This window comes from Adiantum capillus-veneris, chromosome 18 (genome assembly GCF_014529385.1).
Source record: "Adiantum capillus-veneris isolate H3 chromosome 18, ASM1452938v2, whole genome shotgun sequence".
In the NCBI taxonomy this organism is placed as follows: domain Eukaryota; kingdom Viridiplantae; phylum Streptophyta; class Polypodiopsida; order Polypodiales; family Pteridaceae; genus Adiantum; species Adiantum capillus-veneris.
Genome location: NC_140948.1, coordinates 91,111,196 through 91,399,553, shown reverse-complemented (window position 1 = coordinate 91,399,553; position 288,358 = coordinate 91,111,196). Strand labels below are relative to the sequence as shown.

The 288,358-nt window shown below is 41.8% G+C and overlaps 1 protein-coding gene and 1 pseudogene across 2 annotated transcripts; one reads left to right on the top strand and one right to left on the bottom strand.

Moving 5' to 3' along the window:
• Nucleotides 1-1,067: 1,067 nt before the first annotated feature.
• On the bottom strand, nucleotides 1,068-4,978 carry LOC147436015 (PHD finger protein ALFIN-LIKE 1-like). Of its 2 annotated transcripts, XM_086488915.1 has the most exons (6): nucleotides 4,957-4,978; nucleotides 4,756-4,873; nucleotides 4,578-4,610; nucleotides 3,417-3,639; nucleotides 1,892-2,015; nucleotides 1,068-1,729 (listed from the first exon to the last, which is right to left on the bottom strand). In XM_086488915.1, exons 2-6 carry the CDS (start codon nucleotides 4,847-4,849, stop codon nucleotides 1,472-1,474), a joined length of 732 nt encoding a protein of 243 aa, XP_086345041.1. In that variant the 5' UTR covers nucleotides 4,850-4,873; nucleotides 4,957-4,978; the 3' UTR covers nucleotides 1,068-1,471. The 2 variants fall into 2 exon arrangements, with proteins under 2 accessions (XP_086345041.1, XP_086345040.1); XM_086488914.1 differs by lacking the exon at nucleotides 4,957-4,978 and having other exon boundaries at nucleotides 3,417-3,653; nucleotides 4,756-4,950.
• A 118,446-nt stretch (nucleotides 4,979-123,424) lies between these two features.
• LOC147436014 (uncharacterized) lies at nucleotides 123,425-283,492 on the top strand (annotated as a pseudogene).
• Nucleotides 283,493-288,358: the final 4,866 nt, after the last annotated feature.

The window sequence follows — 288,358 nt, the reverse complement described above, 5'->3', positions numbered from 1 at the left end:
TTGATGACCCTTACGTACCATATATTAAAAGAAAGAAAAAAATAGCAAAAAGTTAAATCGGGTTGATGGAAGAAATTAAGTATCTCCTTCAATTGCTTCTGAAATCATTTTTGCTCTAGTAAGCTTCGGGTGCAATGCACAGTTAGAAGCAATAATTAATTACCAATTGAAATGTTGTCATCAAAGCCAGTAGCCTCACTGCACCTGAAGTCTCTTTCTTTGATTGTGATACTGAACGAACGGTCAAAGGGAGTACCCTAATCGCTCTGAACAAAGGTCATGAGATTGTTCAACAAAATTTTGTTCTCAATGCTTGACATGTTCAGCAGGTTTGGAGCATGGACAAAGATCCTAATATGTACAATAACTGACTAGTTCAATAGGTGTAGCCTCCTTAACATTTGGCAATACTATATCTTTTAGTTCAATAGGTGTAGCCTATAGGTGTAGCCTCCTTAACATTTGGCAATACTATTATTATCTTTTATAGCTTTCAACATACCCCAGGGGCTTTCACCCGGAATAGATTAGCAAAACGCTCGCCATGAAATGCCCCCTGAATTTCCCCCCTTCAATGGCCTCTTTACAACTTCTTGCCCTTGAAGCCACCACGATGGCTGTCAGTTCAGCTTTGAAGACAGCAAGAGCAAAAAATCCAGCCTGTTGAATTTTGTGTGAAGCTCCTCATGTATGTACATTCAGATTCTCATTCCACATCCTTTCTCCACGCACTAAAAATCTACGTTTTTGCGCATTATGCCTATTTTTTAGGGGTGAAGATGAGTGCTACCCTACAAAAAATTCACTAAATTAGCCCAAAATATGTAAAATCTCTAAAATTTTGAAGGGGAAGGGTGCCTGTCAAAAATCAACCCTGAATATTCCCCTCGCTGCTAGAGAGATGATTATAGCTCAGCATATAACCAGTCCTCTCTCGAAATTCGCAGAATAGATCATGGTTTACATCTCTGCTTGAAAAAGATTCAAGGGTGTTTCTACACATACTTTGTCCTGAAAAAAAACTCAGGTTTTACGACCAAAACTTGAATCCAGCAAAGCCACTGGAATAATCCCAAAACCAGAATATCCTGAAATACCAGTACCAAATTCTGTACAATAATGAAAGCCTCCATAACTTAAGCACACCCTCGTACTGGATAGTAGATGTTTAAGCCACCACTGCAACAAAGTTACATGCAAAATCACTATATGGTAATCTGATTGGTCAAGATATACCACTACACTGTGAACAGGCTTTCCTGCAACAATTCTTTTCCCTACGTTTTTCTCTGTATCTGTTTACAGCTTCCACAGACCAATGGAATCCGAATAAATCAACAAATGGACTATGATTCATTATGCTGGAGGCGAGCCATCACTTACTTTACCATCTTCTGCCTCTGCTACCACTCACAGAGCAAATGAATAATGTTACCTTCAACCATCACCACAAAACTGGGCAATTGGAATTTCATGGGCGGGGCCTTTTATTACTAGGACAAGCTGGGCATCTATACTCCTTGATATGTTCAGCCTTTGCCGGAGTAATTTTCACACACTTGCCATGGTACCATTTTTCACAAATATCACAAGCAATCCAAAACTCATCCGGAGTGTACGGACCACTGCAGCTACCACAGAACGTGTCACCATGCTCTTCATTGTCCTCTTCTCCAGTGTCATCATCTTCTTTGGGAGTGAGCACAGAGGCTGACTTGGACACCTTCCCCTGAAGATGAGAGCAGCTCAGCCCAACATATTACAAGTGTAGGAAAGGTGCCTGCCTCCATATGACACGAGAGAGAGAGAGAGAGAGAGAGAGAGAGAGAGAGAGAGGTTTTTCTAGTGTAACAGAGACTTCAACGAATCTGACAGTCTAAAAAGCACCTACCGACTTTCCTGAAGATTTCACTTTATTTCCATTGCTGACTACGGATTTTTCCTTGACTTGCCTTCTGCCAGAAAGCACCTCCAGAACAGTTGGAAGCTCATTTATCATGCTAAAGAGTCGTTTCCTGCAACAAGTAGAAGAACAAACCAAAAAAAAAGACGTTTTTCGACCAACACATCACTCTACTTGACCATTCAATGTGCATCTTCAATCTCCAGGCTGCCTAATAGCAAGATACAAGTTCTCCATGAAAACGGCAAACAGCAAAGAAAAAATGTAAAACACCATTTGACTTGAATAAATCCTGAAGCCTCTATTAAAAGTTATGGACAAGCTTTCATCCAAGGATGGCAATTTTTAAAACCTCTATACAGTTGAAGAGAATTCCATAAATGTCAGGGGCAACTTTCTTCCTAGATTGTTGAGACATGGGGGAAGTAAGGGGGGACTGACCAATTTTAAAACCGATAGTCCCCAAAGAGTTGGTCTAACGGTAAGGCTTTGGCTTCTCAACCTACAGGTTGTGGGTCCAAATCCCCTGTTGGGTCTTCTCTAGAGGGACACCTTGTGCTCACTTGGTGTTCACATTGCTAGGGCTCTTGCCCTTGAACACTCCAGTGCATCCTCCTCCTGGGGTGGGTCACCGGAGGAGGAGGTTCCTAGCTGGTTGCTACGAGTTCCCGCCATTCTGCATCAATTAGGTGGCCATGGTGATGCCTACGCGTGGCTCTTGCCTGATGATATGCGGCCCTTCCCAACCATGTTTCGTGGCTAATATATGGAAGGGATAAACACCTCCCCCTGTGGGCTCTCTGGTGTGTTGTTAAAAAAAAAAAACCACAGACTTATGCATATAGCGGCAAATGACTGCCACAAAAAACTTCTCGCATCCCTGTAATGAGTGGGAAAGTAAATAAATGCAGAGTGCCTGCATTATGGAAGGCCATGCTTGTGAGGAAACATCGTAACCATCTTCCAAGTTTTGCAGACATTGTGAAGTTCACGAGAAGGAACATGCGCACGATCGAACAATAAATAATTAAGAGCAGTGAGACTGTCTAAAAGCGTGGGCTAGCGTTGACTTGCCTTCATCCTTCTTGTAAAATGGACTGCCAAACTTTGGCAAGCCTTTAAACCAGCCATAAAACCACTCACCAAATGCACCTACCCAGCATTTAAGAAAGGTTCCTTGTCGCAAGCCACTCTTAAGGTAGGCATGACCACCTATGTAGTGCTCTCAATATCTTCTTTAAATGAGCAACTAAGTTGAATCCAACAAGAGCACACACAACTTTACCACTGCATCATAGTCCACAAACAAGACCAGCACAAACAGCACACACCTTTGTACAGTTTGCAAAACTTTGACCGAGATACTTTGCAATGCAATGGGCCTTTAAAATCTCCTGAAGGAGGCAAGATCATTAACATATGATATTTAAGGCCATCCACTACAGAAAAATTATATACTCAAAGCCACAAACCATATGACATGAATAAACAGTTGTCAAAGGGTCCAAAATACCTCTCATTTTTGTCGAACCGAGCTGCATAAAACGATGCAACAGCAAGGAGCCAAACGTCACTATGCACTGCAACAAGGGAGAGCCAATCCCTACGGTCAAGTCCATCTCTTGGGAAGTTGATGCCCAATGCCGGCTCTGGAAGCTCGGGAGGAACCTCCTCCGCAGGCAATTCTACTTCCCATGTTTCATCAGGGTAGCCATAAAGACACAAATTGTCCTTTTCTGCAGAGTCCAAACTACAATATTTGTAAGGTAGGAAGTTACCAAATGCACTCTCTAGGTATGCATGTATGACAGGGAGTCGAAAATAAAAATTCAGGTTTAGAAAGGCAGGTGACTGTACTGATACAATGGCTCCCACAAAACCTCACTGAGACATTCAATTTAGACAATGACCACTGTTCACGTGACCCAAACAAGAGCAAAATACACCAAGCTCTCTGCCTCGCAGCTAGACTATAAGGAGCAAAGTTCAATAGCGTACAATCTGATCTCCATGAACATGGAAAATCACAGGACCAACTTTGATCAGTCGATTTTTTGAGCCTTCGCAGCCAACACAAACACTGGATTTTGCATGACAATGACTTCAGTACTCTCAGAGCCAGACTAGATTACAAGGAGTAGCGAGTAATCTCCATGCATATACAAAGTAACAGAACCTCAAAGTCCTTCTCTTTTACTTTGACCAATCAAAGTTTTTGAGCCTTCACAGAGAATAAAAACTCTTCTTGAGGTGCCTTTACAAGACAGACTTCAATGACGGCTAAACACAGGTGATCACTGAGAATTAGACACCAAGATTATAAAGACAAAAACCTGGCAGCTGGCCAGCTCAAACCAAACAGGAATAGAACGGCCATAAGGACACAGTCACCAGACATTGATTTCTCATACCAAAAACATCATTCCTTGAGAGAGAGGCGAGCAGCCACAGAAAACTCAAGCTTCACAACTGCTCTCTGTTATCTGAGGCCCTCGACCACCTTTCCCAGACTGTCAATGGGCAAATACAAGACAAACGGAAAGACACCTTCGCTGCCAAAGAGACCTTCAGTGGGCAGATTCAAGGGCAAACGGAAGGCTGGCGCACAAAAGCACCTACTTTGATAATTACAGAATTGAGGGAAAATTCAGCGTGATGCCCTACAGAGACATACCTGGATCGCACCGCTCGTAGAAAGTCTCCACATCTGAGGGAAGTTAAATCACAAGGATCAGATACAATCTAGCAGAAGCAACTCCATAGCGGAGAGAAGCGTTACAAATCCAAACACAGAAAGACAAACTACTCACCTGGAGTACCAAATCCAACCCCAGAAACGACACGTTACTCACCTACAGTAAGAGCTTTGACGATGCCAGCCCTGCGGCTTCTGTAATCTTTGTAAATTTCTTCGACGTTCTTGGGCATGGGAGCTCCTTCCATCATGTAGGTGACTGTGCGCAGAGAGACCTAGAAAAAGCGATGGCATTTCATTGGGTGTAACAAGGAAGATGAAACAGAAGCTATCAACCGGAAAAGACTTCTCTTCTCACAGTTTGGGAGTGGCTTTCTTGAAGGCGGTTTTCTGCACTTTAAAAGAATATCTGGAGACTGCGTTATATTGCTTATTATCCGGTTATTTGTTTACTTGCGTAAAATATAGGAGAATCACTTTTTAACCAAAAATCCTTAGAAAACCTAAAAGAAATTAGAATAGTTGATGCATTGTTAGCAAAGCTCATCATCGATCTTGTCCGGTACAGTCAAAAGCACGAAACGTTCACCAAAAGCCTCATAGAGAATGGTGTAGCCTCCTTAGTACTTCATCAAAAGTTTTCTCACCAGCAATTGTGATGTTCATTTCCCTAAAAGCAAGATTGCACACAAGGTGAAACACAAAAGTAAGCATTCGGATTCAACCTTCCTTCGGCTTTCTACCCGTGATGACAAAGAGAGAATCAAAGTTCTGCAAAACGAGCATGAGGCTAAGTTGAAAAAAGAGGAAGCAGTTGTAATGGTAGGCATGATAGCAAAAGTGAACACGACAGTCGACACCAAGATAGAAGTCGTATAAGAGATGATGATGCTGGAGATCGCAATAGACATTGACACGATGATGGTGATCAGAGTGGACATGATTGACGTGAGAAAAGGTATGAAAAAGACGAAGAGACCATGATAGAGAGGATGAATATAGAAGGCATCATAGCCACTAATCAAAGGATTCATTGAGAGCATGATGATCACAGGGATAGATGCAATACATATTATGGCAGTGATGACGATAATGAACACAAAGACTAGATCGTGAGGGATTGAGATGATAGAAACTCAAGCTCTTCAAAAGGGCATCAACCAGAAGAACTTGAGATGCTCAATGTTTAATGAGGTAGGGTTTCATGTGTCATGATCATGGCCGCTTTGTGCAGCTTGCAAGCTTTCATGATAAAAAAGAAGAGATTTGTCTATGTGTTGCATTGTCACATGTATGATCAAGATGTATGCGTTTAAGGTTGTTTCCACGATTGGGAATAAAATTAGCCTTTTCACGAGGGATGTGGACCAAAAATAGGACAAGATCTTCTAACATAAAACGAATCTCTTTGGATGAGGAATACAAGGGCGGTGGTAATGTGTGTGCTAGTCTCCACCCAACCGTGCTATCTTATAGCCTCCCCTTAGCGTACACACTGTCCGGCCATGCCGGTGGCCTTGCCCATAGGACCCATGTCCTTACATTACCCCCCCCCTTGGAGAATTGTTTTCGTTCTCGAAAACGAACGTAGGAAAACGTTTCTTAAGTGCGGAGACATTCTCCCATGTAGAACCTTCTTCAGGTCTATCTAGCCATTTTACCAACACCTGTCGTCTGACATGATGTCTGGTGCGAAGCTCATGAGAATCCAAAATCTTTTCGGGCTCATGAGGAATGCTTGGCGGTTCAATAAGGTCGACTAACACACCTGTGTCAATGATGTTATCATTCTGTCCTAACTGTTTTCGTAAGCAGCTAACATGAAAAACATGATGAATTCGTGAGTGCTCTGGAAGAGCTAACTTATAGGCCACTTGACCTATACGTTTGAGAATGGTAAACGGTCCACAATAGCGTGGTGAAAGTTTAGCAACTTTTCCCGTCTTCAGACTTTCTGAATGCTCCGGAACTTTGAGGAAAACCTTGTCTCCTTCTTCAAAAGTAGCAAGACGACGATGCTCATGTGCGTACTTCTCATATCGATCTTGAGCTTGCTTAACATTTTGTCGAGCAACTCGAAGCATGCCAAAATGGTTTTGGAGAAAATCCTTCGCTTGCTGTATCTTCTCCTTAGCCAACCCCACCGTGGTCCGTAACAGGTGATCTAAGTTGAAATCCATATAAAAGCATAAATGGACTAAACCCTATAGTCACATGCTTTGAACTATTATAAGCAAATTCCAATATAGGTAAGTAGTCTTCCCAATTGGTTTGCTTCTTGCTAACGTACACTCGTAGCATATCCTCTAGCACTTGATTAACTCTTTCTGTTTGACTATCCGTTTCTGGATGATCAGCCGTACTTAGATTAAGTTTAGTTTCCAACTTTTGGAACACAGCTCTCCAGAAGTGATTACGAACTTTCGATCTCTGTCACTAATGATACTAGCTGGAAGACTGTAGAGTTTATATATATGCTCTACAAATAGCTGTGCTAACTCCGGTGTCTTAACCGTAGTCTTAGTGGGAATGAATTGACCCATCTTTGTGAGACGGTCTACAATTACCCAAATGGCATCATGGCCACGATTTGTAGTAGGTAGTCCTACTACAAAATCCATAGAGATACTCTCCCACTTACCTTGTGGAATCTCTAAAGGATATAAAAGGCCACCTACCTTGAGGCGCTCTGTGTTATTAACTTGGCAATGTTGGCAGTTTAGTACGTACTCTTGAACATCATGATGTAAGCACGGCCAATAAAATTGCCGTCGAACAAAGGCATACGTCTTACGAATACCTGGATGACTAGCACTTGGACTATCGTGACACTCAAATAAGATTTGGCGCCTAGTGTCTGAGTCCTTTGGCACACATACTCTACCTTTGTGGAGTAAGTAGCCATCATCAATGGAAAAATTCTTCCATCGTTTAAGCTCTTCCTGAGTAGGGGTGGAGCTCTATGTTTTGGAGTTTCTATCTGCGCGTGCAGAGACATATTGATCTGGCTGTTCAGAGATATGTGAGTCTGAGGGATCCCTTTTTAAAACTGCACTTCACACTTTAGCATATGATTGATCTTGTGCACACTTGCCACGTAATGACTCCAAAAATCCACTCTTTAGTTCCGTGAAAGCAAGTGAATTAATCTAAGGCATCCGACTTAGTGCATCCGCTACTACATTATATCGCCCCTTGCAATATCGTAGCTTACAATCATAATCTTGAAGGATTTCTGCCCATCTAGCTTTACGGCCCTTCAAGTCTGTTTGAGTAGTAAACCATTTGATACTCTTATGGTCAGAAACTACTTCAAACTCGGCACCATATGAATAGTGTCACCACTTTCGTAAAGTGAATTATGGCATAGAGCTCTCTCTCATAGATAGAATAATTATGTTGAGCTCTATTTAACTTTTTACTTTCAAAGGCTATAGGTCTTCCCTCATGGAGAAGTACCGCACCAATGGCTTTATACTAGCATCAGTCTCTACCACAAACGGCTTAATTGGGTTGACGATTGCTAGGATGGGAGCAGTGGCTATAGCTACCTTGAGCTGTTCGAAACTGTGTTTTTGGGCTTCTTCCCAAGAAAAGGTCTTACCTTTTGCTTTAAGTTGATCCGTCATAGAAACAGTGATTTTGGCATAGTCACGGATATACTGCCGATAAAATCCAGCCAGACATGCCTAAAAATATTTGAAGCTCCTCAACGGTATTGGGATGTGGCCATCGAAGAATGGCAACGACCTTGTCAGTGTCCATCTTTATGCTAGAATAAGAGATTACATGACCGAGGTAATGTATCTCTGTTTTAAAGAAATCGCACTTGCTTTGCTTAGCATACAGCGCGTGAGTTTGTAGCTGTTCAAACACTATTGTAAGTGTTCAAACACTATTGTAAGTGTTCTATGTGTTCATCTTCAGTCTTACTGTAAATGAGAATGTCATCAAGGAAAACCACAACAAAGTTTCCAAGATAGGGACGTAAGACACTATCCATGAGTGTCATAAATGTAGCTGGAGCATTGGTTAGACCAAAAGGCATAACCAAAAATTCAAAATGCATGAACCGTGTTCTAAAGGCAGTTTTGGAGATATCTTGTAGTAGGATACGTACCTGGTGGTATCCTGAACAAAGATCTATCTTTGTATAGTATCTTGCCCTATGGAGTTGATCAAACAACTCATCCACTCGAGGCAGATGATACTTGTTCTTGATGGTTATCGCATTTAATCCGCGATAATCTACGCACATGCGCATAGTATCATCTTTTTTTTTTACCAATAGAATTGGTGATGCTCAAGGCAAAGTGCTAGGTCTAATGAAATCACGAGCAAGGTAGTCAGCCAACTAACTCTCAACCTCCTTGGCTTCTTTAGCACTCATAGGATAAGGTGGTTTACTCACCGGTTTAGTGCATGGCAAGACATCTATGCCATGCTGCACATCACGTGTAGGGGGTAAACTCGGTGGTAAATCACTTGAGAACACATCACTATACTCCGTGAGTAAGTGAGTTAGCTCTTGCCGTGCAAAAGGAGAAAGTAAACTAGAGTTATGCTGGGATGGAGAATCTTGTAATTCCTGTAATGTTTATTTTACAACAGTTGCATGTTGCTCTATAGAATTAAAATTGAGAGCATTTTCCTCGTTAGATTTGTTAACACTTTGTTTATCAATAGAATTCATTGCACTTTGCATACCATTACTAGAATTCACCGCACTTTGCTCTTGAGAATTCACAAGACTTGGAGACAAGCAATAACACAAAAAGACTTCATCTATTAAATCTGCTTTTTGCAGAATAGAAAGCTCGGATGTACATATAAGAGGTGCAGATGGTATATTTTTCTCACCAAGCAAAAGCGCATGTTTACCATTGGCCATAAAGGATAAGGAGTTGTGTTCATAACTCGTGTGCAATGTGTTTCCTAAACGATGCAGCCACTCCCGTCCTAAAACTATAGCAGCATGGTCCAAGTTCATAACTTGGAAGTCAAGGGTCATCGTATGATCTTGAACAATAAGCTCGACCCCTTGAACTACCGTGTCCCATACTTCTTTATCATTCCCAGACATCTACTCCACCACATACTTGTGAGAGCAGGTAGTCTGTGTAAGCTTCAATTTCTTGACTAGCTTATATTTCAAGAAGTTATGAGTTGCACCATCATCCACTAAAATACAAACACATTGTCCATTAGTAGTGCCATGCATGCGAATCAAATCATGGGGGCCAAAGGTGTGGGCTGCCACATTGAAGCAGGCACACAACACTTGTGCTTTTCTTCCATATGAAGAACCTCTACATCACAATATTTAGGAGATGAATCTAATGTGAGGCGTTGCACCGTGTGCATGGCCTTTTCTTTGCCTTGCAAAAGAGGACAATCTTTCTTGTTATGTTGGTCCGAAAGACATCTAAAACACAAATTGTGCGGTTTCTTTGCACGCTCAAAATCAGCAGCGCTGAGAGACCCACGTGGAGTATCTTGTGATTGCTTAGGCTTCTTAGCCTCTTGTGGGCATGGAGAGGTAGATTGTCTCTTATTCCTCTTGGAACGTGTGGGAGATCTACCTCGCCATTGGCTCTTAGCCACATTGCTCTTAGCAAAAGTATTCTTAGAGTAATGAACATTTGCTTTCCTCTCTTGGTCATCATCATATCTTTGCGCATGACTGATGGATTCTTCCAAAGTTTTTGGATGTTGGCTCTTGACATGAAGACGATAGTCTTTGTCAAGACCCCTATTAAAACCCCGTACCTTTTGGAATTCATCTAGACCTTCTAGTTTTAATATGATTTCCCGGTACTTCGAAAGATACTGTGTGAGAGAGAGGCCAGACATGCGGCATGCGTCCCATGCTAACCAATTCTTATCTTCTTCATTGGAGTCCAAAAACTCTTTGGATAAAGAAGCTTGAAACGCACCCCAAGACGGAGGACGAGCATCTATTGGATATGTCATCCACCACTTATAGGCCTTGCCTTTAAGAGATAGACTTGTTTCCACAACCGTCTTTATATCCAGGGTGTGTCTCAATCTATGAATATCACTCCATTTGTGTAAGAACGTATTGACTGCATCCTTATTGCGATCACGTTCTTCCCCGTGAAACTCAGGAATGGTGATATTCTTAAGTAATGCATTGCTACCTTCTGCATCTTCTGCAACACTTGTCTCTTGGACTCCTTGAGTCGCACGAGCTTGGTTCCCTTGAATCGTGCCACTTGTGGCTCCTTGAGTCGTCTGTGAATTCATAAATTTCACAAGTAACTCCGTAAGATTGGTAACATTTGCATTGAGTGGAGAGAGGTTGCTTTCAAGTACTCTTTGGCGACATTCCAAAGTCTTGAAAGAAGCCATATCTACAAGCCTATGATCTCCTAGATCATCATCATCATGCATTTTAGTGTCAGCAGCACCCATGGTGCCCTGATTTTGATCTATGTGCTCAAAATCAAACGTGTGGTAGGTGGGATATTCTCATTGGCCATGGTAAACACACACTAATGCAAAGAGAGAAAAAAAAAACGACAACTTGTACCTTTTTTTAGAAATTTGAAGTTTTTGCTGGTAGGTACACTACAATGTGTAAATTTTTCGTTTCTCTTAAAAGCAAGCTCCAAATCTACGCGGGATTTCACAATTTTAGTCGGTCAACATACATTGGGCCTCGATTTTTAACTAGCAATTGATCGGATGCGAGGGCCTCTCTCCACACGCAATCACCCTCACATGCATTGGGCCTCTCTCCACACACAATCACCCTCATAGGCATTCAATTCTACGCAACATGCTGGTATGGGCCTCAGAATTCACGAGGCTATTGTTAGGTAAAGGTTGTCAAAAGGAGATGTTGTGCTTGGCACTGCCCCGATATAAATGCTCCCTCTCTTAGAGTGCAGAGAGACGGAGAGAGAGAGAGAGAGAGAGAGAGAGAGAGAGAGAGAGAGAGAGAGAGAGAGAGAGTTATTAAGATTCAAGAAGTCCATTTTTTATGTTTGAAATAGGAGGTCTTTGACTTTACATTTAATATAGAAAAACTAATACATCCACTGGAAAATGTGATTACCTTTATTAGCCTCTCTTTTAGCTTGTTAATAGAAACCCTTCCTTGAAATCTACTATGTTGCATGTCCACAATAACGCACTTATACTGTGTGAAGGATCTGAACATTTGACTCAACGACTTCCGATCTTTCTTCAATCAAATGGAACGAAGTAAAGGTAACAACTTCTTTTCATTATCTTGATTTCAAAAAAGAAACCTTGTCCCTATAACACTAGAGGAAAAGCATAAGGCCCCCTTCAACACTCGAGGGGATAAAAGTGGCAGGGGAAGGGCACATTCCCTATGATATTATAAATAATGTGGAGAATGCCAACTCCACACTATACTTATGTATGGTTTTTTTCCTTCACAACACACAAGCATTTTGTGCAAGCGGTGTTTGCACAATACACATGCATTTTGCACGAGCAATGTATGTGGCTGCATAATCTATATATTAATAGTTATTATCTTTTTCCCAACAATCTCCTAATGCATATTTTATTTTCAACTAGGGCACTTTCCTCGCAAACTCTACCATTTTCGGGTGGTGTACATTGGCCGTCAATTGTCTACGTGTTTGTCAAAGAAATCTGCTCTTCAATGCTTGTTAGTCAATAGTGGTGGACGTTGCTATTGAAATCTAAATTTGAGCTTACTTCTGTTGCACAATAGTTGCGTACTCCTTTTTAAGTGCACAAAAATCTCATTGCTTTGACATCAACTGTCTCTTTGATTGCAAATGCCATGTCTTCCCATTCACATGCTCTACGTCTCATTGGCATCAGTCTTCCTCTCGATTGCAAGTGCCATCCTCAGATCCATACAACAATGATGAACAAGCTGCGTGACAAAACACACATATTCGGGATCAGTTGTACACTCGGCTGCAAGTCGCCTGGAAAATTATAAGCACATTTTCAATATTGCACCATGCACACTTTGAAATCATAAACCACTACACCATAGATTATTTCATGTAGATCAACATCGCTTGTCTTTACCATGCTCTACATCCTGTTGGCATCAATCGTCCTCTCAATTGCAAGGGCCATCATCAGATCATACAACAATGTTGAACAAGTATTGTGGCAAAACACACATTTGAGATCAATCATACACTCGGCTACAAGTCTCGTGGAAAATTATAAGCACATTTCAATATCACCCCATGCACACTTTGAAATCATAAACCACCTACACCACAGATCAGTTACTGCGCATGTTTCTTTCTACTCTCTAGTTGATTTACAGATTTACATTCTGTTTGACATCACCATCAAAATGTACTTGGGGATACTATTTCATTGCTTTTCTTTCCCTTCTCAGTAATTGTGAAGGTCACACCCTCGTTAAACCAATTCCAAGTTCACTTTTGGATTTTGGAGTGATAAATGCTTTCATCATCACATCATAAATTCATTTCCCTGCTTGTAGGTAGACAAATCATGAACAAGCACTAGAAGTGAAGAAGCGTTTGCACACCCAATTGGTGTGGATAGTCGATGCCCTTACACTAGATGATACTGCTTCAATGTTGCGAGATGAGTGGCGCTTGCAATCATTGCTAAATGAAGTGGTTCACTCAACAATCTCCAAGTTTGAGGGGGCCAACGTTACCACTATATGACACCTTCTGCTTAGTATTGTTGGGAACATGCCGAAGTGTGTTGTAGACCTGCGACATGAATTGCCAGAGGCCAGAGACATGGGAAAAGTACAACATTGGTATAACTGCTTTAAGATTGAGAAAGAAAAATGCAATGGAGTACGGTGACATGCAAACCTTCTTCACCAAGAAGAACCGGAAGGAAATTCTTAGGGAAAGCGAATTCTGCATGTCCAATGCACATGTTCAAAAAAGTGTGATAAACTCATTGTGCTCTTTCACATTGGGCATTCCATTTGAAGCTATCAAGCATGGATGAATGCACTATAGAAGGAATTTATTTCCTTCCATCTACCATGACATATTGTTGTAAGGAATCCAAAGATTGAGCAAAGGAACAGTTCAAGTCTTTTGCCATTGAGAGCAATGTTGACCTCAACCACAGGGGTATCCCCCTTGCACACAATCGTCAATCACCATAGGTTCTTATTTTCCCTCATTTCAATGGGCCTTCCCTTGGTGATATGATGGAGTGCATACCTGCACCTTACGGAAGCCTCAACAAAATTTTGGTGGCACAAGGTGATGAAGGTAGCAAGAAACCAACTGAACTTGAGCTATGGCAATGCATGCTTACCATCAACCATGCATCATCTTTATTCATATACAAGAGCAAGCTCTTGCATTTGCCCATGAGAATGGTGTTATCCACAAGGACCTTCACTCTTGGAACATAATGCTACACTTCACCAGAGAAGGAACACCACGAGTAGGCATTATAGATTGGGGTCTTGCACTTTGATCACCATTCGAGAGAGGACCAACTATTATTTGCAAGCACAAAGAGCACATCATTAGGTCATGGCGAGCAGCTAAACTCCTAGATATCAAATCCCCATGCCCTTGAAGCAAGTCAATGGGTGTGTATGCAATTGCATGGATCGTCAATCAACTCTGCATATTCTCCAAACAATTATGCAACCACTACAAGATTGACTTCATGCATACTAAGACCTCTTTTAAAATCAAATTCGTACAAAGCATAATCAATAACAACTACCTTCGGAGTAGTGCCTCTCAAAAAACACGCTAGCTGAATTAGACTATGAGTTGGAACGTCTTGATGTGCACTCCGAGAAGTGCCTACGTTCCCTCTCTTAAATGAGTGTTTCTTTCTTCAACAATATCTAGAGAACTCATTAAATCTTCCAACCACTTTCGAGTTGTAGAAACCCTATGCTTTGACTACTTGCATGTGTCTTGTCTCTGAAATGGGCATATCTTTCTTCAACAATGGCTAAACAATTCAATATGGCTTGCAATAATATGGCTCATATCTAATTACATAGGTCCTTTCTGGTTTCATATATACTAATTTGTTTATATTACATCCACAGTTTTGCACAAATGCAGATGCTCATAATGTCATCAACGACGATTGCACTCGGTGGTAGTCGCAAAAGAAGCCGATAACATGCCACATATCAAGTTATGAGCGAGCGAAAGAAAATACTCCACCCTGTTGCTTCTTCATGGTTCAAGTGTTTACGATGCCTAGACAGAGGATGCAATAACAAGGCCCACAATATTTCCATCTGCAAAGCGTGTGGTGTTTGCAGTCTCTCCATAAAAGACGATCCGTGTAGGGTCGTCAACAACACACGTACAAAGTTTGCATATGCAAACTTAATACAGACTTGAATACATACAACTACAATCCATAGTATCACAACAAATTGGACTCGTTGTTCAAGAAGTAAAAAAAGCCCAAGAAAGAATAGTGTTGTTATCTTGCAACCCGAGTACATACAAACCATTTTGAATGCAAACCAACTATTTTTTTAGATCCTTAGTGTCATTGACGTCCCACTTAGTGTCACCGCCACAACAAATGTGGTTGCAAAAGGTCTGCTTGATAGAAGATCATTGCTTGACAATCCGTTAATATGCTGGTCAACAAACTTGAATATGTGTCGCTCAACTCTACACCTTATGGACACAACACTAAGAGCAACACTAGCGCACAACATAAAGAATAATTTGATTCTCAAGAAGTACAAGGTCATTGTTACCTAACAAGAAGACATACATATGTGTATTGTCACCATCTGATGTAGACAATATCATTAGAAACCACTGCGAGGATGATCCATTTGAACTGATGCAGCAAGCAGAGACTCAATGTGAAATTGGTATTTTGCAGAATCTCTATAGCATAGCAAAGAGAACTGCATTTAGTCAAAAGACACACATGAGTCAATTGCATACAAATAGGTGTTACCTCTCAGCTGAGCAAGCGGATGGTCACTTTTCAGTATAATGGACTACCAACCCATGGGTTTGAAACTAAGGACAACAATGGAGTCATGCATATTTCCTTCTCTTTATTTGACGGAAAAGGAACCCACAAGGTGAAATGGGCTTCAGTGAGTACATAAAATGAGGGTGGGAAGTTTCTTCTCTATATACACGTTGTACAAGTCATACTTGCTCTTGATGTACAACTGAAACAAGCTATCATGATTGCAAACTTGAGAAACAATACATTCCTACAAAGGGACATCGATAAGTACAAGCAAACTCACCAAAAGGCATCTCTCCAAGATGCAATCAAGCAATTTATTTGATACAACCTACCATCAACAATGCCAGGTACTCCATCTTGGCATCAAAGAAACTTGAGAGACTCCATAAAAATGGTGGACACATGGCTCATGCCTCACACATGGGGACTCCCACATTTGTTCTTGGCATCACTGTTGATGAGGTTTCCCATACTAGATGGCAAGAAGTCATCACAACAATTGAGAAGCTTGCTCAAGGCTATAGTCCAAACTTAAAATGGAACGAGTGTCCCCTAGAGTGTGCGGCCCTCTTCCATCACTGCTTGCCCACTTTCTTGAATAGATACATCTTTGGTGGAAACAATATGTTGGGTCGTGTAGAGCATTACCTGGTGTGCCAAAGATATAGAACCGAGGCTCATTGCATGTGCATGTCATTCTGTGGATCTCCAAAGATGATTTTTCCCAAGTTACAAATGAGATTGCAGCAGAATCACGAGATGGCTCCTCATCCAAGCTACAAAATCTCGTCATTACAAATCAAATATACAAGTGTATGAAACCTCATAAAAAAAGGTGTATAAATATGGCATGTGAAACACAATATAATACAACTCCAACTATGAATCCTTTTACTTGTTGATGGCTCTACTATTGACCTGGTTACAAACACCGAAATGTTGTTACATATCATCCCACCGTCCTCCTCCTATGGAAAGCACATATGAACACTCAAAGAGTCACAAATTCATCTATATCACATTACCTCCTCAAGTATGCCATGAAATTTGAACCCCTTGGGAAACTAAACCTCTCTGTAGATGATGCTACAAGGCTTGGCTTGGACCAGGTGAAGCTCTACTTGATTGCCTCAATATTGTTGAAGCCAATCTCTGCAAAAAAAGTAGCAATCAACTATTTGAAGATACCTATTATCATAAGGAGCGAGCATGTTGAATATATTGACTCCTCCCTGCCATCACTTCATCAAAGGTTGTTGTCTTGCATCCAAACTAAATTCATGCATCTAATCGATTTATATTGTGCAAGGCCATTACATCTTGGAACTATCACATTCTATGAGTACCACAAAAAATTACAAAATCCTTAAGCCAAACAAGCATACACCTACCGAAGGCTTTCATGTCGTGTAGCTCCGCTTCCATGATGAGAAAAATACCAAAAGGATGCACATTGTGCTTTATTGAAGCTTACCTAATTATTGATCAGTGATCATGGCTTGATAACAAGCTAGTTTTAAGCTTTATGTATGCCAGATGCGGCTTTAAAGGGCCAATAGATGTCTTAATGATGCTAAAAAAGAGTATGTTTGAAGTGAGCATAAATGGAAATTAATGGACTAGAATTGTAGTACTGAAAGTGCTCTACAGGCCTATCTTTATGGCTTGTCCAATTGGAGCTACAATGAGGAAGTTATGACAGTTTGAAGTTTGAGAAGTTTGCAGATTTGTATCGGATTGGGCAACTGCAGATGAAGGGTCAGGGCTGAAGTGAGTGCATGGACTTGAAGTGTTCATCATATGGTGCAAGTTGGTCTTTTCAGATCAAAAATTGGAATTCTGGTTGGCAAGATATTGCTAGTTGAAGTTTTATTGGTGGGGGCCAGTTCTGTATCGAGATGGTCGCCTCGAACAGTGTGCCATATGGGAGTTTTTGGGCTTCGACTAGGTTCAAAAATATGGTGCACTTTATAGAGCAATAAGTGCTCGAGGAGCACCTAGTCTAGAATGTCATCTCTTAACAGTGCATTGATAGCGGGGTATACTGGTGAACCTACGCTCGTCACTACTGTGGTCGAGATGTATATCTAATGTTGTGTTTGGCAATGCCTTAGCCGATTTGTGTGTCAAATGTTTTGCTAAGCAATGCCTTGGTCGAAGTGTATGCCAAATGTGGTGCTTTTATGAAATTAAAGGGGGGCTGCCATGACCTCAAGACAATGGCCTCCCAAAGGGGGGGCTCCAAAGGTTAATAAAGGTGTGAAGGGGAGGAAAAATAGTGGAGGCATGGCGTCGACCAGCAAATGAGGGCGTAGGGGGGTAGAGACGTGCTCGCGACGACTGGAGCAATACTCGGATGGCATTGGCCATGAAGCGGAAAGTGCTCATGAGGCTGTTGCAAAAAGATTTGGTCCAAGTCTTGCCAGTTTTGGTGCTGGTCTAAACCTGACATGCCATGTCACCACTCCCATTCCCACAACGACGGCACCGTCGTTGTTAAAAGGAAGTGTTGCTATTTTAGAGGTATGGCATGAAGGGAAAAACGGGTGGGGAGATATCATCAAGGAGAAGGGCTGGAATGAGCAGGAACCAAGGGAGGAGGGGGAAGAGCTCAGCTCTCTCTCTCTCTCTCTCTCTCTCTCTCTCTCTCTCTCTCTCTCTCTCTCTCTCTCTCTCCCCCCCCCCCCCCCCCCTTGGAAAGGCCGCCAAGGGGATGGCATGATGGAAGCAAGAGGAGTAAGCTCGTATCTCTTGAGCTTGGAGGGAAGGGGATAATCAATGAAAGAGGATGCAAAAGAGCCTCAAAGAGGAAGAAGATTGATTCTTTTTGGCAGGGAGAGAGCTCAACGAGGGCTCTCAGAAGGAGTTTTTACCGAACTATTGGAGTTTGTTTTTGAGCACACAAGGAGAGAGAAGGGAATAACTTCTCGTAAGCAATCAAAGAGCTCAGTTTTTGGTGAGCAAGGAGATTTGGAAAGTTCTTAAGGGAAATTAAAGCAAAAAGAGGAGAGTGAAGCTCTTAAGTAGTTGGAAGAACAAAGGCAATCAAAGAGAGAAATTTTGTGAAGCTCATAAGGGCACTTGAAGCATGAAGAACAACATGGAGAAGATTTCCATCACCGTCATCAATTTAAGCTTTGTTAATCATATTGATGAGTTTTGGAGCCATTAATGGCCCATTAATCTTGTTAAGGGAGCGTAAACTCCTCATTTTTAGTTAATCCAAGTGAAGATGTAGGTAATAGTCTACCTTGGCTAATGTTAAGTTGTACTTAAGGCTGTACTCAAGTTAATTATGATTACGATAATTGTCGGAGCTTTCAATGTCTATTGTTTTCTCTCACTCACACCCCCCACAGCCAGGGGCCGCGGGCCTTCCCGGCTCACGTTTTGAACACATATCCTCCAACATCGTGATGCATATAGCAACATTGATATCATGCTCCAATGTCTCGTCATGTTCACAGAATATGATCTAGGCCACCAAACAGAGGGGTTCTTCTTCAATGTATTATTGTTGCAAAATGTTCCCTTTAGGAATGAAGTACTGGAGCTTCTCTCCCCAAATACTACATCCTCTTTATACTTTATGGGGGAGGTTCCCTCCATTTTCATGGGCGTCCATAAAGTAACCCTAAAATTTCAAAAAAAAAAAACTCTAAATCTCACTTTTCACTCCCCAAAAGCTGTCCTAACCAAATGCACGGTCAAAAATCTATTTTCTTTCACCAAAATCTTCATGTCTTAGCCATTACCCTCCATTCTACCTCCTCCTCCTCCTCCTCTCTCTCTCTCTCTCTCTCTCTCTCTCTCTCTCTCTCTCTCTCTCTCTCTCTCTCTCCAAGCTTTCCATAGCTATAGTACATATGGAAGCTTTCCATAGCTGCAACACATATGGAAGCTTTCCATAGCTGCTTCGATCTAAACACACACTCTCTCTCTATGTGCTTTCCCATTTTCATCTACACCTCCACTGTCCTCTCACCCTAAGATTCCATGGACGCAGCACTTGTGGAGACTTTACCAAGCACCTCTTCTACCCTTTCTTCTACCACTTCATCTACAAGATATCCATGGCTATGGCTGCAACACATATGGAAGCTTTCCATAGCTGCTAACGATGTGAAGGTTTTGTAGCACTAGCCAACAAAATACTCATCCACAACTCCCCCCCTCCCAGTCTCCCCCTATGTGTTCAATGGCATGGTGTGCAAGAACCACCCGTCGAAAATGTACAAAAGACTTATAAAAAATTATAACACAAATTAAATACAAAGAGCTTGACATAAGAAGCGAAACATTCCAAAATGAGTAAGCATAGTTTCATTTCCAAATTTGAAGTCATTACATATCCATTGCAAAAAGGTGTTGTTGTACACATTACTTGTAGCTACAAGTTTGCTTGTATCCAACGGGCTAGTGCCAAATCTTTTTGCATTATAGTTACATGCTTGGCATGGATGGCACACAAGTTGATATCCTCAAATAAACCCACCAAGTATGCCTTTGCGGCTTCTTGAGTCCTTCGAGGATGATGGGCTGCATGCGTACCTCAGTGTTGTAGCTTTGCAAAATCTCCTCACATGTCCGCTCAAAAGGATTCCTTCGGATGAGAAGTTCCACGCACTTTTAATAATGTCAAATTTCAGCAAATGCTTTGCTAAAACGGCGCACTCTGTGCAGTTTCCTATGTAGTGCCGCTTGCCCGTCCTACTGTAAAACTTTGTTTTGTGGTTGTGCGCATCTGTCGTACGTGTCAAAGCAAGGGACTTGCCGTACACTGTGTGCGAGCCACAAATGGCTGCAAGCACACAATTAGATTAATCTAGCAAGCTCAAGAGAGCAAGGGTGTGTCACTCACCGCCCTACGCTCGCCTTCGTGGAGGATTCCTTGCCGCAAAGAAGAGGGAGCTACCGCCATGCCGCGCTCAACAACCTCGCCGCCACCGTGCTGTTGCAATGCTCGATCACTTCTCTATCTCTCTCTCTCTCTCTCTCTCTCTCTCTCACACACACACACACACACACACACACACACACACACACACACACAAAGATGTCACGGGACAAAAGAAAGCTTAGCTAATGAGCTTTACTGCTACATCTCTATTATGCCGCTTATCACATGATCACACAAACAGCTATCACAGTAGAAGCAAGTATTTGGCCGCTCTGCCAAAGGCACGATATGAGTCGCCAAGGCTACCCCATACTCCCGAGTGTGGTGAGTACAGTTAAAATATCCTCGTAGCTGATGACCATAACTACGGTATAGGAAAATCTTCTGAGGAGGTAGAAACTGGGCTAGCAGATATAGCCGATCTGAAAAACCAGGCTTTATGGAATGCTCAATATAATAATATTTAGGCCCTAGACCCACTGCTTCAGTAAACATTGCCAATCGGATATTATTTTTGAAATGTTCACGACCCCAAAGTGTCACTCTGGTCACTCGATCCTGATATGTCCACCACTTTGTTTGAGAAACAGAAGTTCCTAGCTGCGGGAATAGATGTTGTTCATAACGGAGTAATGTTGCTCGACGTATTGATTCATTTGACATAAAGAGACGAGCTATTGCTATGAAAAGAACCTGGTCATGACAGTTGGCCATAATACACCAAGGATGCAAAATAGATGAAGAATGCCAAACTCTGGAATGATACTCTATACTTGGGGCTTTATATTTGACCAACCATCTCTAATAAAAAACTTTTTTAGGAAAGTGTGCCTAATATGGTGGTGTTTCTCACATTTTAAAAGGTTTTTTTCACATTATTGTGCAGGTGGAAGCCTTACAGAGGGCATGGATAGCATGTATAAATACCTACTATATACCCGAGACCTGATACTGCTTACTAAATATGGGTCTAGTGACCTGGGTATGAATACGGGAATCATTGCTATTTAAATTTTACCTTGGGGTGATGTAGTCTGCCTGACCGGGCTTTACAAATAAATTGGTGAAAACCACTTACTTCTAAAAGTCATGCTAGGATAGAAGGTAAAAAATACCTAATGGGGTGTTTATACCCGACACCGTATTTAATCATGTCTAGTGAATAAAACCGGGCCTTTTATGGGAATATAGGCTATACCATTGTGGAGGTGACTGTTCGACTTGGCTTCACAATATTTGGTCTCAGTACTAATCCTTAAATTTCTGTAAGCGTGGCTTATGGTCCTTTTTGCATCCTCTGCATGCCACCGCGTAGGGTTTTTTGGAAAGGCCGGCGATGATAGACTTCCCCGCCATATTTTCTTGAGCAGTAGGGCTGATATTGTGGAAACTTACCCTCTAAACCTCTGGATTCTGCCTCCGGGCCTTAGGCTATGAGGATACTGGTGTACGTGCCTGGACTGACATCCTCGATTGGGGGCTTAACCGGTCCAACTCAACTGTCGCGTCTGCTGCAGAGGAGCATCAACTATTTAAACTTGACTTCTAAGGTGAGTTATCATACTCACATAGCTGCGTCTCTGTTATCATTTTCCTGCTTGTGTTATTTCAAAAACTTTGCGTATTCCATCTACTGGTGGCTGTGGCTCAAGCATGCTGAAAAAATCAGAGAAAGCCAATGTGGAGGCGTCATCGTCTCCTAATCTTCAGGTTAACAGAAAATTTCTGTCTTGCTCTAGGGAATTTCTTTATACACTAAGTTGCTTTGCTGAGATTGTTTTCTGGAAATTTCTTAAAATAAACTTGTTAAATTATCTCCGGATACTGAGCTCTCATGTGAATGGTGTATGAGGAGATATATACGATTGGCTTGCTTTGTCATCAATGCAAGTTATGGTTTTGCTTTGACTAATGTGTATGTCCGTGAAATCAGTGGATGGGAAAGAAAAATCTAGTTTTTTATCATTTCTTGGGTGGTTGAGTCTGACTCTGTCGGAAATGGAATAAAATGACTTGAGCATGTCTAAAGGCATGTTTATAGAGCGGACTACATTTGAAAATGTAAAGCTAAGTTGGGTTTGATCAACTTGTTGATGTATGTCTTGCTGGTCTTTACATAGAGCCAGAGATTCACAAAGATCTAAAAAAATAAATAGGCTAAAAATGGTGGGCTTATAATGTCAGAAACTTATGTCTGCTATAAATACTAAGGAGTCGGAGTACTGTTATTTACATGAGCTGACCTCAGACTGAATAGACTCAGATTACAGGTATCGAATTTTGGAATAAATTAAAGGATGTTTTTTGATTTGCTTTCTTGTGTCAAACTGAAATTATCTCTAGAGTCTGGCATGTGTTATCCGTTTGACTGATGGTGTTTGTTTTCATAAAATAAACAAAAAAATACATAGATATAACCTAGCTCTGGAATCTGACTCTTACTGGTAAAGGAAGAAGCGTGGATGGCTCAAGTTAAACTTAGAATTACCTCCTAAATCTTCAGGTTAACAAGATTTTTTTTATGATTATGATACTTTGGGTTTAAAAAAACCAGGTAGGTAGACGACTTTTTTTTCTCTGATGACTGTTCTTAAATTCAGAGAGAGAAAAGTATATGGAATGGGTTTTTTTGCTTCGACTAAAGATGTTTTTTGCTTTGTAAAAGTACTGGGAGACTGGCTCCGAAACATGGCTCTTCTTGGCATGAAGAATGCGGTAAAATAAACTAGTATCTACTGGGTAATGTTTTGATGGAAATAAAATTATAAAAATGAAGGGAGACTGTCTAACTAGTTTTTTTCTGTATGTCCTATATTTTTTTTTTGTGGAAAAAAGCAGATTACCAGGTGTATGTCTTATCCTTTGACTGCATAAAAATGAGGATTAAGGACATGAAAGGTATATAGTGTTGACTCGGGTAATATTGTTACTCGAATGGGTAAGGTACTCATGAATGGTGTACTGCAGATCTGAAAATAACATGTCTTACACTAAATGAATGAGATTTATGTAAGTGGTTGGATTAGTTTGGTGACTTTGCTGAGGTAATTTTGGAAATAAGGACTTACCCGGAATTGAATCTGTTACTAAAATCTGGTGTTTTTTTTAAAAAAACCTACTTGAGAGGATTCAAAGGACATTCAAAACTGTTTTTTCTGGAAATAATGGCCAGGCATATTACTTTACAGTAGGGTATGATAGGTTTTGCATACCCGACTATAAAGATTAAATAAGGTTTTTTAAACTCAACTTTCTTTACCGATAGCCTAGTGTACTGAAGCGCCTAAAAAGGTTATTCTGTGTGCTGGCTTCGAGTATGGTGCCCTTGATGCTGACTTCACATACCGGACTAATGTTAAATAAAAAGAAAGTTTTCTAACTGGTTTTTTTCAGCATTGTCATAGAGGTAGGTTCTGATTAACCTATCACTTAGTTCAAAGAAGTGACAGATTTCTGATGGCAGAAGTTCGGTCGACGAATCTTGGCTTCTCAATTACTTTTTTAACTTCTTCTGCTGGCTTCTTTTTCTCATTTAAAGTAGCCTTACCTAACATCTTACTAGTAAGTTTGATCTCAATACCACAAGGTAAAACATATAGTGAACTTAAGAGATCCTGACTGGTTAAATCTGATGTGTTTTATTGCAATTTTTTTTTCCGGATTTAACTAAAAGGATACTCTGAATTCACAGATTACTTTAATGTTACTACCCTAACTTCTGATAGTTGATAGGAAGGAATGCATGATATGGCATTGAGCATGGCATACAGTTCCCTCTTGCTGGGCATAACTTGAGATTGGTAAAAAAAATTTTCCGGACCGAGTCTAAGTTATCTCACTATGAATAAGTGGTCCAACATATTGTTGTATACATTTGTTAGCTGGAATATGGCAGCAGTAGGAATGACATAACATAAAAATAAGGAACTTTGGGAATAAGGGTTATGTTTGAGAAAAAATAAAACAAAATTTATGGCTGCTCTATGGGATTGGGTACCGTCTATATCAGATTGGCTGAGAAGCCAAGGATCTTCACTCTTACCAAGTTTTTTTTTAAAAATCAATTATTCAAGTTAAGAACTATGTTTTTTTTATGGTGACATGGATAACAACTGGGATGCCCAGCATCACCTGCGTACAGTCACGTGCTAACGAACTGTTTTCTTGTTGCTATGGGTGCAGGTGAGGGCTACCTTCCTTGATTAAAACGTCCAGTTCTTAACAAATGGTGGATCTCGTAGTGTGATACAAGATTTCCCAGACATTGGGTTTAAGGATACTTGAGCTGTATTTTGTTATCTTCATTACCTTGTACATAATTTATTTTCAACTGCAAATAAATTACTGTGCAAAGCCACTGTACTTTTCTAGAATTGTTTTCTGTGAACAGTTAGTGTTCGCTTGCGTATAATTTTATATATTTAGAACTGCTACACACACACACACACACACACACACACACACACACACACACACAAGGAGATGAAGAAGAAGATGGAGATGGAGCAAGAGCACTCTTCAATGCACAAATGAGAGAATGAGTGATTTTTAGGTTTAGGTGACTTTTATATGAGCTCGCCCATTCACACTTGGGCACCCATGCTTAGCCAACTAACCCTTGAATGTTCCAGTTAGAGTGCGTCTCTCATCGACGATCACTCTTACCCTTTTCCTATTGGACCGACAAGCCCGGCCTCTGACTACTAGAAGTGGATGCCAGTGGTTAACATGCCCCCCTTCTTGATGTAGATTTCGCCCTCAAAATATAACAGTGCAGAATCAGGATCCACGATAGGAGTACCTACATTGTGAAAGCTCAAAGGCAGCATGTGCAGGTGTGCAATAAGTGAGATGCATACATGATATATTATGAAAATGCAAAAAAAAATCATGAATTGTAACATTGCCAACTAAAACAAGCGTAGTACCTGAATAAAATGCAATTGAGTTAAAGTCTATTAGGTTGGCTCTAAGAGAAGTACACAAGAGCTAGGGCTAAAGTAAGTACTAGATTGACCAACGTTAATTAAAAAATGTCGACTAAAGAGTAGTTAACCCTAGGAATGCTCATCGGGGTCTAAAGACTAGTGATCTTGTCACTTATACCACTTAAGTGTGATCAACATAATATACAAGGAAGTTTGTGCTATTTGCTTTCTCTTTTTTTTTTTGTCATAGTTGCTACAAGTAGTTGGGGGACTCGAGGTCTCAGATATCAGTAGCTCGGAGACTCGAGGTCTCAAATACCAACTTGAGCATAAACTAGCCGGGAGACTCGAGGTCTCAAATACCAGCTTAACACTTGGACTTCCACAACACAAGTCACACTTAGACGGAATAAGCTAGAGAGAACTATATCCTCATAGCCTAAAACATTACTAAAGTTACTACAATCAATAGACTATTTAGGAATTAAAGTCAGCAATTAAGTGGCACAGTTTAGCTTAAAGTCCAGATACCTACTTAAAGCCAACTAATAGATCAAACTCAAAGAGAAGAACAAGGTACTAGAAGTTTGAAAAAATTATAGCATTTAAATTGGCAATGTCACAACTTCATAGATTTTATGCATTGTTAAAAAATCAAATGATAAGATGCAAATATGTAACTGTGGAAAGCATAGAACAAAGGAAGTAGTACACCTGATATAATGGAGAACATCTGTTGTAACATGTAAACATCCATTGTCGTTGTCCTTCGAAGGCATCCTTATGTAGTTACAAACTATACAATAGTCACCACCAGACATCCACCTTTCAGAGGCACATCAATGGGAAAAAAGAACTTTGCTAATCACTAAACTCTAAAATAGAAACACTCCTATTGTTTTAATCCTACCAACCCTCCATCACTTGAGTGATGCGGATCAAAGTAAGTGGAGGTTGGAGAGCTCGATCGGTAGCTCCAAGGCTAAACCGCCATCCTCATCATCAGGGAAGGTGTAATCCTCTTTGGTAAGTCCGCGTGTCTTGTCTGTCCAATCACCATTATCATCCTCGTCCTCTTCCGTGTAGAATAGTATTAGAAATGTCACGAGGCGTGCATACTCAGCTTGGGAAAAAAGGATAAACTTGGGCAATTGGGCAAAATTTTTGGATAGAATAGGGATCTGTCGTAGTCAAGAGGCGGACCAGCCACTCTAACTTCTCAACATTTCTCTCACAAGCGAGTGTTTCAACCAAATCCCATTCAGAAGAAATATGGGGATAACATAAATGCATTACTTGGGACATGTAAAAAGAATATTCGTAAGAATCAACCATATCTGTGAACACAAATAGAGGATGGTTAGGTGTTTGATGACATAGGTTTCTGTTTCAGTGTACCTGATGTGATATGTGTAGGTCTGGGTCAATGATTTTGACTAGTATTGTGCACACTCGTTTGCTAATTGCTCTTGCTCTTTACTTTTTATACATATATATAACTAGGGTGGTTAAATATTATATATCTATATATATACAATCCCTAAAATTGGAAAGCTCAAGGGTCAGGGAAAGAAGAGTAAGAGGAAATGATTTAATAGGCTGATGTGAATGAAGACTCCCCTCTTCCTTGGGTAGATCATACTTTAAAAGGATGTCATCACCTTTTGGAACCAGTTAATCCAATTGGTAATAGGTGAGGATTTTAGCCAATAGTTCTCTATTACCTTGGTTGCCTCATCAAGTTGCAAGGGTGGTAAGGTACTCTCCCATGAACGAACTTGAAGTAGTGCATCGGGTAATAATTGAACAATAGAAGGTGTCAAATCTTTTGTAGCTATTGTCAAGTTCTGTAAACTTTGTCTTGCAAAAGTATTGTTCATGCCAAGTTAATTAAGTATTAGGGTTATGTTGCTACCGCTAATTAAGTTCACCCTCTATGTTCTCAAAGTAGTCTCACAAAAATGCTCACTCTAATTCTCCTAATTCTGCTATTCTCAGAGTTCATAGGCCATTTGCATTACATTGGTATCAGAGCTATTGGTTTCTCTGTTCTTGCTTAAGAAGGGAGGTCCTTAAGTTGTCCATGAAAGGTTGGGCCTGTTTATTACAATAGGGTAAGTGGGACAGGGATCTACTATCTTGGTTGAGAAGGAATTAGTTTGAGGTATACCATTGGGAACTATAGTCTTAATAATGGAGCCTCTCGGGGCTTGCCTTTGGCTTAACCATTATTGAGCTACGAGCAATCTCAACAGGAACCATAATCAATCGAGCAATGTTAGACCCTCTCCACTAGTCTTTTCAATCAACAGTGTCTAAACCACGGGTATGGTTGCTTGAGAACTAATTTTGAAAGGTAAAGAAGAGTAGAAACTAAGGTTTTTGAGGGTACCAAAGCATAAAGTAATTCTATACATAAGTGTAATTAGCATGGCTGACAATAACCAAGAGAGCCTCTATAATAACCCGACACACACTCTTGGAATAATACACACACACACACACACACACACACACACACACACACACACACACACACACACACACACACACACACACACACACACACACACACACACACACACACACACACACACACACACTATGGGGCACCACTTGGCTTACACAACCCGCCTGGCCAAGATAGGAAACACATAGATGGAATGAGAGAAGAGAGATTACCCACTTGCCCATGCAACACAGACACATACACACTCACACACACACACACACACACACTACCAAATCAGCTCAAAGGAGGCAAATTTTTGATGCTTAGACCCAATTAATCTTGGCCCAACACCAATGGGGCAAATAGCTCACACAATATGGATGAAATATACCAGATACAATCACAAATTGGAGAAGAGGCTTCGCTCACAGGAGAAAATTACACTGTCAGGACAACGGCAAGGCCGGACTAGACAAGGGCAAGGCCGGGCTAGGTAGTGTGGAAAGGGAGTCCAACTAGGGCAAAGGGCTAGGAGCCATGCTATATAGTGGGTGGTTGGGAGGTGGACTCCTAGGTTCTAGTTCCCCTTGTCTAACATTGGTATCAAGAGTAAGGTTACTATTTTTGGGGAGGCACAGCCGTGGTGTTGGAGAGCCACTCAAGTTCTTGGATGCTTTTGCATGTCGGGGTGAAGGAGGCAGTGGAGCTCACTCCCTATGAGGAGGACGACGAATTCGACAGCGTGGGCAACACTGCTTGCGAGGGGAAGGGGTCGACAAGCGACATGTATGGAATGAAGCCCTCTTGGGCTTGACGGCATCGCGCGAGTGCGAGGAGCATTTCACTTGCCTAACACAGAAGCTCTCGACCACCATCGAAAGTGGGGTGAGAAAAAGCTCCCCCCTCGCTCTGTCTGCGAGCTGCCATAGCTTGTGAAGAGCTCATTTTTCATACCCGATGGGCGCCCAACCCCTTTGGGGTTAGTGGCCATAAGTTTTTTCACCAGCCAAGGGACGGTACCCACAGCGGGGTACCCCCCTCCCTCTTGTGAAGCTTCAAGCGAAGCTAGGCATACCGACAGGGCCGGCAAGTACACACGCCCACACAAATTTTCTATGTACTATTTGCAAAAAATCAGAGAATTAATAAAGCATCTCAAGGGGAGTCAAAAGTGACGTTATTTCTCAAAATCGATTGCGGTCGAAAGCAATTCTACTCATACTCGATTCGGCTACAATGGGTTAAGGAATTCCCTACATGGATGCTATTTGGGATCAATTCCAACTTGGACAATATCGATTTCGCCACGATTAGCAAGCCTAAATAATCTTTGCAGTGCTCATCAATATCAGGTATTTTTTCTAACTATTCCTTTCACTGCATTGTGTCGCCATGGATTCAGATATCAATATGACTTTTGGTTTCGAGCAAAATACACCTGATCCTGCCCATGATGGCTCGCGGTCGGCCGGATGCTCTCACGAAGAGTGCCTGTGACGCCACAGCAGGTGACAACACCTATGAATTGCTCGACATTCAAGAATTTCGTGCACTTCATACATGCATATTAGTAATGGAAGGAAATTTTAAATCTTTAAATGAAAACGTCACTAAATTATCCACGTTAGTGATCCAATTAATGCAACAACAGTCTAAGGGTCCTACTGACATGCACATGCATGAGCACGTTGCTACACAGGGGCAAGGCCCTTCTAATCCGGGACAAGGTCCAACTGCTGATACTTTGCACACTCTCACTGCAAAAGAGGTGGATGAGTTGTTGAAAAACACCAAACCACCGACTTTTAAGGGAGAAGACCACGATCGCAATAAGGATGCAGTGAATATCTTTCTTAGCAAGTGGGATGGAATTCACACCTTACGGCGTACTCTGGACACAGTCAGAGCACTGCAAACGAGCTTAACTCTGGAAGGCAAGGCCTACAAATAGTGGATGTCTCTCAAGGAGAAGAATATCATACCACAGAGTTGGATAGCTTTTGAAGCTATGTTTCACAAAGAATTTTTGCCTACAAATGAGGCATATTGGAATTGGATGGCTTGGGACACATGTTCCATGTGCCAATACCCATCATTTCTTGAATATATATCTCACTATCAGGATGTTATCCTCAAGTTGGAAGGCTTAGATAACTTTCAGCAAGTACAGGGATTTATACGTGGTTTGACACCAGAACTTAAGAAGCACGTCAAGACCCAAGACCCTAAAACGCTTGAGGAAGCCATAGTGAAAGCACATATTCACGATGATCCAAATGAAAAGAAAGCACATAATACTCACGTGCCTGCTAATACACATGGTAATACACGCACACAGTATGGACACAATAAAAGGAAATTTATAGTAGCCAATTCAGAAGCATCTAAAAAACCAAGGGGTCCAGAGGTCCTTTCTCTTGTGAGGACTTTGATAAAGCTAAGAAAGAGAAATTATGTTTTCAATGTTTAGGAACGGTCATGGCAAAAAGGATTGTCCCAAGGGGAAAATCTGCTGCTCATGGCAAGGAGAAAGCTGTGCACACGGTGCAACTGCTGCCTCTTGTCTTCCTCACGATTCTCTACAGTGGAAGTAACACACACCAAGGTGGTGCATGCATGCTGTCTCACAGCTTCCATGTGGCAACAGACCTTCGGACCACATGAGTTAGTACGTATGCACGGATTTTTGCAAGGGTACAAGGTGCGCATCTTGGTAGATGATGGTGCTACTCACAATTTTATCAATTATGGATTGGTGAAAAAACTCAAATTGCCTCAAACTCCGAGTACCCAAGGCTACAAGGTAGCAATGATGAATGGACATGATACCGAAATCTGGGATACTCAAGTCAGAGCTGTTCCGTTGGAAGTACAAGGTTACTCCACATCCTTGGATTTTCAGGTTATGAACATGGAGAGGGAAGACGTGGTCCTTGGTAGGGAATGGTTGCATAGCTTAGGACCATCACTGAAGCGTAGCTATGAGCACAACAGCTTGATGTTCGAATCCCATGGCGCACATGTGTTGTTTTTAGGAGAGAAGGATGTACCTTCTTCACCATTGATATGCACAGCTAAGCTTATGCAACTCATTTCTGATAATGAAATAGATCAAGTTTTCTTGTGTTACTCATTGTCTCATTTTCTCTCTAACATTGAATCTGTTGAACATTCCTCAACGCTGCATGCTTCTCTCTCATCTCTTCCACCAATGGCTACTTCCAAACAAGCAAACGTTGCTAGTGAGTCACAAAAATTATTAAAGGAATTTTAAGATGTTTTTCCTAATGATTTGCCACCAGGATTATCGCGACATGATCAGTGCAACATAGCATTGATGGGGTTGCAGGCAATAAACCTGTCAGTAAACCACCCTACCGTATGAGTTACTTTGAAGCTGCTGACGTGGAACGTTAGCTTACTGACTACCTTAGCAGAGGGTTTATCCAAACCAGTTCTTCACCAAGGGCTTCTCCTAGCCTATTAGTGAAGAAAAAAGATGGCAGTGTGCGCATGTGCGTAGACTACCGTGGCTTAAATGCGGTTACGATTAAGAACAAGTACCCATTGCCACGAGTGGATGAGTTGTTCGACAAACTCACTCATGCTCGCATTTTTACGAAAATAGACTTGCGGTCAGGTTATCACCAAGTCCGTATTCAACTTGTTGATATACCCAAAACTGCATTCCAAACAAGGTTTGGACACTACGAGTTTTTGGTAATGCCCTTTGGGTTAACCAATGCACCCGCAACATTCATGACACTTATGGATAGTGTCTTGAAGCCGTACTTGGGCAAATTTGTCATCGTTTTTCTCGATGACATTCTAGTCGATAGTTCTTCTAAAGAAGAACACTTACAACATCTGAGGTAGGTGTTTGAATTGTTACGAACAAATAAATTATATGCCAAGGAATCTAAGTGTGATTTTTTGAAAGAAGAAATTCACTATCTTGGGCATGTTATTTCAGCTAATGGGCTATATATGGATCAATCCAAAGTGGATACAATCCGGCAGTGGCCTTCTCCTAAAAATCTGGAAGAGTTACAAGTTTTTTAGGATTTGCAAGTTTTTACCGAAGGTTCGTTAAAAACGATTCTAATATTCCTGTTCCCATGACGGATCAACTGAAAGGCAAAGGCAAAGCTTTTCAGTTGGGACCCGCTCAACAACACAGTTTCAATACGATCAAGGATGCATTAGCTACAACTCCCATACTAGCTATTATAGATCCTTTGAAACCATTCGTTTTGGAAACGAATGCCAGTGACCGTGCTATAGGAGCAGTCCTGTTACAAGACGGACGGCCAATTGCATTTGAAAGCAAGAAGCTTGATGTAGCTTAGCAGAACTACTCTGCTTATGAGCGCGAACTCTATGCAATAATGTCTGCCTTAAAAACATGGCGGCATTATTTGTATGATGCTCAGTTTGAGATTGTATTTGACCATTAAAGCATCAAATGGTTTACACAACAAACTGATTTGAAGGGTTGGAAAGCCAGGTGGGCCGAGATTCTTCAGGAATATGACGCCAAGCTCTGGCATCGTAAAGGACGATACAATGTAGTGGCTGACGCTCTAAGTCGCACGCTGGAGATCAATTCTCTCTTGTTCACGGAACTTCGTAGTGAATTTTTGGATTCTCTCAAAGGCAAATATGAGCATGATGAAGCACATTCCAAAGTGTGGAGCCATGTACAAATGAGGGATCCTTCTCACTCCAATGATGGTAGTGTAACATTAGCCTCAACACCTAGCTCTCCTCTATCGAGTGATGAACTACAGTGATGGAAGCATTTCACCATCGACAATGGGTACCTACTCCATAAGTGGAGAGTTTGTGTACCGACGAACAACGACATTCGGCGCCAAATTCTTTATGAATATCATGGTAGTCCAAGTGCAGGGCACCCGGGTATTAGAAAGACTTATGCTCTCATACGACGACAGTTTTACTAGCTAGGTTTACATGGCTGTTTCAAGCTTATGTCTTGCATTGCCAAAAATGTCAAGTTAACAAAGCAGAGCGCCTGAAAGCAGGAGGACTCTTACATCCTTTGGAGATTCCCAATGGAAAATGGGAAAGTATCTCTATGGACTTTATTGTGGGTTTACCAACCACTGTACGAGGTCATGACTCGGTATGGGTGGTCGTAGACCGGTTGACTAAACTATGTAAGTTTATTCCAACCAAATCAACGGTTAAGACTCCAGAGCTAGCCAAGTTATTTGTGGACAATCTATACAAGTTGTATGGTTTGCCAAGTAACATTGTCAGTGATCGTGATCCCAAGTTTAACAGTCATTTTTGGAGGGCTGTGTTCAAACGATTGGGTACACAACTGAACCTCAATACAGCCGATCATCCAAAAACAGATGGTCAGACTGAACGAGTTAACCAAGTGCTAGAGGATATGCTAAGAGGATACGTCAGCAAAAAACAGTCGGACTGGGAAGAATACTTACCTATTCTCGAGTTTGCCTACAATAGTGCTAAGCATATCACAACTGGATTTAGTCCTTTCATGCTCATGTATGGGTTTCAACATAGGTCACCTGTTACGGTGGGGTTGGCAATCGAAAAGCTCCAATAGGTTAAGGATTTTCTCCAAGATCACATGGATATGTTGAAACTCGCTCGTCAGAATGTCCGACAAGCGTAGGATCAGTATAAGAAATACGCTGATGAGAAACGTCGGCAAATTACCTTCGAAGAAGGGGAGGAAGTATTTTTACGTTTGCCAGAACATTCAGAAAGTCTAAAAACTGGGCCAACACCTAAATTATCTCCCCGATATTGTGGGCCTTTCAAAATACTCAAGTAAGTAGGTGCTCGTGCCTACAAATTATTGCTACCTACACATTCTCATATTCATCCGGTGTTTCATGTAAGCCGTTTACGTAAACGGTTACATGGGGACGACAATGTCATTGACCAACAGATTTTGGTTGATTTTGTTGAACCTCCTACCTTACCGCATGAACCTGAACGTATTCTCGACTATCATGAGTTACATACGCGTCATCATGTACGTCAACAAGCCTTAATCAAGTGGAAAGATCAACTTGAGGAAGGTGCCACTTGGGAAAACATTAGTGTTCTTAAGAAGAAGTTCCCCACTTTTGTTTTCGAGGACGAAAACTCTTCTTTAAGGGGGGAGTAATGTCAGGACAATGGCGAGGCCGGACTAGACAAGGGCAAGGCCGGGCTAGGCAGTGTGGAAAGGGAGTCCAACTAGGGCAAAGGGCTAGGAGCCATGCTATATAGTGGGTGGTTGGGAGGTGGACTCCTAGGTTTTAGTTCCCCTTGTCTAACATACACAACAAAAACAGCAAGAAAACAAAGAGGAATTTGGTAAAATGGACTGTGCCATTGCGTCCAAAATGGCCAAAAACCCCACTCTGCAATATTCAAGTGCTCAAATCCGAGCTCAGATGATCAATTTACGGCCAAAAAACAGGCTCCAAAATCAGCAAAAATTGAGGGGCGGATCTTCCCCCCCTTCTCTCCACATTTTTTTGGTTTTTTTCTTAGGTTTTCTAGTGTCCACACTTTACCTCATCCCTTGGGCACCTTTGGCCTTTTGATTGACCTCAAACATACCCCGAACATGCCAAAAAATGGCCACGCAATGCATTTTTGTCACCCTTCTGCATCCATCCGCACACCTAGCACTCAACTTTTCTCAATTGCATCCCTTTTTCTAAGATTTGGACCCACAATCATGTGAAGTGGCCTCCAAAGATAGTCCTGATGACCTTTCTGTATAATTCATCACAAAAAAACAGCCCCGCTATGTCCTCACTTACCCACGTGCAAGACTTGATCCCATTCGACCTCTTGATACCACTAGATGCCATCTAATGCACTTGATTACCTCATGGCATGGGCCCACTGATAGCTTCCTCGAGAAGTTTTACTCTCCTCCAACTCCTCATTATTATAGAAAACCACACGGATACTGGTGATAATGAAAATCGATGTACTATGTACACATTGTCGTACCTGTACATATGTGGGCCCCACGTAACCACCTGGATCTGGAGAATGGGAAATTCTTTATTTTATGCACCATGCATGTGTATGTACACATGCTCAATACTTCTTCCAAAAAACTCCTAACATAGTTTGCCCACCCCCTAGCTTGCTAGATCATTCATGATCAATAGCAGCAAAAGAGATATGAGACTCACCATGTCACAGGTCTCCTCATCCCTCACAGACATTGCTTGCTCCGCAGTCATCTCATCTTGCTTCACCATCATTAACCTAGCATGATATAATTTAAGACGCAATACATTTACCCTTGACTTATGTAGGATTCCATCCAGGTTAGCCAACTGATATGTACCATTTGGAAAACACTCAACTACTTTAGAAGGGCCTTCCCAGTTAACTTGAAACTTCTTTTGGAATGTCTTGTCCAGTTTACTGTTGTAGCACAAAACCAAGTCATGCTTCTTGATACCCTTACTTTTAACTTTTTCATTTATCTTTGCCAAAGTCTTATCCTGCATCTGCCCATAATGTTCCAATGCGCTCATCCTATCCAGCTAAACCTCTTGTAATTGTAAGAGCCTCTCTTTGATCATTGGAATGCCCAAGAAACCTTTCTAACATCTTTATCGTAGGCAACTCTACCTCCACAGGCAATAATGCTTCCTTTTCATATACCAAAAAATGAAATGGAGTAAACCCTGTACTTGTCTTCACTGAAGTACGATAAGCCCATAATGCACTAGGCAACTCCAAATCCCAATTTTTTCCTTGGTGCTCTGTCACTTTCAAAAGAATTTGTATCATCTCACCATTGAATCTTTCATTTAAGCCATTACATTGTGGATAATAAGGAGTGGTATACTGGTGCTTAATCTTCATCTTTGCGCATAAAAAGGTCTAATAGTTTAGCTCTAAATCCTGGCCCCTTATCCAAAAGTAGCTCTAGTGGCACCCCAAACTTGCAACATATTTCATCGTACACAAATTTTGCCACATCCTTTGCGGTGATTTGCTTTAATGCTATAGCCTCTACCCATCTAGAGAGATAGTCCACTGCACTCAAAATATAGCTTTTGCCCCTGCTTGTGATAGGTAACGGGCGTATTGCATCAAACCCTACTTTTCAAACACATCAAATGCCATAATGGTTTTTCATAGCTCTGGCTTCAACACTCTCTTCCCAAATGCTTGAAATCTATTGCAAGACCAACACCAATGGTGAACATCCTTGTGAAAACTAGGCCATACATACCCCTCGTGCAAGATCTTATGCAAGGTGATCTTTAGAGAAAAATGTCTGCCACATGCGCCTTCATGATTCTCTTCCAACACTCTATAAAGCTCCTCTTGCCAAGGTACACATTTCAACACTAGATCAGCCCCTTTCATGTACAAAACATCACCAATCAATTTGTACTTGGATGATCTACACACAAAACCATACTTCTTAGACTTCTGAATGTCCTTTGGGATGATTCTTGTTAGCAAAAACTCCTCTTCTTGAGCCAAACTTTCCCGGCCATGATAAAGAGGTAAATTAGTCCTTAACACAAATAGCTCCCCAATCATGCTTTGAGCTGCTTCATGTGCCTCTCCATTTAGAGCACGTTCAATGTGTCTGATGCTCCATGCTTCGAACTTTTTTAACAGGCCTTTAATTTTGAAACATTTCCTTCAATGATGTGTTCTTGCTTTTCCACACACCCAACAGTTGCTTCACACTAACAAGGCATCACCTTTTATGTTCAACCTTCTAATCCCATGCTTCAAACAAATGTGTAATCTGACTTCCAAAGTGGCATATTTAGCCTCATTGTTACTATGAGCATCCAATTTGAACCCTCTTTTGCATACTAGCTTCCCCTCTGGTTTGTAGAGTGCTATACCCCCTAAAGCCACATCATGGATCTTTCTATATGAGCCATCAAAGAACAAAACATGTGCATTGGTGATGTATGGCACTTATTCAACTGCCCTTTTCACCACCTCTTTCTTAACAAGAAGGGGATTCTCCTTGTAAGTCAACAAATCAGCTAGGGTAGCTCTTGTACTGTCTTCCACTAGAAAAGAGAACTCAAACTCTTGCAGCTCAATTATCCATTCCTTGACCACATTTGACATGTTAGTGCCATTAATTAACGGTGGCAAAAAAACATAACTCATTAAGTAAACAAAAGGTCGTGGTAGCAAGTAATAACGAAATCACCGGCAGGCAAATATTACACTGGCCATCACGAGCTCTACTTACGACAATTTTGTTTCTGCTACCGACTTCACTCGGCTTGCACAATACACCGGCCTTATATAATGGCTTCCCTTTCCATTTTGCAATACATGGCTCCAATGGCATCATCCCCTACTAATGGATTTACATAAAACACTTGCTCCCAATCAGGAGCCTGCATGGCTTACAGCCCCCCTAACACCTCTTGAAACACTTCTTCACACTTGCCATCCCATTGCAATGGATCATGCTTTGCCACTTGTTGTAATAGATAAAGGAGCTGTGAAGACAATGGAATAAATCATGCCATGTACTTCACTTTGTGTATAAAGGTTGCCAATTGCTTTGTACTCTTAGGTGATGGAAGAAGAATAATAGACTTAACCTTGTCTGGATCAACCTCAATGCCATTTTTTGACACCATATGGCCCAATAACTTCACCCTTGGCTATGCTAGATGACATTTCTTTGGATTTAGTTTTCCTCCACATTCATCATATTGAGCCAATACCATCTGCAACTATTGTAGACACAAAAGTCTTCCATAAAATCTTTAACACAATTACCAATAAATGGCGACAATACCCAATTTGCTCTCTCTTGATAGAAGGATGGTCTATTTGTCAAGCCAAATGGACCATGTCAATAATATTGTGAAGCAATAACAGCCCCACGGCGTGATTAAAGTTGTCTTTATTCAGTCTTTAAGAGCAATCTTCAATTGAAAATAGCCTAAAAAACCATCATACACACTGTACCTCTCATAACCTACCACTGAATCCAAAATCTGATTGATGAATGGAAGAGGATATGGGTTCTTGTTAGTGACTATGTTTAAGGGTTTAAAATCTACACAAATCCTCCACTTTTCATCCTTCTTCAGACTGCACCACTGGACTCACCCATTCTGTGGTCCCCACTGGGACTATGAACCCTGCCTTCAACAGCTTGTCCATCTCTTCCCGCAAGGCTTTCATTTGCTCTCGACCCATCCTTCTTATTCTTTGCTGCACTGGCTTAGCATCTTCCTTTAGCTCTATATGCATTTCTTCTCCTTTGAATCCTCTGATCTCGTCATATGATGTAATGAATAAAGCAAGAAAACTAGCCAACATGTGCAAATATTTCGCCTTCTCCACAGCTGAGAGGTCTCCACTAATCATTTGTGTCATCAATTCCTGCTTCTTTGACAATTCAACCTTGGTTTGCATCAGCCCTTCAATCACTTCATAAGGCCCGTCACTTTCATCTTAGACCTCATTTGCAAATGCAACTAAAAAAGACTCATGGATTTCTTTGTCCATCAGAAGAAATGCAACATCAACGTCCTCATCACTATTGGTAGTACTATCACTGTATAGTCTTCATCACTAGACTCATCCTCATCTTCATAAAATTCCTCCAATAGTTTTCTTGTGTCCATATTATATAGCTTCTTGGCACCTGTCTTTCCATAGAGGCTAATCGTACCGTGTCTCCAATCTTGAACAGCTCCCACTACACGTAACCATGGTCTGCCCAATATAATAGGATATGCTCCCAACCCAGCTGGCATCACATGAAAATCAACCACCACCTTTGCATCATACGCCTCCACTTCTAAGCTATTTACAACACCCAAACATTTTACCTTTTGATGGTTTGCCAATCTGATTCAAAAGCCTAACACCCCAGTTAGTGTAAGACCCATCTTCTCAATGCATGAGTGTGCTATGACACATATTTGGGCCCCCCATCAACATAACCCTGTCCCAAATTTTTTCTTTTGTGCCACACATCTACTATTGGGCAAATGTCTGGTAGCTCGTCCATCGCGAACACCTTCACTGAACCTCTTTGGTTCTTTCTCCACTGGGCTAACCATCTTCTTCCACTCTCACTTTAGCTTAGGCACCATAAGCTGCCCAAAAGTAACATCTGCTTTCCTGCTTGTCATATCCTCCTTCAAGTTGTTGCTTAATTTCCCATCCCCTAGTGGAAAATATGAAACATGAAACTTGCTACGAGCCCTTTGGCCTTGACATCCTCGCCTTCATGGCTCTTTCCCTTCTTCTTACTAGGACATGTGCCATTTCTTCCCTATTTATCCTGTGTGGTCCTCTTCCCAATAGGCATCACTAATGTACCCTCCAGCTTTGCTGCCTTCTCCAAGGTGACCACGCTTATCACTTTTGTCTTTCCCTTTTTCTCTTTCGTTAATCCGTTGGGTCCTTCTTCTCCCTTAATTTCAATGCCATAATCATTTGACCTAGTTAGCACCTGTCTTGGCAATGGATCCTTGGTGGCTTATCACATTGTGGGATGATGTGGCCCAACTCTTTGCAATTATAACATGTGGGTGTCTACCTCCAGACCCTACCATTGCTTTGTCCAAGACCATTCCTGGGTTTTTCTTCACCTCTTGGCTGATTTGCAAACCTCACACGACCTGAATTATTTTCACATTACCTAGCATTTTTAGGCTGAGATTCTTCATTAAATCTACCACTTGCCTCATGTCTTGCCTTAGCCCATCATCTTGCACTGCTGTAGCGACCACTGTTGGCATAACCTGAGGAGTGATAGGAACCACTGATTCATGATGAACCCCTGGCATACGACCTTGCAAAGAATCCATTGGCTGAAACTTAGGCCTCCTGGGCAAAGACTCTACACCTATCTGGCTCATTCTTCTCATCTTCCACTCTTTGTTCCTTGCCACATGTAATGCATCTTCATATGACCTAGGCTTCTTTAGCTCCACTCTCCAATGTATATTCTCCTAAAGACCAGCCAAGAATCTATCCTTCTTCATCATAACAGGTTGGGGTACTTGTGGTGCTAAGGCCTTGTACATCGGTCCCATGCCAATAAAAACTTACGTATGTACTCATCTACTAGCTCACCTTCCCTTTGCACCAAAGCTTGTACTTATTTCCACACTTTGTCAGGATCTTCTGTCTTCACAAACCCCACTTCCAATCCATGCCTTATATTGTCCCAACTTAATCTTACAGGTGGATCAGCCGCACGCAACTTCTCTTCAAATTCTTTGGACCAAACTCGTGCATCATTCTTCAAACAATCCTGGAGAAAACGTAACATCTACACAGGATCATGAATCTGGTTGCTAATGTAGGCAACCTCTTTTCCAAAAATTCATCCACGTCTTCATCACTTCTTCCATGAAATTCCAGATAAGAGAAAGCCATGCCCCCCCAAGTTTCAATGCTTTGAGAACCCCTTCTAACATAGGTGCAAGAAACCCAAATCTCTTTACTGACTCAATCCCCAAAAACTTTAATGGAGCTCAAGTTTCAGAAAAGGACGAACACATGCACATCAAACGAGTTTTCATAGTTAATCATCGGAACTACAACATGCAAAGGGGATTCCAGTATCTCTTTTAATTTTCTTGGCCCAAACATAAAGACTATGCACTGATGGTAAAAAATCTTCCTGTCCACAAAAGCATTTATCTGGAGTCTTTGTGTAAAATGGAAAGGACTGAAGTGAAGTCCATTGTGATTATTCATTGAAAGCTAGCCATGCAGCTCCCAAGGCACACTTGACTAATTACCCTCTGATTCAGTCAGAATTTTAGTAGCATAACAGCATAAATGGCTCAAAAGACAAAAGAACCATCCATCACAACTTGGGAAAATTTTGGCAGAGTTTCCCCATAATTAGAGTAGTAAAAACCCAAAATACAGACTGTGTATGTATGCAATATAACCTGCCCACAATAGCACCCAAGCATCCAGTAGAAATCACTAATACACATAACCTATGACGAGGTCACAAAAAGGGTGCTCCAGCCACCTGTATCACTAGAAGGATCTCAAACTTGAGAATCCCTTAGCTCAATAAAACCTCACCACGACCCTCTCATGAAGGATATGCAAACATCGTATAGTCAAGTCTCAGAAATGACTATCTTCCAAACCAAGTCTTAGAAATGGCTGGGACTGCCGAATAAAACCAAGTATGGCTCCATAAGGGTGTACAATGGCAGTATCCACAAATAATGTACAATACCAGACAATGCGCTCAAACAGGCACCAAATGATGCATACACATGGCAACTGCAAGTGATTCCCACTTGCCAGTATATCAATGTTGGCGGCGGAACACAGAGTAAGTTTCTCCAATTTGTTGTATCATTATTTTTGAAGCGGAATGATATTTTTTGTAATATTTGAGCAGCCATTAGATTTTGTGGGAACAAGCCTCTAAGGAGGAATGTAAATAAGTCAAATTTTGTAACCCTAAGCCCAACTTTTGAATTAATCAATTGGTGTTTCATTGTGCGCTGTGTCTGAGAGAGAGAGAGAGAGAGAGAGAGAGAGAGAGAGAGAGAGAGAGAGAGAGAGAGAGAGAGAGAGAGAGAGAGAGAGAGAGAGAGAGAGAGAGAGAGAGAGTGATTTCTTCTCCTTTTTACGTGCTCTACGGAAGGTCCATTGCAAAAGCAACACCGTCAACATGATAGAATAGTGAGGGCTTCCGTCCAACACCAAGAGTATGCGATTTTGACGACTTCGCGAAGCGAGCTCCTACGAGCTTTCGGGTGAGTTTTCTTGCAAACCGAGTATCCGTTTGATGAGTTCTTTGTACCTACGAGCTCATGGGGAGTAGAGCTATGTGTTAGGACCATATGCAACAAAAAATGGTAACCTATATTTTGTTGTCTGTCTTTATACGTGATTGTCGCAAGAGGTAGTTAGAGGTTTGATATCGAGTCACAGTCCATAGGGTATTGATCTCGTGATAAGGAGAGTATATCTTGTGAGTTTTGTGACATTTCAAATGCATTTGGCCTAGTTTCGGATAGCATGAGCATCGTAGGTTGGATTGCTTTCACTAGTGCATAAGAACGCTTAGATTTGATTTCCTCGATTAGAGATTGTCTTAGAAGGTCGAGAAGGTGATTGACACCCATCTTCTTGTTTCCATGCGCCTACGGGTTAAGCTTCGCCCTCGGCCGACATAGAGTTGTTGGTTCTGTTCTTGCTATGCTAGCATCCGCTCACGGTGTACCTGCCAACATTGGCGCCATTGCCGGGGAACAAAGCCCTAGGTAGATGACCTTAGACTAATCCTATGAGGTGAGAGTTACTATGACATCCAAGAGTATTCTTTTCTATCTTAGTTTAGTTAGGACCTATAGAGAGGTGCTGGGAAGCTTGTGTCTTGCCTTGGTCACCCGTGTTGATGGTTTTAGTTTAGAATTGTATCGGTTTTGGAGTTTGAGTGGTTGATGAGGTGATAAGGGCATTAGCTAGTCCGTGTATGTCAGTTAAGTGCTTATCTTCTCACAATGGCAAAATCCCATTTTTTATGTTTAGGAGTAGCTTTAGGTAGATAATTTGATCTTGATCTAGAGTTGTCCATCAATGAAGAATTGCTAGAGTTGATTGTTTTTGCATTGAAACCTTGAAAGAAGATTGATTCTTAGTCGAAATAGTGCAAAAGCAAAGCTCACAAAAATGTTCTGCATGATAGAGGGTTGCTAAGACTTAAGAAGACATTTGAGAGGGCTCTGCAGATAAAAATCTCATTTCTGCAGGTTAGACTTCATACACGTATAAAGTCTCCAGGGCTAAAAAGAGACCAAAACTGTGGAAATTGAATGTACCAAAGTGTTCAAAAGAGTCTTTATACCCTAGGACACCTTGAGTGGGAAATTTTGGCATAGAATTGGGGGCTAAAAGCCAAAAGACAGAGTTGTGACAGAAAAAAGGCAAAACTTTGTGTTTGTGAGCACTTTTGAGGTTTAAATTTTGTTGTAAACACATGTACATGTTGCTGAAAAATAGGGGAAGCTGGGATAGAAACAGATCTCATATCTGAGATGAAAGAGTTTATACGTGTATAATGTCTCCAGTTTAGATTTGGGTAGTAACCTGCATGTTGGTCATCACCAAAACACTGGGAAGATAGCTAAAAGCTTGAGTGCAAGCTTTCACACCATTTGGTCAGCCAACCTGACATTTGGAGAGAATTTTGCAAATTCTAGAAATAAACGAAGAAAAGTGGTGAATTAGTGAAACATTGGCATCAAAACCTGAGTTTGAGCATGTATGCTTTGTGTACACATAAAGGAGAACCTTGGACAAAAAATTAAGTTCAATCTAGTCAAAAAGACTTGCGTATGATGTGTTTTGGCCTAGATTAAACTCAAATTATACAAATGAGTAATCCCAAGTGGCCCAGAGTATTGAGGGAGTCCATAGCTTAAATTTTATTGCATTTGGACCAAAATATGAGCTTATAAAAAGACCAGTCAACAAATCCATTTTCAAAAGAGTACGAGACAACGTCATATTCCAACCGACAACAGACGTTCAACTACCTTAACCAACAAGAAACCCAACCATCATTGCAGGCATGGCTTCAACAAAGTGCGACATTAGAACAAAACCGAAACAGAGATGGTTATCCAGCTACAAGAGGGCTAAGAGATTTACAAGAACCACCACTCTATTCACAACATCAAGGTGAGAGTAAGCCAAAAACTCAAGAGTCGGCACATCCTAGAAGACAACCCATAGAACGAGTTCGAAGAGATGAACCACCTCTTACAAAAACCATCAGAAATTATGGCTTAGGGGCACCTCTGGGAGAGGAACCCTCCCACTACCGAAGGCCAGAGGGGGTATATTGAGTAGGACGAGGAGAACCAATGATGAGATTTGTAGACCATCGTAGAATTAGACCTTCGCAGGTGCAAAAATGGGTAAACAAGAAATACATGGGAAACAGAGATCCTAGGGATCATGTAGCAGCCTTTGTGCATGTAATTAGAGCTGAAGAAGTGTTGGACTTCCCTACTCAATTTGCAGGGTTTGGGCTTACTCTAGAGGAGGGTGCCGCTACTTGGTTTGACTTTGCGGAGCGTAGAGATTTCGAGTCTATGGAGGAAGTTTTTGACGAGTTAATTGAGGAATTCTCACAAAGGGGGATAGCTCATAATACAGTCTCACAAATCCATAAGTTCAAACAGAAAGAAGGGGAATCTGTCCAAAAGGCAGTCCTACGACTAAAAAGATATGTGAAGTTCTGCCCTGTGGAAGAACTGCCAACTCAGTCCAGACTTATGCTTATATTTATTCAAGGACTAAGGAACGCAAATCTCTAGAAGGACTTACATATGAAGAGGAGCACGACGTTAAATGAGTTAACTAAGGAAGCTCTTTACCTTGTAGACAATTGTGCGGTCTACAAGGAGGGTGAATTCAAGGATCTTGATGACGATTCATCCTCACAACAAAGTGGAAGCAAGTCCGCTAAGACATCACCGAAAGGAGAAGTAGCTGTAAGCTAGGAGCAGCTTGTAGAGGAAGTGCTAAAAAGAATTAATATGTATGCCAAGCCTCAGGCTAAACAGCCGAAGTGGTGTGCTATTGAACAAAAATGGACAAACCATGTGACGGAGGAATGTTATTATAACAAGGGATATGTGAGAGAGCGACCATATGCTCCCCAAGTTCAGGCAGCATCTCCTCAACTCCTACCGATGCCTAGGTATCAAGCAGGCAACCTACCCGGACCTGTAGGTGTTGAAAGACCACAACCAGTATTGGGGCAACAACCACCCCTACCAGGAGTAAGACCAGTAGGCATAAGATACATACCAATAGTAAACGAACTAGAAGAGAAGGATTTGGTACCTATGCATGCATATTACGATGATTCCAATGGATATGTAGCAAATCCTGTCTATTATACACCGGAAGAACCCCCAATGCCAGAACCTTGGAGCATGATTGGAAGTACAGGACCACCAACAGCTGCACAGGCAGCAGGAGAAGGAAGATACACCTTGGATGAACGAACACTGTTGTTCATAGCCAATGGAGGCATGGGCGGGCAGAGGCATGCATACAACCAAAGAGGAGCTCAAGGAGCACCTCAACAGCCTAAGGGACCCTGCTACAAGTGTGCTGGAGACCATTGGCTAAGAGACTGTCCTCATGATGAAATCATTAGAGTCAACGCATATTGCACCGAGTGTGGAATTACTCACTTGATTCTTGATTGCCCTAAGAACCCGAGCAAAGGAGCAAAAACTTCATTAAACATGGTAAATTCCATACCATCGCCAGTGGGGTCAGAAAACGAAACTACGATTCCTGTTAAGGTCTTGACAAGAGCCCAAACAAGGAAAGATGACAATCAACCCAAGAGTAACAATGAAAATCAAGACGAAATCAAGACTGACAAGTCTAGCGTCAGTTGTGATAATCCTTGGAAAGAACGAAGAGCGAAAATGAAGACTAGACGTGAACGAAAACAGAAGGCTGTAGAAGCTGAGCTAGCAATGGCTCGAGAGCAACTTAAACAGTAGAGAGAGTCTGACTCTCTAAAATCGACGGAGGGACCTAGGAGTGCAAGCTCAGGAGGGTTTGTATTGGTAGATAAGGTCAATGAACCCTTGGATGCAATGCAAGCCTATGAAGCAAGATTGAAAAACAGACAGACTCTAGAGCAAAGGTGGATGACATATCCACATCCAGAGATAGAAAAACAAAGACTAGAGAAGTGCAAGCAGTTGATCGAAACTGCACAAGCCTTACTAGAGCCTCCACCTATGGAAGTGAGGGATAGAATAATCAAACCACCGAACAATGAAACACCTATCAAAACTGAACAAAGGGTACCTGACAAGATAGAAAACGTTAAATCCTTGCCTGATGTAGAGGATGCAAGAGTAGTGCCTAATAGCACTGATGAATCACTGAAGGGTTTTCCACCATATGCACCCATTGTGGAAGAAAAATGGCATGAAGAGCTATGGGAAACGGTGAGAAAAGCTCGAAAAATATGAGACAAAAACAGTCGAGTCAGCGCCTTTCTCGGAGTTGAACTTGAATAAATCACCATGGGATTTAGACGCTAAATCATTTCAAGGAGATGATGGTTCGGTTGCATCAGAAGATAGTAGACCAGCATCACTCAGAACTTTGCCACCATACATGGGAGACTACGAGGCAAAGTCGAAAAACCGAAGGGTACCTTCTCAAAGAATAGGAGGGTCAAATCAATTGGACACTAAAATTTGGACAGACTTGTTGTCTACTCCGGTCAAGTGTACAATCACATTGGCAGAATTGTTAAAAATTAGACCAAGCATGTGGAAAGAAGTGGGAAAATGCCTTGAAAAATTTGGTACAAGGACGCCTCTTAAGTTCTTCGAAACTGAGCTTACTGACACAGAACCGAAGAGAGTCAACACTAGACCAGTGTCTCTCAACAAAGTTGGAGAGTATTGTGAGGGTGAAGACGACAACACTACTCTACCAGTCAAGTATAACGGCATAGAGACTAAGGCCATACTTGATAGTGGAGCTGGCATTGCCATTGCTACCAAATTGCTATGGAAAAAATGGGGAAAACCGGCAATACGAACAACTAGAATGAAATTGCAACTAGCGGATGGGCACGTAGAAAGACCTATAGGATTGCTTGAGGCAATTGTGGTATCTTCATGTGGCATAGAGTATGAACATACATTTGCCATAGTAGATTTCGGCAAGAAAAACAATTATGAAATCATCCTTGGTAGGCCGTTCATGAGGCAACTCAAGATGGTGCAGGACTGGGGGTATGATTATTTGTATCTAAGACATGCTGAAACCACTACACGTGTAAATATGAGAAATCATAGCTACCATGATGTCACGATAACACATGTGGAAGATTTCGACTCAGCCACCACTAGTGGATCAAAAGTCCTAGCGTGGTTCTGTAAGAAAAAGGAGATATGGATGTGCGGAGCATCTCAATATAGTGAATTCGACCACAATGAAAGGACACTAGAGAGGGTATTGGAAGATGATGCCTATATACGAGATCCCTTCCCTGAAGAGAAGCTCGAACCCCTAGAATGGTCTCAAATTTTGGCTACTTTGGATGTGTGCGTCAATGAAGTCACTCCCACAAAATTTTGTGACGAGAATGGCTACGATATCGTACCATACTACATGTTGAACAAAATTGTGGAGGAAGACGAGAATGAAGGAGACACTGAGAATGCGAGAGTCAATCAAACGGAAACGAAACTTGATATTAAGATAGTGGGTTTTGTGGACATCCCCACTAAAAACATCAAGCAGGATGGAGAAGAATTTTATGATTCTTCTGATCGATGTGAAAACGAAGATAATGCGGATGACGAGAAGTCAGAAAATACGGAAGAAGACGACCATCAAGATCAAGACAATGACGTCTTTTACAACTTCTCGAACCAGAGTGTGAGACGCCAAAAAAGATACAAGAGTAGGCGACACCATAAAAGTCTACCAACTAGGTTTAGACCTATGCTTGAGTTCAGGAGTAAGACACATTTCCTTATGAACATTCATGCCGTTGATTGTGCTAAGGATAAAGTGTCAGGAAGGTTTCTTAAGATTGCTGAAGACCTAGGTTTCAAGGCAAGATTGTTGAAATTTAAGAAAACCAGCAAGGCAAAAAAGAGAGTTGCGAGGGAAATATTGGATGTCTTTGGAGATCCAATTATAATGAAAGTTGAGCGGAAAAAGAAATACAATGATTTGAAACAAAAGCTGAAAAATGTATGGACAACTGAGATGGAAAGTAGCGATGGATCGAACGCTAGTGATGGGAGTAAAGAGATAGATGTACCTCCTCACTATTGTAAGTACACCATTCAGGAGAGAAAATTGGTGTCCACCAACCGATGAGAGAGCTTAAACCCAACGAGTCTTATGATGGGCCAGAGAATGCCAAGAAAATAGACCTAGCAGAGCCGGGAGAAAGTCCTCGACCTGCTTACATTGCCACTGATCTAAGCCGGGAAGAAGAGGACTTACTGATCAAAACACTTAAAGAATTTCGTGATGTATTTGCCTCGTCATTGAAAGATCTGAAGGGGGTGGATTATAACATTTGTGAACATTCGATCCCTTTGAAGTCAGATGCAAAGCCAAGCAAACAACGTCCGTACACGTACAATGAGACATTCGCCAAAAGGATCAAGGACGAGATAGACAAACTTATGGATGCTGAATTTATTTATGAGATAGAGCACACTGACTGGGTGTCGCCAATCGTGGTGGTACCTAAGAAAACTGGGAAATTACGGGTGTGTGTGAATCTCAAGAAGGTAAATGTAGCAACAATAAGGGACAACTATCCTCTTCCTATCACAGAACACGTCCTAGAACGAGTAGCAGGGAAGCAGGCCTATAGCTTTATGTACGGATTCTCTGGTTATAACCAATTGGGGGTTAAACTAGAAGATCAGTACAAAACAGCGTTTGCAACTGAATGGGGCATATATGCATTTAGGGTAATGCCATTTAGCTTGACCAATGCTCCAGCCACATTTCAGAGATTAATGACACATGCTTTCAAAGAATACTTGCGAATATTTTTGGATATTTACACGGATGACTTGTGTGTCTATTCTCTATTGAGAGAAGACCATATAGATCGTCTTAGAAAGGTATTCAAAAAATGCAGAACGTATAGGATTTGCCTCAACCCAGAAAAATGTGTATTCATGGTACGGCAAGGCAAGATCCTAGGCCACATAGTATCGGCTAATGGAATTACCACTGATGAAGACAAGGTAAAGGTGATCATAGAATTGCCAAGACCAAACACTGTACGAGAGGTACAATAATTTATGGGACATTGTGGATACTACCGACGTTTTATCTACATGTATGCTGTAATAGCAAAACCCTTGTATAGTCTGATCACGATCTTCATATGGACCGATGAATGTGAGGAGTCATTCCAAAAATTAAAAGATGCACTGGTATCTGCACCGATTTTAAAAGCATCAGATTGGTCAAAGATTTTCCATTTACTTGTAGATGCTTCGGCATTTCAATAGGCTGTATATTAGCACAACCAGGAGAGGGTAATACAGATTTTCCTATCAGTTATGCTAGTAGACAACTCAACAGTGCAGAGAAGAATTATACCACCACTGAAAGAGAAGGATTAGGTATGATATACGCGGTAAAGAAATTTCATCATTATTTGCTTGCAAACAAATTCACATTTTTTGTGGATCATCAGGCACTTTTTTACTTAGTAAACAAACCTTGTAACACGGGACGAATTGTAAGATGGTTCATTGTGTTGCTGGAGTTTGATTTTACGGTAGTAGTAAAGAAAGAAAAAACTCATCAAAGAGTAGACCACCTTTCTTGATTACTAAATGGCGAAAAGGCTACTGGTGTAGATGATGATCTCCCAGACGCATACCTATTTAATATAGAGATGGTACCGAAGTGGTCAGAGCAGATTATTCCGTTGTTGTCATATGGAATGAATCTTGACGAAAGACACACGGTGGAAGACGTCAGACAAGCACAAAATTACACTATGCTTGTGGGAAGAATGTATCATCATGGTAACAATGGGATTCTAAGGTTGTGTATAGGCCCAGAGGAGTACAACGTGTATCTAGAGGAGGCACATACACAGACAGGGGGTTTCCATCGAGGAAATCAAATAACCTATGAACGATTATGAAGACTTGGAGTGTATTGGCCTAGAATGGCAGGCGATGTAGCTAATTACATCAAGAAATGCAACTTTTGCACAGCCAATACCACTGTGGATTATGCCACATTATACCAAGTAACGATAGCACCCGCATGGAGTCATGCTATTGTGGAATATTTGACTAATAGAGAGTTGCCAGGGATTGGTCTAAAGCCAGACAAAAGGCTTTACAAATTGAAGCGAATAGGTATACCATCATTAGTGACCAATTGTATAAAAGAGGACCCGATGACAGTTGAGGATAGTTCCTCATGAAAATGACTACTTTCCATTATTGGAGCAAGCCCATGCAGGCATAGCAGGGGGTCATTTTTTTGGCGGAGAGAACCGTAAAAATCATTATGATTGCAGGCATATGGTGGCCGACCATGATTCAAGATGCAGCAGAATTCATGAAAAGGTGTGATGAATGTCAACGCACTAAGGTACCAGTTAAGAGAGACGACATGCCTTTAAGACCAATGATGAGTGCTCGAGCATTCGCTAAATGGGGATTGGAATTTATTGGTCCTATTACTCCACCAGCTTATCGTTCACAAGCACAATACATCATAGTGGCCACTGACACTGATTATATGACCAAATGGGTGGAAGCAAAAGCCACAACAAAGGCAGATGCAAGAACCATGGCACAATTCTTATATGAATATGTGTTTACATGATATGGCCTACCAATCGAGCTGGTGAGTGATAGAGGGATGCACTTTGTAAATGAAGTTATCAGACATCTCTTGAATGAGTTTATGGTAATTCATCGCAAATCTGCACCTTACCATCCACAAGCCAATGGCCAAGCAGAAGCGACCAACAAAATATTGTGCATAGTTCTTACGAAATTGGTTAGTGAAACAAGGACAGACTGGGATCAAATGCTATATTCAGCATTGTGGGCTTATCGAGTTGCATATAAAACAACACTCAATGCTACACCGTTTAATATGGTGTATGGGCTAAATGCAATACTGCCTATTGAATTTTTGATTCCAGCGCTAAGGGTAGCTAAACGGTTGGACTGGATGGGCCATGAGCTTTTAGAACGGTTAGATGACCTAGAAAAACTAGACGAGTTATGACTCAATGCGGTAGCAACCATTTTTGCCAAGAAAAGACAACAGAAAGAGTTTTTTGACAAACATGTCAAAAACAAGGACTTCAAAATGGGGGACTATGTCTTGGTATACACCCTTAAACAGCATGCCAAGAAATTAAAGAAAAGAGGAATGGGGCCTTATTTGATCCAAGATATCTCGTCTAGCGGAGCAGTAAAACTGTCGACACTAGAGCCGAATTGGATTAGTGGGTGTCGTTTGAAAAAGTATCATCTACCTTTAACTCCTGGGATGTTGTTTCAATTGCATTATGGCAAAGCCTATAGACAGGAACAAGAACGAGTTCATGACCAGGCATAGCAAGAAGCCAAGGAACGCATTGCTAAGCGAAAGCAGTTTCTGAGGACAATAAACATGGTCACACCGATGATGACTGAAGAATATCCTCTTCCAACAATCCAAACAATCGAAGTGGATATACAAAGCGAAAAACTAGCAAGGACAATCACAAACCTTATGGCTCAGGACAAGAACACCATTGACACTTTAGAAAAGACGTGGTGTAGTCCTTACATAAAAGCATATGCAGGCACAGAACAAGTAGAAACCTATGCATTTCTTGACACTGGGGCGAAATTGAGTGTCATCAGCTTTGAGCTCTTTCAAAAACTTGGACCAATGACGAAATTCCCAGATACACAAAAGTTGAAAGTAGCATCGGGTGATGAGGTGACCACGTTGTGGTCTATTATGTTACCAATCACAGTGCAGGGGCACATGTACACTCATAAGTTCCATGTGCTACCACCAAATAGATCAGCAACACCGTGTATCTTAGCAGTGTCGTGGATGAAAGTTAACAGAATATTCATTGATTTGGATACTAATGAAGCACTGTTCAGAAATGACAACTTTTTAGAAGCCTTCTTGTCCTATGATAAATATGTGTCAATGTGGAGACAGGAGTCCGTACATCCGCAACGCACTAATCAACAACAATCAAAGTTTGGATGGCAAGAAATGTATTATCAAAAGCCAACAATCATGCAGGGAACTAGGCAAGTGTGGGTGCGAGGTACAGATCTATCCTAGGCGCGATTTCATCAAGGGCGGAAATATCAAGTTTGGCTCAAGCAAGACAGCTTAATTCCTGTAAGGGAGTTGACAGAAGAAAAGACAAAACACCCTACGCCAGCAAAGCTTCGAAGAACAATTATTAACAAGAAGAATCCGCAATGGACTATATTGGTATGGCATCCAAAAGTACCAATTCAGAACAAGCCAACAACACAGGTATGGATGCCGAAGTAGACCAATGAACAGTTGTCTACAAATGCCAATGACAAACTAGACCATACAGCCCCATCACGCCGAAACAAGTAGCGTCAATGACAACAAACACGAATATCTGTGCAAACAAAGTCAACAAAAAGATATGGAAATGAAAGGAAGTTCAACCAGAACATGCAACAAAGAATACAACCATATCGACTTCAGCGGAGGCACAAACAAAAGTTCAAAAACCTTGGAAGACCATCAAACAACAAGCGGCAGAATTACAACTTCTTATCGCCAAGAAAATCTGCCAGCCCACTAACATTACCACAGGAAACCTCACCGAAGAATGCCAATAAGCGTATCGCTTATACCTTCCTCTTACACCACATAATTTTTTCTAAATGCATTGACTGTGCATGCATATAGGGCTACCTTACAAGGCCTGCATTAGCACGAGTTAACGCCCATGCATAGCACATACCCTTGACGATACCCTTTTGTCCGGGAGGACTCCGACCAAGAGGCGGGGAGGCATTCCAAATGCGCGGACTCACGTCATATATTAGAGGGCAATGTTTATGATTGATTTTTCAACCAATTTTGCGTTTTATTGTGTGATTTTTGGGAAAAGAATATGCCCTCGTAATTAATTAGAATTGGGGACCAAATGATCATATATGAGCCCCTAGGGATGCGTATATATTGTAAAGCGAGTCAAAACTAGCCAAAAACCGTGCAAAACATAGGCCAAGGTTGACGATTGAGAGTGAGAATGTACATAAACGAGAGAAAAGTGAGCTACAGAGTGTTTTGCTATTTACTTGGTGAGCCTAATATCCTTTTTTGGATATTTGAGCACAGAATGGGCCACGTTCTCCACTTGTGTGACGTCAGATCTTCCAAACGCATCCTACAGTGCAAGTACTTTGCCCAACTTCTTTAGGCACGCTCACTTTTCATATGGCCCGTTTATCGTCTGTCGTGCTGCTTGCGGGAGCTGCACGCTAAAGTGAAGTCGAGCCTTGAAGAAGAGGAGGGACGTTGCTGACAGAGGCTCATTGCGTCGCCTTTATTGCTCTCTTCACCTTGGTTGCAGGACAATTGTCGATAGCAAGCAAACCTTGTAGCTATAGTGGTCCTATGTTGCAGATAAATAAAAGAGGAATATGCAACACAGCAAGAGACAGATTGCCCTGCGTGACAATAGAGAAAAACAAACAAGGAAGCTAGACATCGATCCCATTGATCAGCACCTGGAGAGTCGAGACTCAACAACACAACACTTTTCAGCACCGAGAAGGGCGATGATGGGTTGAAAGATTTCAAGTACTTGTCTCTTGTTTTGAAGGTTGCAATTATACAGAGCTAGAAGCCTCATTATGATAAAGTCTTAGGAAAAAAGTTCATGATTGACCTTGCCTAGAAGAGTGAGAAGCAAACAGAAAAAGTGAGAAGCAAGCAACATTTGATGAAAGCATTCTGTGTATTTGGCCTACATTGACTGTCACCATTAATGGCATTAAGGCTACTAACAGAAGTGATTTCTACAACAACTGTAGGCTGCTCTGGCTCCAACTGCTTCAAGCAATGATGTCGAAACCGGTATTCGGTAAGAGATTGAGATGTGCAGTCAAAAGAAACGCACGACCAATAGTGAAAAAGGAAGACTTGCATAGTAAAGTTTTGGCATTGAAGGAGCCCCAAAGCTGGTGGGTGGCCAGGGAGCTCGTGGAATTCATTCCCAATTGCCCGGCTTGGGGCATGTGGGCAATCATTAACGAAGCTCCTGCATCAAATGACGACAAGGATTGTGAAGTTCTAATTTTCAATCGATATGCGGTGACAAAGGACAATGTCCACCGCTACTAGCAACGAGATCAAGGTCCGCAACTACCACTGTACAGATGCTGGCATGTAGACAAGATTCTACTTTTGGTGACAACAATTACCATGATCATGATCATGAGATCGACCTCCTCCACATTCCACACAAGAAACACAACTTCATCGCTAATGACGTTGTTTACTTGGTGAGCCTAAGGCCCTTGTCACACTAGGGCTGACGCCCACCTGCTTTCGCAAGTATGGTCATCCCTCAGGTCATACGTAGCAATGGCGATGAATCAACAAAGCGCCTTTTCAGTACCCTCCTCGACTTTCGTCTCTTCAAGATGATCATACCCGATTCTGAGTTCTTAACAAAGGCCCTATAATATTTCGCTCGCCATCTTCCAGCCAGTCATCAACACCAACTCCACTTTATCCGCGCTTTCGAGTTCCTGATGAGGGCCCGATATTTCTACCGCCATGCGTGGCCTCTATAGCCTCGTCCTTACCTACTGCTCCTCCTCATCACCGCTTCACAACAAAGGAAGCAATTCGTAGGTTTGCAGATACACAGCAGTTTGGAGATGAAGCTTTACAGAGCCAGCAATTCAATATTCTTTAGGTAAGTCTCTGGCCATTCTTAGAGAGAGAGAGAGAGAGAGAGAGAGAGAGAGAGAGAGAGAGAGAGAGAGAGAGAGAGAGAGAGAGAGAGAGAGAGAGAGAGAGAGACCTCATTTGATGCCTTGCCTCTCATGTGTGCCTCGCTCTCTCGGCGATTTTGGATGTATGTGCGTGTGTCTGTGTTCATGTTTATTGTCGGGTATTCATGGTTGATTGCTCGGGTATTCATGGTTGACTAGCCAACACCTTGACAGGCTGGCTTTTGAGCCTCCTTGGCCCGATGCTAGACCTCCCAGGCTCGAGCAGATGAGGGATTTTGTGAGAGAATTTAGTCCATGTCGTAGATTATGATACTCTAAGAGCTGTTCTCCACGAGGCGGCCTCCTAGAGTCCGTTCACTTCTAAACCTCAGTACTTTGGATAAATCCTTCACAAAAACTCATCATAAGCCTCTTGTCACACACATTGCATCCTCGCCATCCAATCTTACACATACCCTTTTGTGCTAATTAGACTTTCTTAGTGGACGTTGCTATATAACATCTATAGAATGTAACAGGACATGTGCAGATTGACATCAAGCATCTAGCACTAAAGTAAACAAGTACAATTTTTGCGATCCGCGTTTGCAATATTGATGAGCGGACTAAACATGGTGTCTTCCTCTATGGGGACATCGAACGCACGCCCGTTATCATGCGACCTTGCATAGGGAGAGTAGCGGACGAACATATTGTTTGGCCGATGCAAATTTGCAACATGGAGTTCTCTTTCCAAGGTCAGATTCAAGCATCGGTCGGTCCCATGAACAGAACCCTGCCCTAGACTCTTGAGGACAAACCCTGCAATTGGAAAGAACCGTGCAATTGGAAAGACTCCTAGACTCTTGAGGACAAACCCTACGTATGATAGCATGCTACTGCATGGCCGACAAGTTGCATAATTGAGAAGAAGCCCTACGTGGTCTACAAGGAGAGACGCACTACAAATAGAAAACATGCTATAGCATAGGACAGGAGAAAGAGTTGACGGCCGAGTAGAGAGACGCACTACAAATAGAAAACATGCTATAGCATAGGACAGGAGAAAGAGTTGACGGCCGAGTAGAGAGAGATAGTATAATTTTAACAAGGATCCATAACTCTTTATGCAACGAGCCTTTGACATATGATATAAAATAAAATCTATTTCTCTTCAAGCTTAATCAATATATCACATCTCATGTATTTGTCTAATATGTGTTTTGTGTCTGGCAGGGAGGACATTTATTCACAATATTGGACATTTCAATTGCACAAGCGTGACTCCAGCTCGAAAACACTACAAGGTTCGTTATCTGTATCCAACACACCATGACTATGTGTTTGCTTGGCGCAACACATAAACACTACGGGGTAGGGCACGGCTTCCGTTTCTTATAATTTTTGGAGAGACCACAGTGCCAACTCTCCACCATAATTTTGTATGGCACCTCTGCATGGCATGCACTTTATACTTTGTAGTTTCAGTCTGTGACGTTTCATTGTAAGATGGTATGTTTAACTATTTACATTGCTTTTTTGTAGCTTGACTCAAACATTGTCCTCCAGCTTGCACAATTGAATGAAATTCGTACACGATTATCAGGTCGGTAGTGTAGTTCAATTTTTATAGTTTGTTTGTGCTTTTGTATTTTTGAGTTTGTCAAAGCAGTTTAGCCATATGTTTTAATCACTAGTGCATGTTCAATTTCGATCATCGTATCTATATATCAAATAGACATGCATTTCTTTTCTCACAGTTTGGCAATTCAAGCTATATATTAAAATAAAGAAAAATTACCAACACGCTCAATTTTGGTCATCGTATCTATATATCAAATAGACCTGCATTTCTTTTCTCACAGTTTGGCAATTCAACCTATATATTGAAATAAAGAAAAATAGCCTACGCTTGATTGAGAATAAGATGGGTGTCTTAAAGATGGTTCCACGGTTTAGAGACTAAATGGTCGATATTACCAACTTTAATGATGCAATCTGCAAACAACTACCAAAGTAGATTGAGTTGCAACCCTTTTTCTCGATTCAATTATCCTCTTTAGTAGCCCTTTGTCATATATGGAGCACTATGGGACACAACTTGCTTTTATCAATGCTTATCAGGTCCCAAGTTGAGCTATTATTGGTGCCTATCAATTGGTTCTACTCATTTTCTCGTGTCACCACAACAAAACCCAACGCGATAACAATCACAACCAATGAACCAATTAACTAGTTGATTATGTATGGCAAAGGCCCACCAAGCAAGACTAGTTATTGATATTTTTCTAGGTTAGAATTGCTATTTTCAGGTTATTTTGGGATTTATTTGCTTTATTTTAGACATTTTCTAGCAAAAAATGTAGAAAAAAATCCATAATCCAGATGAAAACGCAACAAAAGAGACGCCTGATCAAAGCAAGGTAAAGAAGACCCAAAAAAATTATGGAGTGCGAAGGTGACAGAGCAAAACTGGCCATCGTCATGACGAGACCTCCAAAAGGAGAAATCTGCAAAAATTATAGAACTGGAGCAAACGAGGTCCAAATCAGAAAATTTGCGAGCCTAAACCGCATCTCGCAAAAAGTTATGGCCACAGGTAAAAGATAGGAAAATTTCATGTCGAAGCCCCGATCACATATAGGGAAGATAGGCTAGAAAACTCTCATTTGTGTCATTTCACCTTCCGAGAGAGAGAGATTCCTATAGCATCCAAGACTTCCAGGAGCTCATCCATCGAGCACGGTCACCAGATCGACATAAGATATGAGAGGTATGCTCGTCAACACTACATCTAGCAGTTTAATACTTCATGTTGTCGCAAAACCTCGCCAACACCACCATCACAACCTGTGCACACATACTCTAGACGGGTTGTTAGGAAGACCTAGAGGCCACCAAATGGAACCAAAATTGAAAGGCACAATGCCTATAGCTTAGGGATCAAGCCTATGACCTCGGGAAGCACGAAGGAAGCCTCCCAGAAAACCCTAATTTCACAGGGCGTGCAGAAGGGCAGCTAACCCAAAGTGATCGAAAATGAGCCAAAACTCATAGGCAGCAAGCCAATAACCTCGACAAACCAATTAAATGGTTAGACCATGAAAAAGTTAGTCAAAGCTGAGCCTAAAGTCCCTATCTGATGAAAACTGCGCAAAGCGTCACGAAGCTCTAATGGGCCGACCTGGTGACCAAATGACACCAAATTTGACAGGGTACATCCTAGGGATGTCAACTACGAGTTGGAATGTTGTCACTCAAGAAGAAGCACTTCCACGAGGGCAAACGCCAGCAACAGGCCAGAAAAGCGTCCAAATGGTCGTTCTTGGTGGCGTAAGCACCAAAAGAACAACTGACTGTTCCGACGGAAGGTCGAAAGGAAAGGAAAGCCAACCTGAGTTATACAATGACCAGAAAGTATAGCGACCATCACCTAAGTGGTCTACTCCGACTCCAGAAATAGCTAAGTGCTGCCAACAGGGAGTACACTTTTCCAAATTGGTTAAAACTTAATGTGTGTGTCTAGGAGAGCCTACTAACACCAGGGGGGCCAACTAACATAAAAAAACTTGTAAAAATGACAAGATAGTGAGTCTATCGCGATAGACTTGCTCATGCACTTAGACACATGGAATTTTGATTGTGACTTCATAAATGGGACTAACAGGGCCTAATGACCCCAGATATCACATTAGAGTGCAAAATTTGATCTATCTGGCACAAGGACTGAGTCTATCGCGATAGACTAACTACTCTATCTTTGGGAGGGTCCTTTTCAAAGGTAATCATAGGGATAGACTTGTAGAAGCTAATGAAGAAAGTATACCAAATTTTAGACAAGATAGACTCATATGAAAAGATGAGATAGACTTGACATCAGCCCAGATTTAGAACAGGACATCTAAGAGAAAAGAAAGTTGAAAGCCACATGTGAAGGTTCAAGGGACCTTACATCAACTTGGGGAAGGCAGACCAAAGGCTACAGACCAAAAAATTGACAAAATAAGCCTAACTCCAAGTCTATCGCGATAAACTAGGCAGAATGAGATAGATACTCTTGATCAAAAAGTGGATGCAACAGCTAGCTTCAGCATGGTGTCAGAAGATTGCCCACAAAGTTTGGACCCAAAACAACAAAAGATGAGGGAGATAGACCAACATCTCCTTGGAGGATTGTTGAAAAAATTAAAGTTGAGCCAAAGGGAGGCCACTTGACATCCATTTGAGATGAAAATGAAGTCAGATCATGTACAAGCCATGGGGAACCTGAGTGTGAAGTCACATGTGAAAAATACCTCCCCTATGAGACGATAGTGAGTCTATCGCGATAGACTTAGCAGATTTTGAAAATGGCCTGATTTTGAAATTGTGACCATATGGAGAGCTTAGATACCCTATGCACGTGTTCTACACAAAGTTTCAAAGCATTTGGACACATTCTCCTTCATCAACAGCATTAATTTGAAGCGGTCACAGTCAGACACTGAAAGAACTTGTGTATCTGCTAACATCTTTCACTAACTCATCTTGGGACTAGGAGGGCTCAACTAGATGCATGCTTAAGTGATAATCAATTTAGAAAAGAGGTACTATGTTTATACATTAACCATTACTTGTGGATACAGGATCCATGGACGCTTCTCCGGGAAAAAGAAAAGGCAAGAACCTGGCAACAACGGAGGGTGCAACACCCTATACACTTCTACAAAATTCATTAAAGCCAGCAGCCACATGGATACCTGCAGAAGTGCAACAGGTAGCAACTTTCCAAATCTACCCAAGGTTCCTATATGGATGGCAAAGGAAATTTAGTGGATACAGTAATGATCCCCACGGAGGCAAAAAACTATGTGAAAAGATCGCCGCAAAGATCATGGCTGAAGAAAGTTGGCTTATGGGACTTTGTTTCACTACCACTAGTGGGGATAGATTTCAAGAGAGTACAACAACTAATTGAGACTATCCAAGAAGACGGAACTTGCAGGGCTGCAGGCATGGATAATGAGATGATGGAGATTCAGATCACCAAGGAAATCATCAAAGAAACTTTAAAAGTGTTTGATCAGGGAGCCAACATGAGAGAAAGAAGGAAGAATCTCACAGTCTACCTGCAAAGATCCAAACTGCCGTCTTTTGAACTCATAGCAAACCCAGAAGTGAGGGTACTAACACAGGTATACAGTCAATGTTTGTTGAGCTACAGCAAGAGACCACCTAGATACACTACACCACATGGGGTCATCTCAGCAACAATGACCTGGGCTATGGGAATGACACATGATTTCTATATATATCATGCATCATATCTATTTGAGGAAGTGACAAAGCTACAGTAGGCCAAGCCAAATTATATTGCAGGAGGAGAAGTACTCACCAGAATTATATACCATGCCATAGGAGCGACATATCAGCTACCACCTGCTCCTCAACAGAACAACTGGCTGGTACTACGAGAGAATATTGAAGACAGACCACAAAGGCGAGTACCTCCCTCTACTAACACCATTGGAGGACGCAGGCTGGAAAGGGTCTCCAGAAGTACACAGGAAAAGAGGAAAGAAGACAAAGACATTGAAGACGAAGCCAGTCATGTCGTGGTAGACATGAACTAGGAGGTGGGGAGTGTTGGATCCCAACATTTGTATAAAGCCCCTTTGTAATGACTATCAAATTCCCTTTGTAATGCCAATGATGTCTACCGTCTTTATCCAATTGTCTGGATTATGTATAGATTTATTAGTTGGTCGAGACGCAATGCATTTCCACTTTGTAATTATGATGAGTAGAACTCAATTAAAACCCCATGTACATTTTGAGCTAAGGTGACTAAAGTATCAAGGTCACCTTAGAACCATTTTTTGGATAACATTTTGAATCATTAATTCGGTGTCGTACGAGTCTGTGTGTGTGTGTGTGTGTGTGTGTGTGTGTGAGAGAGAGAGAGAGAGAGAGAGAGAGAGAGAGAGAGAGAGAGAGAGAGAGAGTGATTTTACCCTCTTCACTACATGCATCTCCCTCACCGGATTCATGAAGAGACCACACCATCACGGTAGCCTCTCCGAGAGCTACGTGCCCACGCCACACATTCGCATCTTCAAGCTGTTCGTGAGCGATCTTCCCACGAGCTTGTTTTGCTTGTAAGTAGCACAAACGGTGTCTATTTTCAACAATCAAGTACTTTATGGAACGAGGGCAAGATTAGCTACGCATAGATGTTCATGGACTTAGGTTTCGCACACTTTTAGGTTATGACTTGTGAGTCTATCGCGACTGTATTTGAGGTAGCTAGGGTTATAATCTGGTGAGATTGGACTTATAGGTAAGTGTATCCTAGTGAGAGGATGGTGCCTAGCAAGTTTGAAGCGATTCCGAGTTCATTTGATGTGTAAACGGTGTTATGAGCGTTTAGGGATAGAGTGGGTTGGAGTTAACAAGGATTAGTGATTGATGCATCATAACAGTGCGTATGTGTAGGTTGGTCTCAGCCTGACAAGCTAACGAGATTGCCTCCGTGCACCTATGGGTTAGTCGTGTCACCGGATGACAAGTATGTTGTCTGTGTCGTGCTTGTGAGCATGAACAGGGGAGTAGTTTGCCCTAAAACAATGTGTTAAAGGGGAAGATGGCTTTTGAAATCACTAAAATACCTCGTCTAATAGACCTTCCTAATGCCACCCTAGTGTTTGACAAGAAGGTGACTAAAGTTGTGACTAACCAAGGAGCGGTAGGAATCTATGAATATCTAAATGGGAGATTTAAGACATATTTCCGATGTCTAGCACCATTTGCCTTTGAGCTAGGCACATATAAGACTCTGTACTTGTTCTCATATGAATCACGTGAAGGGAGTCTCATACTATATGTTGACAAATATGGACAAGAGTATATGCTGACAGAGAAAGTAGAGGTAGCAAGATTGATAGCCACTAGAGTAATTCCAACAGACCTCATGGCCACTCAAGGACTAAACCCCACCCCCAATAAATCCACCAATCCATTTGAGGAAATAGAGGATGCGACCAGATTTCTAGCTAGGCAAACCACAATGGTAGAAACGTCAGTTTTTCCTTCGTAAAACACAAATGTTGAAACATTGCAATCATAATTGCGACCCACAGTGACAAGGGAACATGAGTTCTATAGAGGCAAAGTCCCTATTACAAACGGATCATATGTGACCCCTATAGTCTCACCCATGCCCACTTATTCTTATTCTTATCCCAAGGAAAGCAAAGGACCAATAACGGTGTCGACCACAGTATGATTCCCCTATATGGAGAGAATCAAAACGGAAAGAGGGTTTGTAACGGAACCACCCGTTGAAAGGTCATATAGAGGATATGGGATGGGGGGAGCAGTTGATGAAAGATTGAGACTTGAACGAGACCCTGTGAGGGGAGAAGGACGAGGAGATTCGACAGTTAGACTTGTAGAACACAGATGTGTTAGAAATTCTCAAGTCCAGAAATGGGTACACAAGAGGTATTCAGGAGAAGGAGATCCTAGAGATCACATGACAACATTCTTGAGAGTGATCCAAGCAGAAGAGGTTAGAGACTTTGATACACAATTTTCCGGATTTGGACTCACCTTAGGGGAGGATGCCGCCACCTGGTTTGATTCTGTTGAAAGACGAGATTTTGAGACCATTCAAGAAGTTTTTGACGATTTTGTGGAGGAATTCTCTCAAAGAGGGATAGCCCACAATATTGTCTCTCAAATCCACAAGTTTAAGCAGGAAGAGGGGGACTCTGTCAGGAAGGCAACCCTACGATTGAAATGATACGTAAAATTCTACCCAGTGGAAGAATTACCTACGCAATCCAGACTGATGTTGATAGTCATCCAAGGCTTGAGAAATGCAGACCTTCAAAAGGATTTGCATATGAAGAAAAGCCCGACTATGAATGAGTTAGGCTTTCTTCTTGGTAGATAACGATGTGATCTACAGAGATGGAGATCAAAGAGATAGAGATGATGATGATTCATCTCAACAAAGTGGATTGAAGTTTGGGAAGTCAGTACAACAAAATGAACCAGAAGTAAATCAAGAGCGACTGATAGAGGAGGTGCTAAAGAGGATTAGCCCATTTTCCAAGCCACAGGCTAAGCAATTAAAGTGGTGCACCATCAAACAAAAATGGAAAAATCATGTTACTGAGGGATGCTACTACAATAAGGGGTATGTAAGAGAATGACAGTATGTTCCCCAACCACAAGTAGCACCACCTCAAGTGCCACTTGTATCTAGATGTACTGCAGGGAATTTGCCAGGACCATTTGGGGTTGAATGACCACAACTAGTTTTAGGGCAATAACCACCACTCCTAGGGACAAGACCGATAGGGGTGAGATATACGCCTACTATGGAAGAACTAGAGGAACAAGCCTTAGTGCCTGTACCTGTCTATTACCAAGAGCCAAGTGGAACAATGGCTTGTCCAACATACTATCCACCAGAGAGCTGAGAGCGTCGGAACCATGGAGCATGATCGGCAATGTTGGACGACCAATAGTGGCACAGGCTATAGGAGAAAGTAGATATAATTTGGACAAGAGAACGTGGTTGTTAATAGCCAATGGTGGTGTCAATGGACCAAGACCTTCTTACCAACATAGCGGGTGCTCAAGGAGCTCCACGAAAACCGTTGGGACTGTGCTATAAATGTGGGGGCGACCATCTTATGAGAGACTGTCCTCATACAAAAATTGTCCGAGTCAATGAGTATTGTCCAGACTGCAGCATCACTCATTTGATTGCCAATTGTCCAAAAAATCCAAGCAAAGTGGTTAAAACACCTTTAAACATTTTGGAGGCAATCTCTTCAAGCAGTGGTTCAAAAAACAAAACAGTGATACCTATACAGGTTATCACACGAGCTCAAGCTCAAAAAGAGAAAGCAGGACCTGTAAATGAAGAACCAGGATTGAAAGCACCCAGCATTGAACGAAAAATCCAACGAAACACATGGAAGGCTAGAAAAGCACACGTAGAAGTTAGGAAAGAAAGAGAACAAAATGTCCTAACAGAAGAATTACAACGAACCAAAGACAGACTAGAAAAACTTGAAAGACAAACAGTTCAAAAACCAGAAACACCAACAGACATAGAGCTTGAGAAGAAGGGGAAATCAAAAAGTATGGGATCAGGTGGATCTGTGCTAGTAGAGAAAGTAAACAAACATCTAGATGCAATCTTGAAAGCATACGACTCAAGGCTTAAAATCGACCAAACTCAGGAACAAAAATGGATGACATATCCCTACACTGAGTTAGAAAAATAGAGACTGGAAATGTGTCAAAATATGATCCAAACAGCAGAAACCTTACTAGAACCAAATGTAAGGAAACAAGTGGAGAAGGTAGAACTCTTAGTATCAATACCATGGAACCCTTCAACACACGGATCTAAAAGAAAAACTATTAGCCCGGAAATTGAATTAGAACCTGAGCATTCAATAGAAAAACCTGGGATAGTATTGAACTCAACAGACCGAACTTCAGAAGGTCTTCAACCTATCATACCGGAATTGTATAAAGGGGACAAGGACTTGAATGATCTTTGGAGACAGATAAGGGAAGCCAATGAAGCCAATGAACTAAGCCAAAGGGTTAAAAAAACCAGTATGGGAGAAGATGCCTTCCTTCCTCCTATTGAAGAATTTGAGGCAAGCTCTCAAGCAGATGTAGAAATGCACTTGTATTGGGGAGACAAGGCGTTCATGAGATCTTGGGATAGCCAACCTATATCTCTGAGAACTTTGCCCTCTTATATGGGAGAGTATGAAGCAAAGTTGGATGTGAAGGTTGTTCCATCACAAAGACTCTCTACAAGGAAGGGTATGGACTCCCAGGGGTTGATAACCATCTTATCAACTCCAGTGACTTGTACCATTACTATAGCCGAGCTTCTTAGAATAAAATCTAATATGTGGAATACGATAGGAAAATGTCTTGAAAAATTTGGAGTAAGGGATCCGAATTCACGAATATAGGAAGGAATCAAGGAATTAGAGAAACCTCAAGTAAACATTCAACCAGTGCCTTTAAACAAGGTAGGAGAATACTGTGAGCGGGAAGATGGAAATACCACACTCCCAGTTGAATTAGAAGGTGTCACAACCATGGCAATTCTTGACAGTGGAGCTGGTGTAGCCATCACAACAAAGGATGTATGAAAGAAATGGGGAAAAATAGCTTTGAAAACCACCAGGATGAAGCTGCAACAACTGGCTGATGATTATATGGAGAGACCCATAGGGCTTTTGGAAAAAGTAGTTGTTACGTCTTGCGGAATGAAGTACGAGCATACCTTTGCAGTTGTGGATTTTGGCAAGAAAAATAACTGTGGCATAATACTTGGATGACCCTTCATGCGATAATTAAAGATGGTCCAAGATTGGGGCTACAATCACATATACCTGGAGTCTGATTCTGCTATGATAGTAGGGTCTGAACTCCCACACTGGCTAGGTAAAGCAAAGGAGTTATGGATGTGTGGGGCATCCAATTGTGGAAGCCTAAAACAAGAAGAATGTATTCTAAACAGGGCCATTGAGGATACAGAATACATCGTGGAACCTTTTCTAGAAGAGTCCTTAGAACCTTTAGAATGGACACATATTCTAGCAACCTTAGGTGTCTACGCTATTGCGGAAGAACCGACCACTCTGTTTTGTGACCAGGATGGTTATGATGTGGTTCCATACTACATGGTTGAGTTAATAGAAGAGGATGATAACCAAATCTCAGGACAATCAAGAAAAATAAAAAATAAGCAAGAAGTAGATGGGGGGTTGTTCCACGATTTTGCATTATCATCTTGAAAAAGATTATGATGCAGATAATTAATGTTCTGACAACCCCAGTGATCTAGAGGAAATAATACCTGATGTAAGGTTTTACGATTTTCCAAATCAAAAACCCAGACGTTGTTGGGAAACAAGCAAACTAGAACACCTCTATAGCGATGTCATCCAAGAGCATTGAAAGAGAACTACAAGACACCAAAAGCTTTGCAAAATCCCTTTGAAACACCGCAAGTCCAGCAAGAGTAGTCCCCTTGGGAATTTACTAGCCGTCGCCCACCCAAGAGACTATGTCACATAGGAGCAAAACCCTGTCAAAGCACGGATTTACAGCACACGCCGACCAATGCATATGAAGACAAGGCCCTCCCCTTTCATAATTGAACATCACAAACCCACAACTTCAACATCAATTCCACAATTCATAGATACATGCCCTTCGAATCTGTCTACACACAATTTTCCACTATGCTGCCATAGCCATAACCCTGCAGAGAACTAGTCGTAACCTGATGAGCACAACTCCAATTGGGGCACTTTAAAGCTTGAGAGAAAGCTTGAAAAATGAATGGCGAGAAAGCTGAAGATGACCAAATTTGATTCCATACTCCTCCATGAGCAAAATTGACGCGAACAGAAAGCTATCCCAGCACGACTACACGTAGAGAAGGCTAGTCGGGGCAAAAAACTGCATCCAAAGGCATCAAGAAGCCACAACGACCCAAAACCTGCAATTTTTTTATTTTTGGCTGAACTTTTTTAAGTTTGTACATGAGTTTTAGTTATATACAAGTCTCACTTCAAAAAACTCACTCACTTGCACTTACAGCAGCCCAACAGCTGTCACTAGACTAGCGACTTGCAGTGCATGTACATGTGCTTGCTAAACCAAGTTAAAAATCTCACAAAAAGAAAGCCCATACACACTTTTGACATTGGGCCTCGTGTCCGTATGTACAAATTTACAAAAAAACGGGGTTCTCAAAATGCGCGCAACAACGTCAAGCACATTACAAAAAAAGGAAGGGAGATCACAAGGCCAGAGATAACCCAATGTCCAACATAAAAAAAGAACAAAATTCTTATCTCTAGTAAATGAAGAAGGCTACATTAAAAACAAAATATCAAGCTAGTTCTCTCAAGATCGAGACCCTAGGACAAAAGACAGTCCTAGGGATGTAAAAAAACGAACTCAGAAGTTGAAGGCAGAAACTAAATCCAAAATAATGGAAACAGAATTGAACAAATTGAAAGAATCGAAGTTGACAAAAGTTGAATGTAAGAAAAGGTACCAAGAGCTCAAGAAGACTCTGAGGGAAGTATGTGTTAGGAAATAAGACGTAGCTAAATAGATATTTGAGTAGATTACTTAATGGAGAGAGATAGATTTCACACACAAGAGATTATAGAGTAGAGAGAGAGTACACACGATATACGTGGTTCACCCAATGTGGGCTACATCCACGGGAAAGCAGCCACTCAATGGATTTAGTACTTCAAAACAAGAAGTAGTTTACAAAGGGATTATACCCTTAATGGAGCTCCCGCCTTGCTTCACTCTCACCACCTCACACTCACCTTGTTGCATCAACTTCACACTATGAAATGTGTGTAGAAATGGCCTCCTTTTATAAGCCAAAAGGGCTACCCTCTCTCATGAGAGGCAGCCATGTGTAGCCGCCCTTATGTAGATAAGTCCAAATCGGACCCTCCAATTCGCCCATGTGTGGCCACCCTTGAGAAGACAAGTCCACTTTTGAATTCGGCCACCGACCACCGGCCATTGAATTCCGACCACCGACCATCGGCCAGAGTGGTGAGAAAGAACATAGATAGATTTTCTGTTCATTTGAGTGGTGATTTTCTTCTTGAGTTGATGCATTTGTCTGTTAGATTCACTTTCTGAGGATCGATAATTTGAAAGAGTGTAAGTGCCTTATCCAAGTCACTTCCCTGAGTATTGATATATTATGTTAGTGCTATATAGCTATGCTACAGACGTTCACAACGAACCTGCTAATATTAGCGTCGTTGCTAGGAAATGATCCTTAAATAGTGAGTAACTTAGTACGTATTTAGAGTTCCATTTTTTAAAGATTAGTTTTTTTATCCCATTTACACTAGCAGCAAAGTAGCTTTACGAAGGTTTAGTGCTCGATAGAGTTAGAGACGTGCTAGATCTATTCTCGAGAGGTAAAAAGATTTTCTCTATGCTTTTAGAGTGATGTTCCATTTTTTGCTATGACTTTTGTTTATGTTGTTTTGTTTGTTTTGGTTTCTTGTTTCTTTCCAGCATATACGCGTAGGGTAAGTAGAAATCATCACCATTAAATTGACATGAAAAGATCAACGGCAAAATTACATAAATTCCATGTGTCATTTTCTATAAGTGCATCATATTCTAATTGCATGGTAGCCATCCAATTTTCAGAATTATGTGCTACATCAAAAGACAGAGGTTCCTCAATATCACATAAACTGGGAACAACCAAAGCATAGCAATCTGATGCATAAGATGTATGGCGAGAACCTGATCGAGTATGACTAGACAAAGGTGTATCTAATTTACTGTCACACTGTGAAGTCCATAACCTCAAGAAGATTGGAGCGACTTAATAGATGGTTTTCCTTTATTCTCAAGTTCTATTGACGACACCCTACTCCGTTTCCACGAAGTAGAGATATACAAGCAATAGAAGAGAAGAAGTCCTCTATCCATCGTAATCGTGGACATAAAGGTTATACACCACAGACCAAGTCGATATACGAGCAATAGAAGAGAAGAAGTCCTCTATCCATCGTAATCGTGGACATAAAGGTTATACACCACAGACCAAGTCGATAATCAAGGGATTTTAATGGGAGCTAATTCCTATATCACAAAGATAAAATCTCATTGACATACTTAAGATCTATAAACAACGCCTTTTTCTCCACGTTTAAGAGGTGCGATCGTCATTCATAAATCATAGATATGATATGAGACTTATACTTAACTAACTGATAATCTTGTGAAAAGTACCCGACTAATCGGGTACACCCATTCGTAGACCTAGATCCATTAGGACATTAGTCTTTCACTTTCCACATCACACTCACCCGTTCTTCTTGTTTTTTAATTACTATCACACTGTTTTACATATATAAACATGGTTCGTTTATTAGTTCCAGACACAGATTCGTTCATACAGCCCTTCAAACAATACCAAAACAATTCAAACAAAGCCTAATGAAGACAATCTTATATTTCAATAAAAAGAAAAAATTTAATTTCTTATGAGTTTGCCGCTACCCGTGGACTCTCTCTGTTTAACCAACAGAGCCTTTGCAAAAGATTTATTTATTCGTTAACCGTGAGTTGCGCAACCTTCCCATCTCGCTAATCGCGAGACATCTCATCAACCGTCAGACATCTCTTTAACCGCGAGAGACAAAAAGAGAGCCAATAACCTCAACTTAATCTCCAATAACCTTGAGATCATCTCGCTAACTGTGAGGCATCTCGCTAACTGCAAAGCATCTCGTTACCCGCTGCGAGAAACAAAAGATACTCTTTCAACAATTCTTTTTCTTAAATGATTCTGAAAACATGATCAACTAACTCTTCATATCAAACAATAACAATTTAGCAAACAATGACAATTTATTAAACAATACTTTCACTATTATATGAAAACATATATTTGTTTTTTGTAATAGAATCACGTTTCTTGGACGATTTAAGGGAACCCCTATGCTTGGCTTCTCATGTCAACATGAATAGCAATGCAAAATCATAAATTTATCTTACCGAATTAATGACATGTTTGATTACCTTCCGTGTTGGAGATTGGACAACTTCAATTTCTTTCGCAATCGATACATTCGTTTGAGCTACGATTGGAGTCGATGATGCCTTCCTTTGCACCTTTCTTGGAGGTGGAACGACATGAGCATCTTTGGAGCTTTGAATCACTCGCTTTGAGGCCATCGTATCACGAAAGAGAAAATGAAAGTTTTGCCGTGAAAAGTAGAGTTATGGTTTCCTTGCTTGTTGCTGAGAAGATTATAAGAGAGAGAGAGAGAGAGAGAGAGAGAGAGAGAGAGAGAGAGAGAGAGAGAGAGAAAGAACTCAACAATCCGAGGGACAACACGATGGTGATAGAGATGAAGATGGGTAAAGGGTGAGTGGTTAAGGGAGAGAAGGTAACTGTGACGTTATGGCAAGAGGGATATACACACACACATATATATCTATATATATATATATATATATATATATATATATATATATATATATATATATACACACACACACACACACACACACACACACACACACACACACACACACACACACATACACACACACACACACACACACACACACACACACACACACACACACACACACACACACACACACACATATATATCTATATTTATTTGTAAACACGCATTCCGATGTACGATTTTGAGTTTCTAATTTTAGGAGAGCTTAGCTTCCAAGAAAATCGGCTTTAATGTTGTCTCACTTCCCTTTCTTCTTTAAAAATACTCATTCTTTCCTAAAAATACTCCTTCTACTCCTTCTCTTCTAAAAATACTCTTCCTTTTCTAAAATTACTGCTTTCTTGAGGCTTAAGTTTTTCATATCAACCTATTGTTTCCAAATGAATAAAAGCCATAATTAATAGTTCCAGAGTCCGATTTCCAATCCGATCATTCCGTTGGAACGCTTGTGCGAACCTTAAATAATTTTGCAAAGTAAATGAAATAGTTTTTGTTGAAAAATGTTGGATACATTACACACACAAAGTATGCACCAGCCACTTTGACATATCTCTAGCCTGCTTATTCTCAACCCTTTCCTCATCAAGTACATCATGTACATCTGCATCAGATAACATTTTTAGAAACCCCCATAGGCTATACATTTGTCTCATTGAAATTTACATTCAAACTTTCACCACTGATAAGTAGCAATAAACTGTCATAAATGTCCTATGAGCTTACATTACTGCTTCTAGTATATGACAGCAAAGGCTGAACAAAATCTTCCATAAACACAACATTCCGTGAAACCATGATACTCTTTGTTTGCGGATGGTATAACCTGTAATCTTTGCTTTCATCATTATAACCAACAAAAATGCACTTGATAACCTTATCATCCAATTTTTTGCGCTCCGTTTGTGGCACCAAAGCATAAGCCAAACACCAAAAAACGTGCATGTGATCAATAGATGGCTTTCTATCATGCCATGCTTCATATGAAGTCATAGATTGCAAATTTTTTGTAGGACACATTTTGAGTACATAAGTGGTACACATGATGGCCTTAAGCCAAAATGAATGTGGCAAAGCTTGACTCTTGACCTTGCATCTTGCCATCTCTGTAAGAGACATGTTCTTCCTTTCAACAATACCATTTTGGTGAGGCACATACGACACTGTACACTGGTGTTTGATCCAACGACTACCCAAAAATGCATTAAATTCATGAGACATATACTCCCTCCCTCGATCGAAATGGAGGGTGCCCATAGTATATTTAGAGATATTTTCAACCATACCCAAACTTCTTGAAGCACATAAACACTTCAAACCGCGCCTTAAGCGGATACACCCATGCATGCATCGAGTAATCATCAATGAAAGTCATGAAGTAAAGGTAATTGCTCAAGGATGGAGTTTGCATGGGCCCGCAAACATCACTATGCATAAGCTGCAACGTGCATGTAGCCCTAACTAAACCATCCTTTGGAAACTTTGAACATTGCATCTTATATAAAATACAACATTCACAAACATGCTTAACATGTACTTGAAGAGGCGGCAAAGAAGCAACCATACCAGATTTCTGTAAATGTAGCAAGCTGACAAAATTTCAGATGCCCCGAATGTGCATGCCAAAGTTTTGCATCTGAAATAGCCTTAGAATCTAGAATTGCATTTGCAAAATTTTGCCCACACTTGTCATACAAAGTGAGCTTATACAGCCCATGACATAAAATGCATGATGCAACAGCCGTCGTCCATAAATTTCACAACAAGAAAAAGTCTAGCAAGTGCAAATATAGACAAAAGGTTATACTTGATCCCATTTACATAAAGTGCATCAACAAGTGTGAAAGAACTTCCATTCGTAGTAGTCAACACAATTTTTCCAACTCCCTTGACTGGATAAGAGGCATTGTTGGCACAAGTGACTGAATTCCCATGAGGGACATTCTCAAGAGAGGTAAACAAGTTATGATGAGAGGTAATGTGCTTTGTAGCACCACTGTCAAAGTATCACACATGAGCATCTGCAACAACTGACATACCTGCATCATGGAAATAAAGATCATAAAGGAACTCTACACTAAAAGCCCATTCTGCATCAACATTAGCATCACAATCTCCTTTCATAGAAGACTCAACAATAGCTGCATTTGTAGTGGGACCAATCTCTGTCTTCTTAGCCTCTTTTGCCTTCAACTTAGAAAATTGCTTTATTAAGTGATCATTAGCTTTACAATAATGACAACGCATCTTCTTTTTGTCCTTTTCACCAGAATCTTCAGATGAATTTCTTCCAGCAGGAGCATTAGGAACATGTAATTTACCATTTACAGAAGAACCATGAAAAGTCGCTACATTGTTGTTATCACCTTTTGTTTGAGCGACAATGAACCTATTCAACGGTACATTGTTTAGCCCTGTTTTTTTTTAATGGAAAGTGACTCTTGCAACAAGAACATGCATAATGCATCAAACTTGACAACTTCTAGATTCCTTGGGTCATAAGTCTCCAAGTACTCGTACAATTTTGGTAAGAATTTGAAAATGCATCAAGAACAATCTGCACAAGGGAACTGCCAGAAATGACTTCGCCTACAGAAACAAGTTGATCATTAATATCCTTGACACCAGCAAGGAAAGTGTCCATCTCATCTTCCTCATACATAATATTTGAATCCAGTTCTTTATGGAGCAATGCAATTTTGGTCTTATTGCAACTTGCATAAAGACCAGCCATAATATCCCAAGCCTATTCTGTAGAGTTTGCTGAATAAATGTAAGGAGTAATAGTGCATTTCACAGACAATTCAACCAATGCATAAGCTTGTGCATCTCTTACATCCCAACGAGCTTGCTCAGCCGTAGGTAAAACAACTTTGGTAGCAATAACCCTGCCACCAAAACCTGCAACATCCTTATAACTAGGACATACATCAATGCCCTGCACAATATTCCAAACACCCTTTGACACAAGGACATGTTGTATCATGTAATCCCACATACGGTAATTGTCACCATCCAATGTATCCTCAACAACAAACATCTTGAACACATCTTGTTGTTGTCAGCCATGGAAAATGCCTGCACCTAATGTGAAAAATTTTCAAAAAGAGAAGAAACAAAGCGGGACCAACACGTGCTATATAGCACAACCTGTAAAAGACTATAAGGGATTTGTTATGCAAAAAATAGAACTGGCAACTTTTTTTTACAAAATGATGAAATTGCCTAATCAGCACTGCTTGTAGTGGAAATGGAGGCCGAAATGAGTCCGAAGTATTTGTCAACCTATGACACTCACCAAAGCTCCCTAAAATCTAAGAAACTGAGCAAGCGTGTGCTAGAAATACTGACAATGACTAAGCCCAAGAGGATGCAACCTGCTCTGATACCAATTGTTGGAATTACGATTGCAGAGAAACACACACAACTTGGAGAAGACGAAGGAAGCTTAAGGCACACAACAGAGAGTATATTACTTAGTGTGAAATGGAAAAATGACATAGCCCTAGAGTCATGGGCATATATACAATGCACGAAGGAAAAAATCTCCTAGTGAGGGAAAAAATTCCTTGACGGTCCTAAGTGCGTTCACACATATCACTACCACATGTTTATGGTAACATATCTCTGAGACAGAACTTGACAAAACTGAGATCATCTTACTGATAGCGCTTTCAGCCAATTGATATCAAATTTTGGGATCAAATTGAGCTAAAAAAGACACTCAAATGAAAAAAATTGTGAGAAAACACTCAAAGTTATTATGTCAGATCAAAATTTGGACTCTTTGTGATCCAAATTTAAAAAGATTTGGGGAATGCCTTCAAAATAGCATAAACTACTAGCCGACCAAATTTCATGTCAAATGAGGTGAAACATGGATCATGATCCATGTACCTTATCAGAGTTTTTGGCTGAGATTTAAGCAGTAGGTAGCTGAAACTAATTGAAACACATTTCTCGAAAGACACATTGATAAAAAAGTTGAAAAAAATGGTAAAAAATAGAGAATAGTCAAAAACCGCCAAAGCAAATTCAAGATTTCACTTGTAGAAGTTTTCTTGTTCAAGTCAAAAAGATTTTGGGTGTAGCTTAGAAATACCTTAATCTATAAGTGGTTCAAATTTGGGGTCAAAAGCTCTCTAAACATGGATCACGATCCATGTAACTTTCCTAAATTTTTGAGCCAGAACCTAGCCAATGTGATCTATATGCTATTTCTAGCATAATCCCAAAGTTTCATCTCATTTGGACATCAAAACCCAACTCGAAGTCCTAAGATTGTCCACGTATTCTGAGAAAGTGCAAGAATTGACCTAATTTTTAATAACAGAGGTCCAAACCTTAAAAGTTTGATACCATAGCATCTAGTAATTGTTACCATATACATGTGGTAGTGATGTGTGTGAACACACTAGGACCGCTGGGGCATTTTTTCCCTCTTTAGGAGGTTTTTCCCCCCGAGCATTGTATATACACCCATCCCTCTAGGGCTATCTATCTTTCAATTGCACACTAAGTAACACACTCTCTATTGTGTGCCTTGAGCTTCCTTCGTCTTCTCCAAGCTGTGTGTATTTCTCTGCAACCCTAATTCCAACAATTGGTATCAGAGCAGGTTACGTCCTCCCGGGCTTAGTCGCCAGCTACTCCAGCACACGCCTGCTCACTTTCTTCGATTACAGTGAGGTTTGGCCAGCGTTCACAAGTCTCCTTAGATTTTTGATTCGGGCTCATTTTGGCCTCCGTTTCCACTAGAGGCAGGTCTGCACAGACAATTTCGTCATTTTGTGCAGACTTTCTGTCAATGCCATTTTCTGCATAACAGGTGCCTTACAGTCTTCTATGGTTTGTGCTATATAGCACGTGCTGTTCATGCTTTGTTTCTCCTCTTTTCGGGTAGTTTTCACATCAGGTGCAACATTTACCATGGCTGACAACAACACACATGTGTTCAAGATGTTTGCTGTTGAGGACAGGTTGGATGGGGAAAATTACCCTATGTGGACTTACATGATGCAACATGTTCTTGTGTCAAAGGGCGTCTGGAATATTGTGCAGGGCATTGATGTACATCCTGGTTCTGAGGATGCAGGTGACGTTGAGGATGTTGCAGGTCTTGCAGCAAGGATTGCTGCTATTAGAGTTGTTTTACCTACGGCAGAACAAGCTTGTTGGGATGTAAAGGATGCGCAGGCTCATGCATTGATTGCGTTGTCTGTGAAGTGCACCATTGTTCCTCACATCCGCTCAGCAAAATCTGCAAAACAGGCTTGGGATATTTTGGCTGGTCTTTATGCAAGTCGCAATGAGGCTAAAATTGATTTGCTGCGTAAAGAGCTGGAGTCGAAGATTATGCATGAGGAAGATGATATGGACACTTTCCTTGGTAGTGTCAAGGATATCAATGAGCAACTTATCTCTGCAGGTGAAGTCATTTCAGATAGTTCCCTTGTGCAGGCTGTTCTTGATGCCTTACCAGATTCTTACCAGACTTTTGCTGGTACTTGGAGACTTATGACCCAAGGAAATCCTGAAGTTGTCAAGTTTGATGCATTATGCACATTGCTGTTGCAAGAGTCACTTTCCAAAAAAAAAAGAACTAGACAGCGTGCAGTTGAACAGGCTTTTATTGCTTCTCAAAGAAAGGGTGGTAACAACAATGCAACCACTTCTTATGGTTCTGCTGCGAGTGGCAAAAATTCAGTTCCTAATGCTTCTGCTGGCAGCAATTTGTCTAGAAATTCTGGTGATAAGGGCAAAAAGAAGATGCGTTGCCATTATTGTAAAGCCAATGATCACTTGATCAAGTCGTGTCCTAAGTTGAAGGCCAAAGAGGCTAAGAAGAAAGAGGGTGGTTCCACTGCAAATGCTGGTTCCACTACAAATGCAACCACTGTTGAGTCTTCTGTGAAAGGAGATTGTAATACTAATGTTGATGTAGAATGGGCTTTTAGCTCAGAGTGCACTTACAATCATGCTGTCCATGATGCATGCTTGTCAGTTGCTGCAGATTCACATGTGTGGTATTTCGACAGTGGTGCTACAAAACACATTACCTCAGATCGTGAATTGTTTACCTCTCTCGAGTCTGTCCCTCATGGAAATTCAGTCACTTGTGCCAACAACGACTCTTATCCAGTTCAGGGAGTTGGAAAGATTGTGCTCACTACTGCTAATGGCTGTTCCTTCACACTTGTTGATGCACTTTATGTACCTGGGATCAAGAAGAATCTCTTGTCTGTATCTGCACTTGCTAGACTTGGACTTGCAGTCAAATTTGTGGATGACAGATGTACAATTCATGATCTCAGTTTTGGTGATGAAATTGTTGCATCTGGGCTTTTGTGCCATGGGCTGTATAAGCTCACTTTGTATGACAAGTGTGGACAAAATTTTGCAAATGCTGTTGCAGATTCAAGGGCTATTTCAAATGCAAAACTTTGGCATGCACGTTTTGGTCATCTGAATTTTGCTAGTTTGCTGCGTTTGCAGAAATCTGATATGGTTGCTTCTTTGCCGCCTCTTGAAGCACCTGTCAAACATGTTTGTGAAGGCTGTATTTTGGGTAAGATGCAGCGTTCTAAATTTCCAAAGGATGGTTCAGTTCGGGCCACATGCAGGTTGCAGCTTGTGCATAGTGATGTTTGTGGGCCCATGCAAACTCCGTCCTTGGGCAATTACCTGTACTTCGTGACTTTCATTGATGATTACTCCAGGCATGCATGGGTATTTCCACTTAAAGCGAAGCCCGAAGTTTTTTTGTGCTTCAAACAATTTCCGGCTATGGCTGAAAATGTCTCGAAATGTACTATGGGCACCCTCCGTTCCGAAGGGGGGGAGTATATGTCTCATGAATTTAATGCATTTCTGGCTAGTCGTGGGATAAAACAACAATGTACAATTCCTTATACACCTCAGCAAAATGGTGTTGCTGAGAGGAAAAACAGGTCACTTACGGAAATGGCACGATGTATGGTCAAAAGTCAAGCTTTGCCGCATTCTTTTTGGCTTGAGGCCATCATGTGTGCCACTTATGTACTTAACAGGTGTCCTACGAAAGCTTTGCAGTCTATTACTCCATATGAAGCATGGCATGATAGAAAGCCTTCTATTGAGCACATGCGTGTTTTTGGCTGTTTGGCATATGCTTTGGTGCCACAAGTGCAGTGCATAAAATTGGATGATAAGGCTGTCAAATGTATTTCTGTTGGTTATAATGCTGAAAGCAAAGGTTACAGGTTGTATCATCCGCAAAAAAAACGTATTCTAGTTTCTTGGGATGTAGTGTTTGTGGAAGATTCTGGTCAGCCCTTGCTGTCATGTACTAGAGACAATAATGTAAGCTCACAGGACATTTATGACACTTTGTTGCCTCTTTTCAATGGTGGAAATACGAATGTAAGTTCCAATGAGGCAAATGTACAGCATATTTGGTTTCTGAAAATGTTTTAGATCAGCCTATTACTGATGCAGATGTACATGATGTAGTTGATGAGGAAAGGGCTGAAAATGAGCAGGCTAGAGGTATGCCAAAATGGTTGGTGCACACTTTGCGTGACAATAAATTGGATGCACCTTTGTCTAGTCTTACTCGTTCAGGCTCTCGCCATGCATCTTATGCATCAGATTGTTATGCTTTGGCTGTGTCTAGGTTACATGATGTTGAGGAGCCTCTGTCTTTTGATGAAGCACATAATTTAGAAAATTGGATGGCTACCATGCAATCAGAATATGATGCACTTATAGAAAATGACACATGGACTTTATGTGATTTGCCTCCTCGAAAAAAGGCCATTGGTACGAAGTGGGTTTACAAGTTGAAACGCAAGCCTGATGGTGAGATCGATCGCCCTAAGGCTCGACTTATTGCAAAGGGTTATGCACAGCAAAACGGTATAGATTATGAAGAGACTTTTGCTCCCACTTGTTGTATGACTACTGTGCGTTTTCTATGTGCATTGGAAGCTCATTTTCATCTTGAAATTAGCATTCAAATCAGTCTTAAATTCAACAATATGTCTCTCATTTGGTCCAGTGATCAGCAAATCATCGACATAAAGAAGCACAATGAGAAGTACATCACCGTCACACTTTACATATAATGTGCTTTCTGTTGGACTGTTACGAAATCCTTGTTTAACCAAATGAGTGTCAGCTTTCTCATACCAAGCATGAGAAGATTGCTTCAACCCATACAAAGCCTTCGTACATCTGCACACTTTGTCCTCTTGTCCTTTTATGACAAAACCGTGAGGTTGCGTTACATAAACTTCCACAAATATGTCACCATTCAAGAAACCAGTAACAATGTTTGATTGATGCACATCCCAAGCAAAATGAGCTTCCAATGCACATAGTAAACGCACAGTAGTCATACGACAAGTGGGAGCAAAAGTCTCTTCATAATCTATACCGTTTTGCTGTGCATAACCCTTTGCAATAAGTCGAGCCTTATGGCGATCGATCTCACCATCAGGCTTGCGTTTCAACTTGTAAACCCACTTCGTACCAATGGCCTTTTTTCCAGGAGGCAAATCACATAAAGTCCATGTGTCATTTTCTATAAGTGCATCATATTCTGATTGCATGGCAGCCATCCAATTTTTTGAATTCTGTACTTCATCAAAAGACACAGGTTCCTCAACATCATGTAAGCTAGACACAGCCAAAGCATAACAATCTGATGCATAAGATGCATGGTGAGAGCCTGAACGAGTATGACTAGACAAAGGTGCATCCAATTTATTGTCACGCAAAGTGTGCACCAGCCATTTTGGCATACCTCTAGCCTGCTCATTTTCAGCCCTTTCCTCATCAACTACATCATGTACATCTGCATCAGTTATAGGCTGATCTATAACGTTTCGAGAAATCCCCATAGGCTGTACATTTTCCTCATTGAACTTACATTCGTATTTCCACCATTGAAAAGAGGCAACAAAGTGTCATAAATGTCCTGTGAGCTTACATTACTGTCTCTAGTACATGACAGCAAGGGCTGAACAGAATCTTCCACAAACACTACATCCCGTGAAACTAGAATATGTTTTGTTTGCGGATGATATAATCTGTAACCTTTGCTTTTCGCACTATAACCAACAAAAATACATTTGACAGCCTTATCATCCAATTTTTTGCGTTGTGTTTGTGGCACCAAAGCATATGCCAAACAACCTAAAACACGCATGTGATCAATACAGGGATTTCTATCATGCCATGCTTCATATGGAGTAATGGACTGCAAAGCTTTTGTAGGACACCTATTTAGTACATAAGTTGCACACATGATGGCCTTAAGCCAAAAAGAATGTGGCAAAGCTTTACTTTTGACCATACATCCTGCCATTTCCGTAAGTGACCTGTTTTTCCTCTCAACAACACCATTTTGCTGAGGTGTCTAAGGCACTGTACATTGGTGTTTCATCCCACGACTAGCCAGAAATGCATTAAATGCATGAGACATATACTCCCCCTTTCGATTGGAACGGAGGGTTCCCATAGTACATTTTGATACATTTTCAGCCATAGCCAGAAATTGTTTGAAGCACATAAAAACTTTGGACTTCGCTTTAAGTGGAAACACCCATGCATGCCTCGAGTAATCATTAGTGAAAATCACAAAGTACAGGTAATTGTGCAAGGACGGAGTTTGCATGGGCCCACAAACATCACTATGTACAAGCTGCAACCTGCATGTGGCCCTAACTAAACCATCCTTTGGAAACTTAGAATGCTGCATTTTACCCAGAATACAGCCTTCACAAACATGTTTGATAGGTGCTTCAAGAGGCGGGAAAGAAGCAACCATATGAGATTTCTGCAAACGAAACAAACTTGCAAAATTCAGATGACCTAAACGTGCATGCCAAAGTTTTGGATATGAAAGAGCCCTTGAATCTGCAACAGCATTTGCAAAATTTTGTCCACACTTATCATACAAAGTGAGCTTATATAGCCCATGACACAAAAGGCCAAATGCAACAATTTCATCACCAAAACTAAGATCATGAACTATACATTTGTCATCCACAAATTTGACTACAAGTCCAAGTCAAGTCCAAGTCTAGCAAGTGCGGATATAGACAAGAGATTCTTCTTGATCCCAGGTACATAAAGTGCATCAACAAGTGTGAAGGAACTGCCATTTGCAGCAGTAAGCACAATTCTTCCAACTCCCTGAACCGGATAAGAGGCATCATTAGCACAAGTGATTGAATTCCCATGAGGGGCAGACTCAAGAGAGGTGAACAATTCACGATGTGAGGTAATGTGCTTTGTAGCACCACTATCAAAATACCACACATGTGAATCTGCAGTAACTGACAAGCATGCATCATGGATAGCAGGATTGTAAGTGCACTCTGCGCTAAAAGCTCATTCTACATCAACATCAACAACACAGTCTCCTTTCATAGAAGACTCAACAATGGCTGCATTTGTAGTGGAACCAGCATTAGCAGTGGAACCACCCTCTTTCTTCTTAGCCTCTTTGGCCTTCAACTTAGGACATGACTTGATCAAGTGATCATTAGCGTTACAATAATGGCAATACATTTTCTTTTTGTCCTTATCACCAGAATTTCCAGACGAATTGCTACCAGCAGAAGCATTGGGAACAGAAGTTTTTCCACTCGCAGTAGAACCATAAGAAGTGGCTGCATTGCTGTTACCACCCTTTCTTTGAGAAGCAATAAAATCCTGTTCAACTACACGCTGCCTAGTCCTGTTTTTTGTGGAAAGTGACTCTTGCAATAGCAATGTGCATAGTACATCAAACTTGACAACTTCAGGACTGGTAGGAATATGGTAAGGCATCAAGAACAGTCTGTACAAGGGAACTGTCTGAAATGAATTCACCTGCAGAAATAAGTTGCTCATTGATATCCTTGACACTACCAAGGAAAGTGTCCATATCATCTTCCTCATGCATAATCTTCGACTCTAGCTCTTTACGTAGCAAAGTAATTTTAGCCTCATTGCGACTTGCATAAAGACCAGCCAATATATCCCAAGCCTGTTTTGCAGATTTTGCTGAACTGATGTGAGGAACAATGGTGCACTTCAAAGAAAACGCAATCAATGCATGAGCCTGCGCATCCTTTACATCCCAGCGAGCTTGTTCTACCGTAGGCAAAACAACTCTAATAGCAGCAATCCTTGCAACAAGACCTGCAACATCCTCAACATCGCCTGCATCCTCAGAACCAGGACGTACATCAATGCCCTGCACAATATTCCAGATGCCCTTTGACACAAGAACATTTTGCATCATCTAAGCCCACATAGGGTAATTGTCCCCATCCAACCTGTCCTCAACAACAAACATCTTGAACACATCTGTGTTGTTGTCAGCCATGGTAAATGCTGCACCTGATGTGAAAACTACTCGAAAACAGGAGCAACAAAGCGGGAACAACACGTGCTATATATCACAAACCGTAGAAGACTGTAAGGCACCTGTTATGCAAAAAATGGCACTGATAGAAATTCTGCACAAAATGACGAAATAGCTTCTGTAGACCTGCCTGTAGTGGAAACGAAGGCCAAAATGAGCTCGAATAAAAAATCTGAGTAGACCGAGGTCACCTGAAATTTTTATCGGCCTGCGAACGCTTGCCAAACCTCACTGTAGTAGGAGAAAGTGAGCAGGCGTGTGCTAGAGTAGCTGGCGACTAAGCCGGGGAGTACGTAACTTGCTATGATACCAATTGTTGGAATTAGGGTTGCAGAGAAACACACACAGCTTGGAGAAGATGAAGGAAGCTCAAGGCACACAATAGAGAGTGTGTTACTTAGTGTGCAATGGAAAGATAGATAGCCCTAGAGTGATGGGCGTATATACAATGCTCAGGGGAAAAACCTCCTAAAGAGGGAAAAATGCCCTGACGGTCCTAGTGTGATCACACATATCACTACCACATGTATATGGTAACAATAATGGATTGCGATCCATGCACCTCTTCATAGTGGGGGTATTTGACTTAATGAGCCTATAGAAATACTTGCATATGTCTTATATCTCAAGTTGGAGGTAAAAATACCCTATGGAGACCAAGATACAAAAAAAAGTTTTTGCCTCCTAGTCTTGAAATTTTTTGAGCGCCATTTCAAGTACAATTCACAAAATTGCTCTAACTTTTGCTACACAACTTTAAATTGAGCTGGCTAAAGCCATGATAAAAGTTTATGAATAATATGACACACTAAAGATTGGTTTTAGTTTTAAAGCCAATTTTTTTTTTAGGTTTCCTAATTCCAAACTTTTAGGGTACCCAAAGCCAGTTTCCATTGACGAAGAGTTACAAAGGCTTGACCTTTGAGATACTTGACGATGGATAAAAAGGGATAAGTTGCACTAAGCCAAGGTGGGCTTATCAAAGACTATCTTGAGAGAATTGAGTGAGCCTTAACTATGATAAATCATCCATCACCAAGGTTTTGTACTCAACTCAGAGATATGCAAACCGCCAGAAATATTGCAACACCTTCGACAATGGGATTGGGAGAATACCTAGAGGAGAAGCATCCTTTAATCAACAAACCTAGTGTGAGATTCATCAAAACCAACAAAGACATGAGATTTCTAATTGATTATGCTCATGAGGACTTGTATAGGTTCACAAACGGGGATTAACTTAGTGTTGTAGTGTTGTGTAGTGTGTAGTGTTGGGTATGCAAGCCCTGGTGATTAGTTGTCATCTGCCTGTGGGAACACCGGTTATAGCATGCAAATTCAGTTGCAAGTTAAGTTTGCATGACAGGTTTGGCTATATATTTTAAGGTATGTTTACAAAGGAATTAATGAATATAGCGTGTGATTTTTGCTACTGAGTATCGAGTCTCTCTCTCTCTCTCTCTCTCTCTCTCTCTCTCTCTCTCTCTCTCTCTCTCTCTCTCTCTCTCTCTCTCTCTCTCTCTCTCTCTCTCTCTCTGCAGCACGCCATCTCCAAAGCCATGGCCCCTCACCACCGACACTCGCCATAGCTATGTGCTCAACATGTAGAGCCCAATGTTGGAGAGTTGACATACCATAAGAACCTTTATGCATTCACGTATATAGATGCCCAAGGAGTGCAAGTTTTGATGGTAGATAAGTATGGACGAGAGTACAAACTTATTGATCCAATTGACCTAGAAAGATATAAATACAAGGGTACTCCAATCTCTACTTATTTTTAACTAAATGCGAGTGCACCAAGGATCTTTGGGACCAAAACACAAGGAGTTGAGACTCAATCTATAGGAAGAACAAGATTCAAGAGTCTCTTAGGCGGTCAAAGAGATCACAATTTGGACATAGATTTCCAAAAACAATGCTTGAGCATATATAAGAGAGGATTCCACCAGGATTTTCTCCAAAACAAAAAGAGAGAGCGAGAAATGGCTTTGCAAGGGACACCAAATTGGTGATATTGGAACATCATTTTATATAAATTTGGAAATGCCAGTGGAGTCCTATTTCCCATTTGATTTGGAAAAAAACTGTTTAATTTGGGAATGTTACATATAAGTTTAGTTGTTGAGTCCTTGTGTTACATTAGACAAAGAGATAGATTCTCAAGAAAATGGTGGTGTTGAGAAACACCCTTTTTCCATTAAAACTTTCTTTTCATGTTGGTGTTAATAAACACCTCATAAAATCATACATAGGCATGGTAAATTAACAAAACATCAAGATATGAATATGAAATGCTATTCATTTTTTCCTATTAAGCTAGCTTATGCCTTCTCCACAACATTGGATGGGATCTTAATTGCTTCTGCAAGTCTTCCACCTCTTGGAGTCCATGACCACACACTGCATCAATGCACTCCCAACGCTTAGGGTCAACAAGATTGCAACACCAATCATTTTTCCAACAATCCTCATAGTGTTCCTAGATTATAAGATTTATTTTTTGATGTTTTGGTGCCCAACATTGAATGAAAACTTTCTTGTAGTTAGGAGATGAGCTGTCTACATTAACGCTTGATTCTACAACTCCTAGCCATATTGGATATTTTGGATACGCGGGTCCCACAAGAACAAAATCCCCTTTTCTTACATCAATTTGAGGCCTAAGATCTTCTTGCAGCCTTGCACTTTGAGAGCAACATAGTGATCATTCAATTCTTAATATCCTTGAAACTCATCTCTTTCTTCCTCTATCTGTTGCATTCGATGACTCGCTGTAGTCTTTGGCCAAAATGATGTATATTTTGTAGTGTGCCTATTGGTTGGTTGGTCAAGCTCACTAATTATGTTTTGCCAAAAAAAATAAATAAATGGCTCCATGTATTTTGTAGAATCATGGTCCTTTCCCTTTAAGAGAGAACATCTATTCTAGAATTGAAGATATGTCTTAATCCTTTGAATAGCAAGTCACATAGTCTGCTATAGGTACCACACCTGGACAACATGTTGGCAATTTTGGTTTCCCTTGGTCATCTTTTTTCCACAACTCATTTTTTGACTCCCTTGGCATCAAATCAGGTGATTTGGAATGAATTTTGTACCACATTAATGGGGCTTCACCTTGCATATAGAATGAAATTGAAGTGACTTAGAGTGTCCAACTAGAGAATCTTGTCCATCACACATGTACCCTTTGACAAATGATTTGGAGTCAAGAACTTGTTTCATAAAAAATGGTGCCAAAGCTGAGCATTCACATTTTCTAATGTTCAATCAAATGTGGAAAAGTCAATGTCATTCCTGTTTGTAATCACCCCGAGAACGTACTAAACATTGCATCTATGTCCTTGTGTATAAACCACCATTAAGAATCCCAAATGCATGATTTTGAAAACACTTTTTCTACTAGCAAGGATAAGTATGCAAATAAATTTTGATTCTTATTCTCTCCAGCACTATTATCTGGCTATAGCAAAACATTCTCATGGAATTTTTAAAATACAAGAGTAGACATGGTATCAACAACACATAAAGAGGAGGCTGATTTCAAGTTAGCAATCTCTTCATTACACCCTTCAATTGCCAACGATGGTGTTATTGTTGATGCATTCCTCTCATGCTCTCTCTTCATTCTATTCTGGTGGTCTAGAGCCATCCTTGAGCTTCATGCATTGAATAACGTTATACTACTGTGCAGTATACCGTCATGGCTTACATCTTATAGTCCATGGTTTTCTGTTCTTTCCAAGTTTTTAAGCATAATGCAAAGGAACCAATTGTAGCATTCGGACCTAAAGGCCATAAACCATTAAGAAAGAAATGACCATACATCCCATGACCATGTCCATGTGTTATAATACCTGTTAATGAAACTTGCAGTTGATATGCATTCACATAGTCGTTTGATTTCACATGCAATCTAGGTATTGACGCCTTTTTTGTGGTCCATTTTATGATGTATAATGCATAAATACTTATCCTTTAGCAATTGAAAGAACTTAAGCAAGGTGTAGAACACATTCCTACAACTTTGTTGTTGCATCATGTGAATTCTACGTTTATCCTTCAAATGTGCAATCAGCTCATCATCCTTTGTTGACTTTAGTTTATACTTTATCTGACTACACACAACACATTTGGAGAACTCACTTGTTTTTGAAAAGGTCACCTTAGCAAACTGTGTATTCCAAGTCCTATTGAATGTAGTGCTAGACATTGGCTTGATACTCATACTCTTGAGTGTTTTATTGACATCATGTAAAATGTCTATTTGCTTGTATGTGTTTGGTATTGCAAGCAAGGTTTCTCTGGTACCATCTTCTATAGTTCTACACTTCTGTGGAATTCTCTCCGAGTTTTCCTCTACAAAAGAGAACATCAATGTCCTTCCCATTTCTGTATGGTCTCTTCCTTTTCTGATAACACCATCATTACCATGCACTGTGCGTCGAACACCATTTTCAAATTGTTCACAATAACGATAAAATGAAGTTTTTAGAATGCCATGAACTTTGTATCAAGCTATAATGCAAGCCTTATTTCCATTAAAAGAAAATACATAGCAAGTCTTTGTAGTTGTTTTTTTAATCACACCAAGCAACCAACATTGTATCATACACATAGTTGGTTCCATTTTGCAAACTCTGACCCCAAAATTCATTGCGCATAGCCATGAACTTATCTTTGTTGGCATATTGACAACACCTTCTAGAACAACAGTCTATGGTTGTAACAAGCTGGACATCTGATAGGGATGTTTGATTAAATTTCTTAGAATGTTTCGTAGACATTTTTGCCTTCCTATTTATAAAGCAATACTTTTGTTTTTTTGAAATAGGCTCTACCAAACGAGCTCATTCAATGCATGTGTCTTGTAATGTATCTATAGCATGTAATCCTCATACCGTAACAACACTTTTCCATCCATAGTTGTCACTCTCTTGATAGGCCAAAAAACTAGATTGATGCTTCATACATCAGATTTTGTAGAAGTAGTAGCCTCACTTGCATAGGATGTTTCAATACCAATACCGATGTTATCTTCACCTAGCTCACCAAAGTTTACAGAATCCAATGGACACACATACATGACAAACCCTTTGGCTACTACATGTGTTTTGCTTTCATGCCATAGTTGATCCCTCTTATCCTTCCAAGCCTCGCTGTAGCTCATTCCATCATGAGATGAGTGGTGGAGTAGACTACTGAAAATATAAGTAATCTCAACAAGCTAAATTTGGTATCCAGATTTGATGACACATGGATTGTGACCATGTATCCCATCAAGATTTTTGGCTGAGATTTGAGCAGTAGGTAGCTAAAATATAAACAAACACTTTTTCCAAAAGAAGCATTGGGAAAAAAGTTGAAAAAAGTGGTCAAAAGAATAAAAAATAGGACATTGTAAAAAACTGCCACAACAGACTGTAGAAGTCATTTTTGGTTGAGAAAAACTGCTCCAAAGTCAAATTTTTTTGGGGGGATATGCTACAAACATCATAGTTTATGTGCACACCAAATTTTAGATCCATAAGTGATGGAACATGGATCATGATCCATGTACCTTGTCTGAGTTTTGGGATAGAAACTATACCAGCATATAGCAGAGACCATTGCAAACAGAACTTCCCAAAGGAGGTTTGTCAAAAAAGTCCAAACAGCTCATCAAAAGTGTCAAAAATAGTTAAAAAGGTGAAAAACAGCTAAAACAGACCCCGGGATTGACTTTTGATTGACCTAATCCAGTCCAAACCACACAAAAACCATATAGCTAGCATGAGGGGACTTAGGGCAAGCTATGTGCCAAGTTTCAATGCATTTTGACACAAGGGTACAAGGATGACAACCCATGGATTTTTGTCACAGATTCAGACCAGATTTGCATAATAGCTAGAGCAGGTCACAAGGAGTCTGCTAGTGGTCTTTTCAAAATTGAATTTGGACATCAAAAATTAAGTCAAAATTCCAAAATTACCCAAGTATTTTGAAAGGTGCGAGAATTGACCTAATTTTCAACCTAGAGGTCCAAATCCAAAAATTTCTAATACCATAGTATATACTAATCATGATGATCCTAATGCTACTAAGAAAAGCCAATGTGGCCTCCAAACATGGATCACAATCCTAGACCCATGCTTACATCTTGACCTGAAAATTTCTAAATCAGTAGTGTACACATAAGGAAACAAATCCCTACGTCTAGTTTTGAAAAAAAAAGAGCAAAATTGGATTAAAAGACATCAAAATAGGTGACAAACTGAAAACCGTAGTGCATACCTAGTGTTGGGTCTGTAACCTATCAAACCAAGTCCAAATTAAAAAAGATTTGAGATTTAGCTTGTGGACATAGAGTGTACTGCCAAGAGATTAAGTCCAGATGTGGTTGATCATGGATTGTGATCCATGTCCACCAACCTTAGAATTTGGTGAAAATTGGCACAAAGTCTGCATATAACCTTGTCTAGCTGCTATCAAATTTGGACTCAAAACTTGACAAGGGGTTATGGATTGCGATCCATGTACCTCTTCATAGTGGGGTTATGTGACTTGATGAGCTTGTAGATATACTTGAGTACATCTCAAATCTCAATTTTGAGCTAAAAATACCTTCTACAGACCAAGATACAAGCCAAAGTTCCTGTGTCCTAGTCCTAAAACTATTTTGAGTGCTATTTCAAGTGCAGCTAACCAAAATTGCTTTAACTTTTTAAAACAATAGATGATTCCAGCTAAGATACTTGAAGCACAAGGATTTTATAAAGGTAACACTCAAATTTGGTTACCAAGTGTAGTAGCTCAACCTAGAACAATAAAGATCAGTCATGTAGCACATGGCTCCACCCAAAGGAAAAAATAAGATGGATACCTCTTCATCTACTGCAAAAGTAAGGCTTTTACAACGGTAATCATCAGGTCTGGATATCAAAGGCTAGTGTCCATCATGTCAGAGAAAATGCAAAGCATGATCACACACGGACCAAAGACAAGGTGGGTTCCAAAATTGCTAGTGGGAACTTAATCACAAAGAACCCACACACATCAACAACTTCTTCTCATGGAATATAAAGTAAAGACTCCATCAATCCCTACAACATCCAAAGAATCTGTCTCACAATGTAGGATCCACATTCGACAAACAAAGCAAGAGGAGCCAAGGTATGCCAACCTATCCATAGAATAACACAATGAAATATTTAGGCACATTTGACAAACAAAGCAAGAGGAGCCAAGGTATGCCAACCTATCCATAGAATAACACAATAAAAGATGCCTAAATCTCAATGAACTTATGGAATTGGGTTTCTGGCCTTAAACAGGTACGTCCAAGTAGCCATTAAAAATGCATGGCATGAAAGTGAGAGTCGGGTAGCTAAGCCACTAAATGAGCACGGAATTAGTCCCAAAGCTCAAAGTAATATTCTTTGTGGTCTAAGCATCTGCGCTATTTTAGGTACTGCTCAAGCTGGAAGAGTTGAGAATATTTATGCTGTGTCACTCATGCTAGTATAGGTGAGCATAAGAGTCGAAGTCTATGTATTTTAAGTCTGGCAAAGTGAAGGAGGAAGTCCAAAAGACACTTATGCACTGAGAACAGTGAGGTATGAGTGAAGAAGCTTTTATATATAAAACCCTTCTTGGAAATGTGGTAGCTATTGAGACGTCCTTGATGTCACATGTGCTACATTTGTTCCTTGAAGTACCCATCAACTCTATCGTTCACTACATGCTTTTGTTTGACATTTTTCTCATATGTCCCATAACTGGCACTTGCATTAGACAATCTTCCTTTTTTTCCCCAAGAACTCACCTTGCATAAACGGGTACTTCAAGTCCAACTAATCAACTCCAATAAGAGCGTATACTAAAGATACTTTTTTATACTGGGATTTTTTCCTTTGGTCATCCAAGTTTTAAGACCCTAATCTAGAGACACTCATCACTATCCTCTTGTATATATTCTTCTCCATCAGCAATAAAGAATGGCTACCCATATCAATCATGCAAGAATTAGAGCAGTAGATGTAGGTCTCAACCATGTTTCTCATGAGAAACTCTTACCTTCAAGAGAAACACCAAAGCTCCATCAAACATGGAAAGTTGAAGAGGTGCATATAAGAACAACATACAAGCAATGATAAAGTCAACAAGAGAGCTATTAATAACAATCATAAGGAGCTCACACAATGCTTCAAATTTAATCCAATATATTGAAAAGCATTGACGTGGAACCAAGAGAAAGATCCATCATCAAATCAACGATCCAAAGAAGCTCAGTTCCTAGCAAGGCAGGCAACAACAACTCACTGTCAAAAGTGGCAAGAGGTAAATGAGCAACAAGATGCAAAGTTTCCTTGAAAAATGAAGTCCAATTCACACATCAACAAGAACATAGAAGATATAACTCACTCAAGGAAGTGGGAGCGTCATCAACGAAAAAGCACTTTTAAGCTATAGACCAACCTTATAGAAAAAAATGAATTCATACAACCTAACGACAAGATTGCACATGGTTGTGTCAAGGGACAACACAAGCTAGGAAGGGGGAAATGTTGACAAATTAACTAAATGGGTGCCCACTTGGTCGGACACGTTGTTGGACACCACATTTGCACCTTTTTTTTTTGAGTTAGGGGGTGATGCTCTGTGTAAATCCTAATTCCAGAGTAGCAGTCAATCCCCTGAGTTGTAATTCTATCATGAAATTTGTAAAAGTCGATCCAACCACTGACCATTTAGAAAGCCCTAGTATAAAATTCAATAACTTTAATGTGAAAGGGGGCTTATCTTTTGAAAAAGAAAGAGATTTATTGTACGTACTCTCAAGCACCCAAGCTACTCCAACTTGTAATCATCACAACTAATGTTTGGGTAATCCATTTTTAATTCCAAAACTTGCATCGTGTTCCTCTTTCCATGCTCTTTCAATTAAGTGTGGGCATTGTCATTTTTGTTGAGGTTTGTGACTACGCGTTGATGGCCGGCCGGCTTTCGAGAGCCTTGGCCGTGGGCACTAACCCCAAAGAGGGGGAGCATTACAAAATAAAATATAATTTTTTTTTGGCTACAGCTTACCTCCCTCCTTGTCCTAGCGCTTGTAGAAGGGCCACCTCTCTCTCTGTCTCTCTCTCTCTCTCTCTCTCTCTCTCTCTCTCTCTCCCCCCTCCATTATCAAAACAAGCCAGCTCTTTCTCTCTTCCTCTTGCTTGGCACTCTCTCAATATCTCTCTCTCATCCATTATCAACAGCAAAAATCATCTCTCTCATCCATTATCAACAGCGAAAATCATCTCTCTCTCTCTCTCTCTCTCTCTTAACACACACACACATACACACACCTCTCTCACCATCTCTCTCTCTCTCTCTATCCATCTCTCTCTCTCTCTCTCTCTCTTAGCCTCTCTCTCTCTCTCTCTCTCTCTCTTTCTCATTTTGTGTCGATAGGAAATAGGAATTTCAGCTCTCTCTCTCTCTCTATCTCTCTCTCTCTCTCTCTCTCTCTCTCTCTCTCTCCCCACACACACACACACACACACACACACACACACACACACACACACACACACACACACACACACACACACACACACACACACACACACACACACACACACACACACACACACACACACTCACACTCACCCTCACATAGGCTCTCCCCATCTTTCGCTCTCTCACCATCTCTCTCTCTCTCTCTCTCTCTCTCTCTCTCTCTCTCTCTCTTTCCACACACACACACACACACACACACACACACACACACACACACACTCACAAGCACATACATGTATACACACATACATACACTACACACATAAGTGCACGCACACAGTCACATACGCACTAATAACGCACACACACGGCATGCACATGAAGCAAAAAAGAAAAGGAATGGATATGGATGCATGGACAAACGAAGAAAGACCAAAAACACACGATGGCGATAACAAATCAAAGGATGATGCCGAAGGCATGCCCCAGGCAGCACCGAAAATGACGAGCGCGCTACATCAACGCACCAATAAAGCCTGCGATTCACCAACATCTCATCCATGACGCATTTCCTCAGTAAACATCCGTAGGGTAATTCATTTTCCGTTTTTCAAGCCAAACTTTGTAAAAACCCATTTGTATATTGCACCTCTCTCTAGGTGGTGGTCACAAAGGCCCACCTAGGAGCTTATTTCTCCCATAAAAAAGCACCAGTCAACCATCCAGGACCCTAAGCCTGATTAGTTTATACTAAAATAAGTAGCTTGCACCTATAAAAGAGCACTGAGAGGTCACTATTACGAGGAGAGCGCTTGAAGGAGAAGTCATGCACACACATTGACTCCAAGGGTCACTATGCACAGGAGTAGGATTTCTGCACACATAAAAATTCCCTAGAAAACACACTATAGTCTCTCTCTCTCTCTCTCTCTCTCTCTCTCTCTCTGTCTCTCTCTCTCTCTCTCTCTCTCTCTCTCTCTCTCTCTCTCTCTCTCACCATGGTTACCATCTCGCCAAAACGAAGGGTTTTGTAAATACCATCATGAATCAAGTTGTCCTCACATTCCAAAGGGTTTTCATCGGGCCTCCGTCTACGTCTCCCTCTCTCTCTCTCTCTATGTGTGTGTGTGTCTCTATGGTATGCTATGTTAGTGTTATTTGAATCCCTGTTTTCCACATCCTAGCCCTTCAAAGTTAGGTGGTGCCCCCTGTTTGCTCCCCGTGACAAGTTCTACGTGCACAATCCTGGCGTAGAGGCCGCTCGGCTCTGTTTTGCGCTTGCGCTTGTCATTTGGTGCCTCCACGGAGGAGGAATTCTTAAAATCCTTCAGTTTACAATGCTGAAAAAGATGCACGTCATTGACCATGGACAAGTGGCTGCAAGAATTCTCCAATTGAAGAATGGAGGAGGAAGAAATTGAAGAAGCACTAAGAGCCTTCATTGAAGTGCTCCTGCCGGAATACACCGTCGTCAACATCCAGGAAGTAAGTTCTCCATCTTGCATCTCTCATTCTAACAGTGAATGAAGAGCCACCCAAGGGAGGGCAACAAGATGCTCTCATTGCTATCGCCCACTGCACTCTATCAATGAGTGCCATCAATGGAAGTAAAGAAGAAGCAGAAATCCTTGTGGGACGGGTGTCTAACCACATTCCTATCTTATTGCAGATTTAGTGAGAACCACGATTAAATTGTCAATCCATGGGACGAAGCTGACTCGACTAGTGCATAGAGGCTACAAGAGGTTGTCAATCCCTCGAAAAACAACAAACAACTCACATCTAACTCAAGTGACTGAAATCACCAAAAGCCAATCGCTCATCGGCAAACAAATCACATCCATTGAAGCATCATATGACATCCAAACGTAACAAAACTTCTAGGACATGTTTGTAAGACCTAAGCACACATGCTTATGGTCTCAGATCCCACTTTAGGTCAAGTGCAAAAATCACGATTATTAACAGCAGTGGATTTTTTACCTAGTCGTTTTCGACCTAGAATGCACCTAAATGCTTAGTAATGATGCCCCAATACCCCGCCTATGCTTAGTTTTTTATTTTGAAGTGTAAATTCCTACTTATGATGAAATTAGGCCGCGGGTCGGCGATGCCAAAAGCTACAAAATACTATGAACTGCTTACATCAATGCGTAGAGCTCTTACCTGTGGTTGCAATGCAACAAACACGACTACAATGTGACAACCAGGGAGGGAGTAGAAAGCACGAGAAGGATAGAAGTGAGCGTCGTTAGCTCACTTTGTGTATTTTATTATCCAAAACTTAAAATTAACTTACAAAAATTGGCTTTTATACCTTAACCAAGGTTTTTAGTGGTCAAAACTAATAATTTGGGAGCTCTAACTAAAGATGGGTAATGATAGGTTGATACAATCTAGAAGCTTGTAGCCCCGGCTTATCAATGACAAGGTTTATCCGGAAAATAGGAGTTACAATATTCTCGATTTATCAAAATAAGAAGTATTTTTACAATGAGAGCTCCAAAAAATGGTATCCAAGTTAGCTTGCTGCTAACATTCCCCCCTCCTCGCATGTGTCGTCCCTTGACACAGGTTTATGGACTGAAATAGTCTTCACGTTGACGCCTGGTGAGGTGGTCTTTAAGTGCATTTAGAGCCTTTTCATATCTGATCTTTCTCTCTTTATCTGCTGGCACCTGCAAAAATTGCATAGTGACTGTTTTTTAGCTCAACTGCGGAGTAGCCAACGAATCTCAAAGTCAGGTTGCTGATCACTGGCCCAAATATCTTTGTTCGCCAAGTGAAGAACCCTATGTAGAATGATTCCTCAAATGCCAACATATTATGTGAGGGTAAGAACATGCATCGGTCGTAGAAGACATAGAGGAATTCTTCGGAAGGTTGACCACTGAGATCGTAGCATAAACCTTTATTGCCCCGAGGAATAACATCCACGAGGGTCTGGCTTGCTTTGGCTCATGAAATACTTCAATGTAGGTGAGCAGCATTCGACAGATTTTATAAAGCATCGCACATGATAGATCATGTAGACTTTTGAAGAATGACATGGTGCCCGTTAGGGTTTTCAACATGTATTCTTCCGTCGACAGTCCCTTTTTTGGAGCTGGCAATCTTGGGTAGTTTAGCCATGTTGGCCTCTTCTTTGTTATTGCCTCATGTGGTTGCCAAGTCCTTACTCTTGGTACATGACAAAAAGTGGGATCCTTTTGAAGTGACGTAGGTGCTCTTGTGAACAGAATCAAGTATCTTGGATTTTGCTCAACCTCCACTTGGGGTGGTCTTCATCTGTGCCTTCTACTTGCATGTCTTTGTAAAGCCTCTCTTTGACTTGGAGCAACTCCACCTTTATCAAAGGATATGGCAGGGATTGCTGATGCCATTGTGCATTGATTTGATTGGGAGTGAGTTGAGTAACATTGACAGAGTAAACAACTCTCAACTCCCAATCCATCGCTGCTTTCCACTGCTCATATGTCTCTTGTGTAATCTTTTCTTTGAGTGCATCTTCCTCAGATTTTGATAGATGGACCATTGGCACTTCATCTGCTTCAGTTAATGGTACTCTAAAATCCTCCTGCCACCTAGCCCTTCTGTTGACTGTGTTTCCATCTCAACAAAAGAAACTGAGGGAATACCTATCTGTGGCTGTTTTGAAGTTCCGAGTTCTTCATGTGTTTCTTGCCTTCCATCTCTCAGCAACAACTGGTTGACTCTTTTATGCTCGACTATTTCTTTTTGCAGCTCTTCTTCTCGTTGCATCCGCATTAATGCTAGGTCTTTGTGCTGAGACTGCTCCAATTTTAGCTCCAGCTTGAGGTCTTTGTTCTTTTTCTCTAGTGCTTTGTACACTTCATTTGCCCCTTTGATCGAGGCAACTGCAAGATTTTCTCGTATTTGTCGTAAAAAAGTTGCCTGATCATTTATCCTCTGCTCTGAATATTGCAAGGAGGTGTTCGCTACATCTAACTACACTTGAATCTTCTGAACTGACAGAGTTGTAGTTAGAAGTTCGTTGGTAACCTCTGTGAGTTGGTCATCTTTGGCTTTGCAAGCATCTATCAACTTTGTAAGAAGTTTACCTAACTCCTCCATCTCCTTTTGCTGTTTGTCTCGTGCTAGCTAGTGTTGTTTAGCTTCGGCTTTCAATTTCTGCACTTGTTTTTTTAGATGACTGATGACATTTAATCTGTCTTCTAACTCTCCTTGGAGAGCGTTAATCACCAACTCCAGTTCTTTAGTCTTTGTGCTGTGACTAAGTGCTGCTATTTGGAGTCTTTCCGTCATATCCTGCATTTGCTTCGCATATTCATTGACTTGCAGGATTACCTCATCATTGGATTGCCAATCCTCATTTATTGTGAGCTGCCTAGATGTCTCGATAGTCTCTTGTGACTCTCGTGGTGGCGTCGTCGCGGCTGGTTGTTCTTGCCCTTGAGGTTGTGGTTGGACTTTTGCTTTGTCATCGTGAGGCTTTGTGGATGCCTCGGCTGTTTCGTGCTATGTGGAGGTAGAAGTGGTTTCCTTTGTTTGCTGTTCCTTTGTTTGCTCAAACTTTGTGGACTCCTCTGATGCAGGACTTGCTACCCTTTTCGGCTCTAATTCTTGTGCTTTGGCTTGGTCCTGTGTAGTGTCTTCTTTTTGTTCAGACTCTGTTTCTTTTGTGGACTCAGTTTCTGTGGTTCTATCTGCTAGTGACGGTGGTGGGCTTGGCATGGGGTGATCATGTTGTTCTGTAGGTGAAGAAGGTCGAGGAGACATGTCACCTTGTTCTTGATGGGCTTCTCCTTGTGCGGTTGCTTCTTCTGCCTGTTTTTTCTGCTCCGCCCCTCTTTATCTTTTTGTTGTGCTTCTTGGGCTTCCTTCAACTTCAATGCTTCTTCCTCCTGATACATTTTTTCCAATAGCTCTGTGGGGTCTTTGGCCTCTTTCCTAGCATGGTGCTTTGTTCGTGGTCCTTTCAGTTCAATGGGTACCCACTTTGCAGGGTCCTTGACTTGAGCTTGGCGGCTGCTTTCATAGGAGTGCTTTTCTCTCTCGAATCTTGCCTATTTCTATTGTGGCTCCTCTTAATGTGCTGCCACTGCTTTTCTTTTCATTTCCTTGAGACTTGCTCTTCTTTCCTCATTGTTGTCGGAGCTTTCACTGCTATGCTGTTCTGGAGAGCTCTCGACAGATTCTTCATCAAATTTGTATGTTCTCTTGGTAGGTCTTGTGGATCGAGGGGAAGGTTGTGTAGGCACAATCCAAGTGTTGTGATCTGGGGGCAGGCGGAAAGTTGTCTGCCATGCCGATAGCATGGTAGGTAATTCTTGTGAGAACCTCTGGTGCTCCCAGATATGTTATTTTACCCTCTTTCTTTGTCCCTTTCAGTGTGGACAACACGTACTGCGCATGGTCGATTGGTTGCCTGATTGTCAACTTGAGAACTTGTGTAAAAGTGGTCGCAACCGCATGATTGGGTGTCGTGTACGTTTGCGGTCTTTTGGCGAGGAAGTGGAAGTGTTGGTGGTATAATCTTGTTGGTTCCTCCACTTGTTTTTGGATAAGATCAGCAAATGTGGCAGCGACAATTTCCTTGGTGAAGGTTCTTGCCGTCTTTCTATCCCTTTCCCTCATTGTCATTCCTTCTATTGGCAGTTTGAGAGCTTCTACCACTATCTCTTTTATAACGACCACTTCTACCTTGTTTCCTTGTTGGTCAAAGATCTGGGCGGTCTCATCTTCTTTGATTGTGGACAAGAGCTCATAAGTTTTTTGGAAATCCACTACACATGGCTCTTGCTCGTAAAATTCTCAGAGCCCAAGCCTTCTATTGGCTTCTTTTGTGTCGAGCATTGCCATGATATCATATACTTGTTTTGGTAGAAGTTGTAGTTGTACCCGATGTCCTTCTTCGCTTTTGAATCTACCTGTGAACACTGTGGTGTTGTTATCCTCGAACTGTTCTCTTGACAGATAGGTTGCTTTGGAATTTTTGACTGAACTGGGGCCAAGTTGGTATGGTGGTAGCTCTTATAGCTTCTCCTTTTGCGATACCCTCTTCTTGGCCTTTTTTGTAGCTTGCATGGCTCCTGTTAAGTGAATAGAGTGTCAAAGTTAGCAAATTTGGCAGAATCTTCTCTGAAATGTCCTGCAGTCTCAATTGCTGACAAATTGAGTCCAATTTGCTTCAAATCAATTTTTGAACATGCATAGATGCATAAAAACATGTAAAGATCAAAATTATGAAGTCCAAAGAAAAAATTGCAACAAAAGTAAATAATTACAACTATGTAATTTTTTCAACCTTTTGCAAATTTGACATTATAGACTTGAACTATATACCAAATAGATACTCTGAGTGAAATATGGACTCATTTGGGTGCACAAGATGAAAATGGTGCCAGATTTAGGCTTTAGGTCTCTGAAACAGTAGATGTGAAGGAATTTTGAGATTTTGAGCTCCAAATTTGTTCAAACTTGGCTAGTGGGCTTAGGAAATCATGTACTTTGGTCCCATGATGGCAAAGTTGCAAATTTCTCCTATTTTGGCCAAAAAGTAAATAATTGCGATTATTAACTTTTTCATCAAAATGAACATTTTTTGGTGCAACTTGGTTCTAGGCCTGGTATAGACGTTGTGTATATGATATGAGGTGATTTAAATAAAAAAATGTGGCTCATAATTCAGAATTTGGCTTGCAATGACTTCTTTGCGTTTTTTGGCTATTTTCCAAGTTATAATTGATCATTTTGGCTCATACTTGAAATTTGGCATGTAATAGGTGTGTACAAGTGATAGGTGAGGTGATGATACAATTTTCAAGCCAAAATATTGTAAAAGTAAATTAACAGTGATTAATTACAGCAATCAACTTTTTCTTGTAAAACTTGGATATTTTGACCTAAACACATTCTATACACCTAAAACAAGTCCTAAATTGAATTTGGTAAAATTTGGTCTTGCCAGCATCACTTCGTGCTTTGTCGATTATGAAATCACCAATTTTTGTGACTACATGGTCTGCAGAGTTGGTTAGTCACTTTTGAGGCTATGGATTTGTTCGCAACATAGTCGTGAAGCAACTCATCCAATTTTGGCCAATTTGGAGTCAGTTTGACTTCGTATGTCCAATTTGACGCTTTGTAGCCTTCGAGCCATTTTATGCTTTTAGAGGGCTTGGCTTGATCGATCTTATGAAACCAATCATATACATTGTGTATAGACCTTGTATGTAAGCTGTATGTGGAGTCAGAATGTAATTCTGGCATCTGCCAAAAACCTAGCTTTTCTACTTGGGACCCCCTCGACCCTTACCTAATGGTCAACTATTGATATAGAAGTGTTCTATTATGTTAGGGCATACTACAATCCAAGTCTCATTCGATTTGGTTGAGCTGACAGGCCGCTATGGTCGATTTTTGGTCGAAGGTCTTCGTGCACTGCTTGGATTCTAGGGTTTTTTTCTAGGGGTTTAGACTAGCTACCGGCCATACAAAATGGATCATTGATAAGTATAGAACTTACCCCTCATGTCTCGTGTGAGACGGCACTGAAAACAGGTGATTGTGGACTCCGAAAAATACACGTGAAGAAGGTCGAAAGGCTCTCTCTCCAAAGGCAACAAGTGGAAATGAGGTGATTTTAGCCTACCTTGGGTATCTATACTCGGACTTCCCGAACTATTTTTCTCCAAATTCTCGTGTTAGTCCTACTAGGCCGTGAAATCTATGTTAGACTCAAAAATTTCCCCAATCGGATTCCTGTAGCTCATTCTGTAAGAATTCTGTAAAAGTAGGTCTGGCCGCCTAATTTAGGCTTTCCGCTTCCATCTGCCGATTTGATTGAAATTTTTTGTGCTTGTCCGCCTTATCTTTTTGATCATCACCATGTATTCAATTTTTTTCATCTGAGCTCCTTTGCTATTTATTATTAATTTTTGACATGTTTATTGGAAAAATAAAAGAAAATAACAAAATGCGCTAAAAAAGAAAAGTGAAAATCCAATAATTAAGAAAATCATTGAAAAACATAGCTTTATTGTTTTTTGTTGGATTTCTCCATTTTTAAGTCTCAATATCAAGAAAAATGATGAAAAATAACCAAAAAAGACTATTTTCTGATAATTTTGTGATAGTATATACACTATTTACACTCATCGGGGAGATATCCTTAGTTAATTTTTCCCTGTTGATGATTTATAAGGGCATTATTAGGTAATTTTGCAAAAATCACACGTTAACATCAAACGTTTTCCTCCCTCTTCAAACATTGCCCTTAATTTCTTTAGTTCCCTTCTACTCCTCTTAGATGGAGTACTCCGGGATGACTGTGTGCATGGGTTGAACAATCGTGTCTTATGCATAGCCTTGGTTGTCTCTACCATGCTTTGGAGATCAATGCAGTTCAAACCAATACGCTATGCAAGAGTTGGGTCTTGAGTAATTAACTCAAGGATTTCTGAGGTCGAGGCTTTCTGATGTTGTCTCTTCTAAAAAGAAAATCTTGTAGCTTGTGTGCCGTTGCTTGATTGTACCATCAGGATGCTTTAGCATGCTGATTTCCCGAGTTGTTGGTATTAGCCTTGACTGTTGTCGAGCTTTTACCCGCCATTGATAGTTTGGTTTGCTTGGTGCAGACTGTCGTGGTTGAGTCTTCTGGGACTTAACTCTCCATTGCGTGATTGCTTTTACGGTTTGCGGAGAAGATAAGTGCTCTTTTTTATTCCAAATCCATTTCGTGTTAGGTTCCTTGTTTGGAGATGCTCGTCTCTGTGTTTTGATCTTTGGAACTGTCTTTGGAGTTGTTGATGATGATTTGGGCACCCAGATTTGAATCGGCTTGTCCTTAAGCTGTGCTTTCGGTACCCAAATTTGCTTGACTCCTTGCATGCTACTTGTAGCATTTACTTGTTGAGAGGATGGAGAAGATTGATTGCTTCATGGTTTGTTCTACTGGTAATTGCCTTTCCATTCTTCCTTGCTTGGTGCAATTGGAATAATGAGTTGCCTGCCTTTAGGTGATAGTTTGAGCTGATTGGTATCCCAATATGATACTGCCTTGTATGTCCGCATCCATGAGATTCCAAGAATCATTGTCTCATTCATGTTTTCATCTGATAAGCATACAAACTGATGAGGACATGAACATCCGTGTACTATCACATTTAGGTTGACTACTCTCAATGTTGGTGTTGGGTTCTTGTTGCATCCTTTGATAGTCGCTATTCCTATCGTCAATGACTGACTTGTTGCTATCTTGTATGTGGAATAGCTGACTGCATTTACTCTAGCTCCTGTATCAACCAATGCATTTGTGCTATGATTGTTGAGCTGTACTTTGATGCGAAGGTCCATTCCATCTAACCCTTCATCATTTGTCGATACGACATCTTTTTGCAATTCCCATTGTCGGTCATCTATTTCCAGAGTGTTAAAGGGAATCAATATTTGTTGATTCTTGAGAGCAGCTTTCATTTTGAGTACCCGAAGCCGAGCTTCTTCTTGGGCTTCATCAATGACTTGCTGTCGTTTTATCTTCCTTTGCTTAGCTGCACGCATCCTTTCTAGCAATTCCTTGGTTAGTGGAAAATTATACTTCTTTAAATGACATCCACTAATCCAATTAGCCATGGGTTCACCATCTAGGGTGGACAACTTAACTGCTCCACTTGGAGATACATCTTCAATGATAAACGGTCCGTTTCCCTTTTTCTTAAACTTGGGAATGTGTTGCTTAAGGGAATAGACTAAAACTAAGTCCCTTTTTTGAAGATTTTGTGATTAAATGGGAATCAAGAAATTGTTTTTGTTTCTCTTTTTGTGCATAGATGTGAGCTATAGCAGTTAGCCTTTGCTCATCTAGCTTCTATAAATCTTCAAGTCTCTCTGACAATCCATGTCCAGTCCACTGAAGATTTTTAGCTACCCTTAATGTTGGCAATAGAAAGTCTATTGGCAGTATGGCATCAAGACCTCGAGCTAAGAATTTTATTCGTATGCTCAGCTTGTCCGTTTGCTTGTGGATGATAGGGAGCTGATTTATTATGGATGACCATAAATTCATAAAGCAGATACTGGATTACCTCATTGAGGGAAATGAGTTCCCCTATCACTGACAATTTCTATTGGCAGTCCATATTTTGTGAACACATACTCATATAAGAATGCGGCAGTGGTTCGGGCATCATTCTTTTGAGTTGCTTTAGCTTCGGCCCACTTGGTCAAATAGTCCATAGCTACAATGATATATTGAGCTTGGGTTCTATAAGCAGGTGGCTGTATTGGCCCAACAAAATCTATACCCCATTTTGCGAAAGCTCTAGCCCCCATCATTGGTCTGAAGGGCATGCTATCTACTCGTGTTGGCATTTTTTCTTGTTGACAAGCATCACACCTTCAAACATATTCTTTGGCATCTGCAAAAAGTGTTGGCCACCATATGCCTGCCATTCAGATTGCTCTTGCAGTGGTCTCACTAGAAAAGTGACGTCCAGCTAATCTAGCATATGCTTTTATATAATTGGAATATATTCGTCTTTATTTGCACAAAGACGCAAATGTTGATCCGTACCTCTCCGATATAATTGGTTTCCAATAAGAGCATATTCTCTGCTTCAGTTTCAATTGCTCTTTGACGGCATTTACTCGTTGTTATGGAATTGATATCTTACTATTTATTGCAGTAGCAGCTGACAGGTGGAAAGGCTTGACCGAGCTAGGCTACTACAAAAGGATATTATATTTTATGCACATTTGATTATTCAAGTGCTTTTTATGAGCTTTGGCCATTTATGATTGGCCGGCCAGTTTGTACTCATTTCTGGGCATTCAAGAAATCTATAAATAAATACGTGCAAGAGGGAAATGCTCACTCTTGCACGGGGGGAGATTGCACCCAGTGCTCGTGTCTATCTTCTCCCGTCTCCTCTCCAGTTTCTTGTCGTGCCAGCATAGCACTCCGCTCTAGGAGGGGCGCTTGCACGTTTTCCCTCGCTCTATCTTGCTTTCTATCTCTCTATGTTCGTGTTGAGATCGATCATGTGCGTGTGTGACGATTGAGGTATGTTGATTTATCGTTCTTATGGTATGTATTGTGGTATTATGAGTATTTTGCAGGGCCATCACGTTCCCATTTGTAGCAGTGGTATTAGAGCTTGGCTACGCTCTTGGCTACACAATAATTACGGATAGGATGAATCTTGTGAACGAGCGCTTAAAGCTAAGTAGAATTGGTTTTATTTATTTATTTACCTTCTTGAAATCTTGAGGTTAGGTCTTCTTTCTTTCATGGACTGTTTATGTTTAACCTATTTATCCTCAATTGATTCGAGAACAAGTGATCGTTAGATGTAGCTCTTTGAAGTGTATAATAGAGAAATTAAGTACTTAATAGTGGATGTATGCTATAAATAACACTAATCAAGTAGATATAAGAGTTAATAAGTGCAATTTTGATTGCGATTGTGAAAATATATACTTGGACAACCATACTAGAAAATCCCGAAAGGAGATTTTATGGCGAGTGCAAGAATACATATGAAGAGTAGTAGAGGAATAGGAAGTAGAGAAATTTGTTAAGGGAGTGGAAGACATGTAAATTTTAACAAAAGAGGGCCTCAAAGACCTGATCTCCAATTGACAAGGAATTTGATTGATGAATCCACTAGACGTTAGCTTGGTGGGAACGACTCTCAAGCTATATTTGTGAAAATCACTGACAAGCCAGACAACAAGTAACATCGTGACTTGCCACAAGCGGGCCACAAGCAATATGTAGTCAAACTGTTTCACACACTCTCTCTCTCTCTCTTCATGCTGTCCATTTTGCGATCTCTCTCACCCTTGATAGGTACACACATCCACACAGTCATGCAGGTGGCCAATCAAACTCTCTCTTTCTCTCTTTCTCACTACAGGAACCAATTGGTCTGAATGAGTGTGTATGTGAGATAAAAAGAGATTTTTTGTTGTTGTTTGAATGGTTATTGTCGATTGAGAGTGTTTGCATGGCCGCATGATGTGTGGGATTGGATGGTGGGAGATAGTCGGGAGGGAGCCAGCTTCACGTGACAAACAGAGAGAGACACAGTGGGAGAGAGATAAAGTAAGCTCTAATACACCCATGGGCCACAAAATCCCTGCAAGCTGTGAGTAGCTACCCACCCCTTTGTAGTCACCGTCCATCTCTCTCTCTCTCTCTCTCTCTCTCTCTCTCTCTCTCTCTCTCTCTCTCTCTCTCTCTCTCTCTCTCTCTCTCTCTCTCGCAGTTTCCAACCGCCACCTCTTGATGCCATGCAGTAGCTCAAACCCCCATCTTATTCTATCTTTGTCTGGTCCACTGCCAGCCACATGCTCTTTCTCATTCGGTTCAACCACCCAGCCTCCATGCAGTGGGGTCGTAGGACTTATGCGCTGCTCTAGCTTGCAGTCCTTTACAAAGCGTAGCATGCAGAACCATAGTATTATTTCTCTCTCTCACTCTCCCCCTCTACTCTCACTTAACAAATGACTCCAGCTCTACGGCCGCCAAACCAACCTGCATGCAAGCTCCCCGTTCTCTGCTACTGTAGTTGTTGCAAAACTAGTGGCCACTAGCTCTATCTCTCTCTGTCTTCAGCCGTCACCCCACACTCCATACCTCACTCTAGCCGCCATGAACACTTTTGAAGGAGCAACCCTCACCATTTTGCAATTAGCCTACTGGCCATCGTTGCATGCAGCAGCAAGGCTCGCCACTCTCCCTCAACCTATCCTATGGCCAAACCGGATATCAGCTATGGGACACAGCGCAATGACCACCTCTTGGCAATTATCCAGCCACTGGCATCTATTTAACTGCACGCCTGGAGCATGCAGTCACAACATGTTGCTCTCCCCCTCGTCTAGTGCGTGCCCTAACACCATAGTTCTTCAACATCAAAAGCACAACAAGAGGGACACAACCTCCCAGACCTTGCCAGCTTTTCCCATGGTATCAAAGAAAACTCTAAGCCTTCATGTCAAGGTAACTCCTTGCTCCTGTACAGTTGCATATAATGCAAATGCTACTCAAATCTCTAAGAGCAAAAAGAGAAATGTAGAAATATGTCAGGACATGAGGGACAAGGTCTACTTTCATCTTGTCGTATATCTTCATGACCTCATCATATAGTTTCTCTTTGTAGTAGGCTAGCACGTGACCATTGAAAACAGTAGTAGAATCCTCATCTACGGTATCCTTGGCCATTCTGTTGAACGATCTCTCCACAAGATCTTTCATGACCTCGACAAAGGTAGCACTATGCAGAGTTAACCCTGCTGCACAACCTCATTGTACAACTCCTCAGTCGCTTGCCATTTTTTAGCAATGGTGAAGTTTCAGACAACTGCAAAGAAGACATCATCATTCAAACTGAAGCCCCCCGACTGAGCTTTGATCAATAGGCATACCTCGGTATTGAATTATATCATTAAGGATTGTATCAATAGGGTCTCCTAGGCTTTTTGAAGACAAGTAATTTAACATTCCATTTCATTTCGCTCTCTTTCCCCAGTACGCCTACCTACAGAGGTGGACATTAACGATGCTCTTGAGTGCTTGCTGCAATATTTTATCCAACACACGTCCATTGCTGAGCATTCTCACGCATTGACGATGATGATACTGATTTTCATCACGATATTAGACTCTAGGTTTTACGCTTTTAATTGTACTTCATTTTGTTTTATTTTTATTTTTATTTGTATCCAGGCATCAGAATGGATACACAAGGACTGTATCAGTTGTTCTCACACTTAATTTTACATTTTTAAGATGGTTAATAGAACATTTCATTTCCTTTTCTCTCTCTTTTCCCCCTGTAACCAAACTGTGGGCCCTACCTTTGTATTCAATTGTCCACAACCTCGCAAGACGATGATTTTTTTTGGCACCCACACACACACACACACTCACTTGTAAATTCGGATGATACACGTACACACACACACACACACACACACACACACACACACACACACACACACACACACACACACACACACACACACACACACACATATTGTATGAGTGTCTCGTTAATGCGCACACCAGCATCCCTACTTGACGGATCCTTCTTCTTCTATTCAAGAAAATTATACATTTATTTCACCCTAATTTTGACTGACAGGACTGTATCTTGTGTGGTCTGCACTATCTAACTTTTTAGGCATTGTTTAGATTAGTTTAGGAAATTTGTACCTACTACAAGTTTAAACGCGAAGCTTAAGTATATGATTTTGCACAGAAAACATAGATTCTTTTACATAATTGAATGTCTAACTCGAAATGCCTGTCATAAATAGAGGCTTCTAGGAAAGAGAAGCTCAGATCCAATGAATTTTGGCATTGTTTTTTTTTAATTTGTTCGATCAATCTGCTATTTGTAGCCTAGCTTTTACATGATATACAAGATGTATGCTTGTGATATCATGACTTTACACTAGTCCATGCCCTTTACCACAATTTACAATATCAAGAGGACTTCTACATTTATTCAAACAAAAACAATCAACAATTTATTACTTCCATCTAACTTTCTAATCGATCCAAGGCTAATCATAATAAATGATTGTAAGTAATCAATGTAATTTTGTCTCTTAAAAATTGCGTTATACAATCAAATCCGATCTGGTTCCTATATTTTATGTCTGTTTGTGACTCTAGTGGATTTGAGCTATGAAACTTAAAACTGTAGAGCTATATTAACACCAAGTTAACACATTTTGAATTTGTTAACTATACTTTGGTGTCAGTTTGCTAGTTACAGTTGTCTCCTACTTGTACCTCTCTCCCCACACACAAACTGGTACATATTTTCAGATGCAGTACATCATCCAAAGTCTAATGATTTATGGAAAGCACACAAGTAAGTTCTCTCCGCATTTTCATTTTTTGGTTTTGAAAAATCTTCTCGTAAACACAAGCAATCATACACTAATAGCACTCTCTCAAAATTCTATGATTTTCAAAGTCCTACACATATACCATTTCACAAAGAACAACACGGTTACATAAATTCAACGCACATGGCTTACTTATCAGCTTGATTACCATATATTTTTTGACAGACAATATGGCTCTTTTTAATTAACTGCATTGTTTAACATTGTGTCAATACTTGTATTAAATGAAATTGCTATTGCGATCATTTCACATTGAGATATGCAGCTACTCACATGATCCGAGGTGCTTTCCGTTAAATACTAATTTGTTAGTAATGAAAGATATTTTGAATTTGGATTTGGAATTGGTATATGATGATTTTCTGCCACGACAGTATTTATGAAAGTGAACTTGAGATTGATGAGAATTGATTTATACAATGATGAGTGTGACCAGTGATATCCTGATTCATCAGGGTATGACATATACTGCTTATTCTAGTGGTATGGGACACTAGAATAGGTAGTATGTAGATGACGGCAGGCATATGCAATGTTGTTTAGTTTCACTTTGTTTATTACATGCTATTTTTTTTGACACAAATTTCTAATCACTATTTTTGACAAGTATTGTTTGCAGATTCTTATCTTTGCAACTGAGGACAACTGCTTTTCAACGGAGAGGTATGTTATGGAATTGATATCTTACTATTTACTGCAGCTGACAGATGGAAAAGGCTTAACCGAGCTAGGCTATTGAAAAAGGATATTATATTTTATGCACATTTGATTATTCAAGTGCTCTTTATGAGATTTGGCCATTTATGACCGGCCGGCCAGTTTGTACTCATTTTTGGGCATTCAAGAAATCTATAAATAAATACGTGCAAGAGGGAAATGCTCACTCTTGCACGGAGGGAGATTGCACTCAGTGCTCATGTCTATTCTTCTCCCTTCTCCTCTCCTCTCTCTTGTCGTGCCAGCATAGAACTCTGCTTTAGGAGGTGTGCTGACACGTTTTCCCTCGCTCTATCTTGCTTTCTATCTCTCTATGTTTGTGTTGAGATCGATCATGTGCATATGTGACGATTGAGGTATGTCGATTTATCGTTTTTACGGTATGTATTCTGGTATTATGACTATTTTGCAAGGCCATCACGTTCTCGTTTGTAGCACTCATATCCTCAGGAAATGTTCGACTTGATAAGTAAGTAACTAGATAGTTACTCCACTTAGGAACAAGCAACATTTGGAACAAAGTTACATGAGGTATGGGTGCTTGTTTTTGATATTGAGGAGAATTGTTTACAAAAGAGCGAACATCACTCCTCATAGTTGCCCAAAATACTCCAAGTCTTAAGATTCGTCGCATAGTTTGATCTTTTGCAAAGTGAAGTCCTACTATGGTAGTATGTGCTTGACTTAGGTATTGGGTTTTCTCTTCAGAGTTAATGCATAACAGAAATATTCCATCTCGATTTCTTTTGTATAGCCTACCAGATAGTAATTGATACATAGCTAATTGCTCAATTAATCCGATGGTAATAGGAAGTGGTATTTTTGAAGACACTTGAGTGATTGTCTTCAATGATACCATTTTTTCTAACCATCGAGGTATCATTTCCACGAAGAATAGATAGGCATCTAGTAGATCATGGTCTACCCCTTTAGGTGATTCTCCTGAAACAATCCTTGACAAATGACCTGCTCTTTGATGTGTAGTGCCCTTTTTTACAACCACAGTGAAATCAAATTCCATAAGAATGATGAACCATCTCACTATTCTTCCTGTGCTGCATGGCTTGTTGACCAAGTACAATAAAGCTTGGTGGTCCACAAAGAACACAAATTTGTTTGCTAGTAGGTAATGTCTATACTTTTCTACGGCATAGATCATTCTAATCCTTCCCTTTTAGTGGTGGTGTAATTCTTTTTTGCCATGCTCAACTATCGGCTAGCATAAGAAATAGGAAAATCAAATTTCCCGTCTCCTGGTTGAGCTAGTATACAACCGATGGAAAAATTGGAAGCATCTACATATATGTGAAATATCTTATTCCAATCTGGTGCTTTCAATATTGGAGCCGAACTGAGAGCTTGCTTAAGCTTCATGAAGAATTCTTCACACTCATCAGTCCATTGAAAGTGTGTAATTAAGCTATACATGGGTTTTGCAATTATAGCGTACATGTAAGTGAACCGTATGTAATATCCAAAATGTCCCATGAAGGCTTGAACCCCCTTGACTGTTGTTGGTCTAGACAAATCAACAATGACATGAATTTGATCCATATCAGTAGCTATGCCATTTTTAGACACTATATGTCCAAGAATTTTTCCTTGTCTACCCATGAATGTACACTTTTCAGGATTTAAGCAAATCCTATAAAGTCTACATTTTTTGAACACCTTTTTGAGGTGTTCAAAATGATAAGCCTGGATTGATGAATGTATGCATAGAGAGTCAGTCATCCATAAGCTTCCAAGAATTTTCTTAGATATTCTTTAAAATCATGGCTCATCAATCTTTGAAAAGTGGCAGGAGTATTAGTCAACCCAAAAGGCATAACCTGATAGGCAAAAATACCCCATTCCATTGCAAAAGCAATCTTATGCTGATCTTTTGTGTCAACCGAAAGTTGATTGTATCCCGAAAGCCATCTAAGAGTCTGTAAGATTCTTTACCTGCAACTTGTTCTAAGGCATGCTCAATGTTTGAAAGAGGAAAGTTGTCTCTAATGGTAGCTGCATTCACTTTTTTGAGATTGACACACACTTGTAATTTTCCATTTTTCTTGGGTACTACCACAATTGGAGACACCCAATTGCTGTGTTCAATTTCATAAATGAATTTGGCTTCCTTTAGCTTTTAAATCTCTTCTTTGATCTTCTTGGCAAATGTTTCATTATATGTGTATGGCCTTTGTCTACTTGGTTTCGCATCATCTCTCATGGGTATTGTATGTAGACAGGTTTCTGGATCAACACCCTTGAGATCCTTGTAAGACCAAGCAAAGATATCTCGGTATTCTTTCAGTAACCAAGCAATGTAGTCTGGCCTAGGCTCTTCTCCTGGTTAATCCAGATCTATCTTTTTTGCATTTTCAGGCCCTTTGTAGGACTCGCCCTGTTTTTGCAGTTCTCTAACATGTTGTTCGACTATGATTTTCCGATCTTGGAGAGTATATTTCTTGTAATGGGATGGAACACTCATTAAATTTTTACCATCCTCTTCTCTGGTTTCCATTTCAGTCGTATTTATCTCCTTTAGAGATTTTTTCAACTCTTAATACTTCTTTTTCCGCTCAACTCGTGTCATGGTTGACTCTTTGTTTTGTTTTTTTGGGTTAGCTTGAATTTCCTTTCTCGTTTTTCTCGATGTTTTTGACATTTTTGGATTTTCATTTGAAGGATATCTGTCAGTGATTTTGTCCTTGACACAATCATGTGCATATATCTGCATCAAGAACTGTGTTCTACTGCAGACTAATGGCATAGGTCTAGCTTTCAAATTTCTAGTGTCTCTTTTTTGTCTATACCATTTTTGTCTTCTTGATTTCTGGTTAGAAAAGTCAATTTTTTTTTCCTCCCCTCCTTTCATGAGAAGCTTAGATCTCACATATTCTTTTTTCGATACCAAATCATCTGAGGTAGCTGAATGTTCTTCTAACTCATCTGTTGCATCATAGTAGAGGTCTAAAAATACTTGTTGAGCTTTCATCAAGTCCTTGGTTTCGTGAATTTCATCTTCAATGTGGAGGGTTGAAATCATTTGTATGGGAATTATGTCGTAGCCGTCCTCATTGAAAAATTGAGTAGGCATAGACGTATTCACACATACATCCATTGTCGCTAAAATTTAAGTCCATTCAAATGGCTCAAACAAATGCTCGGGAAAGGGTTCAGGTACATATGCTTCGTCTATGCAATCCCTTTCTAAGATACATTCTTCTCGTTTTAAGCTCCCATTTTTTGAAGCTCCGTACATCCAAATAGGAGTGTCTTTGTTCAACCAAGATGGAAGCTTAGTTTCAGCCGAGGAGACTGAATCAAACTCTTGTATGGGCGTCTTCATGACATCTCTATAAGTGTGATCTTTTAGATTAACCCTTGTTAATGATCCCACTTGCTTCAAGTACAGATAATTGTTTTCCCAATCTTGGATGAGCTGTACCTATTGCATGAAAGGTCTTCCATTATGATTTTGTAATTGAGTTTCTTCGCAAAGTCTATTATGGCAAAAGTGTATTGATATTAAATCCCACAGGAATTAACTATCACTTTTTCAAGCAGTCCTAAGGGTCTTTTAATGTGTCCATCAGCCAATTGCAATTTCATTCGAGTTTGTCTAATGGCTGGTTGTGCCCAGGATTCCCATATTACTTTTGTGGCTATGGCTATGCCTGCCCCACTATCAAGTATTGCCATGGTTTGTATGTCATTATATTTCACTGGAAGGGTTGTGTTTCCTTCTTTCCCTTCATAGTATTCTCCAACTTTGTTCATTGGAACATATTGAATCTCTTTGTTGTCCATTTTGTGTTTCAATTTGCCCAAATTTTTTACGATTAGCCCCTAGTTTTCTGTAGATCATTCCATAAATATGGTTTAAGTTTTAATAATTCTCCCAAAAGAAGAGTGCATTGGATGGGTGTAGACATGATTGAATGAATGTTGTGTACTTCTAGGGTATGTTCCTCTCTTTTTAGTTGAGTGGTCTTACACACTATGGATTCATCTTCGTTATCCCAAGTAAGAGGGTAATGTTTTCAAGGTCAATGGTTTAGACGTACTTGAAGCTTTAGATCCGCAATCCCCATACAAGGATTGTACATCCATGTCCATTTTAGGAGGTATATTGTCTAACCAAACTTCCTCTATAGGAGCTGATTTTAGAGTTAGGCTCCCATCATTGATTTCTCTAACTTTTTTCCATAAGTGTCCTGGGGCCATTCTTCCTCTATGAATGTAATTCCGTCGAAGGCATCTTCTCTGTCCGGAACTATAAGTTCTGGATCTTTTGTTTTATGGTGGGGTTTAACCACCACTTTGGATTTTTCTTTATTGGCTCTTACCACAAGCTCCTCAGGTTTTGTCATACTTTCAAGCTTGGGTTTTTGTTTTTTCAGCATTTCTTGTGTGATTCTTACCAAATTTTGATAAGCTTCAAGCTTAGCTGCTTCCATGTCTGGAGAAGGATTGTTTTTCCATTTGTTTTTCATGTTTTGGCCTGCTTTAAGTCCTGCTTGGTGCGCTTCCAAGGCTGCATTAATAGACTCAAAAATTTTATCAACCAAAATTGATCCTCCCGATATTTCACAGTGGTTTCTTTGACTTCGCTTCCAGTTTCTTTCACCTTTTCCTAGATTAGCTTTTTTTCTTTCTTCTTGATTTCAACCTTTTGTTTTTGTTTTCTCATCTCATACCTTTTGCTTCTGATTCTTTTGGTCTTTTGAGAGGAAATTTTTGTATTCTCTGAATCATCAGAGGAGTTATGTTTCTTTTTCTTAGCCTGATCTCTAGTGATTACCTTGATTGGAACAATCGATTCACTCTTAGATGAGCTACTAGGTATCACTTGGACTACGTTCACTATTGTTTTACCCTTACTTAAAGGATTTTTAGGAAAATTTTCTGGGAAGTGTCCTCCCTTTTTGCAACATTGTATGTAATAAGCTTCAACTGGCTTGAGGTTTTTGTCAGGCTCTGGGCATTCTTTTTCCAATGATCATCTGCACCACAATTATGACAGTTTCTAGTTCTTGGCTTAATCATGTGTCTTATCATAGGAGGTCTAACACCTTGATTATCTACATAGTACATTGGTTAAAGCTCTGGTGGAGCATAAGTTATAGGTTCTTCCATTGGTAGTGGGTGTGAATGGTACCAATCTCCTTCTACCATTACCGTAGATGGACTAGGCTCAACATAAGGTGTAGCAGGAACTAGTGCTTGTTCATCTATGACTCCCTCTAGATGCATGTACTTTACAGGCACTACATTATGTCCTGGATACAGAGGTTGTTAACCCAACACGGGTTGAAGTCTTTCCATACCCATCGGTGGTCCTTGAGCTAGGGCCATATTAGGTTGATATTTGTACATGGGTTGTCCTTGTGGCCTCATAGGAATGTATTGAACATTCCTATCATACTTTGGTCGGAAATAGCACTCATTGGTCTCATGGTTGGTCCATTTACCCTCGATTGCACACCATGTTTGTGGCCTAATTGATTATCCCTGTTTAGGTATCCCTTGTCCTGGTCTCCTCATAGGTGCTTTTTGCATGTTGTTCATCATGCCATTCATCCTTTTGAGCATGTCTTCTATGGCTGAAATCGGTGCTGCAGCAGATGTTTCTACTTGTGCTGGTTTGGTGGATGCTGTTTTCTCACTTTGGTTATCCTTAGGGACATCCTCGGCATTGAAAATATCACAATTATCTCCTAAGTCAATAGCATCTGACACACACTCTTATAGGGTTGTATGCTTCTTGCTATACAGTATAGCATGAAGTTGTTTTTTAGCAGTCCCTCTAGAAACAATGATACCAATCGTTCTTCAGCAGGTATCTCTAGCTCTGGGCATCTTGCAATGTATTGCTTCATTTGAGTTGTACAATCCCTAACAAACTCACCTTGTTTCTGTTTAAAGTTGTAGAATTTAGCCACGGTATTGTGTTTGATCCCCGTTTTGGAACAAGCAGCTACAAATCCTTGAGCTCAGGTGTTCAAGTTCATGATTGACCTTGGTGGAATGTTTTGGAACCATGTCAATGCTTTTCCTTCTAATGTCATTCCAAACCCCTCGAATTGGGTACGGAAATCGAATATACATTTTGCTCTTAGCACTTCCTTAAAGCTTGCTAAGTGGTCGTATGGATCCCTTGATCCACTGTATTTTTTGACTCATTTTTGAAAATCAGCTGGTCTGACATGTCTATTTGGTTCAACTCCCGGTCTCCTGGCAGTTGGTCCTGTTTTGAGTCCTTCAAACCAGTCTATTAGAAATAGGGACTCATGTAGCCTTGGACTGGCTTTAGTGACCCGATTTTCTTTGTGATGAGGTGGTTTTGGTTACTTAACATTACTCTTAGAAGATTTCTCATTGTGTTCATCTCTTGGAATAGTTTTTGGTCCTTGGACCAATATCCAATCCCTTATGGAATACCCTTGGTATTTGGTTTGTTCCACCTGCTCAGGAGTTATCATAACAAAGTTGTTGTTATGACAACCCCTAAAAATGTAGGTTGGTAGATTTTCTGATCCCTTATCCTTGATCTTGAAGATATAGATGATCTTCATGGGTGTTAGCTGTCCTGATTTGGCATGTGAAGTCCACAGAAGATCTTTTACATTTCTGTCCTCCCAACAATAGACTCCGATCCTAGGATTGTCCATGCTAAGCCATTTCAAAAGCTTCAAATTAACTTGATTGTATCCCTCAAATTCTAAGGTTGGTGGTCCTTCTTTAGCTGCCATATCTAGAATTATGGTGTTTACTTCTAACCCCCATTTGTCTATCACATCAAGGTTTTCAACTTGTAAATACTGAGTTTCGTTTCTATCCATGTACATTTTTCCTTGTTTGTTTGCCCTGATCTCTTCTTCGAACTCAATACCATGGTCATCAATGCGAATAGGATACTCTTCCTTAGGATCCACGTAAATCTGAGCTCCATGGCGATTATTCTTACAAAATGAGAGTATATGCTTATAGCGCACTGTCATTCCGGTTTTTGAGTGAATCGAGTAAGAAGACAATTTAGATAATGAATCTGAAAAAGTGTCTGAGACTTCTTCAGGGATAGTGTGCAAGGAATTGCCTTGATTCACGCTTTCTTCGGTGGATACTCTACTGGAGGTTTCTCCAAGTATACCTTGGTTTCCTAGTACATGACCAGATCTAAGGTTCATAAAGACTTGTGAAGCCCTGGATAGAGTACTTGCCGTCGGATTGACTTGTTGTCAATTTCTTCCAGAAAACTTGACTTGATTGCAACTTCTTTCAAGCTGCTGATTCCTTGTCTGCAACCTGATTCTTGTATCAATTTTGATCAAGTTAGCTATCCTTTCACAAAAACTGTGTAATTTTTGCTAACTATAGTGATTAGTATGTGTGTATCATTTCAAATTGAGCTATGGGAGTCAGCAATTGACTTTCATATTCGACTTTGGTAAAAAATCAAAGGATTAATCTGCAACCTGGAAACTGAGTAAACATGTACTAATTTAGATCCGATTGAACCCAAAATTGCTCGGTGGCCTTGTATTATGTTGGTCTAACACTGTACAAGTTTAAAAGTCAAAATTGATGTCTCTGTGTAGCAAAGTAAATAATCGTGATTCTTTACTTTTGTTTGTTTTTTGCACTTTTTGGCTTGGTTTGCCAAGTATACAACCTGTTAAGGTCCTTGGACAAGTTTCAAAAAGTGTGGAAAAATTCTGTTCAAGTTTATCAACGGTTTCGTGTCCGCAGACTTGGTTTTCAAGAATCTGGCTCAAGTCTCACTTTTGTGATCCAAATTTTACCAAAATTGATTTGTGTGGTCTACTTGATATGCTTGACCTTGTGGTATACTCAAATATGCAAGATTGTCAATTTTTGAAGCAGATATAAATAATCACGATTATTTACTCCAGCTAAATTTTTGTAAGTTTTTGTCCCAATCTTGATACAGATCTGTTAAGCACCTCAACTTAAGGTCCCTAGCCATGTTTCATAAAGTTTGGACAATTTTTGGTCAAATGGTCATGAGTTTTCTGTCCGCAGACGCAGACTGACTTTGCAAATTTGGTAACAATTTTCAATCCAAAGATCCAAATCTTACCAAATTTGGTTTGTGGGCGTATTACAACATGTAAAAACTAGTGGTATGCTAACTTGGTAAAAAAAGTTGAAAAATAGGGCAGATGTAAATAATCACAATTATTTACAAATGGTATTTTTTTGCATCTTTTTGGTGAAGGGAGCATGTACACATGTCTTATCACATCAATATAAGCCTATGAATCAAATTTCATTGAGTTTGGACATTTTTTTCCCAATTTATACTCAAGTTTCCAAAAGTCAGTACAAAATTTAGTTTTTACTCAGTTTTTTGCCAGTTTTGTGATCCAAATCCTACGTGCCTTTACAAAAGTTGTTTGTACACATGCAATGAGTCATTGGTATCAACCTTGGTCAATTTTGATATGAAAGTAAATAATCGTGATTATTTACTTTACGTCCAAAATGAAAATTTTTTTGCACTTTTTCAATGGACAGTCTTTTCAGGAGCTATTTTAAGCCTATGAATCAAGTCAAAACTTAATTTGGCCTAAAATGTCAAGAAAAAGTAAATAATCTGAGTTTTTACAAACTCTTAAATTTGGAGTCTTTTCATGCTATTTCTAGCCGTAGACCTGAAATTTTGCAACTTCAAATAACAACTCACAATGATTCTTTTGGAAAGAGCAATGTTCTGAAATCCACCTTAGATCCTACTTACCCTACTCCTAGGGTCTCATGCAATGGGGTTGAGAGAAGTATGCACAAACACTCGTTTTCTTGTTTTTTATGGTTTTCTGAGCATTGATCTTAAGACTTGTTTTGTTTCAATCCTACTCAAAATCCTAATCTAGTTCTACAATCCTAAAATCCTAAAGGCACTCGGCAAGTACAACTTACCTCCAAACTACCTCTACACAGCAAAAGACGACAATCTTAAGCTATGCGGTTTCTAAAAAGAAGGTTTTTACTCTAGGAGATCCTAGAGGAAGTTAAAGGATAACTTCACAAGACGCTTGTGTTTTTCCCTAGTTTAGGTCTCTTTGATCCCTGGTAGTGGTGCCAAATGTGGGACGGGTGTCTAGCCTCACTTCTATCTTATTGCAGATTTAGCGAGAACCACGATTAAATTGTCAATCCATGGGACGAAGCTGAATCGACTAGTGCATAGAGGCTACAAGAGGTTTTCAATCTCTCGAAAAACACAACAACTCACATCTCACTCAATCTACACTCAAGTGACTGAAATCACCAAAAGCCAATCGCTCATCAACAAACAAATCACATCCTTTGCAGCATCAGATGACATCCAAACGTAACGAAACTTCTAGGACATGTTTATAAGACTTAAGCACTCATGCTTATGGTATCAAATCCCACTTTAGGTCAAGTGAAAAAATCACGATTATTAACAACAGTGGATTTTTGACCTAGTCGTTTTCGACCCAGAATGCACCTAAATGCTTAGCAATGATACCCCAATACCCCGCCTATGCTTAGTTTTTGATTTTGAAGTGTAAATTCCTACTTATGATGAGATTAGGCCGCGGGTTGGCAACACCAAAAGCTATGAAATATTGTGAACTGCTTACGTCAATGTGTAGAGCTCTTACCTGCAGTTGCAATGCAACAAACACGATTGCAATGTGACAACCAAGGAGGGAGTAGGAACCACGAGAAGGAGAGAAGTGAGCACCATTATCTCACCCTGTGTATTTTATTATCCAAAGTCAAAATTAACTTACAAAAGTTTATACCTTAGCCAAGGTTTTTGGTGGTTAAAACTAATATATTTTTGGGAGCTCTAACTAAAGATGGGTAATGACACGTTGATACAATCTGGAAGCTTGTAGCCGTGGCTCATCAATTACAAGGTTTATCCAGAAAATAGGAGTTACAATATTCTCGATTTATCAAAATAATAAGTGTTTTTACAGTGAGAGCTCCGAAAAACGGTATCCGAGTTAGCTTGCTACTAACAATCCTCTACATTGACTTCACCGTGAAGAAATCATCCATATTAAGGAATGAAAGAGGTTAGTAAAGACTCTCTTCCCCAAGGAATCTGAAAATAGAGGTGTAGCCTCTGCTCCTAAGTGGCCCAAAGGGGCTTCTCGTGCCAAGGGAAAAGGAGGGCTAGGCTAATCCTAAATCACATGACCCCCAAGGAAGAAGAAACACTTGGCCACACGAGTGCTTTGAGTTCGGCTCTGGAATGTAGAATCGTGTCTAGGCTGCCAGAAAGGAGGTCATCCAAAGTAAAGTGGCGAAAGATCGCCTATCGATTTGCGACACGCATGTGAGTATTGCTAGCTCACTTTGACAACCCCGAAGCAGAGTTGATAAGGAGGTTCCCCTGCCCTAGAGAGGAGTGGTTTGGCTACTGTCCTTGCTATTTTGGAAGGCGGGTAGAGGGCCTTCCTCCTCTCCCCATACAACTCATCCTGAAGAAACTGTCTACCACAAGTGAAACCCAGTGGGCCGAAAATGAGGTACAATTAAATGGTGTGGAAATTCATGCAACAAGCCGATTACGGTAACTACTTGCAACTTTTGCTAGCTAAAAGGCTAGGAGTGGTCAAACACGTTGCCATCACTCCATACATACTGAGCAATGAAGGTAAGGTGGAGCCTATGAAGGACGATGACCTCTTGTGGATGTGCCACTTGTCAACACTGGCATGTAAGTGAGTACTCTACACTCTGTGCATCATGGATAATGGACCAACCGCTTTTTTGTTCAGATTTTTGCAACACATGCACGTACATGTATATGTAGATAGGAAGATCTTTTATCAGCAGAAGATTGTGTTTTTGTTTGGTGCTGTGGTGCTAGGAGAGATCCTTAGCTCCCCAAATTCCATCATCCTCCTCGTGTTGGATTACCATCACTCCTTTATTGTTTCAATTTTCATCCTGTTTTGATCTATCCACCCAACCTTGTAAAAAGCCGCTATAAGCCGCTAAGCTACTTGTGTAGAAAAAGAAAAAGTAAAAGAAAAAAGAAAAAAAGATTGAAAAAATTGTGTTTTGCAATGGCAAACATTTCCTTCCCAACCTTCACGCGTAAGGTGGGGGAAGATGCTTCGGATTAACTAGATAATCTTGAAATAGCATGCGTTGTCTTCGGAAGGGATGACAATGCTTCGCGTCTGCATATTTTTCCACTGTTAATGAAAGTGGAACCAAGATCATGGTACAAAGCCTTGGTGGTTTGCACCAAGGAGAGGTGGAACCTCCCAAGAGTAGCATTTCTAAGGTGCTTTGGAGAAGACACCACATCGGATAAATTGTGGCAATTGCCTATGGAGTTGAAGCAAGGAAGTATGGTTGAATATGCAACATACAAATCAAAGTTCATGGATCTATGGGGACAATGGGTTGCATCGCTGAGGGAGGGTAAAGGGGCACCGATTTTCCTAAAGAAAGACCGGTTTATGGCTGGTTTATGGCCAATTCTTAAAGAGAAGGTGAAGGGAAGGTTCTTGCTATGTATGAGGTAGCAATTGAAGTAGCCCACCTTAAAGATAAGAAATTGCGTCTACAAGCTAGGACTATTGAGGAAGATGAACCGGGTAGGGCCCAACCACACCTAGCCGCAACTCCAATAGCCGTCCAGAGGAATCATTCATAGGAACCGACTGAAGATCAACAAAATCTGCTCAACCGAATCACCAACCGGTTAGAAAATCTCTCAATACATTTGGTGCAACAAGTGCATGCACCTACTAGAGGTCCAGATTAAGCAAGAGGCCAGCGAAGACAGGATTAGGACTACCATTGTTACAACTGTGGAGAGGACGGCCACAAAATGTACTACTGTCCTCATCCAAGAAGGTAGAACTTCAATAGGGGAGTAAGGTAGAATAAAATTTCTCCACCAAGCGTGAGGCCACCACCGCCCAAGCAACCAGAGCCAATTCCATCGGTCCAAATCCTTTGATTGCACCTACAACCACCACCACCACCTCAACCTCTCATTCCACCGCTACCTCCACCACCTGCTGGAAACCAAGTAGTAAGTGTCACCAGTCTTGAAGCTAAAGGAAAGGCAAAGGTGGACAAAGGAAAAGGAAAGGTAGAAAAAGTAGATGCCATGGAAGTGAAGCGTGGCAGGCACGAAGAGTCCTCTCAAAGGGAGGAAAAGATGAAAGGAAAAGGAGAGTTTAGCAAGCATGTGTCTAAGCCTCGGTGGAAAAATCGACATCGTGGATTTTTCTCTGGGCGAGTTCAAGATGTTTTGATGCAGGGTCCGAAAATAACCTGACGCCAATTACTCCATCTTGCACCAAGGATGAGGAGACAATGGATGAAGATGGTAAGTACTAGAAAGTCAAGACCAAGGACAACTGGGGCTATCTCTAGGAGGAATCTAAATGACGTCCTACCTATCATGGATGCCCACATAAAGGGACATTGCATCTCAAACATTTACATAAATGGTGGCACACAAATATGCATCATGAGTGAAAAAATGATGCACCATCTAGGCCTAGAGGTAAGTAGGCTGACACCTTGCCGAGCTAAAATGGCAAATAACATCAAAGTGAAGTGCGTAGGCATTGTACATGCAGTCAAGGTGAAGGCATTCATCATGAAAGTGGAGGTAGACATTTTTCTCATGCCTCACAAAGGGGAGGGCTACCCTATCATTCACGAAAGGCTATGGCTCATGGCTATGGAGGCTAAGTAGGACTAGAGTACCTGAATGATCCAGATGCAGGATGCTAAGGGAAAGCCCATATTCTATGACATGAAGACTGGTAAACAACAAACATGATCTTGGAGGCATCGGATGATGAATTCACTAGTGACTCTGCGACCACCTCGAGAGAAGAGACGACAACAACTGAAGAGAGCAACAATAGCATTGAAGTGATGTGAGTCATCCTTAGAGATCCAAAGAGATTGACATAGTATGAAGCACCATCAGAGAACCAAGAGGGACCATCAGGCATGCAACCCTTGGTGGATACAAGTAAGTTACATCGGATGCTCTCTAGAGTTAGCTAGTGAAGAGAGACAAGAGTACATCTCTATGCTGGGTAGCTTCACCACACTTTTCATTGATGGTTATGACAAGATCACAGGCATGACAGTGGTGCAACACCGCATAAGACTCAAGGAAGGAAGTAAATCTGTAGTGCAAAAGATCAAAAGGCTTGGGGTAATTCAGCAAGAGGCATTTCTCAAAGAGGTAAGGAATTTGCTACAGGCAGGTTTCATTTACCCTGTCAAAGACTCAGAGTGGGTCTCTCTAGTGGTGGTCACGCCAAAGAAAAATGATAAGTGGAGGGTTTGTGTAGACTACAAACCTCTCAATACAGCAACAAAGAGGGATCATTTTCCCCTCCCATTCCAAGACGAGATTCTCAATGAGGTGGCAAGTCATGAGCGCTACACAGTATGTGATGGCTACTCATGCTACTTCTAGATTAGCATTGTAGAAGAAGACAAAAAAAAGAACCTTCATAACACCATGGGGATGTTTTTCTTACAGAGTGATGCCTTTTGGCCTCACCAATGCTCCGGCCACATTCCAATGCTATGTAACTTTTGTCTTCTAGCCATGCTTTGGTAAGTCAATACGCATTTTCATAGATGATTTTTGCATCTACAGATCTTGATCCCTCCATTTGAACAAGGTCTATGATGACCTGGCTAGGCTACAGGCCTTGGGTGTCCAGCTTAATGTAGATAAGTGTCACATTGGTGAAAGCAACATCACTCTTCTTGGCCATGTAATTTCAGCCAAAGGAATTGAGGCTTCAAGCTTTAGTATCTTTGTCATCACCCACAACAACTAAGCAATTGGTCTCTTTCCTTCAAAAGGTAAGGTATTTGAGCAGGTTCATTCACTTGCTCTCTCAAGTGGTTCTCCCTTTACAAGTCACCCATAGAGATGTCTTCCTATGGAGTGAAGAAAATGAGCAACAATTTAGTGAAGTGAAATAGATCCTGGCTTCACTTCCCACAATTGCACCCCCTAGATGGGACGAGCCATTTTATGTTAACCCCAGTGTAGGAAGTGATACACTTGGGGTCATACTAATGCAGAAGGACCCCCAAACCTCTTTCATGTGTCCTATCTACTTCTCTAGTTGTGTCATGACCCCATTGGGGAAAGGATTCACCACGGTAGAGCACATGGTGCCTGCATTGATGTTTGCCACTACAAAGTTCCTCTCTTATCTATTGCCTAGACCCTTTGTAATTTCAAGAATGGAAGAAGTCTTTCCGTATGTAATGCAACACATGGATGTCTCATCTAGAATATTTAAGTGGCTTGGTAGATTACAGGAGTTTGATTACACCATGCAAGTGGAGAACTCCACCAGAGCTGGTCTAGCAGGTATTCTTTCTCATCATCACTATGAGAAGAAGCTAAAGGTCAGCACAAAAGGCAAAGGAGTGACACCAATGGTGGAAGTTTGTAATCTAGAAGGAGCTCACTCTCTTTTCTTTGATGGAGCTTACAAAAGGACAGTGGACTAGGCTGCAGCTGGCATCGTCATTTTCAATGAGAAAAAGGAAAAGGTCTTCTCTATTGGGCAACTACTACACTCCCACTCCAACAACAAAGCAGAGTACGAGGCCCTAATTTTTGGATTAGAACAATGTGTTTTGCAAGGGGTTCAACACCTAAATGTGTTTCGCGATGCCATGCTCTTACTAAAGCAGATAAATGGCACTTAGATTTGTAAAAATTAGGTTTTGCTTGGCCAATTACGCCAAGTTTAGGATATTTTAATAAATTTTGAAGCGGTGCGGTTATTTCATATCCCTAGGGAAAAAGATCAAGAAGCAGATGCTCTAGCCAAGGAAAGAATACAAGATGTTTCCATAGGAGCCATCAAACTGAAGCTGCCCCTCTTCCAGGGTGCTGATGCTATGCCTGATATCATCAGCTTCTTAGATATAGGAGAATGTCCTGAAGAGTATACCAAGGGCCAAAAACAATAGCTTGTCCAAAAGGCAACAAGATACCGCCTTATAAACAACACCTTGTAGTGAAAGGGCAAAGACAAGATTCTCAGGCGAGGGCCAATCTCCAGTGAAATCATGGAGGTAATCTCAAGTTTCCATGATGGTGTTTGCGGCGTCCACTTTGCTCTAGATATTACTAGTAGGAAGATTCTACATGCGGGATTCTCTTGGCCTAGTCTAAACTGGGATGTGCATCATTGGTGCAGAACACGTAGAGCTTGTCAAGTATCCAGTGATTGAACACTAACCTATGAGCCACAGAATCCTATTATCTCATATGGCCCGTTTGAGAAGTGGGGGATAGATGCAATTGGTACTTTACCAAGGAACCAGTCCGATAAACTGTACATTCTAGTTGGTGTAGACTACATGACCCGATGGGCGGAAGCAGCAGCCACCACACACATTACAATCCAAGAAGTGGAGAATTTCATATTTAAGCACATCTATTGCCGCTTTGGTACACCTCTAGAGATAATATCTAATAGAGAGCCAAGTTTCAGAGGCGACTTGGTGGGAGAACCCTGATGAAAAAGCTAGGCATCACACACCGACAGTCAACTCCATACTATCCTTAGTGCAATGGTCTAGTGGAAAAGGTAAACTGCATGATCTGTAAGATCATCACAAAGCAGGTGAATAACCACACAAGAGATTGGGATAAGCATCTCATGGACGCTCTTTGGGCCTAGCACACGACATTTCAAACATCACTAGGCTTCACCCCTTTCCATATGGTATATCGGAAAAGAGGACAATCTACCCATCGACGTGCAGATAGCCAGCTTGTGAGTCATGGCTAGCCAGTTACAACACCCAATTGCCTATCTCCACAACCACTTCTTGGATCCAGAAAGGCTTCAGCTAGACATGGAAGATGCAATCAACTACTAAACGATGCAAGCAGAATGATGCCGACTCACATTCAATCAAGGGCTTAAGGAAAAGGGTCTGAAGAAAGGCATGTTAGTATTGAGATATGACAACAGATTCAACACTAGGAAAGATAAGAAGTTTCAGTCCAGATGGGAAGGGCCATTCATCATCAAAAGGCGATACACCAATGGTAGCGACAAATTGATGGAGTAGATGGTCGAATTCACAAGACTAGAGTCAATGGATGGAGGCTCAAAAGGTAATTCTTAAGGTTTGATCCAGAGTTCATGGTACATATTATAGAGGAGGGAGAACCCTCCAACTCTACTGCTAGAGAATCAAAAGTAGAGCTAGAGGCATGAATGCCTCTAGCCAGAAGAAGGGGAGGGCTAATGATGGCAGGCTTTCGAGAGCCTTGGCCATGGGCACTAACCCCAAAGAGGGGGAGCATTACAAAATAAATAAATAAATAAATAAATAAATAAATAAATAAATAAATATAAATTGTTTTTTGCTTCAGCTTGCCGCCACCCCCCTCCTTGTCCTGGCACTCATAGAAGGGTCACCATTCTCTCTCTCTCTCTCTCTCTCTCTCTCTCTACCATCTTGCTTGGCGCTCTCTCAATCTCTCTCTCTCTCTCTCATCCATTATCAATAGAAAAATCATCTCTCTCTCTCTCTCTCTCTCTCTCTCTCTCTCTCTCTCTCTCTCGCTCGTCCCGTGTTGGCATAAAATAAGAATTTCAGCTCTCTCTCTCTCACCACACACACACACACACACACACACACACACACACACACACACACACACACACACACACACACACACACACACACACACACACACACACACACACACACACACACACACACACACACACACACACACACACACTAGTATACTGGTCATAATTCATCTCAGGTACTGGGTTTTACAGTTCTCGTTTGTTTCTATTTTGAGCTAAACAAGGTGAACACAGTAGGTAAGTTCGGGTGCCTGTTGTCATATACAATTGGTTTTGCTTAAAACTGCTACGCCTGGGCATTTTTGTGGGCCTTGGGACCGCTTGTGCATAAAGAGCGACTGATTTTGGGCCTTTTTGTTGACTGTATTAATGGGTAGAACACCTGAATGAACGGTGTAAACTCTACAGATTGCTATATTGGTTTTTTTGCCGCTTTAGGACTTTACCGATGCAGGCTCAATGTGTGTATATGTGTGTGGGTGGGTGTTTGTGTGTGTATATGTGTGTGTGTTTGTGTGAGGATGCTGGTTCGGCTTGATTACATGGCTGTTCTCAATAGCAGCTATACCTTGGCACTTATATAGTGTGGCCCTAATAACTTCTTATGAATAAAAGGTGACTGTGGTTTGATTAACTGAGGCAATAAAATGGTTTTGGATGGGGTTTTCTTGGCTCTATTCTAGCCGCCTCTGTAGGTTCTTACAGTTACGGGCTTAATTGGTTATTTTGCCTTTCTGCTGGTTTGGTTTTGGAAAAAAAAGGGATCTATTCGTTTAGTACCTTTGGTAGTTACAAGGTATGGAAAAAATGATTGAAATCTTGCACAAACATGGCTGGACATTACCCTTCTTTGTTTTAAGGGATGCTATTAGCTGGTATGAGGAGATCATGGATTTGGTACTTCTGAAGGTAAGTATATAACAGCTATCCTAGGCTTTGACATGGTAACCAAGCTATGGTTCTGTAAATGTTGTACCTCATTAAGTCGATGGATTCTTACTCTTGAAGCTGGTAGTACTGTTTTGCATACCACCCTTTTGGTACTGGTAACAACTTTCCGAATGGAGATAGTGAGTATGATGTGGTTTTTCCTCAAAAAAATCGAGGTACTAGAAGCAGTAATTGATATAGAGCTCACTGTAAATGATCTAATCAGCATGGCATATTTTAACTTGTTTGGAAGTGCTTGGCCTTTACTTTTTGAGCCAGCCATTAGTGAAAGATTAAAGAAAAAATTACATATTGAATTCATCAAGTAAATCAACTCTATAAACTAAAAGGGCTTTTTTGCTCTAGACTTACAAGTAAACTGCAATATTGTTAAATTTTTTGGTGGACTTCACCATTCAGAAAGGAGATTATACCATTCATTTTTTGAAGTAAATAAATAAAGATTTCTAACATACAAGTTCTAATAGATGACCTAGCTTGTCTAAAGTGATTAAATTCTGTAAGATGGACATGTATAACAACTGATATGGTCTATTGATACCTGTAAAACACATCCAAGGCTAATAGAATTGTTGTCTTGTTTGGATGGATGCAAGTAAGGACTCTATCCTATCTTGGAGGGTTTTCTTTTCTTTGGCAACAAACCTTACTGTATTGAAGTACTCACTGAGGAACGGGGAAGTTCTTTTACTATTGGTCTTACTGAAAGAGAATCTCTTTCCTACAATCATTGTACCTAAATAATTCTAATACTGAGTTATTTTTGTACATATCTGTTCATTATTCCTTGGCCAACTGTCTTTTGAATGTAAAAATTCAATTATGTCTTATTAGTTAAGATTTAAACAGCTACACACACACACACACACACACACACACACACACACACACACACACACACACACACACACACACACACACACACACACAAGAACATACATGTACACACACATACATACACTACACGTATAAGCGCATGCACACAGCCACATACACACCAATAACGCACCCACATGACATGCACAAGAAGCAGAAAAGCAAAGGAATGGATATCGATGCTTTGACAAACGAAGAAAGACCAAAAACACACGATGGCGACAACAAACCGAAGGATGACGCCGAAGGCATGCCCCAGTCAGCATCGAAAATGACGAGCGCGCTACACCAACGCACCAGTAAAGCCTGCAATTTTCCGACATCTCATCCACGATGCATCTCCTCAGTAAACATCCGTAGCATAATTAATTTTCCGTTTTCCAAGCGAAACTTTGTAAAAACCCATTTGTATATTTCACCTCTCTCTAGGTGATGGTTACAAAGGCCCACCTAGAAGAATGTCATTTTCTTATTTCTCCCAAAACAAAGCACCAGTCAACCATCCGGGACCCAACTGCCTATTTTGTCTCTCCAATTTAGGGCCCTAAGCCTAATCAGTTTATACTAAACTAAGCAACCTGCACCTATAAAAGAGCACTGAGAGGTCACTATTGGGGGAGAGTGCTTGAAAGAGAAGTCATGCACACACACTGACTCCAAGGGTCACTATGCACAAGAGTAGGATTTTTGCACACGTGAAAATCCCCTAGAGAATGCACTATAGTCTCTCTCTCTCTCTCTCTCACACACACACACACACACACACACACACACACACACACACTTATCTAGCTGGCAAGTTTTTGGCCAACCCTTGGCTGACAGCTTCCCTTTATGGTGTGCTAACCTAGAGCTGCTATTCTCTAGAAAAGTTTCCCTGTGTCTCTATAGAAGACCACAGGTAATGGTTCATGGTACTAAATCCCTACCACACCCACACACACCCTTGCTTATTAGATATAGAGACTATTCTCTATTTTGGCCCTACTCCAGTCACTACATAGTTAATAATAATGTGTATGTTGGCGTGTATTAGTGCTTCCCTCTTCACCCTTAATAAACAGATATTTCGATTTATAGGTCTCAATGACAATTAATGGGCACTATCTGTCTTTGAATTGCTTTCGAGCCCCTTATCTCTTCCCACACACATGCACGATCGATAAAGCGAATAGTAGCAATAATTTACTGAATTAGTGGGCATTATCCCTCTTGGAACTGCTTTCGAGCCCCTTCTCTTTCCCCACACACATGCACTATGGATAATAGCTTGGTTTACTGAATGGTTTACATATATTTTTTTACGCAACTTGGGCTATTTGATGATGTGTCTTTTGGCTTAACTGGAGCTGTGAACATGTGGATACCCTATCTTGTTACATGCTAGCAAACAAGCCTACCTTTTCTTAACTCCTAATTTCGGTAGTCACAGGAAAGACCACCTTCTATCCTTGCCTCTTCTTGTGACAGGGGGAGTGAGAGTTTTGTTCATGATTGTAGTAACTAGAACTCAATATGGTACCATTACCTATGCATAACCCACCTCTAATTAAGGACATGTGGATGCCTTCATCGCTTGCACATGGGCATTAAGTACCGAATTTTGGTGGATACCCTGACATGTTACATATACATAAATGTATCCTGCATGGCACATAAGCTATAGATGCATTTCTCTCTCTCCTACCCAATCGAAGTACAATTCTAACCATTTTTAGCTGCATTACAACTATAACCACTTTACGTGGTAGGTCGACACACACACACACACACACACACACACACACACACACACACACACACACACACACACACACACACACACACACACACACACACACACACACACACACACACACACACACACACACACACACACACACACACACACACACACACACACACACACACACAAAATCGAGCATGCATAACTGCAGCGCCCTCGTTGGTTGGTGCTCACAGATAGCAACTTATCTTCCTCGGCTCATACACACACACACAAGTGCGCAGGATCTACATCTCTCTTTCTCTATCGTGTACGCACACACTCACATACACACACAAGGATCGGCTCTATCAGGATCCACACACAGGGATTGGAGCAGTCCCCCGTCCCTATGCCTCCTCCAATACACACACACACACACACACACACACACACACACACACACACACACACACACACACACACACACACACACACACACACACACACACACACACACACACACACACACACACACACACACACACACACACACATATACATGATAGCGTGTGTATGTCTTTTCCCGTTTGCCATACCCTAGTGCCGTGCTTGCATATGATGGACAGTCCTCGCATGATCATGGACATACCACGCATGAACACAATCAATTAGCAATGTGGCGGACATACTGTGGCAAAAATGATGGCTCTTTGGCTCTATTTGCTCTTGCAGATTGTGCACTTTATGAACCCTTCTCAGGTGTGGGCTCCATCAACTCCCTGGCTATTGAAAGATGGCATCATTTGTAAATGTAGAATTGAAGATTACATCCATTGTCACGGTGTTGCTTTGGTTACAGACATATGCTTTATTTGGCGATCTCGCAGACTTGTGATCTTGGGTTCTTCTGACCTTCATCACCAACTCTATATATGTTGCATCGGAGAGTTACGCAATCCAGGTAGGTGCAGCTGCACCTACTCAGTACACTTTTTTGACATTGTAATGGCTTAGTCTTTTGATTGTTTTTCGAGGTTTTTGACATACTCTAAACTTTGTACATAAGCCTAAACATTTTCTTAGAGTATTTTTTTTGGTTGCAGCTGGGCTTGAGTACATGCCTTGAATAAAATCAATGAAATAGACAGGTTTAGACATATATACAGGTTATTATGTGCCGTATACTCAGTACATGTGCATTTGAATGAGCATCCCTCAAAAATGTGTATTCTACAAGTAGGTGCCATGTACCTAGTCAGTATTTGGGGTTTTGCATACTTTGTCTCAACACTTTGCTGATGCTGTCTGAAGCAAATTACCCATGCTGCTCACATTTTGACTTGCAGGAAAAAGTCTTATCATTTGACCTGAATGCAACAAGGTTGGATTAAAATAAAATAAAAGACACTCTTTGTCTTAGGAAATGATTGTCACTATCGGTTGCATACAACCTCATGTGAGGGTCTCGTGGGAGATGGCATTGACTGGTCTTTTTTGAAATGACTGAGCATAAACAAAGGAAATGCTGCTGAAATTTTTGCATACATAGTTCCGATTCGCCATACCCTGGTGCTGTGCTTGCATATAATATTAGATGGTTTATTTGGGATTGTTTCTCGAAAAACGTCCACTAAACACTGAAGTCCTAATCTTATACTAGAGATTTGCCTGGCGGTAGTATCCTTTTGCATAGTCAGTGTCTTGAGTTGATAATGGACACTTTACTGGTGCTGATATATTGTTGCATACCTGTGACTAAGCGATTTTGACATGATCGCAATTGCACCTACTCAATATATTTTGGGTTTTTGATAAGTAACAAGTTCTTAGAAGGTATGTCGGAAAGAAAAACATTTGAAACCTGCAAGTAGTGGTGTCCATTTCCGGGTTTTGTACTTAACATAGTTTGAAGTTTTTGGATTTTCTATTCACTGATGAGAGTTTGCCTGAGTTGATGGATCGGAGTTGGGGATCCATTGGCCGTGATATCTACCTGGATTGCTAACTACATTAGTCATTTCGTTACTGGAAGTTGACACTAAAGTATATGTATCGGATTATGTTTGGGGTTCGGCACTCAGAGTTGCAATACGGAAATGGGGTGACTTGATTGGTCTAAATTACCCTTTAGACTTGGAGTTAATCAAGTTTAGGCATTGGTTTTTTTATCACAGATATATATTTGCTTGCTCTTGAAACTTGGCAAAAGTAATAATAAATGTATGGATGGGGAATGACTATCATTAGCATAAATATGCTTATGCCTCTGGTAAAGATCTTCGAGGAAGTGGTAATGACCGAAAATTTTGAAATACAATTTGTATGTAAAAAAAATGCTGTCCAACTTAAAACATCCACCTAGCAAAATGACCTTAAAGACATGTATCTTTGTATGCAGGAAATCACTTCTGATGAAGGTAAGTATATAGTGGTGACTTCACAATTACAAAGTACTTTTTGATGCTTTTGGATAAATACATAATTTTGAACACAAATGTTTTACTTTGAAGTTCGTTCAAATTTAAAGAGCCTTAATCCTCAAGTGGGGGTCTCGGAAGAGATGGTAGTAGACTGGACTTTTGAAAATTGATCCAATTTACAAAGGAGATGCTGTCCAATTTTTTCTAGAATTAAAAGATATAAACAGTAGCATATATAAATGGCTCAAACATGATATTAGATCTTGGTTATGGTGGTAGTTTGTGTTATAATTTTTGACACCAATAACAAGGGGAGGGAGTCGTTGACACCTGTCTTCCCAAGTAATGCTAGTTCTGACAGGCTTGTGTTTCTTGGATGGTGGCAGGTAAGAGACTCTTTCCTTGGGATTACAACGAAAATTGCAGCAGTAACAAAAGATCATCCAATGTACCAGCAAATGTACCAGCTGGATCCTTCTACATGTAGATGTAGTGGAAGCTCATCCCAAAGGATGGGCACATAAGATACAACACTAAGATACTATATTGTAATGAGCAAAGATCAATTTTTTGATCTAAACGATTGCATTATCCATTAGATACAGAATGATGTATTGGTGTATATGAAATGATTTATGACATCTTGTTTTAAAATATTGTTATTTAATATATTATCTAATGCAATTGTCTAAGTATGGTTCAATTATGAGGGGATTTTTCATACTTAAACACACACACGCACACACACGCGCACATACACACACACACACACACACACACACACACACACACACAAAACGTGGTCTCCATCTCGTCGAACTAAGAGTTTTGTAAATACCATCTTGAATCAAGTTTCCCTCACATTCCGAAGGGTATTCATCCCCTCCGTCTGCGTCTCCATCTCTCTCTCTCTCTCTCTCTCTCTATCTGTGGTATGCTATGTTAGTGTTATTTGAATCGCTGTTGTCCGCGTCCTAGCCACTCAAAGCTAGGTGGTGCACCCTATTCAATCCCCGTGATGAGTAATGCTTGCACGGGCCTGGCGTGAAGCCACTTGGCTACATTTTGTGCTTGTGCTTGTCAGCATTAGTGAGCGTAATCTTCAGAATTGAGAGCTTAAATCAATGTTTTTTGACATTTTGACCATAAGAGAGTGTTCTTAGACCATAGGGCAACCTTTTTGAATAGTTCTATTGTAATTTTAAGGACCTTGATCATGATGGATTGTGATTTAGGTACCTTGTTGAATTGCGACTAGACTTGGTAGGATAATACCTAGGTGTCTTAGACAGGATCTCACATCAGAATAGAGGGAAACTTATGACCCTAGGACCAGAGGTTGACCTATGTGTCAATGTAAAAGCTCTCAATAGGCATTTAGGCCATTCAAGGGCACCTACATATACACCATAGTAGCCCTATGACATTAGGCCCATAAGATCTCTTATTGGAATAGTGGAAAAACTATGCCCCTTGAGCTTATACATTGGCACCCTAGGGCCCTAAGTCCATAGGATTTCTCATTAGAATAGAGGGCAACCTATGGCCCTAGGATGAGAGGGTGACATAAGTGTCAATGTAAAAGCTCTCAAAAAAAATTAAGGCCATTCAAGGGCACCTACATATGCACCATGGAAGCCTATGGGCCAAAGGGTGTCCTATGTGACAATGTAAAAGCTCTCAAAGAGCATTTAGTCCATTCAAGGGCATCTGCATGGACACCATGGCAGCCCTATAGCCATAGGGCTATAGGATCTCTAACTATAATAGAGGGCTTCACATGGCCCTTGAGATTTTACATTAGCTCCCTATGGCTGTAGAGCCATATGATCTCTTATTGGAATAGAGGAAAACCTACGTCCTAGGACTAGAGGGTGGCCTAGCTATCAGAATTTCAACCATTCAAGGGTACTTGAATATGCATCACGGAAGCCCTATGGCCATATAAATTTTAATTGGAATAGAGGGAAACCTATGGAACTTGAGCTTATACATTGGCATGCTATGGCCCTAGGGCAATAAGATCTCTCATTAGAATAGAGAGCCTCCAACAATGATAGGGTGACATAGGTGTCAATGTAAAAGCTCTTTTTAGACCATTCAATGGCACCTAATTATGCACCTTGGTAGTCCTATGGCCCTAGGGCCATACGGTCTCTAATTGGAATAGAGGGAAACCTATGGCCCTTGAGCTTCTATATTGGTACCCTATGGACCTAGGGCCATAGGATCTCTCATTAGAATAGAGGGAAACCTATGGATCTAGGACCTCAGGGTCACCTATGTGTCAATTTAAAAGCTCTCAAAGAGCATTTAGTCCATTCAAGGGCATCTACATATGCACCATGATAGCGCTATATCCATAGGATCTCCAATTGAAATAGACGAAAACCTATGGCCCTATGGACCTAGGGCCATAGGATCTCACATTAGAATAGAGGGTAACCTATAGCCCTAGGATCGTAGGGTATCCTAGGTAGCAACATAAAAGCTCACAAAGAGCATTTAGGCCATTCAAGGGCACCTACTTATGCACCATTGCAGACCTATTTCCATAGGGCCATAGAATATCTAATTGGAATAGAGGGCACCTTATGGCCCTTGAGATTCTACATTGGCACCGTATGGCCCTAGGGCCATAAGATCTCACATTAGAATAGAGGGTAACCTATAGCCCTAGGACCGTAGGGTATCCTAGGTAGCAACGTAAAAGCTCACAAAGAGCATTTAGGCCATTCAAGGGCACCTACTTATGCACCATGGCAGACCTATGGCCATAGGGCCATAGAATCTCTAATCGGAATAGAGGGCACCTTATGGCCCTTGAGCTTCTACATTGGCACCCTATGGCCCTAGGTCCATAAGATATCTCATCAGAATAGAGGACAACCTATGGCCCTAGGGCCAGAGGGTGGCCTATGTGTCAATGTAAAGCTCTTAAAGAACAATCTCAAAGAGAAATTAAGACATTCAAGGGCATGTACACAAGATCTCTAGATGTAAACCAATGTCCCTAGAGATTCTACATTGGCACCCTATGGCCCTAGGCCATAGAATATCTCATTAGAATAGAGGGCAACCTATGGCCCTACGGTCAAAGGGTGGCCTAGGTATCAATGTAAAAGCTTTCAAAGAGAATTTAGACTATTTAGGGTACCTACATATTCACCATGGTAGCCTAGGGCCGTATGATGTCTCATTGGAATAGAGGGTAACCTATGACCCTTGAGCTTATACATTGGAACCCTATGGCCCTAGGCCATAGGATCTCCTTTGGGGGGGGGGGGGGGGGGGGGGTTTCACTATGTATAAATTGCACATATCGCGTGTGCAAAGACTATTTATTAACCTCCTTATCTTTGAATTTTTTACAAATAAAATACACGCCTGTTCTGTTCCATCTGTATTTTTTTTTTCAATTCCATTTTATGGTACCCTTGTATATGTGAAAATGTGAGAACAAATAAAATTTGATAATTCCTTTTGCTGCACTCACGTGATAGTCACATAATTATTAAGTGACCCCTCCAAGAGGATCTCTCATTAGAATAGAGGGAAACCTATGGCCCTAGGGATAGAGGGTGGCCTATGTGTCGATGTAAAAGCTCTCAATAAGCATTTATGCCATTCAAGAGCACCTACATATGAACCATGGAAACCCTATGGCCCTAGGGCCATATGATCTCTAATTGGAATAGAGGGCACTCTATGGCCCTTGAGATTATATATCGGCACCCTACGGCCCTAAGGCCATAGATGTCTCATTAAAATAGAGGACAAATTATGGTCCTAGGACCATAGGGTGGCCTGTGTGTCAATGTAAAAGCTCTCAAAGTCCTTTTAAACCATTCAAGGGAACCTACATGGGCACCATGGCAATCCTATGATCCTAGGTTCATAGGATTTCTAATTGGAATAGAGGGCAACAACCTATGGCACTAGGGCCGTAGGATCTTTAATTGGAATAAAGGGAAACCTATGGACCTTGAGCTTATGCATTGGCACCCTATGTACCTAGGGCCATAGGATCTCTCATTAGAATAGAGGGCAATCTAAGGCCCTAGGGCTAGAAGGTGGCCTAGGTGTCAATGTATAAGCTCTCAAAGAGAATTTAGGCTATTCAAGGACACTTGTATATGCACCATGAAATCCCTAGGGCCATAGGATCTCTCATTACAATAGAGGGCAACCTGCGACTTATTCTAAGTACATGTAATTCTACATACACAAGCAAAGATGCAATTTTGACATTCTAGTTAGTCTAGGCTTACGATAGAGATTGCAATTTAGAAATAAACCAGAAGGCAAAGTGGTTTTTCCCACTACATTCATTGTCATGTAAACATGGGTGTGCACCTATGTTGTACCCCCATGAATATAGGCATTGGCCAATAAAGACGAGATTATAACCCGGTGATCCTAATCTCTATGCACCTCTAGACTGAGGTGTGCATGGATTGGGCATGGCTAGAGAATGTGAGGTAGTTTACAATGTGCCAATGTAGGAGCTATAAAGGGACATTTATGCCAATCAAGGGAACCTACATGGGAACTATGTACATAGGAAATATCATTATATTAGAGTGTACCCTATGGCCCTAGGGGCATAGGGTGCCAATATAGAATCTCTAAAGAGCATTTAGGCCACTCAAGGGCACCTACATGGACATCATGCACATCAAAACTCTGATTCAATTAAAGAAAACCCTTAGGACCTAGGGCCATAGGGTGCCAGTGGAGAGGCTCTACAGGGGCATTTAGGCCAATCAAGGGCTACTACTTTGGCACCCTATGGACCTAGGGCCACAAGGTTCCTGTAATGTCATAAGAGATGCTATGATCCTAGGGTCATAGAGGTGGCCTAGGTGCCCTTGTAGAACCATTTTGTTGGCACCATTTGGACCTAGGACCATAGGGGTCCTCAATAACATAAAGGGGACTCTGTGGCCCTAGGTCCATATGGGTGTATTAATATCCATCTTGTCTAAATATATGTGGTTATTTTTACAAAAAAATGGCTCATAAGATAATCATTCAAAGTTGGTTGATGCAAAAGGATAGCAACACCAAGTTTTTTGTATCTAGATTTTTCCTTACCAAATGGTGGGAGTGATGAGAGAGTCCACTTGTTCTTTCAACATAAAGAGAAATTTTCCTTCAAAGACTATGGATTAAGGAGCTAAAGAAAGATTGGTTAGATCTTGGCATGTCTCCATGTCTTGGAGTAAAGCTACTCAGTGGTGATTCCTACTTGTTGGATCCAGTGGCCTTTGCTCAAGACTTGGTGAAGTTTGATTGGATGGAGTGACAATGTCAAAAGTAGGGTATGTAGATCTTAAAGAGGACACTCCAAGTGAGAACTTCATAGACTTTTATATTGAGGGCTTTAAGAAAGTCATTCAATATTTAGGTAAATTGAGCAGCACAAAGAAGAACAAGAAGCGAAAAAATGAAGACATATGTAAAGCAATCCAAGCTAAAACTCTCAAGGAGAGTGAGACTCCCTCACTTGGAGACAATAATAGAAATGTGGCCCAAGAAAACCCTTCAATTATACCCTTCCAGACTCAAGAAGCAGGAGATGCTAGTGTACTTACAACCCCCACAATTGAAACCCCCTTAGTGGCAATGGTCGTAGACTTAGCCTCCTTAGCTGTGTTGGACTCTATTGTACAGCCCAATAAAAAAGATCTTGATTAAGAAGTTGCCAAAACTTCTAAGAGTGGGCTAGATAGATACGTTGGAATTGCACACTATATTAAATTTGGGGTTTAATTCACCTAATTGATCCCAGTTAACCAATGCAACCTTGCACCGGATGGCTACAAATGCAAAAAATTGTCAGATGTGTATGTTAGATACCTTTTGAAGTAGTTTGCAGGGCACTCTAGGCTAGTCTCGAATGAAGCATACCCGATGTTGTATAATCCAATTACAAAAATGTTGTTAATTATGGATCCTAATTCACCCCTTGTAAAGTTTTAGTCTAAAAAAAACACATTTGTAAGGCCCCCATTATGAGAAAAAGCCATTGTACATGAGAGAAATCACTCACCGGAAAAACCCTTTTTTCCCCAAAATATCTTGGCCGAGCGATGATCAAAAGTTGATCGAAAATGGCTGATCGATGACCAATAGTCAATGGTCGGTTGGCTGATTGGCTGGTTGGTCACTAGTCAATGGTAGTTTGGTCGATGGTGGGTTAAGTCAATGGCTGGTGGTTAAGTCAATGTTCGATGGACAAGTCAATGGCCATTGGTCAATGGTCAATGGTCGATCGTCAAAAGTCTATGGCTGGTGGCCGACTTCTACTTGGACTTGTCTACATAATGGTGGCTACACATGGGCACATGGGGAATTCAATTTGGAATTGTCTACACAAAGGTGAGGCTACACATGGGCACATGGGAGAGTTCTACTTGGACTTATCTACACAAAGGTGGCTACACATGGGCACATGGGAGAGTTCAACTTGTACTTATCTGGCTACACATGGGAACATGGGATAGTTCAACTTGGACAAGGGTGGCTACACACAACCGTCTCTCATGAGAGAGGGCAACCCATTTTGGCCTATAAAAGGAGGCCTCTTCTACACACAATATGGATCAATAAAGGTGCATTGAAGGGTGTGTGAGTCGGTGAAGTATGAAGTGGTGGTGAGAGTGAAGCAAGACGAGAGTTCCATAAAGGGTTGCTAATCCCTTTGTAATCTACCTCGAGTTTGAAGTGCAAAGCCATTAAGTGGTTGTTTTTTCATGGACATAGCTCACATTGGGTGAACCATGTATATCGTGTGCTCTCTCTCTCTCTCTCTCTTCTCTATTATGTCTCTTGTTTGTGAAATTATCTCTCTCCATTAAATAAAACACTCTAGTATCTACTAACCTACGCCTCTTATCCTAACAACTGTTATCAGAGAAAGGTTTTCTCATAGCTAAGATATCTTAAGGAAATGATTTCTTCAATTGAGTGGGAATCATGGGTGAGGAAGGTAAGCTCAAGATCGAGAAGTTTAACCGCAAAGACTACCAACATTGGAAGATGCAAATTGAAGACTGCCTCTACCAGAAGGATCTTCATTTGCCACTAAGCGGTCTTCCACCAAAGAAGGTCATAACAATGATAGATGAAGTGTGGATTGTCCTTGACCAAAAAGAATTAGGAACAATCGTGATATGCTTGGTGTCAATAGTGGCCTTCAATGATTTAGAGCTGAAGATCACGGAGGAATTAATGAGTCACTTGACGGCCTCTACAAGAAACCATGGGCATCCAATAAGGTATTCCTCATGAAGTGTTTGTTCAATCTTAAAATAGATGAGAGTGGTTTGATTGAAAAGCACCTAAATGACCTCATCAACAATATAAGTCAACTTTGATAAGTGAAGGTCAATCTTGACGATGAAGTGGGAGCTCTCCTTATACTATCGTCTTTACCAAATAGTTGGAATAGCCTTGTGATGATTGTAAGTAACTCTATCTCTGACACATAGACTTTTTAAGTTTGATGATGTTATGGGTGTTCTCCTAAGTGAGGAGATACAAAGGAAAAGCATATGTGAATCATTACATGATGCAGTGTCAGTGGAAACAAGAGGAAGGCCGAAGGAGATTTTCAAAAATAAAAAAGGCCGTGATTGCTCAAGGTGGAGCAAGTCATGCACAAAGTTGGTTCTCAAGTGCTGGAACTGCGACAAGAAGGGCCATTTCAAGAAGGATTTCTCGTCCAAGAAGAAGAAGGAGTTGGAGTCTCAAGACATCAAGCCAACAATAGAGGCCAATGTGGTAGGTAAAGTCGAGCAAGATGCTCTAGTTCTATCATTAGACAATATGTCTAATTCTTGGATAGCTGACTCTAGGACTTCATTCCATGTGACACTACACAAGAAATATTTTCAAGATTATACCAAAGATAATTTTGGGTATGTATACCTGGAAGATCATGAAGCTTGTGAATTTGTCGACAAAGGTACAATTTGTGTCAAAACTGCAAATGGAAATGAATGGAAGCTTAAAGATGTTGGATATGTCTACTTGGAAGATCATGAAGCTTGTGAATTTGTCAACAAAGATACAATTTGTTCCAAAACTGCAAATTGAAATGAATGGAAGCTTAAAGATGTAAGAAATGTTCTCTCTCTTTGCAAAAAAAAATGATCTCTACAAGACAATTGGATGATGAAGGTCACAACATTTCATTCGGAAACAAACGATGGAAGATCTTGAAAGGATATTTGGTGGTTGCCAAAGGAGAAAAGGTTGTAACACCTGACTTGTGCACTGTTAGCATGCAATCTTCAGCTTGTGCAACAACGAAGTGAACGTTGGGGTGTGGCACTATCGGCTTGGACATATGGGTGCCAAAGGAATGCAAATCCTTCAATCAAAGAATCTTTTATTAGGTTTGAAATAAGTGGACTTAGAGTTCTATGAAGATTGTGTTTACGATAAACAAAAGAGGGTAACATTCCTAGAAGTAGAAAAATGAAAGAAAAAATAAAATACATGAATTGGTTCATTTTGATGTTTGGGGTCCTGCAAGTACACCATCCCTTGGTGGCTCATTGTACTATGTAACATTCATAGGTGATGCAACTAGGAAAACATAGTTTTATACAATGAAGAATAAATCCAATGTGTTTTCCATATTTCAAAGGAGGAAAGACTTTGTGGACAATGAAGCAGGTGCCAAGCTTAAATGCCTCAAATCCGACAATGGATGCAAATATTGCAGATAAGATTTTGAAAGATTTTGTGCAATGCATTTGGAGGCAAAGGACAACTTGTAGGACACCTTAGCAAAATGGCAATTTAAAAAGGATGACCGGGACAATCATGGAGCAATCACAAAGCATGCAGCTACATGCAGTCCTATCGCTTGAGCTTTGGGCGGAAGCAGTAAGTACCTCTGTATACTTGATCAACTGGTCACCCTCAACGGCAATGGATATAGGAGTTTCAGAAGAGGCATGGACAGGTAAACCGGTGGATTATGCATTTCTCAAAGTGTTGTGAGGATTTTATGCACATAGATAGAAGCCCAAGGTCAAAGCTATATGCAAAGTCCAAAAAGTGTTTCTTCATTGGCTATGTAGAAGCCGACTTTGGGTATCGCCTATGGAATCCTGAAGATGGTAAAATCTTTAGGAGTAGGGATGTAATTTACAACAAACAAAATATATACAAAGATCACTTGGAAAGAAAACAAACAAAAAGTATAGGTGATGACTACATGGAGCTTGAGGACAGTGAAGACTCAAGGAGTGCAAGTGGTGACAACTTGCAACAATGTCAACCAGATGAGGAACCTCAACCTATGTCCCAAAGATCTACAAGAGCAAGTAGACCTCCAAAAAAGTTTATTCCTTCCATCAATCATCTCTTGGTCTTCGATGGGAGAAGGGGGAGACCAGTTGCTTAAAGCAATTCAACTTTGCTAACAGACATCATCATCAATCTGTCAACCTCTTTCACCAATTTCCAAGTACACACACACCTAAACTATCTCTCTCTCTCTCTCTCTCTCTCTCTCACACACACACACACACACACACACACACACACACACACACACACACACACACACACACACACACACACACACACACACACACACACACACACACAGCATGGAATTGATATAGACAAGATTATAAGAGTTTGTAAGAGATAGAAACTTGATTAGAGAGTACACAACAAATTAAGCATAGCATAAGAGTGTAGAGAAGAGAATTTGTAAGAGAAAGGCCTAAATCTAGCCCCAAATCTACAACACCTCTTCTTGTGGAGTCTTGGTATTTAATATATTATTTGTGAGTTTAAGGTGCCAAAATTTGAGGCCCCTCTTTTACAAACACTTCACTTTTGAGTGAAGCTCATTAGTTCTTGCATGTCGCATAAGGGGAAGTTCCCACTACAATTATTTACAGAGCCATAGTGGCTTATTGAATGAAAATCTAAAATACTGTGGGAGTACAAAACAACCGAGAGGGTTATTGCCTGCACCTCTTCGTTAACTCCCCGCATTCCACTATAGAAAATCATCATCATCGACTCAATTAGAAAAATAAAATAGACAACACATAATTAACCACTATGCCAACTATTCCAATTGTAGCTAACCACTACAAGAGGAGGGTGCCCAGTCTCATAACATCCCTCCCACCAGGGATAGCGACTATCCAATTTCTCAATAGAGAAATCAACTGGACCGTGAGTGATGGAAACTGTGGAAAAGGTCTGGGAAGTTATAAAAAAATTTTCAAGCATCCATTTGGCATCCTCTCTAGTGTGGCCTCTTGAAAGTCAAAAGGTAACGGTCATAAACCATACCAGTGCGTGTAGTGGTGGTCTTGTGATCAACTATTTTGGCAGGGATGAGTTGCTCTTCTTGGTCTACAAGTGAAGGTGGGTCTTTATAAATATGATTTGTAGGTAGGGGTCCTCTAAATGGTCTTAAAAGACTAATATGAAATTCATTATGAATGTGCCAATGTGTAGGTAGGTCTAAACAAAAAGAAACATCATTAATGACAATGAAAATTTTAAAAGGTCCATAAAAACGAGGAGCAAACTTAACAAAGACATTTGAGTCAACACTTTTGATCCTTTGTTTTTCAATGTGAAGTAAAACATAATCACCTTCCTTAAACTGGTGTGTGTAAGGAATAAGCACCTCTCAAACTAGTGTGTTTGCGGTGCTTATTAGCTTAAGGGAGTGTCGCACACAATTTTTGTTTGAAATAAAGGAAGTTTTCTTGCATAGTGTATTTGAAAAATGTGTGCACATAATTATCAAGCATATTCAACGATGTCGTTTTAAAGTCATCATCATGTGCATAAGTGTCACTCATAGTGTCAAATGAAGTTCCCGTAATGGTTGATAGATTATTAAGTGAGGGTCTTCTACTCAAAGCATTTAGCTACAACATTTTCTTTACTAGGATGGTATTGAATGTTGGGCTGAAAACTTTGAATAAAAGTGGCTCACTAAATATGTCTATCATCTATTAAGGGTTGAGAAAGTAAGTATTTGATACTTTGTTGATCAATTTTAATGATCAAGTCAGTACCCATTACACAATGTTTTCTGATTTTCAATGCATGTACCACAACAGTCAATTCTTTATCATAAGTACCGAACTTTGTTTCAGAAGGTTTGAATTTACGAATTTCAAAAGCAAGTGGATGGTTACCTTGCATAAGGACTACATCGATACCTTTTCCACTAGCATCAATGACTACGACAAGGAATGGTCTTTCAAAATCAGGCAGTTGCAATACAGTCGCATTAGTCAAAGCATGTTTAAGTGCATTAAATGAGATTTTTTATAAATCAATCCATTGATAAGGTGTGTTTTTCTTCAACAGGAGAGTCAAATAATGTGACTTGTAAGAAAAGTTACGAACAAATTTCGTGTAATAGCTACAAACACCGATGAAAGAACATAGCTCATGCAAGTTTTTGGGTGTAGGCCATGACTGAATGGCTTGAATTTTCTTGGGGTCTACATGTATTCCCTTACCTAATATGATGTGTCCCAAATATTCAATTTCAGATTGGAAGAACGAACTCTTTTCAGGATTCAAGTACAAGTGATTGTGTGCAAGTAGATCAAATACATCTGTTCAGTGCTCTTTTTCAGATTTATTGAATACTAGAATGTCATCAAAAAATACTATCACAAAATATTGATGGTCAATGAAATTTATGTTCATCATGCGTGTGAATGTGGCTGGTGCATTTGTCAAACCAAATGGCATGACAAGAAATTCATAGTGTCTTGTTTGTGTTCTGAAAGCAGTTTTGTAGAAATCATGCTCAAACATTTTGACTTGATGATACCCTGATTTAAGGCCAATTTTGCTAAAGATGTTTGCCCTTTTTAGTTTGTCTAACAGATCATCCACTCTAGGAATAGGAAACCTATTCTTTATGGTGATCATGTTTAAATCCCTATAGTCGATACACATACGAAAGGTTCCATTTTTCTTCTTGACAAGAAGTACTGGAGCTCCGTATGGTGAACTACTAGGTCTGATTAGTCCTTGGTCAAGTAAATTAGTGATTTGAGTTTGTATATCCCTGTGTGCGGTTGGATTTACATGATAAGGTGCTCTACAAGGAGGTTCACTACCCGGTATAATATCTATTTTGTGATATTTGGGACATAAAGGTGGAATTCCAGGTGGTAGATCATGCATGAAACAATCTTTAAATTGTGAGAGAAATTCATCGTGTGTAGAGTTGTGTGAGGTTTCAGTTTCAACAAAAAATTGATTTACCAACACTAGATATGTTTTCCCCTGTTTTCGAATTGCTCGTTTGGCTTGAGTGTGAGAGAGGAGTGGAAATTGTTGATGTGCTAGTGTTGCTTGGATGGAGAAATTTTTATTATCATGTGTGAGAGACATAGTATGGGTTTTATAATTAGTCAATGGGTCAAATTCATGACGAAATGGAATTTCCCAAAATCATATCAAGACCATGCAATGGTGCTACCAAAAATGTACGTGCTTGTGTAAATTTAGTATTGCAAACTTCAACAGTGAATTGGGGTTTTCAATAAAAATGTTGATTATTATAAACAATTTTGACCTTGTGAGGTGAAGAAATTTCAGACAGAGATAGCTGTTGTGACAACCGTGCAAAAATAAAATCATGGCTACTGCCATCGTCCAAAAGAATTGTGACATTTTCACCCTTAACAGTGCCTTGCACTTTTAAACAAGTTGTGAGGAGATATAGGAGTACCTAGAGATGGGTTGTCATCGTGATCATACTCAGGATCATATTCCTCACCGTAATTAGCTTCCACATTATTTTCTTCAAAATTAGTATCTTCGATGAGGTTAGTAGTAGCACCATTGGGGCGGTTTTTGTTGAAGGGTTTTTGGCTTGGATTTTGGTTGAATCTATTGGATTGGCCATTGCTCTTAACAAGATCTTTTGAGCACTTATCTGCATAGTGACCATATTGAAAACATTTGAAACACTTCACCTTTTCGTTACCATTAGAGTTTTGAGTAGGACGTTGGTTGAGAGAATTTTAGTTGCCTCATTGTTGCGTGTTGTTGTTGTTGTTGCTATGAGGTTGAGAAGTTGTAGCAGATTGTCAAATCTGCACCTCTTGAAAAAGGTATCGCTTTGATGTTTGTATATGTCAAAGTTAGGAGAGAAAGAAGCTCTCTTGTTATGGTTAGTGTTAGCAGTTTGTTCGGTGTGAGAGGGTTGTCCACCTTTCTTCTTCTCGGCATTAAGGGCCAAACTACTAGCCTTTGATAGAGAATCTGGTTCAAACATACCTACATCAACACCAATTTGTAGTGCTAAGCTAGAGATATATTTACGCTTAAATTTCTTGCGGCGGTTGACATGTTCAATAGCTTGAAGTTGAATTAAACAGTTCCAAAAATGATCAATGTAACCTTGTACATCTTCATTTTGACCCTGTCAAATTAAATCCCACCGGCGTCGTGCTTTAGCTTTATACTGTGTGGGCAAAAATTGAGGTTAAAACACTTTTTAAATGCATGCCAGGTGTGTGGTCTTCTCCCGTGCTGTTTGGTGGCGTTCCACCACAATGCAGTGCTGCTAGTGAGATGATTTGATGCACATTTTACCATTTCACGTTTGGAAAAGTCTTCATCATGAAAATAGTAATCTAATTAACCCATGCTAAAACCGTGCTACCATCCTTGGTACCATCAAAATCCTTGAAAGTGAAGGCTTTGCTGCTAATTTTGTTTTGCTTGGGTGCTGGTGGAGATTCTATGCGTGCAGAATGCAATAATTTATCTGCAAGCTCTTAACTTTGCATGCGTTCATACGTGAGGGATTGTTGCAGATTGGCAAGCTGCTCAGCAATTGTGGGTGCTTGTGGACGGTGTGCCATGATTGCTTTCTTTTTAATTTTTTTTATTATAAAATGTGTGTTTTGAAATTTAAAATGGCTATATGGAGATTTTTACAGATGCAAAATAAGTGAGAGAGTAAAAGAAATGACATAAATAAATGTACTTAGCTCAAGATTGCATTGACATCCAATCCAAAATGGCGATATATGAGGAAATTGCCGAAAGAGTGAGTGGTCAGACGGTTGGTCTATGAGTCGGTTGAGTTTCACGACGTCCAATCTCCCTTGTCCCCGATGGAATTAAATTTTAAAAGTATGATCAGCCTTTGGATATGATAACCCAGTTATGGCTTGCTCCACGCTTATGTCTTTTGGAAATTTTGGCATCCACTTTGACACGAGCATCAAAACACTTGTATTTGGGAAGCTTGCTTTAAAATCTTAATGGACGATCAAGAAGAGGTTTTTGTAATATATGTAAGTGGGGAGCTCAAAGAATTCAAAGTGTACAATTAGTTGAGAAGCCCACTGAATTGAAGACGATTTGGTTGGTGGCTATATATATATATATATATATATTTATTTAATTATTTTCTTTGTTCATTTGCCAGTAAGGAGTTGAGAGGGGGTATGAATTACCCCTTACATGGGTGGACTTAAATGGTTCAATGGGTGGCCAAGGACTTTGGGGGAAAAAGGCCAATAAAATAAGCATTAAAGGTGTGAAACTTGCATGTGATTAGAAGCCAACCAGCGAGCAGAGATGGACAACGACATGAGAGAGAGAGAGAAAAGTGCATAGTGCCCTATGTGAGCAGTTTCGGCCACTGTTGCAGAAGGACTTTGCATTCAGGGGTGCTATCACTTAACGAGCGGTGAAAAGCGAGCAAGGGACAAAAAGCAAGCAAAGAAAATAGAGGGATGGATTTTTTGATCCCATTTGAAGGGTTATTGAATTTTTTTCTTTCTTATGTATACATTCACTCAAAAACTTTTGCTACTTGTTTATGGTCTCTATATGAAAATTTTCTCTCTTGTACACTACATCTCCCGGGGCAGTCACTTATCAAAAGACCCCTATATCACGTGCGTTCAAGAGGTAATTAATAATACCCCAATATACATACTAATGGCTTGCCTGATTCCTACTGGCCAGGAGACAAAGGGGTCCAATGAGAGTTTAGTTGCATTAATTAATTAACTAAAGATCTCACAAAAGGGGGAAGGGGGACACATGTCAGGGAGGTCCAATAGGATGGCATCATGAGCAAATAGAAAGAGGGGTCGACCAAGAGAGAGAGGGGGATGATTTTCTCGAGGCATTATGGCATACACACTCACAAAAACTCATGTGTGAAGCAAGAAGACTCTCTCTCCTTTTCAAGCTTTAATGGAAAGCTTATCACCTGCTCCAAGCTTGTGAGAAGGGAGGCCTATAGCAACAACTCTTGGCTTTGTGATGCAAATCCAACTAAGAGCCAAGCTTCAATGCATGCTCATCTCCTGTACCATGCTAATTAATACGCTAAGCTATGCTAATATGAGTTATTATGTGAGGAGATGTACATCTTTCTCATAAGACTACTCCTTCTTCCTCTCAATCTACTCTCATACCCCGCTAGCTCTCACCATCTTCAAAGATGTGTGAGATCTTGGTTTTGAGACCGTGAGGGAATTGATGTTGTGTTTTATAAGTGTTATGCTTAGTGCTTGAAGTTTCCATCTTCATTGCACTAGCTAGTATTGAAGGAACACAAATAATTGTATTGTAAAATGTCTCTCTTGATGGGAGAAACCATAATACAAAGCCTTTTGGAGGGGGGACCGGCTTCATGAAAATCTGGTCCTCAATTTGTCAATTGCTTAATTTCTCTCTCTTTTGAAGTATTGTTCATGCTACCTAACTAGGTGTTATACTTTTTGTTGCTCTCTCCACCCAAGCACTCTTGTTATTCTCATTAGGAATCTATTCTAATGAAATGCTCACTATGTTCATGCTATTTTCCGCTACACACAAGTTACTAGGACATTAAATGTTACATTGGTATCTGAGCACAATGTTTCTCTTTCCTTGCTCAAGAAGGGAGGTCCTCAAGCTAGCTTAAATGGTCGGTATTATTAATTGCATGTAAGTAAGTAGAATAGGGATTTTTCAGCCTTGCAATGTGCCTGCATTGTGCAGTTAATGGGGCATCACCCTCAAGAGCTATTGTCTTAGTAGTGGAGTCCTACGGGGCTTGCCTATGGCTTAACCACTATTGAGCTATTAGAAGCTTGACAGGAGCCGGTGCTGTTTTGGTGTTGAACGACCCTCTCTTCTATTCCTTGCAATTAATGGTATTCGAGCCACGAGTACAGTAGCTTGAGTGCTTTTTGTAAAGGGGTAAAGAGGAGTAGCAACTAGGGCTTGAAGTGCCAAAGTACACCTAATTGTTGTTAGAATGGCTGACAATAGTAAAGAGAGTGAAATTAATGTTGATAATTTTGATTTTGCTACTAACGAGCAGGCTACTAATGATGCCCCTATGCTTGTTAACTACCTTGTTTCTAGGCTTCAACAAGCCATGGGCAATCCATCCCTTCAAAGTGAAGTGCAATGGCAGCTTCGTGCTCATGGGATTCTCCAAGCTCCCGACCATGACCAGAGAGTACCTAGGAAGACTCCTTGTGAGCCTTCCAAAAGAGGCCTCTCTCCGATTCGGGGAGAACAAAAATTTGCTTCTTGATGATGCATCTCGTTCTCAAAGGAGAACTCAAGAGCCCCCACCAAAGGAACAAGAAAGAAGTGAGTCTCCTGCCACCTCGGTGGAGATGGCTCCACGAAGACGACGGGTTAAACACTCCCCATCAACTCCAAAACGGAGAAGACCATTGCACACTTCTCCACACCATAATTCAAAGAGGGATGACAAAAAGCAAGAGAAGAAAAAGGCGGCAAAGAGGACACCCTCTTCTACATCCTCTTCCTCTTATGAAAGTGATGGTGAAGACAAAGAAGATTGAGGCAAGAAAAAGGCGAGAAAGAGGTCCCCCTCTTCTCCATCTTCCTCAAATTCTTCATCTTCTGAAGAAAGTGATGGTGCAACCTTTGAACCATAAAAAAAAAGAGGCCATAGGAAATCCTATGCCACATGGAAGAGGTCTTCCAAGCTCAAGAACTTCAAAGAGGGAGGAAAGAGTATCTCTTTCCTTACCTACGATGGCACCTTTGGTGCTACGGACAAAGTCTTGGCCTCTATCCAATAGTTCGATGCGGTGTTTGGAGATGAGGGCTTCACGAAGTCCTCTAAGCTACGCCATGTAGCTATGCACTTTCAAATGTCTGCTAGGCAATGGTGGTCTTAAAAAATTTATTCAGACGACTTATGGGATCTAGGATACACCTACTTTGGCTATCAAATGGCTAAATTGGATAAATATTTGATTTTGGAATCTAAAAGTTTTGAAGAGTGTAATTAAAATGTTATGTGTCAATTTAGTTTTATACGCTTTCAAAGCATTATTAGATTCAATGTGTCATTATAGATTCTAACTAGTTGTTTGTGTTTTCTTTGATTTCAGAGAAAAAATGGTTCAAAAACAAAAATTCCTGTTAATGTTGACTTTGCAAGTGATGATAAGAGAAAATGGTACTTAGACGTTTATGGAGTGCAAGGTGCACAATTTCATAAAGTGCATGTCTTTGTGGCTAGTGACGAAGATGATAATAGATTTGATGATCTAGGGCAGGTAGTCTCTGCAACAAGTGTTTCAATAGTTGAAGGACATCCTAACATTGAGTGCATTAACATTAGGATACTTGGAAATACTGAGTACCAACTATTGGCAAATTCCTATGTCGTTGAAAAAATGGTCAAAGACAAGGAAGAGACAATGTTTTCACGAGGTTGGGATGTTAATGAAGATTTATTTGATATCATCGGAGATAGGCTACAAGATGCAATTAATTTTGCTTTAAAAGGCAAGCAAGTGAAGAATAAAAATCAAATAAGAAGACCACAACCAAAAGGCAAGGGGTGTTATAACAGTTGGTGTTGCAAATGTAGATAAGGCCATTTTGAGATCAAAGGACACAAGAAATCAACCCTTATTAAGGTTTTTGGAGCCTGATCGCTTAGAGAACGAGGTCCCAAAAGCAAAGAAGAGCGCTACAGGAGGCATGGAAAAGTATTTGGCATACTTCCCTTTCAAGTATAAGGAGTACGAGATTCCCATCACTAATTGTTTTCTTGCTCCTGATCATTATAATTGTCGTTAGCTAAAGCTTGATCAAGTACAAAATTGTATGCTCTTCTTTGGAGCAAGTGCAAATCAATCTGCATCATGTGCTTATCTAATTCCTGTAAAGAATTGTGGCCAAAATTATGGAGTTCCAATGACACGTACTGAGGTAGAAGAAGAAAGACTTGTTGAATACAAGTTTTGGATCATTGATGGACAACACTCAATTTATGCAACCAAAATGTTAAGATTTCAAGAAATGAAAAAAGATGGTGGCTCCTAGGATCTAATACAAATTTATGAGAAAAGAAAGGCCCGGATTGTTGTAGATCCATCCCCACAAGTTGCAACATCCATATCAGCCATAGCAAATGAGGAAGCCAAGGCGTTATATGTTAAGCAACCTTACAGTGGCATTCTTAAGCATCTTTACAGTTAGTGGATATTTCAAAAACGCTCATCACGTCCAAACATTCGAGAAAAGGAAGGTGCAAAATCTCGCACACCTTGGGATGTAACTTTTATTTTTCTTTCTCCCTCATGGTTATATAATGAGAAAACAACTGAAATTCTTATATTTAATTTGTTTTGGTTTTGAAGGCATTTCTCAAAATGGCAAGGAATTTTGTTGGTGCATCATTCATCACCAAACAAGCTCATATGGTCACTTACTCTGATCCTATTTATGATCGATGGGGCTGAAGATCATAGAGCAATCAGAGAGAGAGAGAATAAGAAGCTAGCGGCCATAGTTTCTAGATATTTGTGTGGTCTAGACAAAGATGAACTAGAAAAGATTCAAACAGAAATAGAGATTGGAATGATTGTTTTATCTAAGGGTGCAAAGGACACACAAAGTGTAATGGACATGACTGATCGTATCAAGCAGCTGAAACAAGATCGAATTATTCAAGATGAGTTTCTTGAGCAATTCAATTTGCTCAATCAGGAGAATCCATGTGAAAATAGGGAGGAGCTTTCTACCACATACGAAATTAATGATGTTGCTTACTCCCATTTATTGACACTTTGTGATACTTGGCTAACATCACAACTACAACTTGGTACAAAGAAGATTGATTTTCTTGAAGAGGCAAGAAAGTATATCCAATGGATGATCAACATTGTGAAAGACAAATCAAATTCAATTATAGATCTTCCATGGTCTATATATGTTGTTAGTCTTCAAATGGAGGGACGATCTTACTTAGAGCGCCATCTAAACAATCCTATCCCTATAGGATTGTGTATCTTGGACAACACACGTTATTTGGAGAGCCATTTACAATGGCCAGCTAAAAGATTCAAAGATCTCATAGAAGGAATTATGCTTATTGTAGGTGGGTCAACAGAACCGCAATGTGTGATCCTTTTTTTAAAAAATAATAAAGACTATGTGCAGTTACAGTCTGCTTTGCAAAGTATGACAAACATGGTCAAAATACAATTTGTTGGGGCATTGCACAGTGTGAAGCATTTGGAATTTACTGGTGCTATAGAATTCTTCACCACACTTGTGCTCTTGAGCAAGGGAGATGCCTTTGAGGGACTTATTATTTCTTCAAATCTAGGGACACAATCCATAATACTAGATGCACGACACCTTGATCTAGATTTTTGAAGTGTGAGTCAATTGTCCGATGTCGAGTTTCTACAACTCCACAAGGAGTTGACAATCAAGCAATACATTCAAAAATATTGCAAACAAGATTTCAAGTTTATTGACATGTTCAGTGATGGCTACATAACAGAGTTGGGACTCAAGAAAAAAAGGGAAGTGTTATGCCTTGTGGAAAATATTGACGACCAAAGAAAGCTTAAAACAAGACTTTTGAGCTTTGCAAATCAGCATGACGATGTCAAAAAATGGGCAAAAATTCAAAGTGATCAACTAGATTAGCCCACTGATGACCATGGAGTATCAAATACGGTAGGAGCATCAAAAGTGAGACACCCATATCAGTTACAGACTTTTTGAACCTTGAAGCAAGTATGAGCTAAGCTTCTATACCCACTTGTCATGTAATTAAGCTGTTTATTTTGAAATAAGTTTTGATATCTTTTTTTAAACATGTAATGATAGTTCATCATGTATATTTTCAAGTATATTAATCATTGGTTTAAGTCTTTGATTTATTTTTGTTCAAAAGTATCATGCGATAAACCTTTTCTTAATAGTATAAAATTGTAGGAAAGATAAATCATTACTTATTACATCAATAATTTGAAGTGACATATCTACTAAAAAACATTTCAATGTAAATTGGCATACAAGAAATTGATTCTTTACTATGTTGAATTGATACTTTATGACATAAAAAACTTACTTAAAACATATAGTCTACAACGTTTGATATTTTTAAACCAAAATATGTTAAACATTGTTTTATTGTAGACTAAAAAATGATAAGAGATATTAAAAGACAATGTCTTTCACATTATGTGTGGCATGATGATCCTCTTGGTATACAAACTTTTCCCATTCCAAAGGATAAAGTCTTTGAGATAAGTGGTATTATCATTGAAATACGAGCTTCAAATACAAAAGGAGCTGGTTATGGACTTTTTGTGCATACACATCTTCAAAAGGGTATGAATATTCTCCATTATGGTGGTAATAAGTATTTCCATGATACTTGGAAGAAGTTGTGCAAGGTATCTTCAAGGGAACTTAGGTACTCACTTCTAGAGTATCCAAATGTCAATTCTGTGGATGATGAGATATATATTGTTGGACGTAGAAGATGGAAATTTGGCAGGATATATAAATAGTACTCATGGTCTAAGTATGAGCCCAAATGTATGTTATACTTTTGATCCCAATTTTCCACCTTGGCATAAATCCACCACAACACAAATTATCTTGGATAAATGTGGCTATACCCTATGCCACATAGAAAGTGGTGAAGAGCTTCTTGCAGAATATGAATTTACATGACATCACTTAAATCTCATGATAAAGTCCCTTATATGAAAGTTATTGATTATCTATTTGAAACCGACTCATTACTGAGTATGCATCATGATAAACGCCATGAGTTGTGATAGCATTACCATGTTATGCAATGAATGCTTGATTTCATACAGAAATCTATTTCTAAGGTGATATCCGTAGAATTTCACAAGATTTTTTGAGGTAGCATAATAGTGCTCTATTTCAAAGTTCATGTATCATGTTAAACATAATCCATACAAGAATTTGTATCTCATTGTACATATTTTATCAGAGCATAAACTTATACAATAATTCATTTGAATACATTTTTTATTTTGTACCATTAAGAATATCCCAATAGTGGATTTTGGATGTACCAAACCCATGTAAAACTTGTTTAGAATAGCTAAACATTAAGTAAAGAATGCACTTTTCCATCCATACCTTGCTTAAAGTGTCTTGATGGTGGATTGAAAATTTCCTTGCTCCTCTAAGAACTTGTTTAGATTGGACAAATGGCGGATCTAGGATGCACCCATATTTACACAATGTTCTTTGAATGAAAAAGTACTAGTTTATTGAGTGCCGCAACCACCCTTCCACAACTTGTTTGGAATGTTTGGTTTAAGATGCTACCACCTTCTAAGACTTGCTTAGAATGGCCAAATGGTAATTCTAAGTTTCACTCATTTGTATTTTGGTTACTTAGAAGCGCCAAGTTATGGGTATAAATTTCACCTCCCATTCTAATAGCTATTTAGTGGCCAAGTAGTGAACCTCATTTGCACATTTCCTTAAAAGAACGTGTTTCAAATCGTGAACTCATGTATATGAAGCGTCTTGCCTTTCAAAACTTGTGAAGAATGGCCAACTGGTGGATCTAAGATGCATAAAAGCTTTAGAATAGATTGTTTGGAATGGATTTCTCCACTAGTACAGAAACATTTCCTTGCTCTATCTTTATACCACAATGAGTGGAATCTTCATTGGTTCTACACACACAACAAACACAAACAATTTCATTGTCAAGGACCATATGAACTTTTTTTCTAGATTCAAAGTCCATCCTAAAAATGAAAGAAGGTTAGAAAAGTTGAATCTTAAAACCACAATAAACATATTACAATGGACTCTAGGTTAGACAAGTGATGGATATTGACACCAAATAATCCATGATACTTTAGGTTGAACAAGTTGTGGAGATTGAGACTAAATAACCATGATACTTGTGGTTGGGCATATAATGAAGCTTGAGAGCAATGAATCATTGGCATTAGGGATGATATATTGAAGGTAAGATAGAAGCTTGTGGCCATGCAGTGTGTCTATCTCTATTTTTATGCTTCAATGGAACCTATCTTGGACAAGTGCACTACAAGAGGCTATTCATATTAGCGACGCTCACACAGCGACGCTCAAAAAAAAATTTCCCGGCGACGCTCATAGCGACGCCGGCTGGGCTAAAAAAAATAACAGAGAGCGCCCAAAAACTCAGATCTCAGATTTGAGTTTTTCGACGCCCTCAAGCAAGGAGCAGGTAACGCTCTCCCTCTCTCTCTCTCTCTCTCTCTCTCTCTCTCTCTCTCTCTCTCTTTCTTCTCCACACACACACACACACACATGAGGAGAGGAAGGAGAGCCACGTATGCTCCTTCCCTCTCCTCACTCTCATGTTCCCTTCCCCTCTTTCTCTCTCCCTCTCTCTCTCTCTCTCTCTCTCTCTCACACACACTGACACACACACACACACACACACACACACACACACACATAGTGTTTTTGAGAGAGAGAGAGAGAGAGAGAGAGAGAGAGAGAGAGAGAGATAAAGAGTACAAACATAAACAAAAACACACACACACATACATAAACAAAGAATGCACACACACATTGAGAGAGGAAAAGAGAGAGAGAGCATGCATAAACAAAAAACGCACACATTGAGAGAGGAAAAGAGAGAGAGAACATGCATAAACAAAAAACCGAACATTGAGAGAGGAAAAGAGAGAGAAAACATGCATAAACAAAAAAACGCACACACATTGAGAGAGAAAGAGAGAGAAACTAATTTAACGTCGTAGGAAACAAATTAAAATTAAAAGACCTAAAGATCTAGCCGACGAGGAGTTGAACTCAAGACCTATTATTCAAGAGGGAAATGACATAACCAATCTATCATACTTGGCATGGGTGATAGAAAGGTTATACCATTTATCTCTTTTTATTGGCACACACATCCACACACGCGCACACACACAAGAAGAAGAGAGTTATAACGTCGTAGGAAACTATCCTAAAAGACGTTAAAGATTAGGTTAGATGTAGACTTACGTTAAATTAGATTTAGGTTTATTTAAGTTAAATTAGATTAGATTTAGGTTTATTTTTAGTTGGATTTACGTTTATTTACGCTAGATTTAGATTTTTGTTATATTAGATTAGATTTAGGTCTCCATAGACTGCGATGCCTGCATGAAGCGGGTGAAGAAAGCCCTCAATGGAATATAGGGTATTGCTGCCTTCACTCATGGTGGGTCCGTCGATCCAAAAGTACTGGTGAAATGTCTTCAGAAGATAGGGAAGAAGGTGGATCTTCAGGGCGGCAAGAGTCACTACATCCCCGACAATGACCATCTAGACAACCTCTAGTCATTCAACAGCAACTTCAAAGTTAGTAACAAGAGCAAGAACGGTCCAAAGGGCCAATTGCTGTCGTCAGATGTGGATGGAGATGAGGTAGCGTCACCGCCGGAAGTTAACTCTCACATCTTTAGTGATGAGAATGCCAACTCTTGCCGAGTTATGTGAAAAATTATGTGTTAAATCAGTTTTAAGGTTCTTATAATCCCTGTTAGTTTAGTTCTTTGTTTTTAATATAACATAATTTACGTTAGATTTAGATTTATGTTATATTAGATTAGACTTAGGTTTATTTAGGTTTACCCACACACACACACACACACACAAGAAGAAGAGAGTTTTAACGTCGTAGGAAACTATCCCAAAAGACGTTAAAGATTAGGTTAGATGTAGACTTACGTTAAATTAGATTTAGGTTTATTTTTAGTTAGATTTACGTTTATTTAGATTTACGCTTATTTACGTTAGATCGAGTCCACGCAAGAATTACTTACGGTTTAGGGTTTAGAGTTAGACGAACAGTGAAAAGATCTACTGTGAAAAGATGTTAAGATGCTGTGAAGTGCTACAGCTAGAGAAGAGGCAAAGGGGTTTTGTCCACTACATACAGTATCATGTAGACGTGGGTCTGTAGATTTCTTGTACCCACAAATATAGGTATTGACCAATAAAGACGAGATTATAACCTGGTGGTTCTGATCTCCGTGCACCTCTAGACCGAGGTGTGCGGGGATTGGACATGACTAGAGAATGTGAGGTAGAGAGAGAGAGAGAGAGAGAGAGAGAGAGAGAGAGAGAGAGAGAGAGAGAGAGAGAGAGAGAGAGAAGACGAAGAATGCCAATAGAATATTAAATTTGTTGTCCAGGTTATAAGATTTTTATCCTCATTATGAGTAGTGACGAGGATGTGGGACTGTCCAACCGAAACACCTATCTCTCAACGAGGGTCTTATGTCCTTGTAATCAATGCAAGCATGCTGTGCGACGGACAAGACGTGTTTCTTTGCAGCACGTTCGCGAATTTGGCGAGTTCGATCCATCTATTATAGATCGAGTTGTTGCTAATTATAACTCGTCGGACTCTGACGCTGGCCAACAAGCAGCAATCTTGCAACCCAATAGACGTGTTCGCAGGCGCTTTGGTCAAGCAGCATATGTGAGGCAACAAGATGTAGCCTCTGACAGCTCGGGGGATGATCATGCAGAGCACATTCCCAACGAGGCAATGTTTGAGCCCGAGATTGATGAAATGATCGAGACGATCATGGATTCAGAAAGGCTTATCTATGATAATATGAAAAGTGAAGCCGATACGCCATTGTATAATGGAGCACGTATGTCTAGATTGAAAGCACTCTTGGTTCTTCTGAACATGCAGACAAAGTTTGGATGGAGTGACACTAGCGTCACAGCGCTTTTCAGGTGATGTATTACAATTAGTTTACTTTAATAAAACTCTAAATGTATAATGATCTGATAGATTTTTACACGACTGTATCGTATTTTTATGTTGTGTAGTTTGCTTAAAGAGCACATACTACCAGCTGACAATGTGATGCCAGATTCCCGAGATGAAGTAAGAAAGATTTTGCGAAACTTGGGGATGGATTACAATTCTATCCACGCTTGTCCTAATGACTGCATTCTTTTCAGAGGGGAATACATAGACATGGAGAAGTGTCCGAAATGTGATTCCGAAAGATATCGAGTAGATCTCCACGGGACAAAAATTCCACAAAAGGTTTTGCGACATTTTCCTCTGCTTCCTCGCATCAAGCATTTCTTCGAATGTAAGTCCATGGCCGCCCTAGCATCATGGCATGAGGAGAATAAATCTTTGGATGGTGTGCTACGAATTCTTGCAGATTGCGTAGCCTGGAAACATATAGATGGAACATGGTCGGATTTTGCCAGGGAAGCTCGAAATTTGCGCTTAGGCCTGGCTATGGATGGCGTAAATCCAATTGGTCAAAGATCAACATCTTACAGTGTATGGCCCGTTTTCATCATCAACTACAACATTCCCCCGTGGTTGACTATGAAGAAGGGGCACCTATGGCTAAGCTTGATTGTGCCAGGGCGATATAAAGTGGAGAATATGGATGTGTATCTTCGTCCACTATTGGAAGAGCTACAACAATTGTGGATTGGCATAGAGGTGGTGGATATGAGCCGACACATAGGACGACGGAATGCTTTGATCAGAGGCATTCTAATGTGGACCATGCATGACTATCCCAGGCTAACAGAATGCTCAGGTGATCTATTGACACTCCTCACTCAGACATTGTAAATCTTGTTTTTTCCCATAGTTGAGCTATTATCATGTGTATACATGCAGGGCTTCAAACAAGCGGATACAGAGCATGTGTCACATGTGGACCTAGACTGAATGCACGTAGGGCGCCCTCACTGAAGAAGAAAATCTACAAAGGTCATCAAGCGTATCTTCCAGAGAATCATGTGTTACGCGAAGGATTTTTGGGAAGAGAGCCACCAAGGATGTCTGCACAAGCATGGTTAGAGCAGAAGGAGATGTGCGATGACGGATTGCCTCCAGGGATGAAGAGACTATCTCTATGGTACGAGTTACCATACTGGCCCCGACTCATGATCAATCACTTGCTCGATCCAATGCACATATTCAAGAATGTGGGTAATCTACTATGGGACCATCTGACTGGCAAGAAAGATACTTTGGGAGCCAGAGTTGACCTTAGAAATGTGGATCGTATGGAGTAATATTGGCCGCAAACAGCGTCTGATGGATCGATAAAACTCCCTAAAGCACCATGGATTTTCATAGGAGCCCAAGAACGCAAAGTAAAAGAGACCATTCGATCTTTGCGGACCCCCACTGGCGTAATGCACTCGCTCCGAACGTGTTTTACTAAAGAAGGAAAGCTTACCGGTTTGAAGTCACACGATTGGCATAAAATGTGTCAGGTACGTTCATAGTGGACTTTAATATCATTGCATAAAATGTGGACTTTAATATCATTGCTGCACATACTTTACAGTTTATTTTACCGGTTGCCATTGAGGGATGTTTGTCTCTCGACATCTGTAACACAATCTACAAACTTGCAAAGCTGGTGCAATGGATCTCACAAAAGGAGATCAACGTAGACTCCATACCATTCGCAAAACTAAATGCTGTGGAGCCTGTGTGCATGTTTGAGAAACATTTTCCTACTACCATGCTAACCATTCAGGTGCATCTTCTTGTTCACATAGTTGATGAGGTGGAAATAGCTGGCACAGTTCATTCCAGATGGATGTTCTTCTTAGAACGTTTCATGAAAACGCTTAAGGGATATGTGCGTCAAAAGGCACGTGCGGAGGGTAGCATGGCAGAAGGTTGGTTGGTATCAGAGTCCCTAGTGTACATTGGAGAGTGGATAGACGGATTTGATAAAGCCCGGGACACGCTATGGCGAACCATAGATGATGAGCGCATATCTGGGATTGTCATGTGCAATCTCGGTGTTGAGAAGAAGATGACGAAAGATCTAGAGGCTAAAATCAACCGATTTTGCATGCTTCACAATCCAGTGATGCAAAAGTGGATTTCACAATATGAGGATGCAAAGCAAGAGCGACAAAGGGTACGAATCGAGTGGAGACGGGGAAGACGACCACCGATGCACTATCCGACGGGTCTCGAGAGCCTACCAACATTCATGAGCTTAAGATGGTTGCACAACCAATTGAAAAGCGCACAACAATGCGGTGACGAAGTGACTGAGGAAGAGTGGGAGTACTCTCGGGGTTGCGCGACTAAGGTAAGTTTGCAATGTACGACTAGCTAGTGACTTTATTTCTAAACGTTTGAACGGCCACTCATAATCTTTGTTCGTTGTAGTATAAGTCATACACAGCAGCATGGTGTAAAGGTCGACATTTTAGGGTGGAACGGATCGACAAAAAGCGTTTTACTCAAGATTGTGGAATCATGGCAAAATTTGAACAGTCTAGTCGACGACGTTCCTTTGATGCAGATCCTGTGGTGGCGGAACTCACTTACTTCGGCACGCTACAAGAGATTTTGAGGATCGATTACAGAGGATTTTTTGTCGACTTGTTCGACGTGCAATGGTTCAAGATAATCATGGAGGGTCGCAACGCTACTGTGCGTAGAGGAGAGTCTGGTTTTCTTGAGGTGGATTCTACTAAGAAATGGACTGACCTAAGAGACACTTTCGTACTACCCGAGCATTGTGAACAAGTAAGTATGTAAATAGTTAACATCCCCCTTTTACAAGTTATGTGCTTGAAAGCTCTCATGTAAGTTATGTGGCTCTGGCAGGTAATATTTCATCCTACAAAGTCTACATCAAACTGGTGGTACGTCATAGAGGTAGCCCCTCGTAGTGCAAGGATGTATGAAGGCTACCATGTGCCAATCACAACGGCATCAATGGAGGAGATCAGAGAAGATGCTCAATCAGAAGCCGCTGCGGTGGTGCCAGACGAGCATCAAGATGCTACTACTCTATATGGGGTGCATGCAGAGGAGCTACAAAATGAAACAGAGGATATGTGTTTAAACGGAGAGCTCTATATAGATATAGGAAGTTATGCTGAGTTATGAGAGGATGAGAGAGAGATCTCTTAAAGCCACAAATATTGTATTTGAACAATTTTGCTCCGTGTTGTAAAAGCTCTGGCTCTCTAAGTACTTTCCATGGTGTATAACGCTCTTTTCTACTCACGCTCACATCTTTTGATTGAAAATTGTGAGTTTTCGACTTGCCTCTTCTATCACTCAATTCATTGCGTCATTGTATTTATATGCGTCATTACGTCATTGTATTTAATGGTCTTTGCGTCATTGTCTACTCTATTCATTCAATATTAAGTTTAAATATTCGTGTGTTTAATGCAGGTATGGATGATGAGGAGTTTCTTTCTTCTTTGTCACCGCAGCAGAGACAGTAGTACGTGGAGCGTCATCGCTCTGGCGCATCATCGTGCGTTCCTACTCCATCCGCATCCCCCTCTCTTTCGGAGCATTCGGCGCGCTCCGAAGCTTCGGCGTCGACGAGACGATCTTCACACTCGGCTAGACACCGGCGCTCTAGTGGTGGCGGTGGCGGTTGTTGTGGGGATTCCGCCGCCGATGCCTCCACACCGCCTCGTGTTCGACAAGGCTCTTTAGCCTCCCCTTCTTTGCCCGCCCCCACACCAGCCACAACATCGCCATCTACGCCAGGTTTTGCGCGGCTGACTGTTCCTAGCAGCTACACACCTCTTCCTACTCCGCCAGGAGCCACCCCACTCGACACTCCTCGCTTCGGGGCCCAGACGCCGGTGGAGACACCTGACGTCCGTACCCCCATCGACACGCCCTTAGAGACCCCTGCCGGGACACCCAGGTTCACGGGTCACCGGCCAGAGGGCTTGCCTTACTCCGTCGACTTCAGCGGCGGCATCATCATGGATGATGACGGCAAGAAGGTGATCTCACGCATGCGTGGTCTTTGCTCTCAGCTATTTAGACACTACATACTAAACAAATGGAGTGAAGTACCAAGTGATTTAAAAAACAGAGTCATCAGCATACTTCATGATGAGTTTCCCGTTCCAACACGGGATCAGCGCTTCAATGAAGACCTGATGAAGATTCGAATGTGCGAATATTGCAAACACAAGCGTTCTGAAGTGCAAAAAGCAATCAAGCATGGGTGGAACAGGCCAGATTGGCTGGCCAAAGAAGATTGGAAGAATGCGAAGAAAGCAGCGCGCGAGAATCCCGACAAGTGGAAGCAACAAAAGGATGCAGCCAGAGCGCGAGTAGAGGCAGGGAGCTCGCACCACTTGGGGAGCGGTGGATGGGCATCATTTGAGGCTGATTTTGTAAGTGTTTTCGCATTGCTCTTTATGTTCGATAGTTTAGGGTTTATGAGTTTTTTAATTCTAACATAATGAAATCTTTGTATGTTTTGACAGTGGTCGATGACAGGACGTGATCCCACACCGTACGAGCGCGAGTACGTAGGCAGGAAGGGCTTAAACGCCCTGATGGACATTCTCAGTTCTCACGGCGGCATGGTTAGTATTAGGGTTTACTCTTTTCTATTTTTTGTATTGTTTTATAAATGTCGTTATATGTTTATACTTACTGAAAGCTGTCTTATTGTCTTTTTTTGCAGAATCCGACAGATACGCCGCTTGGACGCGATGAGACGTCTGACTAGACGACGTCAGTTTAGCCGTAGCTAGATAGCATTAGTTTAGGATTTCTCATAGCTTATGTATCATGAGACGGATTTTATACGTCTTTTTGAACCATGTATATTATTACATTTGTCACCATAGTTCATTTTGCCAATCAATTCTTTATGCCTATGATGTTGTACAATTGTCATTATTACATTTGCCAATCAATTCATTTTGCCTATGATGTGTACAATTGTTAATTTTACGCTTGTCAATTTTGCAAACAATGCGTCTTGTGGGTGACTATTTTGGGTCTATTATCTACCCTTGAACTTTTTTAAAAAAGTGAATCAAGTACAATATGGTTGATGGGTGGCAGGGCATTCAATGCCCAGTCACCAAAAATAAATTCTCTCGGGCGTCGCTATAACCGTCGCTATTTATGGCTCTGTAGCGTCGCTATGAGCGTCGCTATAGTCTTCTGTGTAAACGTCGCTATAACCGTCGCTATGAGCGTCGCTATATAGCGACGCTTATAGCGACGCATGTAGCGACGCCTATAGCGACGCTCTCGTAGCGACGCTCATAGCGACGGTTTTAGCGACGCCGAGGGTTATAAAAACCCAGTGTATTTCCGTCGCTAACAACGTCACAAGAGCACACAACCTCTTGTAGTGGTGGTGGGATTAGTGACTCTCTACACTTGAATGGGACATAGCTTGGACAAGTGGAGAACCTTATGGATCTCTATGCTTCAATAGAGCATAGACCTGGTAAGTGATGGATCTTATGGTCCCCTATGCTTGAATGGAGCATAGCTTGGACAATTGGTGGACCTCATGGCTCTCTATGCTTCAATAGACCGTAGATTGAACAAGTGGTGGACCTTGTGGATCTCTATGGTCAACTGTAGCTTAGCTTGGATAAGTGGTGGACCTTGTGGTTGTATATGATTCAATAGGGCATAATTTGGACAAGTGATAAACCTTATGGTCCTCTATGATTGAATGGAGCACAGCTTGGACACATGGTGGAACTTATGGCTCTATATGTTTCAATAGAGCTTAGATCGGTGGATGTTGTGTCTCTCTATGATTGAATAGGGTAGAGCTTGGATGAGTGGTAAAACTCATGAATCTCTATGCTTGAGTAAATCATAGATTGGACAAGTGGTGGTGACTATATAGTTCTCTATGCTTGAATGGATCATAGCTTGGAAAAGTGGTAGATCTTATGCTTGAATGATCCTCTAGGATCGAATGGAGCATAGCTTGGACAAGTGGTAGAATTTATTCTTGAAGATTTCATCCAGATTATTCTTTGAAGGAGTATTTCATAGGGAATTTGGACCATCTCATTCAAATGAAAGAAGAAACCTCTAAGAACAGTCAGGGGTTACTTTGCAAAATCTTGTGTCTTTGCGATCTAAAAATAATTCACACAAAGATTATTATCTATGTTTGAGTTTTTCTTGATATTGGACCATTGGTTTTTAGACCAATTTTCACCTAACTGTACTTCTCCATTGGTTTTTAGACCAATTGTATCAATTGACTTGGGGAGATTTAAAGTTTACTTATGTAGTGACAAATTGCCCTACTTTTATAATCACATGGTTTTTTAGTATTGTGATACCAATTTAAGATTCTTTTCGATGTCTAAAGTGATCAAATGTTGAATGCTAAAACCATCAATTTTGTTTTAAGGTTTAACAATGAATAGCAACTAAATGTTTCGTGTTTCTCTTCAGAGCCAAAAGAAAGAAATATGTTGTGTTTAGAGTAAAATATGTTGTTCCATCATGGGCCGAGAACATGCGAATTGTCAATGACAAAGATGAAGTTTATCATGTGGTGTGCCGTGTTGCAGAAGCTTTCTTGGACTTTTGTTTTGATTATTTTGAACCTTGGATATGGAGTTGCTATAACCTAACCAAAGCTCAACATATACTTGAGATGTGCTTTCCTAGGCATTGCTCTAAGTTCAAGATGTTTATGAGCAATAAGCATTCTCAAAATCCAAATATCATGATTTGATATAAAAGAGTTTATCATAAGAATTTTACTTCGGTTTGGGGGATGTTTGAGGATTACATGCTAGCAACACATTAATTTTGATGATTCTCCATATAGAGTGATGTGGAATATGTCAGGAACTTATCTCATATTTCCAAAATTTTGGAGACAAACACCTGAACAACTTCAATGCTTCTTAGAAGGTACAATAGCTCCATGGTTAATGGGATGGTTGTGTGCAAGAAACAAGAGGAGTTATACTTCCAATACAATTGTGAACAAGGTAGAGGATCCTGAGACAACTTATTTCATGACTGTCTACTTGTCAAGAAGACAGTTTTGAGAGTCACATGTTGAAGTTTTTTGGCAAGAATGTAGTGACAGAGATATCAATTGTATATAAAACCACATATCAATTAGAACTGGTTCATTGTAAATTGTTATTCAAGGTGAATATAAATTGTACATTTATCTTTCATCCAACCATTTATCACACTATTTTTTTCTACTTGAAGTGTACCCTATTGAAAGGGGACTTCTATTCAATCTAATGTGTTTCACATGGAGTTCACCTTAACATTTGGGGGACTCTTTATTAATGGAGTGCATCCTTCTTATGGGTGCTCTTTTTCTTGTTGCTTTGAGTAGAGAATTATCTATATTCTGCCCATATCTTGTGTAAATGGATCGACTATAAATATTTAGGCCTTGTTGTAACTTGGATGTTTCCACAAAGTTCACCCTAGTGAAAGGGGACTTCTTTATTAATGGAGTGAATTCTAATTTAAGGATACAAAATTTTATTTGTATTTTTAATTTGGAATAATGTGATCACTATTTTTGTTTACAATGTATAAATGTATTTAGTCAAGAGAACCCTTTTGCTTCAAGACTCAAGTACAACATGAACAACGTCCTTTTTTCTTCAAAACATGAGTATGACTTCTTATGCTACGTCAATGGATGGTAAATATTATTTTGTACTTAATATAAGTTTTATCAATAGAAGACCTCTTTTTTTTATACTCATTCAATAAAAAAATATTCATTGAACAATGTTGTTGTCATATTAGCATGGAGATTCATACAAGAAGATGCCATGTTGTTGTGATTTGGCATGGGAATTCATATTCATGTATTCATGCACAAATAAAAAAATTCTTATCTAAATCAATCAATTTTGAAAAATATGCAGCATAACCCATTCATTTAGAACATAATGTCAACATCGCAACTCTTTATCATAAAAATCCATTATTGAAATTAGTTTAATTGTTCTTACTTAAGACTTGTGTTTTTCAAATATGTTTAACGATAAGAACAACATAATAAACACAAGAGCTTTACATTTATTAAGTTGCAAATAGATTGAAATTTTCTTTATAGAAATTGCTTTTTTCTTGTAAATACACATAGAATAGCATTGACACAAGTAATATGAAATTGATTGAATAGTTTAGAATGTAAAGAAAGAGGATGCAAGAGAGCTACACAAGACAAGCACAAAGCACACAGAGATGGAAAGCTTCTTCTTCTTCTCACAGAAAAGAGAGTACAAAATGACTAAGTGCTAAAACTGAAAAGTAGCACATATGTACATGCGGTCACTAAGTGTGAACTCACTAGAAGCGTACTAGGCTGGCACTATAAGTGTAGTCCAGCTGTAGAATCACTGGCAGAGATCCTCCGTGTCGGTCACCTAACGCGCCAGTGAGTAAATGCCGTAAGCGGCCAAGACCCGTAGTGGATGCCAGCTCAAGATGTAGAGCTCGACATCTCAATACTCCCCCTCGAGCTCTGCATGTCGCAAAGTCCAAGCATAGTCCGGAAACGTCGAAGCTTCTCAGCTCCGAGGGCCTTGGTAAAGATATCCGCTATCTTCTCCTCTGTGCTGACGTAGACCAAGTCGATGTCGCCCACCAACACTCGCTCTCGAACGTAGTGGTAATGGACCTCTATGTGCTTGGTCCTGGCATGGAACACTGGGTTCCTAGCCAATTGCATGCTGCTGAGGTTGTCACAATGGATGAAAATCTGCTGGTCCACCTGCACTCCCAAGTCCTCAAGTAATGTCCGTAGCCAAGCTACCTCGCACGCTGCAACTGTTGCACCTCTGTACTCGGCCTCTGTGCTTGATAAAACAATCGTAGGCTCCTTTTTGCTGCTCCAAGTAACAACAGATCTCCCAAAAGAGAACATGAAGCCACTTGTAGATCTCTTATCAACAATGCTACCTGCCCAATATGCATCTGTATACCCATACAATGCTAATGGCGCATCTACTGCATAGAACAATGCGTAGTCAAGAGTCCCTTGCACATACCGAAGTGTGCGTCGTACTCCATCCAAATGTGGCTTCCTCGGAAGCTGCATGAACTGACTCTCAAAGCCTACTATGTAGCTCAAGTCTGGCCTCGTGATAGTCAAGTAGATTAGACTACCCACAATCTTCCTGTACATCTTGACATCCTCAACAACATCACCCTTCTCTGCACTCAGCTTTGCATTCACATCCAAGGGAATAGAAATTGGCTTACAATCAGCCATACCATACTTTGACAACATGTCCAAAGCATACTGTCTCTGTGACAGCCATACACCCTCTGGAGTCCTGATCACCTCAATGCCAAGAAAGTAGCGCAACTCACCCAAATCTTACATTTCAAACTCCTGTTTGAGAAGACCCTTCGCATGGTCAATCTCCATAGCATTGTCACCCACAATAATAAGGTCATCTACATATATGGTAATGACCACAATCCCCACATCACTCTCATGTACATAGAGTGAATGATCAGCATGAGCTCTCCTAAAACCAATACTGACAAGATACTTGGCAATCTTGTCATACCATGCTCTAGAGCCCTGCTTCAAACCATACAAAGCTTTGAGAAGTCTGCATACATAATCTGGGTAACCTGGATCGACATAACCAGGTGGCTGATCCATATACACTTCCTCTTGCAACTCACCATTCAAGAAGGCATTCTTTACATCCATTTGATGCATAATCCATCCTCTAGATGCAGCCACTGCTATGACAGCTCTCACAGTCGTCATCTTTGCCACTGGAGCAAAGGTCTCCTCATAGTCTATGCCATACGTCTGTGCATAACCCTTTGCGACCAGCCTTGCCTTGTGATGCTCAATGTTACCATCAGCCTTATGCTTGGTTTTATACACCCATTTACAGCCAATAGCTTTCTTGCCACTTGGCAATGGCACCAACTCCCATGTGTCGTTTGCTTCCAATGCAGCCATCTCTTCATTCATTGCAACATCCCAATGCACATTTCCAACTGCATCCTCAAAACATGTGGGCTCCACATCTTGTATCACCTTAGCCATGTAGACTTGGTGATGCGCTAGATACCCATCATAAGTCAATTTCTGAACTGGATTTCTGACTCTGTTAGATCTGCGCGGTCCTGGGTCACTCCTTTGCCCTCTAGAATCTTCTTGTACTTTCCTTACACCAGGTGTCCTGACAGTCGGAATTCCAAATTCCTCATCAAGACTTTGTTCAGAACCATCTGAATCCATGTCTACATGTGAAAAACCTGATGATGCATCAGCCATAAAGGGAGGTTCATCAACCTTTTCCTTTCCTTTCCGTGATACATTCCCTGTACCTGCTGGTGGAGTAACCTACGTACGTAGTCTACCATTCCATGGCTTCTCAACAGAGCCACAAGAACGACGACTCTTGTGGTCCACTCAAAACCTGTGACTGTGGCCTCAAATTTTGTACAACCACATCATCTTTTACATCAGCCCCAATAGTGCCATGTGCATTACTGTACCACCTGCTCATCTCATCAAAGACTACATCTCTGCTCACTCGTAATTCTCGTGTAGTAGGATTGTAGCACCTGTACCCCTTTTGTTCAAGGGAATATCCCACAAGAGTACATTTCTCTACTTTAGGATCCAATTTCCTATGCAACTCATCTAGTATATGCACGTAAGCTATGCAGCCAAACACTTTCAAGTGTGCCAAATCAGGCTTTGTACCTATAAACTTTTCCTCAGGCGTTACATCATGCACCGTAGCTGTAGGTGTCCGGTTCATAATGTAGACAGCTGTATTTAGAGCTTCAGCCCAGAAATGATGAGGCATGTTCTTCTCATTTATCAATGCACGTGCAACCTCTGCAATGTGCCTGTTTTTCCTTTCTGCGACCCCATTCTGCTGTGGAGTATACTGCATGTAAACTACCTGCGTATACCATGCATTTGCAGAAAATCTAAAAAATCATTGGAGAAGTACTCTCCCCCTCCATTTGACCTCAATGTCTTGATTTGCATATCTGTCTCCTTCTCAATCATGACTTTTAAGTCTTGAAAGTGACCAAACACTTCACTTTTGTTACGCATGAAGTAGACCCATACTTTCCTTGTATGGTCATCAATGAAAGAGACATAATACCTGCAACCATGTATACTTGCAGTATCGGTTGGACCCCAAACATCTATGTGCACCACATCAAGTGGCTTTTTACATACATTGCGCTCATGTGGAAATGAGCCCTTTGACTGTTTTCCAAACTGGCATGCTGCACACACTTTATACATACCATCCACCTTGAATTTGGGCAAACCTTTTACAATCTATTTTGATTGCATGCTGCGCAATCTCTGCTCATTGACATGGCCAATGCGTTTGTGCCAAATGTCAACATCAGCCACAACACCTGTGCCCTGTGCAAATAATGCAGATTTTACCTCAGGCATGTCTACATTCAGCGTAAACATTCTGCCCACACATTTGCCCTCTGTGATCAACTTACAGCCATTCTAGAAATCTTCTACATAACAACCATTGGGATTGAAGCGAACCTGCAAACCCTGCTCAACCATTTGTCCAACAGAAACAAAATTCTTTGTAATGTTTGGGACATGAAGTACATCTTCTAAGTACTTTGATTTCCCACTCTTCGTATTTAGAGGTATGTCCCCTACATGAGCAATGGGGTGAGCTGTGTCATCTCCTGTCTGCACATAGCCTGACACATCTGGTTTGCGCATATATCTAAACCACTCTCCACGAGACGTCATGTGATTAGAGGCACCTGAATCCACATACCAAACATCATCTTGGGTGGAATTCTCTGCAGTCATTGTATTCATTACATGCTGCATAACAAACATGCGCTCGTTTTTGCTGTCATCTGCATCTCTGCTAGTAGATGCATAGTTGCCCTGTTCTCTCTTTCCACTTGCTTTTCCCTTTGGACAGTCACGTGACATGTGACCTCTTTCACCACAAATCCAACATTCTCTGCTATCTGTAGTATGTTGCTGCCTGCTTGATCCTGCACCACGACCTCTTTGACTCCCCCTGCCTTGAGACTGGTTTCCCCTGCCACCTGTATTGTTTTGATTTGATTGACCTTATTGAAATTGGCCCCTGCAACCACTTGGGCCTCGACCACGACCTCTACCTCTACATCTGTTGGAGTTAGAATAGAAGGCTTGTTCAGACCTATTTCTGCCACGAGAAGAAGACGTGTCAAGACCAAGGTTCTTCTCCTCAAGAATAAGCATAGAAATCAAATCTTGGAACACGGGGATGTCGTCTCTTGTATTCATGGAAGACCTAAAATGTACATACTCATCTCCTAGACCATCCAAGCATGCACGGACAATTTCATCGTCTTCCATTGAGACTTTAATAGATCCAAGAGCCTCAATGATACTCTTGATCTTCAAGGCATAATCATTGATTGAGAGGTTGTTCCTCTTAACCTGATTTAGCTCCGACTTTAGTTGAAGCTTCCTGGCCTTGGTGTTCACCTCGAACACTCTGCCTAAGTTTCTCCATGCAATGGCGGGGGTTTCAGCATCCTGTAGATAGCCCATCATGCCATCTGTGATGCTCATAGGAAGCCAATACATCACTTTGCTCTGGCCTTGTTGCCAGTCCCTCAAAGCTTTCCTTTGTTTTGCTGTAGCATTTGCCTCGGGAATCTCTGGTTCCTTTTCATTGTCTCCTTCTACATAGTCCCAATAACCTTTTCCTTTTAGGAAATTTGTTATTCTGAACTTCCATGCAGGGTAGTTATTTTTCTCAAGCTTCTCAGTAACAATCTGACTGAAACCGTTAGACATCTTGAAGCACTAAGACAAAATAGCTGCAATATGCAAAAAATTGCAAATGTGCTGAACGTGCTATCGTGGTACCTGTAACGCTTTCTACACTCAACGAGTGTCCACAATCAAGCGTACATACAACCACTGTACTTGTACAGTAAATCTCTGTATACTGCACTTTGGAGACTTGTTCAGAAACTTGTACGAAAAACTTGTACGTTCGGCATCTGGTCGTGGATTGAGAACGAAGGGATTGTGATGCTCTAGCTCTCTTAGCCTCTCTTGCCTGCACCAGGCTTTGATACCATGTAAAGAAAGAGGATGCAAGAGAGCTACACAAGACAAGCACAAAGCACACAGAGATGGAAAGCTTCTTCTTCTTCTCACAAAAAAGAGAGTACAAAATGACTAAGTGCTATAACTGAAAAGTAGCACATATGTACATGCGGTCACTAAGGTGAACTCACTAGAAGTGTACTAGGCTGGCACTATAAGTGTAGTCCAGCTGTAGAATCACTGGCAGAGATCCTCCGTGTTGGCCACCTAACGCGCCAGTGAGTAAATGCCGTAAGCGGCCAAGACCCGTAGTGGATGCCAGCTCAAGATGTAGAGCTCGACATCTCAATATAGAACGGCCAAATGGTGGATTTAAAAACCCCTTTGTTATAAAATGTATAAAATTAGGATAACTTAACCTAAGTGTAGCTGAATACCTAAATGTCTTATCCTCATGAACATGTTCGAAAGAATACATCTATGTGCATAAAGTGGTGTATCACATGGTATTCTAGAATGTAATATATGTGATCTTGACACTTCTTGATGTAGCTCAAGAAATATCTAGAAAAGAAAGGTGAAAGCGATATCTTAAATAAAATTCAAATTTTTTGTTTGTTAATGGTCAAATTGGCTATATTCATAAAAACTGAAAGTGATCATTAGTCTTGGGAATGGGGTTTCTCACACACTGGAAACCTTATTTATCTCAATAGATATAGGTAATCATTTTGATTTTTTTGTTTGTTAATGGTCAAATTGGCTATATTCATAAAAATTGAAAGTGATCATTAGTCTTGGGAATGGGGTTTTATCACACACTAGAAACCTTATTTATTTCAATCGATATAGGTACTCATTTTAACATGTCACTTTGAGTGTAGCTTGGACAAGAAGTTGACTTTGTATTCCTCCATAGGTTAAGGGAACCTAGCTTGGACAAGTGGTGGGATTTATATTCCTCCAAGGGAGCTTAGCTTAGATAAGTGAACCATAAAACCAACACTCTTATGATGCAACCAATCATATGATACATGTTTTATGTATGCTTCATGTCTCAAATGAAGAAATCCTAGATTAGCAGTGGACTTTGCTTGGATGAGTTTGAATGTCATAGAAAAGTAGATTGTTTTCCTCACTTTGGGTCCTAGCTTGGACAAGTGAGAAGTGGACCTTGAATAAGTTTAGGTACTCATTTTGAACTTAGCTTGGATAAATGGTGGGCCTTGAAACTTCACCTTGAGATAAATCATAGGTAGGACAATAAATACACAATGATAATAACAGGAATGCACTAGTATCTTAATGGTTCAATTGACTAAAACCATGAAATTTCATGTCCATTTTTTTTTCTCAATGTGTGATCTACGTGCATAAATTAGAAGGAGACCTTAAGAAAATTGACGTCTTTGACAAAGATCTCATTACTTTATATGTGATATGTTGAAAGTTGTCCAACCTAGGAATTGACATTTTCCCACTTTACCTAATATAGTCTTGGAACAAAAATTGTGTGTGTGCACGTGCATGAGACACACACACACACACACACACACATAGTTGAAGATGGAAGATGCGAGTGAAATATAATCAAGTACTTAGTGCATTTTGAAGCAACAATGCATACTTTCTCATTGGGCCGGTGGTAGGGTGCAAAAATGCTCAAGTTAACACACACACACACTGGGGGCATGCAACACTATCCCACTGCTTGCTTTAAACCCTAAAACCAAGACTCAAAACACTTTGAATCTTGATATTCACGTCTTACAAGAAAAAAAAAATGCACTTGCTTCACTCTGCTGTTTGATGTAAAATCGCACACCTAATCACACCTTTTATTACATATGAAACTTGAGAATCCAGTGAATGATTCATATCCATTATTGAGGCATAATTAAATTCAAAAAAAGAAACATTTGCAATGCTTTTGCATATGTGTATATCGTAAAATTATCAACACTGGAAAAACGTTCTCCACATTGTAAAACTAACGCGTTGGAGACGGGGAATGGGGGAACACACCCAACACAAACACAAGGGCCTCTCTATAGCTCAAGGTATTCACAACACCCCTATCCTCTCGGAAAACACCTTCAAAGACACACTCTACACTAGCAGACCACCGCCTACTCGATTTACATTGTTCACACACTCCATAACCACCACACAAGATACACCTGCTACCACTGCCTGTCTCCACCCTTACACACGCACACAGCCACTCAATCTCACTCTCTCACACAAAACACCGTTGGTCTGGGGGGGCACACACATCCACTCAACCGGCACCGAGGAGAACCATGAAAGCAAGAGAAAGAGAAGGGGGGAAGGGGAAACAACAGCACGGGAGGCAACTGTGGCTTGATTGCACTTCAAAAAACATATACACGGGCTTGCATTGCCATCACCATGGCCATTTTCAAGGAAAAGTTACAAAGGGGCTAGCTTGCTAGAGAACTCCACGTTGCAGGCTTCAAACGGCACTCCAAAGGCCAGGAAAAAAGCCCTTAATTTGATCCAATTTTGACTTTTAAAGGGGAGACTTTTAATTTAGGAATTTACATTTTAATTGGTCCACTTGGCACCTTGAATTGGCATTTTTGGGAAGGGAACCGCCTTGCTCTATTTGCTCTCTTCTTCACTCTTTGCCCTTGGGGGGGGCATTAGCGATGTCGCTATTGCCCCTTGGCCTTTTCATTTTTTATTTTTTATCTTTCATTTTGGGCTTAACCTTATACTGCTCAATTGACTTGACTTTGACTCTCTCTCTCTCTCTCTCTCTCTCTCTCTCTCTCTCTCTCTCTCTCTATCCGACTCCTCCTTTGCTCCCTTTTGGCCTTGGCTTTCAATTTTTGCCCTTAGCTTTGGTTTGTCTGGCCTCTACTGGTTCTTTTGCTCCTTGATTTGCCCGGATGGCCTTTGAAGTGGTCTTTTTTGCCGCTCTCGAACTCGTTTCTCTTTCTCTCCATGCTCTCTGTCCGCTGCTGCGGGACCTTCTTCTTACATGAGGGGGGGAGGCAATAGCGATGTCGCTATTTCCCTCCCTCTCTTCTTCAAAATTTTGGGGCCCCAAGGGCCACGAGAAGTGCCCCTAGTAGCCGTCTTGGCATGTCATCCACCAGCCTCACCCGGTTTCCTCCCCCACGCGGGGGCATGCCACCTGTGCCGCCCTCCCAACGAAAATAGCCGCGTATCTGCTCTGCAGCACCGCCATCGGCCAACGCAACGGCTTGTGTCTTGCACCATAGCCAAGGAGCTCTCGCTCCACCTTTGATGCCCATTGAGGTGCCGCCTTCCAGGCCTTATAGACTTGCGCCCCAAGCCTGAGCATCGCCTACGGTTTATTCAGTGCCACATGGCAACTGCCCGTGGGTTTCCTTCAAGGACCTCCTTTTCCATAGGAGAATTGTAAATAAAAACCCATTTTATGTTAATTGTCTTGGTCCCCCTTGGGCCAACCCTTGGGCCAAGCTTCCATTCTGCTTACGGACCCGATCTACAAGTAGTAAAGACCGGAACAAGTAGTAAAGACCCGATAAAACTTCTCATTTCCCTTCTTCAAATCACATGCCTCTTGCCACCTTTTTAGGTTTCAAGGAATGCCATTCGAGGCCGCAAAAAGAACCAGAAATCATCTACCATTTTGCTCTTAGCATTACCTCCCGACTTCGTCCTCCCGCATCTATCCGATCGAGTATCCGATTGATGCACCGTTGATTTGTGCTGGCTCCACATGACGCACACTATCATCGAGAACTTTGGCGAGTCCCAAAAGATGCCAGATGGAACGTCCTACAATGCAGCCAAGTGGGCTCAGACCTGGCCCCCGAAAAATCTTCTAACGGCCATAACTTGCTATAAAGAGGTTCGATTCGCAATCTGAGAAGACAGGTATGCTCTGTAACTCGAGCTCTACACATGTATGCACTGACACTAGCCCGGGCCACCTGTCCCCAGCTGCCTTGTTCGTTGGGGATCTGATACACACTTCAAATTTAAACTTCAGTATCTTGAGTACCGGGGCTCCGTTTGACGAGCTGTCTAGACCGGCTTTTAAAGCACAATGAATACTACCTTTTAGGACACTGACTTGGCATTTCGGACACCTTCATCTACTATTCCATCTGGACCATCCTGCAGCCCCTTTGGCCTAAAAAGCTTCTTTAAGCATACATTCACGCTACCCTTTGGCTACCAAGGGCCTTAGCACCTACCCTAGCCTTCTGCACTGCACTCAACTGCTACCTTTGCGTGGGATAGACCATCTCCTAGCTTCGACCAACTTTGGATGCACTATCATTTCCTAGCCCCCTCGTCGAACATTTATGTTTGACCAAAAGCATATGTACACAACTTTAAAACTGGCACACCAAACTGATGACTAAAAGAACTCGCAAAACCATAACTGCATGTACAAACTATGTACAAAGATTTATCTCCTTTCTCTCGCACAGTGCTCTAGGTGGGTTGCCCACCTCCCTTGACTATAATTTGTTGCACCTCAGGCAGTAGATCCCTCTGGAAATACAGTTTAAGCCGCACACCATTTACCCTGTTTCTAAGAAGCTTGCCATTTTCTCTTACCAGGTGATAGGTCCCATTCAAAAAGGCCTTCCACACCTTATATGGACCTATACACTTCTTCTTGAACTTCTTCTGGAATGTGAAATCTAGGTAGCTTTCATACTTCATGACCAGGTATCCTTCCTCTATCTTCTTGTCTGGCAGATTCTGATTGAACTTGGCAACCCGCTTTTCTCTCTGCTTCACATAGTAGTCTGCTGCTGCCTCTCTGTCCATATGCAAAGACTCTAAACTGGCTATCCGATCCTATAGAACCCCTTGTTGAGTGGCATTGACACGCCACATACCCTTCAAAGCACCTAGCTACGCATGCATTGGCAACACCGCCTCCTTACCATAGACTAGCTCGAATGGAGTGAAGTTTGTAGCCACCTTATAGGACGTTCTATACGCCCACAGACACTTCTCTAGGTTTTCTTTTCCCACTTAGCTTCCTCCTTATACACGTACTTTGTTAACATCTTGACGATTCGACCATTAGCACTCTCGACTAGACCATTACATTGGGGGTGATAGGGTGAGCAAAACCGATGCTGAATCTTCAAATTCTCCACTAATGCACTCATGAGCTTACTTCTAAACCCCTGACCCCTATCAGAAACTAACACCCATGGGACACCAAAATGGCAACATATATTATCAAACACAAATTGAGCCACCACATTAGCATTTACTCCTTTCACTGCTTTGGCCTCGACCCACCTTGTAAGGTAGTCAATGGCTACCACCACGTACTTCTTACCGCTTGTAGACTTTGGGAGAGGGCCTACTGCATCCAGACCCCACTTTTCAAAATCACTTTGTGTGATGATAGCGCCTTGTGACTCCGCTACCAGTCGTCTTTCACCTATAGTCTGACACTCGTGACACGTCTTGCACCAGCAATGCACGTCTTTCACAATGGAAGGCCACCAAAAGCCTGCTCTAAGACTCAAAATAGAACGTGGACTTTGCCCTGGTGTTTGTTCTCTTTATGGAATTGCTCGAGCACCATTCCTATCTCTTCTTTGTATATCACCCTTCTAAGCACTCCGTCACGCCCATAGTTCATGAGATCCTCACCTACCAGTGTTAATTTGCAGGCCTTTTGCACCACTCTTCTCTTTTGCAGCTTGGACAAACCTCCTGAACATTGCCCCGTACCGAAAAAACCTTCAATCTCCTTGAGAGTCTACCTACCTGCATAAGTGACTAGGGCCACATATAGACCTGCAACATGCACCTCCACCTCTTGATTTTGCTCTCTCCTCACATGCTTGAATTGGACCTCTTCAAAAGACCTCAGCATCTTCTTGATGGAAAAGAACCAATGCTTCAAAGAATTGTGCTTTACCTTCCATTGGCCTAGTAGTTGCTTGATGACTAGCAACGCATCTCCCTTCACCACCAACCTTGAAATGCCAAACTCTATGCACCGCTTAAGACCCAAATGTAGAGTGAGATACTCCACCTCATTATTGGTGTGGACATCCTCCAGATCATACGCCTTCGAGAATATAGCTTTGCCGTGTGGGTCGTGTATCACCACACCTCGTCCTGCCTTCTGCACTACCCTTCGATATGCTCCGTCGAACCACATAGTAAAATCATCCTCCAAGTCGGGTTCTTCCTTAGCTTCATCTCGCACCACTCTTGGATAGGCCGGAAAATCGATGGCCTTGCTGACAAGAATGTCTGTTAGGTGAGACCGACTCGTGTGATCTACCTTAAACTCAAACTCGAACTCTTGTAGCTCCAACACCCACTTCATAATCCTCCTTCCTGGCTTCAAATGTAGCACTACCTCTGGCAATAGATTATTAGCCGTCAACACAAAAAACTTACACACAATCAAATGCACCTTGAACTTCCTGCAAGCAAAGACCAGAGCCATCACCCACTGCTTTGCCTCGGTGTAGGTAGCCTCTCTTGGGCTAATCACCCTGCTCTCGAAGTATATCGGCTTGTAGCTTCTCCCTACCTTTTGCAGTAGAACCGCTCCAATAGCAACTATGCCCCCTTTCATAGACACATAGAAGTTGTCCTCTCGATTGGGAGGACACACCGTTGGCAAATGAAACAAAACCTTCTTGACTCTATCAAAAGCCTCCTGAGCTTCCCCATCCCACTCATAACCATGCACTTGTTGAGCCCTCTTTTGAAGAGGATGCACATATTGCGCCAACATCCAAAAGAAACGTGATAGATATTTCAACTTATGAACAAATGAAGCCAAAACTTGAGCATCTGATGGAGGCTCCATCAACACCAATGCCTTCACCTTCTCGGGATCAGCCTCTATACCGTTTTGCGACACCACATGACCCAACAGCTGCGCTCGAGGCTGTGCTAGCTTGCACTTCTTGGGGTTTAAATGAACTCCTTCTCATCGAGCCTTTGAAAGCATAACTAGAGCTTCGATAGGTGATCCGACCTTGAACTATATCAGCCAATATCATCCATGAAGACCCTAATAAAACGGCCCAGGTATGTACCAAATACCCTATTCATCCAACCTTGAAAGGTGGCATATGCATTCACCAATCCGAATGGCATCCTGCGGTGGGCGGTAAGCAAAGCAACCCCATGGAGATATGAATGTGGTCTTCAGCTGGTCTTCAAGTGCAATCCTTATTTGAAAATACCCCGAAAAGCCATCCATAATCGAGTATCTCTCATGCCCGGCCACCTGGTTCAGGATTTCGTCTTGAAATGGCAATGGATAGTGATTCCTCTTGGTCGTGGCATTCAATGGCTTGTAGTCGACACACACTCTCCATTTCCCATTCTTCTTAGGGGTTATGACCACTGGCGAGACCCACTCTGACTCTTTCACAGGGAATATGATGCTTGCATCCAGTAGCTTATTGATCTCCAGCCAAAGGGCTTCCTTTTGGATTTCCCCTAATCTTCTCAGCTTCTGTGCTTTAGGCTTATGTCTCTCCTTAAGAAAAATCTTGTGTTCCACCCCTTTTTCACCTCGCAAATGCTTGTACTCCGTCGCAAATAAATTTGGATAGGACTCACACAGTTGAACATAACCATCTTTTTCACCTTTGGTCAAATCTTCTCTTATCATGCTTGAAACCTCCTCTATGCTTAAACCATGAGCTTGAGGCTACATACCTTCTCCTTTAGGCGGGAAGTCATCTATGGTGACCCCGAATAAGTTTGCGTCTATCTTCAACATGTCGTCCTTGCTCTCCTCTTCCTCTATGCCAGTATAGCCTTCATCATAGCCCGTCTCTGTCTCGTATTTGTAGCGCTTCGTGTTGCCTTCATCTTTAACTTCCATAGGACGAGAACTACTCTCTTTGGTTTTCAAATGAAGAACAACCTGTCTGTCTTTCTCTTTGTCAGGCAAAGTAAATACTTTTCTCTCCCACTTCTGCTTGGCACCTATCGCCAAAATCCATGGCCTACCCAAAATGATTGGATAAGCATTATCCCCTACCTTCATCACAAAGAAGTCTATCAGGCACTCTATGCCCATCACCTTGACCTTCACATCCTGAGCCACACCCAGACACCTGGATTTGGTATCATTGGCCATCCTCATGCGCACATTTGACCTGACTACTGCCTTGACTCCCATATCTTTCATGGCTGCTTCCGTCATGACACAAACCTGCGCTCCACCGTCTATGTAGGCTTGTACCTGCATCGTCTTCTCTATAATCGCATCCACAAGCGTAAGAACATCAGTGGGACTACCTATCCTCAAAGCCATGTTATGCACCACTTGCACATTTCCCTTAGCTCTTGGCAGCCTGGTGCTGACACTTATGGACCACTGTCTCCTTAACTTTGGATTTAAGGCTAACAACTGACCAAAAGTATTGTTTGCTTTTTGATTTTGAATGTCACTCACCAGATTGTACTCGGGATAGCCACGTCCTAGCTAGAAATCCGCTTGCTTAATCTTGCGACGCCTCCTTCTTTTGCTAGGCTCGAGCTTCTCTCTACCTTCGTACACCTTCTCTTTGCCTTTGCGAGCTCTAGTCTCCCGCTCTGTCTCTGTCTCCCTCTCAGCTCTTGCTCTCTTATTGGCTAAAACTTTGACATCTTGCTTATCCACCCCTATGATGTTTACTCTTGGGACCTCACTCCGTTTTGCGGAGCTGGCTGCACGGGATTCTCCATCACTTGCTCTCTTGGACCATTGTATTGTCCCTGACCTCGACCTCTACCAAAAAGTGGATAGATACCTCCTCTTTCTCTTTGCGGCTGAGGACAGTCGGGTGCATAGTGCCCTTCTTCTCCACAATTATAACACCTACCTGGAAGTGGCCTTGCCTTGCCCCTTGCTCCTCTTGGCTATCCTCTATCCATGACACTGAGCCGCAGCTCCTGCATTTGCTCGGACAAATCTTGCACCGTGCGCAACCAATTTTGCGGCACAACAGCTACACCTCGGTTTCCATGATTTTCTCTGTGTGCAGTCTCCCTTGGACTCTGCGGTTGAACATGGGCCATCGTCTTGTTGCCTGACACACCCTACTCTATCTTCTTCTTTATGTTTTTGCTCTTCGATCGTGCAATGGCCACCGCACCATTGTAATTATCTGGGCTCTCGAAATCGACTTTTTCTCTCACTTTGGGATGTAGACACGCCATGAATTTGTCCATCTTGAAGTAGTCTCCATTAGCCAATTGCATGGCTGCCGCTAGTTCTGCCCAACACTCTTCAAAATGACCCAAAAACAGATTTAATTCTTCACTTACATCTTGCTTAAGCGCCTTCAACTTTGCATCCATCTCGACTAGGGAAGTCTCCTTGCGAAAGTCGTGAAGAAACCTCGCCCGTAGAGCCGGCCATGCTTGCTTCGGCTCACCTTCCAATGCTTCGTACCATGCTTTAGCTCTACCACGCATCACCAAAGGAAAAATCTGCATTTTGCTATCCTCGTTCCGCATACGCAACGATAGAATATACAGCTTAAAATCTGACATCCACTTGTCAGGGCTCTCTTCTCCTGTGAAAATCGGTCCATAGCTTCTAGCTGCCATGACTTCCAACGTGAAAAACCGCTTCTTTTCGTTTAACTGGGAGCAATCATCGTGCTCCTCCGTGGGGGCACCCGAAGATGGAGAGGGGAAATGGGGGAACACACCCGGCACAAACACAAGGGCCTCTCTATAGCTCAGGGTATTCACAACACCCCTATCCTCTCGGAAAACACCTTCAAAGAAACACTTTACACTAGTAGACCACCGCCTGCTCGATTTACATTGTTCACACACTCCACAAACCACCACACAAGATACACCTGCTACCACTGCCTGTCTCCACCCTTACACACACACACACACACACAGCCACTCAATCTCACTCTCTCACACAAAACACCGTCGGTCCGGGGGGGCACACACATCCACTCAACCAGCACCGAGGAGAACCATGAAAGCAAGAGAAAGAGAAGGGGGGAAGGGGAAACAACAGCACATGAGGCAACTGTGGCTTGATTGCACTTCAAAAACATATACACCGGCTTGCACTGCCATCACCATGGCCATTTTCAAGAAAAATTTACAAAGGGGCTAGCTTGCTAGAGAACTACACTTTGTAGGCTTCAAACGACACTCCAAAGGCCAGGAAAAAAGCCCTTAATTTGATCCAATTTTGACTTTTATAGGGGGGACTTTTAAGTGGGGAATTTACACTTTAATTGGTCCACTTGGCACCTTGAATAGGCATGTTTGGGAAGGGAACCGCCTTGCTCTATTTGCTCTCTTCTTCACTCTTTGCCCTTGGGGGGGGCATTAGTGATGTCGCTATTGCCCCTTGGCCTTTTACTCCCGCCAATGGCTTAGATGTTCAGTCGACTCTTTTCCTTTTGTAGGAGGTCTGGCAGCCTCATTTTTTATTTTTTACCCCTTTGTGGGCTTAACTTATACTGCTCAATTGGCTTGACTTTGGCTCTCTCTCTCTCTCTCTCTCTCTCTCTCTCTCTCTCTCTCTCTCTATGCGACTCCTCCTTTGCTTCCTTTTGGCCTTGGCTTTCAATTTTTTCCCTTAGCTTTGGTTTGTCCGGACTCTACTGGTTCTTTTGCTCCTTGCTTTGCCCAGATGGCCTTTGCAATGGTCTTTTTTGCCGCTCTCGAACTCTTTTCTCTTTCTCTCTATGCTCTCTGTCCGCTGCTGCGGCACCTTCTTCTTACATGAGGGGGGGAGGCAATAGCGATGTCGCTATTGCCCTCCCTCTCTTCTTCAAAATGTTGGGGCCCCAAGGGCCGAGAGAAGTGCCCCTAGTAGCGGACCTGCCACGTCATCCACCAGCCTCACCCGATTTCCTCCCCCACGCGGGGGCGCGCCACCTGCACCGCCCCGCTCGGCTAAAATAGCCGCGTATCCGCTCTGCAGCGCCGCCACTGGCGAACGCAGCGCCCCGTGTCTTGCGCCATAGCCAAGGAGCTCTCGCTGCACCTTTGATGCCCATTGAGGTGCCGCCTTCCAGGCCTTATAGACTTGCGCCCTAAGCCTGGGCACCGCTTACGGGTTTATTCAGTGCCACGTGGTAGCTGCCCATGGGTTGCCTTCAAGGACGTCCTTTTCCATAGGAGAATTGTAAAAAAAGATCCATTTTATGTTAATTTTCTTGGTCCCCCTTGGGCCAAGCTTCCATTCTGCTTACAGACCCGATCTCCAAGTAGTAAAGACCCTATAAAACTTCTCATTTTCCTTCGTCAAAGCACTTGCCTCTTGCCACCTTTTAAGGTTTCTAGGACTGCCATTCGAGGCCGCAAAAAAAACCAAAAAGCATCTGCCATTTTGCTCTTCGCATTACCTCCCGACTTCGTCCTGCCGCATCTATCCGACCGAGTATCCGATTGATGCACCGTTGATTTGTACTGGCTCCACATGACGCACACTATCACCAAGAACTTTGGAGAGGCCCAAAAGATTCCAGATGGCACGTCCTCCAATGCAACCAAGTGGGCTCAGACCCGACCCCTGGAAAATCTTCTAACGGCCATAACTTGCTATCCAGAGGTCCGATTCGCAATCCGAGAAGACATGCATGCTCAGTAACTGGAGCTCTACACATGTATGCAATGACACCAGCCCGGGCCACTTGTCCCCACCTGCCTTGTCCGTCGGGGATCTGCTACACACTTCAACTCTAAACTTCAGTATCTTGAGCACTGGCTTGACGAGCCATCTGGACCGGCTTCTAGAGCACACTGAATACTACCTTTTAGGACACTTACTTGGCATTTCAGACACCTTCATTTGCTATTCCATCTCGACCATCCTGTAGCCCCTTTGGCCTAAAAAGCTGCTTTAAGCATACATTCACGCTACCCTTTGGTTGCCAAGGGCCTTAGCACCTGCCCTAGCCTACTACACTGCACTCGACTGTCGCCTTTGCCTGGCATAGACCATCTCCTAGCTTCGACCAACTTTGGCTGCATCAACATTAAAAAACCATTAGTACATGGGGGGGGGGGGGAGAGAGAGAGAGAGAGAGAGAGAGAGAGAGAGAGAGAGAGAGAGAGAGAGAGAGAGAGACTTTGGCTGCATCAACATTAAAAAACCATTAGTACATGGGGGGGGGGGGGAGAAGAGAGAGAGAGAGAGAGAGAGAAGAGAGAGAGAGAGAGAGAGAAGAGAGAGAGAAGAGAGAAGAGAGATAAGAGAGAGAGAGAGAGAGAGAGAAGAACTGAAGAAGAACAAATAACAGATCGAAGGAAAACCCTGCTGCAAGAACACATCAGTCTCTCTCTCTCTCTCTGTCGGATGAGAGACGATCAATTTATACAAACAAAAAATGATATTTATCTTTTTGCTATATAGATGAAAATGGATGGAGCAATGGGAAAGTAGACAATCTTGCTTGTGAGTATGACAGATCCTTCAACACACAAAGACATGGTTTAGCACGAAAAGCCGCACGATGTAAGCCTTCAACAACTGTCATGCTCAGATCTCCTTCAACTGTCATGCTCAGATCTCCTATAACTGTCATGCTCAGATCTCCTTCAACTGTCATGCTCAAATCTCCTGCCACTTTCATGTGCACTGAGAACCGCAACTGATAGGTCTGCATGATCGATGTAGCAAGTTGGGGCCCATGTGTATAAGTGGTCCATACCCTTCTACGCGAGAGAGAGAGAGAGAGAGAGAGAGAGAGAGAGAGAGAGAGAGAGAGAGAGAGAGAGAGAGAGAGAGAGAGAGAGAGAGAGAGAGAGAGAGAGAGAGAGAGAGAGAGAGAGAGAGAGAAGAGAGAGAGAGAGAGAAGAGAGAGAGAGAGAGAGAGAGAGAGGTGCTGGTCACATGCAGGAAGCTACAAACAAAAAACCCACAAAACCACACCCAAAAAATGCAATTCATCTTACATGGAATCAATGCCTTGGACGTAAGAATGTAGATCCATTCCACCCAAATCTGGTCGATTGACATCTGAAAATTTCAGGTAGAACCGAGATCTCGGTATAGAAAGCTTCGACTCCAAAATTTTTGAATTGGCTGATCTGATGGTCTTGTTCATAGAAGGACTAAAGCCATCAATGGAGACTATCTCACCATAAGCAACAAGCTTCTCACCACCCACAAATATGACTAGCACTCCTCCTCTTAAGAGCACCTTAACATACTACTCTGGCTTGCCAATGGTGGTGGCCGTAGCACAGGATGTCAGACATGGATACTCCATCCAAGGGCACATTGGTCGTGATATTCAAGGTGGGCATCCTCACGCCACAGACATAGCCACGACCACACTTGGCAAATGTCTCTCTCTCTCTCTCTCTCCTCTCTCTCTCTCCTCTCTCTCCCCCCCCCCCCCCCCCCCCCCGCCCCCGTGCCCCCTTCATAGCATCATCTCTATCTTTGTATCGGTTTCTAATTTAAGTGCTAGTGCCCACTAAAACCACCCAAAAAAGTAGAGTTTTATAAGCCTTTGTAGAGGCAATCCCTAATTCCATCTCTCTCTCTCTCTCTCTCTCTCTCTCTCTCTCTCTCTCTCTCTCTCTCTCTCTCTCTCTCTCTTTTCTAAAGGCCAGGCACTAGCTCTTACTCCTTGAAAGAGTATGTGTCTGTGTGATACAAGACTTGCCTTGAATTCAAGCAGCAATCAAAAATTATGTAGTAATTTAAACTTCAAATGCGTTTATATAGTCATACCCAACTTCAACCCCCTTTCCATCTATCTATCTATATATATATATATATATATATATATATATATATCTATCTCCCTCCCTCCATCCTCCGTCCAACACTACAAGAGGTTGTGTGTTCTTGTGACGCTTTTAGCGACGGAAATACACTGGGTTTTTATAACCCCCGGAGTCGCTATGAGCGTCGCTAAAAGCGTCGCTACGAGAGCGTCGCTATAGGCGTCGCTATAGGAGTCGCTATATAGCGACGCCTATAGCGACGCACATAGCGACGCTCCCAGGGAGAGTATAGCGACGCATATAGCGACGCTACAGAGCCATAAATAGCGACGCTTATAGCGACGCCTGAGAGAATATTTTTTTGGTGGCAGGGCATTGAATGTCCTGCCACCCATCAACCATATTGTACTTGATTCACTTTTTAAAAAAAGTGCAAAAGTAAATAATAGACCCAAAATAGTCACCCACAAGATGCATTGTTTGCAAAATTGACAATTGTACACATCATAGACAAACTGAATTGATTGGCAAATGTAATAATGACAATTGTACAACATCATAGGCATAAAGAATTGATTGGCAAAAGGAATTGCGGTGACAAATGTAATAATATACATGGTTCAAAAAGACGTATAAAATCCGTCTCATAATACATAAGCTATGAGAAACCCTAAACTAATGCTATCTAGCTACGGCTAAACTGACGTCGTCTAATCAGACGTCTCATCGCGTCCAAGCGGCGTATCTGTCGGATTCTGCAAAAAAAGACAATAAGACAGTTTTCAGTAATATAAACATATAACGACATTTATAAAACAATACAAAAAAAAAAAAGAGTAAACCCTAATACTAACCATGCCGCCGCGAGAACTGAGAATGTCCATCAGGGCGTTTAAGCCCTTCCTGCCTGCGTACTCGCGCTCGTACGGTGTGGGATCACGTCCTGTCATCGACCACTGTCAAAACATACAAAGATTTCATTATGTTAGAACTAAAAAACTCATAAACCCTAAACTATCGAACATGCATAAAGAGCAATGTGAAAAGACTTACAAAATCGGCCTCAAATGATGCCCATCCACCGCTCCCCAAGTGGTGCGAGCTCCCTGCCTCTACTCGCGCTCTGCTGCATCCTTTTGTTGGTCTTCCACTTGTCGGGATTCTCGCGCGCTGCTTTCTTCGCATTCTTCCAATCTTCTTTGGCCAGCCAATCTGGCCTATTCCACCCATTCTTGATTGCTTTTTGCACTTCGGAACGCTTGTGTTTGCAGTATTCGCGCATTCGAATCTTCATCAAGTCTTCATTGAAGCGCTGATCCCGTGTTGGAACGGGAAACTCATCATGAAGTATGCTGATGACTCTGTTTTTTAAATCACTTGGTACTTCACTCCATTTGTTTAGTATATAGTGTCTAAACAGCTGAGAGCAAAGACCACGCATGCGCGAGATCACCTTCTTGCCGTCATCATCCATGATGATGCCGCCGCTGATGTCGACGGAGTAAGGCAAGCCCTCTGGCCGGTGACGCGTGAACCTGGGTGTCCCGGCAGGGGTCTCTAGCGGCGTGTCGATGGGGGTACGGACGTCAGGTGTCTCCATCGGCGTCTGGGCCCCGAAGCGAGGAGTGTCGAGTGGGGTGGCTCCTGGCGGAGTAGGTAGAGGTGTGTAGCTTCTAGGAACAGTCAGCCGTGCAAAACCTGGCGTAGACGGCGATGCTGTGGCTGGTGTGGGGGCGGGCAAAGAAGGGGAGGGTAAAGAGCCTCGTCGAACACGAGGCGGTGTGGAGGCATCGGTGGCGGAATCCCCACAACAACCGCCACCGCCACCACTAGAGCGCCGGTGTCTAGACGAGTGTGACGCTCGTCTCGTCGACGCCGAAGCTTCGGAGCGCGCCGAATGCTCCGAAAGAGAGGGAGATGCGGATGGTGTAGGAACGCGCGATGATGCGCCAGAGCGATGACGCTCCACGTACCACTGTCTCTGCTGCGGTGACAAAGAAGAAAGAAACTCCTCATCATCCATACCTGCATTAAACACACGAATATTTAAACTTAATATTGAATGAATAGAGTAGACAATGACGCAAAGACCATTAAATACAATGACGTAATGACGCATATAAATACAATGACGCAATGAATCGAGTGATAGAAGAGGCAAGTCGAAAACTCAGAATTTTCAATCAAAAGATGTGAGCGCGAGTAGAAAAGAGCGTTACACACCATGGAAGCTACTTAGAGAGCTAGAGCTTTTACAGCACGGAGCAAAATTGTTCAAATACAATATTTGTGGCTTTAAGAGATCTCTCTCTCATCCTCGCATAACTCAGCATAACTTCCTATATCTATATAGAGCTCTCCGTTTAAACACATATCCTCTGTTTCATTTTGTAGCTCCTCTGCATGCACCCATATAGAGTAGTAGCATCTTGATGCTCGTCTGGCACCACCGCAGCGGCTTCTGATTGAGCATCTTCTCTGATCTCCTCCATTGATGTCGTTGTGATTGGCACATGGTAGCCTTCATACGTCCTTGCACTACGAGGGGCTACCTCTATGACGTACCACCAGTTTGATGTAGACTTTGTAGGATGAAATACTACCTGCCAGAGCCACATAACTTACATGAGAGCTTTCACATAACTTGTAAAAGGGGGATGTTAACTATTTATATACTTACTTGTTCACAATGCTCGGGTAGTACGAAAGTGTCTCTTAGGTCAGTCCATTTCTTAGTAGAATCCACCTCAAGAAAACCAGACTCTCCTCTACGCACAGTAGCGTTTCGACCCTCCATGATTATCTTGAACCATTGCACGTCGAACAAGTCGACAAAAAATCCTCTGTAATCGATCCTCAAAATCTCTTGCAGCGTGCCGAAGTAAGTGAGTTCCGCCACCACGGATCTGCATCAGAGGAACGTCGTCGACTAGACTGTTCAAATTTTGCCATGATTCCACAATCTTGAGTAAAACGCTTTTTGTCGATTCGTTCCACCCTAAAATGTCGACCTTTACACCATGCTGCTGTGTATGACTTATACTACAACGAACAAAGATTATGAGTGGCCGTTCAAACGTTTATAAATAAAGTCATTCGCTAGTCGTACATTGCAAACTTACCTTGTCGCGCAACCCCGAGAGTACTCCCACTCTTCTTCAGTCACTTCGTCACCGCATTGTTGTGCGCTTTTCAATTGGTTGTGCAACCATCTAAGCTCATGAAGGTTGGTAGGCTCTCCAGAACCGCTGGATAGTGCAGCGGTGGTCGTCTTCCCCGTCTCCACTCGATTCGTGCCCTTTGTCGCTCTTGCTTTGCATCCTCATATTGTGAAATCCACTTTTGCATCACTGGATTGTGAAGCATGCAAAATCGGTTGATTTTAGCCTCTAGATCTTCCGTCATCTTCTTCTCAACACCGAGATTGCACATGACAATCCCAGATATGCGCTCATCATCTATGGTTCGCCATAGCGTGTCCCGGGATTATCAAATCCGTCTAGCCACTCTCCAATGTACACTAGGGACTCTGATACCAACCAACCTTCTGCCATGCTACCCTCCGGACGTGCCTTTTGACGCACATATCCCTTAAGCGTTTTCATGAAACGCTCTAAGAAGAACATCCATCTGGAATGAACTGTGCCAGCTATTTCCACCTCATCAACTATGTGAACAAGAAGATGCACCTGAATGGTTAGCATTGTAGTAGGAAAATGTTTCTCAAACATGCACACAAGCTCCGCAGCATTTAGTTTGGCGAATGGTATGGAGTCTACGTCGATCTCCTTTTGTGAGATCCATTGCACCAGCTTTGCAAGTTTGTAGATTGTGTTACGGATGTCGAGAGACAAACATCCCTCAATGGCAACCGGTAAAATAAACTGTAAAGTATGTGCAGCAATGATATTAAAGTCCACATTTTATGCAATGATATTAAAGTCCACTATGAACGTACCTGACACATTTTATGCCAATCGTGTGACTTCAAACCGGTAAGCTTTCCTTCTTTAGTAAAACACGTTCGGAGCGAGTGCATTACGCCAGTGGGGGTCCGCAAAGATCGAATGGCCTTTTTACTTTGCGTTCTTGGGCTCCTGTGAAAATCCATGGTGCTTTAGGAAGTTTTATCGATCCATCAGACGCTGTTTGCGGCCAATATTGCTCCATACGATCCACATTTCTAAGGTCAACTCTGGCTCCCAAAGTATCTTTCTTGCCGGTCAAATGGTCCCATAGTAGATTACCCACATTCTTGAATATGTGCATTGGATCGAGCAAGTGATTGATCACGAGTCGGGGCCAGTATGGTAACTCGTACCATAGAGATAGTCTCTTCATCCCTGGAGGCAATCCGTCATCGCACATCTCCTTCTGCTCTAACCATGCTTGTGCAGACATCCTTGGTGGCTCTCTTCCCAAAAAGCCGTCGCGTAACACATGATTCTCTGGAAGATACGCTTGATGACCTTCGTAGATTTGCTTCTTCAGTGAGGGTGCCCTACGTGCATTCAGTCTAGGTCCACATGTGACACATGCTCTGTATCGCTTGTTTGAAGCCCTGCATGTATACACATGATAATAGATCAACTATGGGGAAAAACAAGATTTACAGTGTCTGAGAGAGGAGTGTCAATAGATCACCTGAGCATTCTGTTAGCCCGGGATAGTCATGCATGGTCCACATTAGAATACCTCTGATCAAAGCATTCCGTCGTCCTGTGTGTCGGCTCATATCCACCACCTCTATGCCAATCCACAATTGTTGTAGCTCTTCCAATAGTGGACGAAGATACACATCCATATTCCCCACTTTATATCGCCCTGGCACAATCAAGCTTAGCCATAGGTGCCCCTTCTTCGTAGTCAACCACGGGGGAATGTTGTAGTTGACGATGACAACGGGCCATACACTGTAAGATGTTGATCTTTGACCAAATGGATTTACGCCATCCATAGCCAGGCCTAAGCGCAAATTTCGAGCTTCCCTGGCAAAATCCGACCATGTTCCATCTATATGTTTCCAGGCTGCGCAATCTGCAGGAATTCGTAGCACACCATCCGAAGATTTATTCTCCTCATGCCATGATGCTAGGGCGGCCATGGACTTACATTCGAAGAAATGCTTGATGCGAGGAAGCAAAGGAAAATGTCGCAAAACCTTTTGTGGAATTTTTGTCCCGTGGAGATCTACTCGATATCTTTCGGAATCACATTTCGGACACTTCTCCATGTCTGTGTATTCCCCTCTGAAAAGAATGCAGTCATTAGGACAAGCGTGGATAGAATTGTAATCCATCCCCAAGTTTCGCAAAATCTTTCTTGCTTCATCTCGGGAATCTGGCATCACATTGTCAGCTGGTAGTATGTGCTCTTTCAGCAATCTACACAACATAAAAATATGATACAGTCGTGTAAAAATCTATCAGATCATTATACATTTAGAGTTCTATTAAAGTAAACTAATTGTAATAGATCACCTGAAAAGCGCTGTGACGCTAGTGTCACTCCATCCAAACTTTGCCTGCATGTTGAGAAGAACCAGGAGTGCTTTCAATCTAGACATACGTGCTCCATTATACAATGATGTATCGGCTTCACTTTTCATATCATCATAGATAAGCCTTTCTGAATCCATGATCGTCTCGATCATTTCATCAATCTCGGGCTCAAACATTGCCTCGTTGGGAATGTGCTCTGCATGATCATCCCCGAGCTGTCAGAGGCTACATCTTGTGGCCTCACATATGCTGCTTGACCAAAGCGCCTGCGAACACGTCTATTGGGTTGCAAGATTGCTGCTTGTTGGCCAGCGTCAGAGTCCGACGAGTTATAATTGGCAACAACTCGATCTATAATAGATGGATCGAACTCGCCAAATTCGCGAACGTGCTGCAAAGAAACACGTCTTGTCCGTCGCACAGCATGCTTGCATTGATTACAAGGACATAAGACCCTCGTTGAGAGATAGGTGTTTCGGTTGGACGGTCCCACATCCTCGTCGCTACTCATAATGAGGATAAAAAACTTATAACCTGGACAACAAATTTAATATTCTATTGGCATTCTTCGTCTTATCTCTCTTTCTCTCTCTCTCTCTCCTCTCTCTCTCTCTCTCTCTCTCTCTCTCTCTCTTTACCTCACATTCTCTAGTCATGTCCAATCCCCGCACACCTCGGTCTAGAGGTGCACGGAGATCAGAACCACCGGGTTATAATCTCGTCTTTATTGGTCAATACCTATATTTGTGGGTACAAGAAATCTAGACACCCACGTCTACATGATACTGCATGTAGTGGACAAAATCCCTTTGCCTCTTCTCTAGCTGTAGCACTTCACTTCATCTTAACATCTTTTCACAGTAGATCTTTTCACTGTTCGTCTAACTCTAAACCCTAAACCGTAAGTAATTCTTTGCGTGGACTCGATCTAACGTAAATAAGCGTAAATCTAAATAAACGTAAATCTAACTAAAAATAAAGCTAAATCTAATTTAACGTAAGTCTAATGACTAGAGGTTGTCTAGATGGTCATTGTGTCGGGGATGTAGTGACTCTTGCCGCCCTGAAGATCCACCTTCTTCCCTATCTTCTGAAGACATTTCACCAGTACTTTTGGATCGACGGAGCCCACCATGAGTGAAGGCAGCAATACCCTATATTCCATTGAGGGCTTTCTTCACCCGCTTCATGCAGGCATCGCAGTCTATGGAGACCCGCATCTAATCTAATATAACGTAAATCTAAATCTAGCTTAAATAAACGTAAATCTAGTTAAAAATAAACCTAAATCTAATTTAATGTAAGTCTACATATAACCTAATCTTTAACGTCTTTTAAGATAGTTTCCTACGACGTTATAACTCTCTTCTTCTGTGTGTGTGCGCGTGTGTGGATGTGTGTGTCAATAAAAAGAGATAAATGGTATAACCTTTCTATCACCCATGCCAAGTATGATAGATTGATTATGCCATTTCTCTCTTGAATAATAGGTCTTCAGTTCAACTCCTCGTCGGCTAGATCTTTAGGTCTTTTAATTTTAATTAGTTTCCTACGACGCTCCCTTAGTTTCTCTTTCTTTCTCTCTCAATGTGTGTGCGTTTTTTTTGGATCGTATGCATGTTTTCTTTCTCTTTTCCTCTCTCAATGTGTGCGTTTTTTGTTTATGCATGTTCTCTCTCTCTTTTCCTCTCTCAATGCGTGCGTTTTTTGTTTATGCATGCTCTCTCTCTCTTTTTCTCTCTCAATGTGTGTGTGCATTCTTTGTTTATGTATGTGTGTGCGTTTTTGCACTCTCTCTCGCTCTCTCTCTCTCTCTCTCTCTCTCTCAAAAACACTATGTGTGTGTGTGTATGTGTGTGTGTGAGAGAGAGAGAGAGGGAGAGAGAAAGAGGGGAAGGGAACATGAGAATGAGGAGAGGGAAGGAGCATACCTGGCTCTCCTTCCTCTCCTCGTGTGTGTGTGTGTGTGTGTGTAAAAGAAAAAGAGAGAGAGAGAGAGAGAGAGAGAGTGAGGGAGAGCGTTACCTGCTCTTTGCTTGAGGGCGTCGAAAAACTCAGATCTGAGATCTGAGTTTTTGGGCGCGCTCGGTTATTTTTTTTACCCCAGCTGGCGTCGCTATGAGCGTCGCAAATTTCTTTGTAAATTTGCGACGCTCATAGCGACGCCGGGAATTTTTTTTTTTGAGCGTCGCTGTGTGAGCGTCGCTAATGTCAAGAGCCTCTTGTAGTGCAATACTTGCTATTTTAATCTCGCTCTCTTTCTCCATAGCTCTCAGTCTCTCTGTCATATTTCCAAACTAGGCACTAGCGCCGACATTATGGATGCACATGTGTGGGTGTGTGTGTTGTGTGTGTGTGTGTGTGTGTGTGTGTGTGAGAGAGAGAGAGAGAGAGAGAGAGAGAGAGAGATGCTCACCTTGAAAAAAATGAGTCAATCTCTTGGAATTTTAATTTGAGAAAAAAAGTTAAAGCTTAAATGCCTTTTTATAGGCAATCCCTCCCATCCTCTGTGTGTGTGTGTGTGTGTGTGTGTGTGTGTGAGAGGAGAGAGAGAGAGAGAGAGAGAGAGAGAGAGAGAGATACTCACCTTGAAAAAAATGAGTCAATCTCTTGGAATTTTAATTTGAGAGAAAAAGTTAAAGAGTAAATGCCTTTTTATAGGCAATCCCTCCCATCCTCAATGAGTCAATCTCTTGGAATTTTAATTTGAGAAAAAAGTTAAAGCTTAAATGCCTTTTTATAGGCAATCCCTCCCATCCTCTCTCTCTCTCTCTCTCTCTCTCTCTCTCTCTCTCTCTCTCTGTATCGTATCACCAAGGGCTAGCCCCCACTATTGTGTAAGCGTACGCGTGTGTGTGTTTCTCTTTCTCTCTCTCTCTCTCTCTCTCTCTCTCTCTCTCTCTCTCTCTCTCTCTCTCGCTCGCGTGAGTGCTGATGCGCTCCCGACGGTGCCTCTCAGCATGACTGTGGCTTTTAGAGGATGCCAAGGCCTTGGCCTCGAGAATTTCCTTTGGTGTCATCTTTGAAGCATTCACAAGCTCACCCCTGGCAGTGTCAAGCACCAAAGACCCTCCATTTAGAGAGATTGTATGAGGGTATGGGCATGCAGGATCCTTTGGCCCTGATACTGCAAATAGCTACTGTAACATTCCTGTGGCAGTGATCCTTGAAGTTGTCGTACCCAGAATGCTGTTGAATATGGGTTAGCATGTACAACCTGGTCCTGCAAATGCGGAACTGATGGCCATCCCAATGGTGGATAGTGATGGGGATGAGCTGGAGGGACCAACTCCGATTTGATATGCTGCCCGTAAGAGAGGTCTGCTAGCATTTTTCGAAGCGCACTTGGAGGGTGGGTGGAAGGGAGATACAAAGAGAGAGAGATGATCGATTGAAATCTGATATTTTCTGTTTCAGTAGCACTAGAACAGACCTCTGCCATGGGTCGATTGTACGAAATATCACATCGGCAAGCATCCGAAGTATCCTCCAGCTTGATGATCTGCAAAATATAACCAGGGTTTGAAAGGTCTCCGATACTCCTTTCCGGTTCTGCCTGGCTTGCTGCTGCACTGGCAAACAGCGCGGAGAAGAATTGGTGTGAATCTTGAGAATTAGGAATGGGGACTGCTGCATATCATTTCCATGAACATTGAAGGATAGCCGAGGGCACAGGGTTGTTGAATCTGCATGATCTATATGTGCTTGGAGCGGCATAATGCTGGCCATAACTAGTTGGACCTGCAGAAACGAGCTGAGTAAGGTAGTTGAAGCTGGCCAGTGGGTCTTGTTGAACACAAAGATGTTATGATCGCTATGCGGGGAAGGCAAAGGTAGGCTTATGATTAGGTGTTGAGGCTTCACTGCCAAAGAAGGTCGATTCCAATATGCGGATGGGGCAAACAATGACATTGTTGACCTTAATGTACTGCTGGAATGAATAGGGAGGAGCTTGGCCTACAGACTCTAGGTTACCAAACAATTCTCTCGTCATGTCGACGAGGTAGGCTTTCCTTCATGGCGCTTCGCTTACATGTGAACAGTTGTAAGGTGCCAGCACAGCTAGCTGGGCGTTGCCACTTCCTACGGCGTTTTCCCTGCGGGCTTCTCTTGCTCAATCATCACCTCCACTCTCACAGGCAGCCTACGTGCACGAGCAAGAGCATCCTCGCGTGAAGGAAGGCGAGAGAGAGAGCACCCTCTCAAGTAGCCCAAAGCCCCCTCTGAGCGCTAGCGCTCACAATCCACACATAGTACACACACACGGATGATTTGTGGGCGCTAGCACTTGGGCATAAGAAACGCGCGAGAGAGAGAGAGAGAGAGAGAGAGAGAGAGAGAAGGTGGATCCATGTCTTAGTGTGCATGCTGCTCATATGATTGGTGAAGTTGTTCGACAAAAGCTACTAGAGCGCCATCCATTATCGGGGAAAATTTTTATTCATATTGGCAAGTGTTGGTTATTGGATGTCTTCCCATAGCCAAATCCCCCCTCCCCCAAACCGCCGCCCCTCTCCTGGTGCTTATACAAAATGCCAAATTGTCCAATATAAGAAGTCGTCCGCTGCTAAGTCTTTCTATGTTGTCGTCCAAATCTTGGAGAGGCATTTGCATCATCAACCTCTTCAACTAAAGAACCTGAAGGTTTCAAAGGTAACGACTAGATGCAAACGTCCCAATTATTATCAGCAATAAGAAGTGGAGAAAGTTGTGTGTGCGGTTGTGCAAGCACATTACGCATGCATCAAGTCTGCCTGCATTAACGGTGCTACAGAGAGCTTGTCCTTGGTGGCCAAAGATGACGTGTTGAAAGAAACAAAGACATCTTACACCTAATGAATTTTATTTTAAAACTCCCAGCGCTTTACCAATTGAAAGCGCGCGCGTGTGTGTGTGTGTGTGTGTGTGTGTGTGTGTGTGTGAGAGAGAGAGAGAGAGAGAGAGAGAGAGAGAGAGAGAGAGAGAGAGAGAGACTTAATGTTCGGAGAGGAAGACACAGAGCCCCTTGCCAGTGCGGACGCTAGCCCCCATTGAGATTGAACAAGAGAGCAAAAGATAGTCTCAACTTGGAAAAAGTGACGCACTCAAATTAACTTTTCAATCGACTTACCCCTTCGCCTGCTCTTGTCGCTCTCCCAGCCCACGTCATGCAATTAAGGCATTCCAAGTATAATAATAAGCCCACAAAGAACTTTATCTGCTTAGTTTATCAGAGAGAGAGAGAGAGAGAGACTTAATGTTCGGAGAGGAAGACACAGAGTGTAATGGAATTTGCCTATTCAATTTGAGAATAGCGGAATTTAATGAGAGTACTTTCAAGAAATGATTTTGTGAGCATAGCGGGTAGACATAATTGAAGATAGCAACATAATCATAGCAATTAGTTAACTTGGCATAGACAATACTTTTGCAAGAGAGAGAGTTTAGAGAACATGACAACAATTGAGGACCGGATTTATGTGGAGCCGGTCCCCCCTCCAATAGGCATTTGTATTATGATTTCTCCCATAAAGAGAGACTTGTTACAATACAGTCTTTGTGTTCCTTGTGACCTAGGTGATGCCATGAAGATGGAAGGCTTCATGCACCACAAACATAACATAAACTTGAAGAAAGCTTTAACTATCCCAAGCCTCAGTCCCAAGACCTCAAACACCTTCGAAGGTGGAGAGAGCTAGCAGGGAATGAGGGTAGGGAAGAGGAAGAAGAAACATTTCGTAGGAGAAAGAATTAGTTCCTCACTTATCATACTCTTGTTGCTAGCATACATAATAGCATAGTAATGAAGAAGAAGGATATGGCAAGCTTAAGCATTGAAGCATGGCTCTTGGTTGGATTTGCACTCCATAGCCAAGAGTGTTGGTGTAGGCTCTCAACCTCTACTTGCTTGGAGAGGGAGCTCTTGCACTTTGCATATCACACAATGAGAGTGCTTGTGAGTGTGTGTGGGTGAGTATACCCCCTAGGCACCCCCGTAGCTTGCTTGGGTCGACCCCCCCTTGTAGCTCATGCCTGAAGCTCATTGGACCCTTCCAGGCCTAGCCAATCACAAGCAAGAGCCATTACAAGCAACATGGGTAGCCTTGGGACAAGTGTCCCCCTTTCCCCTTTGAGAGAGAGGACTTGATAAATGCTAAAACAATTAGATAATTCATGTAATTTATCATTGGACCCCTTTGAAGCCTAGCCAATAGGCTTCAAGCAACACATGAAGGTAACATGGGTAGGGGCCTGACATGTGTCCTTGCTGCCTCTTCAAGTTGGGCTTCCCTTGTGTGTGTGAGTGGGTGTTCTCTCTCTAGCCCCTAGGAAAAGGGCTCGTCCCCCCTCTTGTAGGAATGCTTTTAGGTGATCAAGCACCTTACTCACCAAGCATGACAAAGCACTTGAACTAGGGAGTGTTCCCACAAGCATCTCAGGCAAGCTTCTCAAGGCACCTCAAGTACTTTAATCATGCAGCAAGTCAAGCACCTCAAGCATGGAGCCAGTCAAGCACCTCAAGCACCTCAAGCATCTTAATCAAGCACCTCAAGCATGAAAAACACCTCAAGCATGACAAGCACCTCAAGCATGACAAGCACCTCAAGCTTGGGCGGGTTCCCACCTCAAGCTCAGCCCTAGCTTACTTAAGGTCAAAGGACTTTTACACACATTTATTGGAGGTCTTCAATGAAGCTAACCCTAAGGTCTTATGCTCCATTGGTTAGCCTTGCTCTTTGATAGACCATCTCCCTTTTGGGCCCCTTCACCATTGGCCCCGTGTTGAGATAGATCTATAAGCACATACCTATATCTTAACACTTGTTCCCGTTTATTCTCCCACATTAAGTGATCAATTTAATATGAGAAAATCATTTGGGTTAGTTAGATATTAGATTTTATGACATTACCTCTCTCTTGAAATCATAGTCGTCCTCGACTATGAGGTAGAAAAGATAAAGTCTTAGTCATTAGTCAATCGTACTTAGCGGGTAAAGGATCCCTTTTTACCCTATGACATCTTTCCAAGATGGATGACTAATCCATTTGGTGCTTGGGAGACATAGCTGCCGCAAGCATGTCTGCTCTTTAGTCCATTTTATTCTCCCAAAGTAGAGTGACAAATTCTACTTGGTGTTTGAGAGACGTCGTCATCACAAACATGATTCTAAGCATGCATACTAGTTAAATTTTGTGCACAATTAAAAAGAGGACTAGTCATATAAGACAAAAACATGAGTTATTTAAAAGAAATTTGTACATTTGCTTACTCTAATGTAACATTGTAAGCATTGACAAGGTTCATACTATCCTTAAGTTGTACTCCTTGCATCCATTTAGCATCTTCAAAAGGATAATTTTTTAACTTAATAAGATACCGTCGGATAATCTTACCATGTCGTAGTACCTTGTCTTCATGCCGAAGGATAGCTTCGGGTTGTAGCACCTCTTCTTGGTCTTCAACTTCAGGAGGGTCTTCAATAATTGGTTCAATTGGTGGCTCTCCTTTGTAGGGCTTAAGTAAGCTTACATGAAAGGCATTGTGTATAAGCCAATGGTTGGGCAACTTGAGTTGATAAGCTGTCTCATTGATAGGCTTCAAGATTTGGAAAGGACCATAGTATCTTTTTGCTAGTTTAGCATAATACTTTTGATGGCCCGTAGGATTTTTGCCCGTCGTTTGCCTTAATCGAGCCTTAGGAAACTTGAGTAAGACCCAATCATTTTCTTTGAACATTAAGGCTCTTCTATGCTTATCAGCAGCAGCTTTTTGCCTTTGTTGAGAGATGGCTATAGCCTCCCTAATCTTTTGAAAAGATTCTTGTAGGTCACGGCTATACTCATCGGCGGCGAAGATTTTCCCATGTACTTTCAGTAGCAAGGGACTTTTAGGTCTTCCTTCTATGATCTCGAAAGGTGCTTTGCCCGTAGAAGTATGTACAGTATTATTGTAGGCATACTCTACTAGCGGTAAATACTTTTCCCATTGTGAGCGTTGATCTACTTCGGTAACATAAGTCTTGAGTAGATCGAGTATCGTAAGATTGGCTATCTCACTTTGGCCATCCGTTTGTGGGTGATAGGCCGAAGAGAAATTCAATCTTGTTCCTAGATTTTCAAAGAGACCTTTCCAGAAATTACTGGTCATTCTAGGATCTCTATCTGACACGATGGATGTGGGTAATCCATGGTGTTTGAAAATCTGAGATATGAAGAGAGTTGCCATTTGATGTGCCTTAATAGTCTTTTTGACAGGAATAAAATGTGCTTGCTTGCTAAACCTGTCGACTATTGTCCATATTCCTGTATTCCCATGGATAGACTTGGGTAATCCAAAGATGAAATCCATGGATATACTCTCCCATGGTGAATTTGGAATAGGCAATGGCTGGAGTAATCCAGGTTGCTTCCCTCTATCATACTTGGTCTTTTGGCATACTACACATTTTGAAACATACTCTTGTATGTCCACTTTCATGGTAGGCCAATAGAAATACGTCTCTACTCCTCGGAGAGTAGGTTGAATACCTCTATGCCCTGCATATGGAGGAGCATGGGATTCATACATAACCTTCTCACGAAGGGAATGGGTAACACATAGCCTATTGCCGTGAAGAAGATAACCATCCTGCAAGGTGAATGGTTCCTCTTTCTTCCCCAAAGCAAGGGCTGACATTATGTCTCTAAAGTCAGGGTTAGTAGCATACTCATCTATCATAGAGGATAGATCATTGTGAGTAGCTATAGACACCGCATTAACTTTTGGTCGTCGTGAAAGTGCATCGGCAACTTGATTGTGCTTACCAGCTATGTGAGCAATATGAAAATTAAATTGCGAAAGAAAATTTGCCCACCTCATTTGTTTGTCAGAAAGCTTGGTTTGCGTCATGAAATACTTGAGACTTTGGTGGTCGGTTCGTAGGATAAATGGAGTCCCCAATAGGTAGTGCTTCCATGTGTCTAGGGCATGTAGAACAGCTAAAAGCTCTTTCTCATAAATGCCCAAGACTCGTTCATCACCATTGAGCCTTCGACTCTCATATGCTATGGTATGCCCTTCTTGAAGCAAAACCGCTCCAAGGCAATCACCACAAGCATCACATTGGACCTCAAAGGGCTTTGAGAGATCCGGAAGCACAAGGACTGGTTGGGAAGTAAGCTTCTCTTTGAGTTTTTCAAAAGCATTTTGCTCCTTAGCAGTCCATACAAACTTAACGTTCTTCTTGGTTAAGTCGTGTAGTGGTCCTGCCACTTGAGAGAATTTTGCTATGAAGCGTCTATAGTATGCACACATACCAATAAATCTTCTTAGCTCATGTAGATTCCTTGGGTTAGGCCATGATTTTATTACCTCTAACTTTGATGGATCCATACGAATACCATCGTGAGAGATAATATGGCCTAGATATTGAATCTCTTGAAGGAAGAATTCACTTTTCTTTTGGTTGAGAAAAAGTTTGTTCTCCCTCAAGGCTTGAAAAATCACTTGGAGATGTTGCTTATGTTCCTCCAAAGACTTGGAGTAGATGATGATATCATCGAAGAACACTCCAGTGAATTTTCGATATGGTCTAAAAATTTTCTCCATCAAACGATTGAACGTAGCTGGTGCATTAGTCAAGCCAAAAGGCATGACTAGATATTCATAAAGCCAAAACTCAACTTCTCCTTGTTAGCAACCTTTGTTAACATGTGCACATGATTCTCGCTTGTGTTCACCTTTCCTATCTTTAGTTGTCGCTCTTCCAAAAGAGTATGTATGAAGTGAAATCTCACCTCACTGTGCTTTGTTCTTGAGTGAAAGGCTGAATTCTTTTCAAATGAGTGGTGCTTTGCTCGTCTCTATACAAGACACAATTGTCTTGCTTGTATCCAAGCTCCTCCCATAATCTATGAAGCCACAAAATCTCTTTGACTGCCTCTATGCGAGCTACATATTCCGCTTCTATGGTGGAAAGAGGGACCACTTTCTGCAACTTTGAAGCCCAACTCACTGATGTGCCTCCAATCGTGAAGATGTAGTCAGTAGTAGTGCTCCTTTGAGTATCTTTGTCACCTACCATATCTGCATCAACATACCCTTGCAAGAAAATATCAGTGCCTTTAAAACACAAAGCATTTGTGGTTGTCCCCTTTAGATACCTTAGTATCCACTTCATAGCTTTCCAATGCTCTTTACCTGGATTATCGATGAATCTACTCACAACTCCCATTGCATGTGCAATATATGGCCTTGTCTAAACCATAGCATACATTAGAGAACCTACCGCTGTAGTATATGGAACTTTAGACATGTAGACTATCTCCTCTTGTGTCTTTTGACACATATCCTTAGTTAGTTTAAAGTGACTAGCCAAAGGTATAGAAACTGGTTTTGCATCTTACATTGTAAACCTTTCTAGTACATTCTTGATGTAATCCTCTTGAGATATCTTTTAGGTCTTTGATATCCTGCATGTTAGCACTTGCAATCAACATGTCATTAACATACAACACTAGGATGATGAACTTCCCATCTCCTAACTTTTTTGTGTAGACGCAGTGATCTAAATTGCATCTCTGAATATATGAGCCAACATCCATCGGTCAAAGTTTAAGTACCACTATCTTGATGCTTGCTTTAGACCATACAAGCTTTTCTTTAACCTCCAAACCATTTTCTCCTTGCTCTTTTCTTCGTACGGGCCTTTGGTTGAAGCATGTAAATCTCCTCCTCCAAGTCACCGTGAGAGAATGCCGTATTTACATTCATTTAGTCATGAGCAGCCACAAGGCTTAACACAAAACTAATGAAATTCATTTTTACAATAGGATAAAATATTTCATTGAAGTCAATACATTTCTTTTGAGAAAATCTCTTTACCATGCTCTTTTCCCTATAGGTGAAATAGATTCTCCTTTTAGGGAACTTCATGTTGGCAGCCATGCGGTTGAAACATCATGCCCCTAGGATAACATCCTCATGTTGGAGAGGAGAGATAAAAAAAAGTCTTCTTTGTCGACGTAGCTTTGGACATGAAGCCTCAACTTCCAATCAAGGGAGTAATAGAGGCTTGCTATCCCTTGAAAGCTCCATTGGCAGTTACAGTATCTCCACTCTCGAAAGCTTGAATGCCCAACTTAGTGGCCAAGTCCATTGATATGAAGTTGTGAGTAGATCCAAGGTCAAAGAGAATAAGGACATCACGCTCCCTTACTTTTCCCCAAGCATAGGAGAGGGATGAGCCTTTGCAATGGGTATCCTCTTTTGGAGCTTCAACCACGGAAGCTCTAGGAGTGTCATTGCGTACATTTCTTTTGGGGCAAGAACGATAACCATGTCCTTGCTCCCCCCACTTAAAGCATTTATGGTCTTTATGAAAGGCATCCAATTCTTTAGGAGAGAGCTTATTTTTACCTTTCTAAGCTCCTTTCTCCTTGGCCTTGTTGTTGTTGGTGTTTGTGTTGCCTTGGGAAGAGTTTTGAGCATTGCTCTTCTCTTTAGCTTCATTTTGGTCCTTGTTTTCCATGGTCTTGAAATTTCTTCTCGCCCCTTTGTTGGAAATCGATCCTTGAAGCAACCATAGTCTGGTGGATGACTTCAGTGGTAGTGCTAGGCCGTTGTGAGTTGATATACTCAGCCATTTCTTTAGGTAATATCGCACAAAATTGTTGCTTATGTTTGATGAAGTCTATCCTTTGAAAGACTGTAGCTTTGAGATGTAAATCCCAAAACTTATTTACATATTTGTGGATAGACTTGTTGAAGAGTAGCTTCAAACTTCACCATTTGGTAAGCACATTGTCCTTTGCATCGCTTGCAAGGAATTGCTTCATGATGGAAGCTCGTAGAGTTTTCCATGTCTTTGGGGCCTCGTCATTGCCATGAAGGCTAGCCCACCATTGACGAGTAGATTTCTGGGAGTGCATAGCTACATGGTGTAACTTGGAGGACTCCATGAAGCCCTCGTCTCCAAAAGTCTCATCAAATTGTTGGATAAAGACCAATACTTTGTTGGTGGCACCAAAGGTGCCATCATAGGTGAGAAAAGAGATACTCTTTCCTTCCCCTTTGAATTTCTTAAGCTTTTGGGACCTTCATCATGCATGGTAAGTTTTGCAATGTCCTCTCCTCTTGTATTCTCTAAGAGAATAGCCATAGCTTTCATTGGGAGAGAAGGAAGGTGAAGAAGAAGAGGGTGACCTCTTTCTTGACCTTTTCTTCCTTTGTTTCCTCTCTTCCCTTTCGGAGTGACGAGGAGAAGGACTGTGTGTTGACCATTTCCTCCCTTTCCTCATGGGAGGAGTTGGCAATCGTCTAGACCGCCGTCTCTCTGGAGCCACATATTCAAAGGAACTTAGGAATTCATTACTTTCTTGTTATTTGGATTCCTCTTCTCATATGGGAGGGAGTCTTCTTTTGGGGTTCTCATCAAGAGGCCTCCTAAGCTCTCTCACCTCTTGGAGAGGAAGGGAAATCCCATAAGCACGAAGTTGTTGAGTAACTTCGGCTTGCAAAGTAGGGTTGCCCATAGCTAGTAACAAGATAATTGATAAACATGGGGGCATCATCATTAGCACCTTCATGTGCAAAATCAAACTTATCAATGTTCATTCTACTCTCTTGGTTATTGTTAGCCATGCTAATTATACTTATGTGTTTACTTAGTGTATTCTTTGGCAACTCAAAACCTTAGTTGCTACTCCTCTTAGCCTTTGAAAATAAGCACTTAAGTATCTACACCCACGGCTCGAATTGGTTAATTATAGAGAGTAGTGGGGTGGGTCTAACATAGAAGAATTTCCAAGGGATAGCTCCTTTCGGACTTCTTATGGCTCAATAATGCTAAAGCCGTAGGCAAGTCTAAAAAGACCCCATTCTTAAGATCAAAGCTCCCAAGGTGTGCACCATATGCTGCTATAGTGGGCTCAAAAGAACCGATAATAGATCCCAATCCCAATTACCCTAATATAATTAACAAAATGAACCATTAATAGTCTACTTAAGGACCTCTCTTCTTAAGCAAGAAAAGAGAAACCAAAGGCTCTGAGACCAATGGGAAAGGCCTATGAACTTTGAGAATAGCGGAATTAAAAGAATTAAGGTGAGCATTTTTGTGAGATCACTTTGAGAACATAGAGGGTGAACTTAATTGATGGTAGCAACATAAACATAGTACTTAATTAACTTGGTATGAAAAATACTTTTGCAAGAGAGAGAGTATTAGAGAACATGACAATAGTTAAGGACCGGATTTACTTGGAGCCGATCCCCCCTCCAAAAGGCGTTTGTATTATAAATTCTCCCATCAAGAGAGACTTTGTTACAATACAATCTTTGTGTTCCTTGTGACCTTGGTGATGCTATGAAGATGGAAAGCTTCATGCATCACGAGCTTAACATAGACTTTGCAAAAAGCATTAACTATCCCAAGCCTCATTCCCAAGGCTTTAAACACCTTCAAAGGTGGAGAGAGCTAGCGGGGAATGAGGGTAGGGAAGAGGAAAAAGAAACATTCCATAGGAGAAAGAAATAGTTCCTCACTCATCATCACTCTTCTTGCTTAGCTTAACATAATAGCATAGTAATGAAGATGAAGAAGATGGCAAGCTTAAGCATTGAAGCATGGCTCTTGGTTGGATTTGCATTCCATAGCCAAGAGTGTTGGTGTGGCTCTCCACTTCTCCAAGAGCTTGGAGAAGGAGATGGAGCTCTTGCACTTTGCACTCCACACAATGAGAGAATGTGTGTGTGTGTGGGAGAGTATACACCCCTCTCATGCTTGGTCCACCTCTCTCTCTCTCTCTTGTATTATTTTATTATTTTATTATTTCATTTGGACATGTGTCCTCTTTTCCCTCTTTGAGAGAAAGAAATTAATTATTTATTTTTATGTATCTAAATTCTCATTGGACCCCTTTAAAACTTATCCAATAGCATTCAAGCACATCATGAGGGCCACATGTGGAGGACCATTTGAAGATGTGTATTTTATGCTTATTAAGTCATTTGGTTGAATTGAATACTTCAAGGACTTAGTCAATCAAACAAGCATGTGTCTTTTATGATTCTTAAGTCATTTGTTTTGAATTGAGTACTTCAAGCCTTAGTCAATCAAGAATGGAAACTTCAAGCCTCTTGAGAATTTATCTTTGAATTTAACATTTCAAAAACCTTAGACATTTAAGCATAAAAATCACCTCAAGCTTTGGGCAAGGTTCCAACAACCACTTTAAGCATCTTAGCATCTCATGCTTGGGTAGGATTCCCACCTCGAGGTTAGCCCTATCTTGCGTAAGGTCAAATGACTTTCTAACACTAACTTTTGGAGGTCTTTAATGAAGCTAACCCTAAGGTCTTTTAGGCTCCACTAGATGCATATTGCTCTTTGATAGATTACCTCCGTTTGAACCCCTTTTGAGATGTAACCATCTCTCCTCTTGGTCCCTTGCTGAGGTAAATCTAGAAGCACTTATTGCTCATTGCTCTTTGGTAGACCGTCTCCTTTTGAACCCCTATTCAGATGCAACCATTTCTCCTTTTGGTCCTCTATTGAGATAGGTCTAGAAGCACATACAAATATCCTAAATCTTGTTCCCCTTTTATCTTCCCATATTAAGTGATCAGTTTAATATGAGAAAATCATTTGGTAAAGCTAGATATTATATTTTATGACACTTCTTATCAAAGAACATTTTATGTACTGACAACATTGAAAGACATGAAGAAGAAAGGAAAAATCACATATTCTGGGGGCCCCTGAAGTGATGACAAGAATAGCATATCATGCTATTGGAATGGTCGATAATTTTCCACCAGCCCCAGATCAGAAAACTTGGATTGTATCCGCGCAACCTTCTCCAAGAACTACACGTTCATCAAAATATAAGTCAAACAAAGAATCTGCAAAAAGTTCTCATGAAGCTCATAGTAGTGAAAGCTCGGAAAATGAGGAAAGAAGAGCAATAATTGAAGAAATGAAGAAGAAATAAGTAGCTACACACCAAGAAGAAAGCAGTAGCTGCACACCAAGAAGAACCTCAGAAAAATAAGGTGAGGCTTGAAAGAGAAAAGCAGACTTATACCAAGCTGCAGGTGAGAACCCAGAAAGATGCGTTCCAAGAGATATAAGGGGACCCAGAACCAAGAACCCTACAAGGAAAGGAGTAGAGGATCCCACAGAATTTTTTAAGCGCATGTATGCGGAAGCAGAAGCCTTGAAGCTGAAGGAAGCTCAAGAAGTTGAAAGGAAAGCAAAAGAGGAAGCGGCCAACAACAAAGACAAGTAGAGGCTACTGAACATGGTGAGTCACATCATGACCAGGGGGATGTGTCTCTAAAACCCACTTCACCCGCTACGAAGCAAGAAGACCACCCAATGCCAAGCCCGAGCCCTTCACCAAAAGCTAAACCCAATGAGGGTGAGGAAGCCAAGGGAAAAGAGCGTGAACACCAAGAACATGCAACATCAAGTTTTGAATAGCCAAAAGAAACAGAACAAACTGAGGTAGCACTTTCTACAACAACACATCCAGAAACAGCCAAGGCATCCGCAAAGCCTCAAGCAAAAAAAATTGAGGCATCCACAATGCCTCAAGGAGGAGAAGTAGAACCCCCGCCACAACCACAACCAGAAACCATAGCACCACCTAAAGAGCCACAAGTGGAAACGGCTGAAACCTCTAGACAACCCCAGGGAGAGCCTAAAGAATGGGAAACAAACGACAAAGTCATTATGAAAATCAATGAATATGCCAAGCAGATGCAGCTGATGATAGAGAAAATACAAACATCAGCACTTAACGACAATTCTAAGGCTAGGGAACTTGAGCTAGTCATCGATGCTCTACAAGGAGAGTTGGATGACAGAATGAACATTATTTCAAAACTCCAAAGACTGATCAAAGAGCTGAAGGATGAAGCAGAACAACACCAGCTTGCCAAAGAGAAGTAGCAGAAAGAAATGGAAGAGCTGGGAGAGCTTCTCACTAAGTTATCTGATGCCTGCAAAAGCAAGGATCAACAACTGACAAAAGTAACCAATGAAATTCTAACCACTACTCTGTTAGTACAAACCCCTGTACCCACCCGTGAGAGAATCATGTGCATCATGCAATATGGTTGGCTTGAGACAGGGAAACACACATAGATGTTGATGAAAATACAACAAATCATCATGAGTGAGATAGTTTCTTAGCCCTTGGGAAGCAAGATCCTATACCATTTCTTACCAAACTCAGATCCGCATACTGGTTCTTCATGCTGTCAAAAGACACACCTTGAATAGAAATTGTGGATCTTGACTCAAGAGCCAAAATATGTCCTTTGGGACTCAACGCATCTGTAATAGGGTTAGATTTTCCAAACATACTCAATCTAACCCCCCAAATTGCTCAAAAAATTGTGACCACCGTGTTTGGAGATCACTCCAATGTGCACTATGAAAGTTCCTGACAAAGAAAGAAGACTCAGATATGAGAAAGCATTCCATGCACTTAAAGATTGCCTCACCAACTGTCAACTCGAAGACTACTTTAGTCCATGAAGTTGTGTCAAGGGACGACACAGTCAAGGAGGGAGGGAATGCTAATAGCAAGCTAACTCGAACACACATTTTTTGGAGCTCTTATTGTAAAAGCACTCATAATTTTAATGAATTGGGAATGTTGTAACTCCTACTTTCCAAATAAATAGTGTAATTGATGAGCCGGGGCTACAAGCTTCCAGATTGTATCAACCTATTTTTAGTTAGAGCTCTCATATTATTAGTTTTGACCACAAAAACCTTGGATAAGGTATAAAAGATAATTTTTATAAGTATTTTATAAATTTTGGATAATAGAAACACAACGTGAGCTAAGGGTGCTCACTTCTCTCCTTCTTGTGCTTCCTAATCTCTTCCCGATTGTCACATTGTAGTGTTGTTTGTTGTGTTGTGTAATGGAAATGGCCTATGAATTTTGAGAGTAGAGAAATTAGGAAATTAGGTGAAACACTTTTGTGAGATTACTTTGTGAGCATAGCGGGAGAACTTGATTGATGGTAGCAACATAAACATGGTACTTAGCTAATTTGGCATGAACAATACTTTTGCAAGAGAGAGAGTTTAGAGAACATCACAATAGTTGAGGACCGGATTCATATGGAGCCGGGCCCCCCTCCAATAGGCATTTGTATTATAGTTTATCCCATCAAGAGAGACTTGGTAAAATACCATTTTTGTGTTCCTTGTGACCTAGGTGATGCAATGAAGATGGAAAGCTTCATGCATCACAAGCATAACATAAAGTTTGTAGAAAGCATTAACTATCCCAAGCCTCAGTCCCAAGGCCTCAAACACCTTCGAAATGGAGAGAGCTAGCGGGGAATGAGGATAGGGAAGAGGAAGAAGAAACATTCTATAGGAGAAAGAAATAGTTCCTCACTTATCATAACTCTTCTTGCTAGCATACATAATAGCATCGTAATGAAGATGGAGAAGATGGAAAGCTTAAGCATTGAAGCATGGCTCTTGGTTGGATTTTCATTCCATAGCGAAGAGTGTTGGTGTAGGCTCTTACTTCTCACAAGCTTCAAGAAGGAGGTGGAGTTCCTCTACTTTCACCAAGTGAGAATGAATTCACAAAATGAGTGTGTGTGTGGTGTATATCCCCCCAGCACCCCCCTTGCTTTCTTGGGGCGAGTTGTAGCTTTTACACATGTTTCAAGTTCATTGGACCCCTCTCCCCCCTAGCCAATCACATGTAGCATGCATTCAAGTACATGGGTAGTAGTCTTGAGACAAGTGTCCTCGTTACCCCTTATAGAGAGAGAGCTTGAAAATATCTAGATATTTGTTGGATAGAACTAAAAGCTCATTGGACCCCTCTTTAGCCCAATCAATAGAATTCAAGCACACCATGTGGTTAAGCATAGGGAGAGTCTGACATGTGTCCCATGCGCCCTTTGAGATAAGGGGTGCCCTTTGGGTGAGTGGAAGGTTAAGTCAAAGATTCCCCTAACTTTGGAACTTTCATGCATAGGAAGCTTCTTAAGAACGTTCCTCATTAATTTTGTAGGGTCTCTTTTTGACTCAAGCACCTTACCCCCGCATGCATGGGAAGCTTCTCAAGCATCTTCCTCATTAAGTTTGTAGGGTCTCTTTTTGACTCAAGCACCTTACCCCCCATGCATGGGAAGCTTCTCAGACACCTTCCTCATTTAGTATGACAAACACCTCAAGTACCTTAGTCATCAAGCACGACAAGCACCTCAAGCACCTTAGTCATCAAGCACGCACCTTAGTCATCAAGCACGACAAGCACCTCCAGGTTAGGTCGGGCTCCCACCTCAACCTCAACCCTAGCTTGCCTAATGTCAAAGGACTTTTAACACTAACCATTGGAGGTCTTTAATGAAGCTAACCCCAAGGTATTTTAAGATCCATTAGATGCACATTGGTCTTTGATAGACTACCTCCTTTTGGACCTCTATTGAGATGTAACCATCTGTCCTCTTGGTCCCCTCCTGAGGTAAGTCTAGAAGCACTTAATGCACATTTCCCTTTGATAGACCATCTCCTTTTGAACACCTATTGAGATGCAACCATCTCTGCTTTTGGTACTGTGTTGAGATAGGTCTAGAAGCACATGTCTATATTCTAACCTTTGTTCCCGTTTATTATCCCACATTTAATGATCAGTTTAATATGAGAAAATCATTTGGGTTGGTTAGATATTAGATTTAATGACATTACCTCTCTTGAAATCATTGTCGTCCTCGACTATGAGAAATAAATCCATAGTCATTAGTCAATTTGTCTTAACGGGTAGAGGATACCTTTTTACCCTACGACATCATTCCAAGATGGATGACTAGTCCATTTGGTGCTTGGGAGACGTAGCTGCCGTAAGCATGTCTTCTCTTTAGTCCATATCATACTTTCAAAGTAGAGTTACAAGTTCTACTTCGTGTTTGGGAGACGTCATCACCACAAACATGATTCTAAGCATGCATACTATTTAAATTTGTGCACAATAAAAAGAGAACTAGTCTTATAAGACAAAAACTCTAGTGCAGCATTGTAAGCATTGACAAAGTTCATATTATCCTTAAGGTAGGTCCTTTGCATCCATTTAGCATCTTTAAAAGTATAATTCTTTAACTTAATAAGATATCGTTAGATAATCTTACTGTTTTTTAATATACCTTGTCTTCATGTCATAGGATGGACTTAGATTGAAGTACTTCTTCTTGATCTTCGAATTTTGGAGGGTCTGCAACTATTGCTTCTTTTGATGGCACTCCTTTGTAAGGCTTATGTAGATTCTCATGGAGAACATTGTGCATGAGTCAATGGTTGGGCAACTTCAATTGATAAGCCATCTCATTTACTGGCTTAAGAATTTTAAGGACCATAGTATCTTTTTGCTAGTTTAGCATCATACTCTTGGTGGTCCGTAGGACTCTTGCCCATAGTATGCCTCAGATGAGCCTTGAGAATCTTTAGCAAGATCCAATCATTTTCCTTAAAGGCTAAGGCTCTTCTGTGCTTATTAATAGCAACCCTTTTTGCCTTTCCTGTGAGATGGATATAACCCCTTTAATCTTTGGAAAATATTCTTGTAGGTCTTGGCTATATTCATCAGCAACGAAGATCTTCCCATGTACTTTAAGTAGTAAGGGACTTTTGGATCTTCCTTCTTTAACCTCAAAAGGTACTTTCCCCATAGAAGTATGTACAATATCATTGTACGCATACTCTATAAGAGGTAGGTACTTATATCATTGAGAACATGATCTACTTCCATGACACAGGCTTTTAGTATATCAACAATTGTTAGATTAATTATTCCACTTTGATCATCTGTTTGTGGATGATAGACCAAAAGAGAAATTTAATCTACTTCCTAGATTCTCAAAGAAACCCTTCTAGAACTTACTAGTCATTCTAGGATCTTTGTCCAACACTATGGGTGCTGGAAAGCCATGATGCTTAAAAATTTGAGATCTGAAGAGGGTTGCCATTTGATGTGCCTTAATAGTCTTTTTGACAAGCATAGAGTGTGTTTTCTTGTTAAGCATGTCGACTGAAACAATCCAAGTTGCTTCCCTCGATCAGATTTCAAATTTTGGTATACCATGCATTTTGAAACATACTCTTGTATGTTTACTTTTCATGGTAGACCAACAGAAAGACATTTCTACTCCTTGAAGAGTAGATTATGGATTCCCTCTTTGCCCCGCATAAGGAGAAGTATGGGATTCATAAATGACTTTCTTATTATATGGGTGAGTAACACATAGCCTATTGTCGTTTGCAAGATAACCATCCTTCAAGGTGAATGGTTCTTTTTTTCTTTCCTATTGCAAAGGCTGTAATTACATACTTAAAGTTTCAGTCAGTAGCATACTCATCTATCAATAAAGATAGATCATTGTGAGTTTCTATAGACACCACATTTACCCTTGGTCGTTGTGAAAGTGCATCGACCACTTGATTGTGCTTGTTAGACATGTGAGTAATATGAAATTTAAATTGAAAAAGAAAATTTTCCCACCTCACTTGTTTGTCGGAGAGCTTGGTTTGTGTCATGAAGTTCTTGAGGCTTTGTGATCCATTTGTAAGATGACGGAGTCCCCAAGAGATAGTGTTTCAACATGTTTAGGGCATATAGAATAGCTAGTAACTCTTTTTCGTATTTGCCCAATATTCACTTATCAAAGTTGAGTCTTTGACTCTCATATGCTATGGCATGCACTTCTTGAAGCAAAATAGCTCCAAGGCAATCACCACAAGCATCATATTGGGCCTCAAATGGCTTTGAGAGATCTAGTAGTGTGAGCACACATTGAGAGATAACCTTCTCAAAAGCTTCTTGCACTTTTGCAGTCCATGAATACTTAACGTTCTTTTTTTTGTTAAGTCATGTAATGGGCCTACTATTGGTGAGAATTTTTCTATGAAGCATCTAAAGTTTGCACACATACCTATGAATCTTTGTACCTCCTATAGATTCCTTGGATGAGGCCATCATTTTATTATCTCTAACTTTGTTGGATCCATACGGGTACCATCTTTAGAGATAATGTGACCTAAATATTGAATCTCTTGTAGGAAAAATTCACTTTTCTTTTGATTAATGAAAAGCTTATTCTCTCTCACAACTTGAAAGATTACGTGGAGGTGTCCCTTGTACTCCTAAGAGAATTTGAATGGCTTGAAGATTTTTGTCCATCATGAGTTTGAATGCGTCTAGCGAATTTGTCAGGCCAAAACTTGTAAATTATCAAATAGATCTTCTACCGGTGGCACGGGAAATCTATTTTTGTTAATGATCTTATTTAGTGCTCTATAGTCGACACATATGTGATATGTGTCATCCTTGTTTTGCATTAAAAGCAATGGTGAACAAAATGGAGAGGACCTAGACTTCACCATCCCTTTTTCCACCAATTCATGCACTTCCCTCATGATCTCCTCTTGTTGAGCTTGTGAAACTCTATAAGGAGGCTTGTTAGGCGGTGAGCTTCTTGGTAGGAGCTCAATTGCATGGTCATCATCCCTCACTTTAGAGGTAGCTTGCTAGGGATGTCATCAATGAAAACATCTTGGAATCCATTAAGGAAATTAGACAACTCTAACTCCTCTTGACTCCCTTTATTGTAGGGATATGGTGTTCCCTAATTCATTAGCATCTATAGACATACTCTCTTCCCTGTAGGTGAAGTAGATTCTCTTTTTAGGGAGATTCATGTTGGAAGCCATGCAGTTAAAACATGGTGCCCCAACGATAACATTCTCGTGTTTGAGAGGGGAGATGAATCCTTTTTGTCCACATAGCTTTGGACATGAAGCCTTAATTTCCCAATTAAGGAAGTAACAGAGACGTCTTGTCCCTTGATAGCTCCATTGGATTTCAATGCATCTCCCATCTTGTGGGCCTGCATGCCTAGCTTAGTGGTCAACTCCGTGGATATGAATTTGTGAGTTGACCCATGGTTAAAAAAATAAAGGCATCATGCTCTTCCATCTTTCCCCAAGCATAGGAAAGGAGAAATCCTAGGCAATGAGCATCCTCTTTTGGAGCTTCAAACATAGAGGCTCTAGGAGTCTCATTGCGGGTGTTAAGGCGGATATGCCGCTAGCGGAAGCTAAATAGCGAGAACTCAACCAACAACAGAATTTGTCAGACGAGGACGGAGCTTGACCCGCAGGCGCATGGAAACAATTAGGTGGGTGTCAAATCACCTACTCGACCTTCTAATGACAATCACTACTAAGGAAATTAAATCTAAGCTCTAGAATACGCGAGTGACTGAAATCCGTACTACGAACAAATGCTATACGAAACAGGATCTAGAATCATTGAATCGATCTCAAACTCAAGGGGAAGTCTATTCACTAAGTAAGAACAACACCCTAAAGACTTGAACTGCAAAATCAACCTATAACCACTCCGTGCGGTAAACGCGTATGAAGACAGGCCGAAAAATACAAGTGACCGAAACTTGACCCCGATGGTACTAATGTGTAGCTCTACTCGTTGTGGTTCTATAGATATGCTGCACGCTCAATTTCGACACACGAGTTGGAAGAAAATTCACACTGAAGCTCGTAGGAACTTACCACACATAGAAGCCGATAGCGCGCACTCTTGGTATCTGTGCGTAGCTCTCGCCGTTGCTAACACAATGGCGGTGTCGCTTCTCCAATGGCGGCTCCGTAGCTCGCGTAGCAAGTAGATAAGACTCTCTCTCTCTCTCTCTCTCTCAGACACAGTCACGGCGCTCAAAAAACTCACTTTGATTAATAAATCTCAATCCCCCTTAGGTTACAAAAACTTTGGCTTATATACCTCAGCCTTGGAGGTGAGAACATCTCTAACTAATTACATCAGCAAGTGAAATTACTTCGGGATTACAAGCTGGAAACTCAATTGAGTCCCGTTACTTAATGAATGGCTCAAATCAAAATTAATGTCGGAAAGACATTTATTACAATCAATGGTTACAAAATGATGAGTGTGAGCAAAAATGTGGGTGTGATCCTCTGCTGGCTCAACACTCCCCCCCTCCGCGTTCATGTCGTCCCTGACATGATTTTTATGCTTGGTCAATAAAGTCCTGTCGTCTTGAGCATCTGCAAATGTGATTCGTATCGTAGGTTGCCGATGGTCAAGGTTGGGCCGAATATTTTGCTTTCGTGGGTGAAAAAGCCGGTGTAGAAAGCTTCTTCGAATGTTTGCATGTGGAAGCTAGGCAAAAACATAATCCTTTGGTATAGGGGGTGTAACACTTTTGGAGAAGGCTGCAATGAAGGATCGTACATCATATCAGTCACTGTGTCGGCCGTCGATAGTAGACTTGAGGTCGTGGCTTTATCTGGCGCGAACACTTCAATGCAAGCTAAGAGAGTCCTACAGATTTTCTTGAGCATCTGACATGAAAGGTCAGGAGAGCCAGTAAAGAGCTTGAGGGTGCCCGTTAGGGTTTTCACCATGTAGGCTTTACCTATTCTCTCTCCTGCCTTTGGTCCTGGCATCCTGGGATAATTAAGCCAATTTGGCTTCTTTTCTGCAATCCTGCCATGCTCTTTCCAGTTTCTGACTCTTGGCACCGGGCAGAAGGTTGCATCCTCCCGAATCTCCTTTGGTGCCTCCACCAAGTAGATGAGGTAGGCTGGGTATTTGCTCAGCCAACCTTTCCTCCATCTAGGTTGTGAATCTACTATCTTCTTTGATTGTTCCTCCTTTGTGATGTCACCTTCGTAAAGGGCGACATACTGCTCCTCCTCTATTCTCTTTTTCGTCTTTAGCACTTCAAATTTCATCAAAGGGAAAGGCAGGCTGGGTTGCATCCACTGTTCATGGAGCACTTTTGTGTCTAGTCCCTGAAGTCTAATGGAGATTAGGAGCCTCCTGTCCCATTCCATTTCCGCCTTGGCACTCTCCTCTGCTGACTTTTCTATTTGTTCATGGAGCCTTTGTTCTTCTTCTTCAGAGATTCTTGAAGTCGAGGCCACCTCTTGAGATGGGTCTGGATCTTCAATTGTGGTTGCCTCTCCAGTTTCTGGTAGCTTTATGGCTGCTCCACCTGATTCTTCTTGTGGTGTCTCTGTCTCTCTTCTTTGTTGCTCTTGTAGATCTTGGAGCTGTTTGCGGAGGGCCTCATTCTCTGTCCGTAGTGTTTGATTTTCTAATGTGAGCCTCTCCTCTGCGGCCAATGATCCCTCCGCAATGTGCAACCCTTGCACTTGCTCTAATCTCAGCTCTCTTTGTAAGCTTCGGACCCGGTCTTCCAAAGCTGGTACGATAGCTCCCTCTTGTACGGTTCCTGCTCTGCTAGCTCTAGGGGTAGTCCTGAGTCTAGTGATTGTTCTTTCTTGGAGCTCGACTCTCTCCCTTAGCTCAATGAGCTCATCCTTAGCCGCCTCCAAGTCATCCTCTATCCGCTCCCTTGCTTCCTGTGCACTTGTTACTTCTCTTGAAGCCTCGGCTAGCTGGAGTATCAAGCCGTCTCTCTCGTTTTCCGCATCATAGAGTGATGCTTTATGACTTTCAGATTCAGCCATAGCATTCTCTAATTTCCTCTGCAACTCCGCTTCCCTTTGTTTGGCTGTCTCCATCTCTACTTCCTTTGCCTTGGATCTTTCTTTTATCTTGTTGAGTAGTTCATGCACCATGTGCATGTCTTTTTCATCATCATCTGTCAACTCTAAAGCTCTTTCCGCCACCACCTCCAATGGCTTTGGCTCTTCTAGTACGTTCGGTTCGTCCAGTTTCTCTTCACTTTCTTTTTTACTCTTTGTCTTTTCCTCCGTCCCTCTCCGTTCATCTTGTTTTTGTAGGGTGATCCCATAAACTGCCTCAAGGGCCTCTTCTTCAGTGTATCCTATTGCTACCAGATCCTCATAATCATTTCTCTTTTGCTGAACTGGATCTATCTTCTTTTCTTTGGTCTCGGCTTCTGGCTTTTGCATAACATCTGTGTCCACCTCTACTGTGGTCTCTTTCACAATTTTTTCCGTCTTCTTCGGGCTTGGTACATCAGTAAAAGAGGGATATCTGTCCTCAGCTTCCTTGGCTTTCCCTTTGTCGGCTCGTCCGTCTATCTCTTGAGGCTTAGTAGACTCATCTACTTTCCTTTTCCCCTTGCCGTCTTTTTTCAGCTCAGCTTTTAATTGCTGTACCTCCTCTTCAGTGTATGGCTCGATAGGCTGCTGCTCCAGAATAGCCTCTGACTCCTCATAAGCTTTAATATATTGATCGTATTGATAGATATGTGGCCTGGCTGAGCTAGTTCCGACTTTAGTGGGATCTGGCATCCACTTTTCTTCAAAGTCACCCTTTAGAGCTCTTTCCGCTCTAAACTGCTCCACTAGTCTTTCCACTCTTGCCGCTTTCTGACTTTTGGTTTGCTTGGGAGCAACCTTCTTCTTTAGTTTCTTCTTAAGAGGCTCGTCCACATCCTCTGCAGGTTGTGAAACTATTTCTAGTTTCCGGCGTGCTCTTGTGGATGCCCTCTTGGATACTTCGGGCTGTTCTTCCTCCTCGTCGGCTTCTCTAAGCCACTCATTCTGGGAGGGAACCTTTGGCCATTGATCTCTAGCTCCAATAGCTTCATAAGCTATTCTTGTCAGAATTTCCGCTCCTCCTATGTACTTTGGCTTCTCGTTGTGCATGGCAATTACTTGCTCGTGGATGTGTTGAGCGTAATTCACCTCTTTTGGCATATTGCTCTTTAATGCCCATGTGATGGTGGTCGCAATGGCATGGGGTGGTGTCGTATACTTTTGCGGTCTTTTACTGCAAACATGGAGAAACTGGTTGTACAGTCGGCAAAGGGTTGCCGCTCTTGGGTCTGCCATATCTCCATAGGTTGCATTCTATTTCTTGGGCCCATAGACCTCTATGGCCTCCCTTCTTTCCCTGACAGAGCTCCCTTTGTTGTGCAGCTTCAATGCGTCTGCAATGAGCTGTGGAGTGATCTGTACTTCTACTTTCTCTCCATCCATGGCTGTCAATGTGGATTTTCCATCCTTCTGAATGGATGTTGCCAACTCGTACACTCTTCTTGTATCCACACCTGATGGTCTCGAGGTGAAGAAACTGTGCAAGTCTGCCCTTTTTAGGTACCTGTTGATGTCTTCTGACCTGCTATAATCTACCAATTCCTGTGGGATCATCGGTACATCCACCGCTTGCCCTTGAGGATCTCTGAAAGTCCCCTGGTAGATCTTTATTCCCTCTTTCTCCAATACTGCTTCCTCCACCCAAGTTTTGGTTGGCTTGAGGGTTTCTGCTGGAATGTCAAAGGGTTCCGCTTCTGCAAGAGCATCTTTGATTGTCGGTTTTTTTCTCTTCGTTGCCGATGACTTGGCGGAATCCATGGATCCTGTAACTCCAATTTCAGAAGTTAGCGTCTTTTTAGTACTGAAAGCCAAAATGAAGCTTTTAATTATCCAAATGACTTGAAAATTGAAACATGAGCTATTCAGGGCCTAAGGATGCAAGGTAGGTGAAAAAATATGCAAAATGGGCTCAAAATCATGCTGGAGACATCATACTCGTATGATGTCTTTTGTGTCAAAATGACTTCATATTGGTTGTGCTTGTAGTTGATAGTGTATACATGAGTATCATATGCTTGGATTTGATTTTGGATCCCATTTGGTCAAGTTTTGGCCAGTTTAGTCCAGTTCCGGCTCTTGGCAAAATTTTGAAAGGGATTTGGATTTTATGATCCAAATTGGATGAAACTTGGTGGTTCACTTTCAAATGGCATGTAGATCACTTCTGTTTGGTGGTTGAAGCCCTGAGGTGCCAAAATCACATAGTGAGACATCATACGCGTATGATGTCTTTTAGTGTATTGTTGGATCAAATTTCTCTATAAGGTTGGATTTGTCTTTAGATAGGCTTATTCAGTGGATTTATGAAGTTTGGATAGATTTTGGGCTAAAAATGGCTCTGGAGACATCATACGCGTATGATGTCTTTTTCATCAATTTTGCATGGGATTGGTTCTGTGGACTCCCCATGTACTAGTGAAGGACTGTTTCTACTCAAATCTTGGTTTGGACTTGAGTATGTTGGATTTGGGCCAAAAATAGGCTTTAGGTGAAGGATTTTCCCTCAATTGGGCTAATGGGGTGATCCTCTTGACCAAATGGTTCCAAATTTCATATGTAGCATGTATTAGATATATATAATGGATGTATGATGACAAATGAGCAGTTTTGGCTCTGTAAGTGCAAATAGACATCATACGCGTATGATGCCTTTTTTTTGTCAAAATGGTGCTTTTTGGTTCCAGATAGCTTGTAGATGTGGTAATCAACAATCCTACAAAGTTTCAATGAGTTTGGAGTTATTTTGACAAAATTAGGACCAAAAATCAATTTTATGGTCTACTTTGCGTCTTTTTGGTTTTCCTTGGGTTTTCTAACTCCAATTCTCATGATACTTGGTTCATAGGATGTGATTAACATGTGGAATGAGGCTATGCACTCAAATGTTGAAATGGATGTGAAATTCATGCTGTGAGACATCATACGCGTATGATGTCTTTTCTTGAAATGTTGGTCTTTTTGTGCAAAGAATGCTTTGTGCTAGTGCCCTAAGCCCTGCTAACTAGTTTTCAACTTAAGAAGTCATCAGTTTAGCTAAAAAGCCCCCTTATAGGCATTTCAGTCTCCGAAGTCGTCTTTTTGCCTTGGAGTTGAATCTCTTCAACTTTTCTTCTCGAGAGTTGCATTTCCAGCTCATTGGATATGTTGTGAAGCCATCTATTTGGTTGAACTTGACTTTGGCTCCCCGTTCTCCATCTTTCTCCTTTTGGTTGCCCGAAAGCGTCTTTTTCACCATCGGTAAGTGAATCAGCTTTCTTTTGGGTTTTGCTTGCAAACATAAGTCATCCATGTATATTTGAAGCTGCTTGTGAAGTTTCATTTCATTCGGTCGTCAATTTCAGCCGTTATGCCAAAATGACGCTTTGTGTGTCCGTAGCCGAATCGGTTTTTCCGACCTACTTTTGGTGGTCCAAACCTGGAGATACTCCATGGTTGCATTGCCCTCGATGTTGTTAAGCTTCCTGAGAAGTTTTGTGTCGTTTCGACAACTTTTTCCATGTTTGCCTCTTGCAGGCTCTGTTGACCTAGGGTTTTTCCAGTCATTCTTTCTCGAGCTTTGAGTGTTAGAAACCCATCTTCTATACTAGGGTAACCCACCTATAAGTTCTTGCAAGGTTTGGTTAGGCGTTTGTGTCCCTACCTAGCATTCTACCGCATTCCCCGTCTGCTCTTGTTTCTTGGTTTTGGTCAGTTTTCGCGACAAAAGTTAATGATAAGCATCAAAAGCTTATGGCAACGAGTCTACTTGTCATGTCTGGTGTCCTCTGAGCTCTCGTAGCAGTCGTAGAAGGCTGTAGAAGGTTGGATGCTCCTATGTGCTCTTTGCTCTCTCCAAGAAGGTAATAGTGGAAATGAGCTTGAAAGTGATGTGAAAAATACTTAACTTCGGACTTCCTGGATCACTTGTTACCAAATTTGATGTGTGCTCCTATCTCGTCGTGAAATGCACTTTAGGATTTGAAATTTCTCAATTTGGACTCCGTTTGACTTGTTTCTGAGAAATCTGTCCACTTTGCCAAAATTCTGTCATTTCGGGCTTTCCGCAACTTTTCCCGAATTGTACTCAATTTTTACCATGGGTTTCCCTTGTCATTAGGATCATCACCATCTATTCTTTTCTTTTTTCTGATCTCGTTTCACCTGATTTTTTATTTTTCTTTTACTTTTATTAAGAAAATCATAAAAAATAAAGAAAAATAGCAAATTGAAGCCAAAAAATTCCAAACATACACGATAAATAGCTAGTAACCCTGTGTATATGAATATACACTTATTTGTGATTTCTGGACTTGGATTACCACTTTTTAGCTCCAAAAACACTCTTATTTAGTGATATTTTACACGTCTAGAGACCCAAATTCATCATTTGATCTCTTCTTGTTGCAAAACAAGGTATATAAGGGCATAAATATTATCAATATCCGCAATCAAACATAAAAATTGCAAAATCATGTAAGACACTGCCCTTGTAATATAATTTTTGTTTTTCTTTGTTTTTGTCGCTTGTAGCTGCTTTGTAGCTCCTGTATACCTGTATACCTCCCCCCCTCCTAGTATGAGTCCTCCCGGACGACTATGAAGTGTCTGTGGGCGAAGCATTGTAGTTGTTTTGGTCATAAGTTCCCAATGCAATTGTAGAGCGATGATACAACAGTCTTTCCAATAAAGCTGCTCTTTGTTTGATTGAAGGATTGGTGGTCGGGTTTTGGGTTGGTTTTGGCACTTCGGTAGTAGAATCAGTAGATGGATTCTTCTTTACCTTGTTGTTCTTTTTCACAATCCAAATCTGCTTCCGCTTCGCTTGTGCTTGCCACAAACTCTTTGCGACCCAAACCTGCTTTGTTCTTTGTGTTGATTTCCTCGCCTTGAAATACCTAGGAGTTTCCGTGGATTGTACTGAAGGGAGTTCCTGTTTACAAATCTTTGGGATCCAAATTTTCTTGCTATAGCTTTGTGCCGTCATGAACTTCTTTGGAATCCAGATCTGTTTCACTGTCCTTGATTGTCTGGAATCACTCTGTTGTCTGGTATTGAAGACTCTGTTTTCCACCTTTGTGTTCTCTGGCACAACCTTTTTTGGTCTCCATACCAACTTTGACTCCGTTTTTTCCCAAGGTTGAGCTGTTATATTATTGCTTGTCTTCCTTATGCAATGTTGAGAATTCCTCGTCGAAGAGTAATCCGGTTGTATAGAAACTTTTGGTTGCCATTGCTTCTTCTTTTTCTCTGGTTGTTGTTTACCTTTGTTCTTAGATTCTTCCTTTGGAGTTGGCTCTGCTTCTTTGGTGAACTTAACTGATTGACTTTCACCTTCGTATTTGATAAGCACTGATTTAGAACTCCAGTCAATCATTGCATTGTATTGCTTCTGCCATGGTTGTCCTAGCAATAATGGATGTTGTGTCGCTTGGTCTTCAACCACGTAAAACATATGAGGATATACATACTGGTTAATCTGTATATGTAAAACTGTGCATCCGACAGTTTTGATTGAATTCTCAGAGTAACTCTTTAACTCTTTCTTGGCAGTTTGTAATTTAGTGTCATTTGTCAATTGTCTATACAAATTGAGTGAAAGTAGGTTAGTTTGAGCTCCTGAATCCAATAGTGCTCTGGCTTTGATTTGGTTGGTTCCTACTTTGCATTCAATGATGGGTTCTTCTTTGTCATTATCCATTTTTGTTATACTAACTGCGTTTATTCGTATTGCTCCTTCATTGCGCTGTTTCTAACGCAGTAGTCTTCTTTTCTCCATTCTTTCCTTCGCCTCGGCTTGCGCTTCCTCCACAATCTTTTTCTTTTTCTGGACACGCAGCTTTTCTTGATGTATTTTGAGAAGCATGTCTTGGGTTAGCGGCAAAAGATACCTTTTCACTCTGCATCCACTAATCCAATTGGGCATTTCTTCTCCGTAATGTAGCAAGCTTGACGGCTCCACTTGGTGATAGATCTTTAATCACCAGAGGTCCCATCCCTCGCTTTTTAAGCTTCTTAGCATGCTGTTTCATAGTGTAAACTAGGACATAGTCCCCAACCTTAAACTCTTTAGTCCGCACATGCTTATCAAAAAATTCCTTTTGTCGCCTTTTTTGAGCGTAGATAGAAGCTACTGCTTTTAGGCGAAGCTCGTCTAGCTTTTCCAGGTCATCTATTCTATCAGAAAGCTCGTGCCCTGTCCACTCTAGATCCTTAGCCACCCTTAAGGTTGAAATCAAGAATTCTATTGGTAGGATAGCATTTAGCCCAAAATCCATGTTATATGGGGTCGTTCCTATTGATGTTTTATATGCTACCCTATATGCCCATAATGTTGAATGCAACTTCTGGTCCCAGTCAGTTCTCGACTCAGATACAATCTTCGTAAGGACCCTGAGAAGACTCAAAAGTCTCTCTTCCTCGCTTGGAGACAAATCTGTGGCTATGTACATCGGTCTAGGTGTCTCACCTGGAGCTGCTAAATCAACTTTTTTTGCATCCTCCGGTCCGTCATAAGATTCGTTCTCCCTTCTCTCTCGAATAGGTTGGGTTAATACCACCTTCCTATCCTCTATTGTGAATTTCCTGTAGTGAGAGGGAACATCCATGTTTTCCTTGATTTTGGCGTTTTCGTCCTCTCCAGTCTCAATTTCTATCGTCCAAACTTCTTTCAGAGTTTTCTTGAGCTCTCTGTACTTGTTTCTACGTTCTAACTTGGACTCCGTGTGTTCTCTGTTGCGCTTGTTCTTTTCTGATTTTTCTGTTTCAGTTTTCGTTTCATTCCTTTGAACTTGATTTCTTGAGCTTCTTTTGTCTTTTCGTAAGCTCTTTTGCTCATTGCCACTCATTCTTCCAGAAATCTTGTCCTTAACACAATCTTCCGCCTTTACTAGCATTAGGAATTGATTTTTTCCTCTTATTCTAGGCATCGGATTGGTTCTAACCCCCTTTGTTTTTCTCTTTCCTCTATAGCGTTTCTGGCGTTGTTTAGTTTGGTTCCGAAAATCATAAAATCGGACATCCGTTATAGTTTCTTCGTTTCCGCTTGAATTGTCTGTTGACTCGTTGTCTGCTTCATTTCCCCACTCTGGATGATCTGGAATGTCGTGAAACACCTCTTCTTCATCTTCCTTTTCCAGTGTATCGTTCTTTTCAGTTTCTTTTTCGAGTGTAGTTCTCAGCATGAAGTACGGAACCACGTCGTACCCGTCCTTGTCGCAAAATTTTGTTGTGGGACCATCCGGAATTGCAAAAACATCTAGGGTTGCTAGAATGTGTGTCCATTCTAATGGTTCAAGCGTGTCCTTTGGAAAGGGTTCTCCTATATAAGTTTCGTCTTCGATAGCCCTTTCTAAAACATATTCTTCTCGCCTCAGACTTCCACATTTCGAGGCTCCACACATCCATAACTCCTTGGGCTTACCTAACCAAGCTGGAAATTTGGATCCCGCCAAAGTAGCTGAATCAAACTCCTCTACCGGCGTTCGGTTCACATCTTTGTAGCTATGGTCTTTCAGGTTCACACGTGTAGTGGTTTTCATATTTCTCAGGTATATGTGATCGTAGCCCCAATCCTGGACCATTTTCAACTGTCTCATGAATGGTCTTCCCAGTATGATATCATAGTTATTCTCCTTGCCAAAATCGACAATAGCAAAAGTATGTTTGTATTCAATGCCGCAAGAAGTCACTACGACTTTCTCTAATAACCCCATAGGTTTTTCCATGTGTCCATCTGCTAATTGGAGTTTCAACCTAGTCTTCCTTATTGCTGGTTTTCCCCATTTTTTCCAGATTTCTTTTGTAGCAATGGCTACCCCAGCTCCACTGTCTAGTATTGCCATCGTGTTCACTCCTTGGAATTCAACTGGTAAGGTTGTATTTCCCTCTTCACCTTCGCAATACTCTTCGACCTTGTTTAAGGGTACAGGCTTAACGTTCTTTTGTGGTTTGCTCAGCTCTTGTATACCCTCTTGCAGTCTCGATGTTGGGTCTTTTATCCCAAATTTCTCCAAGCATTTTCCTACAGTGGTCCACATATGTGGTCTTAGCCTCAAAAGCTCAGCTAGAGTGATAGTGTATGTCACTGGTGTTGACAAGATCTCTATCAATCCTTGCGAGTCCATGACTTTTTTTCTGATGAAATTCTTCGTGAGGGAAGTGCTCTAATCTCGGATTTTGCTTCATACTCTCCTAAGTATGAAGGTAAGGTATTTAGTGAATGAGGTTTGCTCTCCATTGTTCTAACAGAGCCCCCATCTCCCCAGTAAGATTGCAGATCCAAGTCCACTTGAGATCTTGCCTCAAATTCCACTATGGGAGGATTCCTGATGTCCTTTTCCCAATTTGTCTGATTAGCTTGGCAACTTAGCTCGTTTGCAAAGTTTTCCTCTCTCACTTGTTTCCAAAATTCATTGTAATCCTCATCTCTTCCGTAAGACCTCTGTATGAATGGATGAAAACTCTCTATCTCCTGATCGGTTGTGTTCAATACTATGCGGTCATCCTTGTGTGTATTTTCAGGCTTTTGTGCACTGGGAGTCTTTTCAGCTACTCGTGAAATGATAGTCTCTTGCTGAATTGGGTTTTCCGTTCCACAATTCATTGTTTCTCTTGGTGGTTCTAATAAGGCTTGTGCAGTCTCGATCATTCTTTGGCACATTTCAAGTCTCTGCTTCTCCAATTCCGCGTTTGGGTATGTCATCCACCTCTGTTCTTGTGTTTGGTTGTTCTTTAACCTAGCTTCGTAAGCTCTCATCAGTGCGTCCAATGGTTCGTGTACTTTGTCGACTAGCACTGATCCCCCTGAGCTTAAGCTCGTTGTCTCTTTGATACTCTTTTGTTTCGTTCTTTCCGGGCTCATCTCTCGTTTCCCGTTTTGACTCTCAAGTTTTTCTAATCTATCTTTAGTTTGCTTTAGTTCCTCAGCTAGAATAGCGTCTTTACGTTCTTTTCTCAACTTCATGCGTGCTTTTCTAGCTTTCCATGTGTTTCTCTGACTCCGCGGTCCTTGACTAACCACTTCAGTCACTAACTTTCCATTCTCAGGTTCTCTAGTGGTTTTCTTAGCTTGAGCTCTAGTAACAACTTGCGTTGGTATCAGAGTTTCATTTTCAGACCCACTGTTGGTAGGAATAGTTTCTAGCATATTCAATGTCGTCTTTTGCACTTTGTTTGGATTCTTTGAACAATCCTCAATGAAGTGAGTAACCCCACACTCAGTGCAATAAGCGTTAATTCTAATGATTTCCGTATGTGGACAAACATTCATCAGATGGTCACCTCCACACTTGTAACAGGGTCCTAGTGCTGGTCTTGGTCCCACTTGATTCGTCCTTTGTGGATAGGATGGTCTTTGTCCTGTTAACCCTCCATGAGCTATGAACATCAATGTTCTTGCGTCCAAATTGTATCTATCTTCATCAAAAGCACTTGTAACTATTGGTGTTTCAACATTCCCAATCATGCCCCATGGTTCTGGTTGTTTGGGTTCTTCTGGTGGGTAATACACAGTTGGAGACATGTGTGCACCAGATTCTTCATAATAGGCTTGAACAGGCACTAAGGCTTGTTCTTCCCAATTCTCTAAGGTTGGTGCATATCTAATGCCCACTGGTCTTGCTCCTGGTAAAGGTGGTTGTTGTCCCAATACCGGTTGCGGTCTTTCTATCCCCATAGGTCCTGGTACATTTCCCGTTGGGTATCGAGGTACTGGATGTACCTGAGGTGGTGCTAATTGAGCAAGAGGTGCATACTGACGCTCCCTTACATACCCTTTGTTGTAATAGCACTCCTCTGTTGGATGGTTTGTCCATTTTTGTTCGATAGCACACCATTTCAGTGGTTTTGGCAATGGTTTTTGGTATGGTGCCATCCTTTTTAGAGCATCTTCTATCATTTGCTCTACATTTGGCATGGTTGTTGTTTGAACATTGTTTTTAGTGGTAGTCTCGCTCACTACGGAGGAAGAGCTACTGGATGCAAAATCTGTATCCGCTGACACCTCTCCATAAACCGTACAGTTATCCACTAAGTACAATGCTTCTCTCGCTACTTGCTCGAAACTTGTACAAGCTTTCAAGTGCAAGTCCTTCTTGAGAGTGTCGTTTCTCAATCCTTCAATAAAGAGAACAGATAGTCTGTCATCTTGTGGTCGTTCACGTACTGGACATCTCTCAATGTATTGTTTGAAGCGAAGTGAAGCTTCCTTCTCTTTTTCGTGTTCTCTCTGTTTAAAAGCATATATTTGTGAGACCGTATTGTGCTTAATCCCTCGTTTTGAGAATTCCTCAGCAAACTCTCTTAGCAAATGGTCAATGTCATGGAATCCCCCTATGTTCAGTGGTTGAAACCATGTCAATGTCGTACCTTCTAGAGTAAGACCAAATCCCTCATATTGTGTATGGAAATCTGTTATCTGCTCAGCTCTTAAGACTTGCTTAAAGAGTGACACATGTGCATACAGATCTCCTGAACCACCATACTTCTTTGGCATACACTTGGCTACTTGAGATGGTCTCATACGTCTATGGTCTGCTACCAATCTCATTGCTCCTGTGTCCCGGCTAAAGCTTTCTCTAGCATCATGGACTTCATGGGTTACCCTTGTCGGTTCCCCTGCCCTGAGTCTACTACTAGGAGGTAAATGTGATGGTTCCGCTTTGAACCTAGGACCTGGAGTGGTATATGTGGGGATTGGAATTGCACTACCTTGATTCGTATCCATTGACTCTCTGGAATGTAATGATCCCATTGGTCCGGGCTTCGAGTGCTGAGGTTGACTGAAAGAGTCAGCAACCTGAGTTTTTTGTCCTCCTGTTGTCATTGGGTTTTGCACTCCATTTGTTGGTGCTGGTCTTTGTGAGCTAGAAGTAACATAATACTGATGTAGTGGTCCCCCAAAGTATGTATATCCTTCTAATTCTTTCTTGCCCATTGTTGAGTATTGCCTCCCATACTTGTCGTAAGCGGCAATTTTCACTTCCGATCCCTTTGTGTAGGTAAAGACATAAAGTCTTTTTTGGTCTGTCAACTCTCCGGTGTAGGGTTCTTCACATCTATAATAGAGATCTTGCTCCCCATTATTATATTTGTATAGCCCCACATAGATGTTATCAGTGTGGATCCTTGTAGTTTCATTCTCTCTTCTTAACCTCGCATCAGGGAAGTTCATTATTGGTGCTTTCTCCTCAAGTTCTTCATCTACTTTGGCTATGGTGCCCATCAATCCCCACTTGTCCACAATGTTAGGGTTTAGGACTACCAAATACATGGTACCCTCGTCATCTAGATATCTATCTCCGCTATAGCTCACAGGCACTAAGTCCTTGAACTCACTAGGTCTATCTTCTATCTTTACACAATAGCGGTTCATTCCATCTTTGTAGATCTTGGCACCTTGCTCATTGTCGTACTGGTATTTTATGAACAATAGCTTCATTGTGGCGGAAGGGTTTGATGGTCCTGCTGCCATATTTTCTCTGTTGTTCAGGTTCAAGTGTTCCAAGTGTTCGGTGAAAATCTCGTAAGATCTCTCCGAAGAAGTATCAGAAACACTTCCTTCAAAGATCGGCTCTAATGGTTGCACCCAACTTTGGTTTACACTTCCCTCGATTGATATGACACTTGCTTGTTCCCCTTGTTTTGGTTGGTTATTCTGGAGATTCTTGCCCGATCTCAAATTCATCAATTCCCCTAAAGGACTTTAACTTTTCCGTCTCGGCAATTTGTTTTCCCAAGTTTTTGTGGTCAGAATTGATCCAAACTGATTGATACTTGGTCAATTGTTTAATCTTGTCAGTTGGACAACTTCTGTTTCATCAAGTGAGAATTTTGTTGAAGTTATGCTAAAAAAGACATTATACGCGTATGATGTCTTTTTTCACATATTTGGACTATTTTGGTTATGCTCACTCTCAGTAGCCCCCTTATGCTCTGTCCACTCACAAAATTCAGTTTGAACTCTGTTTGAGCAAGTTATGGCTAATTTAGGATTTTCTTGGAAATTTTCAGCTTTTGACTTGTTTTGAGGTCAATTGTCATCCAAATGGGATGAAACTTGCAATATAACCTCTAGAGAGCTATTACAATGGATCTGTGTTGGCAAAGTATCAAAATATGTCCAAAATTAGGTCAAAGACATCATACGCGTATGATGTCTTTTTCATCAATTTGGGCCAAGACTTGATATTTATGCTTTCTACAGTGTTTGCAACAATCTTGTCAGGTCAGATATCAAAAATAAGCAGTGGATGTGCTAAAAGACATTATACGCGTATGATGTCTTTTGTTCCAGATTTTGACTATTCTTGGTTTTTAGCCTTCTCCAATGTTTATAATTGAGTTTCAAGTATTTTTGTCAGGTTTGAATGTAAAAACAAGATCTGAATTCAAAATTTCCTATTCTTTGCGTTTCTTGGACTCCGACTTGTCTTTTTTGGGTTTCCTTGAGTGTTAATGCTCTTGTTTTAAGTTGAAATTAGGGTATAACCCCCCTTTTGAACACTCTGGTAAAGTCAAAATTTCTGTTTTGGTCTCTGTTTGGTCATTTAGACATCATATGCGTATGATGTCTAAAGTTGCAGATTTCCAGATTTTTGGCACAGAATCCTTCCTAAAGCTTTCTCAAGTGCTCAACAGCTCCCAGATACACAGAAACTTTCTCTGACCTTTGTTTATTGCAAGTTTCACTACTAACTCGACGGTTTAGTGATCTAACATGCAATCAACCATATCAAGCAAATACTCCAATGATTACTAGCTCCAAATCAGGATCAAATGAAGTCCTACCTAAGCTATTCCTAATCATAAAATGGGTTTGGTAATTGTGATTTTAAAGAGATCCACTATCACTCACGGACTAGAAAATTCTTCTTCTATCAACAACTACTCAACACCAACAAAACAACAAACACATCTAAGCTAAACTAAAAATACTGTCAACACGGAAGACCCAGGAATACCCCACTTTCTAGTATCTCTCGAGATCTTCGGAGTCCACCACTCCTAGATCTTTTCTAACTAAAGTATACAAAGTAGTTTATACGACTCACCTCGTAGGATTAGTCGAAGGTCACCTACTTAGGGCTCTCGTCCCCGGCAACGGCGCCAAATGTTAAGGTGGTTAGGCCGCTAGCGGAAGCTAAATAGCGAGAACTCAACTAACAATAGAATTTGTCAGACGAGGACGGAGCTTGACCCGCAGGCGCATGGAAACAATTAGGTGGGTGTCAAATCACCTACTCGACCTTCTAATGACAATCACTACTAAGGAAATCAAATCTAAGCTCTAGAATACGCGAGTGACTGAAATCCGTACTACGAACGAATGCTATACGAAACAGGATCTAGAATCATTGAATCGATCTCAAACTCAAGGGGAAGTCTATTCACTAAGTAAGAACAACACCCTAAAGACTTGAACTGCAAAATCAACCTATAACCCCTCCGTGCGGTAAACGCGTATGAAGACAGGCCGAAAAATACAGGTGACCGAAACTTGACCCCGATGGTACTAATGTGTAGCTCTACTCGTTTTGGTTCTATAGATATGCTGCACGCTCAATTCCGACACAGGAGTTGGAAGAAAACTCACATCAGCAAGTGAAATTACTTCGGGATTACAAGCTGGAAACTCAATTGAGTCCCGTTACTTAATGAATGGCTCAAATCAAAATTAATGTCGGAAAGACATTTATTACAATCAATGGTTACAAAATGATGAGTGTGAGCAAAAATGTGGGTGTGATCCTCTGCTGGCTCAACACTCCCCCCCTCCACGTTCATGTCGTCCCTGACATGACTTTTATGCTTGGTCAATAAAGTCCTGTCGTCTTGAGCATCTGCAAATGTGATTCGTATCGTAGGTTGCCGATGGTCAAGGTTGGGCCGAATATTTTGCTTTCGTGGGTGAAAAAGCCGGTGTAGAAAGCTTCTTCGAATGTTTGCATGTGGAAGCTAGGCAAAAACATAATCCTTTGGTATAGGGGGTGTAACACTTTTGGAGAAGGCTGCAATGAAGGATCGTACATCATATCAGTCACTGTGTCGGCCGTCGATAGTAGACTCGAGGTCGTGGCTTTATCCCCCTTAGGTTACAAAAACTTTGGCTTATATACCTCAGCCTTAGAGGTGAGAACATCTCTAACTAATTACATCAGCAAGTGAAATTACTTCGGGATTACAAGCTGGAAACTCAATTGAGTCCCGTTACTTAATGAATGGCTCAAATCAAAATTAATGTCGGAAAGACATTTATTACAATCAATGGTTACAAAATGATGAGTGTGAGCAAAAATGTGGGTGTGATCCTCTGCTGGCTCAACAGCGGGCAATTCTCTTGGGGCAAGGACGATAACCATGGCCTTGATTCAAACACTTAAAACATTTGTGGTCCTTATGAAAAGCTTCTAGCTCTTTAGGAGAGAGTTTACATTTACCTTTGTAAACTCCCTTCTCCTTGGACCGATTGTTGTTGTTGTTGGAATAGCCTTGGTAAGAATTTTGGGCATTGGTTTTCCGCTTGGCATCACTTTTGTCTTTATTTTCCACGGGCTTGATATTCTGTCTAGCCCTTTGTTGGAAATTGATGCGCAAAGCAGCCATGGTGTGGTGGATTACATCGGTGATAGAGCCAGGCCATTGAGAGTTGACATACTTGGTCATCTCTTTGGATAATCCTGCAAAGAATTGTTGCTTTTGCTTCGTGAAGTCTATCTTTTGGAAGACAATAGCCTTGAGATATAAATCCCTAAACTTGTCTACATATTTTTGGATAGACTCATGAGAGAGAAGACTCAAACTCCACCATTCGGTGAGCACTTTGTCCTCTGCAACGCTTGCAATGAATTTCTTCATGATGGAAACTCAAAGAGTTTTCCATGTCTTTGGGGCTTCGCCATTTCCACAAAGGCTATCCCACCATTGACGAATTGATTTTTGGAGTGCATAGCTACATGGTGTAGCTTGGAGGACTCTGTGAAGCCCTCATCTTCAAAGGCCACATCAAATTGTTCGACGAAGGCCAATACTTTGTCGATAGCACCAAAGGTGCCATCACAGGTGAGAAAAGAGATACTCTTTCCTCCCTCTTTGAACTTCTTTAGCTTTTGTGACCTTCGCCATGTAGGGTAAGATTTGCGATGTCCTCCCCTCTTGTATTCTCTAGGAGAATAGCCATAGCTTTCATTGGTAGAGGAGGAAGGTGAAGAAGAAGGAGAACAGGGTGACCTCTTTCTTGCCCTTTTCTTCCTTTGTTTCCTCTCTTTCTTTTTGAGGTGACGAGGAGAAGGACTGTGGGTTAACCGTTTCCTCTTGGGAGGACTTGGCGATCATTTAGTCCGCCTTCTTCATGGAGCCACATCTTCAAAGGAATTTAGGGATTCATTACTTCCTTGATCTTTGGATTCTTCCTCTTCTATGGGAGAGAGTCTTCTTTTGGGGGTCTCATCAAGAGGCCTCCTAAGCTCTCTCTCCTCTTGGAGAGGAAAAGAAATACCATAAGCACGAACTTATTGAGTAACTTCGGCTTGAAAAGTGGGGTTTCCCATAGCTTGTTGCAACCTAGTGACAAGATAATTAACAAACATGGGGGCATCATCATAAGCACCTTCCTCTGAAAAATCAAAGTTATCAATGTTCATTCTACTCTCTTGGTTATTGTCAGCCATGTTAATTAAACTTATGTGTTTACTTAGCGTATGCTTTGGAAAATCAAAACCTTAGTTGCTACTTCTCTTAGCCTTTGCAAATAAGCACTTAAGTATCTACACCCACGACTCGAGTTGGTTAATTATAGAGAGTAGTGGGGTGGGTCAAACATAGAAGAATTTCCAAGGGATAGCTCCTTTCGGACTTCTTATGGCTCAATAATGCTAAAGCCGTAGGCAAGTCTAAAAAGACCCCATTATTAAGACCAAAGCTCCCAAGGTGTGCACCATATCCCACATAGTGGCCACAAAAAAATGATAATAGATCCCAATCCCACTTACCCTAATATAATTAACTAATAGTCTACTTAAGGACATCTCTTCTTAAGCAAGAAAAGAGAAACCAAATGTTCAGATACCAATGTAATGGGAATGGCCTATGAACTTTGAGAATAGCGGAATTAGGAGATTAGGTGAAGCACTTTTGTGAGATTACTTTGTGAGCATAGCAGGTGAACTTAATTGATGGTAGCAACATAAACATGGTCCTTAGTTAACTTGACATGAAGAATACTTTGGCAAGATAGAGAGTTCCGAGAAGATGACAAACTGGATTCATACGGAGCCATTCCCCCCTCCAATAGGCATTTGTATTAAAGTTTCTCCCATCAAGAGAGACTTGGTACAATACAATCTTTTGTGTTCCTTGTGGCCCATGTGATGCAATGAAGATGGAAAGCTTCATGCATCACAAGCATAACATAAAATTTGTAGAAAGCATTAACTATCCCAAGCCTCAGTCCCAAGGCCTCAAACACCTTTGAAGTGGACAGAGCTAGCGGGGAATGAGGATAGGGAAGAGGAAGAAGAAACATTCCATAGGAGAAAGAAATAGTTCCTCCTTATCATCACCCTTCTTGCTGGCATACATAATAGCATAGCAATGAAGATGGAGAAGATGGAAAGCTGAAGCATTGAAGCATGGCTCTTGGTTGGATTTGCATTCCCTAGCCAAGAGTTTTTGTGTAGGCTCTTACTTCTCACAAGCTGAGAGAAGGAGATGGAGTTCCTCTACTTTCACCAAGTGAGAATGAATCCACAAAATGAGTGTGTGTGGGGTGTATATCCCCCTAGTACCCCCCTTGCTTGCCTTGGGCGAGTTGTAGCTTTTACACATGTTTCAAGTTCATTAGACACCTCCCCCCCTAGCCAATCACATGCAACATGCATTCAAGTAAATGGGTAGTCTTGGGACAAGTGTCCTCCTTACCCTTTAGAGAGAGAGAGAGAGAGAGATCTTGAAAATATCTACATATTTGTTGGATGGAACTAGAATCTCATTGGACCCTCTTTAGCCCAACCAATAGAATTCAAGCACATCATGTGGTTAAGCATAGGGAGAATCTGACATGTGTCCCATGTGCCCTTTGGGTGAGTGGAAGGTTAAGTCAAAGATTCTCGTAACTTTGGGACTTTCATGCATAGGAATCTTCTCAAGCACCTTCCTCATTAAGTTTGTAGGGTTTTTGTTTTACTCAAGCACCTTACCCCTTGCATGCATGGAAAGCTTCTCAAACACCTTCCTCATTAAGTTTGTAGGGTCTCTTTTTGACTGAAGCACCTTACCCCCCATGCATGGGAAGCTTCTCAAGCACCTTCCTCATTTAGTATGACAAGAACCTCAAGTATCTTAGTCATCAAGCACGACAAGCACCTCAAGCACCTAAGTCATCAAGCACGACAAGCACCTCAAACTTAGGTCGTGTTCCCACCTCAAGCTCAGCCCTAGATTTCCTAAGGTCAAAGGACTTTTAACATTGACCTTGGAGGTCTTTAATGAAGCTAACCCTAAGGTCTTTTAAGCTCCATTAGATGCACATTGCTCTTTGATAGACTATCTCCTTTTGGACCCCTATTGAGATGTAACCATCTCTCCTCTTGGTCCCCTATTGAGGTAAGTCTAGAAGCAATTAATGCACATTGCCTTTTGATAGACCATCTCCTTTTGGACACCTATTGAGATGCAACCATCTCTCCTTTTGGTCCCATGTTGAGATAGATCTAGAAGCACATGTCTATATTCTAACCTATGTTCTCGTTAATATGAGAAAATCATTAGGTTGGTTAGATATTAGATTTAAAGACACGTTGCAACCGTAGGTAAGAGCTCTACGCATTGACGTAAGCATTTCATGGTAATCCGTAGCTTTTAGCGTCATCGACACGGGGCCTAATTTCATCATAAGTAGGAATTTAAGCTTTAAAATCATAAAATAAGTATAGGCGGGATATTGGGGCATCATTGCTAAGCATTTAGATGCATTCTAGATAAAAAACGACTAGGTCAAAAACTCGTTGCTGTTAATAATCTTGATTTTTGAACTTGACCTAAAGTGAGATTTGAGACCATAAGCATGTGTGCTTAGGTCTTATAAACATGTCCTAGAAGTTTCGTAACATTTGGATGTCGTTTGATGTTGTAATGGTTGTGATTTGTTTGCCGATGAGCAATTAGCTTTTGGTGATTTCTGTCATTTGAGTGTAGCTTGAGTTAGATGCAAGTTGTTTATTGTTTTCCAAGAGATTGACCACCTCTTGTAGCCTCTATGCACTATTCACGTCAGCTTCATCCCATGGATTTCAAATTATATTCGTGGTTCTCGCTATGTCTGCAATAAGATAGGAGTGAGGTTAGACACCCGTCCCCTAATACACTTCTAAAGGTGGTGCTCAGCTCATTAAACATCAAGCTTATGCTAATATGATAGGATATCTTCACTTTGTTGGTTTGAAAACTTTCCGTTATATTTTGTTCGTTGCTGATTATCTTGGGTAATATCTTGTGTATCCTTCTCTTAAGCATCAATTTACACAAAAATACGTGACATAAGTAATGACGTCAAATGTAGTGATAGTCGGCTTTCGAAACTATGCCCGTGAGAACCTCCCAAGGAAGGGAAGGTTTGTTACCAAAGAAAAAAAACACAAAGGAAAGGCCCTTGCCACTCACCCCCCCCCCCCCCCCAAAGGTTAACTACCGGTAGGGCCCGGCCCCACTGCCTGGCCCCACCCATATTCTCTCTCTCCTACACACCTGCTGCATCATCCGGTTGGGTAGGTGCCTTTGGTATCTCTGTCCACACTCCAGCCCTGGCGGGCCGCCATAGATAGTATCCTCCCTCTCTCTCCCAAATATTCTCTCTCTCTCTCTCTCTCTCTCTCTCTCTCTCTCTCTCTCTCTCTCTCTCTCTCTCTCTCTCTCTCTCTCTCCACACTCCAACCCCGGCGGGCCGTACCCCCACCTCCTCTCGTCTTCACCCCCCCCCCTTATCTACACCTAGCTCTCTCCCTTTCTCTTAGAATTAACTACGGCAGGCCTTAGGGAAAGTATCACCTCTCCTTCTCTCTATCTCTCTCATTCCCCTCCTCTCTCCCTCACCACATCCTCCCCCACTATATCCTCTCTCTACCCTATCTCTTCCCAACCCCTCTCTCTCTCTTCCCCCTCTCCTCCCTTGGTGGGAACCACACCTCCCACCTTCATTCTCTCCCTCTCTCTTCCGCTCGTTGACTAAGCATAACCACCCCCCCTTGCCTTGTCGTGCACGCTATCGTACCCCCACACTCTCATCCACACCTCCCCTACCCCCTATCCCCTCTTCCCCCCCCCCCCTCACCATCTTCCCCCCACTCTCACTCTCTCTCGCGCTGTCTTGCCCGCTACTGCCCGTCTTCACACCACCGCAAGCTCGCGTTGTACACTGCCGCACACGCATGCTATCCCCACTTACACACACCACACACATACACACGCACACGCACACCCCCCCCCCCCCCTTCACCATCCTCAACCTCCCCCCTGTGCGTCGTCTGCACTGCCAAAAAACCCGAAAAATAGAAATAAATAAATAAATATAACTATATATATATATTACATACATTCCCCCCCGTTCCCATGCACGCTCGCGCACCCACATTTGTATATATATATACACACATCCGCCCACATGCACCTATGTACACACACACACACACACACACACACACACGTATATACGCACCACAAATACAAATACAAAAAACGAAGGAGGTTTACGACTACGACATCGAAAAAAAAGAAGGAGAACCTAAAGCACGCACCGCCAACAACAAAAAGAGGAAATGCGCCGAAGGCATGCCCCGGCCGACCCTTAAAAGAAGTACAAGCTACACCGACGCACCGGCAACACACTATTTGCCGGCATCACGCAACCACGACACCATTTTCAGTAATTTATAGGGTATTTTCATCATTTCTTCAGTTTTCAACCAAGGCATTGTAAAATCCCACTTTGTAAATTTCCTCTCTCTAGGTGATGGTCACAAAGGCCCACCTAGAGATTCTCATCTTTTAATAACCTCCCAAAACAAAGGAAGGGTCAACCACACCGGGCCCACCACTTGCTTTGTCTCCCCGATTAAGCTTACCCCAATCACACCGGGATTACCATAATCCAAGCATCCAACACCTAAAAATTGGCACGGAGAGGTCACTATCGGGGGGGGGGGGGGGGGGGGGGGGCAGTTCATGAGAAGTCAGCACTTGGTAGAGTGTAGTGGGAAGAGTTGACACTATCACCATCACGGGGAGGGGGCTTGTGTGTTGGGTTTGCCTTGGGAATTGCACCATGCAAAGGGAGCACGTCCATCTCTCGACTCCAATGGTCGATGCATACGCGTATACACACTCTTGATAGCAAGCTTCACAATCATTGAGTTGTCTTAGAGAACGCACCAAGTAGTTTGCACCACCTCTTCTCCCTACCTCTCTATCACCATGGCATGCCATCTGTAAATACTGCAGAAATAATTCTCCCTCACACCCCCGAGGGTTTTCATCACTTGCAAATGTCTCTCTCTCTCTCTCTCTCTCTCTCTCTCTCTCTCTCTCTCTCTCTCTCCCTCTCCGTGTGTAAGTTTGTGGTGTTCATATCATCGTGGTTTGCGTCCTATGTGCTCAAAGCTAGGTGGTGCCCCCTGTTCGCTTTACCATGACACGCTCGAGGCACGCCATTCGGTCCCCTACGTTTTAGAGTCCGTCAAGGTTCGGGGTTCGCTTTGCTCCCGTCATTTGGTGTCCCCACTGAGGAGGGCTTTCTAAGACCTTTCAATTTATAATGCTGAAAGTGACGCCCACTATCAATCATGGACGAATGGCTGAAGGAATTTTCTAATTGGAGGACGGAAGAAGAGGAGACGAAGGAGGCACTAGCCGCCTTCATTGAAGTACTACTGCCAGGCTGCAACGTATTCAGTATTCAAGAGGTAAACTCTCCATCTCGTGTTGCTCGTTCTAACCATAAATTAAGAGAAACAGGTGGGAGGTCGGTGAAAGTGCCATCACTGTTGTCAACCAAGACACACTGTCAATGAGTGCCAGCAAACGAAGGCAGCGAAAGGGCTGAAATCGTCTACATTGATATTCATCGCGAAGAAGTCATTCACATCAAAGAAGGAAAGAAAACGGTGAGGTCTCTTTTCCCTAAAGAAACTGCAGTCAAAGTTATAACTCCAAAGTGGCCTAAAGGGGCTGCTCGAGTCAAAGGTAAGGAGAAGATAAGCCAGTCTGGAAACACATGACCCCGAAGAGAGAAGCATTTGGCAAAGCAAGTGCTTCAAGCTCAGAAAGCCGGGTTGTTTGTACCCAGCTTGCCAAAGAGGAAATCATCCAAAGCTAAGTGGCGGAAGGTCGCCTACCGATTTGCACGACGCATGCAAGTGCTACCAATCCACTTCGACAATCCTGAAGAAGAAGTGGTAAGAAGATTCCCATGTCCTAGGGAAGAGTGTTTCGGCTACTGATCTCGTTGTTTTGGAAGACGGGTAGAGGATCTTCCTCCTCTCCATGTACAACTTATCTTGAAGAAGCTCTCTATCACGGGTGAAACCCAGTGGGCTGGGGACGAGTTGCAACTGAATGGAGTACAATTCATGCAACACGTTGACTACGGAAATTACATGCAATTGCTACTAGCCAAGAGGCTAGGAGTGGTCAGACGCGTCGCCATCACCCCGTACATGCTGAGCGACGAAGGAAAAGTAGAGCTCATGAAAGGCAACGACCTCTTGTGGATGTGCCAACTCATCAACACTGGCACGGTAAGAGTATAAGTAAGTATTCCACCCTCTGTGCATGATGGAAAACGGGCCGACGGCATTCCCGTTCAGATTCCTGCAACATATGCATGTGAATATCTATGTAGATAGAAAATTCTTCTACCAACAGAAGATCGTATACCTGTTTGGTGCGGCGGTACTAGGAGAAATCCTTAATTCCCCAAACCCTATCATTCTCCCCATATTGGATTACCATCATTCCTTTAATGTTTCTATCTTTATCCTGTTTTAACCTATCCACCCACCCCTGTAAAAAGCTGCTATGAGCCGCTACTGTTGTTAATGTTAAAAAAAAAGAAAAGGTTTGTAACTTCCTGAGTCACTACCATGGCAAGTGTTTCTTTCTCCAAGTTCAGTGGAAAAAAGGGAGAAGATCTCACCACTGACTTTTTGGATGATTTCGACATTGCTTATGTCGTCTCCAACAAAGATGACGACGCTTCACGACTTAGAATTTTTCCTCTACTGATGAAAGTAGAGACCAAGTCATGGTATAATGCATTGCCACTGGCTACCAAGAATGCATGGGATGTGTTAAGGGCTGCTTTTGTAAAGAGGTTTGGTGGAGGCACAACCTCGGAGAAGCTATGGTAGCTACTGACGAAATTGAAGCAGGGAGGTGTGTTAGAGTATGCCACCTACGAGTCCAAATTTGTGGACTTATGGGAGAGATGGGTTGCCTCACTGGAGGAAGGCAAAGGAACGCCTAATTTCCTAAAGAAGGACCATTTCATTGCTGGTCTATGGTCACCGCTTAGAGAGAAGGTGAAGGGAAGGTTTCCTGCAACATATGAGTTGGGAGTCGAAGTAGCCCGCCTTAAAGACAAGAAGTTGTGCATGCAAGCAAGAGTAAACGAGCCAGAGGAAACAATCTTGGCCCGACCAAACCCAGTGACTGCAACAGCCAGTCATAGAGCCCAACCGCAAGAGGCATCAGAAGAGCAGCAAGACCTGCTGAGTTGCATCACCACCCAACTAGAGAGTTTATTTGTGCATATGGTGAAGCAAGGGCATGCACCTGGCAGGAACCCAGAATAAGGAAGAGGACAACGAAGGCAAAACCAAGAGTACCACTGTTACAAATACAGGGAAGATGGCCATGGAATGTACTACTGCCCACACCCAAGGAGGCAGAATTTCAATAGAGGGGGGAGACAGAATCAGATCTCTCCGCCAAGAGCAAGACCACCACCACCTAGGCAACCAGGACCAATCCCACTGGTCCAAATCCTTCGACCACCTGTACAACAGCAACCACCACCCCAACCTCTCATTCCGCTACTACCCCCACCACCTGCTGTTGTGAACCAAGCGGTGAGTGTTATTAGCTTGGAGGCTAAAGGGAAGGCAAGGATCGAATAATCAGTTCGAGAGAAGCACAAAGGGAAAGCAAAGGTAGAATAAGTGGATGCTATGGGAGTGAAGCGTGCCAAGCACGAGGAAGCATCTCAAAGAGAAGAGGAGATGAAAGGGAAGGCTGAGTCCAGCAAACAAGCAGCTAAACCGAGACAGAAGATAGACATCATGGACTTCTCACTAGGTGAGTATGAAAAACCCTATCACTTAGTTTAGGATGTGTTAATGCAGGACCCGAAGATAACTTGGACCCAATTACTCCACCTTGCACCAAGGATGAGGAGGCAATGGACAAAAATGGTAATTACCAGGAAATCAAGGCCCAAGATAGCTGGGGCTATCTCTGGAAGGGATCTCGATGACATCCTACCAACCATGGATGCTCACATCAAGGGGCAATGAATCTCAAATGTCTACATAGACGGTGGCGTGCAAATATGCGTTATGAGTGAAAAGATGATGCACCATCTAGGTCTAGAGGTAAGTAGGCCGACACCCTGCTAAGCCAAGATGGAAAACAATGTAAGAGTGAAATGCGTGGGTATTGTAAATGCGGTCAAAGTAAAAGCATTCAATACAGAAGTGGAGGTAGACATCTTCGTCATGCCACACAAAGGGGAGGGCTACCCCATCATTCTTGGGAGGCCTTGGCTTATGGCTATGGAAGATAAACAAGACTGGAGCACCGGGATGATTCAGATGAAGGACGCTAAAGGGAAGTCCATATTCTACGACATGAGGACTGGAAAGCAGCGCAACATGATCTTGGAGGCTTCAGAAGATGAGTCCACCAGCAACTATTTGTCTACCTCAGGAGAAGAGACGACCACCACCGACGGAAGTGACTGTAGCATTGAAGTGATGGGGGTCATTCTTAAAGACCCAAAAAGATTGACACAATCTGAAACACCCTTGACAAACCAAGAGGGATCATCAGATATGCAGTCCTTGGAGGATGCAGGTAAGTTACAAAAAATGCTCTCAAATGAGTTAACCAATGAAGAAAGGAAGGAGTATGTCTCCATGCTAGGTAACTTAACTACTTTGTTCATTGATGGCTATGATAAGATCACAGGATTTACAGTAGTGCAACACCACATAAAACTCAAGGAAGGCAGTAAACCAGTAGTACAAAAGCTCAGAAGACTTGGAGTGATCCAACAAGAGGCACTAGTTAAAGAAAAGAGAAGTTTGCTACAAGCAGGTTTCATCTACCCTGTCGAAGACTCAGAATGGGTCTCCCCAGTAGTAGTCACACCAAAAAAATGGTAAGTGGAGAGTTTGTATGGATTATAAATCTCTCAATGCATCCACGAAGAGGGATCACTTTCCTCTCCCATTCCAGGATGAAATACTCAATGAAGTGGCAGGTCACGAACGATACACAGTGTGCGATGTCACTCACGATACTTCCAGATTAGCATTGCAGAGGAAGATCAGAAGAAGACAACCTTCATCACACCTTGGGGATGTTTTGCCTACAGAGTGATGCAGTTTGGCCTCACTAACACCGCGGCCACATTTCAGCGCTATGTGACTTTTGTTTTCCAACCCTACTTTGGAACATCAATACGGGTTTTCATAGATGATTTTTGCATCTATAGTTCCCGAGCCCTTCATTTAAGCAAAGTCTATGATGGCTTAACCAGGCTGCAAACTTTGGGTGGCCAGCTCAACGTGGATAAGTGTTGGGGTATAGAGCCCAATGTGGTCGCCCAGGTAAGTGGGCGGGCCGCCAGGTATGTACACATATTCTTTTGTTAAAACCTAATAAGAACTCACTATGCTCTATACATTATAGTAGAGCCAGTTCACCATATCGTCGTGCTCTTCTTCTCGCACTCTCTCTCGCGTCGCACTTCTGCTCGTACTCCTTCAACTGGTATCAGAGCTGAGATCGAGGCTCGGGGAAGCATTGCCGGAAGCTAGAGTCACCTGCTCAAATTGGAGTGAGATTTGACAGGCGAAGACACGGCCCTAAATCCTGTGGGGGAGCGTGAAGGGCCTGATGTTCTCAGAATTTCATTCTAAGGTCATCTCGGCCACCGTTTGGCTTTGACAAAGCTCTTCGCATGCCATTTTCGACTACGTGGTCTCGGCGGGTGCAGATCCGACTCTGCAAATTTGGGGTTTCGGCCTACGACTGCAAGTGCTGAGGATATCTACACTTCCAGAGTGCTGATTTGTGGTTGTCTACATAACGAAGGACGGCTCACAGTTCTTGGAGGCGTGTCACATACTACACGGACGCACCTACACACAGACTGTAGGCGACATCCACTAATTCATTAGTAGCTTGTGTTTGATGCTTGATATTCCAGATTTCATCCTGACATTGCAGGTACTTCCACATGGGATGTATTGTCCAAAACCACCGCAACGGTTACAACATATAGTGGGAAATTTGTGGATGTATGAGTTTGTGGGAAGTCTATGTATTGTCAGATTTACTGCAGCCTTTGTTGAGGGTCGAGTGAGGTTTTATTGAGCTGGGGGATTCTCGAATGCTGAGATCCTTTCGGTGATACAGGTCTTGGAGCGATCCCTCGAGCACCCTTAGATAGGCAGCTAGGATGTATTGACTGTGAGTTAGACAGTTGGGATTGCATCTTTGCTTTACTACCGTTGAGGCATTGTTGTAGTCTATGCTTACAGGACAGTGATAGGACAATGAGAGACAATACAGGTGCAAGACAGGTTTACCCATAGCTTACAGTGTTAGAGAGACGTGGTTTTTTGAGTTGTTTTTGGTATGTTTTTTGAGTACACCAGAGCCATTTTACAAAGGACTCTGCCAAAATTTCTGCAGAATTTGAAGCTTTCTTGGTTCATTTGACAGGTTGATATTGGTTCAGAGGTCAGTTTACAGGGGAAACTCTGCCGAATTTTTCCCGGGAAAGTAAACTACTGTGAAGCGTAGCTATGGTTGGATCACAGGACACTGCTCTTTACAATATCAAGAAGCTGGATGGAACCAATTTCCCATTGTGGAAGAAGAAGATTTCGCACGTGTCGGTACAAAAAAAGCAGATAAAACTTATAAAGCTCAAGGGGATAAAACCAGAAGATATGGACGAAGATGAATGGAGCGAAATGGATGAACTGACACTTTCTACCATTATGATGACTTTGGCAGAAAGCGTTTACTTCAATGTAGCAGATGAGATGTCGGCTTATGAAGCATGGACAAAGCTGAGTGATGTTTATGAGAAGCAGAGTGCAGCTTCACAGGTATACTGGCTTAAGAAGCTTGTTGACTTGAAGATGAAAGAAGGGACACCTATGTCCAATCATCTGAATGAATTCAACACCATCTACAGTCAGTTGTCAGCTCAAGGTGTCAAGTTTGATGAACCTGTTAGAGCTATGTTCCTGTTGATCACATTACCGAAAAGTTGGGACACTTTTCGTACAGCTTTGAGTAATTCTGCAACTCCAGATGGTTTGACCATAGCAGGTGTAGAAGGTAGTCTGCTTACTGAAGAAACCAACAGAAAGACAATGGACAAAGGCAAAGGAACAGCCTTAGTTGTCAGGGGAAGGACCAAAGAAAAGGACAAAGGTGGAAAGAGGAATCAGTCTTGTAGCAAGTCCCAGAGTGCTAAAGGCAAGAGTGACATAGAATGCTACCATTGTGGCAAGAAGGGTCACATGAAAAGAGACTGCAGAGAATGGAAAGCAGAAAAAGGCAATGAGAAAGCTGAAGACCATGGTGAGAAGAACAAGTCCTCAGTGAAGATTCAAGAAATAAATGTGACAAACACTGTTGCAGAGGATGACAGTCTAGTGTCAGGAGACATCTACTTCTTGAAGAATACAATGGACTCGGCTCTTCTTACAGCATATGATGGAAATGCACCGAGTGACTGGATTATAGACTCAGGGGCATCACTTCATGTGTCTCCAAACAAGTAGCGGTTTACCTCTTATGTGACCACTAAAGATCATGTTCGGCTAGGCAATGGGCAGACATGTGAGATCTTAGGTGTTGGAGATGTTCAATTGAAGTTTCAGAATGGCTCTTCTTTCACGCTGAAGAATGTGAGACATGTTCCCGCAATTACAAAGAGCTTGATCAGCATAGGTTTACTTGATGATGCTGGCTACGTCACCACTTTTGGACAGAACATGTGGAATATATCCAAGGGTTCTATGACAGTAGCACATGGAGTAAAGTCTGGAGGACTTTACATGATTTATGTATCAAATGTCTCTAAAAATGTAATCAATGTAACCGAGCAGCCGAACGTTTCTTTGTGGCATAGCCAGTTAGGACATATGTCCAAGAAGGGAATGGAAATCTTGTCTCGTTCTGGTTACTTGCCTGGCTTGTCATTTAATGATTTTGAATTCTGTGAACATTGTCTGTATGGTAAGCAAACACAACAGCCACATAAGCATAGAAGCAGTAGAAGAGATACACAGTTGGCACTTGTTCATAGTGATTTGTGTGGACCTATGCCTAACTTATCTCTAGGGGGAGCTTCTTACTTTATGAAATTTATAGATGATTACTCGAGGAAAGTATGGGTTTACTTTCTCAAGCACAAGGATGAAGCGTTCAGTGTTTTCAAAACGTTTGTGACACTTGTGGAGAATCAGAGTGGCAAGAAGATTAAATGCTTACGCACTGACAATGGTGGAGAGTATGTTTCAAAGTCCTTTCAGGACTTTTGTGAGTTAAAAGGTATAAAACGTGAACTTACTGCTCCTTAAAATCCTCCTCAAAATGGTGTTGCTGAGAGGATGAATAGGACCATACAAGAGAAGGTCAGAAGTATGTTGTCTAATGCACAACTGCCAAATGGGTTTTGGGCTGAAGATGTATCAACAGCTGTTCATCTTATAAATAGATCTCCTAGCAAGGTTTTGCAGAAGGACTCAGTGGTGGCAAAGATGGTATGGTCAGGCAAAATGCCCTCATACAAGAATCTCAGAGTCTTTGGCTGTGAGGCATATACTCATGTTCCAAAGGAATTTAGGAACAAACTTGAGCCAAAGAGTAGAAAGTGCATCTTTCTAGGCTATGGTAATTCTGGTGAGATGGGGTACAGACTTTGGGATCCCGAATCCAGAAAGGTTATCCGCAGCAATGATGTTCACTTTAATGAAGCCAAATATCATTCTAAACTAAAGAGGGTTGAGGATATTAGAAGAGTTGTCTTCCAAGAAGATCGACCTGCACGTGCAAGACAAAATGTCAAGGCTCAAGAGGAGCAAGGATAGGATAGCATTAGGAAAAATATGAACCCTCTAGGGGCCCTTTGGGATTAAGGTTAATTAGAGGCCAGCCAATGAGAAGAGGGTGGTGGACACACTCTATGCCCTCAAAAATGTAGGGGGACAAAGTAGTCTTACACTTCTTAAATGGGCTCTTACCTAGTGAGAAGGTGGGGGGGGGGGGGGGGGGGGGGGGGGGGGGGCCATATGGAACCTCCAACTTCCCTCCTTTTTGATCTAGTTTTGAAAAAATCCCAAAAATTTGAAAGTTTTCAAAACTCAAATTTCATCTTCTTAAAACCCCCCTAAAACTATTTTATGGTCAAAAAAGCATTTTTTGACCTGAAAAAGTCAAAACGTCCCCTCAAAAACCCTAAAATTCAAAATTTTTAAAAAAACTTTTGAAAAATCTTTTTTTGCTATCCAGAGCCCTCGAAAGTAGTTCTTAGGCAAAAAATGATTTTCTCTCTCTAGAACCCCTTTTCCAACCCCTCCTTGGTTGCAACCATCACACTCATCCTCTACTCCAACACTCTCTCTCTCTACACCATCTCCATTGCTGCAGCAAGGAAGCTCCTCTCTCCTCCCCTACCACCTTCCATTGCCACACCAAGCAAAGGTTATCCACCTTCTCCTCCCATTGCCATACCAAGCAAGGGTTATCCACCTTCTCCTCCCATTGCCACACGGGTTAACCACCTTCTCATATCACTTTATCCCACCTACATTGTAGCAACAAGCAAGGTCCTTCTCCTCCTCCTAGTTTTCTTTGCTCAACCATTGCCAACTCTACTTAGCAAAGGCGGCCAAAGGATTGCATGCCACAACACTAGAGGTGTAGATGATGATTGCGTGCCACAAGAGTTCACCAAAGGTGCTTGGGTATACATGCAACCATCTGCTATTGGCCCTCATCGTGTGCGGAATCGTGCAAACTTGGATCTTCATTGGAAAGGAAAGCTCCTTGGCTTCAAGAACCGCAAAGGCAAGGGGACCGTAGCCATTGTGCAACATGTTTTCTCAATGTCAACCATGCATTTGCAACAACCACCTCGATTTCCAACACATTGTAAATACATGTTTTGAGAATACAAAGCTAGGTGTGAAATCACAGTGTAATGTTATTATGGATTCATACTTAAGATTTGTCATGCATTTATAGTCATATTTCCATCCACGTTGGTGGAGGAGCAGCCACTACATAGTCTCTCCGGCACATTCAATGCTGTACATGCGAATATTGGAGCAATAATGTTCCCACATCTTTGCCCAACCAAACTGGTTCAAAGAAGGATTTTCTTCTATTCTCACTCCTATATTGTCCCTACTTCTACACAAGCGTTTGGAACTCTTGAACCCATCAAAGTAACTTCCTTATTAAGTATGAAGTGGCCAGTGCCAGATTTGTGGTCGGTAGTATCTTTCAAGCAAAAGATGATAATGGATGTCCAAAACTCTTTGAAATACTCTAAAGCTTTTAGGTCTGTGGGCTTGAGTTGGTGTTTGCCTATTCATTGTTTTGTGTACATTTTTAAAGAGTTTGGATTTGTGGAGACTACCACAATGCTTGTATGTAAAGATGCACATTACGAGAAATTAGAAAGGCTTTTAGAAAAGGACTGGGGTTTTGTGGAGGGCATGCACAACGGGGACCGGTACCGTTGTAAGGTTGGAGCTTCAGGTATTGGAATGCGCTATTTGAAATCCCGCACCTCCTTGTACATACGATTTCACTATGATCGTTGCATGTGCAAGCTTGGAGTGTGGACTCCCTTACAGAGTGTAGACGACGCTATTACAAGATTTGACATTGCAGTGAAGATGCCCAAGGATGCTTTGGAGGCAGTCCAAGTGAACAAGAATTGGACTCTCAGTAATGTTCGAGAACATTTGGTTATTATGGGTTTTGAGGCCCTTCAACAAGCACAATTTCGTTTACAAGGTCACAAGGTGAGAATCCTTCCACCACATTTTCAATACATCATGGTTTGTAGATCATAGGATGCTTATTGCAATGAATGTCTGCAGATTGGGAAGAGAATGGAAGAAAAATTGAAGGTCGAGGAGGACTGGGGGATGGATGGAACTATGCTATCGATCTTATAACTTTGTAACTCTTGCAATTTTCAAACTGATCCCCGCTGTAATCAACATGATTTGCTTCGGCAAATCATGCCTTTGAATATAATTTTTTGCATTGGGATGAGAAATCATTTTTTGGTGAAAGTGCCTTTTTTAAAATGTCTTAAAAAAGGGGTCCATTATAAAAGGGGGGCCACCTAACTCATTCACTATTTTCACTTTTGCAACTCTTGAGCTCCTCCACTCTCTATCTACACCCCAGGCTAGACATGGATGCTTCCACAGCCTCTGCATTTGCAGCCACATCCACCCCTTTGTCACGCTTCATCCTCTTTCTCGAGGACACCAAATACAAAGGGAAGTTGGACCTCCACACCTTTTTTACTCGTCTCCCTGACCTTGCTGTCACAGCTGCCCTTCACATGGATGCATTTGCCGAGATTTTTGCATTCATGGAGGAGCACATCATAAAATATTCTGTATCTATCCCCCCACATGTACGGATCTTGGTGCCTTGTGATCTTTTGCGCTACTATATACACAAAGGTGATTGCCCATTCTCCAAGCGGTTGCAACGATTCTAAGAAATTGCAACCGATGCAGGCCATTACTTGGACGAGCAAGCCCCAGGGTGTCAGCGCTCAAGAAGCGCAAGTTGGGGGTGGAGTACCTTTCTCGGCTCGCAACATTTATCTTCTTGGTGAGCGAGGAACCTGATTTGGAGGAGCTTTGCTTACCACACCTTCAGGTTGGGTCCTTTATCAAGGACACCAAGGAGCAGCAGGTTATCCCCATGAACCCTACAGCGGAAGGAAAGGCACACCGGCTCGAGTACCCTAGGGGTCTTGAGGAAGTGGTTGAGAAATCCATAGTTGCGGGCCCTAGTGACACTCCAGTGCCACTATCACTGACGGATGTGGCTATCCCAGAGGTAGAAATCAGCCGCTTCTCCTCAGTGTTAGTGGATAGGGAGGATTATGTGTTTCTGCATGATTTGGAGAAAGCATTTGGCCTACGCATGGATGAATGCTTAAGTGTGCTATGCAACATCACCAAATGTCCCTTAGACAATACGCCAGATGCCCTAGAAAGCAAGCTCTTGCCAGATGGGGACTCTGTTACTGACACTATTGCAGTTGTTGTGAGGTCCCCACCCCGCCGTTTCCAATGGCGAATCTGATGGTGAACCCGGTGGCCACTAGATCTATTGCGGAAGCAAACAAAATGGTTCAGGGTTCGACTAGCAGACGATCTCTCATCACAAAGTGAGTCGAGTTCGAGCCTACTAGCAGGGAGATCTAGCTCCACCTCGCAGGGGAAGCATACTTGAACTATCTAGCGATCCTAAGACCCACCTTCCAAGAGGAGAGAAGCCCCGAGTGCCTTTTTCCCCATGTTTCGGAGGCACGTACTCTCGAGAATTCCCCGCTCTAGGGGCAATGAGCATTACTAATATCGAGTAAGCACTATGGGGACAGAGAGTTCCCGACCAATCGGGACCACCAATCTCGTAGGCATTGGCAACCTGAGCCAAGCCCCCACTTTCCACCCCCACACTCACACTTCCTCGTGTGACCTAATTACTACCACAAAGGTTGTTCAACATAGATATTCCTTGTTTAATTCCGAATCACATGGTTCGTTACGACAGCCCTTCAACCAGTATTGCAAACAACACCAAGACAGAATTCTAGTAAAAATTCTACTCAAACTTATTCATAAAAGTTCCAATGTTCTGGAGGTACAACATCCCCCCTCCAGCGAGAGTTCACTCCTCCTGTTGTCGCCTAGCTGCCCATACAACAAGGTATGCCCACCGCATAGAAAGCACGTCATGGACACTCCCACCGCATAGAAAGCAAGACGTGGGTTCCCACCGCATAGAAAGCAAGTCGTGGGTATCCACCGCATAGAAAGAAAGTCGTGGATTCAAGAGTCCTTAACGAGGAACTCTGCCCCCTGTGATCAGTAGGGGGGTCAGGAATGATTCAACATTGGAAATAAAATGAACATGTCGAGCTAAATTTTCCCTAGCAGACATTCTTTCCTAATTGCAACCAGCATACCCATCAATCATTTCCTTCCTACTTTAGAACTTAATGTACAATGAATTCAATGCCGAGGTTTCCGTCGGATTTCTCCAACATGTTTGGGGATATTTTCATTCCTAACTAAACGTGTGCAATGTTAAATTAAACAACTTGAATGAAATTATGATCTACCTCTTCCATTTCTTCGTCGATGGCCCGTGAGATGGCCGGTATTTGTTCCTCCATGGGAGCTTTTCCCTTTCCGTTCACCTTGCTCGTTCCTGCCTCGTGGTCGTGGGCTCCACCAAAGCGAGTCCTCTTAATCGGGGCCATTTTAAACTCACTACTTTAAGTAATTGACTTGGGGAAAAGAGCTAATGTCCGTAAGCGTCATAACAAGCCAAATGATAGATTAGCAACGTCAAACAATGCCTGCTATATGAGAGGTTTATATTTTTCCATATAGCAATCATTATGGATGACACATAATCCTATGGGAACCGGCTCTAAAGATAATTACTCGGCTTACATGATTAAGAATAATAGGATTTCACTAATGGAATTACCAGAGAGATGAATTAAGCACGATTAATCTCTTTCCTAGCAATTAGAGGGTGCAGAATCACCGCATGCATAGGTGTGAGAAAAACCACCTCTTAGAGACTTAATGACAGATTAATCTTACCTTAATTATATCTTAATGCATAACAAAGATGGATCTAAATCAGCTACAATATCAATGGGTGATAGAAAGAGTGATTCTCATCAATCTACACAATTACCAGCTTATCGATTAATTTCTATGCTACCTAGAGAGAGAAAATTCTAATAATCGTGCACTAATCATTAATTAAGAGTGATGAATGGCTGATAATTCAGCTATGGGATGATGATTACATAATAGAATATGGTTAAGGAGAATTTAGAGAGTGATTATAGAGAATTACGACTAGGAATAAGCATAATAGATGAGAAATTTAGATAGTAATGAAAAGGATTTGCAGAAAGCATTAATTAAACCGTGGTTACCGTGATTAAGGGCTGACAATCCTCTCGATTCTCTGATCTAATCGAGCTTCTTGAGGCGAGAATTCGACAGCACCTCCCTCCTTGCTTCTCCTTCAAAAGGTGTGTGTTCCGGCAGCACCTTCCCAGAGTGTGTGTAGGTGTGTGTGTGTGAGCATATGTGTGTGTGTGTGTGTGTGTGTGTGTGTGTGCATGCCTTTAAATAGGCTCCTACAGGCTGAAAATCGACCAGCCCTGCTATTAGCATCTGGAGGAGCACTCAGTTCACTGCATTGGCAAGTCTAGTTGCCTACTCACCAAGTGTCAGGTTGGCTAGTTTAACTGACTCTAAGACTTAGTTACTGGCTTGGAAACTCTCCCAGGACTCCCACAAAGCAAGAGGGTGCCCCCTAGCTGCTAAAGCTGATCTAGAGTGGGTTGGAACCTGTTCCCACACAGTCCCGGGCCCCCGGTATCTCCCCGGACAATTTTTAAGAAAATTGGTTCTAGGCTAAACCGGGTCATACGAGTCGGATTTTGATGCCGAAAATTTCTATAGCAAGCTCTAACTAAGGCGTACAGGCCGGAGTACCTGCCATATTTAGCAGCCCCCGGGGTCCGAAAATGCATTTTTTTGAAATTCGGGGTAGGGGTGCAGTTTTTCGAGACGATCAGAACTGGACAGGTCGGGGGACCAAAAACTTACTATTTTTGGAAATTTTTTACAAAAATTATTTTAATTCATATTTCGGAGCTTTAAAACATTCTAAACATCATGGCACTCACAGAATCTGGAAAACTGCTAAAAATAGTAACTTATTCCATTATATTCATTTCATGGTACAAGGGTGCTCTTTTTGATCGGGGTCAGAGACCTTACAACCTCCCCAACGTGAAAAATTGAGATGTCCTCATCTCAAGAATGTGCTTGGGTAATCCTTTATGAGCGTTGGTTCGTCCTCCCAAGTTGCATCTTCTTCAGGGTAATCCTTCCACTTTACCAGATGCTCCGTGATAGTTCTGTTGCGTAACTTCCTTTCCCTTGTTTCTAGTACGTAGTCAGGTTGGAGCTCGAGAACTCCTTGTGCTGGCATGACTATCTGATCTGAGTCCAAGAATTGATCAGGGTTAGGAATATAGGGTTTGAGTAAGCTGACGTGGAACACATCATGAACCTTCAAGTTTGTAGGTAACTTTAGCTTGTAGACTTGGTCACTCACAACCTTAACGATCTCAAATGGCCCACAATACCTTGGGCTTAGCTTCTTATATCTGCCTAGAGATAAGTTGCTTTTCTTTGGTCGGACTCGCAGAAAAACCTTATCTCCTTCTTTGAAAGTTCTTTCCGAACGGTTCTTATCTGCATAGTGCTTCTATCTATCCTGAGCGGTCTGAATGTCCTGGCGAATAGCTCTAGTCTGTGCTTCCATATCCTCTAACATCTTTCTAGAGGCTTCTACCCTGATGGTTGGATCTGAGAAGTTCTGTGGTGCTAAACAATCCTGTCCATAAAGAGCTTTGAAAGGTGACATTCCAATGCTTCTGTGTTCGGAAGAGTTGTAAGCATACTCCACCAAAGGTAGATATTGTAGCCACTTCTTTGGCTCTTGCGAACAATAGGCTCTGAGAATGTCCTCGATGACTTGATTAACTCTCTCAGTTTGCCCATCTGTCTGTGGATGATACGCTGTACTAAAGGCTAATTGTGACCCAATAGATTGGAAAAGAGAAGTCCAAAATTTTGATGTAAACTTGGCATCTCTATCACTGACGATACGCTTGTGTAGACCATGTAACCTAAAAATATCCTTGATGAATACCCGACTAACATCTGAAGCAGTAAAGGTTGTCTTTACGGGTATTAGATGAGCCACTTTTGTGAGCATATCAACAACCACGAAAACAGAGTCATAACCTCCTGTAGAAGGTAATCTTGTAACAAAATCCAAGAGGTTGAAGTTTTCCTGGTAACTTGATTCTTTCGGTCTTTATCCGCTGACAAGAAAGACATTGCCTCACATAGCGAAGTATGTCTCCTTTCATCCCAGACCAAAAATAACTCCTCCTGACAGCATGAAGAGTCTTAGCATAGCCTGGATGTTTAGATGTAGGGCTATCATGTGCTTCATACAGAATAGTCTTCTTTAGAGCTGGGTCTCTAGGTACACAAAGTCTATGTATGTAGTAAAGAAATCCTCCCATAAGAGTGTAATCTTTAGCTTCAGGCATCTTATTCTGCTGGACTAGAGATACTATACATTGGTACTCTGGATCTACCAAAGATGCTTCTTTGATTCTATCCCAGATAGGGTTATTTGGAATAGAGATAGCTCCGAGAAAGGATTTTCGGTTAAGACCATCTGCAACTGCATTTTCCTTTCCTGGTCTATACTTTATGTCAAGGTCATATTCCTGTAACAGCTCTATCCATCGTCGTTGTCGCATATTGAGAATAGGTTGAGTAAAAATCCATTTTAAGCTCTTGTGGTCTTTCTGTAACCAGTTGAAACTTGCGCCCAAGAAGATAATGTCTCCATAACTTCAGCGCATGAATAACTGCTAAAAGTTACAAATTATGAGCAGGATAATTCTTCTCATGATCCCTCAGCTTTCGCGAAGTATACGCCACTGGTCTTCCTTCTTGAGTAAGAACTCCGCCTAGAGCAAATTTGCTAGCGTCGGTCGCTACTTCAATTTCCTTGCTGAAATCTGGAAGCTTTAAAATAGAAGCTGAGACCAAGAACTCTTTTAGCTTAGCAAAGCTAGACTCGTACTCGGTCTTCCATTCAATCCTCATTCCTTTCTTCAGGAGTTCCGTCAAAGGTGCAGCAATACGTGCATAGTCCTTGACAAAAATCCTGTACCATCCCATTATTCCAAGAAATCCTCTTACTTCGCTGACGGTGGATGGTTGAGGCCAATCAACGATTTCCTTGACCTTGTCTGGGTCCATTGAAATCCCCTCAGCTGATATGACAAATCCAAGATAGTGGACTTTAGGCGAGCAAAAAGTGCACTTGCTCTCTTTAGCGTAAAGTTGGTGTTTTCGGAGAAGATCAAGTACTTTGCGAACATGTTCTTCGTGATCTGCCTCGTTCTTAGAGTAGATCAGAATTTCATAAAAGAAAACCAAGACAAAATCATCCAGGTAAGGTCTGAAAATATCCTGCATAAGTCAATTGAAGCTTGCAGGAGCGTTTGTTAGACCAAAAGACATTACTGTGAACTCGTAGTGCCCATACCTAGTATTGAAAGCTGTCTTTGGGATATCTGATTCCTTGATCCTGATTTGGTAATATCATGACCTTAGATCAATCTTTGTAAATATTTTGGCGCCGTGGAGCCTGTCCAAGAGTTCATCAATCCTTGGAATTGGATACTTATTCTTGACAGTTACCTGGTTCAGCCCCCGGTAGTCTATGCATAGCCTTAAGGTCCATCCTTCTTTTTCTGAAAAAGAACTGGAGCACCCCAAGGAGAAGTACTGGGTCGAATGAATCCTTGCTCAATGAGTTGCCTAAGCTGTTCTTTGAGTTCGATGGCCTCTGGAAGTGACATTTTATAAGGTCTTTTTGAGATAGGTTCACATCCAGGAATAGTCTCAATCTCATGATCTATCTCTCTGTGTGGCGGAAGATTCGTAAGGTCTTCTAGGAACACATCGTCATATTCCCTCAACCAGTTTGGTCGAAGTGAGGTATCTGATTGGTCCACCTTGTTGAGTTTAACTGCATATATTTGCTGACCCTTCCTTAGTCCCTTCAAAAGTCTGTTGGCCTTAACTAGAGTAGCCTTAGGTCTCCCATTTTCCCCCTGGATTAAGGCTTCATTATCCAAGTTATCTGTAAAAGTAATGTTCCCTTGTGCACAATGTATGTGGGCCCTATTTTGCTTTAGCCAGTCCATCCCTAGTATCCCATCAAAGAATCCTAAGGGTAGGGTTTGAAATTGGGCAGAAGTTGGGTGTCCCCCTAAATCAAAGTCAATTTTTCCTGCAGAGTGTTGAGATACTACCTCCTTGCCGTTTGCTAACTCTACAACTAGCTTGCTTGTTGGATACTTATCTAGTTTTAGCTTCCTCATGCATCGGGGTGAAAGAAATGAAAGAGTACTACCACAATCTATAAGGAAGTTAACTTGTTCACCTCTGAGAGATCCTGGCGTATGAATGACTGCGTATTGCTCGCAACCATTGGGATTGTCAATTGCAGCATGTAGGGTTGCTCTTTCCACTGCTTCATCACCCACAGTTGGTTGTACCACTGCGGCATTTACTGTGGCGGTAGCTCCACGCCCTCGCCCTCTGTTCATCCTTCCTCGTCCTCCTCTTCCATTAGCTTGGCCACGTCCACGGGTATTCAAGGTTATGGCATTGGCGTTGGTTGCCTGAATGTTCCTGGGGCAATTGGATCTGTAATGTCCATGCTCGCAGCAACCATAGCATCGAACATCGGGGAACTCCATGGTTGTGGTGGTAGCCACAATAGGGCGCTGATTATACGCTTGGCTGACTGGTCTGTTATCCCAAGCAGTGGTCCTTGCCCTCTTTGCCCAATGATTCCTTCTGTTCTGATTAGCCCTTTGTACTTCGAGAGCTAGAGGTTTGGCCCTTAACAAGGCATCCTGTAGCGTCGTCGGCCTGAGAGCTTCCAGCCGAGTATTCAGGGGATCGATTAGTCCTTGACAGAACCTTGCCACCTATTGTTCCAAGGTCATCTTAGGAGCATATCTCCGAAGAGTGACAAACTTTGCATAGTATTCTTCGACAGATGAATTCAGCTACAGAAGTGAAAAGAATTCATTCATCCTCAAGGTTCTATAGGCAGGCGGTAAATAACGTCCCATTATTGCAGCTTTGATGTCTTTCCAGGACTGGGAAGATCCCTTAATATCCATGTCCCTGCAATGTTGCTTCCACCATATCTTGGCATCGCCAGTCAAGCAGAACATCGCAAGCATGGTCTGATTTACGGGTTGGGTCCCCGCAGCTTCAAAGTAGTCGCCCATGGCTTCCATCCATACTTCCGCATCTCTCTCCACATTTGCCCCCTTGCCCTTAAATATCGGAGGTTGGGCTTGCTTAAGGAGGAGCTTCTTCTCTTGCGCTGCCGAGTACAGAGCAACAGGCGGTGCCTACATGGGTTATACGAATTCTTGATACATTACTTGGATTTCAAAATAGACATGAGACTTTAAATAAAATTCAAGATTCTACTTACAAGAGACAGAGATTCAAAGACAAAAAGCACTTTATTGATGAAAATTTATTACAATTGAAACCCCTCAAGGTTTAGGATAACTGATGATCAGCTTATTACATGGCTTTATGGATTGCGTATAAAATACGCTTAGGAGATGGTATTCACATGATGCACTACTTCATTCGTGTAATAGTTCCTATACTCATTCTTGAGTGGATAATAAACTAGGATATCAAGCCGGAGTTCCGCTTTCAGTAATACAAAGGTTTTGACTCGGTTCGCTGGGATCACATTGGTGACCTTCTCCAAGAGCCAGTCGTTGATGGTTTGATTGGAGTTGCCTGAAACAATTTGGTCCAATCGTGTAGGCACCAAGTAGAATATCTCTATTACTCTCAACTCTTCTCCCCAACGTATCTTCTTCAAGTCGGTAGCCAGACATCCTAGCTTCCGAGCATTGATGTAGTAAACCCCTCCTAGAAATGTCCAATCAAGTTCCCATCCTCTATCAATGCAAGTGGAGTGTGGCGTATAAGCCTTCAACAGTATCTCCATGACATCTTGCTTGAACTGGTAAACTGGGGATCTTCGAGCTTGCTCATAAATAAGCTCAAACACTTGGAACTTCCGATATTCGAGAACGGGGTCTTCCTGCAACACCAATGCAAGGAATTCGGATCAACTACCTATATACTTTAGTTCCTTTTAAATGTTCAAACAATACGACTTTATTTCCCAGCCTAACCTAGGCTCTTATACCAGGTGTGAGGTCCCCACCCCGCCGTTTCCAATGGCGGATCTGATGGTGAACCCGGTGGCCACTAGATCTATTGCGGAAGCAAACAAAATGAATCAGGGTTCGACTAGCGGACGATCTCTCATCACAAAGTGAGTCGAGTTCGAGCCTACTAGCAGGGAGATCTAGATCCACCTCGCAGGGGAAGCGTACTTGAACTATCTAGCGATCCTAAGACCCACCTTCCAAGAGGAGAGAAGCCTTGAGTGCCTTTTTCCCCATGTTTCAGAGGCACGTACTCTCGAGAATTTCCCGCTCTAGGGGCAATGAGCATTACTAATATCGAGTAAGAACTATGGGGACAGAGAGTTCTCGACCAATCGGGACCACCCATCTCGTAGGCATTGGCAACCTGAGCCAAGCCCCCACTTTCCACCCCCACACTCACACTTCCTCGTGTGACCTAATTACTACCACAAAGGTTGTTCAACATAGATATTCCTTGTTTAATTCCGAATCACATGGTTCGTTACGACAGCCCTTCAACCAATATTGCAAACAACACCAAGACAGAATTCTAGTAAAAATTCTACTCAAACTTATTCATAAAAGTTCCAATGTTCTGGAGGTACAACATCCCCCCGCCAGCGAGAGTTCACTCCTCCCGTTGTCGCCTAGCTGCCCATACAACTACGTATGTCCACCGCATAGAGAGCACGTCATGGACACTCCCACCGCATAGAAAGCAAGACGTGGGTTCCCACCGCATAGAAAGCAAGTCGTGGGTATCCACCGCATAGAAAGCAAGTCGTGGATTCAAGAGTCCTTAACGAGGAACTCTGCGCCCTGTGATCAGTAGGGGGGTCAGGACTAATTCAACATTGGAAATAAAATGAACATGTCGAGCTAAATTTTCCCTAGCAGACATTCTTTCCTAATTGCAACTAGCATACCCATCAATCATTTCCTTCCTACTTTAGAACTTAATGTACAATGAATCCAATGCCGAGGTTTCCATCGGATTTCTCCAACATGTTTGGGGATATTTTCATTCCTAACTAAACGTGTGCAATGTTAAATTAAACAACTTGAATGAAATTATGATCTACCTCTTCCATTTCTTCGTCGATGGCCCGTGAGATGCCGGTATTTGTTCCTCCATGGGAGCTTTTCCCTTTCCGTTCACCTTGCTCGTTCCTCTGCCTCGTGGTCGTGGGCTCCACCAAAGCGAGTCCTCTTAATCGGGCCATTTTAAACTCACTACTTTAAGTAATTGACTTGGGGAAAAGAGCTAATGTCCGTAAGCGTCATAACAAGCCAAATGATAGATTAGCAACGTCAAACAATGCCTGCTATATGAGAGGTTTATATTTTTCCATATAGCAATCATTATGGATGACACATAATCCTATGGGAACCGGCTCTAAAGATAATTACTCGGCTTACATGATTAAGAATAATAGGATTTCACTAATGGAATTACCAGAGAGATGAATTAAGCACGATTAATCTCTTTCCTAGCATTAGAGGGTGCAGAATCACCGCATGCATAGGTGTGAGAAAAACCACCTCTTAGAGACTTAATGACAGATTAATCTTACCTTAATTATATCTTAATGCATAACAAAGATGGATCTAAATCAGCTACAATATCAATGGGTGATAGAAAGAGTGATTCTCATCAATCTACACAATTACCAGCTTATCGATTAATTTCTATGCTACCTAGAGAGAGAAAATTCTAATAATCGTGCACTAATCATTAATTAAGAGTGATGAATGGCTGATAATTCAGCTATGGGATGATGATTACATAATAGAATATGGTTAAGGAGAATTTAGAGAGTGATTATAGAGAATTACGACTAGGAATAAGCATAATAGATGAGAAATTTAGATAGTAATGAAAAGGATTTGCAGAAAGCATTAATTAAACCGTGGTTACCGTGATTAAGGGCTGATAATCCTCTCGATTCTCTGATCTAATCGAGCTTCTTGAGGCGAGAATTCGACAGCACCTCCCTCCTTGCTTCTCCTTCAAAAGGTGTGTGTTCCGGCAGCACCTTCCCAGAGTGTGTGTAGGTGTGTGTGTGTGAGCATATGTGTGTGTGTGTGTGTGTGTGTGTGTGTGTGCAGGCCTTTAAATAGGCTCCTACAGGCTGAAAATCGACCAGCCCTGCTATTAGCATCTGGAGGAGCACTCAGTTCACTGCATTGGCAAGTCTAGTTGCCTACTCACCAAGTGTCAGGTTGGCTAGTTTAACTGACTCTAAGACTTAGTTACTGGCTTGGAAACTCTCCCAGGACTCCCACAAAGCAAGAGGGCGCCCCCTAGCTGCTAAAGCTGATCTAGAGTGGGTTGGAACCTGTTCCCACACAGTCCCGGGCCCCCGGTACCTCCCCGGACAATTTTTAGGAAAATTGGTTCTAGGCTAAACCGGGTCATACGAGTCGGATTTTGATGCCGAAAATTTCTATAGCAAGCTCTAACTAAGGCGTACTGGCCCGAGTACCTGCCATATTTAGTAGCCCCCGAGGTGCGAAAATGCATTTTTTGGAAATTTGGGGTAGGGGTGCAGGTTTTCGAGACGATCAGAACTGGACGGGTCGGGGGACCAAAAACTTACTATTTTTGGAATTTTTTTACAAAAATTATTTTAATCCATATTTCGGAGCTTTTAAACATTCTAAACATCATGGCACTGACAGAATCTGAAAAACTGCTAAAAATAGTAACTTATTCCATTATATTCAGTTCATGGTACAAGGGTGCTCTTTTTGATCGAGGTCAGAGACCTTACACTTGTATGTGCTGAGGTCCTGGCAACAGAGCAGTTGCACGTGGATGATGAAGAATTACAATCCACGCAAGCCAAGGTTGAGGCTGCTAAGATGCCTATGCCATTATGCAATCTCCCATCTGATGATCCAAAGGTCGTATCTGTGGTGCATGGGAGCATTGACTTGGATGCAAAGGGCAACAGGGAGGAGAATGACAAGGAGCAGGAGGTAAACTGTATCCTAAATTTCATGTTACTATTTTATCCTTCATTGTCTTTTTCCTCAACCTTCATCGGTTTATGACAGGATGTCGTGGAGGTTGATGATTTTGCTGCAAGGACGGGTGGCAAGCGGACGGGCTTTGGACCTCAAGCTTTCCTTGCGCATTACCTAGGACAACTCCCCCCTGGCGATGTGGCCATTATCCATAATGAATTTACTCCCCAAGCCCATTTTATGACTTGGTCGTTAAAAGCTTTGAGCAAGTTTTTGTGTTTGAGCACCATTGCTCAAACTGCGCATCAAGTGTTCCTAGTGCGTAGATCCCTTTTATGCACAGCGTTTGGCACTGGCTTTCGTGGTAAAGTGCTTGCCCAGATAGGGATACATGCTTCCATTGGCTCAACTGACCCAAAGGCCATAGCGCAGTGCCTCTTGACTAGGGAGTTGCCTTACGCGCAAAATAGGCGCCAGGAAATGGTCAAAAAAATTATGAACTCCTCAGATACATGATGTAAACTCACCGTTTTGGAAGTAATAAAAAATATTTGAAATTGTCTCTCTATCTTGCAAATTCTTTTGAATGTGATTTGTCAATCTTGAAAATTGTTTCAATTGGTGATATGAAAATTGTTTTGATTAGTGACTTTGTAATTTCAAGTTCTGTATGTAATTTCAATCAATTTCAGTAAATTTAGGTATTTTATGTTCCCTAGGGGGTAGATAAGCCTACCAAGGGCCAAACAAAGCCTGGCCACAAGGGCGCGCAAATGGCCCATCCATCAGTTTTGGATGGGCCATTTGCGCGCCCTTGTGGCCAGGCTTTATTTTGCCCCTGGTAGGCTTATCTACCCCCTAGGATACTTACAAAGCAAAAATTTATTGAAATGAATTGGTTTTGCATCATTAATTTAGATGCACTCTTTTTATGGCAATTCCAGCATATGTTCACACTCAAGGACACTAGAAAAGGTGAAATCAATTATGAAATGAATTTTCCAGCACACTATCATCTGCTTTAGCTCTACCTAGTACACCCTTGCACCAAGAAGTCCAATTACATTGGACATTTGAAAAATCCAAGTTAATGTTTCATAGACACTTGGTTTCACAATATGTTTTTTTTTTAAAATCCTATAGGGAATTCAAAGCTTGAAATGGCCAAAAAAGGGTGTCCACAAGGATCCATGTAAAATAATGTTGCAAAACCAATAGGTTTTAGTAAATTTGTGCTTTTTAAGTACCCTTGGGGGTAGATAAGCCTACCAGGGGCAAAAAAAATCCTGGCCACAAGGGCGCGCAAATGGCCCATCCATAACTAATGGATGGGCAGTTATGGATAGGCCATTTGCGCGCCCTTGTGGCCAGGCTTTTTTTTGCCCCTTGTAGGCTTATCTACCCCCAAGGATACTTAAAAAGCACAAATTTACTGAAATTGACTGAAATTACATACAGAACTTGAAATTACAAAGACATTTCATTACAAAAATAATAGACACAGTAGACACAACTATTGATCATATTGTCATTGGAAAGTCAAATCATTACAAAGATAAGGGTGTGCAATACAAAAAGAGGGGTAACTTCGGCTAATGCTCGAAGTCTTGTCGCAATCGACGTGCAAGATGCATATCTTTTGGCTGTATTGTCACTCGCTTTGCATGTATGGCGCATAGGTTGGTATCTTCCAACACCGAAATGATGTGGGCCTCTGTAGCTTCTTGAATAGCCTCTAGTGCTATTGCTTGCATTCTATACTGATTTCCATAGCTTTGAAGCACCTCCTTCACAGTGCGAGCAAAGGGGGCGCGTCGAATCAAAAGCTCCATCATCTTCTGGTAGTGGCGGATTTCTGCAAATGCCCTTGCTATTTTTCGGCGCCGCTGCGGTTATCTTAGGGGCACTTGCACATTTGCTGGCGGGCGGCGTTTAGGCTTCTTGAAAAACAAAGACTTGCGCCTGTTTACATGCTTATGGGTTGGTTCTGCAGCGTCTTGTGATTCTTTCTCTTCCCTTGGCTGCCGATCTTGTCGTGTGGGGAGAGCTCCCTGGCCTCCAGGCAATGTCTTCCCCCCAATGGCCACCCGGTGTGTGCGCGGTATTTTATCTCGCAGCCATGGTGGCTCACTCTCTGATTCAGTGTCTGTATCGACCACCCGAGTCCTGGATGGTCCTGCTTGTGATTGGTGGTGCGACGGCTGCTCCCTATCGGACTCTGTTGTTTGCTGGCCCTCTTCTTCTCTCCAGCGCTAGGCACGTTGCTTCATTCTCCTTCTAGGTGTTATATCTTGAGGAGGTGGAGATTCAACAGTCCTCGATGACTCTCGTGCCCTACCACCATGCCCACTACCAGATGAGTTCCTGGAACGGCCAGGCGTTCATGGTCGTTTTCTTGTGCCTTTAAGCCATGATGGCTTCTCACATCCTTGGAGGGTATTTTTGTTGGTAGGCGGATGCTCTTTCGCGGTTTGTTTGGTGCGCGCCATTTCGTTGGTAAGAGCTCACCTGTTCTTAAGAAATGAGTGGTTTATGAGAGCATGCAATATTTATAAGGGCCCATTTAAAAAGGGCCCTGCTCACACTAATTTTTTTTAAAAAAGTATTATTTTTTAAATAAACATGTCGCTAGGAGTTGGACCCTGCGTTCACGTTTAGTGACTCGCGCAGTATCCACTTTGATCCTTGTCGCACTCTGCATCGCCGCCATGCAACATGCTTGGTGGGACCTTGCGACATTTTCCACTTGTTTCTATGCTCTTGACGACTCCATTTCCGCACTTCAATAGCAATCTTGGATTGTCGCGCACGCTCCATTGTGAGCTTACTAGCAAATGTTGTGCGAAAAAACCAATTGAACATCTCCTCCAAATAATTGGATTGCACCATTCCACCACCATGTCGAGTATTTTTGAAGTACACTCCCCTTGCTCGATAATGGGATTTCTCCATGCCTTGAGTGCTAAAAATTTCAAGCGATCCATACTTGTGCATAAAAAATGCACCATGCGCAAACAAGATATGTTGTTCACATGAGTAAACCATCCACATTATTAAATAAAAACAATCCCTTGTAATGAATACACCATGTAAAATGACTTACCATGTAATGTGTGATGTTATTTTCACCCCAAGAAAGGGTGAAGACCTTGGTAAAATCCGCCAAGGCTTCTTGAAATGATTGGCGTTGTTCTTCTGTTGTGCTGTTAAGGTCCATAAGATTGACCATTTTATCAAAATGTGCCTAAACTTGCTTGCGCTTGTTTGCAAGCTCGCCATTTGAATCATTGTCGGTAGTAGCTTTGCATAACTCCTTCCAAAGCTCCCAAAGGTTACCTGCCTGCTGGTTGGAGCTGTTTTGAGCATCATATTGACTTGGCTTTCCTTGGGAAACTTTCTTCAAAAAGTGTATAGCTTTTTGTCCACTCATTGACACTTGTTGAGCAATTTCATGGGCCTCCCCTGTGTTCTTTGCAACAACGATAGACACATTTCCACCGTGACAGCCAATGGAATTCAAGAGTACCTTCACTCTTTCGATCGCTTCTTGGGACTTTTCCAACGGTTTCATTGTGAAAGCATAGTCAATGTGGAGCTTCAATAACCTATCAAAAATGCGCATGAATGCGTGTAATGTACAAAAATGTACATTCGATAGAGAAAATCGAAAGATTGGATTCCAAGCGTGGTCCTTTTGATCACAGTCTGGGGCATTGACATGGGACATCTCAGAATAGACGCTTCCCATTCTCTACCTTCATCTCCGACATCACGACAATCTAACCCTTGTTCTCCATGCCCTTGCCATGGAAGCATGGAACCGGCAGTGCTCTTATGTGATTTTTTTCCATTAGGTTTGTACCCTCGAGTGCAAAATGGACAAGGCATGAGAGAAGAAGCCCCTTGTTTGCAGCCAAGCAAACACTTTATGGTCTTCAAATCCCCACCTAAGTGCCACTCCACATCATAACTACCAAAACCCTTAATCTCCAACTTCTGACCTGCAATTTGGGAGTGTATTACTTCTGTGATCCATGGAGTTCTCTCAAAAATCCATGAAAGTACTCCATTGGTCTCTTTGGGCACCTCAATAGCACCCAACCACCAAATGTCTTTCTCTAATTGCACGCTAAAAGATGGGGTGGGAGATAGCTCAACTGAATCCCTTCGCTTGGTTTGTAGAAGGACCTCGTTCATTAGAGTGACACTTAGCCTCTCTAACCTTTGGCCTTTCACTATTTGAAACTCATCGAGTTTCAGCACAAAAGCGACTTTTGTGCCAAGCACTACAAAATAAATAGTGCTAAGACCTTAAACTTGAGAGTCTATGATAAGAATAATACCAAAGAAAAAGTAAAGTGTGTCACCTTCTTCAGGTAACTCGTAAAATCTAAGCATGGATTCTTGAAGCCTTCTAAGATCCACGAAAATATTGTTCCACATTGTGTAAGGAAAGCCCTTCTCCGAAGGTCTTATGGATTGTTTCTTACCTTTTCCCCTTGTCTTTGTTGCGCACGAAGCATAAAGGGAAGTTGGCATTGTGTCCTCAATGTGTAGGTATGTCCCAATGAGGGAGAACACATCTTCGTTTGTGTCCTTCTTTGCAAGCTTGACCTTGTGAGGAACGGGAAATAGGTTTTCCACAATGCCATGTTCTTTGAGGGCATCCTTTAGGAGTTGGAAAATAGCCTGATAGGCTTTGGTGCTGATTCCAGCCTCATCACAAGCTTGTTGAACGTCATCATCACTAACATTTCTTAATTTACGCATAAGGTCCTTGGTGACTGCATCCTTAATGTGCTTACCTCCAGGTGATTGTAAGATAGAAATCACGTCCTGGGTATTGAGACAACTAGTGAGAAGGTTGACTCGATCATCTTGGCTTGTTCCACCGCATGCCTCCTGGATGAAGTTTCTAGTAACAAATAAACATAAATGTTAGAAAATAGTGTGAAGTAAGAATGCATCATGCAAGTAAAGACCAAATCACCTTGTGGCTGTAACTCGTCGTTTGCGTGCTCCTCCCGAATGTGCAAGAGTTTCAATTACGTGCGTTTGCGTTCCCTTGCACCAAGGGGTGTTTCTTTCAAGTATGTGATGGTGTTGGTAAGCTTCTGGATGTGGGACTCCTTTTCTTGCATTTGTTGTTCAAGAGTTTTAACTAACCTCTCCGAAGAGGCAACACTCTCTTGTAATTCCGTCGTCTTGAGGTGAAGAGCTTGACATTCGTGCATCCACATATGCAAAGAAGCACCTGCACCCATACACAACCGCTTGCAATAGCCTAACAAGAAATTGAAGAAATGTGGAAAGGCTATTAAATGGTGGATGGAAGCGGCTTATAGGATCGTAAGGGTACAAATGGCCATCCACCCAAATGTCAACATTGGTCTCACAAGCGGTGCGACGTTCCTGTGATGACCTTTGATCACCTTCACTAGTGGTCTTCGGTGCAAATGTCGTGGGTAAGCGAATATGTATTCTTTTGGTGTGTGGAGTACGTGGTGGTGGAAGAAAACCATTTGTGATGTCCGTGAGCACCATGGAAGCTGTTGCGTGAGGAAGCAAATGATGAAAAGATAGAGGGGGAAGGGTAGAGAGGTTGAGGAAGATGGGAGGAGAGAAGGAGGGAGGGGGGGGAGGGAGAGATTGGGGAGGAGGAGGAAGGTAGGGGCAGGGTGGGAGAGGAGAGGGAGAGAGAGAGAGAGGAGGGAGGAGGAGGAGAGAACAAAATGTTTATTACTTTTTGGGGGAAAAGAGTTTTGAAAAATGGACTTTCTAAGCTTGTGGGTTAAAAAATGGGTCAAAAAATGATTTTTGGATATGTATATATGTTGGGAGGGAGTTTTAAGTTAGAAACAAGTAAAAATGAATTTTTTTTTTTAAAGTCAAATTTTGTCTCTTTGTGACCCATGTTTTTGCTGATGTGGACACATCCCTATGCTTCCTTCACTTTAAAAAAATCTAGAGAGAGAAAGTAACCCTTTAGGTCCACATCCTACATTTGTCTAAAAAAAAGGCTAGAAAAGCCTACTAAAAACTACCTTCTTCAATGCCCTTGCCCCCTAAACCCCACATAACATTAGCCTTAATCCCTAAAAATTACGATTCCTTACAAGGCCCATGCAAGGTTCATATTTCTCTTAATGGAGTGGAGCCACAGGTTGTGGCTGAGCCTCAGCCACCTATTTTGCGTAAATTGGGATGGATCTCACGACCTCCTGATTGGTTTGTTCCATCTATGAACTATGTCATGTTGACTGATTGCAATGAGCCTTCATGTTACAAGGAAGCAGTGCAAATGAAGGACTTCGGGAATTGGCAATTGGCCATGCAGTCAGAGATGACAGCTCTGCATAAAAACCAGACATGGAAGCTAGTTAAATTACCACAGGGAAAAAAGGCTCTACCTTGTAAATGGGTTTACAGGTATAAGATCACCGCTCATGATAGTCAGCCAAAGTACAAAGCAAGGCTTGTTGCCAAGGGCTTTAAGCAAGAACAAGGCATTGACTTTGATGAAGTCTTCTCTCCAGTGGTCAAGATGACTACATTGAGATGCTTTCTTGCATTGGTTGCCATATTAGATTTGGTGTTGCACCAAATGGATGTCAAGACAACGTTCTTGCATGGTGATTTAGATGTGGAAATTTACATGCAGCAGCCAGAAGGGTTTGTTGATAAAGGCAAGGAAGATTTGGTATGCCAGTTGTTGAAGAGTCTTTATGGATTGAAACAATCACCGAGGGCATGGTACCATAAGTTCCACAAGTTTATGCTTTCTCAAGGCTACAAACGTAGTGAGTTCGATCACCGTCTATATACAAAGAAGGCTAAGGATGGCAGTTGGCTGATCCTTATTTTGTATGTGGATGACATGTTGATTGCTGGCAAGCACTTGGAAGAAATTTCAGCTTTGAAGTCAAAGATAAAAAAATCGTTTGACATGAAAGACATGGGTGAGGCAAGTCATATACTTGGTATGCGCATTGAGAGAGACATATCAAAGAAGTTGATTTGGTTATCTCAAACAGAGTATATTGACAAGGTTTTGCAACGTTTCAATATGGAGAAGGGAAAGGCATTGAGTGTTCCATTGCCACCATATGTGAAACTTAGCAAACAAGATTGTCCTATGTCTGAGGAAGAACAGGCTGAAATGGATAAGATTTCATATGCGTCTGCAGGGGGTAGTTTGATGTATGCAATGGTTGCTACTCGCCCAGACATTGCATTTGCAGTGAGAGTAGTAAGTCGATACATGTCAAACCCACGCAAGAAACATTGGGAGGCAGTGAGAGGAATATTGAGATACCTGAAAGCTACAAAGAGTATGCGTATATGCTATGGGAGTGAGGAGCTAAGTGTAAAGGGTTTTACAAACTCAGATTATGCAGGTGACTTAGACAACCGAAGGTCTACGTCAGGGTATGTCTTTACATTGGCCGGTGGAGCAGTATCATGGCGTTCTAGATTACAAGATTGTGTTACTCAGTCTACTACAGAGGCTGAATATGTTGCAGCATCAGAGGCATGCAAAGAATGAATTTGGCTTAATCGACTAGTGACAGATTTGGGAATCAAAGAAGAGATGCCTGTGTTATATTGTGATAGTCAAAGTGCTATACAATTGGCTCGCAATCCAGTTTATCACTTAAAGACAAAGCATGTGGATGTGAAGTATCATTTCATCAGGGAAATGCTCGAGGATAAGCAACTTCAGCTTGTCAAAGTTCACACCACAGAAAATCCTGCTGATCTACTTACAAAAGGACTTCCCTCAGAGAGCTTTGCACATTTTTGCAAGCAGTTAGGTGTAGGGTAGTACATCTCTTGTATATTAACTTGTATAGTAGCTTCTCTCACACTTAACACTAGAATGGTAACAGGACACTTTTATGTCCTTGGACACTTCTGTGTCCTGTTAAGTGACCATTTTGCTTGAATTATTTGAAGAGTATGAAAATGAATTTCTAGGTGCTATATATCCACAAAGTTGCCTTATGAGCTGAAAAAAACGTAGCATTTTTTTTTGAGTATCGATCGCACCATTAACCTTAGTCTTGCACAACATTTTTGAACCTAAACTGTGTGAAAAAACGGGTCCTATTTTTGGCTTTTTTTCAATTTTTGGCAACTATACCACTCTAAACTTCATGTTTGTGAGGTTTAGATGGCTAGAGGTTAGACCTTCATAGTTCTCAACATGTTTTGATGCTTGTAGGGAGTGCTAAGTGTTAAAATTGAAAGTTATGACCAATTTACAAGAATTGCATAATCCTGTTTTTTGCCCAAAATTAGCACTTTTATGATTTTTTTGGTGGCTTTCTTGATATCCAATTTCAATTTTGATTGTGTAAGTGTAATGTATAACATAAAGCTAATCTTCCTTGAGTTTTGGGGGACCTAATATGCTATATAGCATAGTATATGATGATGGTTGAGTTTTTTGATTGTTGAAGACTACGATACATTTTAGAGTAGCAAGTATAACTTTCTCAATATTGCTAGTTTCTCAGGCTAATTGTGTGTATTTTGTAGCTAGTGACCATATCTAATCATAGACTACAAACTTGGCTAGATATTGAGTAGTTTCTATGGGTTTCTAGAGGTCATAATGCTAAACCCAGTTTTTTCATGTTTGCTGTATTTAGCACTTTATCATTGCCCCCAAGGTTCCAATTGTAAGAGATCCATTATCCTTTTGACATGCACCATGGATCCTTTTGAATCCAGAGGCCCAAAGGGAACTAAGAAAACATGTATATAGTATCTGTATTGAGTGTGACTATAGAAACTTTGATGATAGGTCCGCAGAATGGCAAAAATGCAACTTTTTTGTACCTTTTTTTTTGCCCAAAAAAAATTAGTGAGGTAAAAGCAACCATATGTTTTGGTCACCAACCCATTGAAGTTAACGGGGCATTTTATCTCATGTCCTACAAACCGTAAGAAATTGCTGTTTTGGGCAAAATGCACTGGTCCATCAACTTTGGAGGCTTGTAGTGACCAAGGGATGAGAAAAATTACAAGTTTCTCATTTTTTCCATATGTAGTAGTTATTGAACTATAAGCTCATGAAAAGATTTTTCAGAATGAGTGGATCTACTATGGTTTTGGAATTTTTTCCCAAAACCTTGAAAGGACACTTTTATGTCCTGTCAGGTTACCATTCTAGTGTTAAGTACCACATTGGACTTTAAGTGGGAGGTTGTTGGGGTATAAAGCCCAATGTGGTTGCCCAGGTAAGTGGGCAGGCCGCCAGGTATGTACACATATTCTTTTGTTAAAACCTAATAAGAACTCACTATGCTCTACACATTACAGTAGAGCGAGTTCACCATATCGTCGTGCTCTTCTTCTCGCACTCTCTCTCGCGTCGCACTTCCGCTCGTACTCCTTCAATAAGTGTTACATTGGTGAAAGCAAAATCACTCTCCTTGGTCATGTAATTTCAGCAAAAGGGATCGAGACTGACCCTAGCAAGATTCAAGCTCTAGTATCTTTGTCATCACCAACCATCACTAAGCAGCTGGTTTCTTTCATTCAGAAGGTAAGATACTTAAGCAGGTTCATTCATTTGCTATCTCAAGTGGTCCTTCCCCTACAACAACTCACCCAGAGATATATCTTCTCATGGAGTGAAGAGAATGAGCAGCAGTTTACTGAGGTAAGGAAAATCTTAGCTAAGCTTCCCACTATTTCACCTCCTAAGTGGGACGAGCCATTTTATGTGAACCCTAGTGTGGGAAGTGATACACTCGGAGCCGTGATAATGCAAAAGGACCCCCAAAATTCTTTCGTGCGTCCTATTTACTTCTCTAGTCGCATCATGACCCCGTCAGAAAAGGGATTTACCAAAGTAGAACACATGGTTCTGGCACTAATGTTTGCTACCACAAAGTTCCCCTCCTATCTCCTGCCTAGACCCTTTGTAATCCTGACAATGGAAGAGGTTTTCCCATATGTAATGCGACACATGGATGTCTCATCTAGGATCTCAAAGTGGTTAATTAGATTACAAGAGTTTGACTACACCATGCAAGTAGAAAACTCCACCAGGGCTAGTTTAGCGGGAATTCTCACTCATCGCATTATGAGAAGAAGCTGAAGGTCAACACGGAAGGGAAGGAAGAAACACCAATGGAAGAGAGTCCTAGGCTAGAAAGAGCTCACTCTCTTTTCTTTGACGGAGCATACAAGAGAACAATGGATCAGTCTATAGCAGGCATAGTCATTTTCAATGAACAATAAGAAAGAATGTTCTCCATTGGGCAATTATTACACTCCCACTCCAACAATGAAGCAGAATATGCAGCCCTAATTCTTGGGTTGGAACAATGTATCTCACAAGGAATTCAGCGCCTAAATGTGTTTGGCGATGCTTTGCTTTTGATAAGGCAGATAAATGGCATTTGGGTTTGTAAGAATCAGGTTTTACTTGGTCAAATACGCCAAGTTAAGGATCTTCTAAGGAAGTTTGAAGTAGTGAATCTATTTCATGTCCCCAGAGTAGAAAATCAAGAGGCAGATGCTCTAGCCAAAGAAAGAATACAAGACGTTCCTGTCGGAGCAATCAAACTGAAGCTAGGATAATGTCCGAAAGGATACACCAAAGGCCATAAACAGTGCCTGGTAAGGAAGGCCACTAGGTACCGCCTTGTAAACGACCACTTGTATTGTAAGGGCAAGGATCAAATTCTTAGGCAGGTGCCAACCTCCAGTGAGATCACAGAGGTAATTTCAAGTTTCCATGATGGCGTCTACGGAGGTCATTTTGCTCTAGATATCACCAGTAGGAAGATTCTACAAGTAGGATACTCTTAGCCTAGCTTGAACATGGATGTACACCATTGGTGTAAAACATGTAAGGCCTGTCAGGTGGCCAGTGATCGCACATTAACCTACGAGCCACAAACTCCTATCATCTCATATGGTCCATTTGAGAAATGGGAAATAGATGAAATCGGTCCATTACCAAGGGCTCAGTCTGGTAAACTGTACATCATAGTGGGAGTAGACTACATGACTCGATGGACAGAAGCAACATCCACCACCCGCATTACAGCCCAAGAGGTAGAAAAGTTCATTTTTGAGCATATCTGTTGCCGTTTTGGCACTCCTCTGGAGATAATATCAGATAGAGGACCAAGATTCAAGGGTGATTTGATGGGAGAACTGATGAAGAAGTTAGGCATCACACGCCGACATTCCACACCATATTATCCCCAATGCAATGGTTTGTTAGAGAAGGTCAATGGAATGATTTGCAAAATCATCACAAAGCAGGTGAACAATCACACAGGAGACTGGGATAAACATCTCATGGCAGCTCTTTGGGCTTACCGAACAACCTTCAGAACATCACTAGGTTTCACCCCTTTCCATCTAGTTTATGGGAAGGAGGCAATTCTACCCATTGAGGTACAGATAGCCAGCTTACGAGTCTTGGCCAGCCAGATACATCGTCCAATTGTAAATCTCAGAAACCATATCCTAGATCTGGAGAGACTCCAACTAGATAGGGAAGAAGCAATCAATCACTATGCAACACACGCAGAACGACGCCGGATCACTTTCAATCAAGGGCTTAAAGAAAAGGGAGTGGAAAAAGGTATGTTAGTGCTGAGATACGACAATAGATTCGACACCAGGAAGGACAAGAAATTTCAACCCAAATGGAAAGGGCCATTCATCATCAAGAAATGCTATGACAACGGCAGCTATAAGCTAATGGAAGCAGATGGGAGAATTCACAAGACTAGGGTCAATGTATGGAGACTGAAAAGGTATTTTCTTAGGTTTGATCTAGAATTTATGCTAGACATTCCAGAAGAGGGAGAACCCTCTAGCCAGATGGGAGGGCTAATGATAGCCGGCTTTTGAAACCATGCCTGTGAGAACAACACCCTAAGGAAGGGAAGGTTTATTACCAAAGAAAAAAAACACAAAGGAAAGGCCCTTGCCACTCACCCCCCCCCCCCCCCCCCCCCCCCCAGGTTAACTACCGGTAGGGCGTCGCCAGTTGGCCACACCCCTCCAATATCACCAAAGACGATATCTCTCTCTCACTGCCTAGCCCCGCCCATATTCTCTCTCTCCTACACACCTGCTGCATCATACGGCCCGGTAGGTGCCTTTGGAATCTCTATCCACACTCCAGCCTTGGCAAGCCGCCATAGATAGTATCCTCCCTCTCTCTCCCAAATATTCTCTCTCTCTCTCTCTTTCTCTCTCTCTCTCTCTCTCCACACTCCAACCTCGGCGGACCGTACCCCCACCTCCTCTCGTCTTCACCCCCCCCCCCCCCCCCCCCCCCCTGTTTTCTTTTTCCCCCTCCCCTCCTTTTTTGCAGACCATTAGCCTAAAACACTCCCCCCTTATCTACACCTAGCTCTCTCCCTCTCTCTTAGAATTAGCTACGGCGGGCCTTAGGGCAAGTATCACCTCTCCTTCCCTCTATCTCTCTCATTCCCCTCCTCTCTCCCCTCACCACATCCTCCCCCACTATATCCTCTCTCTACCCTATCTCTTTCCAACCCCTCTCTCTCTTCCCCCTCTCCTCCCTTGGTGGGAACCACCACCCCCCTTCACTCTCTCTCCTCTCTCTTCGCCCCGTTGACTAAGCATAACCACCTCCCCTTGCCTTGTCGTGCGCGCTGTCGCTACCCCCGCCCTCCCGGGCACCCCCACACTCTCATTCACACCCCCCCGAACCCCTATCCCCCCCCCCCCCCCCCCCCCCCCCCCCCCTCTCACCATCTTCCCCCCACTCTCACTCTCTCTCGCGCTCTGTCTCGCCCGCTACTGCCCGGCTCCACACCACCGCAATCTCGCGCTGTACACTGCCGCACACGCATGCTATCCCCACATACACACACCATACACATACACACACACACCCGCTACCCACCACGCGCACACACACAGACCCCCCCCCTTCACCATCCTCAACCCCCCCCCCCCCCCCCTTGTGCGTCGTCTGCACTACCAAAAAATTGGAAAAATAGAAATAAATAAAAAATATATATATATTACATACATTCCCCCCCGTTCCCACACACGCTTGTGCACCCACATCTGTATATATATATATATATACACACATCCGCCCACATGCACCTACGTACACACACGCACGCATATACGCACCACAAATACAAATACAAAAAATGAAGGAGGTTTACGACTACGACATCGACAAAAAAGAAGGAGAACCTAAAGCACGCGCTGCCAACAACAAAAAGAGGAAATGCGTCGAAGGCATTTCCCGGCCGACCTCGAAAAGAACTACACGCTACACCGACGCACCGGCAACACACTATTCGCCGGCATCACGCAACCACGACACCATTTTCAGTAATTTATAGGGTATTTTCATCATTTCTTCAGTTTTCAACCAAGCCATCGTAAAATCCCACTTTGTAAATTTCTTCTCTCTAGGTGATGGTCACAAAAGCCCACCTAGAGATTCTCATCTTTTAATAACCTCCCAAAAAAAAGCAAGGGTCAACCATACCGGGCCCACCACTTGCTTTGTCTCCCCGATTAAGCTTACCCTAATCACACCGGCAACCAACACCTATAAATTGGCACTGAGAGGTCACTATCGGGAGGGAGGGGCAGTTCTTGAGAAGTCATCACTTGGTAGAGTGTAGTGGGAAGAGTTGACACTGTCACCATAAGGGGGAGGGGGCTTGTGTGTTGGGTTTGCCTTGGGAATTGCACCATGCAAAGGGATCCACTTCCATCTCTTGACTCGAATGGTCGATGCATACGCGTATAGATAGCAAGCTTCACAATCATTGAGTCATCTTAGAGAAAGCACCAAGTAGTTTGCACCACCTCTTCTCCCTACCTCTCTATCACCACGGAGTGCCACTTGTAAATACTGCAGAAATAATTATCCCTCACACCCCCGAGAGTTTTCATCATTTGCAAATCTCTCTCTCTCTCTCTCTCTCTCTCTCTCTCTCTCTCTCTCTCTCTCTCTCTCTCTCTCTCTCTCTCTCCGTGTGTAAGTTTGCGGTGTTCATATCATCGTGGTTTGCGTCCTAGCTGCTCAAAGCTAAGTGGTGCCCCCTGTTCGCTTTACCGTGACAGGCTCGAGGCATGCCATTTGGCCCCCGGTGTTTTAGAGGCCGTCGGGGTTCGCTTTGCTCCCGTCAGTAGGCTTCTAAAGTATAGGGGGTTTTCACTAGTTGGTGATATAGATGTGGCATACATCCCAACAACCCTCCTCGTATGTGTCAAAGTAGCACCCAAAAATACAAAATGTCCTCCTCTAGAGAATTTAATAGTAGGGTGTAGGAATCAAACGTCTCTCTTATAAAATTTAACAATAGAAGTAGACCAAACAAAACACCTCCCTTAGAGAGTAGTAGTCAACTAGGTGGTAGGTCAAAGTCAAAATAATATTTAAAAGTTTGATTTGGAATCTGCACAGTCACTCAATACTCCTTATCTTGTGAGTTCTACAAAACACTTCTCAAGGTGGTAGTCGGCTTTTTACAGTCCAACCTTATGCTAATCTAACTGGATGCCTTCACTTTGTTGGTTTGAATACTCGCGATATTTTTTTTTGTTGCTAACTATCGTCGGAAACATCTTGCATGTCCTTCTCTTAAGCATTGGTCTATAGCAAAATGCGTGTTACAATACTTGAAAGAAATTGCAGATTTTGGTTTGGCCTATCAACAATAATTGACATCAGACTCTATACCATCTCTCTCTCTCCCTCTCTCAACATAGATTGATGTGATCCACTAGTGAAACTTTCTTCTTCATTATTTGTTATTTTATTTCTTTGAATGAGTAAGAAATAATCAAGTCTGATATGTTGCCGCATTGCTTGCATATTAGCTGATTCGAATTCAACAAATGTTTATTGATATAGGCTATTCTCTTCTTTCTAGCACACCCACATGATTATCAGAGTGCTATTTGTTAACCCTCATGGCTCACGGACACCCCATCACCTACGACGGACGTGTATTATGTATTTGGTAGAGTCAGGTACCGAGCTTGTCGGACCAATAGGAAAAGGGTAAGATTGATCGCCGATGAGAGGCGCACTCTAACTGGGACATTCAAGGGATTAGTTGGCTAAGCATGGGCGCCCAAGTGTGAATGGGGTGAGCTCATATAAAAGCCAACTTAACCTAAAATTCACTTATTCTCTCATTTGTGCAATAGAAGAGTGCTCTTGCTCCATCTCCATCTCCATCTTCTTCTTCTTCACCTCCTCGTGCATGTGTGTATGTGAGAGAGAGAGAGAGAGAGAGAGAGAGAGAGAGAGAGAGAGAGAGAGAGTGCGATCAAGCATTACGAAGGCACGACGGCGGCGAAGCGGTTGAGCGCGGCACGACTGCAGCTTCTTCTTTATCGCGGTGAGAAATCCTCCACGGCAGGAGCATAGAGAGGTGAGTGACACACCATTGCCCTCTTTTGAGCTTGCTAGATTAGTCTTGTTGTGTGCTTGGAGCCATTTGTGGCTCGCACACGGTGTATCGGCAAGTCCCTTGCTTCGACAGTGCGGCAAGGAGCGCACATTTTTGGCACCGCTGCCGGGGAATCGCCCTGCACTAAGCCCAAGAGGCACTTTGTGCTTCTCCTATGAGTTGTTTGTAGTAGGAAAGAAGAGGAAGAGGAAGAGGAATGAGTTGTTTTTCTGTATGTTGTTAATTTTTGTGTTGTCTGCAAGTTCTATGATTTCTGAATAATGTTGTGTTTTCTGTTTAGGGTTTAGTCTTTGCACAATTAGTAGTCGTTAGCTTGGTTGCAGTGAATGAATAAGTAGGAAGGCAGTTAGCAATTTCTGTTTGCACACAGTTCTGCACACAGTTTTCTGTCAAGGTTTGGCTGCACACAGTGTTTGCACAGCAGGTAGTGAGAGAGGAAGTAGGTTGACAGTTAGCTCACTGTCAGCAAGCAGTTAACAGATTAGTTAGTAGATTAGTTAGTTGTTAGCAGCACAGTTAGTAAGTAGATAAGGTAGTGAGCTGTCTGTGAGCTGTTGACTGGGAGGTTAGGTAGGTGAGAGTGTGTGTGGCCAAGAAAGGGCCACCAAATCCGCGCGCGTTCGTCGCCCCAAAAAAAAAATAAAAAAAAAATTAAGCGTGAGTGACTAGGGGGCTACACTAAAATTTTGATCTGGATCGTTTCCCCAAGCCCAAGCCCAAGCCCAAGCCCAGGCCCAGGCCTCAGTCCTCAGTCTTATGATATATACTAGACTCACTCTTATATATATACCCCACCCCCTCAAGAGGGAATGAGAGCATGTGGGGCAAGTCCTCCACTCTCCTCCCTTCTCTTCCCACTTGCACCCTTAAACTTTCTAATTCGGGCCTAGTTCCCTACTAGAAATTGACAGTTTTAGGGATTCCGAGGGCATAAAGTGACCAAACGCAGGGCTGTAAAGCATGGCACGTCCCTCTGACCAAGACGCTCGTTTTGAGCTATCATACGTTCTATTCTATAGCTGGGTCGGAAAAAAGGGACCAAAAAATCAAAAAATAAGAAAAGACTTGGTTTGCAAAACACCCAAAATTACTAGGTGAGCAGCCTTCACGGGCCCTCACTAACACTTCTAGGGGATCCAAGTCATATGAACCTACGCTCTGGACGACGAGTGTTAGAGCACAAGCATATTGGTAGTGCCTCCATTTACGCGGGCACCCATTATTCCTCCACCCTAGGTTCTGGACCTTCGGCCGAGACTCAAGGTAGCGCGACTCAAGATCCTCATATCGCGTCTAGTGATTCTTCCTCTGACTACAAAGTCATGGAGGGGTATCCTACACCAAACCCTGATAGTTCAAGTCAAGACATGCATGCAATGGGCCCACGGCCCGGGTCCAGCGTGTTTAGCCGCTTAAAAGAGACCCTTAGTAGAGCTACTCGGTCCGAACATGCGGTTAATGAAATAAATGAAGGGAGTGGGGAAGTAAATTTGTCATTCATGCCTAAAATGGACCCTATGCTTCTTGAGAGTGTGCATGTGAATGTTCCATCCACTGCACCTCCTGATCCTTTAGGACTATCTCCCTCTGAGGTTTTACTACCCGATGGTAGGAGTCTTGCCGAAGTGCAAGAGATCGAACGCTATATGCAAGCAACAAGGGAGAGGGAAATTGAGAACCTACGAGGGCTAGAACAAAGTCGAGCCCTGAAAGCAAAGGCTCCTATGACAACAATCACGCCAGACGAGCAACCGAGTGCTCCCAAGGTAGCAGTCACGGAGGGGCAAGCTATGGGGAGCAATAATGCTTCCACTTCAAGGGAAACCTCCAGCACGCCAGGCCTAGATGGGATATTCCTAAACGAAAATTGGGAGTATGACCTACAAGCAGAAGCTTTAACTGATCGGTACACAGGACACACCTATCATGTGGGTTGGTTAGATGTTCTACAATCCACATCGGGTGCTACTAGCATAGATGAGCAACAACAGAAATTCTGTGATGTCCTCCATAGGATTGTCGAGTTAGAAAGACAGAACACAGGGATCAACATGCCTTCAACAGGCCTAATGAGGTTCTTGGATACGGGAAAGGCCAACCAACCAAACCTGTCACAAATGGAGACTCCCTCAGTGAGCCCCATTGATCCTCCATATGTTGTTTCGCCAGGAGCCTCAGTATAATCTGAGCCCACAAGTGGCAGCTTTACCTTTCGAGATCTAGATCATCTTTCTCTTAATGACACTACGGCTACCATGCATATCCCAATGGTGAGCATGACAATAAGTACACCATGGAGTTCATTTGTTAACACTGCGCCGATGCCTAGTAGCACAGTGCCCCCAACTATACCTACATGTATGTATCAATCATGTGCACCTGTCGTACCTCAGCCTCATGTAGCTCCTACACCTCCGATTATTCCAAGAGCTTACAATCCACAATGGCATTATCCAAGCTCTTGTACAAGTGGATCCATGCCATTTAATAATAACATGCCATATCAGGCACCCCCTATGCCTAGGACCACGCCTGTAAACTTTGGACCACCGTCTTGTACACCACCATACGAAATTTGGGACCCAAGAGCCGCGCGTATGCCAAGGCCAAGGCCAACTCCCATCTCACATGTGGTTCCAGGAGCACATACACCCATTATACCTGCTCAAATAGGAGATTTGGCAGCATTTGCTCAAACTATCGGTCGCTCTATTGCGGAAAACATGCGTGCTGCACCTGATAGAGACCCTAGGAGCAAGGCAGTTCAAGTAACTAAGCTCACACAGAAATTCAGTGGAGACGGAGATGCTAGAAAGCATATGAAAGTCTTTGAACATGTGTGCGATTCCTTGGAAGAGCACAATGAGCTACATAAGTGTAAGGCTTTGAGTTTGACCGTAAGCGGAAAGGCTGGAGATTGGTATAGAACCTTAAGAGTAGAAGAGAAAACAATCTACTCTACTCTTAGGAGACTGTTCTTAAAAGAATACATACGAGAGGGAGTACTTTGGGGTGTAGCCTCTCAGCTCCAGAAAGCCCAACGAGAAGAAGGTGAATCCGTGAGAGACTTCATTAGTCGCCTAAAGAATTTGAATTCTCGATGCAATCCAAACGAGCGATTCAACAACAACCAATTGCTCGATAGATTCATTAGGGGACTACGACATGAAAGTATCTATAATGGCCTGGTCATTAGAGGTATCACTACTTGGGAAGCAGTCACCATGAATGCAATCCAATTGGAGGATAATTTAATGATTGCAGGAGAAAGAGTGTCTGCCGAGCCGAAGTCTAGTAGCTCGCAAGCATCAGGGCATGAGCCAATGAAGATAAAGCCAATCGTGAAAGAGCAAACGATATCTGAGATGACTTTGGCAGATCTCACCAAGGCCATCCAAGAAAGCCTTAGGGGTAATCGTGCTCCACAAAACACTCATATGTATCCAAGAAGGGAGCAACAATGGTGCTCAATTTGCTTGGGCCCACATACTACGAGTGGATGCCCTACTTTCATAGTAAAGTTTAACTGGACTTGTAATGCGTGTGGTAGGTATGGCCATCAAGCGAAGGATTGCCTAATGCTTAAACGCATCATGGAAAATAGACCGCCTATAGCTTGGGCAGACTCACCTCGAGTTCCTGCATTGATGCCTACCCCACCCATGGAGCAACAGTTGCCATTACAGCACATGGTCCCTAGAACCCAAAATGTGGTCCAAACCACACCGTTGCCACCTCCAGTGCTAGGACCGCAACCCCCTCATCCAAGAGTTACACCTATGAACCAAATAGGTTGCGAGTCATCTAGTACTTATGTAGATTGCGAAGAAGACATAGACTCTAGTATCACCTATGGAGTCGACATGCTTGAGGAGTGTCCCATGTACTATATGGAAGACCATTGGGGACAAAGTAAACCGGTATATCAAGCTACTGCGCTAGCAGCAAGAGGCCAAAACATTAATAGTTTTGCCAGGAGACCACCTCTTCAGTGCTATGAATGTGGTGGACCACATCGAGTAGCTGAGTGCCCCATTAGAATGCAAAAGAATGCTGCACTAATGCAAACAAGTCAAGGGAGTGCATTGGAAATGCCAATACTCATTTGTAATCGTTGTGGCATAGATCATTTGATCGCAGAGTGTCCTAACAATCCAAACGCACCGAAAATCACACCATTGAACATAATAGAGATTGTTGATGGGACACCACCAACTATAAACATAGCACCAGTGAATGCACTCACACGGTCGATGCTCCAAAAGCAAAATTACATCCTCGAAGAGAGAGATGATGCATCCATTGGCCGAGCGAGAAAGAAGAAAACATGAAGAAAGAAATCCCTTAATGCTTCTAGCTCAAAACCTAGTTCAAAGACTAACATAGGGACAGGAGAGGATCCCGTGTATATGAATGACCCTGAGGATGACTCAGATTCGATAGAGACCACGGAGACCAAAACTGTTACTACAAAGGAAAAAGCCAGTGAGGAGGATCACGAGAGGGAATTACGACGAACACCAAAAGAGTATTCAAAGTTAAACTACCCAGTTGCGAACCCCCAAGATAAGCCACGAGAGACAAAAAATGAGGATTGCAAGAGAAAGATTGGAACCTATCCAAACCCAACAGTGGAAATTGAACGAGTCCAACAATTGAGGGGTTTGGTGGAAGAAACTCAACGAACATTAGAACCTGAACCCAAACACATCCAGATGTCGGACACAGTGTTTCCCACACAAGTTCAACCTCACAAGAACTACAGGCCGTTAGCTATACCCAGTATCATTCGGGAGGAGAGTGAGGGTAGGACATCTGAAAGTGGACACACACCTTTCCTACTAGAGAGAATGTTTGGTGAGGGAATGCCCGACCCCCTTGAGGAAGTGGAGATTCCATCTTCACCATTCTCTTGTCAGGGTCCTATGTCCCACAAGATGCCATTAAATGTTGCCAAATTGATGGATTTCATGTCTTCAGAAGTTAGAACCACCATCATGTCCAAACTATATAAAGACCCCGAGCTAGTCTCAGCTCTTCGAGCCTTCCTCAATGGAGAATTACAGGATGGATTACCACAGTTTGCACATATGAACAAACCTGACTCGATAATGAATGATGAGGAACATTTAGCACCACCATCTGACCTAGCGGGACATGAATCTGTAATTGAAGTACCCGTTAACAAGTTGGGGCAATACTTTGAAGGTGATGGATCTAATGCTACTCTACCAATCACTACTAAAGGATTAACTGTAAAGGGAGTCCTTGACGGTGGTGCGGGAGTCAGCATGGTGACAAAGAGTTGTTGGGAGTCTATGGGGCGACCTCACCTTGAAGCCACAAGCGTAGTGGTAAAAATGGCTAATAAATCTATTGTTACGCCTATTGGAATGCTAAAGGATCTCAGAATCAAGGTCTTGGGACACAAGGTAAGGCAGAATTTCATTGTTATGAATTTTTCCAAGCATCCTATGTCATTTGAGATGATCTTAGGGCGTCCATTCATGAGGGAAGCAAAAATGGTGCATGACTGGTCCAAAAACCACGTCTACTTACAGTTCCAAGACTCTGTCATTCGAGTTGATCTTTTAAGTGGTCGAACGCATCCTCTAGGAAATAAATTCATCATTGATAATCGATCAGACACAACAATTCACTCAGCTCCATTACAATATTGTTACACGTGTAACGAAGACACGGATATTGGGGAGAAATCTCCTTATATGGATATCCTACCCGGAATGGCTGAGTCAGACAATGTCGATTGGGTACACCTAGCGGAAACTATAGATACATGGGGAGCTAGAGGAACAACCTGGGTAACACCAAATGGGGAAGAGATACCACACGTTGCACCAGTAAACATGTTAGGTGTAGTGCATGTAACATCCGATGATAAGAAAGAGGCACACCTACCTGAGAGTGAAACTGATGATTCCTCAAAGGCTTCAGGCCAATACACATCAGAAACGGAATCTCAGGGAGAAATGGATTCAGAACCTGAGGAAACATCGAGTGAGCCAAGTATAGAAACTGAACACTCAAGGTCTAGTACGACCATCTATCGTAATTTATATGAGAGTGAAGAAGATACAAGCGAAGACCTATCAAGCGAGTCGAGTTCAAACATTTACCAAAATCAAAACCTTAACAAGAAACAAAGGTCATATAAGAGACGACGATATCGAGCAAATGTGAGAGCTAGGATAAACAAGAAAAGATCTACCGCAGAATGGCTTAGCTATCTAAGGGCATGTGATGCTCATCGAAAGCTAGTAGACAATTGGGGTGAACATCTCCAGAGTGTCATGTGGTGCAGCCCGCGACCTATTGACCTCGCTCAATTGGAGGTTACAAAGCCGAAATTGAGTCGAACTATAAGAAGACGTCAAAACCGAGAGTTAGCACAACAACAAAAGGAGGCAGGACTAAAAGAAAGGTCTCCGTCAGGACAAGAGCCTGCTGACTTACATACGGCTCCTGAACATTTTAAATCTTATACCACGGGGGAGCGAAAGGTTGTGTATGCCAAAGCCCAACGAATACCTACCAATGGAAGTAGTGGAGTCTATGATGGTCCAGCGGTAGTTAAAGAGATAGAATTAGCAGAACTAGGTGAGGAGTCTAAACCAGTCTTTATTGCTCAAGACCTTACCGAAACTGAAGAGGTTGTACTTAAGGAGATCCTCAAGGAATACAATGATATCTTTGCTTGGACATATCATGACATGAAGGCCGTTCCACCTTCTGTGGTGCAACATACAATTCCCATGATCAACACTGCTAAACCCGTCCAACAACGACCCTATCCAATGAATCCTAAGTATGCCAAAATTGTACAAGAGGAAATTGAAAAACTTATCCAATGTGGATTCATATACCCTATTGAGCACTCAGAATGGGTTTCTCCAATAGTCATTGTGCCAAAAAAGAATGGGAAACTAAGAGTGTGCGTGGACCTCAAGAAAGTTAATGCAGCTACTAGGAGAGATCATTATCCCTTGCCATATTCAGAACATGTGCTTGAAAGAGTTGCAGGCAAGGAAGCTTATAGCTTTTTAGATGGGTACTCTGGTTACAATCAAATCACAATTGCATTAGAGGACCAAGATAAAACTGCTTTTATCACAGAGTTTGGGGTGTTTGCATTTCGTGTTATGGCTTTTGGCTTAACGAATGCCCCTGCTACATTCCAACGATTAATAAACACTGCGTTCAAAGAATTTCTAAGGGAGTTTTGTGAAGCTTTCCTAGACGACCTTTTTGTTTATTCTTCTTGGGAGAAGCATTTGTTATATCTACGAAAAATATTTGAAAGGTGCAGATTTTATCGCATCTCATTGAACCCTTTCAAATGCCAATTTTGGGTTAAGCATGGAGTCATTCTAGGGCATATAGTGTCCAAGAACGGGATATCCACAGATGAGAGTAAGATTAAATCCATTGCCGATTTGCCACCACCTACGAACTATAAAGGAGTTCAAAGATTTATGGGCCATGTTGGTTATTATCGAAGATTTATTTTAAACTTTGCCGAGATAGCGCGTCCATTGTACAAGCTTCTTATCGAGTTTCACTGGACGGAAGAATGTCATCAATCTTATGAGTTATTAAAGAAGGCCCTAACAAGTGCTCCAATCCTGCGAACACCTGATTGGAATGTACCTTTTCATGTGCATATTGATGCATCAAATTTTGCTATTGGGTGTGTTCTAACTCAACCAGGAGAACATAAATTGGACTACCCTATTAGCTTTGCAAGTCGCCAATTAAATGATGCCGAGATGAACTACACTACTACAGAGCGCGAAGGTCTAGCTATGATTTACGCAGTAAAGAAATTTCGCTATTACCTTCTTGCTACCAAGTTTGTGTTTTATGTTGATCATCAAGCATTGCTATATTTGGTAAACAAGCCGTGTTCCACAGGTCGAATTACACGATGGTTGTTAATTCTTCTTGAGTTTGACTTCACCGTTGTTGTGAGGCCTGGGAGGAAACATGTCATGGAGGATCATTTATCTCGTATCCCTAATGGCGAAGCTCCTACGGGGGTTGATGATGAATTGCCTGATACTCCTTTGTTCATTGTTGAGACAATGCCTGAATGGAGTGAAAAGATTGTTAACTTCTTAGTTAATGGTTTTCCACCCAAAGAACTGCGAAAAGATATAGCTCGAAAATTAATCAAGGAATGCGAACCCTATTGCTTACTGGCTGGAACTCTCTATAAGAGAGGAAAAGATGATGTTCTTAGACGCTGTGCCCGCGAGGATGAGTATTTATATATTCTACAAGAGGCACACATGGGTGTAGCTGGTGGTCACTTTTCAGGAAACTTGACTGCCCGAAAGATCTTACAGTCAAGCTATTGGTGGCCCACTCTGTTTAAGGATGCATCACTTTTTGCAAAGGGATGTGATGAATGCCAATGCTTCAAGAAGCCACAAAGAAGTGATAGGATTCCTCTACATCCCATCAAGGTAACCCAACCATTTGAAAAGTGGGGCTTAGACTTTGTAGGACCGATTAGTCCGGCTGCACGTAACACGCAATCACGATATATCATTGTGGCTACAGACTATGTAACCAAATGGGCTGAAGCAAAAGCAACACGGAAGGCGGATGCAAAAACAACAGCTAAGTTCCTCTTTGAGAACATTATCACACGTTTTGGATGCCCCTTTGAACTTGTGAGTGACAATGGAACTCATTTTATAAATGAAGTAATAAAAGAACTCACATCAAACTTGATGATATCTCACCACAAGTCTACACCCTATTATCCCCAAGCAAATGGCCAAGCTAAGAGTACCAACAAAACTCTCATCTCCATTTTGATAAAGACAGTCGAGGCTCATCGCACTGATTGGGACCTAAAGCTTACATCAGCTTTATGGGCTTATCGTACTGCGTATAAAGTTGCTACTAATTGCACACCGTTTAAGATGGTGTATGGCCAAGAAGCAGTTATGCCATGGGAGTTTGTCATTCCTAGTCTTCGAGTAGCTTCTCAAGAAGGTTGGGATGGTAACCCCTTAGTGGAGCGTTTATACATCCTGGAAAGGCTAGATGAAGAAAGGCAATTAGCTGTGCGAAATGCTCTAGTGGAGAAGGATAGGAGAAAGAAGTGGTTTGATAGCCATTTAAAGGATAAAGACATCAAGTTTGGTGATAAAGTTCTTATGTACGGGGTATGTAATGAAAAGAAGAAATTGAAATATGTTGGTAAGGGACCATATCGAGTGTGTGAAATTACCCCGCAAGGTACCATTTGTGTGGAGACTCTAGATGGAGTTGAAACCATTGGAATCCTTAATGGGAGTAAATTCAAAAGATATTATGATCCTCTAAGCCAGGAAGAGTTGCAAGCCATCCATCAAAAGAAGGCTGCCAAGGAACAAGCAGAGCTTTAAAAAATCCAAGCAAGAGTTGAGGCTCGAGAACGACAACAACGTCTTAGACGCCAACGAGAGGCTAATCTGGGAATCACGCAAGCATTTTTTGAGGACACAGATGACGACTCATTAGAATCTGAGCCACCCCTACGATACCCAATTGAGCTAAATAGCCCCTATGGGAAAGTACTACACAATGCCTTATTAGATACGGGAGCTAAACACAATTTGTTATCCTATGAAGTTTGGTGTCAATTAGGGAAACCGACCCTATCCCCAAGTACGATGCAAGTCAAGGGCATTAATAAAAAGAAAACTGCTATTCTTGGAGTCCTTCAGACCCCTGTTGTCTATGACAATGGAAGCATAGTGCAGAGGTTTCTAGTCATGCCCGCGGGAGCTATGGAAGGCAACGTAAACCTAGGACGCACTTGGATGTTGGCAACCAAATGCACTATTGATTGGGATACTGTTAGTGTCACGACGCGACCACCGACTCTTACCCCTATCATTCAAGCAAAGTCACCTACGTTGCAAACTCTAGCAAAGTTAAAGGATAGCCAACATTCACAAGCCAGGGTGGTTAACTCGTCTTTGCCAGCTACCCATGAACCTAGCACTTCAACACTTGTAGTTGCAGCAAGCAGTAATATTGCAAGTACTCATCCACGACCTAAGAGTACATATCAATGGGTCCTCAAGGCCTTACTTCCAACTACCTCAACCCTCCCATCCATTCCAAGAAAAAATTTCCTGGGAAAACCAAGAGCGCGCCCTAGGAGAGTCAAGACCAAATCACGATGGATTCCAAAACAACTATTAGAAGCCCAAGGCTACTATGATGGAAATGAGAAAATTTGGGTACCTAAACGTAAAATGTGTCCTTCCCTATCGACAACAAACCCATATGAGTCAAACAGTGTAACGCTAAAGCCAATGGCAGACCGTGGGAAGGGAAAGATCACAGAATGCTACACACCTAGTCCAGAGCTAGTTTGGGCTCCAAGGCAAAACCAATTTATTCCACCTAGCTCAGGAAGGGGGGAGTTCCATGAAGCTTCTAGCTCCTCATGTAATACATCCATAGAGGTAAAAGCTTCTACACAGCCTCCATCTATAGTAGTGGACCTCCATGAAGCTACAAAAGAATCCACACCTCCCAGTGTTCAAGAATCACATGATGAACCACTTCACGTTCGATCCTGGGAGAGTACCTTACCACCCTTGCAACTTGACAAGGCACCTAGGGTAATAGAAAACTACTGGCAAAAATCCTCACCTATTACCAACTGGAACAATTGGTTTCAAAGGGTGACGACATCATTTCAAACGGTATGATCTACCCAAGGAAGGGGGGAGTGTTTGTGGACATCCATCATTCACTTGCTTCCCTCTCAACCTTTCTCCCTGACCTCTTAATCTCCGATCTTAGGGAATGTATATATAAATCCTTATACTCACAAAAACAAGATAAAAAAGTAAAAGAGCAAGAGCCATAACACAAATCATAAAAACAAATTATGCACAAGAACACGACCCTTGTAATATTTGCACTCTAACCATCATCTATTTGCATGTACAGATATGGCTAGTACGCTAGAGTCATCCACTCCTGCCTTGGGTGAGAGGTACCCTCGTTACTTTTCACAAATATTTCACATGGTCTTTCCAGTGCTTGCATGTGAATGGGATTTGATAGGTACGCTAGCATGTGAGAGGAATTTTGAGGAGTTAGAATGGCTGATATGTCTCTTGACCACGTTTGATCCATACTTAGTAGAGAGCGTTTCTCCCATTGCACAAGCCTACCCTTTTGACCAAGATGACTATAGGCATCTAGTGACCTTCTTAGTAAACATGGGCACCTATGATGAAGAAGAAAATTTACACGACTACACGGATGGCACATATGGTCTCATGGATGATGACTTTGTTTATCTCGATGACGAGGATAGGGGTTTAGCCTTAGGGTTTCCCCCCAACCTCTACAATATCCTATTCCCTTGACTCTCTAGGGGGGTGCAAATAATTAGGTTAGGGTTCCTTATGTTTTTTGTTGTGTTCAATAAGTGTTGGTACCTTTTCCCACTAATGTGCCTCCTGGAGGTATTCCTTTTGTTTCCTAGTGTGTACAGGAGCGTGTTGCTATTGATAGGATTTGGACCTTCATGGAATCTTTATCTCGACTCACTCTTCAAATCAAGCGCGACCATCGACACAAACAGGTGTTTCTTGTCCATTAGCATTGCCCCTTATCTTTTTTGCATCTATGATTGTCTGCTTTAATTGTGATTGGTAGCCTAATATTCACCGCATTTGCTTAGTATCAAACATTTAATTCAATGTAATTTTTTGTCATAATCACTTGTCTAGGTTTAAAAATCAAGAAGTCCGACTAAGCTAGTTTGACCAAGTTAGGTGTTAGAGATCTTCTCTTAATACCATGGGGAATGCCTTCCTAATAATTAATGGTTACTTCGGTTCTTAATCCGATTTAGGCAGCATTGTGTGAAATGTACTAGGGCTTTCTAGTGGGCTTGACCCTATTGACCTTTAGCTTAAGTATTATAAAGGGAGTTTACTAGTGTGATGAGCCTGGGGAGGTGTATCAATGTTATATGACCCCCCAAAGTTACAAAATTAAAATGTTGAAAATGAACAAACAAAAAATCAAAGTGCAACACTGTAAAATCTTAAGCTGGAAGAGAAATCTCAGCTTGATTTGGTACTTCACTCACATGTATTTCCTATGGTACTAGAGCCCTAGAGGTTCCCAGTATGGGCGCTTTTACTTGAAAAGCAAAAAACCCAAGGCATGCAAAATAAGCACGCACATCTTAATTGAATCACTGTGAAAAGACTTTGGGGGGTCAAAGAAAAAGTAATCAGTCAGGCGATGATTTCATGAGAAATTCCTTTTATGGTAGCTTAACTACAAGGTCTTCTAGATATAGCCTCTAGTCAGCCCTCGAACATGAATACTTGGCTCTCGCGATTAAACAACTTAATTGACCACAGAAAATTAAGAAGCTTACCCATGGTATTAATATTCGATCTCTAGTGCCTTTCGACCGTCAAATTAGCGACCCCATACTTGTTTAATTTTTTACCTTTACATCTGTTTATGCATTTGATTACATTGCAATTTAATGTTCATTGCTGACAAATTGTTTGAAATTCTTTTACCAATCAATTTGTCTACCTACAACTGCATATGCTTTTTAATCACTTATGAGAATGCAATGATTGTGCCAATGTTGTTTGATTTTGCAGTGACTGAAGAAGGCTAAGGACATTCATCTCAAATGCTCTTCCACCTCGACGAATGAGCTTCAACTCAATAGCTTCTGAGGACGGAATCTACATCAGGAAGGGGGGCATGTTAACCCTCACGGCTCACGGACACCCCATCACCTACGACGGACGTGTATTATGTATTTGGTAGAGTCAGGTACCGGGCTTGTCGGACCAATAGGAAAAGGGTAAGAGTGATCGCCGATGAGAGGCGCACTCTAACTGGGACATTCAAGGGATTAGTTGGCTAAGCATGGGCGCCCAAGTGTGAATGGGGTGAGCTCATATAAAAGCCAACTAAACCTAAAATTCACTTATTCTCTCATTTGTGCAATAGAAGAGTGCTCTTGCTCCATCTCCATCTCCATCTTCTTCTTCTTCACCTCCTCGTGTGTGTGTGTATGTGTGTGAGAGAGAGAGAGAGAGAGAGGGAGAGTGTGTGTGCGATCGAGTATTACGAAGGCACGACGGCGGCGAAGCGGTTGAGCGCGGCACGACTGCAGCTTCTTCTTAATCGCGGCGAGGAATCCTCCACGGCAGAAGCATAGAGTGGTGAGTGACACACCATTGCCCTCTTTTGAGCTTGCTAGATTAGTCTTGTTGTGTGCTTGGAGCCATTTGTGGCTCGCACACGGTGTATCGGCAAGTCCCTTGCTTCGACAGTGCGGCAAGGAGCGCACATTTTCGTCTTGAAAAGGACTACGTACAATATAATAAGTCAAAGCATATTATTATGCATTATCATTATGTCCAATATCAAGTACACAAAGGTACTATCATGACGGAACATTTTTTGAGTGATCACATGATTGCATATAATTTTACCAAATGCCTGAATGACTCACACTTCATTCTCTTGCGCTCGAAGCTTGGAGTTGCCTAAGCTTCACTCTTTCTAGATTAGACTCTCTACTATTATGATAGCTTTGTACATAAGTCATTGTAATCTTATAGCGACATCATGCACCATGCTAACTTCACATTGGTACATTGCGGTGTCTTGATCACTTGTATACATGTACATAAGTACACAATTCACTTTCCCGTATTACTTTTGAGTCATGTTTTCACATTTGTAAAGGGGATTGGGTTTTTTCCTTGTACTCCCTAAGGGGTTTTTCATCAAGAGTTAGAGACCTTTGTTTGCATGGGGATGTTGGGGGTATATATGGTTCATTCTAACTAACTTTGTCTCACCTATTCATATGTAACTTGTCCTCAATATGAATAAGTCTTTGGAAGCGCAAATCATGTGTCTCTCGTCCTCTCTCTCTCTCTCTCTCTCTCTCTCTCTCTCAACGTAGTTCATACGTGAGTATAATGTGTATAGCTAACCTATTGATTTTCAGGTTGCTACTATGAATACAATGGTTTTTAAAGAATCCTTGTTGGTGATGTTAGTTACTATTTTGGTACAATTTAATATTTAAACTTAGTATAAGCATTATATTAAGCTTCAACTTTTTGGCTTGTTCAAAAGTACTTAGAAATCAAGGGCCGGGTTAAGGAGTGCATTCATCGGTGTTTGATCCCATGATGTGAAATATTGACTCAATGAATTCTTTGGTAATATTTTAATGTTTGAAAGAGTTTTTTCTTTAAGGACCTCATAAAGGTCCATTTCATTCAATTGTTTTATTATTTCCTATGTTGATTAGACCTACCTTTTCTTATGAAAGCATTAAAATACTCTTTTGTTTTAATTTGTAAATGGGTTTCTTTAATTTATTGTTTTTATTTTACTTCTTTTTTATTTCATTTTGTCTTAAAATTCCAATGTGGGTCATTCACCTCGTTGGGTTTGTAAAACATGCCTTAACGAAGAAGAGAGTTAATGTACATCTAAAACTTTATTATTTCTTGTATTGATTAAACTTGTTTTTGGTTATTTAAGTGGAGCCCTCCGGAACATATAAGACAATTTAAGTCCTTAAAGGGTCTACCCTTTCACATAAATATTCAACGCTCTTTATTCTAGAGCATTTGAACTAAATCAAACACTCCCCAACCATATAAAGGCATTTGTGATTATCTGTGTATAATGGACAATACAATTTTATATCGAAACACAACAATATGCCACGTGATTGTAAGGGGTCATTTATACCTACTTCCCATAACTCTCATCTTTACTTAATTTTAGTAGGCCTTAAGAAGCTTCAATAGGCCTTTGTGACTCCTTACCTTGGTTTAGTAGCATCAACTAGGATGTAACTTCATAGGTTATCCTACTTGGAGAATAGTGAGACTGACATGGCTACATTTTTCTTTTAATCACGAAAATGGGCGAGCTATATTGCTATCATATTCTAATAAAACCATTAAGTTTTGACTAATGTTGGTTCTGTTCTTTGTTTAATTAGGCTTTTTAAAATTTGAAAAATCTTAAGACCATTGGGAGAGCATTATTGTATAGTTTTTTCTCATAGATGACCCATCTATACATCACGGGATGTGGGTGACCTTAATAACAAGTGTGTGAAGGCAACTGAATGCAGATGACCTTGATAAAAAGTGTGTGAAGGCAACAACGCCTCTGAAACACCTACCTTCTTTGAACCTACCTCAACATGTTTCAAAGTTCTTTTTACGTTGATCAATGGTAGGAGATAGTACGGTGGCATGATGCATTTTTTTTGGGGAAGAATCTATTGTTGATGCCATTTGATATTAGCTCTCTCACTTCCCTTAGTAGGTTGGAGTGGTACTAGTGGCTATGGAGTCCTCAATCAACTATTATGTATTCTTTGCCTAAATTCTCAGCCTAAACTCTAGCATCATAGCACTTCATTTGCATATCAAGCCTTTGTTCTTGTACATGTAACTCATAATGTTTGGCACTAGTGGATTTAAAGTAATATAAATGATACCTTTTATTCTAAGTCCCTTGCCGATATTTGTCGCTAGACTTATGGTCTGACCTTGGTCCTTACAAGTAGCACATACACAAAATATTACCGTAGGATGGTGGAATACCTTGACTAGAGCGTAGTTTGGCAGAGTGTTGATATTTCTTGGTGGTGCTCATGACTGACTGATTGAATTTCACTTTGTGTGGATATCCTATTGCAACACTTGTGTGGACTAACATTCTACTGGATCAGGGGTGTCACCCCCCTCCTCCCTTCTCTCTCTCTCTCTCTCTCTCTCTCTCTCTCTCTCTCTCTCTCTCTCTAATAAGAAAGTGGTATAACCTTTCTATCACCCAAGTGTGGTAGATTTATTATGCCATTTCCCTCTTGAATAAGAGGCCTTGAGTTAAACTCTCCTTGTCGGATAGATCTTTAAGGTCTCTTGGGATAGTTTCCTATGACGTTAAAACAATCTGCTTCTTCTCCTCTCTCTCTCTCTCTCTCTCTCCCTCTCCCTCTGTGTGTGTGTGTGTGTGTGTGTGTGTGTGTGTGTGTGTGTGTGTCACACACACACACACACACACACACACACACACACAAACACAAACACAATGCTATACAACATTGTTGGTACCATTTAACCGTCAATTGGATTAGCCATTAGTATAGTTCTCATGGGTAAAAGTTCCAAAATTTAGACTGTGCTTGCCTTGTAGAAAAGGGGCAAAATTTGAGTGTAAAATCGGCAAGGTTTTTTAATTTATTGAGTCCTTTTCTCTTTTGGTGGGAGAAAACGTTTTGAAGACCCCCCCAAAACCCAAAAACAATAGTTGATCAGTAACCTAAGAATGTTGGCAAAGCATGCGTGTCAGGAGGGAAAAGGGACTTATTGTACGAGCACGTGGCAATGATTGGGTTGTGGAAGTACACATGTGACGGTCAAATCAACCACTGAATGACATGTAGGCAAAGCACTTTTGGCACTTGTCATGGTCAATCTCAATTTTAATTGGCCTATATAGTTAAGGCATGCTCTTAGCTCAATTATTAGAGAGACGCGAAAAGGAGAGTGTCATAATAACTAATATCTAATTCTCCTAAATAATTTTCTCATGTTAAATTGATCACTTAATATGGGGATGTACAGGGGAGAAAAAGCTAGAATATTGGTTAAGTTGGCAGACCCCAGCCACAGTAGGGATCCAAAGGAGGGAAAATAGGGATCCAAAGGGGGGGCCATTTGCAAAAGAGTAATGTGCAACAATGGGCTTCAAAGACCCTAAGGTTCATCCCATTAAGACTTCCAAAATGCTAAGGTTCATCCCATTAAGACTTCCAAAATGCTAAGGTTCCAAAATTCAAAGGTTAGGTCCAATGGTCAAAACCTAGGGGAAATTGGATGCTTATGTGAAGACCCTAAAGTATTCACATATCCCTAGATAGAAGGGGGCAAGCCTTTCATGTAGGGAATGAGAGAGAAACACACACATACACTCTAGCAAGCTTCCCTTACACAAATGGAATGGGGGACACATGTCAGCTCGCTAGCCCAATTTCCCGCAAGGTGCATTCAAGTCCTATTGGATGGCCATAGAGGTGGACCAATGAGAATTAGGCTATAGTACATTTAGTTTAGTTCATTTTAAAACACTTGATAAAAGAACCAATCGAAATTAATCTCTATAGAAGACTCTTGGACAGAGTCTCCAAAGGGGTCCAATGAGCATTCAACAGCCCAATGGCTTGCCTGATTCATGTTGGTCAGAAGACTAAAGGGTCCAATGAGAGTTTAATTTCATTGATTAATTACCCAAAGATCTCACAAAAAGGGAAAGGGGGACACATGTCACAAGGCTATCACTTATGATTCTTAATTATCATTGGCTAAGCTTTGCAGGGTCCAATGGGATGCTAGCATGAGTAAAAATCAAGAGGGGTCGACCAAGAGAGAGGGGGCTGATTTTGGCAAGGCATTATCACACACACACACACACACACACACACACACACACACACACACACACGTGCGCGCACGCGCACACACACACACACACAATCTCATGTGTGAAGCAAAGAATACTCTCTCTCCTTCTCAAGCTTTAATGGAAAGCTCATCACCTACTCCAAGCTTGTGAGAAGGGAGGCCTACACCAACAACTCTTGTCTTTATGATGCAAATCCAACCAAGAGCCAAGCTCCAATGCATGCTCATCTCCTCTACCATGCTAATTACTAAACTATGCTAAGCTATTATGAGTGATTATTTGAGGAGATATACTTTTTTCTCATAAGAATACTCCTTCTTCCTCTCGATCTACTCTCATACCCCACTAGCTCTCACCATATTTGAAGGTGTGTGAGGTCTTGGGTCTGAGACCGTGAGGGAATTAATGTTGTGTTTTCAAGTGTGAGCTTGGTGCTTGAATCTTCCATCTTCATTGCACCAGCAAGTTCTTGAAGGAACAGAAAGTATTGTATTGCAAAATGTCTCCCTTGATGGGGGAAACTTATAATACAAAGCCTTTTGGAGGGGGGACCTGCTCCATGAAAAATCCGGTCCTCAATTGTTGTCAATAGATTAATTTCTCTCTCTTTTTGAAGTATTGTTCATGCCTATCTAACTAGGTGTTATGCTTTTGTTTCTTTCTCCATCCAAGCATCTTTCTATGCTCATTAGGAATCTATTCTAATGAAATGCTCACTATGTCTATGTTATTTTCCTCTATACACAAGTTACTAGACCATTAAATGTTACATTGGTGTCAGAGCACAAGGTCTCTCTTTTCTTGCTCAAGAAGGGAGGTTCTCAAGCTAACTTTAAATGGTTGGTATTATTAATTGCAATTGAGTAAGTAAAATAGGAATTTTTCAACCTTGCAGTGCGTCTACTTTGTGCAAATAAGGGGGCATCACCGCCGAGAGTTATGGTCTTAATAGTGGAGACCTATGGGGCTTGCCTACAGCTTAACCATTATTGAGCTATGAGAAGCTTGATAGGAGCCGGTACTATTTTTGTGTTGAAAGACCCTCTCTTCTATTCCTTGCAATTAATGATATTTGAGCCACAGGTACAAGAGCTTGAGTGCTTTTCTAAATGGGTTAATAGGAGTAGAAACTAAGGCTTGAAGTGCCAAAGTACACCTTAAAAATATTAGAATGGCTGACAATAGTAAAGAGAGTGAAATTAATGTTGATAGCTTTGATTTTGCTAATGAGCAGGCTACTAATGATGCCCCTATGCTTGTTAACTACCTTGTTTCCAGGCTTCAACAAGCCATGGGAAACCCATCCCTCCAAAGTGAAGTGCAATGGCAGCTATGTGCTCATGGGATTCTCCAAACTGCCCACCTTGAAGAGAGAGTACCTAGGAAGCCTCCTTGTGAGACTTCCAAAAGAGCCCTATCTCCGATTCTGGAAGAAGAAGAGGATGCGTACTAAGGGATCAAAAATCTACTACTTGACAACACATCTCCTTCCCAAAGGAGAACTCAAGAGCCCCCACCAAAACAACGAGAAGGAAGTGAGTCTTCTGCCACCTTGGTGGAGATGGCTCCACAAAGACGGCAGGAAAAACGCTCTCCATCACCTCCTAAACGGAGAAGACCATCGCACACTCTCATTGAAAGAGGGATGACAGTAAACAAGATAAGAAAAAGGCGAGGAAGAGGTCACCCTCTTCTCCATCTTCTTCATTCTCTTCCTCTTATGAAGAAAGTGATGGTGCAGATAAGGAGGAACAAGGCAAGAAAAAGGCGAGAAAGAGGTCACCCTCTTCTCCATCTTACTCAAATTCTTCATCTTCTGAAGAAAGCGACGGTGCATCTTTTGAACCACCAAAAAGAAGAGGCCATAGGAAATCCTATGCCATGTGGAAGAGGCCGTCCAAGCTCAAAAGTTCAAAGAGGGAGGAAAGAACATCTCTTTCCTTACCTATGATGGCACCTTTGGTGCTACGGACAAAGTCTTGGCCTTCATTCAACAATTCAATGTGGCGTTTGGAGATGAGGGTTTCATGGAGTTGTCTAAGCTACACCATGTAGCTATGCATTTTCAAAAGTCCGCCAGACAATAGTGGTCTAGCCTACATGCAAACAGTGAAGCTCCACGAACATGGAAAGCTTTAAGAGCTTCCATCATGAAGCAATTTTTGGCTACCAATGCCAAAGACAAAGTACTCATCGAATAGCGAATCTTGAAGCTTTCTCCCTACGAATCTATTCTCAAATATGTAAACAATTTTTGGGTCTTACATCTCAAAGCCACATTTTTCAAAAAGATGGTTGGATATGCAAGCCTAGTGTGCGTCTAGCCTGTGGGAAACTCCCCATTATGAAATATGCAGGTAGCTTTAATTGGAGTTCAAGTTGTGCATGGCAATTTTGGCTTTTATATTGTAAGGGATG

What these genes read in the sequence shown, in the direction of transcription:
- LOC147436015 (XM_086488914.1), bottom strand. Translation starts at nt 4,892, where the DNA reads ATGCCATCGCTTTTTCTAGGTCTCTCTGCGCACAGTCACCTACATGAT. An exon ending in CGTCAAAGCTCTTACTGTAG is followed by an intron (nt 4,611 to 4,755) that starts GTGAGTAACGTG and finishes AACTTCCCTCAG; the next exon opens with ATGTGGAGACTTTCTACGAG. An exon ending in TGAAATCTTCAGGAAAGTCG is followed by an intron (nt 1,730 to 1,891) that starts GTAGGTGCTTTT and finishes TCTCATCTTCAG; the next exon opens with GGGAAGGTGTCCAAGTCAGC.